The following is a 287,563-nucleotide window of genomic DNA, read 5'->3' on the forward strand; positions in this document are numbered from 1 at the left end:
GAGAAGTAGTTCCTCCTCATCCCAGTTTTAAATTTATTGCCTCGCAACCTATACCTGTGACCTCTTGTTCTAGATTGCCCCATAAGAGGAACCTTTTGGTCTACATTTACTTTATCCACCCCTTTTAGTATTTTAGGTATCTCGACGAGATCCCATCTCATCCTCCTAAACTCCAGCGAGCACAAGCCCAAACTGTTCAATCTCCCCTCGTACGTCAATCACAGCAGATTAAAATTTTGCCACACTGTGCTTCGCAGGGCTTGACTCCAGAGGTAACAAGGTTGAACTTCCCTCTTTGAATCTAATGATTTTATCAACCTAAATCACTTTTTTGTGCACTCCGGCAGATGGGGAGGTTGTGACTGTCTCGAAAACATGCCATGAGACTGAAACTAATAACCATTTTTATAGAGTGAAACTCTCTCTTGATAAAACAAAAAATGTCTATTGCAGCAACATAATGCCGCGCAACTCTCCTCATTCTTTCCGGTTTTGATCAAATCGAGACGGAAAATCAATCCTGTCTTATGCAAATATGATCCCGATTAACATTGGGAGTAATTACACATTTTAATTGGGAATTTGCATTTTAAGTAATTTTCTAATTAATCACAATGTTCATCTGGAAGAAGTCATTGCAGGCTTCAGCAAGTGTTTTTTTGTCCATTCGCGGGAGATGGGCATCGCTGACTGTCCAGGATGTGGAGATGCTGACGTTGGACTGGGGTAAATACAATAAGAAGTCTCACAACACCAGGTTAAAGCCCAACAGGTTTATTTGGTAGCAAACACCACAGTGGAGTGGCTTTTGCGACCAAATAAACCTGTTGGACTTTAACCTGGTGTTGTGAGATTTCCTACAGCATTTATTGCCCGTCCTTCGTTGCCTGAGGGCTGTTGAGTCAGCCACATACCTGTGGCTCTGGAGTCATACATAGGCCATACCAGATAATGGCAGCAGATTTCCTTCCCTAAAAGGCATTCATGAAACATGGGTTTTTCCAACAATCGACAATGGTTTCCTGGTCGTCAGTAGATTCTGAATTCCAGATTTTTTTTATAGGATTCAAATTCCACTAGCTTCCATGGCAGGATTCGAACCCAGGACCCCCCAGAGTTTCTGGATTAACAGTCTAGCCATAATACCACTAGGTCATGGGGGATGGAAATGGTAGCATGAAACGTGTAATGACTACAGCTTTAAATTGAAACGACGGATTCCAGTGAGAATGGGGGATGGTGCTGGGGCAGGGTGGGGCTGGGGTTTGTTGGATGAGAGGGCCTGATAGGATAAAGGCTGAAGAATTTGTAATGGACTGAAGGTAACAGAAGGTGAAACCAGCCAGGAGAACATTAAAGAAAGAGTCTGGTATGCAATGCTCGATGTTATAGATGTACAAATAGAAAGTCAGCAATGGAGAGAATTTGAGGACCAGGAGCCCCCTTCAGAGTTGAAAAAGAGACAAAAAAGAACATTGTGTTATTCCAAAAGAGTCATTTTCTTAATTGTCTGTCTCTAATAACAGTACCCACCAGAGATGCTTATTTGTGCCCCGACAGGTGTTGGTACAGGGTGAGTGTTGGTGCCAAATGGCATCATATTATTGTCTGAAGGTTGGAGGCTCCATCTCTGGATGTGCTCCAGCATCTTGAGTGATTTGTACAGTAATTAATTCCTGGCATCGGATCTGTCAGAAAATAAAATTGGGAATGCAGGAAGTAGGCACACTCTACAAAATAATTGAAGTGTCCAAAGATGTGTGGGTTAGATTGATTGACCATGCTAAATTGCCCCTTAGTGTCAGAGGGATTAGCAGGGTAAATATGTAGGGTTCGGGGAGAAGGCCTGGGTGGGATTGTTGTAGGTGCAGACTCGATGGGCCAAATGGCCTCCTTCTGCACTGTATGGTTATGTACACAGAACAGGATCCCATCTCTCACAGACAGCTCTTGTTCTCTCTGCTATCAGCAATAATACACTTTAGCCCTGATTTTACCGGCACGCCTGCCCCAAAATCAGGGCGGGTGAGGCTCATAGAATGGCATTCTCCATTGGCCTAGGGCGTGATCTTACGAGCCTTGGGTGGGCATGCCAGTAAAATTCTGGCTGCTGTCTTCATCACAAGAACAGTAAGATCCCCATTTCTAGTCTATATTCGATGCAGCTGTACAAATAGAATGCCTTCTCTGAAGGACATGGTCATGGACTGATCAATACATGAATCCTCTTAGACTTCGGTTTTTTGCATTCAACTCACAGAGCCACAGAATAATTCAACTTATAAAAAAATTTTATTCCATTCAAAAAATCAAATTCAAATTGAATCCAATTCATCATCCCCACAAGACGGAGAAACAAGATGCTAGCTGACAGGATGAGGCATTGCACCCCATCCTGGACTTGAACAAAAATCTGAGATCATGTACCAACCAACTCAAGAACAGCTTCTTCCCTGCTGCCATCAGACTTTTGAACAGACTTACCTTATATTAAGTTGACCTTTTTCTACACCCTAGCTAAGACTGTAACACTACATTCTGCACTCTCTCCTTTCCTTCTCCCCTATACTCTATAAACAGTATATTTTGTTTGCATAGTATGCAAGAAACAATCCTTTTCATTGTATCCCAATACATGTGACAACAATAAATCAAATCAAATCAAAAAAAATCTGAAACTTCATCTTAGCCCACAGACCGAGTTGGCTTTGAAAAGTTTTATCAGGCGATGCCTCAGTTTAATCTCATTGGCTACCCTGATCCTTTACTCTACACTAGCCAAGTGCATCAACTTGCCTGACTATTGACATTCCCCTGCCATGTATGTGAGTTGATGTAATGTGAGATGCTAACTATATCAATTAAGGTTAAGTACATAGAGGTGGAGGACATTGATTGTAAGGTTACTTGAGCACATGTTGAGAGAGACTTACTGATGCAGCAGTGCTAACCACTGTGCCACCGTGTCATCCTACTTGTTGGGCAAGTGGCCACATCTTCCCCGACCCATCCCCAGTGGGTTGAGAGTTGTTCAGACATTCTGTGGAAGGTTGAAGGCTGCAACTTCGCCACCTGGATCTGTTACCAAGTTGTGATTGATGACGTTTGCAGTCAACCAGGAGATGCGCCATCAGGAGGTGGGACTGCTGTCAGTTTGTAGGGGAGAGTGTGTGTTCCAGTGGGATTTTCAGTGGGTATGTGGAGTTTGTTTTTGTGGTCCCGAGTCAATGGGACTGTTTTGTCAGCTGTCAAGTGGTGTTCTTCAAGAAGGATGTATTCTCTGTGGACAGCTGGAGGTTCAATGTGTGCTAGTATAAGAAGCCACTCAAGTCATGTTTGTTGCAACATTGCAGAATCCTCATGTCTTCCCGGAGGTGGATATCTAACACCTCCACTGGCACCTGAGCCAGTTTGGCAACAGTATTCTGCTGTTTGGTAAAATGGGGAGGGTGAAGAACTGCACCCTTGGCTCTTCTATGCCAGTTGGTACCCACCAGTGCCCATATGCAATCCACTCTCGTCTTAACCTTGACTCCAGTGTTTTTGATTTGATTTATTATTGTCACATGTATTGGGATACAGTGAAAAGTATTGCCTCTTGCGCTATACAGACAAAACATACCATTCATAGAGTACATAAGGGAGAAATGCTGTGCAGAATATAGTGTTGCAGTTACAGGTAGCGTGAAGAGAAAGATCAGGTTAATATATGATAGATCTGGAGGTGGGGCGGGCTGTTAACACGCAAATAAGTGCGGCGTGCAGGAATGGGACGGCAGTAGTTATGGGAGATTTCAATCTGCATATTGATTGGTCGACCCATGTTGGACGAGGTGGGCTCGAGGAGGAGTTCTTGGAATGCTGCCGGGATAATTTCCTTGAACAGTGTGTGTTGGAGCCGACGAGGGAGCGAGCTATCTTGGATCTGGTGCTATGTAATGAGGCGGGTAGAATTAGGGACCTTGCGGTGAAGGATCCTCTTGGAGAGAGTGATCATTGTATGGTGGAGTTTCTGGTGCAGATGGAGGAGGAGAAAGTGGGTTCCCGGACACGCGTCCTTTGTTTGAATAGAGGGGAGTATGGTAGGATGAGAGAAGAATTGGCAAATGTGGACTGGGGGAGTGCGTTGGAAGGTAGGTCTGCTGAGGAGCAGTGGAGGATCTTTAAGGAGATCTTTCTTGGTGCTCAGCAGAAATTTACTCCGATGGTCAAAAAGGATAGTAGGAGGAGAGGTAATAAGCCGTGGATAACGAAGGAGGTGAAGGAAAGTGTTAAATTAAAAGCGGAGGAATTTAGAGTAGCTAAGAGTAGTGGACGAGAAGAGGATTGGGAAAGGTTTAAATGTCAACAAAGATTGACAAAGAAGTTGATAAAGGAGGGTAGGAGAAGCTATGAGGCTGGGCTAGCACTTAATATAAAAAAGGATAGCAAGAGTTTTTATAAATATATAAAAAGGAAGAGGCTGGCTAGGGTGAACGTTGGTCCTTTAGAGGATGAGAAAGGGGAGCTAGTGGTAGGGGATGGGGATATGGCTAAGGTCTTGAATAACTTTTTTGTTTCTGTCTTCACGGAGGAGGACGTGAATAATTTGCCGGGTGTTAGCGATGGAAAGGTGGTAGGAATGGAGGGTCTTAATGACATTACTGTTACTAGAGAGGTGGTGCTCGACAGACTGGAGGGGCTGATTGTGGACAAGTCCCCAGGACCGGATGGAATGCATCCAAGGGTTCTGAAAGAAATGGCGGAGGTGATAGTGGATGCCTTGGTGGTTATTTTCCAGACGTCGCTGGATTCCGGGGAAGTGCCGGAAGATTGGAAAACGGCTAATGTTACGCCGTTGTTTAAGAAGGGTGCCAGGCAAAAGGCGGGGAATTATAGGCCGGTTAGTTTAACGTCTGTGGTAGGTAAAATGTTAGAATCCATCATTAAGCAGGAAATTGCGAGGCATCTTGAAGGGAATTGCTTGATAGGGCGGACGCAACACGGTTTCATTAAAGGGAAGTCGGGTCTGACAAATTTACTGGAGTTCTATGAGGATGTGTCTAGGGCAGTGGATAGAGGAGAGCCAGTGGGTGTGGTCTTTCTGGATTTTCAGAAGGCATTTGACAAGGTACCTCACAAGAGGTTATTGCAGAAGGTCAGGGGACATGGAGTTGGGGGTAGGGTGTTAGCGTGGATAGAGGATTGGTTGTCAAATAGGAGGCAGAGAGTGGGGGTCAATGGGTGCTATTCGGATTGGCGGTTGGTGACTAGTGGGGTGCCCCAGGGGTCGGTACTGGGGCCTCAGCTATTTACCATTTATATAGATGATCTGGAGGAGGGAAACGAGTGCAGGGTGTCGAAATTTGCTGATGACACCAAGATTGGGGGAAAGGCAAATTGTGCGGAGGGTGTGGAGAGTCTGCAGAAGGATCTAGATAGGCTGGGCGAATGGGCCAGGAAATGGCAAATGGAATTTAATGTTGGCAAGTGTGAGGTGGTCCACTTTGGTAGGAAGAATGGTAGGAAGGACTATTACTTACGTGGCGAAAAACTGCAGCAGGCGACGGTGCAGAGGGACCTCGGGGTCCTTGTGCATGAGTCGCAAAAACCCAGCTTGCAGGTGCAGCAGGTGGTCAGGAAGGCGAATGGGATGCTGGCCTTCATAGCGAGGGGGATTGAATATAAAAGTAGGGAGGTCTTGCTGCAGCTGTATAGGGCATTGGTGAGGCCGCAGCTGGAGTACTGTGTGCAGTTTTGGGCGCCGCACCTGCGCAAGGATATTTTGGCCCTGGAGGGAGTGCAGAGGAGGTTTACTAGGCTGATACCGGAGTTGAGGGGATTGAGCTATGAGGAGAGGCTGAATAAACTGGGCTTGTACTCGTTAGAGTTTAGAAGAATGAGGGGAGATCTCATTGAGACGTATAAGATGATGAATGGGATGGATAGGATAGAGGTGGAGAGACTCTTCCCGCTCAAAAAAGACAGTAGGACTAGGGGGCACAGCCTCAAGATAAAGGGGAGGCGGTTTAGAACGGAGTTGAGGAGGAACTTCTTCACTCAAAGGGTGGTGAATCTCTGGAATTCTCTGCCCGTTGAAGTGGTGGAGGCTGCCTCGCTAAATATTTTTAAGAAGCGGGTTGATGGGTTCTTGATAAGAGAGGGGATTAAGGGTTATGGGGAGAGGGCGGGAAAGTGGAACTGAGCCACAACAGATCAGCCATGATCTTATTGAATGGCGGGGCAGGCTCGAGGGGCTAGATGGCCTACTCCTGCTCCTATTTCTTATGTTCTTATGTTCTAAAAGTCTGATGGCTGCAGGGAAGAAGTTATTCTTGCGTCAGTTGGTACGTGTTTCAGACTTTTGTATCTTTTTCCCGACAGAAGAAGGTGGAAGAGAGAATGTCAAGGATGTGTGGGTTCCTTGATTATGCTTTTCCAAGGCAGTGGGAAATGTAGATGGAGTCAATGGCTGGGAGGCTGGTTTGCTTGACGGATTGGGCTATGTTCGAAACCATTTGTCGTTCTTGCGGTTCTGGTGGCATTAGCTGTAGGTCAATAGATGGTCAAGAGTAATGCCAAGGCATTTTGGCATTGAGGCAGTAGGTGAGTGGTCAGCCACAGAACTGGACATGAAGTCCTTCCCTGGCCTCTGAATTGCTCAGATGGAAGACTAAAGCAAAGATCATTAAACAAAATCTTAATAAGGAATAAACCAAATGAAAACCTGAAAACAGTGCACTGACAAGCACACACTCTGCAAGAGAAAGGAACAAGAATGGGGAAACTGAACAGTTTAGACTAATTAAATGTTGTATTGAATACGCAAAACTCAAGAGGAAACTGGTTAGATACTTGGCTGAGAAAATGTTCGTGGCCCTCCAGAATGGTTTAACGTTGGATTTGTTTTGAACTTTGGGCTGGAGTCAGATGCAGCTCTATGTTCCAAAGATTGAGAGTAAAAGTCAACCTCATCACAATGAGAGATGCCAAAGAGATAGAACAACCCACTCGCGGTACTGGCCCCAATCCCCTACTGAAACATGTGAACAGGATGAGCCAGAAGGCAATCCCATCCCCTTCATGGTGGCAGAGCAGTTACCATAGCTGCCTCACAGCGCCCGGAACCCGGGTTCAATTCCGGCCTTGGGTGACTGTGTGGAGTTCGCATGGGTTTCCTCTGGGTTCTCCGGTTTCCTCCCACGATCCAAAGACATACAGGGTAGGTGGATTGGTCATGCTAAATTGCCCCTTAATGTCCCAAAACATGAAGCTTAGGGAGAATTGTGGGGTAAATATGTGGGCGGAAGCCTCCCATCAAACCTGCCACTGAAATTTTAGCGGTCAGGTTGTGGAGAATGTGAAATGCCGTTGACAGTCAGGCGGAAATTTTCAGCTTTTAGACTAGCATGGCTGGAGAATTCCGCCCGTTGGGTTTCAGGGATAGGATCTGATTGGGATGCCCTGTCAGACGGTCAGTATAAACTGGATGGACCAAATGGCCTCCTTCTGCAGTGTGGGGATTCTATGATTCACTCTGTGTAATCCAATATCATAGAACCCAACAGAGCAGAAAGAGGCCCTTCGGCCCATTGAGTCTGCACCGAACACAATCCCACCCAGGCCCTATCCCATATCCCTACATATTATACCCACTAATCCCTCTAACTTACGCATCCCTGGAGACTAAGGGGCAATTTCTTAGCATGGCCAATCAACCTAACCCGCACATCTTTGGACTGTGGAAGGAAACCGGGGTACATGGAGGAAACCCACGCAGACACGAGGAGAATGTGCAAACTCCACACAGACAGTGACCCGAGCCAGGAATCGAACCCAGGACCCTGGAGCTTTGAAGCAGCAGTGCTAACCACTGTGCTACCATGCTACCCTGAGTACCCTTAGCAAGCCGCTCTGACAAAGGGTCATCCAGACTCAGAACATTGGCTCTATCCTCTCTCCACAGATGCTGACAGACCAGCGTTTTCTGTTTCTGTCCCTCAGCTCTTCTGCAGTGGAAAGCTTGTGTGTCAGTCATCGTCAAAGGCTCCTGAAGATGATGTAATGCAGCGTAGGGGCACAGAAGGTGAGAACACTGAATTACTGAGGCCCAGAAGCGAGTGAGTAACTGAATCCAACACATGACATCATGGGTGGGCAGCTGAATGGAGCAGTTCATTTGAGCAGGCATAAATCTGGGAAAATAAATGTTTGATTACAGGCAATCCCATTTCAAAGTCTATGAACAATCCCTCCATTTGTCAGAATTTAAAGAGCAAACAGTGTGCTGTTACCTTGGGAATCCACTTGAAATCCCTGGGCCTGGCCTTTGAACTTGGGACCTCATTAAAAGGTCAGTAAACCATCCCTACTCTACCAGCCGTCAGAGCTCCTGGCTGCGAAGTGTAATCTAAATGTACCACCAAATAAGGCGAGGTTGTAGATTTGAGTGCCTTTTTCATTCTCGGAAATGATACAAATAAACATCAAACGGCAAAGTTGTCTTGCCTCCTGTTGAATGAGCATCAGTGATGAGACTTCTGTTATTGCAAATTGCAGCCACTTGAGTTTGCCTGCGCTTTACACAAAGCAAGGTCACGGCAGGTGACTTTCAATTTCGAGTCAGCAGGAAGAGAAAGAATGGAACAAACTCATTTGCACAAATTTGAATAATCCTCCCTCCTTTTTCAGGCTGATGCCGCACCTTGAACAGTCATTTAAAACTCAGGATATTAGACTTGTATAAGGAGGGTAATGAAACAGACACGACATATGAATCCAGGTGTTAGAATAAAGCTTTCCGCTCACCAGGGAATTTGTGTTGCCTCTGGTGAGCTCTTAAACTTATCATAAATGTATCAAGATTGCCTTGGGCCATGAAACAGCTGTAGACAATTAATCTTCCACAATTCTTCACCAAAGAATTGGTTTCTGAAACAACATCTGCTGCAAGAGGTGATTATTCAAAGGCAATAGGAGCTGCAGTACTTTATGCATAGTGTGATCATTGCCAATGAAGCAAAATTTATCGTTTCTCTGGTTCAGTGGAATAACATTCAGCTACATTAAAACATCATCCATCAGAATTGCCCCTGAGCTGGGCCAATATCATCTGAAGAAATTAAAAAAAAAATGCATTCAATTTAACAGAAACTTGTGATGCTCGCAGTAAGATAGCTTTCAGATACCCAGGAGCAGCTGCACATATAATATATATATATAAAAAAAAGGAGAATGCGGTGAAGCTAGCGATTAAATATAGCAATAAACAGTCATGACATCCCAATTACAGTACTTCTGTTCTTAATGTATTCATTGCTTGAAAATACTTAATCAAAGCTCCTGCCTCGCTGAAAGTAAATGCAGCAACTTTTATTCAGTGGAGTGTTATTTTTGCATAATCCAGATGATCATCTTTTAATAACAGGAGTTTACAAAGGAAATATAGTGTCGCAATGGCTTCCTAAATTGTATCTGCTTCTAGATCCTGTACATCAACAATCGACTTAAAGAACTCTTTTCAGCTCTTGATTAGTGAGAACAGGATGTTTGGGATATGAAAGTAACGAGAGCAAAGCTGCGACAAAGTGAATGTCCACAGTGGTTTTTGCTCAGTCATTAAACAGCAGTTTAAAGCAGCCTCATTTACTGTGGGCTAGTTCCAGACTTCCCATGCTGAATGGGCCATTTGATACTTCCCCTCTGCAGTTTACCTCTGTCAATAAAACCGTTTAGTTTGTCGTGGCAGCCAACTGTACGCCATCGCCTGAAGTGACATAGGAGGCATGACATGTGTTCAGTTGAAAGGGAGACCCATTTAGCCTAAGGCGTGGTCCTTCCTATGTACTAAGTACGGAAACTTAAATTTCAGATTATCGCACCTTGGGAAACTGCCCTTTATCTCAAGGAACATTGGAAATTTATTATCAACCATTGGCCTAAATTCTCTGATTGTTTAATTTTTCTTCAGGGTCAGTGCCCAAAGGCATATGATATCATTCTTACTCAATCATGGGACATGGGCGTTGCTGGCTGGCCAATATTTATTGCCCATCCCTAGTTGCCCAAGGGCAGTTGAAGATCAACCACATTACTATGGCTATGGAGTCACATGTAGGCCAGGCCAGGAAAGGATAGCAGATTTCCTTCCCTAAAGGACATTAGCGAACCAGAGAGATTTTCCAACAATCGATAATGCTTTCATGGGCATCGGTACATTCTTAATTCCAGATATTTTTTATTGAATTCAAATACCACCATGTGCCGTGGTAGGATTCAAACCCAGGCCCCCAGAGCATTAATTGAGTTTCTGGATTAATAGTCTAGCGATAATACCACTAGGCCATCGCCTCGCCAAAGAAATGATGTGGAGTTGCCAGCATTGGACTGGGATGGGCACAGTAAGCAGTCTCACAACACCAGGTTAAAATCCAATAGGTTTATTTGGTAGCACGAACTTTTGGAGCGCCGGTCCTTCGGAGTGCTGCTCCTCCTGGCACTCACTTGATGAAGGAGTGGCGTTCCAAAATCTTGTGCTACCAAATAAACCTATTGGATTTTAACATGGTGTTGTGAGACTATTTACTGTGCCCAAAGAAATTTATTGGTAGAAATTTAACGAAGGGTAATGGCATCTGATGTTACTCAAGTCTGACTTGGTAATATGCCTTTCTTGTCATTCACTCCAAAACCTTCCATTCCCCTGAGCTGCAGTCACCATGGTAAGTGCAGAGTATTCCATCACACTCTTGATTATGCTTTATAGATGGTGGCCAGGCTGAGGTGAGTCAGGTGGTGAGGTACTTGCCACCGAATTCCAAGCCTCTGACTTACTCCTGTCCCTGTTCAGTTTCTGATCAATGACAAACCCCAGTGAGTCTAATGGTTGAGATTCAGGGTGAAATGCCTGTGCTTAAATCATATTATTAAAGCATTGTTACTGCCTGACTGCTTCCACAACCTGTCACTATCACAGTCAGGGGGCTGCTCCTGCAGAGAGTTGTCACAGACTTGATAGGCCAAATGGCCTCCATCTGCACTGTAGATATTATCATTCTATGGTTTAATATGGTGGAGCCTATAATAAATATTATGAACTTTATTTTGCTTCATCGCACCGTGACTCCTGAGGTCTGTCCATAGTGGATATTGGATCGGTTAACATGGCAGATGTAAAGGCTAAATGTGGTGGATGAGGGACATGGCATAGTTGGCACTAAATTGGCATGGGTGAACAGGGACCATGGGGTGGACAGACGGGCATATGTTGGCATGGCAAGTATGAGAGGCCATCGGGAGGTGAACGCAAGGGCTTGGGTTCGCATGAGTGTGACATGTGTGGTGGGGGTGGTTGCTGAGGGCTAGAAGACCTCAACACGACTGGGTCAAAGTGTTAGTGCACAAGGTGGACCTCTTATTCAGCATTCAGCAGCTCTGTGGCCACTTCCAACCTGCACACCCACCTCAGGGACAAGATCTGGGCCATTAAGTGACTGCATCAACCTACTGAAAGACTTGAGAAGAATAGATGCTTAATGATCTTGTGTATAATTTGAAATGCCGTTGTTGTTCTTACGTTTGAAAAGGCATCCCAAATGAATCCAGGAATGAATTATGACATCAATCATTTCCATAATGTATTGCAGACTTTCCTTTGTCAGTCACTTGACCTTTCTTTTGGCTCATTGAGAGTTATTGTATGATTATGCTGCTGTGATGCCCTCTGGGACATTTTCACACATTAATATTGTTGTTGCCAGAGAAAATAGTGTCAGGATCAGATGTGCTGTAAAAGCTGTTTTAAATAATCCTTTGTAGGTTAAGGCAATAACTCTTTGATAACTATGTGTTCCTACAGTGACACTGACATCAAAGCATTACAGGCACTATATAAATGCAAGTTGTTGGTTTTGTTTTTGCATTTCTAAATCAAACTGAAGCACCAGATTTGCTGATATTTGACCAATCCAGAAGGGAACATCTAGCTGCTACATATTGCCACCATTCAGGAGCTGTCCTTCTCTAGTTAATTGTTACTTCTGTTACACAGCAGATACACTGGGTGGGATTTTCCAGCCTCGCTCACCCCAAAACTGGAAAATCCTACCCACTGACTACTTTCACTAATTGGAAGGGGATTCATAAATGAAATAACAGCCATTCAAAAATCCATTCTTTAACAAATCATTAGGAAATTTGTTGCAATCTTGTCAACTTCAATGCTGAATATGAAAGAATGTTTGCATTATAACACAACAACATCAGTTCTATTAAATAAGAAATATTCTCTTTGGTTTGACATAGCATTTATCATACTAGGCATAATAAGCATCATACTGAGGATGCATATAAAATACTGTGAGATGTGTGATGATACTGTGCCTTTAAGAAATGCATTTGAGTCATGTTTCTGTGCTGGATTTTTCTTTAACAGTCTGTTTTAACATGGGTGCTGCTTGGTCTGTAACTGACAGCCTCTGTTGTTACTGCAGCAGCATAATTGCTCCTAATTGCAAAAATTTTGTTTTAATCTGAGCTAAATCTACTAGGCTGTGAATAACATCAATCATAAGAGCAGAAAGCAATATAGTATAACGGCAAGTAGCAAACACACATTCTTAACTAAAAAAGCAATTGACATCTCACTACTCAAATCCTTTCACTTCTCTGAGCTCCCTTTGTTTGATTAACACCAATCCTTTAATTCTGTTTTTCTATTAAGTAGCTGCTCCTCTTCGCACCACAAATTGAGTTTACATGACTAGTCCATTCATATCCTTTTCCACAAGGAGACCAGGCAGAATTACTCAGCCCACTACCTCAAGCAAACATGGGTGGAAGGTTACTAGCCCTACTAGCCACACAGGCAAGTTGCGTTACTAGCCCTACCATAACCCCTCCAGAAAATATAGGAACAATTCATGTGCCGCTGATTGATTTCTGCCCCTACATCAATTCAGTCTTGTTAGCGGAGTTTTCAACAAAGTGGCAAATATATTCAGGAAACCAATGTCACAGTATAAAGGTAAAACTTAATTAAAAACCAGCGGTCAATGGGAGAAATTATATTGATAGTCTCGAATACAGAATATGCGGACTGCTCGAAATGTTCTGAAGTTGTCAGTAAAAAAAAGGGCAGTTATACATTTTCTCAATCTGATTCTCCACCTTATTCTCCACCTTATTCTCCACCTTATTCTCCACCGTATAAAATTAATTTCATTTAATGTCAATCCATCAAAATAAATCTTTGACATTCCCTTCAGCCAATTGCTTAGTACTTTCCAGCATAATGGTTTCTTATTTGTCCATTACTAACCAGTTGTTATTCCCATACTGGCTCTGACTACTTGCCTGTTGCCTGGATATGGCAGCCATTACAGTATGGTCCAACATGGAAGTTCCAACCATCTCACCGCCAAGTCGGACTAAACATCTGTCCCCGTGTCCAGGATTATGTCTAATCTGTGTCTGGGCTGCGAACCGACTATTCATAAAGTTGCAAAATATGTTCCCTTGTAATGATCTTCCACATATAAATATGCTAGCTAAGATTCCCAGGCATATGGCTCTTAAACTATTCAACTTTCCCATTATGTTTTTCAGTACCTTGCATAGATTAGAAGTTTAATCACTTTGAAATGCATTTAAAATATCAACCAAAATGTCTTAAAAATCATAGTTAGTTGATCCAATTATCTTGTTGCATTAACATATGGGTAACATTCCCTTACCTACTGTTAACTCTGTCAATGTCCGCATTCTGTCTAAACAAAGAGAAATCTAAAATAATCACTTTCGAGTCCAAATGCACCATCATCCTAACTCAATTCAGGGTCTTTACATTGATAACACATACCTCACGTAAAAGAATACATCAAAACACTTGAAGACAATAGCTCAGATTATGCAGCTGAAGCCTTGAAAAAAGTTGCCTACAAAGATTTAGCTACCTCGGTGGCATAGATTTCACCTTTCCCAATGTTAATTGGTTATGAATAACCAGAGGGGACCTCTGGAGTCCTGCAACAAAGATGTCATCAAGCATGCAATCATATTGAAGAATTCTCATAGACAGCAAAGCAGGAAGTAAAATGTATTATCTTCTCGTCATTTTTCAGGGAGCGCGATAAATATTGAAATATATACTTCAGATGTAAAAAAAAATGAAATGTCCGAAATTTTCAACAAAGAAAATGTTATTGTATTAAAATATTCATGATGGAATGAATAAACCCAAGATTCCACAAATATTATAGTCATTTTTCAGGGTGAGAGAGATTCTGCAGAAGTAATTATGAATTATTAGGAGGCTAAAAACCATGTTGTACCTCATTCAAAAAGGCATAAATACATCAAATTGTTTGAACAGTGAGGTAGAATTATAAAAGTGTAAGTTGCCATCAATTGAATAAATTTCTAAAGGTTTTCATCTGTGAGGCAACACTTCAATACTACCCCCTATGGAGGAACTAGGGAATCAACAACAGAAATATCTGGGCTTCTGCATTAAAACTGTACATGTGTGGAGGCCAGAGGTTGCTGTGAGTTTCACAATTATAATTATCATAAATATTAAATATGAATAAATCATTGAATCATATAGTGCAATAGGAGGCCATTCAGCCTATCAAGTCTGCACCGATCACAATACCACCCAGGCCTATCCCCATGCATTTATCCTGACACTAAGGGGCAATTTAGCATGGCCAATCCACCTAACCCGTACATCTTTGTATTGTGAGAGGAAACTGGAGCACCCGGAGGAACCCCATGCAGACACGGGGAGAATGTACAAACTCCACACAGACAGTGACCCAAGCCAGGAATCAAACCCTTGTCCCTGGCGCTGTAAGGCCGCAGTGCTAACCACAGTGCCACCGTGCCATCTTTACAATGACAAAATCCAGGCTAATGAGATTATCGCAGAAGACAGGAAACTCAACAGGGGGAGGAAATAGAGTCAGAGAATTGTTACAGCATATCAGGAGGCCATTTGGCCCATTGAGCTCATGCCAGCTCTCTGTAGAGCAATCCAGTCAGTCACATTCTATCCACATAGTTCCGCAAGTTTATTTTCCTCACTTGCTCATCCGATTTCCTTTTGAAATCATTCCAGCATGGAATCATTCACCACATAAATGGTGAGTTCTAAATTATTACCACTTGATGCATAAAGAAGTTCTCTGTGCATTCCACTATATCTCTTGCTCAAGACCTTAAATCATCTCCCCAGTCCTTATACCATCTGTTAATGGGAAAATGTCTATCTCAGAGGATTTATGTATCTTTTCAGGAAACACAGCGATCTTACTGGCCGCTCACACCTCGTTCCTGCTGCAACGATGTCAGAGAAATTGGTGCCCAGCCAAATATCAGTCCACTGCTGCGGATTGGGAAAATCCCGCTGGCGTTAATGCATATCATTCCGGCCTTGGCATCTCCCATTTCAGATGGAGATAAGAAGTTTTTTTCTCTCTCACAGGACCATGGACCATTGGAGCTCCTTTCCCTGGAGAGTAGTGGGTTCAGGGTCACTGAATATTTTTAAGGCAGATAGATTCTTCACCAACAAGGGAGTCAAAGGTTATGGAGATGGGAGGGTGAGTTGGCGGTTTAGGTTGAATGTGGATTTGAGCCCACAATCAGATCAACCACAATCTTATTGAATGGCGGAGCAGGCTCGAGGGGGCAAAATGGCACCCCCCCTGCTTTGGATTTGTAAATTTGTGTGAAGGCAAGGAAGAAACTAAGAGAGAAAAATGTTTTTAAGAGAGCAGAGGTGTAGTGACTGGTGGATTGGCCATTGCTGGTGCACCAGGTTCAGATACAGTAACAGAGTGTAATCGAAAGTCTGAACCAGTAATCAAACATTGAGAGTATAAAGCTCACCAGGATAGTTGAGAAATTTAAATTCAGTTTATTATGTAAATTTGGACTAGAAAGCTAACATCAGTAATTGTGACTATGAAATTGCTAGATCGTTGTTAAAAACCCAACCGGTTCAGCAATAACCTTTTTATTTTTATTCATTTACGGGATGTTGGTGTCGCTGGCTGGGATCAGCACTTATTGCTCGTCCCTAACTCCACTCCATTTCAGAGGACATTTGAGAGTCAACCTCATTGCTGTGGATCTGTAGGCCAGACCAGGTAAGGACAGCAGATTTCCTTCTCTAAAGGATAGTAATGAACCAGTTGGATTCATGGTCATCACTAGAAGTTTAATTCCTTTAAGGAACGGATTGTCCTTTATGTAACTCCAAACCACTGCAATGAAGTTGACCAAATACCCTCTGAAATGGCCCAATGAACCAGTCTGTGGTGTCAAAAAACTTGCATGAGAAAACACAGGCTGCAATAGTTCAAAAACGCAGCCCATCTCCCCCTTCTCAAGGACAAGCAGGGAAAGGCAAAAACTGCTGGACTTGCCAGTGACATTTACAAACTGTGAATGAATAATGAAATAACGATCTTCAGTGGGCAGACGTGGAAACCAGAAGGGAACTACGGCTTTTGTTACATTCTGACGAAATGAATAGAAATTGTTTCATTATTGGTGATGTTTCTCTCCCTAATGACGTTTACGTAATCAGTGCCTCAGCTTATGAAGGTCTATATCACACATCTCTCTCAGACTTTAGATTCCTGGAATGGTCACTTCATTGCCATTTATTGTACTAAACTCAAATCAATACTATGAAATGTTACTTGCTGAGTGACCTGTGTGGCATCGCTGAAGAACATCTCCTGCATTAAGAAGCACTTTCGACGCAACCAGAACACAGTCATTGGAAAAATGGTGCTAATAACCACCTGGATGGAAGGAGCAGCACTTTCAAATTGGTCACCGGGGAGTTACAGCGCATAGATGAATGTGTTGGATGAGTAAAGGAACCTTTTGCAAGATTTTAAACTGCAGAGCAATGGATTTTGCACTAAAGCTGCCTAAAATCATGCAATTCACCAGTGCTTTCAGGTCGCTGATGATTGGGCAAGGTTATTTCAACAACTGGAATTAGATTGTCAATCCCATTTAACCAGCGGGAGTCCATCCCATGTAACAACTGACAAAAGGGATTTCTGTGTTCCAGGCAAACATCAAAATACGAATGAAACATTAGGTGCAGCCAAATATGTGATTAAGATCCTCTCAAAAAATCTTCCCAATGGCTCGTAATTCCAGCTATCCTTTATTCAGAGCACACTGCTCAAAACCCTTACCATCTGCTATTAACTGCTACTATCTTAGGTTGATTATACATCCTGCACTAGATATACGGTTTGTACATTGGATGGGACGAATCAAATTAACTTGAAGAGGTAAAACTGGTTCAACATTGTTTCACCAATTCCTCGTGCCTCCAGTTACCCCGCTGTTGATCTGTCTCTGCTTCCCGTCCGCAGGAAACCTGCCATCATCATCACCCCAACCTCTAACCTTCCCCCATTTCTGCCAACCACAAACAGACCCGAAAGAAAAGATGATTTACTGCACAAGCATTCACATATAAAGAATTTCCCTACCTTCTGAGGCTTGTAAATTGTCCTGAAGAACCGCTACCATCCATTAAACAGGGATGATAGGAGTAGAAGTCTTGTTCAACATACACTGGGCTTAATCACAGAATCATATAGTGCAGAAGGAGGCTCATTTGGCCCATCGGGTCTGCACCGACCACAATCCCACCCAGGCCCTATCCCCATAACCCCATAAATTTACCCTAGCTAGCCCCCCCAACACCAAGGGGCAATTTAGCACAGCCAATCCACCTATCCCACACATCTTTGAACGGTGAGAGAAAACCAGAGCACACAGAGGAAACACACGCAGACACGGGGAGTATGTGCAGACTCTGCACAGACAGTGAGTCAAGCCGGGAATCGAACCCAGGTCCCTGGCGCTGTGAGACAGCCATTGTGCCACGCTGATGTTCAGTATGTTTCTACTGCTGAAAGGCTGAGGGCACTGTAATTATGATGTCCACTCAAAGTCTCTGCCATGACAGGCTCATGCCAGTTTGAGGATAGAGCTTTGCACCTCTTAGATTTAAAGCTAGATATTGTATTATTAAATTTAATCTGGATCGTTTTCAAATTTCTACTTTTGACATGCTGCAGCAACTCACAAAAAAATGTTTTCGACAATCGAATTAGTAAACATCACAGCAAGAGGTATCCGGAAACCAGATGGTTTGCCAACCATCAGCCAAGATGTCCATGGTAAGATTAACCCCAACCAAACTAATGATAAGATCATTGGACCCCTTAAAACTCAAATGCAGAGGTCCACACCACGGCAAGATGGCACAGTGGCTAGTCCTGCTGCCCCACAGTGCCAGGAACCTGGGTTCGATGCCCGGGTTGTGTCACTGTGTGCGGAGTTTGCGTGTTCTCTTGAGTCTGCGTGGGTTTCCTCCAGATGCTCTTATTTCCTCCCACAATCCAAAGATGTGTTGGTTAAGTCCATTGGCTGTGTTAAATTCTGCCTCAGTGTACCCAAACAGGTGCCAAAGTGTGGTGACTAGGTTGTTTTCACAGTAACTTCATTGCAGTGTTAATCTAAGCCTACTTGTGACACTAATAAATAAACTTTGAACACACATCACAAAGAGAAGGCCGATCCTCAGATAGAAGGAACATGGGAACTACCCAGAAGAATCCTGGATCTGCTCATCCCACAGTTCTATCAATGAGGCAGGTTTGGGAGTTGAGAATTGGTACATGGGAGTATCTGTTGCAGCTCCTCACAAGGGTTCAGATGTTCTACCTCTTCTGATATGCAACAAACCCAACCGCCTCCTGGACAGTCATCAAAGAAAATTGTGAAACATCCTTTGTTTTTCGTTTATAGAATGCTCTAGCCTATCCAATCACTCAATTCAATGTCTTAATCATATTTTACAATGTATTGGCCACGTAACCTGAAATACCTTTCAATGTCAGCTTACTTTTCAAAAATTCTTTCATGGAATGTGGGCGACCCTGTCACCATCCCTAATTGCCCTTGAACGGAGTGGCTTTCCACACCATTTCAGAGTCAATCACATTGCCGTGGATCTGGAGTCACAGATCAGTTAAGATTTCCTTTCCTAAAGAACATCCGTGTACCAGATCAGGTTTTACGACAATCGGGTCTAGCCTAGCAGGTCCAAAAGTAAACCACATCAACTTAAGCAGTCAAACAATTACGGTGGGGAACAGTTAAGTTCAGCTCTTACAATGGTCCACTTTACACTGATGCACTGTAGTGGTTTCAGCTTCTCATGGTCCTCTCCAAGAGTCAGCATTGTGGCACAGTGGTTAGCACTGCTACTTCACAGCACTAGGCATCCGGGTTCAATTCCAGCCTCAGGTGACTATCTGTGTGGAGTCTGCACATTCTCCCTACGTCTGCATGTGTTTCCTCTGGGTTCTCTGGTTTCGTCCCACACTCCAAGGATGTACAGGTTAGGTTGATAGTCCATGCTAAATTGCCCCTTCGTATCAGGGGCACCAGCAGGGTAAATGTGTAGGGTTACAAGGATTGGAGCGGAGCGGGATTATCGTCAATGCAGGCTCGATGGGCCAAATGGCCTCCTTCTGTACTGTAGGGATTCTATAATATTCTATTAAAAAAAGAGATTCAGCCTCCGATGACTCTCTTTATACTTATGTCACACAGACAAGTTGGTTGTGCCTCTTCCTTCCAACGCACATTGGGCCATCACAGCCTACGCTGCGTGCCATAGATCCTGAAACTCAAATGACCAATGACTTGGAAGATGAGATGATATTTTCAAATTTCACCTTAGCTCACGATCCTTTGTACTGCCAGAAAAAAATAACTACAGATGCATGTGTGCCTAACCAATTGATGGCTTTGCAGTAAGTGGGATTTTTGTTATTAATAATCCGAATCTTCCACATTTCCCCTGTTAAATTCTTTCCGAGGGTTGCCATACTAAGCTGTGTGCATGTGTAAGGGAGTGAGGGGGCAAGCTTTACATTGGTAGCGGGCTACACTTCTGCAGTCATTCAGACGTTGGACTGTGATCCCTGCCACTGTGCATTAGAAACCAGAAGTGGAGATTGTATTTAAACCCAGACATCTATTGTTAAATGTGACATGCTCAATTTATCATTAGTTATGAAGAGAGAACGGATGAATACACATTCAATTTAGTTTGGTCGCTTTCTTCATTTATCACCAGGCTTCGTCATCCATCATTCCTTTTTCTCTGATGCAACTAATACACAGTTTCATAAGTTTAATCTAATTAATCATAATTGTAATGTAATTTTATTTTAATAAAGCATGCATCGGGATTCATAATGTTTATTGTAATTCGATGAAATGTGCTCACGGTCTTTTTTTAAATTGAAACAGTAAATAGTTTAGTAGTTTCCATCAGCAGCCAGACAGGTCACGCCAGCTGTTTATTCCAGCCACTACCATGTGAAAAACCATTGATATTTCAAATAGTCACACAAACATACACACACACACACACACACACAGAAACACATACACATACATACACACACACACAGAAACACATACACATACAGACACACACACACGGATACACACACACACACATAAAGATACAGATACACAGACACACGCAGACACATACGCGCATACACACATACAGATACACACACACAGGCACGTACTCTCCTGCACATATACAGATATACACTCATGCCGACACGTGCACACACGCACTTGTGCACACACACACCTATATATGTGCACACACACAGACGCACACACACACACACACACATACAGATAAACACACACTTGCACACACACATCCAGACATACATGCAGATACACACACACAGACACACAAACATATACACATGCGTATGCACACACTCACATGCATACACATACACACACATACACAGACACACACACATAGATACATAGATAAATATACATATGCACACACACACATACAGACACGCACACACACACTTGCACACACATACAGACACACACATGGAGACACACACACATACAGACACACACACATAAAGATATAGATGGACACACACACACTTGCACACACACATACAGATACACACACAAGCAGACACGCGCACACACTTACGCACATATAGATACACACACGTGCACACACTCTCGCACACTTATACAGACATACACACATGCAGACATGTGCACACACACACTTGCACACACACACCTACGTATGTGCACATACACACAGACGCACTCACACATACATACACAAAGGGATACACACATACTTGCACACACACACACACATGCACACAAACATATGCACACATACATACAGATACACACACAGGCACACACACATATACACGCATGCATGCACACACTCACACGCATTCACATACACACACATACACAGACACATACACAGATACGTATACACATGCACACACACACACACACACACACAGATACAAGAAGCAATACTCTTCACTGACAATAACAAACTAAATCAATATATCACTCTCCTCCTCATTGACTACAATAGGTGGAATTTTCCATCCATTGGGATTTTCCATTCCCGCTGAAGTCAATGGGTGTTTGAATGGCTCAGCTACTTTTGCCAGCCTCACCCTCTCTGTGATGGGCCCAATATCTGCATCATCCTGCACTTTTATGAAGACAGACACAAAGTATTCATTGGGATTAACGTCTTAGAGTTTGCCTCGGTTTTGCTTGCCAATATCCTCTCATCGCCTCTCTTTACTCTCCTGATTTCCTTTCTGATGTCACCACTGTAGTTTCGACGCTCCTCTCAGCTTTGAGTTTTCTGTGTCTGATATAAGCTTTCCTTTTCTGTCTTATCTTTACTCTGTAAGCTCCTTGACATCCCGGAGGCTCTACGTTTGGCTGTCCTACCCTTTCTCTTTGTGGAAACATGTTTAGTCTGGACACATTGCATTCACCCTTTGAATGCCTCCATCTGCCCTGACACTGATTCACTTTTGGGTAGCTGTTTCCAGCCCATTTTTGCTAAATCGCCCCTCACCTTGGCAAAATCGGCCTGACCTCAATTTAGAATCTTAACTCCTGTTTTGTCTTTTCTCGTCCTTTGCCATGAATTATGTTAAAACTAACTGAGTTATGACCACTGCCAGCAAACATCTCCCACTCCTACACCTTCTACCCACCCAGTTTCAAAACTAAGTCCAGAACCATCTGGAGAATACTTAACGCACACACTTAGGAGTGATGGTGACATAAAGGGAATATCACTGGACTAGTAATCCAACAGTCCAGGCTAATTCTCTGGGGACATGGGTTCAAATCCCCACACAACAACTGGTAGAATTTAAATTCATAGGGCGGCACAGTGGTTAGCACTGCTGCCTCACAGCGCCAGGGACTCGAGTTCAAAACCCGGCTTGGGTCACTGTTTGTGTGGAGTTTGCATGTTCTCCCAGTGTCTGTGTGGGTTTCCTCCGGGTGCTCCAGTTTGCTCCCATAGTCCAAAGATGTGCAGGTTAGGTTGATTGGCCATGCTAAATTGACTCTAATGTCAGGGGCGATTTGCAGGGTAAGTATCAGGCATTACGGGAATAGGGCCTGGATGGGATTGTGTTCGGTACAGACTCGATGGGCCTAATGGCCTCCTTCTGCGCTGTAGGGATTCTACAAATCTAAATCAATGGGCATTGTGGAGTTGGATGTTGCCTTTGAAGATATGATCATGTCATATTTTATTATGAACGTCTGTGAAAGGGTTACTGTGTTCGATAGGATGCCCAGTTCTAATTAAGATCCCACCCAAAGTATAAACCAATCTTCAGTTCAAGTGCTGACTAATCTGCTCGGAAATCCAGTTCTTTTCCTTACTTTCCATTCAACCTTGCAATTCAGATAATGATTCGACGCTCTTCTATTTTTGCCATCATAACTTAAGGCATCGTGGAAACAGCTTGATTAGATTATTATCTTCCAATATCTGCTCTTTCTGTAGAAGCGTTTATCATGCTTGTAAATCAATTACACAGAGCAGAAATCCATCGCCTTTCAGTTCGGGAGTCTAAACTGTTAATGTTCTGACTGACGCAATCCAGTTATATTGAACACTCTGCATTTTCCAATAATTCGCTGTTGGAAAGTAAAATGGGTATTATTAATAAAGTCCAATTCATGTGATGCCTTCAACATTAAGCCCCTGATCACTGCTAATCTCAGTGCACTTCCATTTCTAACAGGACTAGACAGGGTAGATGCAGGGAGGATGTTCCCCTTGGTGGAGGAATACAGAGTAAGAAGTCTGACAACACCAGGTTTAAGTCCAACCAATTTATTTGATAGTAAACTCACAAGCTTTCAGGGTTTGCCCTTCATCAGGTGAATGGAAACTTCTGGCCTCAGACAGAGCATATAACAGCAGGAGGAGTACAGAACCAGGGATCACAGTCTAAGGATTCGGGGTAGACCATTTAGGACTGGGATGAGGAGACATTTCTTCACCCAAAGAGCGGTGAGCCTGTGGAAGTCATTACCACAGGAAGTAGTTGATACCAAAGCATTGGATGTATTCAAGAGGTGGCTAGATACAGCACTGGGGCAAATGGAATCAAAGCAGGATTAGAATTGGACAATCAGCCATGATTGTAATGAATGGCAGAGCAGGCTCAAAGGGCCAAATGGCCTCCTCCTGATCGAATCTTCTTTGTTTCTAATCTTCTATGTTTTGTTCATACAGCCCCCACTGCAGTTAACAAGCACATACAACGATAATGGGATTTAAAGTTCATTTTATGGTCCATTTTAAGAAACTATGGAATACAAAGAATTGAGTGCCTGTTGGTGTGTGGAACATGCTGCATTAATCTTACTGTACGGTTGATGTAAAAAGTAGAAAGGCTCCCTGCTTTTCACAGACTGGGCGTCATCAGAGATGGACTATAACCTTTGTTCTCATTGCGGCCTCACACACATTACACCCTGGCAGAATTCCACACTGCTATACACGGTAGCCAGTGCAGCAGGCTAGGACAGGACAGTACTGATGCTCAACACTCACCACTTCCCTATTATTTCCCACTGAGTCATTGCTCCCACGGAGACACCAGATCCAAAAATTTAATAAATAATCTATCAGAGCAGTAATAAAATGTCCGATGAGTAATTTAATGAAGTGGCAGATCAATGGAGCTCGTTAACATCTCTGACAAATATTACTTTTTCTTGTTTTTTGCTAAATTTATGCACAAATGATTACAATACTTGGATTCTGAGGTAAAGATTACGGAATCTGTATGGAAAGTACACTTGCGCTGAGAAACAGTAGATAGTTAATCTCTAAAGGTTGTGTAATATGTGGACCCTTAATATTCTGACAATGATTTACAAGGCAATCCTCTTTTTTTAATTGGTGTCTTTGAAGCATTTTATTGCAGTATTGATCACTCCCCACTCAGTGGCTTTCAGTGGAGAAGCACAGAGCAAAAGAGAGTTCAGTTCCCAAGGTTCAGTTTACCAGGGGCGAACCCTAATTGTCGGGACAACACAATGAGACAGACGCAGCTCCCCTAATAACACAGCAGGTAAATCATGAGGGTAATGCCAAAACATACTGCAAGGATCCCAAGGTTCGGTCCTGATAACACATGGCTGTGGGTAGATATAAAAGATCCCATAGCCCTGGCTGAAGAAGAGAAAGGGAGTTTTCCCCAACATCCTGGGTGGTATGCATCCCTAACCACACCATCAAGTTACTGCGGATGCTGGAATCTGAAACAAAATCAGAAAACGTTGGAAAGTCTCAGCAGGTCTGACAGCATCTGTGGAGACAGAACCGAACTAACAATTTGAGTCTAGATGACTCTCCATCAGAGCTGTCAGAGACAGTACTCATTCCCAAATTGGCAAAAGAAGCCATGGCATCATGACAAAAACCTTTTTCACGCTGTGAATAGTTAGGACCTGGAATGCACTATCTGACACTGTGATGGAGGCAGGATCAATTGAGACTTTTGAAAGCGGTTTAGATCAGAGCTGATAGTAATACAGATTATCTGTTCATTTGTTTCAATGCTGCTTTGGGGAGTTTGCTGTAAGTAAATTGAGTGCCGTGTTGCCACCAATTTTGCAACAATGGCGACACTTTAAAGAACTTAATTATCTGTGAGACAACTTTGGATCATCCTGAGACTGTGAAAGACATTACATTAGTCGTATTTCTTTCTAATCCTTATCCTATGTGCCCACTCTGGCCCACTCAATGTTCCCAATCAATAGGAATTCTTGTGCATGGTTGGTTTTTTTAATGCACAGCTCCCTTCAAATTCTTTTGCACCGCCGCGCAGAATCATGGGCAAGAATTTTCCTGTCCCGCCCACCACAGGAATCATAGCAGGTGAGATATGGGCCCCCATGCAAAGGTCTGTTGACCTTGGGTGGGATTTTCCGGCCTTGGGGCGAACGTAGCCGGAAAATCCCACCCATGGTGTTTATAATGAAACGACTCAGGTACATACCAGTTTGCTTGCGCAGTCACCCGCCCTAGCGGACATGGATCTCTTTAATTATTCGGTCCCCAGTCTGACAAACACCCTCATTTTTCCTGCACTCTGTCATAAATCTCTTACGTTTGATCTGATGTCCCTTTGCTCCATACCCCTTCAAGCACAGGGGAAAGTTGCTCCTTTCTCACCTTAGCATCACACCAAAAACTCCTCGGTTAAGATGAAACAGACAGACTTTGAAGTCTGTGCATTTGTATTTCCTCCTAGTATCTTTGTGAACCTCACTATTGTCTTAATGTTTCCTTCCTGAAGCATGGAGTCCACAACTGCCCAGTCCTCAGAGGTGATCTTACTAATTTTCATATCGATTCATTATTGTGGTTGGGATTCTCTGGTCTCATCCATGGCCGAACCCATTGCGAGTGAGAACGAAAAATTTGAGTTCCAACCAAAAGTCTATTCACTTTCAGCGGCAATAGAAAATTCCAGCCGCAAATGGGGACAGACGATTTTGGCCCATATCTCAATTGTACTGTGAGGGTCCTGAACTAAAATCCAAGTTACATCAGGAAGCCAGACTAGATCCCAACAATTTTTCTATTTTGACATAAATATGAGGACAAGATGCCTCACTCCAGGGTAATTCCACTGACAGATTAGGGATCCTTTATAGTAAAACAAACTTTATTTAATAATACAGTTTAAATATAACTTTAACAAATGAAGCACCTTACCTCTTAAGAGTTGCACAATATTTACAACTATAAGGAAACAACCTAAATTTCTAACTTATGTCAATTTCCGTTGCAAAGAAGCAGGCTCAAAAGCCACTTCAAATACAATTAGCAACCATAAATATACTTGCTATAATAAGGGAAGGTGGTCTTGAAACTCTACAAGAGAGATAATTAGTTTCAGCAGTTTGCAGTACACCTCGGGTAGAACTGAAAAGCTGTTTCTCTGTTACAGAACTAGAACATCCCATTAACCACATCATCACATGATTCTGCATACCGAACCCACATTCCTTTAATCAAAACCCAGGGGAAATCTCCATCTATAAACAAAAATCTATCGGCTCAATCCAAAGTAAACGCTGCATGGCTAAAATTAGTAATTAGCCTGTCCTTCTGGCATCTGAGCTCAATGTTTTCCAGACACACCAACTGTTTGTAGAATAGAACTGAATCTGTAAATAGTCCCCATAGCACACTATTCCATCTCAAACCATAAAAATAAATGAACAAGCAATATGAAAAGATGGCCTGATTTTTCATAAGCCTCCACTTTTTCTGCTTTATTAGTACTCTGTAAGCTATATCTCTCATTACATCTCCACATGCAAATTTAACAACGGTATAGTTCAGTTCAGTCTTCTTTTCCTACATTGTGCATTCCATATCTTTTACATAACATAATTGTAATAAAACATCTGCAATCATGTTCTCTCTTCCTGCTATGTGTTTAATCTTCAAATCAAATCACTGTGACAATAAGCTCTGGCTGTGCATTTTTAGCCTGAAAATTTTGACAGAAATTTCAATAGGTTATGTTCATTGTACATAATTGTCTCTGATGAATAGCTGGCAACAAAAATGTTGCAATGTCAATGTCAAAGTCAATGTCTCCTCCTTGATGGTCGAATATTTCTTTTGATGAATATATAATTTTCCAGAAAAATAAACCAACAAGTCTTTCTATCCTTTCGCCGTCTTTTTGTAACAGTACAGCACCATCGCCCACATCACTTGTGTCAATGGTCACCTAGAATTGTTTTGCATAATTCGGTGCCACCAAAAGTGGCATGCGGTTAACCCAGTTTTCAAATGCCTCCCCACACTCAGACATCCACTGAAATTTCCTGTGCTTTCTCAGCGGTTCAATCAATGGAGCAACCACGCACTGCTAAAATGTGGCACGAATTTCCTGTAGAAATCACTCATACCTCTGAATCTCAGCATCTCTCTACTCACTGACAGTATTGGGAACTCTCCAATGTTCCTCAATTCAAATCGAGGGATGGGACACAAATCTGACTGTGTAACCGCACTGATTGTTCTATAGTCCATTCATAATCACTGTGTACCATTTGGTTTAGGTACTATCAAAATAGGTCAGCTCCACTCACTTATTTCACATTCAATGAAATAATTCTTGAGCCTGACTTTGCTTTTTCAGTTCCAAGTTCAGAAACTTAAGTTTCTGAAGTTCAAATGCTCTCTCTCTCTTTCCCTTTTCTCTTTCTTTTTCCTTTGCTATTGCCACTCTCTTTTGCCTTTGTTCTGCCACTGCCTCTATCTCCCTCTTCCCTTTTGTTCTGCCATACTTCCCTCTCTTTCCTTTGCTTCTAATTCAAGCTGTCTCATTTAATCAGCCTTTTTCATCTATTCATTCGTGGGACATGGCCGTCATCGGCTGGCCAGCATTTATTGTCCATCCCTAGTTGCCCTTGAGAAGGTGGTGGTGAGCTGCCTTCTTGAATCGCTGCAGTCCATGTTCTGCGGGTTGGCCCACAATGCCATTAGGAAGGGAATTCCAGGATTTTGACCCAGTGAAGGAACAGCGATATATTTCCAAGTCAGGATGGTGAGTGGCTTGGAGGGGAAGTATTAGGTGGAGGTGTATCCATTTCTCTGCTGCCCTTGTCCTTCTAGATGGAAGTGGTCATGGGTTTGGAAGGTGCTGCCTAAGGATCTTTGCTGAAACGCTGCAGTGCATTTTGTAGATAGTACACATTGCTGCTACTGTGCTTCAGTGGTGGGGGGAGTGGATATTTGTAGATGTGGTGCCAATTAAGCGGGCTGCTTTGTCTTGGATGGTGTTAAGCTTTTTGAGTGTTGTTGGAGCTGCATCTGTCCAGACAAATGGGGAGTGCTCCATCATACTCCTGACTTGTGCTTCATAGATGGTGGATAGGCTTTCGGGAGTCAGGAGGTGAGTTACTCGCTGCAGTATTCCTAGCCTCTGACCTGCTCTTGTAGCCACTGTGTTTTTGTGGTGAGTTCAGTTGAGTTTCTGGTCAATGGTAACCGCAAGGATGTTGACAGTGGGAGATTCAGTGATGGTAACACCAAGGAATAGTGGTTAGAATGTCTCTTATTAGTGATGGTCATTGCCTGGCATTTGTGTGGTGCGAATGTTACTTGTCACTTGTTAGCCCAAACCAGGATATTGTCCAGATCTTGTTGCATTTGAACGTGGACTGCTTCAGTACCTGAGAAGTCGTGAATGGCACTGAACATTATGCAATCATCGGCAAACATCCCCACTACTGACCTTATGATGGAGGGAAGATCATTGATGAAGCAGCTGAAGATTGTTGAGCCTAGGACACTACCCTGAGGGATTCCTGAAAAGATGTCCTGGAGCTGGGATGACTGACCCTCCACAACAACAACCACAACCATCTTCCTATGTATCAGGTTTGAGTCCAACCAGTGGAGGGTTTGCCCCTGACACTTATTAATTCCAATTTCGCTAGTGCTCTTCGACGCTACACTCCATCAAATGAGGCTTTGATATCAAGGGCTGTCACTCCCATCTCACCTCTGCAATTCAACTCATTTGTCCATGTTTGAACCAAGGCTGTAACGAGGTCAGGAGCTGAGTGACCCTGACGAAACCCAAACAGGGCATCACTGAGCAGGTTACTGCTAAATAGGTGCTGCTTGATAGTACTGCTGATGACCCCTTCCATCACTTTACTGATGATTGAAAGTAGACGGATTGGGCAGTAATTGGCCAGGTTGGATTTGTTCTGCTTTTTGTGTACAGGACACACCTGGGCAATTTTTCATCTTTTTCTGTGGATGCCAGTGTTGGAAGATATTGGCTAGGGGCAAGCTCTGGAGCACAAGTCTACAGTACAATTGCCAGAATGTTATCAGGGCCCATTGCCTTTGCAGTATGTTTCTTGATATCATGTGGAGTGAATCAAATTGGTTGGAGACTGGCATCTGAGATGCTGGGGGCCACTGGAGGAGGCTGAGATGGATCATCTACTCGGCAATTCTGGCTGAAGATTCTTGCGAATACTTCAGCCTTATTGTTTGCACTGATGTGCTGGGCTCCTCCATCATTGAGGATGGGTATATTTGTGGAGCCTCCTCCTCCAGTGAGTTGTTTAATTGTCCGCCACCATTCACGACTGGATGTGGAAGGACTTCAAATAGAACTGATCCATTGGTTGTGCGATCACTTAGCTCCATTTATTACTTGTTGTTTGTGCCATTTGGCATGCATATAGTCCTGTTTGGTAGCTTCACCAGGTTGACACCTCATTTTTAGGTATATCTGGTGCTGTTCTTGGCATGCCGTCCTGCACTCTCCATTGAACCAGAGCTGATCTCCTGGCTTGATGGTACTTGTTGAACAGGGGATGTGCCAGGCCATGAGGTTACAGATTGTGCTGAAGTATAAATCTGCTGCTGTAAATGGTCCACAGTGCCTCATGGACGCACAGCCTTGAGTTGCTAGATTGGTTCGAAGCCTGTCCCATTTAGCACGGTGATAGTTCCACACAATATGATGGAGGTTTTCTCAATGTGAAGGCGGGACTTTGTCTCCACAAGGACTGTGCGGTAGTCACTCTTACCGATGCTGTCACGGACAGACGCATTTGCAGCCGGCAGATTGGTAAGAATGAGTCAAGTATGTTACTTCCTCTTGTTGATTCCTTTACATAAGAACATAAGCTGCAGACCCAGTCCGGTAGTTATATCCTTTAGGACCCAACCAGCTCAATCAGTGGTGGTGCTGCCGAGCCACTCTTGGTGGTGGACATTAAAATCCCCCTTCCAGAGTACATTTAAGTGTTATTCAACCTAGCGGAATATTGATTCATCAGCCGAGGGAGGACGGTACCTGGTAACCAGTAACAGGTTTCCTTGCACATGTTTAATCTGAAGCCATGAGACGTCACGGGGTCCAGAGCCGATGTTAAGGGCCCCCAGGGCAGTTCCCACCTGACTGTATACCACAGTGTGCTGCCACCTCTGCTGGGTCTGTCCTGCTGGTGGGACAGGACATATCCAGGGATGGTAATGATGGTGTCTTATCCGTAATGTATGATTCTGTAGAATGACAATGTCAGGCTGTTGTTTGACTAGTCTGTGTGACAGCTCTCCCAATTTTGGCACTAGATGTTAATAAGGAGGACTATGGAGGATCGACAGGGCTATGTGTTTTGCTATTGTCTTTTCAGGTGCCTAGGTCAATGCCAGGTGATCCATTCAGTTTCATCTCTTTGTTGAGCCTTTGTAGCAACTGTTACAACTGAGTGGTTTGCTAGGTCATTTCAGAAGGCAGTTGAGAGTCAACCACATTGCTGCGGCTCTGGAGTCACATGTAGGCCAGACCAGCTAAAGATGGCAGATTTCCTTCCCTAAAGGACATTAGTGAACTCGGTGGGTTTTTCTGATGATTGACAATGGTTTCATGGTCATCCGTAGATTCTTAATTCCAGATATTTTTTATTGTTCAAATTCCACCATCTGCCGTGGCCAGATTTGAACCCAGGTCCCCAAAATATTATCTGGGTTTCTGGATTAATAGCGAGCCACCAGGCCATCACCTCCCCTGTTGGAACTATTTCATTTATAATTGAATTCTAGCCAATTCCAATGATTCAGACTGTGTCTCTGGCAAATTTAAATTCTGCGCTATCACTGAAATTATCTCTGCCTCTTTTCAGTTACAGTCAACTGAAGCCTGTTTGCTGACTCCAAAAGCTTTGTTTTAACCACTCCTTGTAAACCACTCTGAGCAACCTCTTCCATACCCTGGAAAAAGTTAGCTACTGAAACAGCTATTTTTCACAAGACACCCCCCAGTTAAACTAATTGAATGCAAAACCTGAAAGAGAACACCAGCTCTCCACACTGGCTATTTATAAGCTCAATAAGTCCAAACCAAACAAGGAATGGTGTTTTTTAATCCTGGACAAACCCCAATTATATAAGGACGCCAGACTAGCCTCCAACAATTTTTTATATTTTAACACAAATGTGAGGATGGACGCTTCACTACAGGAGTAATTCCACTGACAAATTATGGATCTCTTATTGTAAAACAAACTTTATGTAATAATGCAGTTTAAATATTGCTCTAACGAATGAAGCAGCTTAACCATTAACAATGAACAATGTTTAAAGATGAAAGGAATCAACCTCAGTTTCTAACATATATCTGTTTCAGTTCCAAACAAGCAACATTCTCCTTACAGGCTCAAAGGACATTTTAAATATAGATAGCAACCATCAATATACTTGCTATAATAAGTGTAGACAATCCTGAAGCTTTCAGAGAGAGAGAGAATGAGGTACAGCTGCTTGCCAAAAATATCTGTCGTCAAGCAATTCCCAGCCAGAACTAAAAAGCTGTTTCTCTGCTACATACCTAGCTCCTCCCATTAACCACATCATCACATGATCCTGCGAACCAAAACCCACCTTTATCAAAATGCCAGGGGAAATAGCCATCTGTAAACAAGTGTCCATTAGCTCTATCTTAAGTAAACACTATATGGCTAAAATGAGGAATTATTCTGCTCTCCCAGCATCTCATAGAATCCCTTCAGTGCAGAAGGAGACCATTCAGCACATCCTGTCTGCACTGACCACAATCCCACGCAGGCCTGTCCCCACATCCCCATATATTTACCCTAGCTAGTCCTTCTAACACAAAGGGGCAATTTAGCATGGCCAATCCACCTAATTCACACATCTTTGGATTGTGAAAGGAAATCGGGTGACCCGGAGGAAACCCACACAGACATACAGAGAATGTGCAAACTCCACACAGACAGTGACCCAAGCTGGGAATCAAACCTGGATCCCTGACACTGTGAGGCAGCAATGCTAACCACTATGCTACCTTGAACTATTCTCATTGACAGCAGTGAGACCAGAGAATCCCGCTGCTGGCGAACAGCATACCACCTCCCACTGACGGGAAATACATGGCAGGGAGGTCAGAGAATCTTGCCCACATATGGGCATCTATAGCAATAGCACATCACCACCACAACACCCTTTTCTATGCAACCAGATATCTCACTCGCTTTCTCTGTAACATTATCCACTTGAGGTGATGCATCTAATGTCTTGAAAACTTGCACCCCAGTTCCCTCTATTATACCACATTACTCAACTTCCTGTGATTCAAAGTAAAATTATTTTTTGTTTTACCAATATGTTTCATCTCATACTTGTTGATATTGGTTTTCATCAGCCACTTTTTAGCCTATTGTTTCCCTTTGCAGCCTCCTTTGGTTTTCTTAAGTCTTAACTCCAGTTTTTATTTTGGTATTATCTGCAAATTTCAAAACTATTCCTCATTATAGAGCTATATACAAACCATTGATATACACAATGAACAGAAGTGGTGCCGCAAATGAGCCACTGCTGCTCATTTCTACCCGCATGAAGAAACTGCCCTAAACATCTACACTTTGCTTTCTTCCATGTAACCAGTTTTTAATCAAAATTACTTCCATTCCCTCAATTCCGCACCTTTTAGTTTTCTCCAGCAAGTTCTTGCACAATCCCTTGTCAAATGCTTTCTAGTAGTCCTGGTACACCACATCCACCACATTTCCCTATCCACCACGTCTTTCACCCTCCCCTCTCTCTTGCTCTCTCAGGTTAGTTGTTATTGGCTGTGTTGGCATTAGGAATTCTACAGTTGACCTCTTTACCCTTCCACACTGGAGTAAGACAGAATTCCAACTATTGGTTGCAGAGATTCCCTCCCCCCAATCTGGAAAGTTAATATTAGTGCAAAAGGAGGCCATTTGGCCCATTAAGTCTGCTCTGACTTTCCAAAAGAGCATCTTACACAGGCCTACAGTCCCCAGCCTCCCCCACAGCCAACCTATCCCCATAGCCAGTGTAGATACTCTGTCTTATCCACCTAATCTACACATCTTTGGACACTAAGGCCCAAGTTAGCATGGTCAAAGCACCTAACCTGCACAGCTTTGGACAGTGGGAGGAAACAGGAGCACCCAGAGGAAACCCACGCAGATACAGGGAGAATGTGCAAACTTCACACAGTCACCCGAGGCCAGAATCGAACCCGGCCCTCTGGCACTGTGAAGCAGCAATGCTAACCACTATGCCTACCATAATAGTGAATAAGATTCTGGTGAAAGTAGGATTGAACACTGTGTGAAGCCTCCCATGGCCCAAAAGCTTACTAACACTCCAAGAAGCATCACAGATGAAAGATGCTCACTTAGTTGAGGTAAATGAGTGGGGCAGCTAATAGCCAAGTGCTTTATTCCATTTGGAAAAGGAGGGGTGAACACAGTGCATGGGAAGACAGTATCATCGCAATCCCTTTCAGAAGTCAGACAATTGCAGAGAATTAACATTAACTTCCTCATTGGTTTCCCAAACTCATCATTTTAGGTTTAAAACATGTTTAGGCAGAGAGTCCAGATGATTTTTCTGAGCAGCTGGTTTAGAGGTGTTACCGTGGTGTGAGGTGGCGGAATTAATATCAGTAAAGATATCAATTATTAAATCCCATTAGTTTTCTTAGCTTCAGCAGAGCAGGTTAAATCAGTTGTCTCACGCAATTGGCTTGGTAACTCCCGAGAGTCAGAACATGATATAACCTCCTCAGCGTTTGCTTAAAAAATATTCAAAAATATCGCTGTGACAAAATCAAACATTGAAATTAATGATAATATCTTAAAACTATTTCCTTTTTTAAAAAAAAAGTGGTCTTGATGGTCAAATGAATAATGTTGATTATTAATCACAAAAATCAGATGGTCTGAGATAGCTTCCAAAATGGATACTTATTTCAGAAAGTTTTATCTTTGATAGACATCATTGTGTCCTCCCAGCTAGTCCCAATTGCCTGGGTTTGGCCCACATCCCTGAACTTATCAAATGATTTTAAATGTTGCAACTGTACCTGCCTCAACCACATTCCCTGACAGCTCGTTCCATACACGCGCCATCCTCTGGGTGAAAATGTTGCCCCTGGCATCCCTTTTAAACCTTTTCCCCTCTCACCTTAAACCAATGCCCTTTAGTCTACAATTCCTCCACCCTGGGAAAGAGACTACGGGGCAAATTTTCCCATTCCGCGGGAATCGGAACAGGAGAGGGGCAGACCACGGAAAGGTCCGTTGACCTCAGGTGGGATTTTCCAGTTTTGGGGCGAGCACGGCTGGAAAATCGCACTCCATGTATAAATAAACACTAAACCTCTACTATTAACTTCGCATTTGTATTGTGATAATATTTCTAAATATTTTTGATGCAGATTCAAAAATTGCCACTTTATAGTTATCACCATCAGTCACAGTACCGGAGGAAAGTCTCGCTCCAGAATGAGAATGCATTTTAAAATAGGCTGGGTTTTTAATACTAATTGAGATTCATAATATTCACAGTCTGTTAGAAAATAAACCATCATGAAATAGCAAAGGGAACTGGGACTGAAATATCCAGCAGCCCATGTAATGATGTTATACGCTCACAGTGCTAACCTAAGTATCCCCTTTGAATATATCAGCGTTCACTTTAGAAACAGCACAATTTTTTTAAAAGAGGAAAACAATCTGAACCGAGGTAGAAAGAGTGGTAGATTTATTGTGACTTGTTTTAGCTTTATTTTTCAAAAGGTGCATTGGGTAAAGGGCTTACATTACTCGGTGTCCTTTCTTTATTGACTGAGACCAGGACTGTTCTATAGCCCCTGTGATCATTTGCACCTTGAAACTTGCCAGGCATGGAACAACAACAACTTGTGTTAACATAATACCTTTAACATGACCTGCATGAATGAAAGGGGCATCACAAACCAAGGTATCACACCGGGCCACATAAAGTGGAAACTAGGGTTACTAAAGAGGTCAGAATTGGAGGAGTAAGATTTCAGGGAAGTTTTTTTTTAAGCTTATTGGTGTCACAAGTAGGCTTACATTAGCAGCGCAATGAAGTTACTGTGAAAATCCCCCAGTCGCCACACTTTGGTGCCTATTTGGGTACACTGAGGAAGAATTTAGCATGGCCAGTGCACCTAACCAGCACATCTTTTGGACTGTGGGAGGAAACCGGAGCACCCAGAAGAAACCCATGCAGACCCGGGGAGACTGTGCACATTCCATACAGACAGTGACTCAAACCGGGAATCGAACCTGGGTTCCTGGCACTCTGGGACAGCAGTGCTAACCGCTGTGCCACCGTGCTGCCGTTGTGGTGCCAGAAGGGACAGCAAGGTCATGGATGGACTGCAGAACAAGGATGAGAGCCTAATGGAGATTTTAGAGCAGTTGGAGATTACTAACTAGGTTGGTGCTTGCTTTCCATGACTCCTTCATCAGACGTTTCAACCTCCCCTTCTCCCCATCCATCAAATGGAGTTAGCAACACTGTCCCATTTTGACTGATCCTTCTTAACAAAAAAGTCTACTTATTAATCACAAGTGAGATTTACATTAACACTGCAATGAAGCTACGGTGAAATTCCCCTAGTTGCCACAGTCTGGTGCCTGTTCAGGTGAATGCACCTAACCAGCACATCTTTCAGATTGTGGGAGGAAACCGGAGCAGCCGGAGGAAACCCATGCAGACATGGGGAGAATGTGCAGACTCTACACAGACAGCAACCCAAGCCAGGAATTGAACCCAAGTCCCTGGCACTGGGAGGCAGCAGTACAAGCCCACTGTGCCACCGTGCCGCCCAGCCCTGATAGAGAGGATCTCCCTTTAAAGTGGCCTTTGTTGCCTTTCGGAAAGCATCCTGCGGTAATTTATCTAACTCAGTATTGGGCGCCTCGTGTGGAATGAAATCACTCAGGTTGGGAAGCTCTTTGAATAAGCTGTAGAATACGATGAAAGGAGTGACTCATCATTTTTTGCAGCACATTTGTTCAAGTCGACAATGGCTCTATTCACCCGGCCTTGATAAATGAGTAACTGCATCGAAACTATATCATTTATTTTGGCAGTTTATTGCTGTCCCTGCATCCTCACTGGGTCGGAATCCAGGAATTCCTGGCCTAACACCACCAGGGAAGCAGCATTACCAGCAGCTCAGGGCTGGTGCAAGAGTATTGAGTGTCCTAGAAAAACCTTCAACCTTGAATGCCTGCCATGACCTTGCAAAACTGAATACTGCGCTTTAGGGAGCATAACAATCCCTAGAATCCCTACAGTGCAGAAGGAGGCCATTTGGCTCATCAAGTCTGCACTGACTCTCCGATAGAGCATCTTACCCAGGCCCACCCCCACACATTTACCCCACTAATCCTCCTAACCTACTCAACTTGGTACACTCAGGTGCAATTTAGCACAGCCAATCCATCTAACCTGCACGATTTTGGACTGTGGGAGGAAACCGGAGGGAATGTACGGAGACACAGGGAGAACATGCAGACTTCACACAGACAGTGACCCAAGCCATTCTCTCTTCGTTTGTCTGGAAAATAATACAAAAGTCTGGAATCACGTACCAATTGACTCAAGAACAGCTTCTTCCCTGCTATGATCAGATTTTTGAATGGACCGACCATATATTAAGCTGATCTTTCTCTACAGCCAGCCTCTCCTTTCCTTCACCCATATATACTCTATGAATGTTATGTTTTTGTCTTTATGGCATGCAAGAAACAATACTTTTCACTGTATTCCAAACATGTGACAATAATCAATTAAATAAAATCAAATGAAGAATTGGACGAAGGGGTGCAGTACACTGTCTTGGACACACAAAATGCTGGAAACAATTAGCAGGTCCAGCAGCATCCGGGGTGAGAAGATGCCAAGATTCTTCAAGTGTAGACCCTTCACCTTGACTGGTACAAATTGCAGAGCAATGTTTAAAAAGGAAAAGAAAACAGAGGGAAGAGAGACGGAGGGGAAAAAGACACAACTGCACACAGGAAAAGAGGTATAAAATGGCCTGCAAAGTGCTGAAGTGGGAAGAGGGAATGTGCTCCAATAGAGGACAGTCACCTCAAGCACAATATAATAAATATGAGACAAAATAGGAGAAAGTGTGAAATAAGAGATCATAGAATCATAAAGGTTTACAGCATGGAAACAGGCCCTTCAGCCCAACTTGTCCATACTATCCTTTTTTAACCACTAAGCTAGTCCCAGTTGCCCATCTCAGCTAAACCTACTATTGTAACTATCTATTTCCTTCCCCTTCATATGTTGGTGATTTCTGTAAAAGGCTGAGGAAGGAAACCTACCATCCTTGCCTGGCCTGGCAAGGCCCAAAACATTCACTCCAGGTTAAGCAGCATTTCACTTGCACCTCTTTCAGTTTGGTCTATTACATTCGTCATTCCCAATGTGGCCTCCTCTATAGCGGAGAGATCAAGTGTAAACTAGGTGACAACTTTGCTGAGCACCTTCAGTCTGTGCGCAATCAGGACCCTGACTTTCAGTTGCTTGCTATTTTAACACACAATCCTGCTCCCTTGCCCACATGTCTGTCCTTGGCCTGCTGCAATATTCCAATGAAGCTCAACACAAACTGGAGGAACAGTATTTCATCCTCCGGTTCGGCACTTTACAGCCTTCCGCTCTCAACATCGAATTCAACAACTTCAGATGATTAGCTCTACCCCATCTCAAATCCTTTGTTTTCATTCTTTTTTTTACTGTTCTCTACCTTTTATTTCTTTATTGTCTTTCTTCATTTTTCTTCTTCCCCCCCTCACTCTTTCCCCCTACTTTATCCCCCTTCCCTCACCTTTTCTGCCCCTTTGCTTCCCCTGTCCTAAATTTTACCTCTGTTCTATCCATTCCACCCCCCCTCAACACCATCCCCCACAATATCTTCATCTGTCATGGCTTACCCTCTGATTTTAGCTTCTCTGCTGTTTGCCATTCACACTCTCTATTCTCTTTGTGAACTGCCATTAGCATCTCTTTCCCTTGGTTTCTGAGGCTATAACTCATCTTTCATTCCCTCCCCCTGCAGTATAAATATCTCCCACTTTCTATGCCTTTTAGCTTTGACAAAGGATCATCTGGACTCAAAACGTCAGCTCTTTTCTCTCCTTATAGATGCTGCCAGACCTGCTGAAATTTTCCAGCATTTTCTCTTTTGGTTTCAGATTCCAGCATCCGCAGTAATTTGCTTTTATCCCAATTGCCCATGTTTGGCCCATTTCCCACTATACACATCTTATCCATGTTGCTGTCCAAACGTTTTTTTAAAGACAAAATTGTATCCACCTCTAATACTACCTCTGGCAGTTTGTTCCTGATGCTCACCGCCCTGTGTGTAAAAAATGCCCCTCTGGACCCTTTTGTATTTCTCCCCTCTCACTTTAATCCTATGCCCTCTAGTTTTAAACTCCCCTACCTTTGAGAAAAGACTCCTTGTAGAGTGTTGTAAAGAGTAACAATACAGGAGTTAAAGGGGAAGTGAGAAGCAGGCAGGTTCCTGCAATCTAGAAGAGCTCAGAATAAATTAGGTCACAGCAAGGATGCAGAGAAACCTTACAGACATGTTCCAGTGGATGACACTCACCTCAAGCACCAGTCCCCGAATTTTCAGAAATGGTAGCATTCCCACCCACATTCCCAGCAAAATACATTTTAACAACTCCTGAGTCTCACATTGACATATAACCACTTCAGACCTGAACTGTAGCTCTCCCTTTCTTTGCATGCATCAGCCAGACTGGACTATTAATTCACCTCTACTTGTCCATCACCATCATCTAGAATGCCATCAACGCCACTTAAAGCAATCCTACTCAGCACTGACACCAATAACCTGGGGAGAGAAGCCTTCATCCAACACGACCCATCCCCCAGTGCCCAATGCATCAGTCCCACCACTGGAGATGAACACATTTCACATGCTCAGAAAATGCTGGAGAAACTCGACAAGTCTGACAGCATCTGTGGAGAAAGAATAGAGCCAAAGGATATACTGGCACTGAAGGAGGTGCAGAGGAGATGCACTAGATTGATCTCGGAGTTGAGAGGTTTGGCTAATGAGGAGAGACTGAGTAGACGGGGGGTATACTCATTCGAATTCAGAAGACTGAGAGGAAATCTTATAGAAACGTATAAGATTATGAAGGTTATAAGATAATAAGATAAGATAGAAGCAGAGAGGTTGTTTCCACTGGCAGGTGAAACTAGAACTAGGGACCATGGCTTCAAACTAAAGGGAGCAGATTTAGGACTGAGTTGAGGAGGAACTTCTTCACCTAATGGTTTGTGAATCTGTGGAATTCCCTGCCCAGTGAAGCAGTTGAGGCTGCCTCATTGAATGTTTTTAAGGCAAGGATAGATAAATTTTTGAACAGTAGAGGAATTAAGGGTTATGGTGAGGGAGCGGGTAAGTGGAGCTGAGTCCACAAAAAGATCAGTCATGATCTTATTGAATGGCGGAGCAGGCTCGATGGGCCAGATGGCAACTCCTACTCTGAGTTCTTATGTTCTTATGTTAACAATAGGATGTTAGATCATCCTGACTCAAAACATAGGCTCTATTTTCTCTCCATGGATGCTTTCAGATTTCTTGAGTTTCTCCAGCATTTTCTGTTTGTGTTTCAGATCCAGCATCTGCAGTATTTTGCCTTCAGGTTTCACATGCTGTAGTAGTGAGATAAAGTTAACACTGGACTGAGTAGGCAACCTATCCTCTGCCACTTCACCTGAGTGTTGGTTTGCAGCTTTGTGTGTACAATGTAACAGCCCTGCAGGAATAAACTTAGGATCTAGCGATAACTAGGTAAGTGCATAATTATTTTCTGAATGGAATAGTAGGCGATCCCACCACAAATCAATCAGCTCCCTACTCGTTGTGGCTCTGACTCTATCTTAGCTCAATCAAAAAAAAATCAATCAAGGCCAATTATAGTCAATCTACTTAAAGTATGCAAATAGAAATCAGCAGAAAACAAGCTCTGTGTTCTGCACAAGCCCGAGAAGGTGTAGTCGGAGGACTGTAAAAGTGTATCATTACTGGCCTCTAGGGGTCTGTGTATAAAATGTGCATCAACCTCTGGCTGATTCTAACCAGAACTCAGACTATGGCAATAGTCTGAGGAGAACTTCTTTTCAAGAAGCTGTGGCAGTGACGGTTTGCCACATCAACGACCAGCCCGAAGGTTAGGGTGGGAGACAAAGGGGGATCCAACTCGCATCCTGATGAAAAGCTACCTGAAGTCCTGAATTGATAATTGCCGTGATAAGTAACAAACCTCAATATCACAGGGCACAAGGCAAGTGGCACAGTTAACGTTCAAAGGAAATATCAACACATTTCAATGCCTACCGTACATGGACTTTACAATTAAAAGCTACGAGGTCATCACTAATAAGTCCACTCGCGATTTCAGAAGGAACTTTAAATATGGAATGGAATTGCTTAGCACAAGAAGGCGAAAATCATAGATGGTGGCACAATGCAAGGTTTTGGCTCCCATCTCTTCAGCTGTATTACATATTATGCACAGTGGTTAGCACTGCTGCCTCACAGCGCCAGGGACCTGGCTTCGATTCCCGGCTTGAGTGACTGTCGGTGTGGAGTTTGCCAATTCTGCCCGTGTCTGCATGGGTTTCCTCTGGGTGTTCTGGGTTCCTCCAAAGATGTGTGGGTTAGGTTGATTGGCCATGCTAAATTGCCCATTAGTGTCCAGAGAAATGTATATTAGAGGGGTTAGCAGGGTAAATATGTGGGGTTTCGGGGATAGGGCCTGGTTGGGATTGTTGTCGGTGCAGACTCGATGGACCTCCTTCTGCACTGTAGGGTTTTTATGATTTAAGGGGAAGTTCTTAAAGTATATGTGGGAGGAAAGAATAGAAGGCTATGCAAATCGAGGTAAATGAAGAGGGGTCGGAGGAGGCTCAGGTGGAGCATAAACCTGTAAACATTGATATATACTATAATTTTCAGCCCAAATTAAAACAAAATGGCAGCCATCCAACAAACCCAGTGTAAGCCTTTAGGATAACTCGACCTCCATCAAAAACTTACGTCATATCTGTTTTTATTCCTCAGTGTTCCACAGCTATTTTCGATCAAAAGAGTCTCAGGGTGAATCATTTCAGGTCCCCAGGGAGACAATGGCCTAGTGGTATTATCTTCCACACACCTGACGAAGGAACACCGCTTCTGAAAGCTTGTGAGATTACTATCAAATAAACTGGTTGGACTCTAACCTGGTGTTGTGATTGACCATGCTCAGTTACTCCTTAGTGTCAGGGAGATTAGTAGGGTAAATACTTGGAGTTATGGGGATTGAGCCTGGGCGGGATTGTTGTAGATGCAGGCTCAATGGGCCAAATGGCCTCTTTCTGCACCGTAGAGGTTTTATGATTCTAAAAGAGTTCCTGAGATTCACGACCCTCTGAGAGAAAATGTTTTTCCTAATGCCCATTTTCAACGAGCAGCCCCTTATTTTTAACTGCGACCCCTAGTTCTAAATTCTCCTACAAGAGGAAACATCCTCTCCACTCCCAGGTCAGCTGGATTAACAACTGGGCCCAAAGTGAGATAAAAATGGCAGATCCCTCGGGCTTTTTTTGGCCCTGGAGGGAGTGCAGAGGAGGTTTACTAGGCTGATACCGGAGTTGAGGGGATTGAGCTATGAGGAGAGGCTGAATAAACTAGGCTTGTACTCGTTAGAGTTTAGAAGAATGAGGGGAGATCTCATTGAGACATATAAGATGATGAATGGGATGGATAGGATAGAGGTGGAGAGACTCTTCCCGCTCAAAAAAGACAGTAGGACTAGGGGGCACAGCCTCAAGATAAAGGGGGGGCGGTTTAGAACGGAGTTGAGGAGGAACTTCTTCACTCAAAGGGTGGTGAATCTCTGGAATTCTCTGCCCGTTGAAGTGGTGGAGGCTGCCTCGCTAAATATTTTTAAGAGGCGGGTTGATGGGTTTTTGATAAGAGAGGGGATTAAGGGTTATGGGGAGAGGGCGGGAAAGTGGAACTGAGCAGCGACAGATCAGCCATGATCTTATTGAATGGCGGGGCAGGCTCGAAGGGCTAGATGGCCTACTCCTGCTCCTATTTCTTATGTTCTTACGTTCTTATGTTCTTTACAGAGGGAGGATCTTACACCACTGTGAACACTGGGATCAGACTGTGCACTGATCACCTGTTCGGTTGTTAAAGGGGCGTTGGCATCCATTCAGATGGCAGGCAGGGAGTTGTATGATCATTGCAACACCACTGGGGTCTATAGAGCCATAGGGCATGATCTTACCAGCTGTTCACACCTCGATCCTGCTGCAACAAAGTCAGGGAATCTGGCGCCCTGCCAAATCTCCGCTCACTGCGGTGGGATGGGAAAATCCCGCCAGCGTGAATGTCCGTAACATTCCAGCCCATAGGAGAAGGAGAGCAGAGGAGGAGGCCCTTCAGCCCATCTTGGCTGGGTCAGTAACATTACTTTTAACTTTAGCTTGATGAACTCGGTCAATTTCTTGCACTCCAATCTCCCTCGAGGACTGGCATGCAGAGCTTCGAGGAAAGGGTGGCAAACATTATTTTCAAATTACTCAAACCTCAGTACAACTAGAGGAAGGAACAGCTGGTTTGTGTGTTGATTTTCAGGACAAAAGTTAAAGATACACAACAGCCGCAGCCTGCATTTACATAGCAACTTCAGCACGGTAACATAGCTGGAGGGGCTTGGCAGGTGCATTAGCAAACATAATTGACAAAAAAGTTGATAAAGGAGGGTAGAAGAAGCTATGAAGCTGGGCTAGCGCTTAATATAAAAAAGGATAGCAAGAGTTTTTATAAATATATAAAAAGGAAGAGGCTGGCTAGGGTGAACGTTGGTCCCTTAGAGGATGAGAAAGGGGACTTGGTGGTAGGGGATGGGGATATGGCTAAGGTATTGAATAACTTTTTTGTTTCTGTCTTCACGGAGGAGGACGTGAATAATTTGCCGGGTGTTAGCGATGGAAAGGTGGTAGGACTGGAGGGTCTTAATGACATTACTGTTACTAGAGAGGTGGTGCGCGACAGACTGGAGGGGCTCATTGTGGACAAGTCCCCAGGACCGGATGGAATGCATCCGAGGGTTCTGAAAGAAATGGCGGAGGTTATAGTGGATGCCTTGGTGGTTATTTTCCAGACGTCGCTGGATTCCGGGGAAGTGCCGGAAGATTGGAAAACGGCTAATGTTACGCCGTTGTTTAAGAAGGGTGCCAGGCAAAAGGCGGGGAATTATAGGCCGGTTAGTTTAACGTCTGTGGTAGGTAAAATGTTAGAATCCGTCATTAAGGAGGAAATTGCGAGGCATCTTGAAGGGAATTGCTTGATAGGGCAGACGCAACACGGTTTCATTAAAGGGAAGTCGTGTCTGACCAATTTACTGGAGTTCTATGAGGATGTGTCTAGGGCGGTGGATAGAGGAGAGCCGGTGGATGTGGTCTTTCTGGATTTTCAGAAGGCGTTTGATAAGGTACCTCACAAGAGGTTACTGCAGAAGGTCAGAGGACATGGAGTTGGGGGTAGGGTGTTAGCGTGGATAGAGGATTGGTTGTCAAATAGGAGGCAGAGAGTGGGGGTCAATGGGTGCTATTCGGATTGGCGGTTGGTGACTAGTGGGGTGCCCCAGGGGTCGGTGCTGGGGCCTCAGCTATTTACCATTTATATAGATGATCTGGAGGAGGGAACCGAGTGTAGGGTGTCGAAATTTGCTGATGACACCAAGATTGGGGGAAAGGCAAATTGTGCGGAGGGTGTGGAGAGTCTGCAGAAGGATCTAGATAGGCTGGGCGAATGGGCCAGGAAATGGCAAATGGAATTTAATGTTGGCAAGTGTGAGGTGGTCCACTTTGGTAGGAAGAATGGTAGGAAGGACTATTACTTACGTGGCGAAAAACTGCAGCAGGCAACGGTGCAGAGGGACCTCGGGGTCCTTGTGCATGAGTCACAAAAACCCAGCCTGCAGGTGCAGCAGGTGGTCAGGAAGGCGAATGGGATGCTGGCCTTCATAGCGAGGGGGATTGAATATAAAAGTAGGGAGGTCTTGCTGCAGCTGTATAGGGCATTGGTGAGGCCGCAGCTGGAGTACTGTGTGCAGTTTTGGGCGCCGCACCTGCGCAAGGATATTTTGGCCTTGGAGGGAGTGCAGAGGAGGTTTACTAGGCTGATACCGGAGTTGAGGGGGTTGAGCTATGAGGAGAGGCTGAATAAACTAGGCTTGTACTCGTTAGAGTTTAGAAGAATGAGGGGAGATCTCATTGAGACGTATAAGATGATGAATGGGATGGATAGGATAGAGGTGGAGAGACTCTTCCCGCTCAAAAAAGACAGTAGGACTAGGGGGCACAGCCTCAAGATAAAGGGGGGCGGTTTAGAACGGAGTTGAGGAGGAACTTCTTCACTCAAAGGGTGGTGAATATCTGGAATTCTCTGCCCGTTGAAGTGGTGGAGGCTGCCTCGCTAAATATTTTTAAGAAGCGGGTTGATGGGTTTTTGATAAGAGAGGGGATTAAGGGTTATGGGGAGAGGGCGGGAAAGTGGAACTGAGCCACGACAGATCAGCCATGATCTTATTGAATGGCGGGGCAGGCGCGAAGGGCCAGATGGCCTACTCCTGCTCCTATTTCTTATGTTCTTATGTTCTTATAATACAACACTGAGCCACCTGAGGAGAAAAGCTTGCTAAAAGAGGTTGAGCTTCTCGAAGGAGAAGAGAGCTGTGGAGAGGTTTAGGGAAAGAGTTCCATTGGACTTGTAGGCAGCTCATGTTACTAAAATTGGGGATGCACTGGGGCCACAATTGGAGGGTAATTGAGATCTTCGAGGGTTGCTGAGCTTGAATGGCTAACAGAGCTAGAATTTAGTACACTTATTTGTGTCACACGTAGGCTTACCTTAACACCGTAATGTTTCTGTGAGAATCCCCTAGTCGCCAGCACCTGTTCGGGTACACTGAGGGAGAATTTCAGCGTGGCCAATGTACCAAAACAACACGCTTTTCAGACCATGGGGGGAGACCTGAGCACCCGGAGGAAACCCGTGTAGACATGGAGAGAATGTGCAGACTCCACACAGACAGTGACCCAAGCTGGGAATCGAACCCGAATCCCTGACGCTGTGAGGCAGCAATGCTAGCCACTGTGCCACTGTGCCGCCCTTGGGGGCAAGGCTGCAGGGGGATTAGAAGACAATGATGAGAATTTAAAAAGCGATTTTGAAGTTGCGCAGGAAACTAGCATAAGGGAATTAAAGGGAGACAAAGACATGGTGCAGTGACCACGATCTGCTCTATTTCCCATTGTGCTGGAACATTTCCAGACAGTATCACTTCTCAAGCCTCACATATTAGACATGCAGCTCTCAGACCTTAAGCCCCTGTCATGCTCTCACATACAAATTTGTAACTCTCATGCCAAACCACTAGTGTTGTGAATTTATTTGATCTTGTCAAGCAAAACAACCAGCAGTGTCTGAAACGGTGCGTTACACTGTAAACGTTCCAACTAACCATTACCTTAACTTAGCACGAGCCAAGCTTTCAGACTACGCCCCCACCTCCACCAGTGTCACTTTCTACATGATCATATACAAGCCTGCTGAAACAGGGAGTCTTTAAGGCGTATCATTCTCACACGGCGTACAGAATTTTAATCAATTTTAGTAATGATCGATATTTGCTAACAGTCATTACTGTATATTAGGAGGCATCATTTGGGTTACAAAATGACAATCACACTAAATGAATCCCACGATGAGTTGAAGGGTATAAATTGCTTAATGAATGGCATCATAGATCCATTAATCCTCCTCATCCAGCAACAGTGCAGTTGAAAATTTTAACAAGCAATCAAAAATGGCAGAAGTGGACTTTTGCCAAGATTATTGCCTGTTCATTTAACCTCAACGCAGTGAATACTGCCAACTCATGGACATTTCTTTGAGGCACAACTTTAAATCTTTTCAACAGGATGGAGCAAAAATTTTCTTCAGAATCCGTAATGGTATTTAAAATGTGAGAGGATTTTCTACATTGGGGTGTTTTTTTGCTTTAATTTACTGCCAGGGTTTATTAGGCGTAATTAACATTGTTAGGAAGATGCTTTGCAGGTTTGCTTTCAGTGCTCAATAAGCCTGATGATGTTTCATGGATTTTCCCATTTGCTTTTACGCATTCTCCATTATATGCTCCGTTATTTATGGGTAATTAAGAGGTCTGCATGAGATATTGTTTCTTAAACTATGCTGCGTGGTTTCTTTGCAACAAAATATAATTTACTGCTGTATAGCTCATAATTGTGAATAATGAATTTACCAACCATACTTTGACTTAACAGAGTTTGTTTTAAATAGGACTTACATCAGCCAACTAGATCTGCATTATTGGACATATAGTTATTCACTTAAGATAGTAAATAGAGGCCTCCTTTGACTGTTTAAATGGCTGCAAAGCATCCCACATGGCACGATTCAAAAAACAAGGGAGCCCACCCCATACCTTGACCAATATCGATCCCTCAATCAACACCACCAAGATATACCATATGAATGATCCATCTTTCACTGTCTACTTGGTAGGAAAGGTGTCCAGTCTTAGAAACAACACTTCCGAGGATCCATTACTGAAGAAGAAGGAACTAATCAGGGTAGCACATTGGCACAACGGTTGGCACTGCTGCCTCACTGTGCCAAGGACCTGTGTTCAATCCCAGCCTTGGGTAACTGTCTGTCTGGAGTTTGCACATCCTCCCCGTTTCCTTCGAGTGCTCCGGTTTCCTCCCACAGTCCAAAGATGTGTGGGTCATGCTGATTGACCATGCTAAATTGCCCTTTAGCGTCATGGAGGTTAGCAGGGTAAATACATGGGGATAAGGCCTGAGTGGGATTGTTGTTGATGCAGGCTCAATGGGCTGAAGGGCCTCCTTCTGCACTGTAGGAATTCTATGATAGTCATTTAGCCTGTTGGTGCTTGCGGGATCTTGCTCTGTGTTGTTTGCTCATCGGTAACTATGCTTTAAATAAATAATGGCTGTGAAATTAATAGGAAAGCCTCAGAACATGTCAGTAAAAGTTCCTTCAGTGCCTTGTGGAGCTCATTTTACCATCAGTTCTGACCATAAACCATTCTTGGGTCTTTTCAAAGAGGACAAGGCAATTCCACCAATCGCCTCAGCAAGAAACCTGACCATCTATGAATATACTTTCAAGCACCACCCTGGGATACACATTGTGAATGCTCTTGGCCACCTACCCTAGCAAGAAAGTATCACATGTTCTCCAGTAGTACAAAAAATCAACATAGCATTAAATCTTTTAGACATATTGCCAGTCTTGGTGAAACAGAGCAAGAACTGAACCAGTCAAGATCCCCTTCCATCCAAAATGAGAGAGAAAATACTTATAGGATGGGTAAGTGAGTCAGTTTCTGAGGAAATTAAGCCACTCTATGCCCGCACGAATGAACTGAAGTATCCGATGGCATCATGTTCTGGGGAGCAAGAGTGGTTGTTCCTGTACCAGGCAGAGAGCTGCTCTTAACTGAATTGCATAGTGTTCTTCCTGGCATCTCTAAGATGAAGATGCCTTCTAGGAGTTACATTGGTGGCCTGGCATTAATGCTGATATCGAGAAGCTAGTCAGCAGTGCCAACTGCAACAAAGATTGCCTGCCACAGCCCACTGCCCCCTTGGGAATAGCATGGCCAGCCATGGCTACGAATCCATATAAATTATGTTGGTCCATTCCTGGGTACAATGTTCTTGCTCGCGATTGATGCACATTCTAAACGGATGAACATTTTTGAGATGAAGTCACCTACACCACATCAAAAGATTACGCCAGTGTTTTTCAACTCATGGATCACCTGAAGGCATGGTGCCAGATAATGGAATCGTATTCACAAGTCCTGAGTTTCAAAATTTCACCCCCTCAATGGTATTAAACAAATCAGGACTGTGCCTTACCACCCAGCATCAAACAGCCTAGCTGAGCAAGCCATCCAAACTTTCAAGTCTAACCTAAAGAAACCATCAGGAGGAACCTTGGAGACCACAATCTCACAATTGCTCCTTAGCTATTGTATCATTCCACATACAACAACAGGACTTCCACCAGCAGAGCTGCTAATGAGACATCGTCTCAGAACAAGACTGGGATTCATGTTTACAAATTCGTCAGGGAGAGGAGAAGCCACCCAAAGTAGAATCATAGAACGCTACAGTGCAGAAAGAGGCCCTTCGGCCCATCAAGTCAGCACCAAACACAATCCCACCCAAGCCCTACCCCCATATCCCTACATATTATACCCACTAATCCCTCTAACCTACACATCCCTGGACACTAAGGGGCAATTTCTTAGCATGGCCAATCAACCTAACCCACACGTCTTTGGACTGTGGGAGGAAATCGGAGTACCCGGAGGAAACCCACGCAGACATGGGGAGAATGTGCAAACTCCACACAGACAGTGACCCGAGCCGGGAATCGAACTCAGGACCCTGGAGCTGTGAAGCAGCAGCACTAATCACCGTGCTACCGTGCCGCCCCTAATGAGAAAGCAGGACTAACATAATACAGCACGATCATTCAAGTGAAGGTGTTTAACTTGAGAAACGTCAGTAGTGGATTAAGCTGGATACTCAGAATTGTTCCTGAGACCAGGCCCCCTTCATATCAAGTGGACATGGAGGAACGGACCTCCTGAGGAGTAGAGAGACACCTCAGCAGTCAGTGTCACCATCAAGAAATATTTTCAAACTTGTAAGCATCAAATACCTGATTGACCTGTTATAGAAATAATTGATGTCTCTGTGGAAGCAAATAGTGATGAATGGCCTGTACAATCTATTGCAGTTCCTATTAACATTGATCCTGTGGAAGCATCTCAGGCAACAAAATCACACCACTCTTACAAGAAACAAAAAATCCCCTCAGAGACTTCATTTATAGTTGACCAGCTGGTGTATATAATGTTTTAGTTAATATCTAGGACCGGGTGAATTCGTTTTTGAAAATTGTATAAAGGGCCTAAAGGGGGAGGGATGTGGTGATTTACCCTTTAAGGATAACACAACAGAGTAAGGTTTACGTGGTCTGTGTGACTGATCAGGACTCAGAGTGTGGAATTGCCCCATGGGGAGACAGGCTCCTAGAAAGAAACATTTTGGGAGCTATATCTATTGCCATGAGGCTGCTGTACAAATATTTAATAAATAACTACCTTTTTGGTCACTAATGAAGTCCGTGAAAGTGTGTCGTTACATGATGGCAAGATTATATGTATACGTATCAGGGAAGCTAATTAAAGCCACAATTGGATGTCAAGAATGTATTGGAAAAAAACTGATCAGGAGATATTCCTGTGGTAAAGTCAAAGGGTATGAGGGCAGATAGGTGAGGGAAAGAGGGTGTACGTGCAGTTGGGGGGGGGGGAGCTTGTGCGGGGTAGAGCGTGTTGAGGGAGAGGATGTGTTAAGGGAGAGTGCATGTGTGGAGTTGAGGGAGGGTAGAGAGCATGTGCAGGGGTTGGGACGGGAGAGCTTGTGAGGGGGAGAGAGAGAGTATGTGTGAGGGTTAGGGGATGAAGCGACGGGATGTGTTTCGGCATTTGGGTCCTAGGAAGGTGAAAATGAAGTTGGGCGCAGAGCCCCACTAACTAATCCACCACTGGCCATAAGCCATCTTCCCAATGGGTACCCCTTGTCACCCAGCAACCAACCATCCAACCGAGCCGGAGCCACGAACAGTCTTGGCACCTGGAGTATCACAGTATGTATACATCATGGATAGTCAGAAGCTTTTTCCCAGGAAGAGTCAATTACTCGGGGGCACAGGTTTAAGGTGCAAGAGTCAAGGTTTAAAAAAGATGTACCATATAACCCAAATATAGTCACACTATTCACATTCATTACTGCAGCAGTTACAAAACCCTGGAAATTATCCCTTGATAACCTATCGCAGTGTCTCTTAGCTTCAGTGGCACAGTGGGGTGGCACAGTAACACAATAGTTAGCACTGACGCCTCACAGTGCCAGGGACCCAGGTTTGATTCCCTGCTTGGGCCACTGTCATGTGGAGTTTGCACATTCTCCCTGTGTCCATGTGAGTTTCCTCTGGTTTCCTCACGCAAGTTAGATGCATTGGCCAGGCTAAATTCTCCCTCTGAGCTAAATTCTTACTCAGTGTACCCAAACGGGCTCCAGAGAGTGGCAACTAGGGGATTTTCACAGCAACTTCATTGCAGTATTAATGTAAGCCTACTTATAATTAATAAACAAACTTTTACTATGAGCGTCATCGCTCTGGGGCTCATGTTCTTTTTACAGTTGCCATCCTGTTCTTTGTACTTCCTTATATCAAAAGATAGAACCTATTGCCTCAAATTATAACACATTTAATCTGTCTCTGGATGGACTGATTCCCTTAATTACATTACACAACCATCAGTATCATTGTCTCACTTTTTTTGCAAAGTGTGCAGAAAGATACAGGTCAAGTTCATCAGCTGAAGAAGCAGCCAATTTTAACACATTCTTGTGATTAAAGTCTTTGAATCAATGTCAAGAATGCATCAACTCTAAGCTGCAGTGACTTCGAGTTCAGCGTAACCAAACTTCTGCTTCTTCTAAACTAAGATAGTTATTGGAAGCTGTGTTCACAAAAACAACAGCAGCTCAACATTTGAAAGCATCTTGAACATAACCAAACATCCCAAGTTGTTTCACAGGAACTCTATCAGGACAAGTCAACATTGAGCAAAGAAGGAAATTTTAGCACAGGTGATCAAAATGCTTAGTCAAAGAGGTAGGATTTAATATTCAACTTAGAGAAGAGAGCAATGTGATGGCCTAGTGGGGTGGCATTGTGGCACAGTGGTTAGCACTACTGCCTCACAGCGCCAGGGATTTGGGTTCGATTCCCAGCTTGGGTCACTGTCTATGCGGAGTCTACATGGCCTTTGTGAGTTTCCTCCACATGCTCCTGTTTCTTCCCACAGTCTGAAAGGCGTGCTGGTTAGGTGCATTGACCCAAACAGGCACCAAAGTGTGGCAACTCGGGGATTTTCACAGTAACTTAATTGCAGTGTTAATGTAAGCCTACTAGTGACTAACGAATAAACTTAAAAACTCTCGTGGTATTATCACTAGACTATTAATCCAGAAACTCAGTTAGTATCTCAGGATCCAGGTTTGAATCCCACCACCACAGATGGTGGAATTTTTATTCAATAAGAAATATCTGGAATTAAGAATTTACTGATGACCATGAAACCATTTTGATTGTTGGGAAAACCCACTGGTTCACTAATGTTCTTTAGGGAAGGAAATCTGCCATCCTTACCTGGTCTGGCCCACATGTAACTTCAGAATCACAGCAATGTGGCTGACTCTCAACTGCCCTCCAAGGGCAATTAAGGATGGGCAATAAATGCTGGCCACCCAGCGACGCCCATGTCCTATGAATGAATACAAAAAAAAAGGTAAAATGATGTAGAGAGTGAATTCTAGAACCTAGATCACTAAAAGTACAGCAACCAATGGCAAGACAAATATTGTGGAGGATGTACAAGAGGCCAGAGTTTTGGGATGACTCTAAGGTTGGAGGGAGGTACAGAGAAAGGAAGGGGTGAAGATGTGGAGAATTTGAACACCACAAGCTTACAATCAGTATGAAGTGCATTTATTCTGCATCAATATTACAATGAGAGGAGAAATGCTAAATGATTAGTTATTGAATACAGTGGAGTGAATAGGGGACCTCACTCCTGCAGGTTTTAGTCACTCTTGGTCTTCCTATTCAATTTAAATACCTTTAACTTCTCAGCAATTCTAAATTTTTTTATTACTGTCACGAGTAGGCTTACATTAACTGTGCAATGAAGTTACTGTGAAAAACCCCCAATGAGAATATTTGTTGTATCAATTAAGAATACCTTTTGAGGTTCCCAACACTGTTCAATCCTGCACTTCAAAGAATTCCAGGACCTTAGTTGTTTAAAGTACTTTCTTTATTTGTATCACAAATAGATTTATATTAATTTTGCAATGAAGTTACGATGAAAATCCCCTAGTCGCCACACTCTGCCGCTCGTTTGGGTACACTGAGGGAGAATTTAGCATGGCCAATTCACCTAACCAGCACATCTTTCAGTCTGTAGGAGGAAACCAGAGCATCCAGAGGAAACCCACATGGACACAGGGCAGACTCCACACAGACAGTAGCCCAAGGCCAGAATTGAACTGGGTCCCTAGTGCTGTGGGACAGCAGTGCTAGCCAATGTGACACTGTGCTGTGTTCCTCCTAATCCCTGAATGGGAGTAGAATGAGACGAGGACTGTGTGTGATCAGGAATGAGTGCTAATTAGGGAGTCTGATGCAGGTCGAAATTCAATGCAGAGGGTTGTGGAGGTGTTCCACAACCAGCTGATGGGTGTTCTTTTCTCTCCAAGCTATGAGACTCGCAATTGCTTTAGCTATGGTCATTAACAGCTAATTGACAACGAGATAAATATAAGACAGCTGTGGAACAGATGACAGCAACATGTGAGAATCTGTGGAATGCATTTCAGACCCAGATTATCACATCAGATCTTACTGGAGACAATATATCTTCACGTTCTTTTAAAACATATTATAGTCAAGTTGCATCCTATTGCGTAACAAACCCTTTTGTTTTCCAATTGGCAAACGAAGGCAGTAAATCATAAGGCCAAATATGTTGGCTGACTAATGGCTGAGGATAAGTCATGTGGTGAAACTTCAGGAATATATTTAATCTAAGTTGGAAATCCTAAAGCCAGGAGACATTAAATGACAAAAAGGGGCAAATAAAGATAGAAGTCATAGAATGATGACTTCTAGAAAGATAGAAGTCATGGGCAGCATAGTAGTTAGCACTGTTGCTTCACAGCCCCAGGGTCTTGGGTTCGATTCTCGGCTTGGGTCACTGTCTGTGTGGAATTTGTACATTCTCCTCTTGTCTGTGTGGGTTTCCTCCAGGTACTCCGGTTTCCTTCCAAAGATGTGCGAGTTAGATTGATTGGCCATGCTAAGAAATTGCCCCTTAGTGTCCAGGGTAGTGGAGGTTAGAGGGATAAGTGGGTACAATGTGCAGGGATATGGGGGTAGGGCCTGGGTGGGATTGTATTCGGTGCAGACTTGATGGGCTGAAGGGTCTCTCTCTGCACTGTAGGATTCTATGAAAGATGGATCCAGGGGATCTGTAAATGGCAACAGCAAAATGATTACCACTTCATGCTGTCTAAAAATGTAGGAGTAATAGTTATGATCTGGGGCCTAAAGCTCAAATGTCCACTGTTTTCTCCACAGATCCTGACTGATCTGCTGAGTTTTTCTTTTCTTGCTGTTATTCTTGCTGAGTTTCTTTACAAACGTGCTCTGCCCCTTAATTCAGGGCTTCTTCAGAGTGCTGAAGAAGGCGAGTGATTTGCTGGGAGCTTCAAACCTTTTGTGTTTCTGTTGCAGACTTTTTCCTGCATCTGCACTGTTCTTGCCTTTCATTTAAATTCTGGACTCGGATCACTCGGATCAATATCCTGACAGGAACATTCATCAAGGGCACCAGATGAATCTTTTAACTCCTCGAAGAGCCATCCCAGGCTTACCACCCAGTCTATGCCCAGGAGTTCATGAAGCCTAAATATCGGCTCACCAAACTGCTTTACGTCAAACAGTCGCGTTTCTATTAACATTTACACCACCAATCTTCCATCACCATTCACATCGTGTGAATGAATTTACACTCTCGCCAACTATTAAGGAAATCAGGCAAAAAGTCATGAACTAACAAATGTTTATTAACCTTAGAATCAGTTAGCAGCACTTAAAACACAGAATGTAAATAGCTAGTAGATAAAGTTAATAATTAAATAAATACTGGCATACACAAAGACATTTTAGCTATGTCAGCGATTAACTTCTCGTGTATTTACAGTGGAGTTTGTATCTGATATTGAAATAAATTGGTGACAGTAATTTTTGATTAGATGCTTTAGATAGCTGGCTACTTGACAGCAAAGAGCCAGCACACTGACTGAAGTCTTTCAGCAGAATTCTGCCACCCCACCTGCCACGAGAATCGAAGCAGGCAAGGGGCATACAATGGTAAGGTTCGTGGACCTGGGGCAGGATTTTCTGGTCTTGGGTCAAGCGAAGCTATAAGATCTCACCCTATGGGTGGGATTTTGCAGGCTTGCCTGTCCTGAAATAGTAAAATCCCATCTGAGGTTAGCGGACCATTCCGTGGTCAGTCCCTTGCTCGCTCTAATTCCCGCGGGTGGACAGACTGGTAAAGTTCCAGCCTATGTATTAGTTAGGGATATTGACTAAAGTCGATTCCCCTGATGTTAGGGATATTTTCTGAATTTATGCAAGTTCAGCCTTTGAGTTTGCATGACATTACTCATTAGAATGGCACTAACCTTGGAATCATAAAATTATAGAATCCCTACAGTGCAAAAGGAGGCCATTCAGCCCATCGAGTCTTCACTGACAACCACCCCATACAAGCCCTATCCCCATACCCCACAAATGTACCCTGTTAATCCCCCTGACACCAACGGGCAATTTTGTATGGCCAATCAACCTAATCCACACGTTTTTGGACTGTACGAGGAAATCGGAGCACCCGGAGAAAACCTACACAAGACAAAAGGCAGAACATGCAGACTCCACAATGTGACTTGAGTCCAGAATTGAACACGGGTCTCTGACGCTGTAAAGCAGTAGTGCCACCACAGTATGATAAATCTCTGATGGTAGAGGTGCTGTTACCTCTTCCTTCTGGATCAGTTCACCTCCATACTGGTAGCTGTATGTGAACAAGTTGGCTTAGATATCTCACCTTCCTTGATCATGGAGAAACTTGCGCATCTAAGTGATGGACTTGCATCTGCCTGTTACAGCCATCCAATCTCCTGTAACCTTCTACTGTAACACCTACAAATGCCAAATTGCTCATTTATCCCCTAGCTTCTTTGCTCACACTAGATCAGAAACCAAGCCAGATAAGGAAAGACATTGTTATGTCCTGTTTCAACAAGTGATCCATTGTTGGTCAAGCCTGCAATCTTGATTACTCATTTTCTAACCCAGGTAAGGATTGTATTGACTGTCCTTCATCACTCATTCAGCATAAGCCCGTTTCTTTTCTAGCATTCACTCTAACAGAAATTTAAGGTCACATTTTTATGGCATCCCACCTACAATGCTTGTAGAAATGGTGTCCAGACTTGAGAATGGTAGAAGTCTTCCATTTGCTCCTCTGTAAGCATACTTGTGATAAAAGCAGAAGTCACACCCTAATCATGAAAAAAAATACATTTTGTTTCTTATTTCAACTTGGACATGATGTGGCGACACCAGTGTTGGACTGGGGTGGGCACAGTACGAAGTCTCACAACACCAGGTTAAAGTCATCGCCTGAAGAAGGACCATCGCTCCGAAAGCTCGTGATTCCAAATAAACCTGTTGGACTTTAATCTGGGGTCAAATCGGGCAAAGATAAACCTGGCAAATCAGGGAAAGATAAATTTAAAATGGATTTCATTAGCTGTGGCTGAGGCAGACATTTTTTGTCTTGGTGTCACGGACGATTCTGGAACTGTCTGATCCAAAATAAATCAGGTTAACTTTGGTTCATTAGCTTCTCGCACTTCTGATACATTTTTTGTGTGCAACCTTCTGAACTCCCAACAGTGAGTGAGAATATTTTCAGTTATGGTCAGATCGCAAATATTAATTCTCCCCTAGGATTATTTACCAAGTGTCTCTCTGCCTTTAGGCTTTTCTTCTGGATGTCAAAGAATATTACACAAGTTATCTTTAATATTATTCCCTCATTACTCCGCACAAAACTGCAACATAGAAGCATTGACAAAATTTACTTGTGAGCTACAGGGGGGGAATGTTAGGTCACCAAAACCAATGGGTAAGCAGGACTTAGCGTGAGTTATAATGGGGGCAGCAGAGTTTCAGATGAGCTCAGGATGATGTAACATGAAAGATGGTACGTCAGCCATAATAGCATCAAAAAGGTCAAGTGTAAAGATAATAAATGCACAGCCGATAGTTTGAACAGCGTTGAGCTGAGACACAAGTGGAGTTGGGTGATTTATGGAGGTGGCAATCAGGCGTCTGGCAGAGTGGGAGCACCACTCCAGCACCTCCAACCAGGGAGAGGGAAAGGGGTGGGGGTGCAGATGGTTCCAAACACCATGGGCTGGCAGGAATAGAGAGCCTGGGGCTTCATGTTTTAAACCAAATTCTCATCATGTAGGCTGAGCAGCCAGAGATCAGAACCTGACAGACTAGCTTTAAAAAAATAAACGTTCAGTTTTTGAAGCCAGGCGGTCAGGACAATTTCACACCTGCTGCACTGCAGGGAGAGATGGGGTGGAGAAGGGAAGAAGGATTGAATTGTGTTGGGGGAGGAGAGTGGGGTAGTAAGGTGGGGGGGAAAAGAGTAGGGTAGTAAGGGGGGGGGGAAAGAGTGGGGGAGGAAGTTGGAGTGAAGGAGGAGATTGGGGGAGTGGGTCAGGTGTTTATGAGGCAGGGAGGTTTTTGGAGGGAGAGGCGAGGGGAGGTCATTGGAGGGAGGGGTAAGGGGAGGTTGTTGGAGGAAGGGGTGAGAGAGAAGGTGGTGGCAGCGGGAGCACTAATATTTTCATTTAAAAAGCATAGATTTAGGGACTACTGAGGACTCTAATGATTAATATATAAGAGAACACATAATCATAGATTTAGAAGTGAAATGGCCAACACATTTTCTCAGAGCTCCAGCATTTCAAAATTTGGCACTATGCTCCTGGTGACAGTGGTACCGGTGTGTGGACAGAAGCTCTGCTCAGGATCAAACATGACACCAAACATACAGATCGTTTGGTTCACCTTCAAATCAGTAGCCAGGGAGAGGAATCAGTGGCCAAGGAATGGGGGTTGTGGTGGGGAACCAAAGACAATTATTTTGGTCTATCCAATTTTTTTTCAGCAAGAGGAAATTTCTGCTCATCCGGCACTGGCTCTTACACGAGCAGAGTGCCAAACCAATGAGAGTGTGTGGAGGCAGGGAGGTCCAATAGGCGTGTTGCTGAGGTAAGGCTGGGCACCATCAGAATGCACGAGGAAGCTGAAATGCTTTCAGGTAATATGGGGCAGCAGGCACATGAGACATAGGGTGGGTCAGGGTGGATCCTTGTGGACGAAGGTATGGAAAGTAAAGTCATTTCAAGCCGTATAAACAAGTGTAAAATTCACAAACAACGGTCAAAATCCTCCATCCTCAATTATTGGCTGGGATTTTTCCGATGCCAATGATATTGAGTGGAATTTTGACAGGCAGGCCAAATTTTCTGTTCTCACTCACAATGGGTCCTCCCACAGGCAAGGCCCAGAGAATCCTGCCCTATATCTTTTTTCCTGTCACGCTTTCCTCCTTCACCTACATTAGTTTGGTTTATTTATTAGTGTCACAAGCGTACGTTAACATTGCAATGAAGTTACTATGAAAATCCCCTAGTCGCCACACTGCCTGTTCGAGTACACCGAGGGAGAATTTAGCACGGCCAATGCACCTAGCCAGCACGTCTTTCAGACTGTGGGAGGAAATTGGAGTACCTGGAGGAAACTCACGCGGACATGGGGAGAATGTGCAGACTCCATACAGAGAGTGACCCAAGCTGGGAATCGAACCCGGCGCTGTGAGGCAGCAGTGCTAATCACTGTGCCACCCCAGCATGTTTAAACCGCTCAGCATGTTAATTGTGAGCTCAGCTTTTGTGACGTTTCCAAGGTCTAAAGCAAAACGCATCAAGTGCCCCGCTTTCTCTTGGATAAGGGGACCTGTGCTACTCATTCCTTTCAGTGGTACATAGGAGAGAGGGGGGAGCCAGGACAAAGCAGGTTAACATCACAGTTCAACACAGTCTTGGAAACACATCGAAGGTGAAGATCTTAACTGAGGCCTGCCACCCCATTGCATTTATTAGACTGGAGCGTTGCTTCATAGAGAGCACAGGCCAACTAGGAAAGACACATTAATCACCTACCGATAGAATAGAGATTTGCCATAAAACAAAACACATTTGGATCATTATCATTTATAGATATTGTTCAATGTGGGGCTCAATGTATAAATTTGCTCAGTTTACAAAAATAAACAGAAGACATTCATGGAAATCATAAGTGATTGTGAAAATGTAAACAATGACCAGAAGGACAAACATTTCATTTCTCTTCAGCTGATTTCTTTCCCAAAGATCATCCTGCTGTAGTATTTCTGCTGCAGTTCTTTCATGCTGTCTTTAACTTTGGCTCTTTTCAAAGCTCCATCCCTAGAGGGAAAGAAAATATTCAGTCTCATCTTCTGAGATTCAGGAATTTACAAGGACAAGGCTTGGATTTACTAGAAACCTCTAGAGATCCCAAATAAAACAGCAACACTTGTGCCAGATACTCATCCGCGGATGAATTTTGATAATATCCAAATCCATTTGAAACAATCCTTTTGTTAGCTTAAGATTAGATCTGCCATGTTTGGCAGGATTGCTAAGAAGATATTTGCTGCGTCTTGAAATTGATCACTAGGTTATTTAGCATGTTATAATCTTCCACATAATTTTGAAGATGCTTTGCATCCACTATGAATCCCTTCACCATCCCCCTCTTCTACTCGCGTGACATTGCCTTTCCCTACACCCTCCAACCCCTACTGCCCCAGAGGATTGTGGCAGATGCTCTGATATTTGCTGAAGAGAGACAAAGACAGACAGTTCATTCTGGAAAAACAGTGAAACAATAGATAGACAGAGATAGATAGGTTCTTGATTGATAGTGGGATCTGGGGTTATGAGGAAAAAGCAAGAAAATGGAGATGAGAAAAATATCAGCCACGATTGAATGGCGGAGCAGATTCGATGGGCTGAGTGGCCTAATTCTGCTCCTATGTCTTATGGTCTCATCCAACCTAAGGTGCGTAACCAAGGGTTTAAGAAACATATTTACTAAGCAAGGAAGGATGAGGTTCAAAGGGGTGATAGAGGGCTCAGTTGAGGGTATAGATTTTGAGAGGGTTTTTAATGGAGGGGGCAAATGTGGAGGGAGATTGAGAGGTAATTTCATCGCTGGCTTCAGGATTACTGAAGGCCTGATTACCATGAAGAGATAAAAGGGGACAGGGGAAGCATCCAAGGCCACAGTGAGAGGAATAGGCACGATCATGAGGTGGAGATAAGGAAGGTTGCAGGGTAGGACCTGGCCATGGGGGGCTTTGAAGATAGAAACCCAGGTTTGAGGCACTGGAGAAAAAATATAGATCAGCAAAGACAGGGCTAATGGGTGAGTAGGACTCGGCAACCTCTATCATTAAGTAATGGAAAGAAAATATTCCAGCACACAAGAAAGGAGAAACAAAATGAACATCTTTTTCATGTCTATCCCTCGCCAAGGCATTATAAAATTTGACTGCTACCCAACTGCATAAAGAATTCGCTTTACAGCCCCTTTCCTGGAAAATAAGAGTTCAATCAAAAGTCCTCCAAAGAATCACTCCATTTTATTATCCATTTAAAACATTTGGAAGAGTTAGTTACCAAGCGAGATCCACTAAGCCTCCCTGCTGAGCTATAGCTGCTTTGACTCGATTGGCAAACTGCACAGCATCTTCACCCTCCTGTAAAGCAAAGGGAGAGACAAACCATTACTCGGCAATCACTCAACCCCTGACGGGGAAAACTATGCACGAGTCAGTTCTTATTGGAAAAATACAAGTTGAAGATGATGACTCTGAACAGATTTTTAAAGCATTTCATTTTCTAAATTGCTATCTCCACCCTTTATCCTCATTACAAATTTGAATGTTTTGCAGATTTAGTGACGTCAGTCTCTCACCTAAGCAATCTGGCTCTTATTAACTGTTTAATGTGATTCTCCATTGTGTATGGCACCAGGTCTCCTTGTCCAAACACGTGCATGTCTTTATTCTCTCTAAGCCAACATTTGTGAGGTACCACATGAACCCACAGTCTTTATATGGCTCTGGCTAACTGGTTTCTGGCGCCTGTATTGATTTTCCATGAGCTTGCACCCTTGAACCAAGAGATCAAAAGATTATACTAACAGCAAGTTGTTCAATCAATTATGCTCTTGAACATCCAAACAACGTGAGATAGTTCAGGATCTTTGTAGTGTTAGGGACAAACATCGATGTAGTGTTATTAACCAACATCTATGTAGCATTAGGGACCAACTCAGAAACCCCAATGGAGTTATACCAGGCTGCAATTTTTTTTTAATTTTGGCATGAGTGTGAGTATAAAGTGTTTTACTCCAGGTGTGATTCTATTGACACGCTAGGGAGTTTTTATCAAAATAAATTTTATTTTACAATACAGTTCAACTATAACAAATGAATTAGCTTAACTTTTACCAATTGAAATATTTAAACACTAGAAGGTACAATTCTTAACTGCTAATCTCTCTCTGTTAATTCCAATGTAAACAATGCTCCTCATAGGCTTAAACTCCTATTCAACATCAGTTAGCAAACAATACAGGCTTACATGCCAATACATTGGCTCCCAGCCCTCAAGGCTTCAGAACACCTCTGCAGAGAGACAGACCAATTTCTCCTCACAGGTCCCAAAGAACAGACTCCAGAGACAGGGCAAAGTCTCTTGCTTCTTTCAGAACCAAGGAGAAACTGTCTTTCCCTGTATGTTTATTTCCTCTCATTAGCACATGATTCTTTCTCTTGTCAATCAACCTAACCAATCCTACTCTGAAACCCTGGGCGGGGGGGACCAAAATTAAACAAAAATGCATTCAGTCAGATTAAACAAACATCCAATTTATTCTCTTGCATTCTCAGCATGGAGCTGTCTGGTGCAGACAAATCAGCACCTTGTAAATAGGGCTGAATTCTAAACATACCCCTTACCAGAACATGATATCATTACATTTCTTCAAAAGAAAAAGCATCATCACAAAAGCTGCCCATCAAACAAGTGGCTGCTGTGACTCAGTGGTAGCATTGCCTCCCTTCAGTCAGAAGGTTATGGGTTTAAGTCCCAATCCAGGGACTAAAACACAAAACGTGCACAAACATTCCAATGCAACACTGAAGAAGTGCTGCACTGTCCAAGGTGCCATCTTTTAGATGAGATGTTAAGCTTGCCTGCCTTCTCAGGGGAACATAGAAACACCCCAAGACTATGAATTAAAAGAAGGGGCATTCTTTCCAGTGCCTTGGCCTATCTTTATCATTAAACTATATCAGTAATAAAACAATTAACTGATCATTATTGCAGTGCTGTTTGTAGGTGCTTGCTACGAACATCCTGTCTGCTGTGTTCCTTATGTTTCAGCAATGGCGACACTGCAGCAATGATATCATTTGCTGCAAAGTATGTTGGGATGTTCTGAGTTTATGAAAGGTGCTACGTAAATGTACAGCTTTCTTTTTACTTAACTTGCCTCTTGGTTGCCTATCGATGGCCAACCCAGCATTGAACCTTCTGAATAAACACCGAACTTTGTTTTAAATAGACATCTGTCTAAAGGCTTAGTCATTAAAAAGCACAAAATTCTGAAATGTGACGGTCTTGTATCTTTCACATGTCCTCTGACCACCGATCGAAATTACGTCCTTTGTGTATTGCTAAAACTTCTTCTGTGGTGAAGCTCAACTTCCTCTTTCACAACGAATAATTCAAATGCACTTAATTTTATCTTAGAATATCCATAGTTCCCCTACCCTAGGAATCCTGTGCACTCTTCCGACACACAGTGATACAATCTCTGACTAATCCTTTCCCAACACCTCAAAACCATGGAATTCGTCAATAGTTTTAGTCTTTTAAAAGCCAGATTTGGTGTCACCGAGTATCTTTCCCATAATCAGCTATTTTTTTCTCTTCCTGACCTTGGTGTAGTCTGCAGTCCGAACCCTGACTGTACAACTCACCTTCTTCATTTAAAAAAATAATTGGATGAAAAGTTTGGCAAAACTCAAGTCACAAGTAAATCTGTTTAAATTGGTTTGCTTTGTCAGCAGTCAGCAGAGCCGATAGTTGCCCTGTGCAAGTTCCTGCAGGGACACGGTTAAAAGGGGCATGAAACTTCGACATTACCGTCACCCAATAAAAAGAGGAAGTGACTGACTGTTCAAAAACCTCCAATTATTGCAATTCAAAATGGCTTAGATGAATTAGGCTATTCAGAGAGAGCTCACATGACAATTAATGGGATAGTCACAAAGGCGTAACAAAAGCTGTTCTAATGTTGAGAACGTAGCACATTATTAGGGCAGCACGGTGGCACAGTGGTTAACACTGCTGCCTCGCAGCGTCTGGGACCCAGGTTCGATTCCTGGCTTGTATAATTGTCTGTGTGGAGTTTGTACATTCTCCCCGTGTCTGCGTGGGTTGCCTCCGGGTGCTCCAGTTTCCTCCCACTGTCCAAAGGTGTGCGGGTTAGGTGGATTGGCCATGATAAATTGCCCTTTAGTGTCGGGGGACTAGCTGGGTAAATGCGTGGGGTAATGGGGCCTGGGTGAGATTGTGATCAGTGCAGACTCGATGGGCCGAATGGCCTCCTTTTGCACTGTCGGATTCTATGATGGGTGAATTAGTGAGAAATTTGCTCTGTAGCTGATCCCTTGCTGTACCCGCCCTGGAAATGTTTGCTGGGACAGTGTAGAGGGAGCTTTGCCCTGAATCCAACCCATACTGTAATTGCCTGGAAGTGTTTGTTGGAATGGTGTAAAGGAAACTCGTAGCAGATCCATGGCTGTTTGTTGGACTGTCTTGTTAAAACTTTCAAGAATGGGAGGAAAAAGGAAGAGATTCTCCCACCAGGGATCCTTGCTATACTAGAAAGCCACATCAGGAATCTTCAACAAAATGTGGAGCTGGAGACCTTTGTGGGTCAGAAAAGATAAAGCACGTGAGTTTCATTCCCAGATTGAGATGAGAGAGCCAGTTGGGTTTACAGGGAATCAAGTGACTGTTAATGTCATTTATTGGTGTCAAGCCACAAATTACCAAATCTTTTGAGTTCATTTTTGCCACTTGCCCTGGTGAGATTTGAACAGGTTGTTAGTAGGTACTTGAACCATTGGCTAAAGTGAATGCTGAGATATTGGGAACTTAAGACGTTATGATAAGAACACTGCAAACACCATTTGCAATCTTCGTACAGAAGCTTATTGTTGGATTCCTCAACAGTATTATTGGAGCGAATGCTGGACAATGCTGTTAGTATATTGTACGCACAAGTTAATTGAATAGATTACTCTTTGCTCAATTTCTCCGCATACAACCAAAAACAGGTCCCTATCGCCTGTGCCTTGGACACTGTCAAAAGTTTATGAAACATCACTGCAATTTCTTGCCACACACACACACACACCTACAATATATTAATATATCAGCAAGTCATACACCATTTCTTTATTTTTATATTTCAAATTCCTAAATTCACAAGTGTAATGAAAACTGGCTGTGCAAACCTGGCACCCTGTATATACATTCTCACGATGTGGAGATGCTGGCGTTGGACTGGGGTAAACACAGTAAGAAGTCTGACAACACCAGGTTTAAGTCCAACCCATTTATTTGATAGTAAACTCACAAGGTTTTGGGGCTTCCGAAAGCTTGTGAGTTTGCTGTCAAATAAATCGGTTGGACTTAAACCTGGTGTTGTCAGACTTCTTACTGTGTTTACATTCTCACACCAAGAATAGTGCTGTAGCCCCACAGTTTGCACTTTCCAATCTGAACGGCAGAGAAATCTCTACTTTCCAACCAGCCCCACTTTCTTACTTCCCAAGTTACCACATGTTTTCTTCTTTAACTGGGAGTAATAAAATGAAAGTCTTCTATAAAAACGTGACGATAAAATTGAGAATGAATTACACCCATACTCCATTTCTCTCCTACTCTCTAATCCTGCTTTACTTGAAGCTTTGATTATCCAATTACAATGCCACAGGAGGACAATTAGTTACAAACCAGTCACCTACCTGTTTGGTCATTGGAGGCAGATACCACACGTTGCACACTATAGCCCAGCTGGTCATCATCTGGAGCAAGTAGGATACCATCCCATATTTACTGCTGTTCCAAAAAGCATCACCAAACTGAGGGTCATACTGCAGAAAAAAAACGACAATACCAGCTCACAATAGTCCCACTATTCCAGACAATGCTTAAAGAGGGCAATTGCAGCAAGTAAGAATGTTAGGTATTTAAGAAACCAAAATCTTACAATTAACCTGCTTTCCAAGAAGGTAGCCTTTTTCTCCTCAGCCTAAAGATACGGAAGTCTTACAGGGAAACATAGGAGGAGAATGGTGGCGGGGGGGGGTGGGTTTAATGGTTCAGAGAACAAGCAAAGGAACCAGACTCCTGGCGATTCTGTCTTGGAAACTGAGCGCCTGTTTTATCATAATTGACAGCTGAAAATTGGAGGAAGCAACATGTCGTCGTGAAGGGTTTTGGAAGCGTGAATAAGGAGAAACTGTAGCCACTGGCAAGGGATTCAGCATGTGGGAAGACATGGATTTAAGGGAATTGACAAAAAAGGCCAGATGTGAGATGGGTGCCGGGGGGATTATTTAAACATCGTCATCTGAAAGCACAGCATGAAAAAGTGGTTTAAGAAGATTCAATGTGAATTTTCAAAAGGGAATTGAATGGAGAAGACTGGAAGGGGGAAGAGAAAATGGCAGGATATAGGGAAAGATTGGGATTAATTTGCTGTATGGTCTCTTGCAGCTCCTGTGCCTGATTAATCTACGCTCATTTGAATTATTGCTTTATGTCTCAAGGTTGTTGAGAGAGAGAGAGCCTGGAATATGTTGACCATTTGCCAGATGGCAAGACTGAGAATAAAGAGAACAGAGATCTGATAAACATTAAAATATTAATAGAGGACTCCTTCAACAAATAGGACATGCAAATACATCCTTCTTGCTTGGCAAAGCAGACCGAAGCCTAAAGAGCTGCAGACAATAGGCCTGCAGTTTGGAAAACTGAGAATAATACAATGAACACAACTTGGAACAAGACACTAACTCTTTTCAGGAGGAAAAAACTGTGAATAACTTCATATATTCTTAGAATTGGGGGCATGCATCCTATTGAACAAAGCTTTGGACCAAAACATTTCCCTGGTGCACTGATATACAAGCTGGACATTCCCTCCTGGCTTGAGTACTGAGCGAGTGCAGGCACCTCTCTATGAACAAGAGACGTTATTTTTTTTAAATAACTACAAGCCAGCAAAAGCAATTTCCTCCCATTGATTCGTGCACCAGAAGGAATGAGGGATGGGATTCCCCAGTAGGAGCTCCTTGATCAGTTTGAGACTGGGTAGCACACAGGCTGTTGAATATCTCGAGAAGTCAAACATTTTTTTTTAAAAACGAAATGAAAATCTACACCAGGTTACCTTGATTGCAACTGGATATATCGTCCCTCCAATTTCAAAACTTCCTTTCTTAAACATCATGACAGAGGTATTGTTAATGCAGGTACCTGGAAACAAGTTTCATATTCAAGAATTAATTCGCAAACTTACGCCAAAAGGGAACAGCAGCTTGCAATGCACAACACTGCCAATCAAGCAAGATAACATCTAAAGTGACTGCAATAAGTGCTCAGAGGCAGAAGTCCCTTCATCAGAATTCTTTTATTTACAAAGTCTAACAACACTATACAGAGTGCTGTCAGCCGACAGTCGATATCTGGAGAGCCAGAGGAACTGACACTCCCAGTTAAATACAAAACAAAGGCTCCCTGATTAGCCCATCACATGACTCCTTACTCAGGGACATCTTTTGATGTCCAACCAAACAAACAAAATCAAATTAACTTAGTGACAACTCAAAAGAGAGGGAACCACCCAAAACAGCAAATTAAAATGTGATTAAAGGGGTCAATAATACCCCGTCCCTAGCAGGCACAGAAGGCATTAATAGTGAAAGAGTAAGACAGTATTAACTTGCAGAAAAGGGATATTACGCCCTGTGCAATACGTTACTGGAATGTGATGAAGGAACTATTGGGATTTGAACCCAGGATCACCTGTTCACGAGGCAGGTGCTTTAACCAACTACACCACAGAGCCTGATGACTTCTTAGTCAGGGAATACATACTCTAATAGGCCAACTTCAATGGCCTGATTGAAGTCATTACAGTAACACCCACTCTGCCTCAACATTCAACCTTTTTGTTTCTAGGTATAAAGTAAAATACTGCAGACGCTGGAATCTGACAAAAACAGAAAATGCTGGAAAATCTCAGCAGTTCCGACAGCATCTGTGGAGAGAAAATAGAGCCAGCGTTTGGAGTCTGGATGATCCAGGTGATCGAAACATTAGCTCTATTCTCTCGCCACAGATGCTGTCAGACCTGCTGAGATTTTCCAGCATTTTCTGTTTTTATTATTCATTTCTGTTTGAGGGACAAGAAAATTGAAAGGAAGCACTTCAATGTAAATAACAAAGAAAGCTTCCTGAATGGGTCAGCCAATGTAAAACTTGTTCATTGGCTGAAGAACATTGGCTGGAGAACACAGTGCCAAAATATCAATGAGCAAATGCAAGGGAAGGAAAAACGTTCAGACTTACAAGCAATGCACTTCTTCAACTAAATTACAGGACAGATATGCGCATTTGTTTCTTTGAAGATGACACGTAATTCAAATTAAGTTGCTCTTGCACTTTTTCAGGCTTTCAATAACTATGAAGACTGAAACACGCCGGCCATAAAATTATCCTTACCTTCAGGGAATATTAAAATCGGTAATTTTGTCTTATCTGCAATATGATTGCTTAGCCTGTGAACAGAAGAGAAAGTTTATCATGCAACAGAGAGCACAATCTTCCTTAAGCTACTTGAAGACTATCATCTCTCAACGTTTACAAATCCTTCCCTTTCTCTTGCCTTGGTTCAGTCTGGTACATAAACAACAGGCCAATTATTCGTGGGTGTCAAAAACCACAAACTCAAGGCTACTCCATCTCACCCCAAAAGATATCTGAGGCTACAAGCCAATTGAAACATCAAAATTGAGATTGATTGACTAATTTTTGTTAGGCAAGGGCACGCTGAATATAACTCCAGCTACTTGTCTTGGATTCAAGACAGACGCAGTGTGTGGAGGGCAGCACCGCTGCCTCACAGCGCAGGGACCCAGATTCCATTCCAGCTTTGGGTCACTGTCTGTGTGGAGTTTGCACATTCTTCTCCCCGTGTCTACGTGGGGTTTCCTTCGGGTGATCCAGTTTCCTCCCACAGTCCAAAGATATGCAGGTTAGGTTGATTGGCCATGCTAAATTGAACCTAGTGTCAGGGGACTAGCAGGGTAAATATGTGGTGTTACGGCAAAAGGGCCTGGGTGGAATTGTGGTCGGTGCAGGCTCAATAGGGCCAAATGGCCTCCTTATGTCCTGTAGTGATTTTTATGAACAGATACAAGAGGTTGAATTGTCTACTTGTGCACCTATGTTCCATTCATATACATGTCCATTCATATAAGGCAATTAACTGGTTGGATCAGCGTTTGTTTTCTTGAAATCTAAATTAATAAAGGCACATTGGGGAGTCGGCATGGTGGCACAGTGATTAGCACTGCTGCCTCACAGTGGCAGGGAGCTGGGTTCAATTCCCAGCTTGGGTCACTGTCTGTGTGGAGTTTGTATGTTCTCCCAGTGTCTGCATGGGTTTCATCTGAATTCACTGGTTTCCTCCCACAGCCTGAGAACTGTGCTGGTTAACTGCACTGACCATGCTAAAATTCTCCCTCAGTGTACCTAAAGAGGCGCCAAAGTGCGGCGACTAGGGAATTCTCACTGTACCTTCATTGCAGTGTTAATGTAAGCCTACTTGTGACAATAATAAATAAACTAACTTTTCCCTGGTGTCCTTCAGGAGCTAAGAATGTGCCGTAGAGAATGAAGTACATCACGGTTGTCAGGCTAACAAATTCAGCTGATATATTAGCACACAACAAGCTTCCAACACCAAGGTCCCATGGTTTGTTCTGGTGATGCTGGTTAAGGGATAAGTATGGGTCAGGGGGAGAGGCCCACCTTTCACTCCCTCAATATTTTAGTGTGGTTATCAGCCTGGATTATGATCGCAACTCTCTGGAGTGGGAAGTAAATTCACACTCAGAGGCCAGAGTCATCCCAGGAGTTTCAGCTGTCAACCTGAATGACAAACCTTTTTTTTCCCAATTAGTGCAGTGGTACAACCTTGACTTACAAGCACCAACTTTGAAAAAATTTAAATCCGCAAGTATATTGAGACAATGGAATGGCGGTGGGCAGATTTATTATGTCAGGGTGGCACAGTGATTAGCACTGCCGCCTCACAGTGGCAGGGGCCCAGGTTCGATTCCCAGCTTGGGTCATCACTGTCTGTCTGGAGTTTGCACATTCTCCCCGTGTCTGCATGGGTTTCCTCCAGTTTCCTCCCACAGTCCAAAAGACAAAGAACAAAGAAAATTACACCTCAGGAAGAGGCTCTTTAGTCTTCCAATCCTGCACCAATCATGTTGCCCATCTGAATGTTCAGGTTAGGTGCATTGGCCGTGCTAAATTCTCCCTCAGTGTACCTGAGCAGTGTGGCGAGTACAGGATTTTCACAGTAACTTAATTGCAGTGTTAACATAATCCTACTTGTGACACTTATAAATAGATAAATAAGTTAAGCAGATCGTTATTGCTGCCCCCAATATTTCTCCACATTTAACTCCTCCAGTCAGTACCGAACTCCTGAAACCAGTGACTGGGAATGAATACCAGTTCAAGAATGCTACACATAACAACCACCGCAACTAACCTTTTTATTACAAGATGGCGGTCTTTCATTTCGGATCGCTCAAACCAGACGTGTGGGCAGGCCTTTACCATAGACCGTTGAATGATTCCCATGAGTCCACCGTGCACCTGCCCAACCTAGTTAGAAACAGGCCAATTAATTTTTTGCAGCCAATTTTGCTTCTCCCCAACATCAAAATGGAACACATTGAAAGAAATACAACAAACAAAGCATACAAAAATGACAAATTTCTAACAAAACACCCACAATAAATTTTGCCAACCAGTTCAAACTCTTAAGTTAGACATTAAAATTACCGACGCAACGTCAGATTGATGTTCATAAAGCAACAGCCAAACCCATTATAGTTATTCCAAAGGAAATGAAAGTAAGCGTTAAAAGAAATGCCAGTGTCAGACCATGAGTGGAATTTTATCGGTACGCCCACCCAAGGCCAACAGGGAATGCCGCCCTCCGAGGCTCGCCCGCTCCCAGAATCGAGGAGGGCATGCCAGGAAAATTCTGGCCCATGAGTTTTTTAAAATCTCACTGCGTGCTTACAGGGTTGGTATGAATAGCCTGGGAGTCCACATTTGGAAGGAGGGATCAGCAGTGGATTAGTGCAAACCATTCTCTTCCCAGGTTTTGCAAAATTTATGACAACGTTGGATTGAAATGTTGGGTGGCACAGTGGTTAGCACTGCCACCTGGCAGTGCCAGGGACCTGGCTTTCATTCCAGCCTTGGGTCTGCGTGGGTTTCCTCCGGGTGCTCTGGTTTCCTCCCACAGTCCAAAGATGTGCGGGTTAGGTTGATTGGCCAGGCTAAATTGCCTATTAGGTGTCCCAAGATGTGCAAGGAGGAGTAACGGAGTAAATATCTAGGTTACGGAGTCTGCACCGACTTTTCAAAAGAGCATCTTATCCAGGCTCTGGCTAAGATGCTGTTTGAGGGTCGGTGCAGACTTGATGGGCCAAATGGCCTCCTTCTGCACTGTAGGGATTCTAAGATTCTACCAACTAAAGAGGAGGAATCTCGAGGTGGCAACATGGTCCATTGATTAGGTCATCCATATTTTCAACTTAAAAATTGGGGGCACAAAGCCCAGCACTCAGCCACACTATCCTATTACATGGATAAGGCCTGTGTGGGATTGTTGCTGGTGCCAACTCAATGGGCTGAATGGCCTCCCTCTGCACTGTCATCCAAGGCTACATAGCAAGCTGGGCCCTTGCTCCTGAAATACTTGCATGTCTTGCCCCAGCTGTCATTCAATGGTCCAATTACTTCAGGTATTTTAGCTCTGAGGACATTTTCCCTTCAATCAAATTTCAGGAAAAAAGCTGCACACCATCTAGGGACTGTCCCAGGATATTGGGGGGTGGGTGGGTGGACCCACCATTACTAGGGCAAAGATTTGAGGCTGAGTTTCCCAAACAAGGAGTATTAGTTGCCCAAGGCAACTAATACTCCTTATCGTTAATAAAAAGGGGACGTATGTTCAAAGTCTTTTGAATTCTCTACCTTATGAGGGTTGCAGATGCTCCATCGTTGAAGACACTTGAAGCTCATGAAAAGGAAGATTTTTGATCTCTCAAGAAATTAAGGGATATAGGGTATGGATGAGAAAATGGAGTTGAAGCAATCATATTGAATGTTGGAGCAAGCCCACTGTGGAGCACATAGTCCACTCCAGCTCTTATTTGTGTTCCACCAATGATTCAGTGCAATCCTCGGAACGAAAGATTGCTTCATTTGAATTGTTTCTCAATTTGAGTTTATCAAAAAACTAAATGGCATCGCTGCTGTTTTTACTAAAACAGCTTCATGCCAATTACTGTCGAACAAACTACTTAATCAACTGGAGAAGATTGACAAGCATAACATGTTACATTTGATTGAGGAGCAAAAGTTGTTCATGAAGGAGATCGCCAGGACGTTGCCTGGTCTTGAGGGCGTTGGTTATGAGGAGAGATCAAACAAAATAGGATTGTTTTCACTGGAAAGACAGAGGCTGAGGGAAGTCCTGACAAGAGGCCTACAAAATCATGAGAGGCCTCGACAGGGTGGATAGTCAGAGGCTTTTTCCAAGGGTGGAAATGTCATTTACAAGGGGGCACAAGTTCAAGGTGAGAGGGGGAAGGTTTAAGGGAGATGCGCAGTGGGAGGTTTTTCATACAGAGAGTGGTGGATGCCTGGAAAGCACTGCCAGGAGAGGTGGTGGAAGCAGGCACATTAACAACATTTAAGAAGCATCTGGATGGGTACATGAATAGGGAGGGAATAGAGTGATATGGACCGAATAAGGGCAGAAGATTTTCTTTTTAGTTTAGTCATGGTGTCATGATTGGCATGGGGCCGGAAGGCCTGTTCCTGTGCTGAACTGTTCTTTGTTCATCAAAACTGTAGGGAGCAAAAATGAGCATGAGGCGGAAAAATAGTGAAAGAAAGAGATAGAGAGTGAGGTACAAAGGAGTAAAAGGAAAGAGGGAAATGAATGGTGTATAGGGAAGCATACAGAGAGATGAGGAAAGAAACGTTCTCTATTTGGCCCATATCAGCGGACTAAATTACTTCAAACTCTAATTCATTAGTGGAAGGTTTCTTAATACATATTTTTCTTGCTATTTTTAAAGTAGAAACCATGTGAACAGCTTAAACTGCTCGATATGAGCATCATCCTTCTCACCATTGCATAGCCTCCGTCATTGGCTAATATGACGACATCTATTGGTGACGTGTGGTTTGCTACACATATTCCTCCTCTCTTTGGCTTGTTTTCCCTGTAATCACAAAGTATTCATTAAAGTTTTCCCACATTAATAGTCAACAATCCCCAGCACCTCCAATCCTCTCATTCATGTCACACCAATCACAGCCAATAATGCCAAAGCCTTAAATTGTAAGACCTCCAGATGCTCCAGTTTCCTCCCACAGTCCAAAGATATGCGAGTTAGGTGCACTGGCCGTGCTAAATTGCCCCTTAATGTTCCAGGATGCGTAAATTAGAGGGATTGGCGGAGTAAATATGTGGGGTTACAGGGATGGGGCCTAGGTGCAGACTCGGTGGGCTGACTGGCTTCCTTCTGCACTGTAGGGATTCTATGATTACCAATGCAAAAATGTAGCATTCGTGCTCGGAATTCAGACCCAAGCCTTCGCAATACCATCTGCAACCAGCAGTCTTAGAGACTGCTTTCCTTAGAACTTCCGCAGCCTACCTGAAACTGCCTTCTGTACTGTGGCCCTATCCTCTTCTAACAAAGGGAACTAAACAACCTGCCACTTTCCGCCCCAAGGACAGAGTGGGCACTCATTTCCAGACAGGACATATAAATTAGGAGTGGGTGTGGTCCACTCGGCCCCTCGAGCTCATTCCACCCTTCACACTCCTGCTTGTTCCCCCGATAATCTTTCAACCCAACACCCCATTTGTTAATCAAGAATCGATCTCGCTCTGCCTTAAAGATATTCAAAGGACGGAATGGTCTCATTATTTGGCAAAGTGGGCAGGAAAAATGGGATGGAAGTCACCAGCCCCTGGAGCAGCTTCCTCTGCCATAATGTGGGCCACTTGATGATGAAAAGCAGCAAGAGTGAGGCAACATGACAGAGTCCATCCCACCAGCAACTTCACAATCAGGGCATCCTTTTTAAAGAGCACCCTGAATTGAAAAAAAATAGAAATACTACCACCCCCCCCACCCCTCCATAAACCACAGAACTCCCATCACACTGCCAAACCCCTACCCATCTCCCCAACCCTACTGGAACTCTTACTTCCCTCCCCGACCACAGAAGTGCCAGGGCAGTGTGCCAGTGACAAGTATCTGGGCATGACCCTCCCACCAGCTCCATTCCCCTAGCCCACCCAGCGGGCTATACCCACCTGTGCCTCCGATGGGTTCTGCCCACCAGGTGCACCTCGTGAGGGACCCGTCGTGATTGAAGTCAGCATGAATGGATAATTTGATGCTGGGTGGGGGGGAGGCTATCAGATGGAGTACAATGTTGGTAAATGTGACGTCATCCACTTTGGGAGGAAAAACAGCAAAATGGACTATTATTTAAATGGTAAGAAAGTGCAGCGTGCCGCTATGCAAAGGAACCTGGTGTCCTTGGGCAGGAATTACAAGAAGTTGGTTTGCAGGGGCAGCGGGTAATTAAGAAGGCAAATGGAATTTTGTCCTTCATTGCTGGAGGGATGGAGTTTAAAAACAGCGAGGTTATGTTGCAGCTGTATAAGGTGCTGGTGAGGCCACACCTGGAGTACTGTGTACAGTTTTGGTCTCCTTACTTGAGAAAGGATACACTGGCACTGGAGGGGGTATAGAGGAGATTCACTAGGTTGATTCCAAAATTGAGACGGTTGGCTTCTGCGAGACTGGGGCTATACTCATTGGAATTCAGAGGAATGAGGGGAGATCTTATAGAAACATCTTTTCCCTTCATAATCTTATAAGATAGAAGCAGGGAAGTTGTTTCCACTGGCAGGTAAAACTAGAAGTAGGGGTCATGGCCTCAAAATAAGAGGGAGCAGATTTCGGACTGAGTTGAGGAGGAACTTCTTCACACAAAGGGTTGTGAATCTGTGGAATTCACTGCCCAGTGAAGCAGTTGAGGCTACCTCATTGAATGTTTTTAAGGCAAGGATAGATAAATTTTTGAACAGTAGAGGAGTTAAGAGTTATGGTGAGCGGGTGGATAAGCAAATCGGAGTCCATGAAAAGATCAGCCATGTTCTTTTTGAATTGCGGAGCAGGCTCGAGGGTTCCAGATGGCCGACTCCTGCTCTTAGTTTTCATGAGGTGTAAAGGCCTGATCATGACATTTAAATGTATTCAACTTCGGGATACCTGTTACATCATTGATGGCAGGGAGGGACAACTGATCGGGGACATCCCACCAGCATAAAGGATTCCTGTGGTATCTTCCATGATTGATGGCCTTTGGGTTTTGCTCTTCCCCACAAATAGCAACAATCTGTGTACACTCCATCAAAAACCTTTCAGAATTTTAAAAGATCTCTATTAGCTTATTTCTCAACCTTTCAAAAAAGAATGCGGGGAACAAAAATAACGTGACACAGCTTGCCGATCCTCTCTTGCTGGCTATAACTCCCCAGTTCAGGTATCATGTGAATCTTTCTGACCTCAAAGAAGAACAAAGAACAATGCAGCACAGTAACAGACCCTTCGTACCACCAAGCCTGCGCCAACACACAGTTTCTATCCTTCTGTGGGCTTCCCGTTCATGTGTCTATCAAGATAGATGTTAAACATTGCTGACATGTCTGCTTCCACCATCTCCACTGGCAGCACATCTCAGGCATCCACCATCCTCTCTGTGAAAAACATTTCCCGCACATCTCCCCTAAACTTACCACCTCTCAGCTTAAACCTGTGCCCCCTTGTAGTCAAATCTTCCACCCTGGGAAAAAGCCTCTGGCTAGCCACCCTTCCTAGTTTTATAGACTTCTATAAGGTCGCCCCTCAGCCGTCATGTTTATCCAAACTCTCTTCATACCTAAAACCCTCCAGAGTAGGCAACACCCTGGTAAGCCTGGAAGAACCCACTCCAAAGCATTGAATCATAGAATCCTACAGTGCAAAAGGAGGCCATTCAGCCCATCAAGTCTGTACTGCCCACAATCTCACCTACGCACTAATCCCATAACCCCACATATTTATCCTGCTAATCCTCTGACACAAGGGTCAATTTAGCATGGTCAATCAACCTAATCCGTAAACCTTTGGACTGTGGGAGGAAACCAGAGCACCCAGAGAAAACCCACGCAGACACAGTGAGAAGACACAGACTCCACACAGATAGTGCCCAAGCTGGGAATTGAACCTGGGTCCCTGGCGCTTTGAGGCAGCAGTGCTAACCACTGTGCCACCATGCCACATCAGCAGTGCTAAGCACTATGTCATTGTGCCTGTCCTCATACCTAAAACCCCCCCAGACCTGGCAACATCTTGGTAAACCTTCTTTGCACCGTCTCCAAAGCATCCACACCCTTCTGGTGGTATGGCAACCAGACCTGCATGCAATATTCCAAATGCGATCTAACTAAAGTCTTATACAGCTGTAACACAACTTGTCAACTTTTATACTCGAGAAAGTGTACTCTTCAGTGCCTCAATATCTCTTTTATAATACAGCAGGCAGAATTGTGTGCAGTACTCCAGGTGTGGTACAGCCAGGCATGATACAAATTTAGCATAAGCTCTCTACTTTTCAATGTTATCCCACTGAAAATAAACCCCAGTGCTTCCCACTCACACTGACACACAAATGGAGCCAACGTTGAACTAGGAACAGCAGCGTAACAAGCCAAAATTATGGGCATCACAATTTTGTTGTCAAACGCATGGGCATTTACGGCACTAATAAAAATTAAATGGGAAAACAGAAACTATTCTTGTTGGTAAGCAAATGTTTGTTCACCGTGACCTCACCTCCGACAACCTTAGGAAAAGCGAAGGGCAAACATTCGGAAATCACGAGCATAAAAAGTACAGCCAGCCCATTGAGCCTGCCTTGCACCAAGCTGCCTCGTTGTCTGTGACAAGATGTTCCCCACTCTTCTACCATTGTGTAATCATGGGAGATGCAACAAACCAGAGGAAGAAACAAAATGTGTGGGTTGAACATCTGGAAAACGCCTCTCCAACTCTCAAATAATCAAAATCTCGTAGGTAAAACAGGGAAAGAGATTTCTAAACGAAGACCTGGTTTCTAAAACAAAAGGTTGTCTCTCCAAAACACTTTAAATCATAGAATTCCAACAGTGCAGAAGGAGGCCATTTAGCCCATTGAGTCTGCACCGACTCTATGACAGAGTGTCTTACCGAGGCCCACACTCCCCCTGCCCTATCCTCTTAACCCAACATACGGACCCCTCTGATCCTCCAACCTACACATCTTGGGACACTACGGGGCAATTTACCACGGCCAATCCACTTAACTGCACCTCTTAGGAGTGTGTGAGGAAACCGGAGCACCCAAAGGAAACCCACGCAGGCACGCGGAGGAAGCGCAGACCCCACACAGACCGGAATTGAACCCGGGTCCCTGGTGCTGAGAGGCAGCAGTGCTAATCACTGGGCCATCACGTCGTCGTGGTTTTAACTAAGAAGTTGGAATTGGAAGCCTCATGGCAAAAGGGGGGTTGTTGTGAATGGTGGGTCATATGGAATGAACGAGCTGAGATAGGCCAAATGCCCCTCACCAATTAGAGCTTGCATCAAGAAATCTCACACCAAGATTGGAATAAAAGTCACGAGCCCCTGTCCAGTAACCATAGCCAGCCGGCACATCAATCATATTCGTTATGTCAAACAACAATGTGTGGTGTTGATGAGATAAGGTATTACATGAAGACAGGTATTTCCGTGTATGCCACAGGAAGACGACTCACACAAAAAGCACACTTGTTTCAAAGAAACAGCATTTTAAAACAGACATGTACTGCGAGGGCCAATGCAGCTTATTGTGTGGCACGTGTCATCAGTTTTCTGGTTGAATTGAGTGCAGGGACAAACTGGCTCATGGAGAAACGCCAACAGAGGGTTGGGTGAAATCTCCTAGTTGACCTTCAAAGATCAGAGCACTGACTCTGGTAATTAATTCAAATGGAAAACGAAAGCCAGATTAAGTCCACACACTGCAGCGTGTGCAGCACTTGTTTTGGAATAGCTTTAGACATTTTAATCAGGGTGGAATAAAATGGGTAGTTGTTTTTCTTGTAATTAAATTAAAGTAAAGCTCACTAGGAATTCAGTGGAACAAGCTGGAAAACAGAAAGACTATTCACAATCTGTTAAGTTGAAATAAGTTGCCTGAAGTCTAAACAACAAACAAAGCACACGCCCACGGGCAAGGCGGGCCATGCACACCCACGGGCAAAGCAGGCACATGCGCGCGCGCACACACACACACAGGCAAGACGGGCACACACACACACGCAAGGCGGGCGCGCGCACACACACACACGCAAGGCGGGCGCGCGCACAAATGAGTACACAAGAACACACAGGGCATGCCATGTGCACCCCCTCTCCCCTCAGGCAGCGTGTTTTCTGGCAGCAGAGGCACACTCACCACCGGCCAAATCTTCCATTCCCACCAATGAAGGATCACCCATCAGTAGATCCCACTGATGTGAATGACTGGAAGACTGGGCCCAGAGGTGCAAACACAGGCAGGCAGGCAGGCACATGCACACGGGTGTTTCACACACTCAGACACATGTATGGCCAGCCACGTCCCTGGCTGTTTAGTATCCTGACTAAATTAAAATTGCCTGGGGTTATCAAAACCTTGGCTGTTGCCAATTTCTGTTCCAATTCCACTTTCAGTTCCCATCACTCTTAAAAATGCAGTTTTCCCCAAAATACACTCAATATTCATAGCGTCTGAAAGATTGGTTTTCTTCACAAAATCTGGCCATTGACGATGCAAGTAGAAATTGTGCAGAAATGAAACGCGGTTCGGAAAGGCCCCACAGCAGGAAGAACAGATATCAGTTTAGGAAATACATTAGAAATACAAAAAAAATTATAAATGTTTCAATCAACGCAATTCTCAAAACCAGATTAGTCATTACTGAGAAAAACTCAAAATCTTAAAGAAAATCTTAAATCTTAGCGCAGCACAGTGGCTGGCACTGCTGCCTCACAAGCCAAAGACCCAGGTTCAATTCTGGCCTCGGGTGACTGTGTGAAGTCTGCATGTTCTCCCCATGCCTGCGCGGGTTTCCTCCAGATGCTCCAGCTTCCACCCACAGTCCAAAGATGTGCAGGTTAGACGGATTGGCAGTGCTGAATTAGCAGCAGAATTAGGCCATTCGGCCCATCGAGCTTGCTCCACCATTCGTTAATGTCCGATATGCTCCTCATCCTCATTCTCCTGCCTCCTCTCATAACCCTCGATCCATTATTGATCAAAAACCTGTCATAAAGACACTCAATGACCTGGCCTCCACACCCTTCTGTGGCAATGAGTTCTCTAGATTCACCACCCTCTGGCTGAAGAAATTCTTCCTCATTTCAGTTTCAAGGGTTCACTCGGAGGCTGTGCCTTCGAGTTCTAGTCTCTCCTTCTAGTGGATCGACGGGCCGAATGGCTTCCTTCTGCACTCTATGATTTTATTCTTTCATATTAAAATACTTGCTGGCTGGCATCACGATTTTAAGATGTGGAGATGCCAGTGTTGGACTGGGGTAAACACAGTAACAAGTCTCACAACACCAGGTTAAAGTCCAACAGGTTTATTTGGTTGCAAAAGCCACTAGCGTTCATGCCAGCACTGCTGTTGCCAACTCTGATGTATGTCAAAGACTCACCCTGTAATTTACAGGAATGCTGCGCTGAACACTGTTTACCCACGATTATATAATGAAAGACCAGAGGTCGCTGAGCTAAAAGCTTAACTCTTCAACACTCCGGACAAGCCCCAGGGCCACCAACAAGTTTACCAATTGGTGACCAGGTTAAGTCTCACATTCTGTTCTTTTGATAGTTAGTTTCTAATAGTGAAAACCCAGCGTTCATCTCCAGGCAGACTGGAGTCGGGTGGTAGGGGGAGCAGAGAAGAAAGGAAAGACTTTAGAAGGAGTTTTTAAATTAGAAAATGGTTAGAGAACGGTGATTCATTTTAGCTTTCTCCCAGAAGCTTTTTCCCAGGGTGGAAGAGTCAATTACTGAGGGGCACAGGTTTAAAGTGCAAGGGACAAGGTTTAAAGGAGATATACGAGGCAGATATTCTTTTTTTACACAGAGAGCAATGGGTGCCTGGAACTTGTTGCCAGGGGAAGTAGTGGAAGCAGATACGATAATGACTTTTAGGGGCGGCTTGATAACTGCACAAAAAGGATGGGAATAGAGGGATACGGTCCCCAGGAGGGTAGGGGATTTTAATTCAGTTGGGCAGCATGGTTGGTGCATACTTGGAGGGCCGAAGGGCCTGTTCTTAGGTGAAAAGAAAAGGTTTTTTAAAAATACGTAAAAATCAAAACGGGACATGGTTAGAAAGAAAGAATAAAAAGTACAAAAAGGTGCCAGAAAAGTGTCAACCTGAATGCAAGAATCATAGAATCCTAACAGAATCCTAATGGCCCATTGAGTCTGCACCGACTACAATCCCACCCGGACCCTATTTCAATAACCCCACATATTTACCCGACTAATCCTCCTGATACTAAGAGACAATTTAGCACGGAGGGCAGCATGATGACACAATGGTTAGCACTACTGCCTCACAGCGCCAGGGATCCAGGTTCAATTCCTGGCTTGGGTACTGTCTGCGTGGATTTCCTCCGGGTGCTCCGGTTTCCTCCCACAGTTCAAAGATGTGCAGTTTAGATTGATTGGCCATGCTAAATTGCCCCTTAGTGCCAGGAGGAATAGCTAAGGTAAATGTATGGGGTTATAGGGATAGGACCTGGGTGGGATTGTGGTTGGTGCAGACTTGATGGGCCGAATGGCCTCCTTCTGCACTGTAGGATTCTATGTATCAATTTAACACGCACATCATTGGAGTGTGGGAAGAAACCAGGGCACCGAGAAAACACACACAGGCACAGGGAGAACATCCAAACTCTACATAGATAGTGATCCAAGCCAGGATTTGAACCTGGCTCCCTGATGCTGAGAGAGAGCAGTACTAACCACTGTGCTGCCTTTTTCCTTTCAATATCTGTGATTATTTCACTGTTCTTACATGAGCTGAAAAGCACTGTTGTTTGGCGACGTCCCTGAACTTTCAGCTCATCTCTCTCCACCCCCGAAATTTCCCCAATCTGCCACCTTCCACCCAGGTCAACAATGGAACTCAAACTAGCTGACTTACAAAACCCAACATAATCTACAACAGGTATCTGAAATGAAACAAGAATACACACGGAATGACATTCTTTCATAGCATTGAAAAAATTCAATGAACAAATTATACCCTGTAGCTATTAAAAACTCATTTGTACTTTGTTAACTCTTGAATCAAATTACAGGAGGGGTATTGATGAGACACTGATTCCATTATCCACTCCAGCACAAAGACCATCTATCCCAATGCCCACCTCCATCCCTGCCTCAGGCAATCAGCTGCTGAAAGCTTTGTCCAACCCTCTTGCCTCAACTATTCCCCCCCATTCCCTGACCTTCTTCCCACTGTAAGAAGTCTGACAACACCAGGTTTAAGTCCAACTGATTTAGTTGATAGTAAACTCACAAGCTTTCGAGGTTTCCCCCTTCGTCAGGTGAATGGAGAGCTCTGGCCTCAGACAGTGCATATAACAGCACAGACAGTTTACAGATTACTGATTAGAATGCAAATCTTTACACCTAACCTGCTATTCAAGTCTTAAAGTGCCTAACAATGTGAGTGGAAGGAGCACAGGTTAAAGAGATGTGTATTGTCTCCAGACAGTACAGTAAGTGAGGTTTTGCAAACCCAGGCTAGTCATGGGGGTTACAGATAGTGCGACATGAACCCAAGATCCCTGTTGAGACTTCCCACTTTCCATCCACTGACATGGTGGGACAGTGATTAGCACTGCTGCCTCACGGCGCCAGGAACCCGGGTTCAATTCCCGACTTGGGTCACTGTCCTTTTGGAGTTTGCACGTTCTCCCCGTGCCTTTGTGGGTTTCCTCTGGGTGCTCCGGTTTCTTCCCAAAGTCCAATGATGTGTGGGTTAGATTAATTGGCCATGCTAAATTGCCCCTTAGCGTCAGGGGGACTAGCAGGTAAATACGTGGGACTGGATGGGATTGTGGTCGGTGCTGACATGATGGGCTAAATGGCCTCCTTCCGCACTGTAAGCATTCAATGATTCTAACTTACCCAAAACTCAGCTGCCCAAATCCTAACTCTGGACAGCAACCCCCTTCTTGGTTCTACAATGTCAATGTGTGTCCCTTAATTCCTCCCTCTCCACCCCCCAAGAGTTGGGTCACCCCTCCTTTATATTTCTACCATGACTCCTGGCTAATCGCACCTAAATTTTAAAACTCTCAACTTTGTTTTTAAACCCTTCCTCAGTCACGCCTCTTTCCATTCCAATGACCCTGTGAGATCTCTGCATCACTTCAGTTCTGGGCTTTTGCCCGATTTTAATCCAAAATTGGCAGGAATGCTTTCGTTTGCGTATGCTCCAAGCTCTGGAATTCCCTCCCTCAAGGTTCATCTCTTTTAATTCCCTCTCTCCTATAAGACGCCCCTTAAAGTCTCTCTCTTTGACCAAGCTTTGGGTCACCAGTTCCAGCATCTCCTTGGGTGATGCAGTGTCAATTTCCCGCGAAGGTACCTGAGGTATTTTACTGCAGAACTCCATTTGTTTGTTATGTTTAAAAGAAACCAGATGAAAATCAAATCCAGTTGAGCATTAAAACATATACCATGGCCAACACCATTCTGTGCAATCCAAAAAAAACACACTTCAGGCTACGAGAGTGATATTGTGCCCAGACTGTACAATATTGCTACTTAACCCTGAAGCTCTGTCAAATCAAATCTCAAAATGCTCCAATTTAATCAAATTGATGATGTATTTAACCTACATTCAACATTCCAACAGGCTGGAGGTGGGACCTCTGATCCCAATTGGGAGGAAGTCCCAACTTAGAGAGCTACTGGACAAATTGATTTGGTAGCTCTCCAGCCCCTGTAGCAGACAGCACTGCAACGGCAAACGTTCCTCCAAGCCTAAGTCTCAGGAGTTCAAGGTCAAGTAAGATTTGGCGACCAGGCCCTGAGGCTCGAATCCGGTTTATGTTGGGGTGGCACAGTGGTTAGCACTGCTGCCTCACAGTGCCAGGGACTCGGGTTCGATTCCCAGCAAGGGTCGCTGTCTGTGTGGAGTTTGCACATTATCTCCGTGTCTGTGTGGGTTTTGTCCAGGTGCTCTGATCTCCTTCCACAGTCCAAACTGGCTATGCTACATTGCCCTTCAGTGTCAGGGGGACTAGTAGGGTAAATGCATGAGTTATGGGGATAGGGCCTGGATGGAAATGTGGTCGGTGTAGGCTTGATGGGCCAAATGCACTGTAGGGATTCTATGTTTGAGCTTCCCTCTTCCCTGGAACAGCTCCTGTCAGCCTCAAATTTCATGATGGGAAACAACCCTTCAACAGTCAACAATTAGCCACTTAAAGGCCTCCAGCTAGGACAAGGGCAGGGGGGGCCTTTCTCAACCTCACCCATTCCAGTGTAAAATTGTGGAGAGGTCAGGAAATTAGCGGGAAGCTCATCCAGAAAGTTTTCCGTTCATTCCCCGTGCCAGCAAACAGCAAGGGAAGGCAAAATTTTGCCTCATGTTATTGTTGCTTTTCTGCTGAATCTGATGAACATTTTGCTCAAAGTCACAAATCACTGCTGCTGAAGTGAACACTCTCACACCCGGCAGCATGAACTGATCCCTGACAGTCAAAGTACAAAATGGGAAATCTCTCACCTTTTCTAAGAGTTTTCTGGTAAAATTAATGGGGAATTATAGTCCAATGTCACAATGAACCACTCCCAGATCTGTTATTGTAGATTCAACGGAAAGAAACTTTCTCCAATATCGTAGCATAAACCCAAATCCCCCACCTCCATTACAACAAAGAGAAAGATGTGCATCTATGTCCTACTTGTCATGACCAATGATTTCTCATAGTGCTTCACAGCTAACAAAATACTTCTTGAAATATAGTCACAGTTGCAACATAGGAAATGCGGGAACCAATTTGTGCATAGCAAGCTCTCACCATCAGTAATGTGATAATGGCCAGGTAATCTATTTGGTTATGTTGATCGAGGGATAAATATTGGCCAGAACGCCAGGGATTACTCTCCTGCTCTTCTTCAAAATGGTGCAGCAGAACCTTACACATTCACCCAAGCAGACAGGTGGGGACTTTGGTTTAACATGTCATCCAAATTCTACAGCATCGCCTCACCATTTCATAGAATACTTCAGCGCCAGAGGCCAGAGGCCCATCTAGCCTACACTTACAACAATCCCACCCAGGCTCTTCCCCGTAACAATGGCATTTACCCTGTTAATCCCCTGACACTAAGGGTCAATTTAGCATGGCCAATCAACCTGACCTTCACATCTTTGGACTGTGGGAGGAAACCAGAGCATTCGGAGGAAATCTACACAGACATGGGGAGAACATGCAAACTCCACAGAGTCACCCAAGGCCGGAATTGAACCTAGGTCCCTGGCAGGTGTCACCCCAGACTCAGGTCTCACTTTGATGCCAAGTGTTCGAAATTAGGAGCAGGTAAGAGCTTTGCTGTTGAGGCCTTTCGGAACTGGACAAGCTTGAGATTGGCTTAAATTCTGTCATGTGAACCAATACTGTTAGTGGAGGGAGACGGTCCTTCCATAAAGGATTTGAAACCTTTGGCCCCAAGGGTTAAAAGAACCCAATGTGTCAATCTATTGTATCACCTATCCCCACCAGTCTTCTTGCAATAGAGTCACAAAGGTACAGAAGGAGGCTATTCAGCCCATTGAGACAATGCTGGCTGTGCTGTAGAGAAAATAAGACTTAAATAGAATTATTTGTGTGGTCCTCATATCAGTTCAACAGGACATTACATCTTTGCATTTTATCGATTTTTTGTTTCTTCTTGGATGAAACTGCCCTTTCTTAAATTGGCCTTTTATTTAAATAATCACTTATGTGGACTTTTGACCATTGCAGACTCACTTGTTGTGGTAGCGGATCATTGCAGACAGTCCTCGTGCACATATTCTATAGCACATCAAGTGAACAAGTTCACTGAGCCATACCTTCACACTGCAGGGATGAAAAGAGAAGGGAGAAACTTCAAGTTACTTCCATTTTAATTCATATAGAAACATAGAACATTACAGCACAGTACAGGCCCTTCAGCCCTCAATGTTGTGCCGAGCTATGTCCAATCCCAAGGTCAAGCTATCCCCTCCCTATAAATGAAGCTCATTACCTCAATGGATAAATTGCATAAAGTTTGAGCACAGGGATCACTATCTTCAATGTTTATTAGGAAACAGGTTAAAGAGAACTTTGACAACAGCTCCAATGTGGCAGAGAGTGGACTTTGGTATATGCTTGAAAAACTCAAGCATACCAGGTCAAAGTAACTTTTGCACAGAGGTGTGGGGAACTAAATGCTCGTTTGTTTGACACCGAGAAGCTAAGATCCTGGTTCCAAACATGCAACACAACAAATTTCAAAAATGTTTGCAGTTTTTAAAAGGTTTATCTATTAGCATCACAAGCAGGCTCAAATGAACACTGCAGTGAACTTGCTGTGAAAATCCCCTAGTCGCCACTCTCTGGCACCTGGTTGGGTACACTGAGGGAGAATTTAGTACGGCCAATATACCTAGCCAGCACGTCTTTTTGGAACGTGGGAGGAAAACAGAGGAAACCCACACGGGGAGAATGTGCAAACTCCGCACAGACAGTCACCCAAGCCGGGAATTGAACCCGGGCCCCTGGCGTTGTGAGGTAGCAGTGCTAACTGTCGTGCTGCCCCAATCACCTTCTGATGACAAAAGATGTGCAACAGTCTCTGTTTTGTTTTATGATATTCTGTATGATCGGTGATTGGATTTTAAACTTAAGTCTAGAAATATTGTCGGTGATCCTAGTTTAATGCACTCATATGATATCCTTTTGCCCAATACCTCAACTAAGGTGCTTACTTTGAATAGGCAAAGGAATATAAAACCATCGTATCAAAAGCATCCCAAATCATAGCATCATTTCAATAACAGTGACAATAATGCCTAAGCTCAAAATAACATCATTAAAATGATTAAGAAATTATACAATGTACGCATTCACTGTCTGGTTGCTCACCCAGCTGTAGATATATATGCTCACGCACAAAATATTTCACGTAAATTCTGGAAGATGTTATTAAATGTCAATGTGCATCCCCAAGGCTGGAAGTTTCTGCTGATCTGCCAAATTTTCTGTCTTGTCCATTACGATTCCTGGGAAATTTTCGGCCAATGTTGCTGGATGCACCCAGGTAAGTACATCCCCTATATTAAGTGTATTCACTTTAAAAACTGCCACTACCCCACTGCTTGTGCTGGCATGAGTTCAAGATTTTATATCTAAAATGATCTTTGCTCCAGTTCATTGGTTCAGCATGGGAAGGATTTTTTCAATATGTTTTGGAGATTCTGGGCAGGATTTTGTGGCCTTATTCATCCCACAACTGTAAAATCCCACCCGAGGTCCAGCCCTCGCCCACTCTGATTCCTGTGGTAGGCCTGATGGTAAACATCCTGCCTCAGCGTTACCCATGTATCAATTGGTAGCACTCGCCCTCAGAGTCAGAAAGGTGATAGTTTAAGTCCTAGATCAGAAAGCTGAACTGAAAAAAAAGCTAGACTAACCCTCCAGTGCAGTTCGGAGAGAGTGCTACACTGTCAGAGGCACCCTTTTTCAAAGGAGGGGTTAAACTCGAGCTTAATCTCCTCTCTCAGGTGAACGCAATAGATCCCATACAAGGGTTTGGAAGAAGAACAGGGAAGGTTTTGCAAATGCCTAATCAATGTTTATCCCTCAAGCAATATCACCAAACAAATTCTCTGGTCATTATTACATTTCTTTAAACAGGAGCTTTCCCTGAACAAATCGGCTACAGTTTCACTGCATTGGCTGTAAAAGCATTTTGGGACGTTCTGAAGGGCACTATATAAATGCAGACCTGTTTTTCCTCCTTTAGCAGCTGCACCCAGACATGCTTCCATGTCAGGATTTCATTGGGTAAGCCAAGCCAACAGCAAGGATGAGAAACAAACACACTATTGTAGCACATGAATAGGAGCAGGTCACTCACAGCAGAGAAGCTGAACTACGAAGCATTCTGTTTGCACCTCCGTAAACAAATGCATTGTGAGTCTCCACCTGCACTCTGCCCATTAGTTACACACTGCATTTCTTGGGGTTTCATTGCGCGGTGTCTCAGTCTTAATATTTTACAAGTCAGTTCTCTATTCCCCCCAGATCAGGTGTGACACCCACCCCCTCCTCTTACAGTATCCCACAATTCCCATCTCCAGAGCTTTGACCATTGGACAATTTATAGGCCAGAGGTCAACGGCCATGTACAAAATCATAAAAAGTGCAAACAAGCAGCTTTCTCACAGATTCTCCTCTTTCCTTGCTAACTTTTTTGCGTCTCTCGCTTTCTCTCTCTCTCTCTTGTTTTGCGTTTCTCCAGCTGTGAAATTTTCATTTGCGTTCCCCTGGTGGGAAACTAGAAAATCCAGGATATTGTGACGGGCTAAGGAGCCCATTATTGAAACCCACAGGAGCAAACTCTGTCGATAACCTCAAATGAGTTTATCCAGCGAGCTTAACCAGAAAAGTTTCAATTCAATCATCTTTTTGTCAAGTGAACTCAGTGGTGGCAAAGGTGGTCCCGGTATTTCAAGACGGGTGGAGAGGGTTGGGTACGAATCATAAGGGGACATTTCTCCTCCTGAGGATGATCAGTAACCTCCCCCTCCCCGCTGAAATGATACACATCTACAACATGCACTCTTCCTTACCTGCTGTTTGGCAGCTGTCCTACTAAAGTGGTCCCAATCACCAGCCAGCTAATGCCAATCAAACCCAAAGTGATCCTGCAGAGAGAACATGTTGGATGGTCTTGTCACTAATTCACTGCATGGCAGAAGATAATAACCATTGACTCATACTTCATGCAAATGACCAGTAAATAAATTGCACTTGTTTGCAGTGTTCTAGAATTTCAACACTGCTTCACAGCAGTAAGGCTGCAGGTTCAGCCCTGGAGAGGGGAGGGCTGCAGGCTGCAGTTAAGGGTAGGGTGGGGTAGGGAGGGGCAGGGCGGATGCAGCGCTGCAGGTTCAGTCCGGGAGGGAGGGGGTGTTGCAGTCCCTGCTGGAGAGTGCTGCGAACTAGTTGGATTGCCAGCTCTGCATTGCTACAACAGTGCAATTCATGTGCAATTCTGTGTTAACCAGCACTTCTGTAGCGGGGGTGGTACACTGAGGGAGACTTTAGCACGGCCAACGCACCTAACCAGCACGTCTTTCGGGCTCAGAGGGGAAACCGGAGCACCTGGGAGGAACCCAAGCAGACACAGAGAGAGAACGTTCAGATTCCGCACAGATAGTGACCCAAGCCAGGAATCGAACCCAGGTCCCTGGCGCTGTGAGGCAGCAGTGCTAACCATTGTGCCACCATGCTGCCCTATGGGTTGGTGCTCTCAGTCAGCTTGTTGTTGTTCCACACTCTTATTCAGCTTGGACACAAGTTTTCTCCATGTGTGTGCTGATTTCAGCATCAAGTGCTAGAGATTGTGGAGTCTAGATGTCTGAAGCTTTGTGAAGTGGGAGGCAAAATAACTGGCACTGTAATCCAAATTATTAAACCCCTTTCAATTCCATAAACCTAATAACCATGTTCACAATTTCACTAGCGCTGAATAGCTTCTGCTTGAGAACAGATTAACAATATTTCGGACTCAAATCAAAACTGAGCAGCAGCAGCCCAACGCATACAAGCAGGTAGTGAAAATCATTGTCTGCACATTGCAAACTGGGTCGGCTTTGAAATGCCCTGGATCATTTTGACCACATTAAAACGTGCTGATGTGTTACACAAAGGTGCTGATCTTGACACAGGGTTTCCAGGTGCTAGACCTCATACCAAGTTGGAGATGTGATAGTGATACAGACATCCTCAGGTCTCAAAGCAAAGCAACTGCTGAATTATGCAAACTTAAAATAGCAACATCTGATCCAGAACCTAACAAACATAAGAGTAGAACCAGAAAGCCCAAGAATGTGTGCTTGGTCAGCGAGATAATCTGAAATTGCTACAATGCAGGTTAGAGACAACATGCAACAGCAACCATCAGCACAAAGCTGGGATAACACTCCACCCATTTATATTATGATTCAACCATTTAATCCCTGGCCTACTCTGCAGTTTGATGGACAGTAACGAAATAATAAAGACTTTCCCTGGTGAGTCATCGCTGTGGTCCCAGGTGAAGTAAAATGATAAAACAGATAAGTCCTGCACAAGGAACCTCAATGTCAGACAGACAATGAGAGCACGCCAACCAGCTAAGAGTCCAACCTCACTACAAATGCTACATACACAACATACACCATTTCTGGACTTTCGACACCATTTCAAGGTGAATGCAAGATTTAAAGGGTTAAGCTATTGGGACAGATTGCATAAACTGGCTTACTTTCCATTGCGTCTAGAAGGCTGAGCGTAATTTGAGTGAGGTGTTTGAAATGATAAGGTGCATAGAGAGAAGCCACTTCTAAAGTCAAGAGCGAGGGAACGTAATCTTCAAAGAGGATGCTTAGGAGCGAAATCAGAAAGCACTTTTCACATAAAAGGATTTTGGAAATCTGAAGTCAATCGATGTTTGTTAAGGAAGAGTACCAAAGCAAATAGAACAAATGTGGGCAAATAAAGTTGAGGCACAGCCATTGTAAAGAATGATGCACAAACCATTTCTGACATCCCAGCAGAGAACAGCTTAAAATACAGAGACATGGGACACATGCCTTCTAGCAGAATCCATCACTAGCCATCATTACAAGGTACTCATTAATAATTCAGTAGAAAGTCAGTTTTTTTCCCCCAAGGGTGGACAGTCAGAGGTTCTTTCCTGGGGTGGAAGTGTCAATTACATCGGGGCACAGGCTCAAAGCAAGAGGGGAAAGTTTAAGGGAGATGTGCAAAGGACGTTTTTCATGCAGAGTGGTAGGTGTCTGGAACGTGCTCCCAGAAGAGGTGATGGAAGCAGGCACATTAGCAACATTTAAGAGGCATCTGGATGAGTACATGAATAGGGAGAGGATAGAGGGGTACGGACCGAGTAAGGGCAGAGGTTTTTTTTAATAGTTTGGGTTAGTGTATCATGATTGGCTCAGGCTTGGAGGGCTGAAGGGCTAGTTCCTGTGCTATACTTTCCTTTGTTCTTTGGTTTTAACTCCTTTACCCAAAGAGGCGAGAATGTGGAACTTGCCACCAAAAGGAACAATAGTGGCAAATAACACAGCTGCATTTAAGCGGATGCCATTATCTCACGTGAGAACACCATCCACCAGGTACACGGTACAAACTCTTGTGACTTGGCCAACATTGTCTACCTGATACGCTGCAGGAAAAATGGTGTCTTGTAGCATGGTACATTGGCGAGACCATGCAAACGCCAATGGATGAATGGACACCACTCAACAATCATCAGGAAGGAGTGTTCCTTTCCTGTCGGGGAACGCTTTAGCAGTCAAGGCCATTCAGCTTCTGATTTTCCGGTCAACGTTCTCCAAGGCGGCCTTCATGACACACGACAACGTAGAATCACTGAACAGAAACTGATAGCCAAGTTCCGCACACATAAGGATGACCTCACCCCGGATCATGCCACACTATCTGCAACTCCCACATCTTGCCCGGGTTTGCAAAATCTCACTAACTATCCTGGCTGGAAACAATTCACACCTCTTTAACTTGTGCTTAACCCTGTCTCCACTCTCATTGTCTGTACCTGTAAAGATTTGATTACCTGTTAAGACTTGCATTCCAACCATTATCTTGTAATTGAGTTTGTGTCTACAGTTGCCCATTTGTGAAACAAATCCTACACTCTCTTGATGAAGGAGCAGTACTCCGAAAGCTTGTGCAACTAAATAAACCTGTTGGACTTTAACCTGGTGTTTGAGATTACTTACTGTGCCTGCCCCAGTTCAACGCTGGCATCTCCCCACCTTAAATAGAGTAGGAGGCTGCTTATGAGAATCACAAACACTAGCATGGATTAGTTGGCCAAATGGCCTGTTACGGTGCTGCACATTCTATGTAGATCTCTGCGCCTCTTGTTACTGTGGGGAGGGAGGAATCAGCTGTGATCATCAACTTGCTTCATCAAATGGGAGGGAGGAAAGGAGATGTTAAGAAGGGGAAGCACAAAGGAAAATTTGCAGAATCAACATCAACAGAAAATGAAACGGAAAATGCACCACTCACTGACGACAGAAAATTGAGTCCATGTGCCATGTCGTCCATTTTTGGTGACTGGCTGAAACACGACAAATTTTACCAAGCTGCAGCATTTCTTGATCACAAAATCTCTATATCCAAATCTTCTTCACTCCAGTGAATGATGTTTTGGCACAGTGGTTAGCACTGCTGCCTCACAGGCAGTGACCCAGGTCCAATTCCCACCTCGGGTCACTGTCTGTGGGGAGTCTGCATGTTCTCCCCATGTCTCTGTGGGTTGCATCCGGGCGCTCTGGTTTCCTCCCACAGTCCAAACATGTGCAGATTAGGTGGATTGGCCATGGTAAATTGTACCTTGCTGTCCAAAGATGTGTAGGTGAGGGGTATTGGTGAAGCTAAATTGCCCCTTAGTGTCCCAAGCTGCATGGGTTAGATGGATCTGCCTCTTGAGGCAGTCCCCTCGAAAGCTTGTGAGTATTATCAAATAAATCGGTTGGACTAAAACCTGGTGTTGTCAGACTTTTTACTGTGTTTACGCCAGTCCAACGCCGGCATTCCCACATCATGACTACTTAGATGGATCAGCCATGGCAAATGTGTGGGGTTACGGTGACAGGGTGGGGGAGAGGGACTGAGTAAGATACTCTGTCAGAGAGTCAGTGCAGACTTGATGGGCCAAAATGACCTCTTCTGCATTGTCCGGATTTTATGATTGTATGAACATTGTACCTCGGATCCATTAAAATATTTTTGTTCATTTGAATCGTACTCACAAACTAGTGTTGAAGCACTGTACAAAACCTTTGGACTTCCCTTCAGTTTTATTATGCACTCACCGGAGAGGCAGGAGGACTCCATAGCGAATTCCCACTCCCAGACCCCAGAGTATCGTCAGGCGAACACTGATGTGCTGGAAGTTTTTGTTTGTTCTCGTTAACAGGTTCCACAGGACCAACTCTTCCGAGCTGAATCGAGTGGTCACTTCATCCTCGACAATGGCTTCAAATCCTTTCTTTGAGAAATAGAGCACGTCGGACATGTCAAAGTCTGCTTCGTGCCAGGGCCTGTTCATGTTCGAGTAGCGTCTCAATTCCATCATCTCTTCTTCCATCGACACTTTATCACGCTTCTCGATAATTTCTGTCAGTCAATAATAAACACTTGTCAGTTCTAATGAAATGATAATTGGCGGAGAATAATAGCCAAAATTCAATGTGTGCACATACATTGTGGGGAGTAGTGGCCGGAGGGTGGAGGAAGAGAAAGACATATGATAGAACCTCTCCTATACTTCAAAATGAAAGTGTATAAAAGCATTTCCCTAAAGAGTTCTAAACACCAATTTTGGTTTTCTGTGTGGCACGTACAGATGGTCCATCCACGTGGAGTTAACAGTCGAGCATTTAAATACACAAATATAACAGGTGCAGCGCAGATATCAAAGCAGAATAAGTACCAATGGGAAATTATAAACTCACTCTCTCTCTGATAAATTGGCTTCTGAATATCCAGTTCGTTTTAATTAGTTGCTCCTGGGAGGCAAGCAATGCTGACAAATTGGCACCGTTTGCCTATCCCCAATGCCCTGAGGTGGTGGTGGTAGTGGTGGTGAGCCAGTTATTGAAACCATTTCTTGGACTGCTTCAAAACCTAAGAGAACTGCCGGCAACCCGGGTTACGTCGGTAACTCACTCAGATGACTTTGGATAACGCCACATCAAAATTTTTGTGTGAAAATCTAGGCCATCACGTTATTGGTGCAAAAGGAAACTGACATGAGCTGATCCTTTGCCTGAGGGAAGGGTTAAAAATGAGCCCATTCAGCCCCAAAGCTGGGTCAACGACCAAAGAAATCTGCAAAACAGCATAACTCAGTTACAAACATGTTTTCCTCGCAAGAATCTATTTTACATTCCAGTTGTGCTAAAACACCCCATGAAATCCCAGGTGTACTTCCTTTTTTATTCGTTCATGGGACATAGGGGTCGCTGGTTGGCCAACATTTATTGCCCATCCCTAATTGCCCAAGGGCAGTTGAAAGTTAATCACATTGCTGTGGCTTTGGAGTCACATGTAGGCCAAATCAGGTAAGATTAGCAGATTTCCTTCCCTGAGGACGTTAATGGGATTTTCTGACAGTCAACACTGGTTTCATGGTAATCACTAGATTCCTGATTCCAGATATTTTTATTGAATTCAAATTCCACCATCTGCTGTGGTGGGATTCGAACCCGGGTCCCCAGAACATTAGCTGTGTTTCTGGATTCATAGTCTAGCAATAATACAACTGGACCATCACCTCCCCATATCACCTCCCACTTAGATCAATTCTGGTCACCTACAAGTCTGCTCCTACCACACTGGCTACAGTTTCTTCCTCCGTGCCACAGAATTCATTCTTTTTCTAAATTCATTCTTGTGGTATGGGCATTACTGGCAATTAAGGACAGCATTTAATGCCCATCCTTAGTTTCCCTCAGAGTGTCAATCTTTCAGCTTTTTTCAAAAAAGTCCTTTCCTGGGATGCAGACATCACTGACAAGGCCAGGATTTTTATTGCCCAACCCTAATTTACTTTTTCAAAGACAATTGGGGATGGACAACAGAAACACTGACCCGGCCAGCAATGCCGACATCCATCTTTTAAATGAGCATTTTGAAGCAACTGAGTGACTTTGCTTGGCTACTTCAGTTCAGCTACAAGACTGGAGTCATATCAGGTCAGGATAGCAAGTTTCTTTGCCTGAAAAACCAGTTGGCTTTGTCAGATAGCCACACTCTTTATTTTGTTTTCCCATTCAAATTTTCAAAGTGCCATTGTGGGCGTGATTTGAATTCACTCCTTTGAAACTTTTTAATTTGTTCACACATTGTTGCAAAGCCAGTACTTACACCCATCCCTAATTGCCCCGAAAGTGAGCCGCCTTCTTGATTGCAATTGAGTGGCTTGCAGACACTGTTGAGCGTCTGAAGTCATACCACGCTAAAATGCCATCCCTACTACCTTCCACGGGAGGTCACCTTTGTTATCCTGACAGCAGTTTACATTCCACCCCATGCAGACGCGAACTTCCTAACGCACAGACCACAATCCATAAGGATAGGCAATAACAGCTCCTCCACGATCATCCTCAACACTGGTGCCCCACAAGGCTGTGTTCTCAGTCCCCTACTATACTCCTTATATACCTATGACTATCTGGCCAAATTTCCCTTCAATTCTATTTTCAAGTTTGATGATGACACCGTCATACTGGGACAGATCTCAAACAATGACAAGACAGATTACAGGAATGAGATGGAGAATCTGGTGAACTGGTGCAGCAACAATAATCTCTCCTTCAATGTCAACAAAACGAAGAAGATTGTCATCGACTTCAAGAAGCATAAAGAAGAACATACCCCTGTCTACATCAGTGGGGGCGAAGTAGAAAGTGTCGAGAACTTCAGGTTTGTAGGTGTCCAGATCACCAACAACCTGTCCTAGTCTCCCCCATGCCGACACTGTCGTTAAGAAAGCCCACCAATGCCTCTACTTTCTCAGAAGACTTAGGAAATTCGGCATGTCAGCTACGACTTTCACCAACTTTTATAGATGTTCCATAGAAAGCATTCTTTCTGGTTGAATCACAGCTTCGTATGGCTCCTGCTTTGCCCAAGATCGCAAGGAACTACAAAAGGTCGTGAATGTAGCCCAATCCATCACACAAACCAGCCTCCTGTCCATTGACTCTGTCTACACTTCCCGCTGCCTCAGCAAAGCAGCCAGCATAATAAAGCATAACCCCAGACATTCTCTCTTTCACCTTCTTCCATCGGGAAAAAGATACAAAAGTCTGAGGTCACGTACTAACCGACTCAAGAAGAGCTCCTTCCCTGCTGCCATCAGACTTTTGAATGGACCTACCTTACATTAAGTTGATCTTTCTCTACACCCTCGCTATGACTATAACACTACATTCTGCACCATCCCTTTTCCTTCTCCCCTATGTACTCTATGAATGGTATGCTTTGTCTGTATAGTGCACAAAAAAAAATACTTTTCACTGTATGCTAATACATGTGACAATAATTAAATCAAATCAAATCAGGGCAAACCAGATAAGGGGTGACAGATTCCCTGACCTTTCCTATTAGTGAAGCAGATGCAGTTTTCCGACAATCCCATCATTGCAAAGGCTCCCTCTCACTTCCCTGTGCTACGCTAAACTAAACGGGATGAGCCTGTCTAACAGCTTTTACAAATTGCCCTAATTATCAAAAGCAAGCCCAGACAGCACCAATCTGAATTGTGAATGTGCAGCCTTTAAGAGAAATAAGAGAGTTACAAAAAAAGGAGAAAAAGTTACAATGTATAGCTCCATTCTTGACAACAAAGAAAACTCAATGGTGATGCCAGTTAGGTGTCCAGTTAACCATCAGTTACTGGTTCCCACAAAAGCAAGACAAAAACTGATACCAGTTCATTCTCCCTCTAATTATTCAAAGCCAAACTTCAAAGACGAGAGGTGGTTTGGTATTAACAGTTGTAAATGAGCCGAATCCTTTCTACTTCATCTGGTTGGGACGCTAGTTGGAAAAATGTGATGCATAACATTTGATCAGAAACTATTAACCATAAAGAGATAAGCTCTTATGTTGCACAAACGCAACATAAGAGCTTATCTCGTGCACGGGTAGTGAGTGACAAGTGGCCACCGTGCACGCCTGCAATATAAATTTTGCAAGATTGTACAGCAAGGTAACCATCTTCACTAATTATCATTTAAATCTGTGAACAATACAGCTTTATCTAATCACATTCACTGGTGCAGTTCGAAGTGCAACTTGAGTATGGGTCCTTGTGGGCAATGGCGATTAATGGTGTTGGTAGAGTAGTATTTCATTTTGCTTTAAGTGATAGTGTATTACACACAAGATGCAACAGGTGCCTCCGAAGGCACGGACAGCCACCCTCCTGGAGTTTATAATTATGGGGCCTAATCAGCTGCCTTCAGCAATGTTGAATTCCACAAGAGGGTTGAACGTTCACCTAAATAGGTAGAAAGTCTAATCTGCACATCACTGACTTGTGTGGAACTCTTCCCCTGACAACTGGAAGGACCCAAAGCCGGGAACACAAACTCCCCAACCAGACGCACATTTTGGTGATGCCACTTGTGTTCTATATTACATGATGTGGGAATGCCGGCATTGGACTGGCGTAAACACAATGAAAAGTCTGACAACACCAGGTTTTAGTCCAACCGATTTATTTGATAATACTCACAAGCTTTCGAGGGGACTGCCTCTTCGTCAGGTGAATGGAGAGTATATTACACCCAGCAATGGAAACATCGCCAGTAAGGACACATCAAAGCAAAATAAGATTCAAGATGTGATCGCTGATGTCACGTACCAAACCACATCTCTCTCACTTTATAATCACAATAAATTCAAAACACTGTGATTACATTTCCCCCGTAAATTCATCCAGGTTATTAGAGAGTGTCTAAAAGGAATTAAAATGATCATGACACAAGTCAGCTCCTCAAAGCTTTCTGAAGCTATTTGAAGATGGAAGTGACAGCCAGAATCTTACGGCTGTTCACGCCGGCGGGATTTTCTGATCCCGCTGCAGTAAATGAAGGTTTGGCTGGACGCCAAATTTTCCATCCTCGCTGCAGCAGCGGGGCTTGAACAGCTGGTAAGCTTAAATCTGTAGTGTGTAACATTGTACACAAGTTGGATTACCAATTTTGCGGCATCAGACTCAAGCTACCCCAAATGATGCCGAATAACCTGCAATCATTTCCTGTGAAACTACACAACAGTCCTTAATAATACAGGGCGGTGAGTATCCTCCATTTATAAACCCGGAAACTGAACATATCCAAAAACTGCACCATTTTAAAAACCTCATCAACCTTTCAGCACAGGAAAGTCTAAATGCTTCTCTACACTGTTTACTTTGTGATTTTTGTAGTGAACATCTCAAAAAGAAACTTGTTGCAGGTACCCTGTATCAATGAATAATAAATACATCTTATTTTGCAAGCCATTTTATTTATTTTAGAGTGTAGGGGACCCCAGCTTAAGCTATTGTAATGTTGGTTTATATGGATTATCTGAAAACCAAAATTATCCTAAATGTAACTGGAGGGGGGGGCTGGTTTCAGATAAAGGATACTCAAAGTGTAGTATAATTAAGAGGTACATCACAGCAATGATGTTGAATTTTATTCAGATTTTAAAACTCTCCCCCATACACCGCTCTTCATGCCTGTGAAACTCTCTCTCAGGCAGGCAGCGTTGTCCCAAATGGGCAGGTCTGAAGGTTTTAGTGTTACCATCAGCTAGTAAACAAGAGTTGTTGGATGGAGTTTGCACAGCAGGAAAAAAAAATGAACTTGGATGTTTGCTTTGTTTTATTTTATTCTCAGCATCCATCAGGGTCAATTCCGGTGGGAGTTTGTTCCCTGTGCCATCTAATATACAAGCCCAAAAAAAAATTCTCTTTCCCACATGTAATCCTCAGGACCAGTTCCCATACACAAGATCAAATGAAACTTCCCCTCATCAGGTTAGACTGTAAACTTATCAAACGAAGATGTACACTGACTTTGAAAATGGTTGTTAGCCCTAGAATTATCTGAGGAGCTTGCCTGGTTAAATTGCCACAATAATTCAGAAAATGCTACGAACATCTATGAAATGAAAGATAGATTCCTGAATATCATTTCTGACATCTTGCTCAAATCTAGTCGCGATGTCTGGACTGAAATGAGATTTTCATTTACATGGTGTTTTTAAAGTTGAACCTAAAAACAATATATTCTATATTTCTGCTTTGTCTCCCAACACATGACTGCTTTGAGCGGACGAGTATACAGTGCTGGGTTCGCAGTAAAGCACAACATTTTCTTTTAAGGTGGACGTGGTCAGATTCTTGTTAGGCAAAAGAACCAAAGGAGATGGGAATGTGGAACTCAACATCAACAGATCAGCAGACAGAGGAGGCTTGAAGGACTGAATGGCTTACTTCTGCTCCTATTTCATATGTTCTCTCATTGTTTCTCTACCCAAATGGATGGAAGCTCACCGAGTCAGCTAAAGGCTGGACAGTGACACTTACCGGAACCCCACAACAAGACCTGTCTTGCTCTTCTGCTGGTCAAACTAGTGTGCAGTCCTTATAAGGCATAGCTTTAATGAGAAAAGAGAAACAGGATGCTTCCCATAAAATATAGGAGCAGAATTAGGCCACTCAGCCCATCGAGTCTGCCCCACCATTCAATCATGGCTGATATTTTTCTCATCCCCATTCTCCTGCCTTTTCCCCATTACCCCCGATCCCCTTATTAATCAAGAACTGATCTATCTCTGTCTCAAAGACACTCAATGACCTGGTCTCCACAGCCTTCTGCGGCAAAAGAATTCCACAGATTCATCGCTCTCTGGCTAAAGAAATTCCTCCTCATCTCTGTAGTACACTAACATGGTATCTCAGGATAATTCAGAGCCACTCCATATTTAGATTTTGTACAAACAAAGCTTGTTGGTCAGTTCACAAAGTACTCTTTTTAAAAGTGCATCGAAGTCGTGCCCTCAGTCATTCCATCCAACAATACACATTTTGTCCATGTGCTATTTGAGTTATAAAATATCACATTTCCGTCATTTTTTGCCATTTCTAGAGTGGGGAAGTAAGCCTCACCATTGGAAGGAGAATAAGGATGGCCTGGCAGTTCCTGCACTCTCTTTTGTATTTTTCGAGTCGCCCACTGAAAGAAAGCAGATGACACTTCGGTTAGGAGAAGCTCAGAATGCAATTAGACATTCCCATTCTACAGAATGTCTGGGACTCGCATCGAACGGATGTTACTCCCCACCAAATCCTTACACCAGCAAACCAATCACAGAATCTCTACAGTGCCAAGGGAGGCCATTCAGCCCAACGAGTGTGCACCCACTCTCCCGAAAGAGCATCTCACCTAGGCTCATCTCCCCCATCCCCAGAGCCCCATGCCTTTGCCACGACTGACCTTTGGACACTAAGAGGCAATTTAGCATGGCCAATCCACCTACTCTGCACATCTTTGGACTGCATGAGGAAGCCGGAGCACTGAAAGGAAACCCATGCAGACATGGGGAGAACGTGCAAGCTCCACACAAACAGTCACCCAAGGCCGGAATTGAACCCTGGTCCCTGGAGCTGTGACACAAGAGTGTGCCACCATGCCGCTGAGTTATGGAGTTTCTCTCTGACATCATCTCCCAGCTCTTTGCTCTGTAAATGAGGACGGGTGCTGTGAGGGTGTGATGATAATAGAAGGATTTGCGAAGGTGTGATATGTATATGCGTGTGGGGGGGAATTGGGAAGGGGTGCTACTGTGCATGTTTGGCACAGCAGGAGGCCATTTGACCCATCAAGTCTATACCGACCACAATCTCGCCTAGGCCCTATTCCCGTATTCTCACGCATTTACCCTGCTAACCTCCCCAACACTAGGGGAGGTTATTGGCCAATTTAACATGGCCAATCAACCTAACCTGCCCATCTTTGAACAGTGGGAGGACGCTGGAGTACCTGGAGGAAGACCACGCAGACATGGGGAGAACATGCAAATTCCACACGGACAGTGAACTGAGGCTGGAATTGAAACTGGGTCCTGGCGCTCTGATGCAGCAGTGCTAACCACTGTGCCACCCCCAAAGGATGGTGTGTGAGGGTGAGGAGGTAAGGGATTGAGAGTTAGTGTGCATGTTAGGGGCAAGCTAGATACTCTCCACTTTCCCTCTTTGTTCGGCATTACTTTCAAGTAGTTATTCACAAAATCAAGAATGGTGAAAAAATCCTTGGCACCAACCTGTTCCCTATAATGAACAATTTCACTGCTTCAGAGGTTTATTTGGCTTTGTTTTTAAGAGACCAGAGCAAGTTACACCTTAATTCTACCTGAGCCATTGCATCACTCACATTCCAGACACAAAATTACATCCCACTTCAAAGCAGCTCTCCCGCAACTTAAGGGGCTGAGAGATTGAATCCGTTCAAGGTTCTGTATCTCAGTCTTGAGCTTACTAGCAGCGATGGAAAGTTTAAAATAAGCTGCCAAGAAGTGCCAAGGCAAAAGTGTAGCAATATTTATCAAGGTCCGTTCCCCTTTCAAACTGTTCACACCATGTTAATAAGGTTAAGGGATGAAATGTTTTTTGGAATGAAGGGCAGATTGTGGGTTCATGAGGCCAAAATGATATCCAAGTGGCAGTTTACATCATGGAAGATTTTACAGGCAATCCATCTTTTTACTTTTGGACAGTGAGTCTTATTTTCCTTCAGAGAACACAACAACTGCATGATGGAAACACTCCTTTACAGATCATATTTCACTTAAATAAGAACAGAAGAACGTTCGGTGGCACAGTGGTTAACACTGCTGCCTCACAGCGCCAGGGACCCGGGTTCAATTCCCGGTTTGGGTCTGTGCAAGGTCAGCACATTCTCCCCGTGTCTCTGTGGGTTTCTCTCAGGTGCTCCAGTTTCCTCCCACAGTTCGGAAGACATGCTGGTCAGAAGCTTTGGCCGGCTAAAAGTCTCCCTCAGTGTACCCGAACAGGTGTGGATTCTCATGGTAACTTCACTGCAGTGTTAACGTAAACCTACTTGTGACACTAATAAATAAGCTTTACGTTGGATTGGTTTCTTTTAGTTTGTACTCGTCCTCATCTTGTTCCTGGACTGAACACACACCAGTTACTCCAAGTGAAAGCAATATTACCCAAAAGGTACAATGATAAATGTGGGAGCAAGGAGAAGTGGGCGGAGTGAATGTGGGGAGTGAGGAGCCTGACCTGGCCAACATCCAGCTGCATGTATTTCCAGATGTGGTCGCTGGATAGTTATCAGCAGAGAAGCTTGCAGCATTGAGGATAATTCTAGTCGCACCCCGCCCCTTAAAGCAAACTAACAACACATGGGAAACCCATCAAACCAGATGTCTGAACAGCTCGCTCCTCATTACACAAACCCATTACAGATCAGCTTCCATTTAAAACTGGGGGGAAAAACGAGAGCACTTTAAAATTACAGTGCATTCCACTTTGTAAATAAATGCCATACAAACTTGAAATGCATCACTGGGGATCGCAAGTGTTGTAATGGACAATAACTGTTGAAGAACCTTGAGTTGAAATAGGGTCGTGTTCCCAGCAAGTCCCATTTTACCCCTTTAGAAATACCTGTCGTTGCTTGAGTGCTTAGTTGGCTCTCCAGCAGCATTCCTCTGCCTTTCTGTTTTTATATTATTACCGCCATTACTGGTGCAATTAGATGGGAATTGGGCAGGGTGGGTGCCAAGGGTAGCAGTGGCTTGTCCCCTGGCCACGGGGAGCCCTGTAAACAGTCGCATTGGAATGTGCTGTGTGGATTTGTTTGCCAGACAAAATAAGAAAATTTTCAATAGACATCAAACAAAAAGAAATACCTGTCCCCAGAATTCTCTTCTAATATTAGACACAGCCCCACAACTAAAGGCAAAGTGTCTTCAACTGACTTGTGATGTATCCCCTATCGAATAAAGGCCCTCACCTCAAGAGTCTTGATTAAAATCTTCATGTAGATCTCTGTTATTCCCAATGAAACTCCAAACATGGCAGGCAGCATAATGAGAGTGATCCCAAGAATCAGCCATATTGACAGCAACTTCAACAGAAATCCCCACAAATCCTCCATCCGCTGCCGCTCTCCGCTCTCTGCAACCAAATTGCACGGGGGCCCAGCTCTGCAGGCCAGATGTTAAATGGAGATTAATAATGGGGACGCTCTCCTGCACTCATAGTCGCTGACATTTTAACATCTCATTCTTTCTGTGTAACCTTGCCAAAAACAATACTTACACAAGCAACTTACATTGGTATAGCACCTTGGATGTAGTACAATATTCCAAGGTACTTCACAGGAGAACTACCAAGCAAAATTTGCCACCAAGTCTCATTAGGAAACAATAAAACAGGTGTATCAAAGGTTGGTCAGAGCTAGGCTTGAAAGAGTTCATAAGTTTATAAGATATAGGACCATTTGGCCCATCGAGTCCACTCTGCCATTCGATCATGGTTGATATGCTCCTCATCCCCATTTTCCTGCCTTCTCCCCATAACCCTTCAACCAATTACCAATTAAAAATCTGTCTAACTCCCTTTAAATTTACTCACCGTCCCAGCATCCACCACACTTTGGGGTAGCGAATTCCACAGATTCACAACCCCTTGGGAGAAGTAGTTTCTCCCCGACTCTGTTTTAAATTTGCTACCCCTTATCCTAAGGTACGACCTCTCGTCCTAGAATGCCCCACAAGAGGAAGCATCTGCTCCACCTGTACTTTATCCATACCGTTTATCATCTGGCATACCTCAATTTGATCTCCCCTCATTCTTCTGAATTCCAGAGTATAGGCCTAACCTGTTCGATCTTAAAGAGAGAGAAATGCAAAGTGACATTGGCAGAGAATCGCAGAGGTCAGGGGTCAGGCACAGCCACCAACAGGAGACTGAACAAAATGGAAGACGAGCGCGAGGCAAGATTTGGAGAAGTGGAGTGATTGCAGAAGATCGTAGGGCTGAACAGGGTACAGAGTACAGGAAGGAGAGTTCTACGCTGGATAATGGGCAAAAGGAAGAAATGAGAAGAGGCAAATATCCTATCCCTTCCTCCCGCCCCCACCATATAGATCTAAGGACCCACAGCTGTGCCAGTATTATGCACAATTGGGATATAACACAAATACTGTGTCCCAGTGAAAACCAGCAATATATTTGCCCCTGACTACCATCCCCTAACCCCACCATGGCACATTGCAGGACTGGAAACCCATCATATATATACCCCCAAACTCCTGTCCCGTCAGGATCGGGAGCTAAAAACATGAAATTGAGATTAGGGATTGGAGAATCCCCAGCACACCCAGGAGACAATGGGAATTGCAGGCACCCTATGCCCTCCACCCTATGCCCTCACTGAACCTGGTGATGAATACCCCACCCTTTGGGGTGCAGGAAGTGGGTGGCAGGAAATTGAAAAGTCAGGAGTGGACACCGTAAATGTAGACCACTGCAGTGGGATTGGAGACCCAACCATTCTCCCTCCTCGAAGACACCAAAGGGATGTTAAATGGGACAATGCACAGGCTGACCAGTAGCTAAGGGAATATCTGATTCTACCCAGCTACAGAAGCCTGGATGAAGGGGGTGCAGATTCACAGGCAGGAGAGTACAGGAGCTTCCCTCCTTCCTCCTACCCTCTCGTTGCATATCGGCTCTTACTGCTGCCCCTTATTTTGATTTCACTCACTCTTTCTCCATTAGACCACGTTTGCTCTCTACACCTGCTCCTTTCACTCCAGGTTCATTTGTTTGTTCCTGCTCGCCTTACTCTGAGCGGCTCCTTACTCCTCAATCATTACTCCCGGTCCATTCCTACTCTTGTTCAACATTTCAGGTTTAATCTTAAACCCAGCCTCCCTCATTCCGAGTTCCCTCTTACCCCCAGTCCCTTACACTTCGGATTCACTCTCACCTCCAGTCCCTCTTACTCTGGATTCACTCTTGATCCCAATCCCTGTCACACTCCAGATTCACTCTTACCCCCAGTCTCCCTCTCCACTCCGGATTCACTCTTACCCCCAGTCTCCGGATTCACTCTAACCCCCAGTCTCCGGATTCACTCTAACCCCCAGTCTCCGGATTCACTCTTACCCCCAGTCTCCCTCTCCACTCCGGATTCACTCTTACCCTGAGTCTCCCTCTCCACTCCAGATTCACTCTTACCCTGAGTCTCCCTCTCCACTCCAGATTCACTCTTACCCTGAGTCTCCCTCTCCACTCCAGATTCACTCTTACCCCCAGTCTCCCTCTCCACTCCAGATTCACTCTTACCCCCAGTCTCCCTCTCCACTCCGGATTCACTCTTACCCCCAGTCTCCCTCTCCACTCTGGATTCACTCTTACCCCCAGTCTCCCTCTCCACTCCAGATTCACTCTTACCCCCAGTCTCCCTCTCCACTCCGGATTCACTCTTACCCCCAGTCTCCCTCACACTCTGGATTCACTCTTACCCCCAGTCTCCCTCACACTCCGGATTCACTCTTACCCCCAGTCTCCCTCTCCACTCCAGATTCACTCTTACCCCCAGTCTCCCTCTCCACTCCGGATTCACTCTTACCCCCAGTCTCCCTCTCCACTCCGGATTCACTCTTACCCCCAGTCTCCCTCTCCACTCCGGATTCACTCTTACCCCCAGTCTCCCTCTCCACTCCGGATTCACTCTTACCCCCAGTCTCCCTCACACTCCGGATTCACTCTTACCCCCAGTCTCCCTCTCCACTCCGGATTCACTCTTACCCCCAGTCTCCCTCACACTCTGGATTCACTCTTACCCTGAGTCTCCCTCACTCCGAGATCGCTCCTCGCTCCGGTTCCAGAGTTCAACCTTTCCTTACCACGCCTACCCGGAACTCCTGGCTCGGTCCCTCCCCGATTCCAGCCAGCCGCTGGTGGCCAGGGATTGCCCCCTGTCAGTACTCCTCTGGAGTGGGCATCGCCCTGCGGGAGGGGCAGATATTTACCCCCTTGCACCAGCCTCTCCCTGTCCCCGTGAATTCTCCCCCTGCCTTCGTTTCCAATGTTCAGTCTTCCTGTCCTCACTCTGACGCCTTTCCCCCTCGCAAGTGTTTTTTTTTAACACATTTCAGACCTGTTGCAGGACAAGTGGAGCAAATCATTCTGGTTATTCAGCTAAATATTCACATATTCTGCTGCTGTAGATCTGTTTCTCCTGAAGTTACTGCATTGTTTTGAGTCCCAGCAAACACAAGAGGTATAACATTAAACATGCTTGATTTAAATGATTCTGGGTTGATCGTAACTTTATTGTTACACGCATTTACCCTAGCTAGTCCCCCTGACACTAAGGAGCAATTTAGCATAGCCAATCCACTTATCTACACATCTTTGGACTGTGGGAGGAATGATGTGGATGTGCCGGCGTTGGACTGGGGTAAACACAGTAAAAAGTCTGACAACACCAGGTTTTAGTCCAACCGATTTATTTGATAGTAAAGGCACAAGCTTTCGAGGTTTCCCTCTTCGTCAGGTGAAGAGGGAAACCTCGAAAGCTTGTGCGTTTACTATCAAATAAATCGGTTGGACTAAAACCTGGTGTTGTCAGACTTTTTACTGTGGGACGAAACCAGACCACCCAGAGAAAGCCCACGCAGATATGGGGCAAATGTGCAAACTCCACACAAGACAACGACCCAAGCCAAGAATAGACCCCGGGTCCCTGAGCTGAAAGGCAGCAGTTCTAATCACCGTGCCACCATGGTATCTCATGTATTCGAACATGTATTATTATACAGTGAAAAGTATTGTTTCTTGCGCACTATACAGACAAGGCATACCATACATAGAGAAGGGAAGGAGAGTGTCATAACAAGAGACTGGCGAGAAAGATCAAGTTAATGCAAGATAGGTCCATTCAAAAGTCTGATGGCAGCAGGGAAGAAGCTGTTTTTGAGTCAGCTGGTACATGAGCTCAGATTTTTGTGTATCTTTTTCCTGATGGAAGAAAGTGGAAGAGAGTCTGTCCGGGGTGTGTGAGGTCCTTAATTATGCTGGCTGCTTTTCCGAGGCAGCGGGAAGTGTAGACAGTGTCAATGGTAGGGGGGCTGGTTTGAGCGATGGACTGGGCTTCATTCATGACCTTTCATAGTTCTTTGCTGTCTTGGTCAGAGCAGGAGCCATACCAAGCTGTCATACAACCAGGAAGAATGCCTTCTATGATGCATCTGCAGAAGTTGGTGAGAGTTGTAGCTGACATGACTGATATGCTGACATGATAAGACCATGACTGATGTGATTGTGTCTCCCCTGTCTGTAACACCTGCCCCCACTCTCCACCTCCTCTTAACATTTGACTCTCTTGTTGACCAAAAATCTAATTGATTGGAGATATTTAATGACCCAGCTCTCTGGGGAAGTGAATTTCATAGACTAACAGTCCTTTGAGAAGAAAAAATTCTCCTCATCTCAATCTTAAGTGGCCTTAATTTTCAAAAGTATCCTTCGATCTAGACTACCCTACAAGGGGAAACTTTCTTTCAGCATCCACTCTGTTACATCCCTCTGGATGTTGTACCACATTGCCCCAAGGAAACAAGATCTGTATACAATATTTCATATATGACCTCATTAAAGCCCTATACAATATACACATGCATTAGTGCATAAATTAAGCTGATATGACATTGCAGATAGCACTGAAGGAGTGCCATCATAACACAAATAAGATATTAAATAAGTTGAGGCCCTGTCTATCTGTCCTTGTCATAGAATCAATACAGAACAGAAGCAGGCCATTTGGCCCATCAAGTCTGTACTGAATACAATCTCACCCATAACCCTCATATACTCTGCTAATCCCCCTGACATTAGAATCAATTTTGCATGGCCAATCAACCTAATCCACATATCTTTGGACAGTGAAAACTGAGGAAACCAGAGCACCCAGAGGAAACCCACCCAGACACCATCCAAATGGACAATGATCCAAGGCTGGAATTGAACCCAGGACCCTGGTGCTGTGAGGTAGCAGTGCTATCCACTGTGCCACCTACATACAGCAGGAGCTGGGGGAACATCTACACATGGGCTGATAAGTGTTGAGTAGCATTCATGCCACTTAAGTCATTGGCCGGAATTCTCCCATCCCGCCCGCCACTTGAATTTTAGCAGATGGGTTGTGCACAATTTGTCTAACTTGCAATTTGCCTTATTTCTTCTTACTGAGCATAAAATATTTCCATCTCTAGGAATAGTATGAGCATTTAAAAGTCACTGGACACACAGTAACCTTGGCCCATCCTGAGGATGTGATAAGATAAGGGCTGAAATTTTCCCACTGTTCACACTAGCAGAATTTTCCCATTCCACTGCAGTGAGCGGAGATTTGGCTTTTCGCCAAATTTTCCGTCTTCGCTGCAGCTGGAGTGGGGCATGAACGAGCAACAAGATCATACCAAGTTCTTTATTTGACAGGACGTGTCTTGAAGCTTAAACTAAATAACAATAACATGCAAATAAAGTAAAATACTTGTTACACCTCAAACATTTTCCAGTTCTGACGGCAGTTCACAAACCTATAACGTTAACTCTGTTTCTCTCTCCACTATTGCTGCCTGACTTGCTGAGTATTTCTAGCATGTTCTGGTTCTGATTTTCTTCTCTGCAATGTTGTGTGGCAACAAAACACAATTTTGAGTCTCTCCAACTGAGAAAGAAAGAAGAAAAAGCAGAGAGAGACTTGCATTTACACAGCACCTGTTACAATCTCAGGATATCCCAAAGTGCATTTACAGTTAATAAAATACTTTTAAACCATAGTCACTGTTGTACAGAAGAAAAAGTGTGGAGAGAAGCAAGTTAAGCACATTTCAGATTTTATTTCCAACTCATGTAGCTGAAAAAAGGCCTTCCCTCCATTAGCTTCTATTTTATATTTCCTTTGTCAGAAATGGCATTGTTCGCTGATGAGTTCTGTTCCATTCACAACTCTCACTGAAATAGTTCATCCCACATGGAGCAGGAGCTGGGGAATATCTACTTGGGCTGATAAGTGTCGAGTAGCATTCATGCCACTCAAGTGCCTGGCAATGTCTTTTATCAACAAGAGAATATCTCATCTCCTTCCCTTAAAATTCCAATAGAATTACCACCATCAAATCTCCTACCGTCAACATTCTGGAGCATAACATCGAACAGAAGCTTACCTGGATCAGACACTTAAGCACCGAGGCTACAAAAACAGGTCACGGGCTGCATATTCTAAAGTGAGTGACTTGCCTCTGAACTCCCCAAAGCCTCTCCACCACCTACAAGGCAGGATCTGATTTAATAATCTCCCCTTGTCTGGACAAGCGTAGCTCTGATAACACGCACAGAGCACAATAACATTAAGGGGAAAAGGGCCCATTCAATTGGTATCCATCTACCATTAGCGCACCATCTACGAGATGCGCTGCAGCAACTCACCCAGACTTCTTCAACAGCACTGCCCAAAGCCCACCATCTAGAAGAACAAGAGCAGCAGATGCATGGAAGCACAATCCACTGAAACTCTCATCCAACTCGCACACAATACTATCTTGAAATATATCACTATTCTTTCACTGTCACTGAATGAAAATGCTGCAATTTCCTAGAAAACACCTTCACCACGTGGGCATCAAACGTTCAGGGAGGTAGCTTAGCACTATCTTCTCAAAGACAAATAGGAATGGACCATAAATGCTGGTCTTATCAGCGATCCCTACATCCATTAATGAATAAATGATTAGAAATAAAATTCCAGAAAAAGTCTTGGGCTTGGGGAAAATATTAAAGTTGAGCAATGTCATAACAATTAAAGGAAAGTGTATTAAATCAAAACGGTTGAGAGATATAATTTGCAATTTGAAAACAATTGAGATAAACAGCAATTAAATTTTTCTTTCTTCCACCATTGTCAATTTGTAGTATAAAAATAAATTAATGCAGATGCTGGAATCTGAAACAAAAACAGGAAATGCTGGAAAGCCTCAACAGGCTTGACAGCATCTGTGGAGAGAGAATAGGGCCATCGTTTCAAGTCTGGATGACTCTTCCAGAGTTTTATAAACTCATAGTTTTACTTGTGCCTAAACGTACATAATTTGAGATACAGAAAATTGTGATTCTTAAGGTTTGTCATTCAAACTAGGCAATAAAGACCGTGAGGAATCAAACTGCTTAATCTGAGTGCATGCACCTACCTCCACAAGAAATTTCAAATGATTTCAATGGTGCTTCAGTTCATGATGATCAAATAAAAAAATAAATATAACATTTCAATGCATGCAAGTAAATCATCAGGCTAAACTATTTACTGAATAAATCAAACGCCATTCACTGGAATTAAATCTCATTGTTGTAGTGAATGACAATATTCTCTGTGTCACAAAGAATCATTGTGATGCAAAAGACAAAGTTTTCAACAGTATCGGCCATCGCTTTACCCGTATTATGTTTGTTAATGCCCCATGACCATTGCAGCCCCTAGTACATTTGTAATATCTCTTTGCTTTTGCTTAAATTGGCAATGACATTTCCCTCCTCAAACTTTCTTAAATCCCAACTGCTCACAGCGTAGATTTCTTTCCACTGTACTTCCCGTGGCATTTTTGAACTATTTGCTTTAAACAACTTTCTCTTACACACGGTGGCGCAGTGGTTAGCACTGCGGCCTCACAGCTCCAAGGACCTGTGCTCGAATCCCGGCTTGGGTCACTATCTGTGTGGAGTTTGCACGTTCTCCCCGTGTCAGCGTGGGTTTCCTCCGGGTGCTCCGGTTTCTTCCCACAGTCCAAAGGTATGCGGATTGCTCATGCTAAATTGCCCCTTAGTATAAAGGGGACTAGCTAGGGTAAAAACACATGGAGTTATGGGGATTGGGCCTGGCTAAGATTGTGGTTGGTGCAGACTCAATGGGCTGAATGGCCTCCTTCTGCACTGTAGGATTCTATGATACATATTTCAAAAAATGGGAAAGATTATGATCAACTCAAAATAAGCCATGAAAATGAAGCTGAGATGCTATGTTACTGCAACTTTGACATTCAGAAGTGAGTGTTGGACAATCAATGAGCAATGCAGAGAAAAACTAAGGCATCAGAGTTGTGGTTTTTGAGATGAATAATCAAGATATCTTGGACAAGTCACATTACCGATGAAGAGGTGTGAGGAAAGTTTGAGACTAGAAGGATTCTGCTGATCAAGACCAGGAGGAGACAGTTGGAATTTCTTCAGCATGTAATAGGAAATCATGATTTAGAAAGTCTGATGGTAGTGGGAAAGGTTGATGGTAAAAAAAATGAGGTAAATAAACAACAATCTTTCTAAAGAACCTCACAACTGGATGAATGGACCACCAGCCAAGAGCAAGAATAACATGAAGGACCATTGTATCCAACTCCCCCTTAGGGCCTGATACTTGAAGAGAAAGAGAATCTATATAAAACATTAGTGTCACATTTGATCCCAAGATGAGCTTCCAACTTCATTATCACACTGTCATTAAAACTATTTCCACCTCCACAACATCATTGAATTTCACTCTGTCTCAGCGTAGCTACTGCTAAAACCATCACTTGTGCCTTTATTACCTCTAGACCTGACCACTCTAAAGCACTCCCAGCTGGACTCCCACATTCTACCTCTGAAAACTTGAGATAATTCAAAATTCTGCTGCCCCTGTCTTAACTCACACTAATTCTGTTCACCTGCCACCTCCGTACTGGCCATCGCCCCCACATTGGTCCCTGATCAAGCCACCCTTTGCTTTAAAATTCCCATCCTCCTTTCCCAATTCTGTCATGCGCTCACCCCTCCCTATCTCTGCAATTTCCTCAAGCCCCACAATCTTCTGAGGAACCAGAGCTCCTAAAATGCTGACCACTCCATTTTAAACTCTCCATCAATGGGGGCCGTGCTTAGGATCTAAGTGCCTTCTACTCCTTTCCACCTCACAATTTTAGTTTCCTCTCCGAAGACACTGCTTAAAAAGCTACATCTTTTGCAAACTTTTTGTCATCCGATCCCACACACTTGGACATTCTCTCTTCTACCTTCTTCTGTTGGGAAAAAGATAGAAAAGTCTGAGGTCATGTACCAACCGACTCAAAAACAGCTTCTTCCCTGCTGCCGTCAGACATTTGAATGAACTTACCTCGCATTAAGTTGATCTTTCTCTACACCCTAGCTATGACTGTAACACTACATTCTGCCCTCTCTCGTTTCCTTCTCTATGAACGGCATGTTTTGTCTGTATAGCACACAAAAAACAATACTTTTCACTACATGTTAATATTTGTGACAATAATAAATCAAATCAAATCAAATCAAATTAATGGGTGAGATTTCATGGCCTTGCTTACCCCAAAACAGACCTCTCCGTTATCCACCCCTCACCCGCTGAGTAGTAAACACTGGCTAATATCTCCTTATGTGGCTCAATGTCATATATAAAGTTGCTATGAAGCTCCTCGGCACTTTTTGTTATAATAAGGGCTACTATAAAATTAATTTGTTGGTGTATAACATTGAAATGTGTTCTCCACTATTTGACCTTCACAGTTGTTATTTCCAAATGACCACATTGCAGCCTAAGAGTGTCCCATTCTACAGAATGATTTCTCATCCTTACTCACCTTGTTTACCTTTAGTGATCCCAGCCCTTTCGCTCCGGTACAAAGGTTCCAGACGCTGAGGCAACAACCTTGGTTGACCACAGCAGAATCAGATCACACTGTGCCTTGTTACGTATAAAAATATACGCAAGTTACAATGCTGAAATGGGTCTTTAGATTTATCCAATCACAGTCACTGTTTACCCTCCATGAAAGCAAATAGTTTTAATTATGTTTATCCATCATGTTTCCATATCCCTTTATCCACATATCTAATCTGGTCTTTAATGTTGACACCACTTCTCCTTTAAACACTAATCCTGGAGGTTCCTCGACCTTCTGTGTATAAAGAAGTTTCACAGGCTGTCTTTCTAAATTTCTGAGAAACTGATTGTAGAATTCTAGTGCTCAACTCATTTTAAGAATCTGCAGTGTTGTGGTAAATCTCTTTTACACTTGTATAAACTCCAAAACATCGAAAGACCTCACACATTGCTGCAATTCATCCAAGCCTTTGTAAAGTTTATTTATTAGTGTCACCAGTAGGCTTACATTAACACTGCAATGAAGTTACTGCAAAAATCCCCGAGCCGCCACACTCCGGCGCCTGTTCGGGTACACTGAGGGAGAATTTAGCATGGACAATATACCTAACCAGCATGTCTTTTGGACTGTGGGAGGAAACCAGAGCACCCAAAGGAAGCCAAACAGACATGGGGAGAACATGCAGACTCCACTCAGACAATAACCCAAGCTGGGAATCGACCTAGGGTCCCTAGCGCAGTGCTCCGAAGCAGCAGTGCTAACCACTGTGCCACCCACAGTATGAATTATAAATTTAAATTTTCTTTCCTTGAATTGATATGAAAGGTTATTCCCTACGTTTCATGCTCAAGTAACACAATGTACACTTGTTTTCTTCATCTTTATGTTTGTTTTTCAACTGTTTATATTCATCCTTGCAACAAGCTGCACTTACTGCAGTGATATGTTTACTCCAGAGTAACTCTGATTGGTATAACATGTTACTTGTTACACATAAACAAAAAGACATATATACTTTGTTATATCTACAAATAACATTAGTATCATTTTGCCAGGAATTACATTTTACAAATGTTATTATGGTACTTGGTACTTGGTAATGTTTACTTCCATATTCTTCCACGAGGAAATGTTCACCGGAGGTACAGTCAATGATCATATGAATTTCAAAAAAGTTAAAGAGATTTTCCTTCATTGAGTCCTTAGAAGAAATGGAGATTAACTTTGTGGGAAATAGTTCAAGTTCTTTATTGTTCTTGAGGGAAAAGGAGTTGGCAAAGAAAGCACGTTGGGCTTTGTACAGCTGGAGCTGTTTGTGAAGTTTTTGAGCTTCAATATTGAGACATCCGTACTTGGAAGACATCAGACGCAATTCTCCCAAAACATTTTTAAGAGTCATAACGGCGAGAATAATGGAGTGATCTGTGCTGGTCTCTCAGACACATTCCACACTGCAAACCTCCCATACGCAGGCACTTTTTTGGAAAGTTGGGAGTTCTGCGCTAGTACGCAAGTGAGCGCTTGGGTGCTGTTCCGTAAGGGCACCCCAATTTCACAGTACAATGGAAGACCCCTTCCCTCACCCCATGGACATTGGGACCTCAACCTCCCCTCTCTCATCGGCGGCATGTTCCCTCACCCCCTCCATGGATCCTCCCCACCTGAACCCTGACATGCCCTCCCTCAGGACCCCTGACATGCCTCCCTATCAGAATCCCCAGCATGATCCACTCCTGTGTTACCTCCCCATCATAGCCCTCCCTCATCATAGGCCCTGTTTGTCATAGGCCTTGTTTGTCATAAGCCCTGTTTGTCACACCCCACCCTCTTGGCATCCTCCCTGACACACAGGCAGTGTCCAACTGGCACTGCCAAGTGCCTGGTAACAACTGCCAGTCTGCCGGGTGGTGCTCCCTAGGTTAGCACTGCCTATTGGGCACTTTCCAGCCATGACCCTACCCCCCGAGGCTTCAATAGCTACCGAGCTCCCTTGTGGAGACCAGTATTGATTTGCACCATTATGACGCCATGCCAAAAGGCCAGTGGACTCTGTGTGCTGAGGTTTGAATGGGCTATGAATATTTATATACTATTTTAAATATGCTAACTGGTCTTGCACTTTTTCTGGGTGCAATCCAGCTTGCGCCATTAGAAAGGGGCCAGAGGAATAGCAAACTCCTTGGCACAGGGTGCGAAATGGATTTTTGGGCTCCCTTGCTATTCCCCCAGATCGGTGCGATTTAGGTCATGCATGGTGAGGTCAGAGAATCATCCCCATTGTACACAGAACAACCTGCAGCAAAAGGACCAATGGTGCAGAAATCATTGATTGGATGAGGGGCAGGAGTTATGATATATGGATAGGAGCTTGCACCAGTACAAATTACTGAAACCTGGTGAGTTGGCATTACGGTTATTTCCCTTTTCTCAGACTGCAATTCTTTCTCCTGAATGGGTAGAACTGGCTATAAACAAATCAAATGGACTGATGGGAAGGAAGTCCAAATCATCAAGTGTTTTTCCAGCTCCATCCCCTGATCATATTGGTATATATTGGTATGGCATTTCACCCATAACTTTATTGGAGTGGGGAGAAAGTTGCAAGGCGGCCATACCTTATTGCAGCCTCTGGCTTTATGTGCTGTTGTGTGCCAGGCAGAAGCAGAATGAACACTGTAATTCAGCCAATCTCTTTGATCACTAACAAGAAGACTATTTTCATTTTGAGCATACTAAAGGTGCAATAACATTTGCCAGTAAGAACACTTACTGATGTGATCTCTCCCAAAATATCAAACAACGTTGGAATACTAGATTTGAAGTTTATTTACTAATGTCACAAGTAGGCTTACATTAACACCACAATGAAGTTACTGTGAAAATCCCCTAGTCACCATACTCTGGCACCTGTTTGGGAACACTGAGGGAGAATTTAGCTTGGCTAATGCACCTAACCAGCATCTCTTCTGGGCTGTGAAAGAAAACTGGAGTACCCAGAGTAAACCCACACAGACATGGAGAGAACTCCGCCAAGACAATGACCCAAGCCAGGAATCAAACTCAGGTACCTGATGCTATGAGGCAGCAATGCTAACCACTTTTTTTGTTGTATTTTTATTGTATTTTGGGATTGGATCAGGTCGATGACAGTCAGCAGTTTGATTTGAATGAATAAGATGATGCAAATATCTGTTCTCTGGCTGAGGAATCGAGTTCTAATGCAACCAAAGCCAGTGACGGCACAGAAGTTTGCAAATTAAAATTCTGAACATAATTGTGTCAGATAAACAATGTAATTATTTCAACTTCCATTGTATTACACAACTTGATGTTGATTTCTTCCGACTCTGTTTCCTTCAGGGAGATTGCTAACTACATTTGATGCTTACACTTTATATTGCGTGACCATGTGCTGGCTTCATCGTTGTGTTGCTTTGGGGTATTATTGCTGGATCTTGTTGTCACTGCGCAACAATCTCATTCTTATTAAAGTAATTATTTTCTGCTTAGCACAAAGAACTGGAATAGCTCTGAAATGTGAAATATGAACATTGTGGCTTTGCCAGCTTTAGGGCAATTGCAAACTGCTCAGCTGATCCAACATGGAGACATATAGGTGTAACCAAAGGGAAAGGCATCCTACCCTAAGGGTAATGCAAGAGATCAGTTTTAAAACATAGGAAAGCAAGAGAACTGGAGAAAAAGATAGTTCTAATGTAATGTGATGTATATCATTGATGTCATCTCTTGAAGATCTTTGGTTGGACCTCTGCTGTCTGTAATGTGCAGGAATTAATTCTATATCAAGCCCAATCGTAAACTTAAAATGCTGGGAACAGAATTTGGGGTGGCACAGTGGCAAAGTGGTTAGCACTGTCACCTCACAGGTGACACAGGTTCAATTCTGGCCTGTCTGTGTGGTGTTTGCATGTCTTGTCATGTCTGTGTGGGTTTCATCCTGATGCTCTAATTTTCTCCCACAGGCCAAAGATATGCAGGTTAGGTGGATTGGCCATGCTTAATTACCCCTTGATGTCCAAAGATGTGTAGGACAAGGGGGGTATTATTAGAGTAAATACATGGGTTCATAGTGATGGGGCGGGGGTAGGACTGGATAAGATTCTATGTTGAGAGTTGGTGCAGAGTCGATGGGCCGAATGGTCTCCTTCTGCACTGTAGGGATTCTATTATTCTACCATTCAGCAGATCATGTAGCCGGAACAAGAAACAGAATCAATGCTTGAGGTCATTAAGAACATAAGAACATAAGAAATAGGAACAGGAGTAGGCCATCCAGCCCTTCGAGCCTGCCCCGCCATTCAATAAGATCATGGCTGATCTGTCGTGGCTCAGTTCCACATTCCCGCCCTCTCCCCATAACCCTTAATCCCCTCTCTTATCAAAAACCCATCAACCCGCGTCTTAAAAATATTTAGCGAGGCAGCCTCCACCACTTCAACGGGCAGAGAATTCCAGAAATTCACCACCCTTTGAGTGAAGAAGTTCCTCCTCAACTCCGTTCTAAACCGTCCCCCCCCCCTTTATCTTGAGGCTGTGCCCCCTAGTCCTACTGTCTTTTTTGAGCGGGAAGAGTCTCTCCACCTCCATCCTATCCATCCCATTCATCATCTTATACGTCTCAATGAGATCTCCCCTCATTCTTCTAAACTCTAACGAGTACAAGCCTAGCTTATTCAACCTCTCCTCATAGCTCAACCCCCTCAGCTCCGGTATCAGCCTAGTAAACCTCCTCTGCACTCCCTCCAAGGCCAAAATATCTTTAACTTTTCATGATGATTGGAACATAATAGAGATGAAAGCCTTTGAGTAAGTAAAGGTGCAGAGTCAGAGAGAGGAGAGGGGGCGGGGATAGTGGGCAGGAAGGAACTTTCGTAAGACCAGAGGAAATAGGAACAGGAATAGGCAGTGCAGCCCTTGAGCCTGCTCTGCCATTTAATAGGATCATGGCTAATCCAACACATTCCTTGCATCTATTTTCCTGTCCTTTTCCCATAACCCTTGATTCCCTTCCCGATCAAAGGTCTATCTATCTCAGGCTTAAATGCACACAGGAACTCTGCCCTGACAGCTCTCTGCAGCAAGGAGTTCCAAAGCCTAACAACCCTCTGAGAGAAGAAATTCCTCATTAGCTTAAATTGGCACCCCATTATGCTGAGACTTTTTGCCCCTTAAGGCACCTTGTGTTTCAATGAGATCACGTCGCATTCTTCTAATTCCAATGAGTAGGGTCCCAATTTGTTTAACCTTTCCTCATAAGACAATTGTTCCATACTGGGGATCATCCTAATGAACCTTCTCTGAACTGCCTCCAATGAAGTAATGTCTTTCTTTAAATAAGGGAACCAAAACTGCTCACAGCACTCCAGATGTGATCTCACCAGTGCCTTGTATAGAGGTAGAAAAACTTCCCTTATACTCTAACCCCCTTAAAATAAGGGCCAGCTTTCCATTAGCCTTCCTGATTACCTGCTATATTTGTGTGCTGGCTTTGTGTTTCGGGAGAGGTCTGTGATAGAGTGGAGGGAGACATGATTGGATGGCAAAAGGGATGGCAGCACAACAGCCAAAAGAGCTAATAACAGAAATAAAAGATGAGGGAATGCAAATATTTACAGCAAAACAGCAAATGGGGAGGGAAGCATGGAAACATTGGCAAAAGGGAGAAGGAACCTGTGCTTCATGAATGCAACAGAAGATGGGAAGATCACAGGGTTGCAGAGAAAATTGGTCTTGTTATGATCCACGTAACTATCCAGTAATTGTAGTAATGTGGATGCGGAGTGAGGTTATTAATTGCAGGTTGAGATGGTAGGAAGGCAAATGCAATGTTAGCATTCATTTTGAAAAGACTCAAATACAAAAGCAGGGATGTACTGCTTTATTAGGCTCAGATTAGACCACATTTGGAATATTGTGAGCAATTCTGGGCCCCGCGTCTAAGGAAGGACGCGCCAGCCTTGGAGAGGATCCAGAGGAGGTTCACAAGAATGGTCCCAGGAATGAAAGGCTTGACATATGAGGAACATTTGAGGTCTCTGTTTCTGTATTTGAAAGAGTTTAGGATGAGGGGGGATCTAATTGAAATTTATAGAATATTGAAAGGCCTGGTTAGAGTGGATGTGGGAAAGAGGTTTCCATGAGAAGGCAAGATTGGTTCTGAGGGCATAGCTTCAGAATAAAGGAATGACTCTTTAAAACCAAGACGAGGAGGAATTTCTTCAGCCTGAGGGCGGTGAACATATGGAATTCATTGCCACAGGCGGCTGTGGAGGCCAGATCATTAGGAGTATTTAAGACAGAGACAGATAGGCAGTTCTTGATTGGTAAGGAAATCAAAGGTAATGGGGCAAAGGCAGGAGAATGGGATTCAAAAACACATCAGCTGTGATCAAATGGCAGAGCAGACTTGATGGGCCAAATGGCCTAATTCTGTGCCTATATCTTATGGTCTTATGATTTTATGGATAGTTGGGCTGACACAAGAAGAAACCTGACACCTCCCCCCCACTGCAGCTGAGGATTGCAGTCTGTGCCACAGGAGAAGGAAATTATAATGAAAGAAATTTTCTGGATGGCAGTATTCAGTTAAATTTAACCAATATTCAGGTGTTAGATATACCCAGTATCAAGGTAGATCTACCCAGGATCCAGGAGTTAGATTTACTCAATAACCACGAGGTAGACCTATTCACTATCCAGTAGATCTACTCAATATCCAAAAGGTAGAACCAGTATCCAGGAGGTAGATATGCCCAGAATTCAGGAGATAGATCTATTCAGTATCCAGTAAATAGATTTAAAGCTAAAGTTTCGTTTATTAGCCATGAGTAAGCTTACATTAACACTGCAATGAAGTTACTGTGAAAATCCCCTAGTGGCCATACTCGGGCTCCTGTTCAAATACACTGAGGGAGAATTTAGCATGGCTAATGCATCTAACTAGCACGTCTTTGGACTGTGGGAGGAAACTGGAGCACCCAGAGAAAACCCATGCAGACACAGGGAGAACATGCAGACTCCACCCATATAGCGACCACAACCAGGAATCAAACCCAAGTCCATGGCGCTGCGAGGCAGCAGTGCTAACTACTGTGCCACCGTATCCAGGAAGGAGGTCTACCCAGTATCCAGTTGAATTATAGAGACCCTACCATGCAGAAGGAGGCCATTCAGCCCATCAAGTCTACCTCAACCTCAATCCTGCCCAGGCCCTAGACCTATTCAATCCAATGGTTGCAATACCATTTTGAAGAACGGAGCATTTAAGAGTGAAATGTAACAGAGTTACAGAGATGAGGTTATGGGCTGCACGGTAGCACAGTGGTTAGCACTGCTGCCATACAGTGCCAGGGACCCGGATTCGATTCCTGGCTTGGGTGACTGTCTGATTGAAGTTGGCATGTTCTCCCCATGTCTGCGTGGGCTTCCTCCGGGTACTCTGGTTTCCTCCCACATTCTGAAAGGCATGCTGGTTAGGTGCGTTGACCCAAACAGGTGCCGGAGGGTGGCGACTAGGGGAATTTCACAGTAACTTCATTGCAGTGTTAACGTAAGCCTTACCTGTGACAAATAAATAAACTTTACTTTATAAACTTTTTAAAACAGAGGAGGAGTGGATTTCGCCCTGGGTTTGTTGGACTGACCCAGGGGCAGACAGTCCCCAGTGTGAGAGGAAGTCCTGCAGCGGCCAAGCTGCGACTGGGCGTGGAGCCGGGAATGGCCAGAGGGGGCGCTGCAGCGGCGCGGTGCGCGCATGGAGCGGGAGCGCCCGCCCGCGCCCGAGTGTGTCGGGGGCGCGCCCGCATGCGCGCGGCGCCCCGGCCTGGGATTGGCATGGCGGCGGGCAGGGAGGCCGGAGGCGCCGTGTCTGGCTTTCTGTTCGGCTCGCTCGCCTTCCAGCACCTCAACGCGGACTCAGACACGGTGAGTAAGGCGGGAGGCCGGCCCTGCTTCAACCACCTCCCTCCCCGGCGGGAAAACCGGCTCCGAGATACCGGGCCCGGGGAGAGAAGCTGAAGGGCTGCCCCCCCCCCCCCCCCCTCCAGCCCCCCCCCCCCCCCTCCAGCCCCCCCCCCCCTCCCCAAAAACACATCAGGGCCTTCAGATGGAGAGGGTACCGCCACCTTGGGTCCTGAGTAGGAGGGGATATGTTTCCGTTACCCTTTCTGGGTCTAGGGTGGCCCCCCCACCCTCCCCCCATCTGGGTCTAGGGTGGCCCCCCACCCTCCCCCCATCTGGGTCTAGGGTGGCCCTCTCATCAATCTGGGTCTAGGGTATCCCCCTCCCCCCATCTGGGTCTAGGGTGCCCCCTCCACCCCGCCCCCATCTGGGTCTAGGGTGCCCCCTCCACCCCGCCCCCATCTGGGTCTAGGGTGCCCCCTCCACCCCGCCCCCATCTGGGTCTAGGGTGCCCCCTCCACCCCGCCCCTATCTGGGTCTAGGGTGCTCCCTCCACCTCCCCCCCCCCCGAAATCTGGGTCTAGGGTGCTCCCTCCACCTCCCCCCCCCCCCCCCGAAATCTGGGTCTAGGGTGCTCCCTCCACCTCCCCCCCCCCCCCCCCGAAATCTGGGTCTAGGGTGCTCCCTCCACCTCCCCCCCCCCCCCCCCCCGAAATCTGGGTCTAGGGTGCTCCCTCCACCTTCCCCCCCCCCCCCCCCCCCCCCCGAAATCTGGGTCTAGGGTGCTCCCTCCACCTCCCCCCCCCGAAATCTGGGTCTAGGGTGCTCCCTCCACCCCCCCCAATCTGGGTCTAGGGTGCTCCCTCCGCCCCCCCCCACCCCCAATCTGGGTCTAGGGTGCTCCCTCCACCCGCCCCCCCCCCCAATCTGGGTCTAGGGTGCTCCCTCCACCCCCCCCCCCCAAATCTGGGTCTAGGGTGCTCCCTCCCCCCCCCACCCACCAATCTGGGACTAGGGTGCTCCCTCCCCCCCCCCACCAATCTGGGTCTAGGGTGCTCCCTCCCCCCCCCCCCCCCCCACCAATCTGGGTCTAGGGTGCTCCCTCCCCCCCCCCCCCCCCCCCCCCCCACCAATCTGGGTCTAGGGTGCTCCCCCCCCCCCCCCCCCCACCAATCTGGGTCTAGGGTGCCCCCTCCACCCCCCCCCCCCCCATCTGGGTCTCGGGTGTTCCCCCCACCAATCTGGATCTAGGGTGCGCACCCCTCCCCCCATCTCAGTCTAGGGTGCCCCCACCTCTGGGTCTTTTCAAAGTAAAGGATTTAAGATTTTCTACTACCTAATTGTTGTCTTCCCAAACTTTAGAAGGGCAGTCAGGTTCTGCTTCAACAACAATAACAGCTTGCATGCGTACACCGCTTCTAATGCCATAAAGCTATCCATGGCCCTTCCTGGGCATTTCAAAGACAAAGTATGATACTGGTCCACTTTTTGCCATATTGCAGCAGATGACAAAAAGCTTGGTGAAAAGGTTAGACTTTTAAGTTAGTTGCCCATCCCTAGCTGCCCTTTGAAACTGAGTGGCTTGCTTGACCATTTCAGAGGCCCTTAAGAGTCAGCCGCATTGCTGTGGTTCTGGAGTGACATGTAAACCAGACCAGGTAAGGATGGTAGATTCCTTGCCTAAAGGTGATTGATGAATCAAATTTTCCCTACCAGTTGATATCCAGCTGTGAAGTGAGCAGTTACCTGGGTCTGCTTTATCACTTTTTTTTACCTCACAGCGCCAGGAACCTGGATTTGATTCCTGGTTCGGGTCAGTGTCTGTATGGAGTTTGCACATTCTCCCTGTGTCTGTGTGGGTTTCATCCAGGTGTTCTGGTTTCCCCCCAGAGTCCAAAAGACGTGCTGGTTAGGTGCAGTGGCCATGCTAAATTCTCCCTCAGTGCACCTGGAGAGGTGCCAGAGTGTGGTGACTAGGGGATTTTCACAGTAACTTCATTGCAGTATTAATGTAAGCCTACTTGTGATACTAATAAATAAACTTTAAAAACTTCAATCGTAGTCTTGTGTCCAAGCTAACATGAGTTCCGCTGCAATCATTCACTGCTTTCCGAATGGCTGGCTGAACCTTCAAGTCTCATCCTTTTTGGAGAAATATTATAACCATCCTTGGGACTTTAGTTCTTTTGAACCCTGTCCACTTTTCTAGCTATATTGATCACTTGTTCTACTTTTTTAAAAAATGCAGCTTAAAAATATTTGCTGCAAAAACAAATGCCGCAGGATCACAGCAAGGCTGAAAACTCTCCTGTGAACTCTATTCTGGCTCAGCAGTTGACTAAAATCAAAACATCTTCAGGGACTCAAGAATGTAAAAAAAGCTCCTCAAGCTTGACACAGTTCTTTAAACAAACCTTAATTGTGGCTGAGTAACAATAAGTTGTTTGACGTATTCCCTCATGAATTTTGCTGCTTCTATTGAATGAAGTACAGACCTGGTGCGGTAATATGAAGGCACATTAATGTGAATTGTATTATTATGTAGGCTTATAGTTAAAGTAAGGTTTGAACTTTGGCTGTAACATGTTACTGCAAAAGCAGCAAAATGTCAACTCCTGTGAAGTTTCCAACAAGTGGCACAGTGGTTAGCACTGCTACCTCACAGTGCCAGGGACCTGGGTTCAATTCCTGGCTTGGGTCACTGTGGATTTTGCATGTTCTTCCCATGTCTGCATGGGTTTCCTCCGGTGCTCCAGTTTCCTCCCACAATCTGAAAGATGTGCTGGTTAAGTGCATTAACCCGAAGAGAAACCAGTGTTAATGTAAGCCTTACTTATGACTAATAAATAAACTTTAAGAGAAGTCGAACAAGCGAGTGTTATATGAGCAAATAAGTAGTCGACCAGAATGGGGAAGATTTAGTGGACCAACTTTGAAGTATTAGTGGGTGAAGAATTGCAGTAAATGAATATTTATTTTAAATTTAATATTTAGAGCATTAACTTGAATAATCCAATACCCCATATATAATGTATGCGAGAAATCATGAAGCAAAGAAAATAAATATAGATAGTATCAATTAATGGAGCAACGGCAGAATGCTTTATAAAGCAGAATAATTAAATGCTCATAATCTGAAAGGGTTAAAATCTAAATTATGAGCTTAGTTTTCAAAGATTTAAAACAAAAAAAAATTTTTGTCTGTGAAGAGAGAGAGTTGACATTTCAGATCAAGACCTTTTGTAAGAGCTCTCTGTGTAAAAACTTACCACAGTGTAATTATACCCTCCTGCCCATGGTGGTTCTTGAGCTCAGTTTTGCATTTCATGATTCTTTTCAGACCTTATTACAGAGAACCTTAAAAACATCTTTGAAAATTGCAGTCTCCAGCAGCTACGTTGTTTTCATGTATCCTGAATAATTTCCTGTGTTGAAATTTGCCAGTGCCATAGATGTCAATTACAAAGGCACTGCTGAAATTGGATTCAGTAGGTCTGTTATTGTGTGGGCCATTCACGCAGCTGTTTAGTCACCTTGCATCCGCAGCTGTTTGCCCTGTGGCACTGCTTATTCTTTAGGAACTTGAAAATTGACGAGAAGTTTTATTTTGCTCATGTAAAGTGATTCTGTTGAGTGTAATTGTGATCACAGTCTATGTTCTAGTTAACAACAAACTCCAAATCAGTTCAAGCTTCCAGATGTCTTGGATCCAGCAAGATGGGGAACCGAGAACTATCTGCCCCAAAAGATACTGAGCTCAATCATACATTCCCTTCAGCATTTCCTGGAAACGATATTCTTTCTTGCTGAAGATTCTTGATAGATGAGAGTCAGTGAGGAAAACAACTAGCCACCAGGTACTCAAGCCTGCCCCAACATTTTTGCCCACACTTTGGAAGGAAGTGTGTACTCTTTTGAGCCAAAGTATTCTTCACATTTCTCTTACAGTGCTCACAGCATATAGTGGACAAACATTGTTACTGTCAACACATTTGCTATAAGCGGAGCAGGCTGTACTTGTGTCTGAGGGATTTTAGGTACTTGGTTACAAATATTGCCTATAAAAATTGGCCAAATTGTGCTTCAAATAGAGGATTTGTCACCAGAATGCCAGGCCTGATTAGACTGCGGCAAGAAGTAGATATAATTTTCTTTAGTACTTGTTGCATTTGGACTGATTCAGAAATGATTGTTACTTCAAGCTCTCCAGAAGATACAGCAGTCAAAACAATTCTGGGTTTAAAAGGCCCTATGTGGCTGTAAAACGTATGATTCATATGCATAATTCTGCAAATCGGCAATAGAGCTGCATGGCTGTTCTGTGTTTAGTAATATCAGTTGTGCAAATTAATGGCAAAGTTACAGAATCTGTTTTCTGATTTTTCTCTTCTCAGGAGGGATTTCTACTTGGAGAAATTAAAGCAGAGGCAAAAAATAGTATAACTGATTCCCAGCTGGATGACATTGAGGTGGTGCACACCATAGGTAAGCTGTTTCATCTGCAACCTGCTTTCCACTCTACTGCCATGGTAAAAGCTGACAACTTTATTTCAGTTAAGTGAGACCTTTCAACTGGGATTAGTCATGTTTTCATTTTTTTGGAGTGATGTGAATTTTAGCTGTTATTAAAGTGGGATGTTGTAACCGCCCCTCCCAAAACAGGCATCTTGGAATGTACTATGTGTCACTGTAGTCTCAAAAAGTCATTTTTAGAGAAACATAAATAAACTTCCAAAACAGAGTCCTATCCATAGCTATGGGAATGGCTTCACAGCTAAATCTCCTCTAATAGTGCACAATGTTTTGTGGTGAATAGCTGTACAGATTGAAACGTACCAGTTATGATTGTTGCTCTCAGTTGGGCAGTTATCCCACTGTTACAAATGGCTGTATTCATGCATATGTGTGTGTACAGGAGGAGAAAATGTGCCAGTTGAGGGCAGGATCAAACTCTGGTGAGGTGTTCCTTGTGATCAAATTGCCTTCTGTCCCGAACCTTTCAACTCAGACATGATGGACAGCCACGGATACAGCAGGATGTCTGTGGAGCCATGTCTCAGTGTGAGACATTGCCAACAACTTGCATTTATAAAACACCTTTAATGTAGTAACCTGTTCCAAGGCATTTCACAGGAGCGTTATCAATTAAAAGTTAACATTGATCTGTGTGAGTTTTTAGGTGAGCAGAAGTTACTTCAAAGAGATAGGCTTTAGTGAGTGTTTTAAGTGGGGAGAGAGAAATGGGGAGAGGCTGATAGGGTGGGAATTGCAGAGCCCAAGGCTGCAGAGATTGAAATCAGGAATATGCAAGAGGACAGAATCACAGAGATCTTGGTGGATTGTTCAATAAATGGTACAATTTAAAAACAAGAATGAGAATTTAAATATTGAGGCAATGCTGGAAGCCAGTGTAGGGGAAGATCAGCAAGCTGTCGAGACTTGTGGCCATTGGAGGGGGAGAACATAAGAACATAAGAAATAGGAGCAGGAGTAGGCCATCCAGCCCTTCGAGCCTGCCCCGCCATTCAATAAGAAATAGAAATAGCTTAAAAATTGTTTTTAGATGCAAAATGTCTCTGAAGTTCCCACTTATGCTCCTGGTCACCTTGTAATGGAGTGAGAGGGAGGAGAAGAAAATTTGGAGGGTAGTTCATCCCTCAATTATTGAAATATAATAACCAAGCCAGATTATCATTAAATACCTAGAGCCAGGTTCTGCCTGGAGCTACACAAGCCTGGTAATTAGGGGACTGGGAAGGGATTGTGACATTACTTTATGGTGATATTTTATCTTCCTTGTAGTGTCTTGTCTGAAGTCAATCTGTAGTTGTAATTAAGTGTGCCACGAATGGTGGAAAGCTGCACTCCTATTGTGACTTTATCTCAATTATAATCTGTCTTGATTAACGAGGAGAATTCCTAAGATGCACAGTTTTCAGATAATGCTTCCATTTTTGTGTTTATTTAAGCAAGTGGGAGTTTTTACCAACAGTCTGTCAGTGAGCTTATTGAATTGGATATTGCGATTTTGTGATCATTCATATATCATCCACAGGGCATTGACAAGTTGCCCATTAAGTCACAAACTTTACAGATCCATCTTTCATGTCATTTCTTAGTTTGTTGTTTTAACTTGCACTAACAGATTAAAGAGCCAATCACACCAAACATACCTTTTCAAAAATTGAACTTATTTATCCAAAATCTATTTTCTTGTGTGTGGTTAGTCATTTAATGAGCACTGTTGTCCTTGTCAGAAGTGACTTTGGAGGTTACAAATCCCAACAACCTGAGAGATGCAGAACACCATGTAACTCATAATATTGCTGATATTAATTGAGCTCCCTCACAATGTAACTGTGAATGGCCTTTGAGGGAAAAGGAAGCAATATTATATATGAAAAACATTAACCCCTCTGATCTTCAGTATGTACAGTTTCCCTCCTGGAACCAAGTATTAATTGTGGAAATTATTATTCCCCTCTGAACTTTAATGTGTATTTTTCCCCTCTAGATATACAGAAACATATTCCATGTTACTGGCTATTCAGGTACGTGAGCTCAGTTGATAGCTACTCAGTCCTAAGAATTTTAAGACTGTTGTGTCCGTTGGGAATTGCTCAGTCACTTTTCACTTGATTCATACATAAAAGGTTAATGGAACCAATAGTCCCGCTAGGTCTTCTGTTTGACTTTATTAGTAAGCGCAGACTGCATCTGTGGAATGTATGTCGGTTAAATGAAATCTGAACTTGGTGATTGGGAAACAAAATCCCTTTGTTTTAATATGCTGTGATGGGAAAAACTGAGTAAAAGGGAAGTGCCCTGTATGTATACCTTAGTTATACATACTAGCATTCCCAGGTGGCTAGAACTATGCTCTTACTGGATGCAAGAGACTGCAGAATCCGCACCAGGTTTCTGTTTGCGCTGTTTCAATCCTACAGTAAGGCTAATGTTAATTCAGACATTGAATGTAAAATGGAAATTGGGTTAACCACCATAAGTTATGACAGGCTTAAAAGTTGGCCATCGCAATCTGAGCCACAATATTACTAGTGGGATGAGGTTTACATAGCAGACATTAGTGCAGCTTTCCAAAAGAAACAGGTTAAGCTTTTGGCTATAATGCCACTAAAAGCGCTATTAAATCTTGACAACATAAAATAGAAATAACAGAGTGTGTCACAAAATGTTATGTCTGTTTGCAATGTGACCAATTCTTCATTGCTACAAGTATTTAGCCACTTAATAAATCAGCTTTAGCGTGCAGGTATAAAGGTACTTTTGCACCCTGGTAGCTCTTTTGTTAACATAGAAATGATTTCCCTTATGTCAAATCAATGTTATTTGTCTTTTCAAAATTACTGAAAGTGGTGGTGGTGTTATAAAGTAAACAATGCCAAGTTTTGTTAATGAGGACAATGTGGTAGAATAAAGATAGAAACTAACACTGTTAGAAAGCAGGAGTTAAGTTACACAGTGCTTTGTGGATTGAAGTCACATTACCAATGTCCTGTCCATCTTTTACAGTTTCTACAATTCTGCTGGTGAAGTGGACGAGACGGCATTGCAGAAAATACTGTTAAATCAGGAAAAGGTATTGTCAAGAACAGCCATGCAAAAATAATTGTTGTAAAGTTTTATTCTGGACTGACCGCTGTCAAATCATTCATTTCTTAATTTTATATCCTGTTTGTTTTTAAAATTGGCTGGTAATTATACCGTTAAACAAAAAATCCACCAGTGATGAAATTTGGAAAATAATATGTTAAGCAAACACCAAGTATCGTAATTTTATACTGATTTAAAACAACTTGGGTGAACATCTGTAGGAATTCCAAGCTTCTGGATTGAGGATCTTTAATTCTGCAGGTGGTTGGCTGTTTAGCTCGATATTGTCTGCAATATTCAGTGGTGTTTGATGTGGTGTCGATAATATGTAGCTTCCAAAATGGCACCATGCGTAATAGATTGATGACAAGAGGCTGGCACATCACATCACATCGAGAATGGTTTCAAGATGTTGCCAAAAATTATGCGTTTTAATTCACTCATACTTTGGGTCAAATGCCTGTGCCTTCTGTCCAGGTTAGAAGTGACCCGAAGCTCTCGGCTGAAAGTGCCACTCAATATAAAGGTCCACGTTTGTGACATTTAATGACATTCATCAATAAATAGTGTCACGTTCAGAGCAAAACACGCACTACAATTCAAGCAGGATGCTGTTTGACTGTCATTACTAACTATTATGGAACGTCGCCTTTGATATCTGTAATGGTTTGAGGTATTGAAGGTGTTACTAAAATACTCTCCTCTTCAGTTGAGTGTACCACTTTTATTTGCAATCAGGAATTCAGTGTAAGTTCACAATAGAGTTCTTAGTGACATATGAAGACTGAAATTCTTTTAGCTTTGATCTGCTGTGTTGTGTTTTTATAAATATATTTCAGCTGCAAATTTTGTGGCTTTTTTACCCTGAAACCTACAGTTGTTCGACTAATCAGGATATTCCATGTGTTCTTTGCTAAGAAATGCCTGGATTAGCATGTCTTCTACTTCAAGCCACTTGGTGGTATCACTGGTTTGTTTCACAGTCTGAATCTGAACAAGTTCCAAACATTTTTGACTGTAGCACCACCTTTCACAAATGCTTTCACGTATTCTCTCAGGCCTGACGTGAGCTACTTTCAGAGGCCTGTTGACACAGAAGACTAGGATAGTTGTGTAATGTTGAATTCATTAGTGGGATGTTGTAACTTGCAAAGATTTTTAGATTAATCTATTTAATGATCAGTCTAGGTAGGAGTCATTCCTCCGATGTTTTTGGTTTGCTTAATGTGAATGTTCGTGTGTGATGCTTAATGATGAGATGCTATTGTTAAGAATGGGAATGCACCCATCATGTCTTTGTCAGCCTGATAACAGTAGTGTGCCAGTGATGATTAGTTGACAGTCATTACATTTTATTATCTAGTCGTCCTTTTCAATGTAGCTGTTTGAATTACCTAACCGTATCAACTTATCAGCTTCATATAGCGCAAGTGCTGTAATAATGTTCTCTAAGTCTGCTAAAAGATTTAACTTTGCTTTTAACATTAGAGGGCATATGTGTCCTGAAGAGAGGAGCAGCTTCCCTTGAAGTTAATAGCATTGCCCTTCAATAGTCTTTGACACTTTATGTGAGAACATTTATATCACGTTGAAGAATATGAAACAGAAGAGCATCTGATTCTTCAATACCAGTTGTTGACCTGCTGATCTTGGTGAGCCAACCTGCGCTGGTTGATTCAGTTTAACTTTAGGCTACACATTTGATCCTGAAACACTTTGGTTTCATGATAATTTTCTTTCTGAGCAATTGCTATTTGGGTTTCGACTAAAAGTTTCCATCCGCCGCAATATTAGGCAAATAGTTCAGTGTATTAAATTGCTTGATTGTGACGAGCTTCACTCCGCAATGTTGTCTAGGCTAAGAAGACAATGATACCAAGTAGCTTCATGTTTAGGGTGATCTTAAACAGGGCTCTCCAATCACCAGTGATTACCAAGCGGTGACATTGCTGCATCGTGACCAAAAGTCTGGATTGACTATATGCAGGGTAATGCTCTGGCAGCAAGTATTTTCTGTAGCTGCTGTTTTGCCAGTAGGATTTCCTCTGTCACTTGCAAAGCATCAAACTTCATTCTCAAACATTACAGTTATTTGCAAGTGGATTTAAGCAGGATAGTTAGTACATTGAGGCTAACATATGTTCTCCACCTCATTCATTTTGATTATGCGCACAACTCCTAACCAGCGATGGACAGCATCCAACTTGATCTCTGTGACCTTTGAACCTTCACCCCCTCCTGTACCCGGAATCTTCCAATTCTGCCTTTCTGTGTATCCCTCCCTCTACCTTTTAAAGGTGTTATATAACTATATGTTGCAGTTGTGACTTTGTGGTGGACAGCAATGAGTTTGTGTCTACACTGAAATCTTAAATACATCCCAATTCTTGTTGCTGCAATGGGATTTAACTGAGATGTTATGACCACTCCTGTATTCTTTATGCACTGGGAAGCTAAATGTCATCTTCAGTGGTGATTTTCATCACCAATTATCCTTGCCATTTTATTTCAGATTTCTCAATAGTGGTGTTCTGTAATGCGATAAATATTGTGCTCAAATGATTGTTTAGAGCCAAAAATGAGAGCTGGGCAGTCAAAGATCAACCTGCAGTTTTTGAGCAGTGTATATGTCGGGAGCTGTACAGCTCCTGAACATCCAATACTCTCTCCAACCCTTAATGTTGGAAAAAGTGAGTTATCTATTACATGAGATATTTTAAGAACGTAAGAAATAGGAGCAGGAGTAGGCCATCTAGCCCGTCGAGCCTGCCCTGCCATTCAATAAGATCATGGCTGATCTGAAGTGGATCAATTCCACTTTCCCGCCTGCTCCCCATAACCCTTAATCCCCTTGTCTATCAGAAATCTATCTACCCATGACTTAAATATATTCAGTGGTATTTTGGTATTTGATATTTTGGTTTGCTATGACAAATTTGAATTTCATTGGGAGTTTTGGGGGTGTGTTCTGTCCTAAATCTCCTTGCAACTTAATCCCCCACCATCTTCTCACTCCCCCTGAAACCCCTCTCAGTTCCAGCCAAGATGTGATGGCATACCACTGCAAGTGACCTCAAGAAAATCAGAATAGCTGTTTTCTCTTCAGAGTAGAGTGGCCAAAAGATGAGAATACTTTACAAAAAAAGTAACATTAATGTGAAAGGAATGGATATTTAGAAAAAGGGGAAGAATTTCAAATCTGGCTTGAATCTTGTCTAGACTGCTGGATGAGATGCTTCTGTTCGCTAACGATGAGAGGCATTTGTTTCAAAACAGCCCTTAATGGGCTGACTTGCCCTGAACGTGGCACTCATTGGCTGTTAACCTCTGAAGTGCTCAGGATGCATTTAAAACATGTTGTTATAATTGAACAGAAGGGTTTTATATCAGACAGCAGTCCTGACTTGGGAATGCTTATTATTACAATTGCCCAAAGCGGGTAAAGTGTTAATTTTTTAGCGTTCATACAAAATTTATCAAAAATAATGTTTAATTTTTTTAATGTAATTTCAATCTAACCAAAGTTTGCTGCACCATTTGTTTAAAAACATATATATGGTGCATAAGTGGTTGCTTTTAAAGCTTTTTATCTGGGATTTGTTGAATTGTAGTGTATAACGTGCACACAGATAGTTAACTGAATTCTAATTACAGAATCCCTACAGTACAGAAGAAGGCCATTTGTCCCACCGAGTCTGTACTGACCACAATCCCACTCAGGCCCTATTCCCATAACCCCACACATTTGCCCTGCAAATCCCCCTGACACGGGTCAATTTAGCAGGGCCAATCAACCTAACCCACACATCTTTAGATTGTGGGAGGAAACCGAAGCACCCAGAGGAAACCCACACAGATATGGGGCGAATATGCAGACTCTGCACAGACAGTGACCCATGACTGGAATTGAACCCTGACACCGAGGCAGCAGTGCTAACCAATGCCACCATGCCGCCCCAACTGCTGTGACGTATGCTTGTTTGACTTCATGCTGTGTGACTGGTATGCAAGTTATTAATGGCTGGGCAGTATGGATGAAGGAAGTCAACAACTGACGTACATACAGGTAATTAAATGTCAGGTGACTTGCATGTAGTTAGTTATCTGCTGGGTGACAAGTAGTTAACCTTTGGGTAGTGTTTAGTTATTGACTCAGCATTAGTATTAACAGTTTATTTGGTAAAAGACTTAAATTTCAAAAGTGATATTGCTGTTCCACATTTCCCACCTTTTTTAACTTGGGTCCAGATCTAAACCTACTTGTACTTTTTCCCCCCTTAGAATGTTATTGGTTGGTATAAGTTCAGACGTAACACAAATCAGACCATGACATTCCGAGAACGTCTCCTTCACAGGACCCTTCAGAAGCATCTGAAAAATCAACAGCTGGTGTTCTTTCTCTTTACTAGCAAGTTAAGCAGAGAGAATGGTTCCACGCACAGTCTGGAATATACACTGTATAAACCCCAGGAAAGGTGAGCAATATTGGCAGCCGGTGCAAGCTTGGGAAATGTAGCAAGCATGAAACATTTTACAACCCATTTTTAACAACTTGTACAGCTTAACGTTTACATTCTTCTCAATTTAGTTTCATTCAGCGAATACCTATGTCCGTAACCAATCTAGGAATGTCCGAACAACAGGACTACAAAACGTTTTCGGGACCAAGTACCGCTGGGGGCTACTGTCAAGCAATGAAGAAGCACAGGTAGAAAACACAGCTGATCTTGCCCTGAGTGCTGTTTTAGCTGACACTTAATGGAGAATATGACCCTACCACGTCAGGGTTTTGACTGGGGGCTGGGAAGAAGCGGTGGAGAGGTTTTATTATACTTCAGCTCAGTAATGGGATTACGTCTTGCCTTAACTAGTAAACATTAATATGATGTCGGCACCTGTCAAGTGACCTCAATAAATAACACAATTTTTTCCTTCAGAATAGACTGATGCAGGGATGTATCCCTTTCTGGGTACAGTTTGCACTGAACAGATTTCAGCCATTCTAAAATGCTTCCAAATTGTGAAATGAAACTTACTTCACTATACACTGCTTCCAAAGTTTCCGATCAATAGTATCGCTTCATTCTATTCAGTTACTCCTTAGGAAGTGCAACAGTTCAGCCTTAACCTTACAACTAGAGATAGAGACTCTGGTCAGGGTCTCACAGGCAAGATAATATTTGGGAGTGTATTATCCAGTGTAAATTATAGAAGGTAAGCAGGGCAGCACAGTGGTACAGTGGTTAACGCTGCTTCCCCACAGGGTTCAATTCTGGCCTCGGTAGATTGTCTGAGTGACATTTGCATGTTCTCCCCATGTCTGTATGGGTTTCCTCTAGGGTGCTCTGGTTTCCTCCCACAGTTTGGAAGATGTGTTAGTTAGCTGTATTGGCCATGCTAAACTACCCCTTATTGTGCCCGAACAGGTGCCGGAGTGTGGTGACTAAGGGATTTTCACAGTGACTTCATTGCAGTGTAAGCCCACTTGTGACTAATAAGTAAACTTTAACTAAAAGGGCTCATTTTAGGACATTCACGTTTTGTGCTGTTACGAAATTGAATACAAAGTTTACAAAATAATGTGGTTCTATAACATGTCACTTCTGGTCGGATAAATGTGGAATAGGGAACAGACTTCTTGAATGTGAACAAAGATTGAAACCTTTAAGAAACTTGGGGGTGATAACTGTTTGATTTGGTATCAGTTTGTGAAATTAGGGCAACATAGGCCAATGCATTTGTTTGTACTGCCGGAAACACACTTGAGATAGCACTGTTCAATCTGCTGTGCCGCGAATAGACCAGAAATTGTTTTGCTGCCATCTTCTGGGTGTAGCCGGTCCTGGCAATTTAAAATAGCTTTGTTTGATAAACTTTGAATATGACTGGTTGCTACAGCTTTTAGATCAGATTGCATGGGAAATATTTTTGAAAAAGGATGCACATCAGTTTGGAAATTAATGGAGGAAGGTTAGATTTTCATTGCGTTAGCAAGTCTTCACTTCTGGCCTTTCTAACCAAGTTTAATCTTTATTGCTGGTTATTTTATGCTTTGTCTTTTTTATTGATAAACTAAGATGAAGGATTTAGGCCCATAATGCGGGGTATTCCATAATTAAAAGGAATGAAAGATGAGGTAAATCAGAAAGCATTGCTTAGATATCATCAAGCGTAAGGCTTGGTGGCGCAGTGGTTAACACTGCTGTCTCATGGCACCAGGGACCCAAGTTCGATTCCTGGCTTGGGTCACTGTGCAGAGTCAGCACATTCTCCCTGTGTCTGCATGGGTTTCCTCCAGGCATTGTGCAAGACATGCAGGTTAGGTGCATTGGCATTGCTAAATTCTCCCTCAGTGTACCCAAATAGGTGCTGGAGTATGACGACTAGGAGATTTTCACAGTAACTTTATTGCAGCGTTAATGTAAGCCTACTTGTGAAGGTACTATATAAACTTTAAACTTCTAAACATTTTTAAAAACATGAACATCTTGGCAGAAGTCTAGCAGTTTGCAAATCTGAAAAAAAATCATGCCAAGGACTGTTCTATATGGGATATCTGCTCACAAGCCATCTGACTAGTAACTTAAATGTATGCCACTAGAATAAGAGGCAACTGAGATGGAAATATTAGGTAGTAGCTCTGCACAGTGTTGATAGTATTTTTGGAAATCTTAGCGTATGGTCAGAATGTATGCATTACAGGGCTCTTGAGCATTTATGAAAAGGGCAATATAAAGGAATGTATGGTGGAAAGAAACTTGCAGTAGCATTATTATTGGTACAAATCAAAACCTAGTGGCAACTTGTACATTTTGAGCAGAGTTCAGCAAGATGTGATGCGCATTTGAAGTATTTTGGAAAGAATATTTAGCTCCAAAAGGCAAGGAGAAATGGAAAATGGTCAGAGCGTGGTGGAATATCTGCTTGAACGTTGGCGTTGAATGTGTGCAATTTAGTTTCCATTCCTTCACTCGAGCTTGGCAGCTGGTTAATAATAGGCACCAACTGTTCACTTGAATCTTTCTCCACTGCCTCCCCAACGCCCTTTCTATTTCTTCTTTATTTGGGAGTTATTTCAGAAGTTCTGATTTTCCCAAAGGGTGTACATAGACTGTAGATCTTGCAGCCACAGAATCATTTAAAGGTGAGATTCATATGCTGCAGAAACTCCTTGCAAGAATTAGACTAGATAGAACTATGAGTTAAACTATCCGAAAGGTTAGAAACCAGTAGTATTACTTGCCTAGATAGATTCACAGAATACTACGATGCAGAAGAGGCCCTTCAGCTCATTGAGTCTGGACCGATACATGAAATGCCCTGATTTGCCCACTTAATCCCACTTGCCAGCACTTGGCCCACAGCCTTGAATGTTGTGGTGTGCCAAGACTCATCCAGGTATTTTTTTTTAAAGGATGTGAGGCATCCTGCCTCCATCACCCTCCTGGGCAGCGCAGTCCAGACCATCACCGCCCTCTGGGTAAAAACGTTTTTCCTCAAATCCCCCCTAAACCTCCTACCCCTCACTTTTAACTTGTGTTCCCTCGTAACTGACCCTTCAACTAAGGGGAACAGCTGCTTCCTATCCTGTCTGTGCCCCTCATAATCTTGAACACCTCAATCGATTAATGTAGTTTGTTTTCTATTGTTAAATTGTCCGTGCGTGACTGAAATTGAAGCTGACAGAGCACTACTAAGCTTGCACAAAAAATAATTTGACAGCACTCAGAATTTAAACATTAAAATTTATTAGTTATGTTGAGTATAAATAAAGAAAACTCCAACGACACATGTTATAGTGACATCTGAATTACAAGTGGGGGAATTCTCTCTCAGATGTTCATTGGATGTGTTATTTAATGGTTAAGAGTGAACATAATTCATATGAGGGACCCAGGTGCTGAAGGGTCATAACACGCAAGTTGTCCAAACCCCAAAATAAATTGCACCTCTCCACTGTCTAGAAATGATGGGTAAAAGTGTCACCAGAATTTGGCCTTGGATGCACCAGCCACAGTGTACCAAACATGGAAATGAATTCAAGTACAATATTAATAACAAAAGGAATATTCCATTCTTATTCACCAAGACACGTTATTGAAAGAAGCTGAAAGAATTTGTCCTGTAAAAGTTCTGTTGATTCAGTGAGACAGTGGATAATTGAGGTCCTCATTGTATTAACTGCCTTGTTAAAATAAATTGTTGAATCTGTTATATATTGATAGACGCTTCATTGATTAATCCAGTGATTTCATTGGAGATGAATATCAATACAAAGTTAAAGAAATGAAGAACAATAATTGACGTTAGCTGATGTCTGAATGCCACAGGAACCGAGATGGATTTGATGGTTGTCACAGTCTGAACCTTTTTGCTATTTGGTTTAAAAAGGGATTTCAGGTTACTTTAGATTAAGCTACCTTCAGTTAAGTGCAGGTCACTGTGTCAGCAGCATTTCCAGATATGAGTTAGGACCATAAACTGGACTAGATGAAGTGGCTAACAGAGTTGTATTTCAAGCATGCCATTTCAGTTTGAGAAAGTGGTGTTCTTGGGTGTATTTTAGAGACACTACGACTTAATATCATTAGAATAGCTTCCATTTCTTAACTTCTGGCTTGCCAGGCAATGTTCTGCTATGATCCTTTACCAAAGTGGCAGTTTTGATTGGCAGCTCAATCAGCAGATCCTCATGCAGAGTAATAGGGAAGATGGGCAGAGATTATGGTTTTTGCCTTCACATATTTTCACTGTAAAACTTGGAATAGGGATAGAGTTTAAAACAGAGGGGCAGGAACCTCTCTCTTTTCCCAAATGTTATTTCAATGAATGCTTGCAAAGTGGAGCTAGGGCAGTGCCAAAGCCTATGTTTGCTTGAATAGTTTTAATGTTACAGGTTGCAGCTGGAAACTAGATTTAGTTTCACAGAGTATATTCTGTTCAGTCATGTACCGAATATAAATTACGCCATTGTGCTTGTTTCCAATTGGCCATGCCTCTATGAATGCACATCTTTCAGCAGATGGGAGAATTGCCCTTCAGTGAATTGCCAGGACACAGTACTCTTAGCACATGGTCTTGTCACAGTCCAGGGTCACACTCGTTTAATCGTATAATTAGATATTGAGTGGTAAAGGTATTCTCCAGATCATGGGAATGTGAGGTGCGTTTCTGGAAGTGATCAATAATATTAAACCCCAGACAATAACTAGTGTAGACCCGAAACGTTCAGCTGTTGGGCGAATAGATTGGTCAAAACACTTCCCGAGATTTTGGGAGGGGTGCGGGCGAGTCCACTTTTTCTCCTTAAGCTACTTTTTTCATCAGTATAATACGATCGTTCCTTTCTGGTCTGGCATTTAAAGATTTGTAAAGTATACATTTTAGAAATGTGATGATGAACAGATGGATAGAAGAAATTGCAAATTACAATGGATGTAATTGCTGTTTTTTTTTCTCTCACAGACCTGTGTTTTTTGATCAAGATGGGTCCTTAAAAGAGGTTCAGAGAATTAAAGACATGTATGGTACACTGCAGGAAGAATTGAAGGTAACTAGGGACATAAATCATAGACTTGTTCAACTGAACTATTCCAACATCAGTAACAGCACAGAGGTTGGGTGTAAATGCTGAAGATTTTTAGTTGTCTGGGTGTTGTTTTCCAATAAATTGGTAATTTGTTTGAAATTCTATTATTCCTTTTACAGTGTGCTATGTAATTATTTCAAATACATCCAGAGTTTACCAGATCTAAACAGTCTCTTTGAATTCAGTGCTTAAACGAAATCAGTGGCGATTAGAATGTATTTCTTCAGTGTATAAAAGAAATGTTCAATCTCTGTCTATCCCAACCTTTGAAATGCACTCACCGCACCAAGACAGTTGTTCTGTGACATTTGGTACTTTTTCTGAAGCCAAATATGGTTTAAAAAAGTAGGATACGACTGACAACAGTCACATTGCTCAGAGCTAGTTGTTGATTGGGTGTGATTTAAGCATATCAGCTTACATCAAAAAAAAATCAGTGAAAAAGATGCAAAGGATAGCTCCCTGAAGGCTTAGATTTTCTAGAAATTGGCGTGTGGGCTATTCAGCCCCTCGAGCTTCTTCCCCACTCTGAGATCATGGCTGATTTCAATCCTAATTCCATCCAGCTGCCTGGCTCCATTTCTTGTCCTGCTTTTTGTGGTTGAGAGCTCCACGCCACAACCACCAATTGCATAACAAGGTGTTTCCGAACTCTCCCCCCCTCAGTAGCCTGACTCTGATTTTAAAGATATGTGCTCTTGTCCCAGACCCCCTCATTAGCCCCAAGATAAGGACATTTCTAGGTTTGCTCCCTGGGCCATGTTGGGTTAATCAACCGGCAGTGATTGAGGTGATACCCTTGACTTCAGTCACCTTTGTGTTGGAGGGAAGATTGGTGGGGAGGAGGAGGAATGGGGTCATGAAGTAACAATTCTTTGTCAAAAAACGCAAAGGTAGGTAGTAAAGCAGTTCTCAACATCAGTAGGGGAAAAAGGCCTAAGGGATAAGCTGTCTGCAGATCCCTTACAAAGAACCTGCTGTACTCTTCAGAATCACTTCCAACTTCCTTATGGTGCTTAACAACCTTGGATATCCAAGCATGGCAGGACAGCAAACAATCTGAGTAATGCACTACCTCTTTATTTGAATGTGACTTCCCATTTTAGGGTGAATACTTCTGCTTTTTACTGGATGTCATGGAAATGGGTTGGCAGAAGTGGTCAGGGAACTAACATAATGGGTTTCCTGGCCTGCTCTGTCCAACCAGCTACCACCTAAGAATCAACCAGTATGCCATTGAAAAACATTGGGAAAATCAAGAACATTACGCTTAACACCTGCCAGCCAGCTAAAAGGTGGCAGTGTGGGAGCATATGTCCTGTCTTAAACCTGATGCACCATTAAAAAAACTCACTAAAATGTAGGGGCTGGATTTTCTCAGTTATTCCAATGGACTCCCATCACAATTCCAGTGACACAACTGCATTTTAATCAGAATGTGTCTCTTATTGCTCTAATCAAGTTGGTGCAGAGAGACTGCTGGCCTTGGAAGTTCCTATTTCCTGGGCTCTAAAAGTCATACACTCATATCAGGTGAAATGTGCCAGGCACAAGAGGGCAGCAAGTGTGAAACGTCAGGGGCAAATCCAGTTAGAGCTTTGAAGATTAAAATGAATTTTTAAGAAGAAGGCTGAAGGAGGGAGATGCCTATTTGTAACCTTCAAGCAATCAGTCTGTGCCAGCCATCATGCCTCTAACCTGATGTGCCCCCCCACTGTCCTGTCTGATTTCCCTGTTTGCCCACAGTCTTTTTATCCTCCAAGTTTTTCCACCCACCTTATCTGCACTAAATTTTCCATCCATATGCCCGTTCCATGAAGCTGTTTGTTGTCTTGAAGTCTCTTACAAAACCTCCTCCATTTTTGTCCACAATTATTTTAATAAAACATTTATAATAGTTACTGATTATCCAGTATCTATACAGACTCTATTCCACAGATCTTGCTAATATCTTGACCATACTGTATTATTGTGCTCAAGACTATATAGGACCAATACCTTCCTTTCCTGCTCCCAGACTCTCAGCCTGTCTATCACTCTAGCTATACCTACCTCCAAACTTGGCAAACAAACTTCTCCTTTGTGTAAATACAATACTACAAAACACAGTGCACCCTGCTGCTGGGATCATTTCTGCAGCTACTGAGTGTGTGGAACACTGATTCTGCCTCCAGATCTCCATGAAGGTTGAGCAGGAAATGAAAATGTGCCAGACTCATAGACAAAGAGTCAGACTGCAATTACTGTGAAAATCCCCTAGTCGTCACTCTCCGGTGGCTGTTTGGATACACTGAGGGAGAATTTAGCATGGCCAGTGTATCTAACTGTGTCTTTTGGACTGTGGGAGGGAACCAAAGCTCCCGGAGGAAACCCACACAGATACGGGGAGAATGTGCAAACGCCACACACAGTGACCCAAGGCTGGAACCAAACCCAGGTCCCTGGCACTGTGAGGCAGAAGTGCTAACCACTGTGCCGCTATGTGATTGATAATGTAAGACATTTGAAATGGTATTTTTTTACGTATGCATTTTTGTTCAAGAACTTTCACCATGTATGGATATTAAATTTTGCATTTTATGACTTTAATCCTACTTTGTTGTAGGCCACTTGTTTAAAGGTAGAAAAAAGTGAACGCTCAGTGGAACGTTTACTAACCGATGTACAACGACTCAGGAAAATGGTTTCTGAGAAGAAAAGGCTGCACACACCAATTCCAGGTAGGAACCGGGATAAATATTCTAGTGCACTCTACTTTCTACAATATAATTAGAAGTTAGCTTAATGATGAACCTGGGTGGTTTCAAAAAGAAGTTTATGATGTGAATCCTGAAGCAGAATCAAGACGATGTGGAATATTGTTTTCCCAGAACAGGAGTAAGGCTATGTATCTCGATTATTGCTCAAGATTTTCACGTCATTTAAAAACAGACAGTGCTGGACATACTCAATGAGTCTGGCAGTGTCTGGGGAAAGAAACAGATTTTGAATCCAAAAAGAGTCCTCTTCAGAACTGAAGGAAGGTGAAAGTGTGATGGATTTTATGCTGTCAAATGGAGGAAAGAACAAAAGTTTTAAATTCATTTATTAGCGTCACAAGTAAACACTGCAATAAAGTTACTATGAAAATCCCCCTGTACCTGTTCGGGTACACGGAAGGAGAATTTAGCATTCCCAATGCACCTAACCAGCATGTCTTTCAAACTGTGGGAGGAAACCGGAACATCCGGAGGAAACCCACGCAGATTCCCCACAGACAGTAACCCAAGCTGGGAATCGAACCCAGGTCCCTGACACTGTGGGACAGCAGTGCAACCACTGTGCCAGCAAGTCTGGGGTAGGGTCAGTGACAGGAAAAATTAAATGATAAAGCAAAAGGAGTAATAATGGTTTTAGTAAAGAAACAATGCATTTGTTCAGAAGGAGTGTAAGTTTCAGATTAATGAATAATTGTGTCCAAAATGAAAAAAAAACAGATTCAAACTGGCATATGGCAGAACAAAATGGGGGACAGAGTTCGTGGTCTGAAACTGTTAATCACAGTGTTGAGTTCAGAAGGCTGTAAAGGTGCCTTTGCTTTTGTTGAAGAAAATTTAAAAGTTTATGCAGTATTTAGTTTTTCACACTCCATAATGATCTTCATATGAGATGCCCGTCAAGATATTGTAGGATATCATAGGATGGTCATGGATCATACATAATAATACATCTAGCCATATTTGTAATTTGGTCGAAAAATACTAACCTGATAGAAATAGGATTGGACCCCCATTTTTGGTAGCTTGACTGGCCTAAGCCTGGGTAACGTTGGGGCTACTCCTGTTAAGTCAGCAAACCCAAACTAGGAGAAGAAATAAATAAGACATTGTTCAAGATTGCGATTCAACTGCTGGCAGTGCATATGACCTTGGATTGAAACAAGGTTAGACTTGGCTGTAATGGCTTGCCAATGAATAAGTCCAAAGAATACCTAAAACGATGGCAATGTGCCTAGAGTGATGCTGACCTTCAGGGAAGAAGATGTAAGGGTGAAAATTAAGTTTGTAATTATCCATAACGGATTTACAAATATTGCATTATTATGCATTTCCTGTAAACTTTTCCATTAAAAAGTCTCAGGACATTTATAATGGAAACTAGTCCAAGTCAACTTGCCATACAGAAGTGCTGCGGAGCCACTACTGCCAGGATGTTTTATAGCGGGACAACTTTGTATGTGTAGGCATAATAATTTGTAATGGATATGTAAAAATAAGGACAGAATCTTTTATCTTTAAAGTGAGGATTGTCTGCTCTTGTCCAGTTATGCGCTACCTCCCAACCTTCTGACCCTGCTTTACCTGAATACAACATGCAGGTGTTTTTGATTCACTTATTAAATTAATGGGGGAAATTGACTAATATTTGCAAGTTGACTGCGAGTGATGATATTTCAAAAGTGCTTCATTGCTGTAAAGCGTTTTGGGATGTCCTGAAGTTGTGTGAGGCACATATAAATTCAAGTCTTTATTTTGTAAAATAATGATTTTCTAGTTTAGCGTTTCTATTTGGAAATTGACACAATTTATTGCAGACTATTAATATAAGGTCCAGTTGGCCAATCACATTTCCTATCCATTTATAGATGGGAAATTTATGCAACACTAGATGGCTCCCAAACATACTCTTTCCATAATAGCTCTAACAAAGGATCGTCCAGACTCAAAACGTTAGCTCTAATCTCTGTCTGCAGATGCTGAATTTCTCCAGCATTTTCTCTTTCAGATTCCAGCATCTTCAGTATTTTGCCTTTATCTTTTTTCCATAGAGCTATAACTGGTGTAAGTATTTTACATGTTCACTTATTTTACTTTTTCTTTTAATGCAGAAGAGAAACAGAATCATAACCTGATGGAAAAGAACGTACACTTATGTCAGGCTTTGAAGAAAGCTTTCCCGAACTCAAAATTTTTACAGTCTGTGTCAATTACAAGAGAAGGACAAGTTCTGCCAGTTCAGTGTCACAATGAAGACCACAGGATGAGCATAAAGGATACTCCCACTCAGGTCTCAACAAAAACAATGCATACATCATCATCATCATCAGAGAGGGCTAACGCTTCCGGCATTACCTGTAAACGGAAGGCAAAAAACTGTCTTAATCGCCTAAGTCGGGGTAAGAAACGGCGAACAGTTTGGCCAAAGGCCAGGAGATCAGTAAGTAGAGACAGTGAGGGCAGTGAAACTGATTCAGTGAACAGATTGACTGGCTCGGAGAATGAAGGGGACATGCTGGATCAGTACAGCAATGACATAGCACCTTCAGCGTCACCAACATTCTGAATTTTACCAACACTGGGACCTGAACTGCAATAAAGCAATCCCAACTCAAGAAATGCAAAGTGCCAAATCTTTTCCATGCCAATCTTGAAGAGGATGCTTGCCTTTCTTCAGGTGAAAAGCACGTTGCGACTTGGGGAAGAGAGACAAAAGTACTTTTGTTTTTTAATAAACCAATTCCAGTGATTTCTTCACTTTCTTTGAGATATTTAACAGCAGAATTGGAGGCATTAACAATTTTAATTTTTTGTAGAATCAGTGCACCTGTGATGAGGTTATCAAATGGTTTGGAATACTGTCTTTTCACTATTAGTGCCTGGAATTAAATTTCTCCTTTCTTGTCCATGCGTCTTAGAAAAGCAGATTTTTTTTTGTTTGTTCCTTTTCCTCTGCTCCCTTATTTTGGCCCCCAGTTTGAGTACTGTGAACTCCAGGTCACCGAATAAGCTTCTCAATAAACACCTAAAATAGTGCGTCATGCTGAGAGGTCATCTCAGACCAGTGGGTGACTTCTTCGGTGCTCAAGCAGTGGAGACACATGGAACATTAGTACTTCACCCTTGGTGCCAATTAACGTTCAAGTATACATGACTAAAAACCCAAGTTACAGATTGGAAGAACAGAAAAATATATGCAAACCTAGTCATTTTTTTTTTTAACTCTGCAGGGCTGGAATGTGAAAAATCACTATTTTTGATGAAAATAACTTTTACAATTTCTAGTACATCTTCCAACAACTTAATCTCAGGCAAATTTTCAAATGTAAAACCGGCCATAAATTGATACTGACTTGACATTTCTGTCAAACGCAATAAGAATGGTTGCTGCTGGGAGAGTGTGTTGAAGTGGATGTTATGGATGCTAATGAAGCTCCCAAGATGCTTCACCAGTGTAACCTGGACAAAAATCATCCGCAGCCGAAGATAATGATCAGACAGCTGAACAAAAGTTGGGTGGAAGAAGTAATAAGAATTTAGGGTAAGTTAATGATGAAGGTACTTAGAGAGAATTTCCAGAGTTTGGGGTCTCAAAGGTTGCAGCTGCTAGTAGTGGGGATAAATGAAGTATTTGATGAACAAAACACTAGAATGGGAGGAATACTCTTCTTGGAAGGTTCTACTGCCAGACGAGATTGTGCATGAGGATGAGAAATGAATGAAGGAATTGTTGGACCAGGAGCAAGTGCATTTTAGGCAACACTTGTGGAGGTTGCCTTAGTGATGGAGAGGATATGGGTTCAGAAGCTCAGTTCAGCTTCAAATAAGATGAAAAAAATTGAACCTCAGGTTCAATCTGAGACAGTGACCAGGAAGAAGAAGTCAGTGACTGGACAACAAATTTTGCCAGAGCGATCAAGAACAATGGTTTCAGTCTTATTTGGAGAAAAGTTGCTTTATCTGGGACTGGATATCAGCCTAGAAGTTTGACAGTGCAGACAGGGGAGGGTTAAAAGGTGGTGAGGTAGCACTGGGTACCTCCAGCATTGATGAGCAGTCTGCCATGCTGTGATAGCGTCAAGCTACATATAGCTTAAAACTATTCAACTGAACATACGCTGTCACTGTACCACTTCAAGCCAGTATAGGGAAAGAACATAATGAAAAAACAACACTGAACATTTATTAAGGGAGTGTTGATTAGATTGCCGAATGGGCAGTTGTATCGGTTGGAGATCTTTGAAGTTATCTGGGAGCACAGACTTTAGTAGGCCTAATTTCAAACAGCAACTATTGTCCAGTGTTGTATTAGAATGTGATATAGGGTGGACTGACTGTTGTCTGAAATGCGTCCTATATTTGGGAATACTAGTAGCAGCTGCAGTGGAGACCTCAGTTATACAAGCCATGTACAGTGAAGACATCTTTTATGCTCCCATTGCTGGTGTAGAAACTCTTTGGCACAAGTTCCAGGATGTTGTCACAGATGATGAACTAATATGGAGAAGTTTTATCAATAAGGAATGTTCTGAGATCTCGCAGATTGTCACCATTGTGTTAACTTAGCACTAGAAGATTCTTCAGCTGAGAACCAGTTATCTATGTGCAGAACAGTAGTAATATGCTATCATAAAGCTCAGCAACCTCGAAGCAAGGAGGCCCAAGCAAAGGAGATTCTTCATTATCCCTGATAAATGTCCATTATAAGGAGGTCCTTTATCCCTTGCGGTTTATACATAGGATACAATTACAGGAATCTCTTATGCTTGTTCCATGTTTTTAGATCATGGCTGATCTGTACCTCAACTCCATTTACGTGTCCATAATCTGTTGTTGCCTTTACCTACCAATGTCTCCATCTCACTCTTCAATTTCAATTGACCCAACATTGAGTCTTTTCGGTGGAGACAATTTCAAATTACCATCGTCTATACATAAAAGTACTTCCAGCATTCACTCCTGAGTAGTCTAATTCCAATTGTAAAAGTGTTTTGGGCTTACTCTCTTGCAAAAAATAGTTCCTCTGTTGTCAGTGTAGTGAATCCTTTAAACGTTCAAGTTCTAATAAATCACCCCTCATCCTTCTAAACTCAAGGGAATTTAAGTCAAATTTTTGTAAGCCTGGTACCAATCTGCTGCCTGCACTGTATCCACCTCAAGACTGAAATGTCATTCCAAAAGAGTGGTCCCAGAAACTGATTACTGTATCAATAATGGCTCAGTCAAACAATGGCCCTTCACAGCTGCAGCAACACTTTTTAATTCAAACCCTTGAGAAAAGGGCAAGGTTCTAGCAGTTTTCTGATTAAAAGCCATGTACAAAAGGTAGTGAAGTGTATGTGGACATCTAAATCCCCCTTGCTCGTTGTTGTTCAAAATATTTTCCCTATTTGTCATTCTTGGATTCAAAATAGACAGCCTTAAAATTTCCACATTGAGCTGCTGTTTCCATAATTTTTCCCACCCCCTTATCTATGATTATGACTTCCTACTTCCATCTACAAAATCACTGTGCTTGCTAACTTTGTCATCTACAAACATGAACATACAACTCATTTTTTTTCATCGTCCAAGTCATTGTTATATATGTGGTGAAAAGTTGCAGATCGTGAGGAACGTCACTCGTCATATTCTAACTAATTAGCAAGCATCAGATGAATACTGAAGAGAATATAGTCAGGGCGGCATATTCATGCACATTATCTGTGCGTGCCCTGAAAAAAACTACTACTTTGGGAAACAACCTGGCCTATCAAACGTTATGGTCAGTATTAACATTCCTTCAAACTCACCAACTCATCTGCTCAATTTGTGTACAGAATGTTACCTGAGAGGCTACAAAAACGTTACTGTTATCAGTACCAAGCACTGTGGACTCACTGGAACCCTGCTGAGGTTCTGTCCCACAAAAGACCTGTGCAGAGGGAGGGTCTGGTTTAGGAGGACATTAATTGATTTGCAACTGCAGAAAATATATGCCCACCTTCCTGTCGGGCCACATCACCTCTGACCCTGACCTTGAAGCATGTGAAACTGCAAGTGTACATAGTCATGTCATTAATGTGCCCTCCTGTAATTTGTTGAAAATATACTACTGTATCAATGTAAAAGAAGTGTGCAATTTTTCCCATTTGCAAAAAAAAATAAACATTTATACTTTGGCTGTTACATGTTTAATCATTTTGTCTCTACTGTGATAATGCTTCCTGTGACTGGTAACCTCCCCATTTCAGCCCTTAGTATTTCTAAGCCACCCAGTTCCATCACAATGTCCTGGTCCCATACTTGTATTCAGACAACTTTTGTTCACCGTTCATATGTAGTTGAAATCTCTCTTCATTACCTCCAAGCTGTATTGAAGCAACTATTACAAGTCATAGTTCTGTGGGAAAATGGTCTTACATTTACTAATGAATGCCAACAATTAAATCATGATCTTCATTTGTAATATTTAATATTCAGGACGAGATGGAAGATTACAGATTATTTGTGTCACGAATAGATTTATGCTAAAACTGCAATTACTGTGAAAATCCCTCAATCACCACACACTGGCACCTGTTCAGGTACTGAGGGACAATTTAGCATAGTCAATGCACCTAACTAGCACATCTTTCAGATTGGGAGGAAACCTGTGCAGACACAGAAAACATGCAGACTCCACACAGACAGTGACCCAAGCCAGAAATCAAAACCAGGTCCCTGGCACTGTGGTAACCACCGCCACCTAGTCTCAATGGGAAGTTTGTGAGGGCGCTGTCTTAAAATTATGTGGGAAACAAATTGCTCTACAGCTTTAACACCATCTAAAATGAAATTTCAAAGCTCTAATTAAACTAAGGCACTTCGCAAATATGAGAGCTGCTAAGTTTAAGGAATTGCTAGATTGGATGACGTTCCAAAATCACCTGTCCAAGAAAATAATGCAACATTCATAATTTGTCTTCAAAAATACCTCCAACATTTCAATAGTGGCAATTTTACTCACGTGGTTTATTTACTACACAGGCTTACCAAATGCAAAAAAATCTTGTTTGAGCTAAACAAGATGAGAATCAGAATCCCTACAGTACAGAAAGAAGCCATTCAACCCACCAAGTACACTGACGACAATTCCACCCAGGCTCTATCCTCATAATCACACATATTTACCTTGATAATCTCTCTAACCTACACATACTGAGATAGTAAGGGGGAATTTAGCCATAGCCAATGCACCTAACCCACACATCTTTGGACTGTGGGAGGAAACCCACATAGACATGCAAATTCCACACAGACAGTGATCCAAGTCAAGAATCAAACCTAGCTCTCCGGAGCTGTGAAGAAGCAGTGCTAACAACTGCTACCCAAGTTGTGCTGCCCAAGTGCTTAGTTTCAGATTTGTTTCTAGGTACTCAGATTCTAGACAGATCAAAGTTACGTTGCCTATTCCTATATTGGCTGCTGATTTTCTAGGCAGGCTGTTTAACCCAATTATTTAAATACTCATTTCAAGATCAAGAGATTACTTAATTCCATTGCTTCAATTGGTTTATTTACAAAAATCTCAATGTCCACAGGTTTTTATAGTTTGGAAGTTTACCTCAAAAGGACTGATAGTTCATTAAATTACAAAGGAATGCAGACAAACCAATGATGAGCAACCTGACAGGTAGAGTTCATTGAGGTTACTTTGGATCTAAGAAAGAATATTTTCTAAATGGTGACAAGACAAGGGGCTGTGAAGTGGCAACCTTGTGTTCATGTACACAAATAATTAAACAGGTTGCAGTAGCTTTTATTCTTTGAACTTACTGAGGCACTAAAATGACTAAGGGATTTGATAGGGTAAACATAGAAGTTGTTTCCACAGTTAGAGAATCCAAAATATCAGTGCATAATTAAAATCACACTTTATTCATTCATGGAATGTGGGCATCACTGATTGGGATGGAGAAGAAATTTTGGCCCAGAGAGCAGTTAAGAGTCAACCATATTGCTGTGGGTCTAGAGTCACATGTAGGCCAGACCACATAAGGATGGCAGATTTCCTTCCCTAAAGGAACATTAGTGAACTAAATGGTTTTTCCGATAATGGTTTTGTGATCATCATTAGCTCTTTAATTTCAGTTTTTTTTATATTGAATTCTAATTTCACAATCTGCATGGTGGGATGAGTCCAGCTCCCCAGGTCTCAGGATTCTAGTCAGTACCACTATGCCACTGCCTTCCCTATTGAGAAGCATCTTTCTGTACACAAAAATTAGTGAAAATCTGATGGCCTAAGAGTCTGGATAGAACTTTAAGACAGATCAATTTTTGTTATCGAGGATCAAGGGGTATGGAGCAAAGCTGGATAAATGGAGTTGCAGTACTTATCGTACATGATCTAAAGGAATTGAATAACAGGCTTGAATGGCTAAATGGTAAGTCACTATCAATTTAGATCAATTTGCTAGCCAAGCTTTATTGCAACCAACGAGTTAGGCCATAGTATCAGAACGGTTCAGATTCAAATAGGGTGTTCAACAGGGTGTGCCCTCTCACTATATTTATTCAACATCGTAGAAAAAAGGTTATGACAGACACTTGATGGATACAAAGATGGGGATACCAAGTGGAGGGCAGTATGTTTGAAATCTATGGTATACTGATGTTCCATATGAATACATCTTTTAAAGTGACAGTGTAAAAATACTTTATTGTACCTGAAAAGACTTCTACAGTAAAAATTTCGCAAAGCAGCTGTACAGATCTAGCTGCAGGTACCCCAAACACATTCTCTTTGCATTGAAAATGTACTTGTATCAAACAAATCTTCCCAGGCATCAGCATTCAATCCACTTTATTAATTCTTGGAATACAGTTAAGAAATTCCAAAGTATTCCATAAATAGTCACAGGTTGAAGGTTATTCTCGAAGTTTGATATCACAAATGTTTGGATCCTTTAGGAAAGCAGGGTCTTTCAACGTGACTGACATAAATCCTACAGAGGGAAGAAAGTAATTAATACAAAAAAATTCCCCACGTAACTCAACATGTAATCTCTTAACAGGTGAATGAGACAAATATTGGGAGGGAAGGAGGAGGGTGAATCTAAGCTTCAACTGACGATAGTTTGGTTCAAAGATTTTGAACAAGTTGTGTTAGGTGAGGATTACTGAGCAGAGTACTCAGGGCTCAATTCCAGGATTACAATTATTTCAAGGTGGTGAAATGGAAGGAACAAGCTAGATGTAATAAGAGAGCATAAGAGCGACAGATTAAATGTAATTGCTGGCTATGAAAAGTACTATACAAAGGGAAACATGCAGCCTACGTGTACGTGTTATGTTGAAAAGGAAGCTAATTGAGATCTAGGAATCTTAATAGAACCAGTGCTCAATAATTCCAATTAATAAAGAAAGTTGACTTTCGTAGCCAGTCAACTACTGTCAGAGAATGTGATCAACTGAGGGTCAGAGCTTTGAGAGTTATCCAGACTCGAAACGTTGGCTTTATTCTCTGCCCACAGATGCCGTCAGACCAGCTGAGATATTCCAGCATTTTCTGTTTTCGTTTGATTCCAGCATCCGCAGTATTTCGCTTCTATACTACTAGTACAGTATCCAGTTCTGGTTACTGAGATATCATGGAGATATTCAAGCTCTGGAAATAGTCACAGAAAAGAACCACTAAAGGATTGGAGACGTTTGGGCTTTTTAGCCTGGAAAAGAGGCAATATAACTGAGGGATATAATAAATAAGGAGTGGAAAAGGTAAATGCAAAGTATTACTTTAAATTTCAAGAGTCAGACAAAAGGACACCATTTCATACCAGTAAACCTGTTTAGGCCTGTTATCAAAGCAATTATGTGGAATAAAATAATGCATGGGAATCTTAAAACAAATTGCAATTATAAAAGGCAACTGGGGATGGATAATAAATGCTGGTCTAGCCAGCGATGCCTGCATCCCATGAAGGAATAAATGAAACAAAAATAATATAGCATCTCTAAGTGCGGGATAAAAAACATCCCTGGGTCAGGGGTTTTATCCCTTCTGCATCCCTTTGGGGAAAACCCCTTCCCAAAGGAAAATCAAGATCAAGAGACAGTAGTGGAAAAAAAGGTATTCCGTGCTAATTTTAGAATTAAAGCTCATTTTAAATCACATACCCATTTGTTGGGATCTTTTGATGGCCTTGGAAATTTCTCTTTGTTTCTTTCCACACAAGCCTAAAAGGGGCAAAAAAAAAGGAAAAACAATGGATTTACCGTGTTCACTCAACAGTAGGAATTACTGTGCAATCCATACTTCAATTTCTCCATGGCTGACGATCACAAATCTTTCCTCAGTGAAGTCCACAGACTTGTCTAACATGTTTTAAATAACAGCTTTATTTATCTATTCCAATATGAATGCACTCAAATGTAAAGAATGAAGAGAATTTCTTTCTTTGGGGGTTGTGCGACTTTGGAACTTTCTGCCTCAGAAGGCGGGGTCATTGAATATCTTTTAAGGCAAGAGGTAGTTAGATTCTTGTTAAGCAAAGGAATCAAAGATTATCAGGTGTAGGTGGGAATCTCGAGCTTGAAACAGAAACAGACCAGCCATGATCTTAATAAATGGCAGATCAGGCTCCGGGGCTGAATGGCCCTCTTCTCTTTTTTTAGTACGTTTGCAACATTTCTACTGCCTTGAGTTGGTGCTTTTAACTTATAAATTGGTTTCCAATTTCTGTTCACGCTAACTAGCTTTCAATTCTGTAAATGTTCAAACGCAGTTAGCTTGCAGCTATTGTAGTAACTGAGGTGGAACTAATATTTCTGCAGCAATCTTGTATTCATAGTAAATTGCACGGTGGATCATGTTAGAATCAGCTTTATAAAAGAAATGACATTTCTCTAATCTATTTTTAAACCTTCAACAGAAGCAAGACCAATGAAATATAACTAAATTAACACTTTTCTTAACAACCGTTTGTTAGTCTGATTTTGTTCCTCTCTGCCTGCCTCTTGTTCTCTCTTTTTGCCTCCTTAATGCCTGATGTTGGTTGAGTTTTGCTTAGAGAAGTATCCCTCCCAACATTTGCAGTTCCAATATTGCTGTTAATTTCTTAGCTGGTATTACATATACCTGCAATTGCAAGTTGATTTTTAAAAAAGAATTCAGCGAGTTTTGCAACGTTGTTCAGGTAAACACAGGCTGTCAAAGCCAGTGGATAAATAAAATTAATGACATTTGGCTTGAATACTGTTGTTCTGAGAAAATCAATCCACACCTTGATGACTGGGATAACTGAATTTAACTGCAATTTCCTGCTTCAGGGCATACTGGAGTTTCAATGTTCCGCAATGTGTGATTCCTTGTTCTATTAAATTAAGAAGCTCAACAGATCTCAAATGTAAATTGGATCCCTCCAAACTTGCATAAACAGTGGCTTCACAACTTTGCCAATATGAAATAGCAGGAACCTTCTCTATCAGAGTTCTGAAGACTCAAAGACTTTCGGTGTCTTACCTGTTATGTGTCTCCCAAAAATGCGACCTGTGTATGGAGATATAAACTGGGACAAAAGCTATATAAAAAAAAAGTGGACGTTCGTGTCAGAAAGCATTCACAAGGTTCATGTACAACTATTTTGTATTTAGTTTAAACTAAATAATCTGTTCAAAACACTGCTAGTTTTCAAGTTTCTCTTTTTAAGAGGGGATTTATTTTGCAAGAGCAAATGAGTATCAAAGCTTTCATTTGTCTTGGAACACTTGCAAAATTAGTTTGGGTAGCACCACCCGGTAACTGGCAGGCATGGACCCATTGCAGAAAGCCGTCTGCAAGTTGGCAATTACAAGGATGGCTGCGTGCAGGTGCACTTCTGAAGCTGAAACCAGGATTAAGACATATATATCAAAGCTGAATAGAGGAAGCATCACCGGTCAGGTGGTATCACACCTGACTTGGAAATACAATGATGAAAGTGTAGAAAAAGAACATTATATTCCTCCATATTCACCTTGATGAGCACCAAGATTGTAGGAATAAATCCCAACCTGATCCTTATTTAATGTGTAGCCTCTAAAATGGGATTGACTTTTATAACTCCCTACTCGGAAATGTCAACGCTCTTTTGCTCTCCACAGGTACTGCCAGACCTGTTAAATATGTCCAGCACTTGTTTTAATTTAGATTTCCAGCATCCGCAGTGTTTGGCTTTTTGTAGAATTCCATGTTCTTTAGTATTAGGAGCAATAAGACACATGTACCAAAAGCAACACAAACATATTCATTGAACAGCTACAGCAATGGAGCTGTCACACACAAATTGGGCAAATAATCCAATCTGCATCTTCCTTCTCAACTGTCAATTTGGACGATAAACTTAATCTTTTTTTTGTAGAACTAGCATCTGACCTTAAAACATATACTCTGGGAATGAAAACTGCAGAGAAAAGTAAACTGTTTTAACAATACAGTCAATGTAATCAAAGGATACTCAGCTATCCACTTAGGTTTATTTTCTGTTAATCACTTGCCTAGCAGGAAATTTTCACAGCAACTTCATTGCAGTGTTAACGTAAGCCTACTTGTGACACTAATAAGTAAACTTTAACTTATCCTGTGTTCATCCTATTCCTTTAGAGTTTAGTGTTGGAGATTTCTTAATTTAATTTTTATCTTTTCTTCCTGTCTCTTACTTACATATTTCTTTCTATACATGATTTAAATATAATTGTTAATCCTTGGAACTAGATGCTGAAAAATCTGCACTAACATATGCAAACTGGAATTTAATTTAGAAGAGCTTTGATGTTTCTTGCACTGTTCAGATGACAGATTCTCTGAAGAATGCATCATGCCATTCTTTCTAAACAGCTGCAATACAGAGCAATCCATGCATTACTTCACAGTAAAATAGTAGCATTGAGCTACAGTGGTGGAATTATAACATTCATATTTTCACATGCAAAAACCCCCTTCATTTGCTTAACATACAGTTCCTCCCCCTATACCCAATCAATTAAATGAACAAACCTGTGTGTTCTTGTAATCCACTGAAATGCCACACAGAATGCACTTCTTGGGTGGTTCTTTATAAGGGTTTTCTAACTTTATTGGCTGTAAGAAAGTACACATTTCCCATCTTCAGTTCAAAGATAAAAGCAATGAATTGTTTATAACACAGCATCAGTCACAATAAGATAGAAAGGGCATTTTGCATTTTATCCCTTAATATTTCTACCCCATTAGGATAATTATCAAAACATTAAATCGTCAACAAATAATTAGATAAATTGTAGGTAAAAAAGAAAAAGTCAACTTTTTTTTGTGTGCAGGGTTGGTGACCAAAAGATTGGCCAAAAAAAAAAAGGCCTTTAAAGAGGCAAGAAAATCAATGAGGCAGAAGGAGTTTTGCGGGGAGATTTCATTGTGTGTGCTTAGTTGGCTGAAGACACAGCTGCCAACAATGGGGCAAATTGAGGAGAGGGTGTACAGGAGTTCAGAGTCATGCATATGGAGAGTGGGTCAGATGCAGAATTTAAACGGCTGGGGGAAGGGCGAGAGAAATAAAGAAAGGGAGGGGGCAGGTTAGAGAGAGACTCAGAGACGCTGAATTATGAAGGGATTTAAACATGATGATGAGAATCTTAAATGTCATTACAGATTAACAAGAAGATATGATGGGTAAGCAGGACTTGGTGTAAAATATTATACAAGCAGCAAAACTCAATGATATAAAATTTACAGAGAGTGAAAGAAGGTAGACTGCTCATGAGTGCATTGGAATAGTCCAAATTTATGATAAAAACACAGTCTTCAGTATTAGAAACTGAGGTGGAAGCAGGTAATATTATGGAAATGAGCGAAATACATAGTCTTTTATAGGAAGTATATCATGTCAGATACAGTGATGTGGGGAAGACTAAAAAAAACTTTTGGAAGACGTGGGCAGCACGGTGGCACAGTAGTTTACACTGCTACCTCACAGCACCAGTAACTGGGTTTGACTTCCAGCTCGGTTCACTGTGCGGAGTCTGCATGTTCTCCCCGTGTCTGTGTATTTTCTCTGGATGCTTCGGTTTCATCCCACAGTCCAAAAGATAGGTCCATTGGCCATGCTAAATTCTCCCTCAGTGTACTCGAACAGGTGCCAGAGCCTGGCAATTAGGGGATTTTCACAGTAAATTCATTGCAATGTGAATGTGAGCTACTTCTGACACTAAAGTTTAAACTTTAGGTAATAGTCGTTAAGAGGATAATGAATGTGGAAAATCATGGTAAACATTTTCAGAAGAGGAAATTGGCATAAAACAGTCTTTTAAAAGAGTAAAGAGGAGAGAAAGATAAAAATGTTATTTTACATTCTCAGAAAAAATTTCAAAGCTTTTTTTTTGCAGGCAATGAATTTGTGTGAAGTCACTTTTGGATTTGAAGTAAATTGTACTGTTTGGTTCAAATGATCTCATTTATCTGTTTTGATGATGTTGGTTTGAGTGGATGTGGGGTTTTAGGTACAAATTTCTTTAAAAGTAGGAAGACGTGTTGATGTGACCAATAATTGAACCCAAGACTTTTCTAGCATGTATAGCTCGTTGACAGTAACACTATTCAGTACATTTGCTCCTTAATCACTGGGAAAGACTAAGTAAAACTACACTCACCCATAATGAGATATAGCACATCAACCTCTCTTGTCAACTCCAATGGAATATGAAATTTCAATACAGAATAGTAGTACTGGAAATTTTAGAACATATTCATATATTCATTTTGATCTGTATCAACAGAATTTCTCTCACAACTTTATGTAATCATTGCCTCCAGAAAGTGATGTCATTTTGAGACCACTATAGACTCCCAGAATCTAAAAAACAGCTCGTGACATTTGTTCACATTAAATAAATGTTTTATTACCATATCAGAAGTGTTGCTAGTTGTTGGGCTATGTTGAGTGCTGATCCCCTTTTGCCAGTATGCTGCAAAGCAAATAAATGAAAAATAAAGGGTATGTGAACGGTAGGCCAGCCTTCATGTAGCTTGGGGTTTGCTACATAGCAAATACTCAGAATCACTGCCTTCTAGAGCAGGAGTTCAACATTAGATTTTAAACCAGGGTTTCAATTATGCAGACAATTCCTGCTGTCAATCTAACACAGATAGGTACCCAAATACCTAGGGCACTTCAGAAGTGATATCTGTAGAAGCAATTGTATTAGTTCCAGACACTTATATAAAATCAACCTTATTATCCTTAGGGTTAATATCTGCTAGTTCCTCAGCACAGAGTACAGAAATTTTCAGAAAGCGTTCTACGAGGCGACAAGAAATTCAGACCCACCATATGAAATCCAATTCTTGGTTGCTATATGATGCAAGTTACAGAGCAGAGTAGCCCTTTTGAAGTTTTAGAGCATTTGTATTCATTTATTGGGTGTCCCTGTTGTGGACCAATCTTAAAGCCAATCCAAAGCAATCCAATCCCCAAAAGCATTCAATCTAAGTCAGGTTGCTGCAAACTGGTGGTGAACTTTTTGGGTAAATTGAATCTAAAATGTGCTGGGAATGAGGAAGTTTAAACAACAGTGCAGAAGTAAATAAATTTAGCTGAGAAAGGAGATCAATCGCAATGGGCAAGGTCATAAACTGGAGATGTCAACATTGGACTGGGGTGGGCACAGTAAGAAGTTTCATAACACCAGGTTAAAGTCCGACAGGTTTATTTGGCAGCACTAGCTTTTGTGGTCTCAGGCTCCTTACATGCCCTGTTTGTGAACACAACTCTTCGCTCATTTGATGAAGGAGCCCGAGACTGAAAGTTAGTGCTGCCAAATAAACCTGTTGAACTTTAACCTGGTGCTGTGAGACTTCTTACCAAGGTCATAAACTCAGAGACTGGCCATGTACAATTGATCAGGGGGGGCAGGGTGAAGAGAGAGAAATCAATCCACAACAGTTAGGTGGTAGACTTAAGGGAGATGTTGTTTGCATGGTTGTTAACCAGAGAAAGCTTGAATTTAGAAGGGCAGCACACCCTGCTGCTTCAAGGAGACCAGCCCTCAATCACTCAGGGTGACAAGGCATCCGATGTCCCAACAACTCCATATAATTAAAAGTTTTCCTACAGTCTTTTCCCACTTGCACCGATCATTTTAAAATTGGTGCCCCCATTCCAATATCTGGTTTGCCAACTAGAGTTATCTTCATCGACCAAATCATTAATAATTTTTAAACCTTCAATTAAATCTGCTCTGTGATGCAGTGGAAACAGTCCCTGTATCCTCTCAGAGCTATCATTTCCCACCCCAGGCACTATCCTGACAAAATTCCTGTATGCTCTCTATGGTTTTAATGTTCTTTCTAAAGGGCGGCTCCCAAATCTGCAGTCAGATAACTATCGTGTCTGTGTCTAGACTTTCAAGGAGCTATCCAGTCGAAATTACACCCAGCACCTGCAAATTTATCATAGAATAATGCAGCACAGAAGAGGCCCTTTGGCCCATCAGGTCCACACCAACGCATTAGAAATACCTGAACTCCCACCCAATCCCATCTGCCAGCACTTGGCTGATAACCTTGAATGTTATGATGTGTCAAGTATTCATCCAGATACTTTTTAAAGAATGTGAGGCAACCCACCTCTACCACCCTTCCAGGCAGCACATTCCAGACCATCACCATCCTCTGGGTAAAAGTTTTTCCTCACATCCTCCTAAACCTCTTGCCCCTCACACTGAACCTATGTATCCTTGTGACTGACCTTCAACTAAGAGAAACAGTTATTCCTTAACCACTCTGTCCATGGCCCTCAATCAGGTCACCCCTCAATCTTCTCTACCCCAACGAAAACAAGCCTCCCCACCTCTCATAACATAAATTTTCCATTCCGGCAGCATGCTGATGAATCTCCTCTGTACCCCTTCCAGTGGAATCACATCCTCTCTATAATGTGGTGAGCAGAACTACATACAGCATTCTAACTGAGACCTCACGAAAATTCTATACAACTCCAACATGACTTCCCTGCTTTTGTAATCTATGCCTCGATTGATAAAGGTAAGTGTCCCACATGCCTTTTTCACCACCCTACTACTATGTCCTTCTGTATTCAGAGATCTGTAGATAAACACGCCAAGGTCCCTTTGTTCCACATAACTTCTTAGTATCTTATCATTCATTGTTTCTAATGGAGGGGGATCAGGATATTGAATTCGATGATCAGCCATGATCAAAATGAATGGCGGTGTAGGTTTGATGGGCCCAACAGCCTACTCCTGCTTCTAGTTTCTATGAGTATTTCCTTGTCAAATTATTCCTTCCAAGTGTATCACCTCACCCTTTTCAAGGTTAAATTCTATCTGCCCATCTGACCATTCCATCTACATCTTCTTGTATCACAAGACACACTGCTTCACTGTTAACCACCTGGCCAATCATTGAGTCATCCACACATTTAATAATCCTACCCCCTACATAGCCTTTTCAACTATTAATCTAATTCCATTTTGAAAGGAACTATTTAAAACCTTTCCAGCATCCTTTCAGTCAGTGCGTTCAAAACCATACCATACTTCTTAAAAGGTCAAAAAGGCTCTGACAAAAGAGTCACCCAGATGTGAAACATGAGCTCTATTCTCTCCACAGATGCCATCACACCCTGAGATTTTCCAGCATTTTCTGTTTTTGTTTCAGATTCCAGAATCTGCAATATTTTGCTTTTATAAAAAAAACACACCTCATCTTCTCATAATCAGAGGAGACATGTGCCTCCTCTGATTATCAATTCTTTTGTCAATGTAACAAATTGTTACTTTAATCAAAACCATCATGATTCTTAACAGCACGATTAAGATCTCCCTTCTTCACTCTAAGATGAGTGAATGCTAGCTTCTTGACTGAAGCTCCTCATTTCTGATAACAATCTGAATAAATCCTCTCTAAAGTCTTTCCTAGAGTCTGGTCTGACATCCACAATTGTAGAAACCCTACAGTGCAGAACGAGGCAATTCAGCCATTAATTCTGCACCAACCACAATCCACCCAGACCCTATCCCCATAAACCCATACATTTGCCCTAGCTAATCCCCCTGATACTAAGGGGCAATCGATCACAGCCAGTCCACCTCAGCCACACATCTTTGGGCTGTGGGAGGAAACAGGAGGAAACCCCACGCAGACACAGGGAGAATGTGCAAACTCCACACGGACAGTGACCCGAGGCTGGAACTGAACTCGGGTCCCTGGCGCTGTGAGGCAGCAGTGCTAACCACTGTGTCACCCAATCAGACACAATATTACTGCCGGGGCCCAACTAACCAGTAACTCTTGTAAAGGTAACAATGCGACATGATCAGTGTTTCAGGAGAGAAAAAAAAACAGGACTTCTTCAGCCCCATAAACGAACCATCACACCATCCCCGCTGCCAGCAGTTTCTACCAGCTGCTGGTCTGTTACCTGGACGCCATGTCCTCACCGCCCGCAGCATCCTTCACGAGCCCCACGATCTGCGCGTGCGCAAACACCGCCAGAGCACACTATCCGCGCGTGCGAACGCTCATGGGGCATCTTCTGCGCGTGCGCAGACGTTCGGGGGTTACAGTCCGCATGGACTCGGTGCACGGTCTGCGCGTGCGCACAAATCATGGCACACGGTCTGTGCCTGTGCGCAGGTGTCGACGTTTTGCCGAGGACGGACGGAAATTGCGTAATTGCCAGGTGTAGCCCCACCCCCTCAACGCTCAGAAACAAGCCTCCTTCCGGCGGTGGCAGGGGAGCAGGGGCGGGGCTGAGCCTGGCCTGATGCGGACAAGAGCAGACCCATAGCTACCAATCAATCTGCAGCGTTTAAATTTCAACTGTCAGTGTAGCAGCACCATCATCACCAGAGTAACTGTGACAGTCCCATTGTGAGTGTGAACACTGAGTGTGATTGTGAACACTGAACGGGATGGTGACTGTTCCATTGTGAGTGTGAACACTGAATGTGATTGTGAACACTGGGGTGTAATTGTGAACACCGAGTGTGATGGCGATGTTCTACAGTAAGTGTGAACATTGTGTGTGATGGTGACTGTTCCGTTGTGAGGGTGATGGCGCCTGTTCTGCTGTAAGTGTGAATAGTGAATAGAATGGTGACTATTCCATTGTCAGTGTGAACATTGAGTGTGATGGTGATAGTTCTGCTGTAAGTGTGAACGTTAGGGTGTGATTGTGAATACTGAATGGGATGGTGACTTCTATTGGGGTGGGATTGTGAACACAGTGTGATGGTGACTGTTCTGCTGTAAGTGCGAACATCAAGAGTCAGATTGAGCTCCACTCTGACTGTGAATATTGTGAGTGTGATTTGGTCCTGTGAGTTATATGTGTTTGGGTGTAATTGTGACAGCTCCAATGTGTGTGGAAATATTCCAGCCTGATTACATTTTCATGGGAAGATGCTGTGGAATGGAAATTGGCTTTAGCCAGGTCCCATGGTTCACCAAGAAACAAAACAGAACTACTGTGACATTCAGTCCATCTTAACATGGATTTGGACCAGGCCAGTGAAAGTCAGGATACAAATCAGTGGGTCCCTATACGGAAACGCATTAGGGAAAAAAATGTCCGTGTCAAGACACCACCGCCCAGCAAGAAAAAGAATAGTAATTACCTGAGTGTTCCTGAAATGATTGTGAAGCAAGAGGAGGAGGTACATCCTGCAGTGTCACTGAACCAGGATTACATGGAGCAGGTATTACAGCACACAGTGATTTGAAGATTTACCAGATGTTTACAAATCCAAATCTGTTTTTGCGTACAAGACTTGTAAAGGGATGACTACACAACATATGCCAATGTACATGAAGCATGTAAAGGATACAACAAAAATGCATGACAAAAATCTAGATAAAAGATAAACAACATGTATAATGAAGATCCAGCTAAAACATATAATTGGCTAATACAAAGGACATGTAAAGATGCACAAAAAGCGCAGGAAAAGTACAACAGAATCTGTTGATGTCCACAAGTGGACATTAGACAGGACGACAGCACAGTTGTTAGCACTGCTGCCTCATGGTGCCAGGGACCTGTGTTCAATTCCCAGTTTGGGTCACTGTGTGGAGTCTGCATGTTCTCCCCATGTCTCTGTGGGTTTCCGCCAGGTACTCCATTTTCCTCCCGCAGTCCAAGAGACATGTTGGTTAGGTGGATTGCTGTGCTTAAAAAAAAACTCCCTCAGTGTACCCAAACAGACACTGGAGTGTGGCGACTAGGGGATTTTCGCAGTAACTTCATTGCAGTGTTAATGTAAGCTGACTTGTGACACTAACAAATAAACAAGTGATGAATTTACAGAGAAATGGAGGATATATGTCAAAGATTAGTGACATATAAAAAATGAATCAATGAGTAGAACTTCCTTGTGAACGCATGTGGCAAACCTGCTGTTTTAAATTCAGAGGGTTATATTTGCTGAGAACTTCCTTGCTTCCCATTTGAGCGTATTTATTGGTTTATATTCCCCCATAAAATACAAATGTGGCCATGTTTAATAAAGCACATTTAAAATTCTGCCAGGCAATCCTCTCCACCCAAACACTGTACAGAGGTTCTAGAGGAAGTATAATTATAATCTCCTCACACTGCATAAAATCGCTCTATGCTGGCCAGTTCATCAATGTTCATTTCCTTCAGCTCCTTTTCTAATGCAAGACAATTAAAACCAATTTACAATTTTAATAATTTTAATTAGTTATAAAAAGATATGCTCAGTAAACTTGGATAGAGGTAATTTTGACTTAGTGCAAGAATATAACATTCATTGTAATTAGTCAGTTTCATGATTTACATAAAATGGATTACAATTTCACCACACCTATTGAATTATATATCACACGGTCAGAATTATCCCCGGGAAGTCAAATTGAAGTGTGGTCCATGATGCAAGATCAAATGAGATGCAATGTTAGAGATAGTTAGGTCAGGGCATGTAATTCAGATGTAATTCGGCTCCCATTTAATAGTGTTGTTTTTATATTTCTCTTGTAAATTTCTCTGTTCACATTTATCCTGGAAACCTGACAATGTAAACTGGCTATCGCAGTGCCACTTCAGGTTTTGAGCACAAAAATGCAGGCTGACATTCCATTGTAGTGTTGATTTGTTTTATTATTGCCGTATGCATTGGGATACAGTGACAAGTATTGTTTCTTGTGCGTTATGCAGACAAGAAGTACCGTTCATAGAATGCATCAGAGAGAAGGAAAGGTGAGGGTGCAGAATATAGTCTTATTGTCACAGCTAGGATGTAGAGAAAGATCAACTTAATGTATGGTAGGCCCATTCAAAGTTTGATAGCATCAGGGAAGAAGCTGTACTTGAGTTGGTTGGTGTGTGATTTCAGACTTTTGTATCTTTTTCCAGGAGAAGGTGGAAGGAAGTTTGGAGTGCGTGGAATCTTTGATTATGCTGGCTGCCTTCCCGAGGCAGCGGGAAATGTCGACAGAGTCAGTGGATGGGAGGCTGGTTTCCGTGATGGATTGGGCTACATTCACGACCCTTTGTAGTTTCTTGCAGGCTTGGTCAGAGCAGGAGCCATATCATATGAGGGAGATAGATTATGATTGTCAGAGTTGCAGTCTTTCAGATGCGATGTTAAACAAAGCCTTCTTCTGCCTGCTCCGGTAGATGTAAAAATTCCCTTGGCAGTATTTCAAAGGAGCGCAGGGTGTTGAAAACAATTCCCAGAAAAAAATTGCATGCAAACATGAGATTTTTAATAAAAGCAAAATACTGTGGATGATGGGGATCTAAAATTTTTCATCTATTTCTATATAAATATGATCTCTTGTGGTACACAAGACTAAGGTCATAGAATCCTTACTTGCAGATAGAGGCCATTTGGCCCATGCAGTCTGCACCAACAACAATTCCCTAGCCTTAGTCCTGTTACCCCGGTCAATATGAATGTTTCAGATCAGGGAGTACAGGGAGGGTTGCAGGGCAAACAGTGTGAAGGGTTGCAAAGAGGGAGGTGGTGAGTGGCAAAACCTTTCTGATGGAGAGGAGAGGAGAACTGACTGGAGGGGGAGAGGTGGGGAAGAAGAACTGGGAGGAGAGGTGTAAGAATGGGGGAGATGGGGATGGAGAAGGGAGAAGTAGAGAGATGAAATGGGGAAAGGAAGGGGAATTTAGAGAAGCTGGGATGAGATTAGCTTTTGGGGAAATTGCAACCAGTTGGACATTGGGAATGCTCTTGACAGCTAATGGGATGGAAGGGAATGGGTCAGATTTAGCTGCACTGTTCACATAACATTTATTGCAGTGACACCAGTTAATCACCATATGGTCTTGAGACTACCATATTATGAAGAAAATAATATTTATACATCATGTGTATAAGGCTCTGGTCAGATCCCATTTGGAGTATTGTAAGCAGTTTTGGACCCTATATCTAAGGAAGGATATGCTGGCCTTGGACAGGTTCCAGAGGAGGTTCACAAGAATGAAGAGCTTGTTGTATGAGAAGTGGTTGAGGACTCTGGGTTTGTACTCGTTGGAGTTTAGAAGGAGGAGGGAGGGATCTTATTGAAACTTACAGGATACTATGAGGCCTGGATAGAGTGGACGTGGAGAGGATGTTTCCACTAGTAGGAAAAACTAGAACCAGAGGGCACAACCTCAGACTAAAGGGACGATCCTTTAAAACAAAGATGAGGAGGAATTTCTTCAGCAAGAGAGTGGTGAATCTGTGGAACTCTTTGCCGCAGAAGGCTTTGGAGGCCAAGTCATTGAGTGTCTTTAAGACAAAAATAGATAGGTTCTTGATTAATAAGGGGATCAGGGTTATGGGGAAAAGGCAGGAGAATGGGGTGAGGAAATATCAGCCATGATTGAATGGCGGAGCAAGCTCGATGGGCTGAGTGACCTAATTCTGCTCCTGTGCCTTATGGTGTTATGTAAGTCTGTTTTTGTGTCCAGTTGACTGTATATAAGGTATATATTGTGAGCCAATATATAATTACAAATGAATCCGTTTGAAGATACTTCTTTAAAAACACTAGAAGCACAACAAAATGTCTAGTTTCCTGCCGCATGCTAAGATTATTGTAATTAACGGAAGTTCAGGGTAATGTGAACAGTTTGATGAAGTGGTGCAGTCCTATTTATGTCCTTTTCTGAATGTTGTCATTGTTCAGTTTTTAAGGAATGTTTTCTCAGTTGAATAGTAATAGTGAACATGAAGCGCAGGGTCACAGCCCTTTCCCCATGTTTAAAGGTTATGCAAATATTTATAAATGCCTGATTTCTCCACCAAATTTTAATTGTAAACTAATTAATAAGTATTGCCAGGTTATGATTCCCTAAGTCTAAAGTTTCTTCCTGTGATTATTGAGTTTTTTTTTGTGTTGTTGATGACTTTGCGCACCTTTTCAGTTGAGAATACTTCCTGTGTTTCTCTATTTTTTCAGGTTGACTGTGACAGTCAAGAGGACCTCTTTGGGGACTATGATAGCTTTGCGGATGACAGCTGCTTTTTGGCGCAGCTCAAAGACGCAGAAAGACAATATCCCATTTTTACTTCAAGCCCAGCGGAAAGTGAAAAGGAAGACTGGCAAGACACTGTGGAATCTCTGACAACATTTCAGAATCCCAACTTGCTTAATTATTCACAAAACGATGAAAACAAAGCACACAAGCACCCCGCAGAGGATGCAATCCTTGCTACTGATAAGCAAGACTCTAGCAGGAAAAAGAGCAATGTTGCAAGTGAGCAGATTTGTACTGAAGCTTTATCGGTGTTGCATGTTGGAAACGTAGATGAGTTACCAAGCTCACAACTTGCACTCATGGAAGACTTTAACTCACCACTGATAAAGCATAGAAGCAAAAGCTTAGTATCAGAAACCAGTGAGGTGTCGAACTGTTGTGTCAATGACCATCCTAATATTCCTTCACGTTCGGAGAACGAAACGCTAAGTCTTAACAAAATACAAAATCAATCAAGGACTACAAATTCTGGAGCAAATAAGCAGATGAGCCTGAAAGATCAGATGAAAAATGCAATGGCTGGAAATGCTGCAGCACCCGTGCCACAGGCATCCAGGAGTAAACAGCTGAGGGAGATTGTCCTTTCTGAGGAAATAAATGTTGCTCTGAAAACTATTGAAGCGACTTCAGGGGTTGATATTGGGCCTTTTTATGGACTTCCAAGCAAGGTCAAGGATCTGATTTTCCAGTTCAAAGGCATCAAAGAACTTTATGGTAAATGTCATGGAGACAAATTGAAGGTTGGTTAAATATAGTATGATGAAAAGGAAGATACATCATTTAAAAGTGGTGAAAGAGAATCTCTAATGTAAGGCAATATTTATGGAAGACTTTTGAAGCCAATCTGGCTGGAATGGTAAAGGAACATGCTGTAATAACAAATTCAAATGACTAATTATGAGCTATTAAGTTTGCCTATCATTGAATCTGTCTGTACTGTGCTAATTGGGGAAAATTTAAATAAGTTTCATCTAAATTCGGAGGATGCTCCCATTATCATAAACTAGATAGTTTGATCTGTGGTGCTTTAGAAGTCATGAGGAAAAGTGCAGACATGATGATCATTCTTCTGTTGTGTGTTAGAATTATGGAATAGTAAAACACAGAAGGAAGCCATTCGGCCCATCATGCTCACGCTCTTCAAGGAGCTATTTGTTTAGCTCTAATTCCCATACTCTTGCTCCCCACTGCCCTGCAATTATTTTCCATTACAATTATAAATCCAATTCCCTTTTGAATATTACTACTGAATCTGCGTCTACCACCATTTCAGGGAGTCAAAACTTGCTGTGTAAAAAAATTCTTGTTTTTTCTCCCATGGTCTTATCTTAAATCTGTGACCGCTGGTTATTGACTCTGCTGCCAATGGAAATGAAATTAGTGTTTTATTTATTTTATCAGGACCTCGCCTAGTTTTGATTTCCCAAATTGAATCTCTTTTAAACATTCTCGGCTCTGAGGAGAACGGTCTCAAATTATTTAGTCTCGCCTAATAACTGAAGTTCCTCTTCTTTGGTGCTCCATTGAATCATAGAATTCCTACAATGCAGAAGGAGGCCATTTGGGCCATTGAGCCTGAACTGACCACAATCCTACCCAAGCTGTATCTCCGTAACCCCATATATTTACCTGCAAATCCCCCGACACTAGGGTCAATTTAGCATGGCCTGTCATCCAAACCCGCACATCTTTGGACTGTGGGAGGAAACCAGAGCACCCGGAGAAAGCCCATGCAGACCCCGGGAAAATTGCAAATTCCACACACTCAGTGATCTGAAGCTGGAATTGAACCCGGGTCCCTGGAGCTGTGAGGCAGTAGTGCTAACCACTGTGCCACCATGCAACACTGTTCCAGCAAACTTTCTCCGCGTTCTCTTTTCGTCCTTTCCACAATGAGATGCCAAGAATTGGAAACAATTCCTAGCAGGAACTTTTAAACTCCTGGTATGGATCCTTGTGGATAACCACCATCTATCTTCTTCCACTCTGAATAAGTTAGAGATGGAAATAGGTGGTATTAGAGATGGCACAAATGTGAATAAACTACCCAGAAGCCAGTGCCTTTCAGAGAGCATGCAGAATAGTAACTACATGTATAATTCACTTCAGAGAAAAATACTTGTCCTAAAATATGATCAGGCTTCGTTTAAGAATTGATTGTTTTTACAATGCAAGGAAGTGAATACTTTTACATGAATTAAGGTGTCAGAGTTTTAGGGAGATAATTTGTGTTTTTATTTATTTCCATTTGGTTTGAAAATGTGATACTATGACCAGGCATTTAAATATCATAGCCACATGCAAGGTGTGGGTAAAATTAAAAGCTGGTTGAAGTGGATTGATTTATATTTTGACAGAACATGAATCATAAAATAGATTTTGCGTATTACTTTCTTTCTCAACATGTGCTTTCACCAACAACAATGCAATAGAATGTCAGTGCAAATTCTCTTTTTTTAATTCATTCGTGGGACATGGCTTCGTTGGCTGGCCAGCATTTATTGCCTGTCCCTAGTTACCCGAGGGCAGCTGAGAGTCAAGCACATTTGTGGTTCTAGAGTCACATGTAGGCCAGACCGGGTAAGGACGGCAGATTTCCTTCTCTAAAGGACAAACCCCAAACAGATGGGGTTTTCTGACAATGGTTTTGTGGTCACCAGTAGATTCTTAATTCCAGATATTTTTTATTGAATTCAAATTACATTATCTGCCATGACGGGATTCGAACCCTAGTCCCCAGAACATTAGCTGAGTTTCTGGATTAATAGTGTAACGATAATACCACTAGGCCATCGTTTCCCCTAATTTGCTAATTAAGTTTCATTACGGGATATGTGTCAGGAGCCTTCATGATAACAAATATTTACAGCAGCAAGACCTCTCGTTAAAAAAAGACTGCTGTTGACCTTAAATTGATCTTAATCCTACATTAGGTATCTTTATTCATGATAATTCTAAGTGATTTTTGGTGAAAAATCTAATGATCTTTACTTAAACTTCACAGAGTGGCAACATACTTGCTTGACGTTGAAATCTGTGCAAGAAAGAAAAAATCTAATTTATTCACTGCCAACAAGTGGTGGGAAGACACTGGTTGCTGAGATTTTGATCATGCAGGAACTCCTGTGTAGGAAGAATGATGTTCTGTTTGTTTTACCATATGTAGCTCTTGTCCAGGAAAAGGTGAGAAAATGTGTTAATTAACTAAAGATGCAGTTCTGTAAGTTAATGCTGCACTCTAAAATATCACAGAGGAAATCTTCGAGAATTGATCTTTAAGAAATCTATTCATTGGTGCATCAGACTTAGTTATCCCACAAATTCTGTATTCACAGCTTTCTAACAGAATATTCTAATGCAAGTGTCAATCAGTGGGTACCAGGTTCTTAAATCACTCCCTTGTCAGCAGTGGCTCAGTTGGCAACACTCACATTTCTGAGTCAGAAGGTTGTGAGTTTAAATCTCACTCCAGAGACTTGAGCACAAAATCAAGACTGACATTCCAAATGCACTGAGGGAGTGCTGCAGTGTCAGAGGTGACAGGAATTCCCATTGACAGCAGCAAGACCAGAGAATCCCACTGCTCGCAAACAACTCCTCTAGCTGGTGGGAAGCACGCAGCTGGGAGGCCGGAGAATCTCATCTGACATCTTTTGGGTGAGGTGTTAAACCGAGCCTCATCTGCTGTTGAAGATGGACATATTAGATCCCATAGCACTCCTTCGCAGAGGACTTGGGCAGCTATCCCTGGTGTCCTGGTCGATATTTATCCCTCAGTCAACATTATGAAATCAAATTATCTTGTCATTTTCACATTGCTGTTTGTGGGAACCCAAATAGATTGTCATATGTCTTACATTACCATAGGCATAACACTTCAAATTGGCTGTAAAACCCTTTGGGGTCCTGAGATTATGAAAGATGCTATATAAATGTAAGATATTTTACCTAGGCCAGTGGTTCTTACCAAAGCGCATTTAATTACAAATCTTGCATGAAAAAGTAGAAATGTACTTGGAATTATTCTGTAAAACTGTATAAATGTGATTATTAGCCTGTAGATTTTTATTCAATCAATTTGTCCTTGTGTACTTATAATTAAGGCACTGGTAAATTTATTTGTCCTTCAGGCAACACAAGTACCATTGGGTTCACATTAACTGCTTCAATTAAGATGTCTTTTAAAATATCAATCTCAGATTGTTACGCCTAGAGTGCAGTGCAGAGCTGGTAGTTGTGTACTGTGTTTGCCTTTCTGAGTTATGCTGCTGGTTTTGTGTTACACCCCACATACATCCACAGAACCCCCAATTATTACATTTCAATGTCAGGGAAAATGAAATTTAATAATCTCCCAGATGTTCCATGCCTTTGCACTGATTTGCACTTACACTTCGAGAAGTTCCAGTGTTGACCTTGGTTCTCTTGGTTTTAGCGCAATCAGGAATTATGTAAGTTGTATCCAAAATCCCTACTACTGTGAATAGCAATATAATATCAGAGTAAGACAATGTATGTGTGACTATATTTGACAGAATATCATAGTGGTATACAAAACATGCATACCAAAATTCCTCTTCATACATTGTGTACTCACATACTATAGATGTGATAGGTTCACCAAAAATGATATACAGGGGACTGAGGGGACACATTTTTGTGTTGATCTACTAGGCAAGAGTCTCTAGCTCAAATATCAATCATGAGGGACTCAGTAGAATCCCTACAGTGCATAAGGAAGCCATTCAATATATGAGTTTGCACTGACTAAAACAACTTGTACACCCTAAGAAATTCACACATACCAGAGAGGTTGACTATGGACTGACATTACTGGTCTTCTTAGATAAATGCATCGACTACTGAACCAGTGTACTTCAGCAGAGCAAATTGAATGAATGACAATTGGGGAAAAGCTTGTTGTATTTGATAACTTTAAAGCAATAATTAGCAAAACATTTTTGTTTGTTCCCTTTAGGTGCGAGGACTTTCATCTTTTGGAATAGAATTTGATTTCTTGGTGGAAGAATATGCTGGAAGCAAAGGCAAGTTCCCTCCAATCAAGCGTAGAGTGAAGAAATCTCTGTACATTGCCACCATTGAGAAGGCCCATAGTTTGGTGAATTCCCTAATAGAAACAGAAAGAATTAATAGTTTGGGACTTGTTGTAGTAGATGAGGTAAGCTTATCGACTGTTGCCATATTGATTATCCGGTTAATTCATTTTGTCCATAGAATCAAAAAAAAGTTGAAATTACAATGTAGACTCGACAACCAGCACATTGAAACAGCAATAAAGTGAGTGGATGGATGCAAATTCAAAGCCCCTTTGACAGACTCTTATTCTTATCTGTACTCCAGAGAGAAGCAGAAACAGAGACAAGCTTTCTTCAAAGAACTGATAGAAGTTTACAAAATGTTGAGAGGAATAGATAGGGTGGACTCTCAGAGGCTATTTCCCCGGGTTGAAATGGTTGCTACGAGAGGACACAGATTTAAGGTGCAAGGAGGGAAGTTCAGAAGTGATGTTAGGGGTAAGTTTTTCACTCAGAGGGTGGTGAGTGAATGGAATCGGCTGCCGTCAGTGGTGGTGGAGGCGAACTCGCTGAGGTCTTTTAAAAGACTTCTGGATGAGTATATGGGGTTTAATGAGATTGAGGGTTATAGATAGGTCTGTAGGTTGGTAGGTGTTGATGTGATCGGCGCAACTCGTGGGCCGAAGGGCCTGTTTGTGCTGTAGTGTTCTATGTTCTATGTTCTAAAAGGAAGCGGGATAGTTAATGGTGTCTTTACTAGTCTCTCACACAAAGCTGCATGCAAGCTTCTTGGCAACTAAATCTCTAAGTTTGGTTGTGACAGGAGACTTTTACAAGTAGTTTACGAGGACTCCAGTTAAAAGTCAAAATACGCAAGTCTATTTTAATATATGCAAGATAGAATGGGGCAGGATCTTGCTTCTACCACAGTCTGTTTATCATTTTCCCCAGCTGCAATGGATACAGAAGATGGGAAACCTTTGGTGGGGAGGGGCAGAGAAGGGTAAAAGATTAAATTTAGCGCGGGATTTTCTGGCCCCCCTCCTTCCAGTGGGTCTTCCAGTCCCACCAAAGTCGGTCCTCCACAGCGGATCTGCTGACAGCAAGGCAGAAGAGCCACATTAAAAACCTGGAGACTTTTGCATGACCAGAAGATTAAACCAAGAGCCAGGTAATCTCCTAATCAATCCTGGCCCTAGAATTTTAAAATTATGGCCTCGTCAGAATAGCAACCCTGATTAATTCCTTGAGTTCAAAGAAATGTGTAATTCATCAAAGATGTCTGGGTTAGGAGGATTGGCAGTGCTAAATTGCCTCTTAGTGTCAGGGACAATAGCAGGGTAAATACATGGGGTTACAGATACATGGCCTGGTTGGGATTGTGGTCAGTGTAGGCTCGATGGGTTGAGTGGCCTCTTTCTGTGGGGATTCTATGACTATGGGGAAGAAGAAGGCAAATTCTAATTATTTGACTATTTCTCCCTTTAAAGATAATATCTAGCTTTCATATTTTAAAAATCCCTATCTTCCTATTAAATTACTATTTTATAGGTTCGTGTTTAAGCATTAATAATGGAAACTGCTGAGTTGTATTTTTTGTATTGTGGTTACATCCTCCTTGATGGTGCTGATAGGAAATTGGTGGGGAATGAAAGTTCTCGGGACTTTTTTTAACTGAACTGCAGTAACTTCAGAGCTTTGCTGCAAACCACACAAATATAATTAGGCTGAGATTCTGCAGGGGTAATGGTGATGGATCAGGAGAAGCTCCGAGGAAATAAACCCCACAAAAACATCCAACATAGAAGCAGATCATTTGGCCACACCACTCTATAATAATGTATATCTTCCATTTGAACAAAATAGCATTGTAGAATCCCTACAGTGCAGAAGGAGCCATTCAGCCCATCAAATCTGCAACAACCACAATCCCATCCAGACCCTATCCCCATAACCCCATGTGTTTACCCTAGCTAGTCCCCCTGACATTAAGGGGCAATTTAGCATGGCCAATCCACCTAACCTGCACATCTTTGGACTGTGGGAGGAAACTGGAGCACCCGGAGGAAACCCACGCAGACACGGGGAGAACATGCAGACTCCACACAGACAGTGACCATAGCCAGGAGTCAAATTCCGTGTTTCTGGTGCTGTGAGGCAGCAGTGCTAACCACTGTCACCGTGCCACCCCAGTCCAAAGAGTCCAAATCACAACTCCCCACCTTGTTATCATATTATTTAATCATCTTTTCTTTATTCAGTCTATCCCAAATATTGTTTCTAGTTCAGTCATTAATCCGGGGATTAATCGCACAGCCTCATAAGCCGGAATTTTCCAGCCCCTCCTGCCGGTGGGATTTTCCAGTCTTGCCAAAGTCAGTGGTCATTTAAATGGTTTGCCATGTCTGTCATGGGAGGGACCCCCTAACATAGGACTGGAAAATCCCAGGCAGTTTCTCTTTCCCGCTGTTCTAAACCTATGAGATTTAATTTTGACAATTTTACAGCCCTGAACCCTGTCTTCGAATGTATTCCACTTGCCCCTGACTACAATTCTTAGAGATTTATGTTGGCTCCTGATTGCCGCAACATTTACCAACCACTGATTCCAAAATTCCCATCCTTATCAACAGATCTTCTCCAGTCTTACCCCTTCTCTACTCAGGCCAAGCTCATCATTCCTAGCCACTGTTGTATTCACTTCATTGTTGATAACAGTTGTTTGAACAAGATGGACAATACGAGACATCCATTGTCCATGTGACTCTGTTCCACTCTGTCACTTTTTAAAATTCTTTCATGGAATGTGAGCATTTGTTGCCCATGCTTAATTTCCCATTTCACAGGGTGGTTAAAAATCAACCACGTTGTTGTGGAAGGTTGGAGTTGCATGTAGGCCAGACCAGGTGAGAAGGACATGGGTGAATCAGATGGGTTTTTATAGCAAACAATGATCATGTCATGGTCTCTTTACTGAAACAAGCTTTATATTTCCAGATTTATTAATTGAATTTAAATTCCACCAGTTGCCACGGTGGGATTTGAACCCACGTCCCTAGGGCATTAGTCAGGGCATCTAGATTGCTAGTTCAGTGACCTTACCACTACGCCGCCATCTCCCTTTGTCACATCAAGAGCTTTGATTTTTCCCATCCACCAACGTTCATGTGATCTCTTGAGAAAGACTTCCTGGGTCATCAGCCCTCTGTCTCTTGTCTTTTTAAAGATGTTCTTAACACCAATCTTTTATTCATGTATTAATTCTATTCATGTATTTGTCTTGACAAATACATGAATAGGGTGGGAATAGAGGGATATGGTTGCCAGAAGCATCGTGGTTTTAGTTAAGTTGGGCAGTGTGGTCGGCGCAGGCTTGGAGGGCCGAAGGCCTGTTCCTGTACTGTAATTTTCTTTGTTCTTGTTCAATTCATTCAACAATGATGTGTCACTAATGCATGATGTCTGGTTTTCCCCCTTTCTGAAATATCTTAGATCATTATTTTCCTCACTTCTACTTTCCAATAATGTTGTGTAATTGCTTTTCTTTCTAATGTAGCTGCACATGCTCGGTGAAGGAAGCCGCGGAGCTACATTAGAGATGGCATTGTCTAAAATCCTCTACACAAGTAGTAAGTAATACCAATACTTGCACTTTGGAGCATTTTTATGTTTTAATTTGTTCATACCTCCTTGAGTTCATGACCATTCCCTCCATTTAGCCTTTTGGTCACTGCCCAACTTAACTAAAACCACGATGCTTCTGGCAACCATATCCCTCTATTCCCACCCTATTCATGTATTTGTCAAGACAAATACATGAATAGAATTAATACATTTGTTGAATATATGACATCCAAATCTGTCACAAACAACATATGCGACATGTTTTTTGAATTTGGCTGAAGCTGTTAAAGATTAATAACCTGATCAAGATGTGTCACTACGAGACACGTTGATGACAGTTAGGATACAAGTTAAAAGTGAGGGATGGGAAGTTTAGGGAGGATTTGAAGAAAAACATTTTTACTCAGAGGGTGGTAACAGTCTGGAATGCACTGCCTAGGAGGGTGGTGGAGGCGGGGTGCCTCATATCCTTTAAAAAGTACCTGAATGAGTACTTGGCATGCCATAACATTCAAGGCAATGGGCTAAGTACTGGCAAGTGGGATTAGGTGAGCAGGTCAGGGCATTTCATGCACCAGTGCAGACTCGATGGGCCGAAGGCCTCTTCTGCACTGTAGTATTCTGTGATTCTGTGACAAAAAAGAATTTTGCCTCCAGTTTTTTCTCCTGAGATGGTCTGGAATAAAGAATATGTTGTGAGAGGGGGATATTCTCATTTTTAACACGCTCAGGCACCACCTATTAAATTCTTCTGCAATTTTAAATTTTTACTATAATCTTTGTCCCACTTATAATCACACTGTTAATAGCAACCAATGGCTGTTAGCCCTTCCTCAACCCCTCCTGATGGATGGGTGATTCCATTGTTATGCTTCAGTTCACTTTATGACCTGATTGACATTACCAAGAACCATCCATTTAAAAGATTGATGCAGAAGTTGTGCCTACACTTCGGATCCAAATTTAAGTACTCAGAGTGACACAGTAATGCTGAAAGTTTCAAGAAGGAACTGAACAGATTTCCTTCTCAAAAGGACTTCAGTGAACCAGTTAGGCTTTCATAAAAAAAAATCACTGTTGCCATTAGTGAAGTTAGTTGATTGCAGAAGCATGGTGTATTTAAAAATGATGAAAATAGAAAATGTTGTTACTCAAAAATAAAAAGAACTTGCAATTTTTCTTATACAAACCAGTAATCTCATTAAGGCATCATGCAGGGAAGTCCACAGTGACAGATTACACACTTAAGGGCAGGATTTTCCGCTGTGCTCACTCCATGACTGAAAACTCCACCCGAGGTCAACGGACCCTTGCATTTTTGATTTGATTTATTATTGTCACTTGTATAAGCATACATTGAAAAGTTTTGTTTCTTGCATGCTACACAGACAAAGCATACCATTCATAGAGAAGAAAATGAGAGAGTGCAGAACATAGAGCTATAGTCATAGTTAAGGTGTACAGAAAGATCACCTTATTGTGAGATAGGTCCATTTAAAAGTCTGATGGATGCAGCAAAGAAGAAGTTGTTCTGAGGAGGAATTTCTTCAGCCAGAGAGTGGTGAATCTGTGGAACACTTTGCTGCAGAAGGCTGCGGAGGCCAGGTCATTGAGTGTCTTTAAGACAGAGATAGATAGATTCTTGATTAATAAGGAGATCAGGAGTTATGCGGAAAAAGCAAGAGAATGGGGATGAGATAAAAAAGCAGCCATGACTGAATGGCAGAGCAGACTCGATGGGCTGAGTGGCCTAATTCTGCTTCTGTCTTATGGTCCTTGAGTCATACATGACCTCAGACTTTTGTATCATTTTTCCGATGAAAGAAGGCAGAAGAGAGAGTGTTCCTATCCCACCCACTGCAGTTCCAGTGGTGGGCAGGATGGGAAAATTCCGCCCAAAGTGTTTATCGTTAGTAACCAGCTCACGCCCACAATTGAATTAAGAGACTATTTGATGACAAAAGCTAGTTGATTCAGTTTCAAAGGTAGCTGCTGCTGACATATTTCATTATATTCAACATTTTCTGCCCCCATTTCTAGAAAACACACAAATCATTGGAATGAGTGCAACCCTGAATAACGTGAGTGATTTGCAGCACTTTCTGCGGGCAGAACATTACACCAGTAACTTTCGACCTGTAAGTAAGATGAAAAACAATAAAACCGCATCTGTATTTAAATTACAATTGGTCATACAATCTGTTGCTGATTTAGACGTTGTATTTCCATTTCCCTTGTCCTGATTTATTTTTTATGTCTATGTAAACAGTTAATATTTAACTGCTATGTTTGCTTGAGATAACTTGGAGATAACAAATATTAGTTGAGATATTTTGTTAAAGATACGTGCTTTTGTTAAGTTCCAAATGAACTCCGTAGAACACATCTTAATTCCCTTGTCTTTGTAATCAGATCATAAGAGCATAAGATATAGGAGCAGAATTAGGCCATTTGACCAATCGAGTCTCCTCTGCCAATCAATCATGGCTGACATGATTCTCATCTTCATTCTCCTGCCTTCTCCCCATAACTGTTGATTCCCTTATTGATCAAGAACCTACCTATCTCTGTCTTAAAGACGCTCAATGAGCTGGCCTCCACAGCCCTCTGTGGCAATGAGTTCCACAGATTCACCACCCACGGGCTGAAGAAATTCCTCCTCATCTCAGTTTTAAAGGAGCGTCCCTTCACTCTGAGATTGCGCCCTCAAGTTCTAGTCTCTCCCCTTAGTGGAAACATCATCTCCAAATCCACTCTATCTAGGCATCTCAGTATTCTGTAAGTTTCAATTAGATCCTCCCTCATCTTTCTAATCTTCTAATTGTGTGCTTGTAATAGCTTATAACTAGTAAAGAAAGAATTTAAAACTTGGATCCGTGTAGGCAATGCACAAGTACGAAAACAAAAAGGAAAAATGGGAAATAAATAATGACAATGTATGAATGCTGTGAGGATGAGACAAAACCAAGGATCATTAAAATCATTTTGTTTCTTCAATTTAATGACTTTCAGGTTCTATTTTTAATATTAAAACAGGAGGAAATCATTGGGAAATTTGCAGAGTTATCAGTATTTATTTGTCGATAAATCACAAAATGGAATTTACTGTTGGAGTGAATAGAAATGCAAAAACACTAAGCTTGTTACATAAATAGCACAGGTGATTGGTGAGGCTGTAAGAACATAAGAAATAGGAGCAGGAGTAGGCCATCTAGCCCTTCGAGCCTGCCCCACCATTCAATAAGATCATGGCTGATCTGAAGTGGATCAGTTCCACTTTCTCCCCATAACCCTTATCCCCTAGTCTATCAAAAACCTATCCACCCGTGACTTAAACATATTTAGCGAGGTAACCTCCACCACTTCAATGGGCAGAGAATTCCAGAGATTCACCACCCTTTAGTGAAGAAGTTCCTCCTCAACTCTGATCTAAACTGCACCCCCCTAATCTTGAGGCTGTGCCCTGTAGTCCTGCTATCCTTTCTAAGCAGGAAGAATCTCTCTACCTCGTAATAATTACAAGCTAAGGAGTTTTTTGTTGCATGTAATACACTGAATTATCTGTTGAGCCTTTAATAACTTCATGTTGGCAAAAAATCCAGAATTACCCCCTTGTGTAGAAGTCTCGAGCTTCTTAACTTCATCTACCTATAGACCCATCAGCCTTGATGCTGCTGTTCCTCAGTTTGCGTTTCAGCTGCAATTTAAAATTTGCTGCCGGGAAGATCACTGCTATGCCATTTCTTATCCTAATGAAAACCATATCTCAAGATGTATGTGCATCATATTTATGACTTCATCCTGCACACTGTGTTACAGCATCCAGTATACACAATGACATCAAGGATGTGGTACGCATGCATTTGGATCTGATCCCCATCAAATACAATAGCAGAATTCATTTCTTAAAAATATTAAATAGCAATAGGTTTTCACTCACTCACTTACAGACAAAATAATCAAGAATCCAAACAGAAAGTGTTGGATTGGGATCAGGAAATAGGTTGATGATTAGCAGAGCCAGACTTTAATGATCTTGATCCGTAATAACACAGATTATTGCTTTCTTCAACAGTCAAGCTAAGCTTTGTTGTTTGGATATTCTGATAATAGTTAAAGAATGACATGGGCAGTTAATGAAAGTCTAAGCTTGTTTCGTAACTGAATATGAGAAATCAACCGGTTTGAGGATCCCTGAAGGTGTAAAGTTTGACTTCCAAAAAGCAATGAAAAGTAAAATGGAACAATTACAGTGAAATAATCTCATCAAATGGTTCAATTAGATGGTTTGATTTTACTTTCGGAAGTGTTGTTCTGCCAACACCCAGCTGCCAGGATGCTTTATTCAGTTTCAGAGTATAGGAAATAGGAGTAGGAGAAGGTCATTCAGTCCCTTGAGACTGCTTCGCCATTCAACAAGATCATGGCTTATCTATTTCAATGCCGTTTTCCTGCACTGTGCCCATGTGCATTCATAAAATCTAGAAATCTATTGATCTGCCTTGAATATACTCAATGACGGAGACTTCATGGTCCTCTTGGGTAGAGAGTTCCAAAGATTCATTACCTTCTGAGTAAAGAAATTTCTCCTCATCTCGGTCCTAAATGGCCTACCTCTTATCCTGACGTCACGTCCCAGTTTCCCAATCCCACCCAGCCAAGAGGAACATCCTTCCTGCATCTACCCTTTCAAGCTCTGTAAGAAATTTGTATGCTTCAATGAGTTCACCTCTCATTCTTCTAAACACTGGAGAATACTTTCTCTCAAAGGACAATCCTACGTTTTCAGGAATCAGTCTGGTGAACTGTCGTTACTCTCCCTCTATGCAAGTATCATCTTCCTTTGGTAAGGAGACCAAAACTGTACATAATAGTCCAGATGCATCCAGGTACACAGTGCGCCAAGGTTCTGTGTAGTTGCAGCTATATTTCTTTACTGCTGTACTCAAATTGTCTTGCAATGAAGATCAACATACTATTTGCCTTCCTAATAGCTTGCTGCATCTGCATGTTAACTTTCAGTGACTTATGGACAAGGACACCCAAGTACCTTTGAAATCATCACACCCCAATCTCTCACCACTTAAAAATTATCCTGCACTTCTATTTTTCCTATCAAAGTGGAAAACTTCACATTTTTCCATGTTATATTCAGTTTCCCACAATCTTGCTCACTCACTTAGCCTGTTCAAGACTTATTGAAGCCTTTTTGCATCTTTCTCACAACTCACATTCCCATCTAGTTTTGTGCATCAGCAAACTTGGAAATATTACATTTCCTCCCCAGTCTGAATAATTGAGATAGATTGTGAATAGTTGGGGCCCAAACACTGATCTGTGCAGTACAACACTAGCTAAAGCCTGCCAAACTGAGAATGGCTCATTTATTCCTACTCTGTTTTCTCACTGTTAAATAATTTTCAATGCGTGTCAGTATATTATTCCCAATCCCGCATGCTCCAATTTTGCTTGCTGACTTCTGTGTGAGACCTTCTTGAAAATTTTCTGAAAATCCAATACACCACATCCACCGGTTCCCCACAATTTATTCTGCTAGTTACATTCTCAAAAAAAGCCACGATTTTTATTGTTCATAGATCCATGCTAGCTACGATTATTTTCCGATTGTGCAGTTATCACATCTTTAATAATAGGTTCTAGCATTTTCCCTAGTACTGATGTTCATGTCTGGCAACATTATCAGTAAAAGATTAAACTTCTGATGCACTTAGATGCACAGCTGGTTCAGAGGGATGAAAATCTCCTTTGCTGTCTGCATAGGCCCTTTGTGGCATTAGTTTGAACAGTCGCGGTCCAGTTCCCAGTGGGCAGAGACATATAACTTACAACAATTGCCAATCTCTCCCAGAGAGAAGTAGGAAATGAAAAATTGTCACATTGGTATGGCAGGGATCTGAGGCTGAGGCTGAAGCTGAAGCTGAAGCACGTTAGAGCAGAGTACACTTCAGAATCATAGAGTGCCTATTGTGTTGAAAGATGCTATTCAGCCCATCAAGCCTGCACCAACAACAATCCCACCTAGTCCCTATCTCTGTAACCACACGTATTTACCCTGCTAATCCCCCTGACATTAAGGGGCAATTTACCATGGCCAATGCACTAACCTGCATATCTTTATGACTGTGGGAGAAAACTGGTGCATCCAGAGGAAACCCACGCAGACATTGGGAGAATATGCAGACTCTGCATAGACAGTGACCCAATCCAGAATTGAACCCGGGTCCCTGGCGCTGTGACCGTGCTTGCCACCATGCCACCCAGAAGCCTGACAATGTTTCTGGCTGTGTTATGTTTGACCTGAGTGCTTGAAACTGATGGTTGAAATGGTGAAAAGTTTATTTCGCTATCACTAGTATCTCTCCCTCGATAGACAGGGGATTAAAAACCTCTGGCATAAGTGTGTTTAGACAGTAACACTTTTATTTCTGAACTATACTAAAATTATTTTTTCTAGGTTCAGTTAAAAGAATTTGTCAAAATTCACAATAGCATTTATGAAGTAGACAACAAAGCAGAAGACTATTTCGCATTTTCCCGGGTATTAAGTTACAAGGTACAGTACAATGTTAAATGATTCATCTTTCAAAAGGGAGAGTGTCCAGTTTAACCTCAGTTCTAAAGTAAACTTGTTTCTGCAGTCCCAGGAATATTACTGTTGCATGCAATACTACTAAACAAATATAGTTTTGCCATCTCTGGCCTGAGAGATCAAGTTTGTAACCACTTACAGAAGTGCATATTTCATATGATGCAGCTTTTGAATAGCTGCTGGGTATCTGCCAGTGCCACTGGGTAGCCTAAAGAAGTGTAAGATATATCCAAATGCACACATTCCAGATTTGCTAGATTCTCCCTCATTGCTTAGTGATAAGGGTATGAATTTTATATACCCTCAGAGAACATGTTTCCTTGGGGGTGGTGGGGTTATAATAAATTTGTCAGGCACCCGTCCCACCACCTTGTTGCCCACCCCTGAGCTCACCCCCATTAAAGAAATGGTGGGTGGGTGCCAAAATCAGCAACCCATCTGCCATATTTAAGTAAGTACATTAGGATCAGTTGGCTTGATAACAAGCCTAATAATAAGCTGTCCATGCCATAAAAAGTTTGGCATGAGCATCCGGCAGGAGCAGGCAGCCCAATATGTTCTCTGAGATGGTTAAAGGGAAGGAAGAAAGGGAAAGTTTAAAGTTTTTACTTATCATTTATTAGTCACATGTCAGCTTACATTAACATTGTAATGAAGTTATTGTGAAAATCCCCTAGCCGCCACACTCCGGCGGCTGTTCGGGTTCACTCAGGGAGAATTTAGCATGGCCAGTACACCCTAACCAGCATGTCTTTTGGGATCACACTTCGGGGCTGGCCTTTGTCAATTGCCCCTAATGGTTGAACTTCTCCTTCCTTCCTACCCGCGCTGTCTCTTAAACCCAGCCTGTGTGTCGTCCCCCTCCCCACCCCTCCCAAAGTCCCCATTACCTCTCTCCCTAACCTACCCAAACATTCCTGACCCAAGATCCAGACTTACCTGCACAGGGATCCGTCTGCCACTTTTTAAGCAGTCCCGGCGGTGGCCACAGACACCTTTCTGGCAGTACTGAGACTGATAGAGCTGCTGTCCGAACAGATTGGCTGGCAGCTTCAAAGGGTGGGACTTCTGTCCTCATGAGGGGCAGAAGCCCACTTGGCCCTCAGGAATCAGCATGGAGCATGTCAACTCCATCACCACCATATTGTCCTGACCAAAAACTCAATTCATTTAATTAACTGGCAAGTGCATAAATAAATTTGTTCCTTTCATGTTTTTCACACTGTAAATTGCATATCCTGGAAATATAAGGTATTAATCATGTATAATTTATATACAAACTTAATTTGTCCAGACCATCAATTTTGATACTAATGTTAAAATGGAACTAGCATAAATAAACCTTAGAAACTATAATTATAGAAATGTAAGGAGAGAAAGGAGTTAAGTGACACCTCAAGGATAGGATGGCATTATTTGTTTTCATTTTGTTTTTCTCATAGTATTCAAGTAATATGGAGAAAATTGATCCGGATCACTTAATTGCCCTGGTGACTGAAGTTATTCCAAAGCATTCCTGTCTTGTGTTCTGTCCCACCAAAAAGAATTGTGAAAATGTGAGCAAGATGCTCTGCAAGTACTTAAGCAAGTATGTGAATAAAAGAAGGGACTTATGCCTTCATGAATTGAAGTTCTATTCAAAATAAGCAAATCAGTTTGGTTTTCTAACTCAGGTTAATGTTCATGCCTATTACAAAGGGATTTGCTTGTAACATTTTTATTCATTTTCAGCAAATAATTTTTTCTGTCAAGGTCAACATTTAAAGCTCATCTCTATTTGCCTTTGAGAAGGTGATGATAGACCTTCTTGTACATGCAGCTGACCATGTGATGAATACTGGTTGTTAGGGAATTCAAGAAATTTGACCCAGTGATGGAGTAACAGTAATGTATGTCCAAGTCAGGATGGTGTATTCAAGGCAAACTTGGAGTTGATGGTGTTCTATGATCCTGCTGCTCTTGTCTTTATAGGTGATAGAGGTTGCAAGTTTGAGAGGTAATGTACTAGAAGCATTAGTGACTGACTTCAGTGAATTCGATAGATGATGTCCACTGGATACACAATATACCAGCTTAGGGGTGATCTTATAGAGGTCTATAAAATAATGAGGGGCCTAGATAAGGTAGATAGTCAACATCCTTTTCCCAAAGGTAGGGGAGTCTAAAACTAGAGGGCGTAGGTGTAGGTGAGAGGGGGAAGATATGGAAGGTTCCAAAGGGGCAGTTTTTTCATTCAGATGGTGTGAGTATCTGGAACAAGCTGCTAGGGTAGTAGAGGCAGGTCAAATTTTGAGTTTCAAAAAGCATTTAGACAGTTACATGGATAAGATGGGTATAGAGTGATATGGGCCAAATACAGGCAATTGAGATTAGCTTAGTGGTAAAAACTGGGCAGCATGGACAAGTTGGGCCAAAGGGCCTGTTTCCATTCTGTAAACCTCTATGACTCTATGAAGGAGGGAGTGGATGTTTAAGCTGATGAATGAGATGCTGATTGACTGGATTGTTCTGTCCTGCCTGATGTCAAGCTTCTTGAATGCTTCTGCAACTTTACCCGTTCAGGGCAAATGGAAGTTATTCCATCACTCTCCTGACTGGGTCTTTGGGGAGTGGAGCTGAGCTAATTGACGCAGAATGCCCAACCCTGCAGTGGTAGCCACAGCATTTCAGTTATTGGTTCAGATCCCTTTATAAACAATGCTCTTTTTTCAGCACCTTTGTGTGTAAGTTTTATTAATTCAGTATGTTGCACTTTCAGTTAAAACCTCAGAATTTTTTAAAACTAAAGGAAGGCAAATGCAAATAAGTTGGCATAATAGTTTGTTATTTTCAAAATTAGCCAAAGCCCTCCTATCATTTTTGAAGGTCTGAGAATGCCAAAGGGTACTTTTATTATATCTTTAACCACATTCGCACAGTGGTTAGCACTGCTGCCTCACAGTGCCAGGGACCGGCCAGGAGTGGCAAGGGTGGGGTTTGGTGAGGGTGGGCTGGGTAAGATGCTCTTTCAGAGAGTTGGTGCAGACTCGATGGGCCAAATGCCCTCTTGCTGTACTATGTTAATTCTGTGGTTCCGTGTCAAATTTTGTAGCAAGTGGCCGCAGCTACTTTTGTACAACAGAAGGAAATTTTCCGGAAAGAAGAGTTCAAGAATTACTGGTGATGATGATATTAGCGAATTGGCCCTCGAAACTGTGGTTAACAACGTCAGATCAGTCATTAGGGGAACCGTGGTGTAGTAGTAATGTCACTGACTAGTAATCCAGAGACGGAGGTTAATGCTCTGTGAACCTAGATTCAAATCCCACCATGGCATAGCGGTTAGCACTGCTGCCTCACAACACCAGGGTCCTGGGTTCAATTGCGGCCTCAGGTCACTGTCTGTGTGGAGTTTGCACATTCTCCCCATGTCTGCATGGATTTCCTCTGGGTGCTGTGCTTTCCTCCCACTGTCCAAAAATGTGCGGGTTAGGTTGATTGGCCATGCTAAATTGACCCTAATGTCAGGGGGATTAGCAGGGTAAATATGTTGGGTTATAGGGAGATGGCCTGTGTGGGATTGTGCTCATTGCAGACTCAAGGGGCCAAATGACCTCCTTCTGCACTGTAGGGATTCTATAGTTCCAGTTCAACTTTCAGCTGGACACTCCCTTGTTCACGGAACCTGGCTGAAACTTAAGTTTAGCTTTCCAGAATCGTGATGTGCACAGGCAGACTTCATGTCTACATAAAATAAAGATCACATTGCATAAAGAATGAAATTATTGCAGGTAGGTTTTTGAAAATGTCCAGATGCTTCCAGGAATTCTTTTGGCATGTTTGACATTATGCCACAATCAAACTGCAATTCACCTGAAGCGATGTGAAATTATTTGTTCCAGAGGTCTCACGATACTTCTCCCTGGATTCCAATCAGGAAAGAAATCTCTTCAACTCTGAAATGATGGATTGAATGCGCCTTGATTTAATGTCTCATTTGAATGTAACATTACAATAGTTAATCTTTCCCATAGCAATTAGTGAGAATATAAGCGATAAACCTCACAAATAATCATTTTGATAAAAAACATTAAGCCAAAATGACATCAGGTTAATCACTTAATATAAAAATGACCTGGAATGATTCTGAGCCTAATCTAATCTGTTCTGAGTGATGATTATTATTGTTAAAACCATGAAAGGTTGGGTGAATAGAAACTGCTTATAGCTGTGAAGGTATCTAGAAACAAGGAACCATACATATAGGTTTTAAATGTTAGATTTCAAAAAGAGAGCAGGAGAACCTCTTTAAACAGAGTCGTGAGGCTGTAACATTCAGGCAGCAACTATGATTGGGATTTCTGGCCCCCGCGGTGTGTTTTCTGGTGACGGAGGTTGCTTTGTCATTGGCTGCCAGCATGACCTTCTGGCCCCTCCAAAGTCTACAGTGTTTTGTACATCTCACCCCGTCACAGGGGATTGCCTTCGGCAGGACCAGAAGATCCCACCAGTGAGAAGGGCTAGAAAATCGCGCCATCCATCAACATTTAGGAATAGATTGAATAAGGTGAAGAAGGAATAGAGGAATGAGGTGGGTAAGTGCGATTAGGACTATACTGTGCAGAGGATAAATGCCAAAATGGGCTTGTTAGGCCAATGGCCTGCTTCTGTCTCTAAGTTCTCGGTGTTTCAAACACAAATATGGTAGCGAGTGAAAAGCATCATTTAAGTGCTAAAATTAAGTTGTTACCTTAAAATCAGGAGGTCTTATGGCATTGTCATAGCAGAGCCAGAAACTCTTGATGGCCAAGGAATGTGCATTCATAACTCAGCTAAGCAGGTTGAATTTCAACTTGTAAATCCTTCCAACATATGTCAATGGATGGTGGTACGAGCAGGAGAGATTCCTGGTTAGGCATTGCTCCAGGCTACAACATGCATGTAAATTTGTATGTTGCCATAGCAACTCCAATTCATTGGCTGAACAGCCAGAGTGGACCAGATTGGTACCAACAACTGTTACAGTTGGGGTAGATTTTGGACCTGCCTCCTTGCCCCTGTCTGCGGTAGGGGTGCTGGAACTGTGGATCACGCCTGACTTTGAACAGAGACTTTTGGGATGCTGTCTAGTAGAAGATATTGAAATCATGCTCAGAATACACTCATATATTTATATTTAATCTTCTCAATAATCTGCTTTCTCCAGGTCATTCATAACCCTAAAACAGAAAGAAAAGACTATTCTTATTGAAGAATTGAAAAGCATTGGAAATGGTATCGTGTGCCCCATTTTACGGCAGACTATACCATATGGATTAGCTTACCACCACAGTGGGCTAACAAATGATGAACGAAAGCTTATAGAGGAGGCCTATTCTGAAGGGATACTCTGCTTACTTACTTGTACATCAACACTTGCTGCTGGTGTTAACCTACCAGCTCGGAGGTCAGTGCCAAATCGTTACGTACTATTGTGGAGAAAATGTGCTGCTTGATTAGATGGAAATTCCTGGGTTTTTCTCATGTTTACGCATTCATAATTTAAGGATTGCTTCATAAGGACATACCGCATTACCAGGTGGCCATTCTTGATACGTTGGGTTAAGACAATGGATACCAGAAGGCCATTCACAGGTATACAATATACCTGCAATAATCAAGGCATCTATTTTTATGCACTTTGCAACAGGATGCAATTTGTCCAGTAATGATAGTCTCTAGAGTGGAATAGATGGGTAATCCTCACTGTTCACGCTCACACGTGAAATATGACTAAATGGGTAAGGTATGAGAAGGCTTCTACTGACTGTGCCCCAATACAAGGTCAACTTATGGAGGGCAAGGTAATTTTTAAAAATACCTACAATAGATTCAGGCTTTCCTTCAGTATTTCCTTGAACTAAACTAACTTACTGTTGAGGGGGGAGGGGGGTGTTGTTGAAGGAGAATTTTAGTGAATAATAAAACCATTGATGAATCAAGTATATTTTTCACCTTGAGCACCTTATGTCAGCATGTGGCCATTATCAGACAATAATGCACAAGCCTACTGCAGAGCACTTTTGCTCCAACAATCAATTCCACATTCACCAGCATGATTTTTTTTTCCTCTTTCCATATCAGCCACCGTTTTGGCCTCTCTGGTTAAGATCCAATGCAGATTCTGCCAATTGGTTGGGGAAGTGGTTGGAAACCTGTAGCACTTCATTGTGGGAAGTCCAACCAAATCAGTCACTTAACTGGCCATCGTCAGGCCTTCCCCAGGATTTAGGACATCATGGGTGGATTTTCACCTACTGATCTTTTAATTGAAATACCATTTTGAATACTTTAGAATCTTTCAGTCATTGAGAGAAGCTTCCTGTAAAAGACTGAGTGAGGCATGACAAGGTTAGGAACACGGAGCCAGTTGCTTCTACCTCCAGTCTGGATATTCTAGCCGCATTAGAGTATGAAAATAGTGTGCTCAAACAGGAGGAAAGGATTGTTTCAAATCAAATAAAAACCTACAAATTGAACATTACAATGAATCATCACTGCTATTTTGGTGAGCCACCTGTGATGGAGAGTTATACAGGTACAGATATCAAATAATTTTAATATCAATTCTTGCTAACATTATCACAATGAGATGGATGATTGGAATGCAAATAATGTGCTGAATTATCATTGAGCACATCACATCTACTCTCCAAATTCATCCAAGTGTTAACTCAACAATCCTAAGTTTTAAATTTATTCATTAGTGTCACAAGTAGGCTTACATTAACACTGCAATTAAGTTACTGTGAAAATCCCCTTGTTGCCACACTCCAATGCCTGTTTGGGTACACTGAGGGAGAATTTATTATGGCCAATGCACCTAACCAGCATGTCTTTCGGAGTGTGGAAGGAAACGGAGCACCTGGAGGAAACCCACGCAGACACGGGGAGAATGTGCAGACTCCGCACAGACAGCGACTCAAACTGGGAATCGAACCCAGGTCCCTAGCACTGTGAGGCAACAGTGCTGACTACTGTGTTGCCCTTGGAGAAAGCTGTTTGAGCTTTTCACTGTCAGACATTCATTGAGATGATGAATTGCTAATAGTCCACGTTGTTCTGATTTTGCTGATTTGATTTATATTTATTTTATTCTTTTCAAGGGTTATTCTGCGATCACCTTATGTTGCCAGAGACTTTCTGAAGAGAAGTCAGTATAAACAGATGATTGGCAGAGCTGGGCGAGCTGGTATTGATACACAGGGAGAAAGTATTTTGATTGCACAAGAGCAGGACAAAAAACTGGTAAAGTCATTTTAAAAATTACATTTTACTGTCATTAAAACTACATGTACGTGTATAACTTGTGTGGTTTATTTTAGATGTAATAGACTGTTTCACATCTGTAATTACATTCAAAATCCATCACCAATAAATCCACCTGAAAAAATACATTTTGCTTAAGCTCCAGTTAAAAGCCTCAGTCAAGATTGGGAGATCAGTACTCCCTCCATTCAACACCCCAAAGAGTCATTATCTAGCTGTGAGAAAGACACATGGGAAATGGTCGTTAACTCTTCACCCAGAGAGTGATCAGCCTTTGGAATCCGCTACCACAGAAAGCAGCTGAGGCCAAAACATTGAATGTTTTCAGGTAGCAGTTAGATATAGCACTTGAGACAAAGGGGTTCAAAGGATAGGAGGGAATTACGAGATTAGACTATTGAGTTGGATGATCAACCATGATCATAATGAATGGCAGTGCAGTCTCAGAGGGCTAAATGGCCTTCCCCTGCTTCTATTTTCTATGTAACTGGATGGAAGTAGGAGACAGAATAGAGATAAAGGGTTTGTTCTTTGACAGGATATGACAATTAAAGTTCCTCAGGCCTCAGATATTTTATCATATACACTAATGATTTGGATGTCAAAATAGAAAGTTGAATATCCAAGATTGCAAATGGTATTAAGTTAATGGGACAGTGAAAAACTAAATGATCTGAGTAAAACTGTCATAGTTGGAGTTCAGTGTAGAGAAGTGTGTAATTGCCCACTTTGGATCCAGAAAGACAAATATTTTCTAAATGTTAAGTGGCTAGGAGATGTTAAAGAGGGATGGATTTCAGGGGCCCATCTACACAAGTCACGGGAAGAACAGATACAAATGTAAGCAAAAAAGCTAATGAAATGTTGACCTTGATCTTAAGAAATTTTGGAATTCAAAAGAACTACGCTTCAGGTATAAGAACTCTCTCTGGAGTACTGTGGTGTTTTTGGGCACTGAACCTCATTCAGGAAAGACGTCTTGGAAAGGGTACAGTGCACATTCACCAGCATGATACCAAGGCATAAAAACATCTCAATTATGAGGCTACATTGCATGAACTGGAATAGAAGTAGAACGTGCTGGAAAATCTCAGCAGGTCTGACAGCATTTATGAAGAGAGAAACGGAGTTAGTGTTTTGGGTTCAAGATGACCCAATTGGACTTGAACTCTGCCAGATCTGCCGAATTTATCCATCATTTTCTGTTTTTACTTCAGATTTTCAGATCTGCATTATTTTGCTTTTTTGAGAGTTTATTGACTTGTTCAGTCTCATGTCTCTCCTTCCCACTTGTCCCCTATTTGTATGCGCTCAAAGGCAACTAATGCCTTTCACCGTGTTTCTCTTAATCTTGACGTTGTAATTGACATTAGTAAATCTGTTAATGTTATTAACAAGACATCAACAAGAAAATGAATGGAATATGAAACAAGGGTGGTTAAGTGCAGTTGAGGTAGAGATTGATCGTGGTCTAAATGAAATGTAGAACTGCCTTGAGAAGCTGAATGACTTACTGCTGTTCTTATATTTCTACTTGGAAATGCCGCTTTCAATTCTAACCCAATTCTACTATGAAAATCCCCTAATCGTCACACTCCATGCCTGTTTCAGTACACTGAGGGAGAATTTAGCATGGCCAGTGTACCTAATCAGCATGTCTTTCAGGCAATGGAGGAAACCAGAGCACTCAGAGGAAACCCACCCAGATACAGGGAGAACATGCAAACTGTACACAGATGGTGACCCAAGCCGGGAATCGAACCCAGGTTCTGGCACTATAAGGCAGCAGAGCTAACCATTGTACCACCATATGGGCAAATATTTCCACCTACTTAGGACTATTGGCTTAGAGATTCTGCTAGATTGTGCAGTTTTATCCAGTACAATTTAGTCTGGAAGTGCCGCACCAACTGCAAAGATAGTTGAATTTCAAGTGCAAATTACATCTAGCACAAATTGAGTTTATGCGATCCTTAGATCTAGTTTAAAAAACATTGCTGGAGAAAACTGCCTACCCCCACAGAATTAGTCATGCCCCCAAATTGAATTGATCACCTTTCTACGTTTGTGCTAATGCTCCCATTCCTGGATCATCAAAGAGGCTTTTAAAATTGAGTTTTTGGACACCAGAACACTAAAATGTACATTTTAAAAGCTTTTGATATTTTTAACTTACTAAGAAAATTACTACTGTACATCAGTATATCTAAGAAATTGTTCTGCATAATTTCTAAAATTATTTTCCCAGTTATTTAAAATAGGATTAATCATTGATTGGGGACGGATTAAAAATGCTTTTTTTGTGAAACTATTTTTTTGCTGCATTAATCAAATTACTCCGAGTCAATAGGGTGGCACAGTGGTTGGCACTGCCGCGGCACAGTGCCAGGGACCCGGGTTCAATTCCCAGCTTGGGAGCCTATTTCTTTGGAGTTTGCATGTTCTCCCTGTGTCTACATGGGTTTCCTCCAGGTGTTCCAGTTTCCTCCCACAATCCAAAAGACATGCTAGTTAGGTACATTGGCCATGCTAAATTCTCCTTCCATGTACCCGAACAAGCGCCGGATTGTGGTGACAAGGGGACTTCCACGGTAATTTCATTGCAGTGTTAATGTAAGCCTACTTGTGACACTAATAAATAAACTTTAATACTCTTAAGTACTTCTTAAAGCAATTTTTTTGTCTTGAAAAGTTACGCTCTAAAATACTGCCCAATGCGTTGGTTCCTGGTAGATGTTACATTTGACGAGTTACAAATGAATTTGAAGGAAAATAAATGCTTCTCAAAACTAGCACAATTTTAGGCATCTTTTATGTCCCAATCACAGATTGTACCCAAAACTAAAACTCCATGCTATTCTTTCCACGTGTGCTCCACTTTCAAGAGACAGGCAAACACCTGTCCTTCAGGCAGAGCTATTTATACCAAGCTAATCAGCCGGAGAAACATATAAGTAACCTGAGTGAACTGGACGACTGTTTATCAGGAAAGTCATATTGAATGATGTCTCTGTAAATGGCTGATGAAGATCAGGAGTTAGGGATCCACATGGAGGAAAACAAATCCAAACTCGTATTCACACATATGTTGTTGCATGTTATTCAGCATTTACCAAATTGTGGCAATTTTTCATGTCTTTGCATCTCCATATGCAGGTTACAGACTTAGTGAGCAGACCTCTAGAAGATTGCTACAGCAATCTCATGCATGACAATGAAAAAGGAATTAAAGATTTGCTGCTATCTCTGATTGGGCTAAAGGTACGTTATCACGTATGGTAAAAAAACAGTAGCAGTATGTGGGCACTGAGCACTTAAACTGGTAATAGGTTATAATTTGTTCATTTTTTTTCTGTCCTGTCAAACAAAACCATGTTCTTCAGGTGATGAAAGAAAGTGTCAGTTCAGTATCTACGCCATGAATTATATTTATATTGAATGATTAATATTTCTTTACAAAGTTCCTCTCTTTATTTTAGCAGAAAATTTAATGCATTTAAAATGAAACAGTTAACATTTTTGCAAAAGTAACAAAGAAAAGTTAGATAAATGTGCTTCAGGGCTCTTGTGAATCCATAGAATCCCTACAGTACAGAAGGAGGCCATTCAGTTCATCGAGTCTGTATCGACCACTTCCCCCCAGGCCCTATCACTGTAATCCTGCTAATCCCCCTGACACTAGAGTCAATTTAGCATGGCCAATCAACCGAACCCACACCTCTTTGGACTGTGGGAGGAAACCGGGACACCCAAAGGAACCCACGCAGACACGGGAATAAAGTGCAAATTCACGCAGTGACCCAAGGCTGGAATTGAACTCTGGTCCCTGGCGCTGTGAGGCAACAGTTCTAACCACTATACCATCAAATGTTGCAGTTAATTTGTGGGTTTTGTTTTTGCTAATTGCAAAAATCAAAGCAACAATTAATTAACCAGTATACTCCATTGATCTTAAATGTATGATGAAAGATTAATGACAAAAGTCATCGAGTAACAATTAAGAGTTAATAATTGGGAAGTAATAGTCAGTATTTATTGTCATGCTGAGGTGCAGAAAGAAATGACAACATAGTTTAGCTACTCTGATAATTGGGATACTTTAATGATTGTTGCTTTGTAATTACATCAATTATTCCATGTTGGATTATTTACTAAGAGAGACTCTAATGGTCAAACTATATAAACATTATATCCTTAAAGTTGTCACGCTTCCCCATTCAGTCCTATATCGCACTTCAAGGAAGAGGTTTTTTAATGATTCGGAAGAAGGTTTTACTGAAATGTGAACTTTTGTTTACCATAAGTAAATCAAACATATTGCGTGTTTTGACCTAAAATTCATATTCACAATTCAACTTTTTTGTTATATTTTATGAGACATGCAAGTCTGAGGGATGACACCTGATGATTAAATATAACCTGAATCAAATGAGGATTTAAGCTTTCCTACAATTTCCAGTTATGTTTTGGATTATATATTCAGCTGCACAAATATCTGATATTCCAGCAGCAACTGTGTCTTCATCATCTATGTAGCTATAGAGAAAAAGAAGTCCCAGTACACGCCCCCAAGTATGCCTAACCAATCCAAGAAAGAGACATTCACTCCATTTGCTGCTTATAATTCTTCATCCACACTACCATCATGGCACAGTGGTTAGCATTGTTCTCTCACAGCGCCAGGGACCCAGATTCGATTCCCAGCATTGGGTCACTGTCTGTGCAGAGTTTGCACATTCTTCCTGTGTCTGTGTAGGTTTCCTCCCACAGTCTGAAAGGTGTGCTGGTGGTTAGGTGCATTGGCCATGCTAAATGCTCCCTCAGTGTCTCTGAACAAGCATCAGAGTGTGGCAACTAGGGAATTTTCACAGTAACTTCATTGCAATATTGATGTAGGCCTACTTGTGACACTAATTAAATAAACTTTAAACGTTTTACTTTTGGGATAGAGACCTTAACAAAGCACTTGTGCGGCACTTCAACAAATATTTTTTCAAAGTTTGAAATCACTTATTTCTATATAGTTAGCTAGTTTTTCTCTGAACTTGGTGAAGCTGCCAGCTTATGTTGATTGCCCCTGAACATCCACTCTTTCTTTCACCCGTGTTTTTCCTCATGGTGATACTTGCCTTTTTATTCTTGCAAGGTGGCTGATGGCAGTAAGGCTGACATTTTTAGCCATCTCTAATTGTGCTGAGGAAGGAATCATGCTTCTTTCCTTAGAAATGTTATATTGCCCCCACAATGATGAGAAGCAAGGAACATGAGAATATTGACCCAGCAACAATAAAAGAATGGTGATGTATATCGGTCAGTTTAGCGTGTGATTTGGAGGGGAACTTGGAGCTGATGGTGTTCCCACATTATTGCTGCTCTTGTCTTACTTGATAGCCATGATGTGGAGATGCCACCGTTGGACTGACTCGCTCACCTGACAAAGGAGCAACACTCCAAAAGCTCATGATACCATATAAACCTGTTGGACTTTAACCTGGTGTTGTGAGACATCTTACTTGATGGTAGAGGTCACAGGGTAGGGAAATGCTGTTGAAGTAAGCAATGTGGTCTGTACATTGTACGCTATGGTGGAGGGATGGATGTTGAGTTCAGTTACAGAGAGGCTAATCAAACAAACTGCTTTAGCTCAAATGGTGTTGAAACACTCAACAGGTTCAATCTATTCAATCTAGGGGAACAGTGAGAATTCTAGCACACCCGCCTTAAGCCTTGTTGAGATGGAGAAGTTTAAAGAGGTCAGTGGTGTCCACCATGTTGTTGAAAGTAATGGCACAGTTGGAGGTCAAGGAGAAATTATAATCTGTTAGTTCCCTTGTAGTTTGCTGATGCCAATATAGAACAAGTCTATAGTTAATTGTTTTTTTTCATTTTCATTTTTGTTATCACATACCTGTAATATACACATTGACTGATGGATTAGTAGCAGCCAAGTGTAACATGAGTTATTCAACGAGGATTATTATCTGAAGAAAAGAATAGAAATATTTTGCAGCATAAGGCAAAGTTGTGTCTTTTTCAATATATATAAAATGGTAGTTCAGGTTATATTGCGTTTCCTGCAGAAGGAAGGAATCACGGCACCAAGTTCTCAGCAAAAATATGAACGTGTTCTCAAAGTGTTTGGGATATTGAAAAAGGGACTTGAATTATTTGTTTTTAATCATGGACAAAACTTGGGTTAAAGGCAAGTCACGCACTGAGAATGTTGTTCAGATGGTTCCAAGTAACCTTCTTTCATCCTCACACAATGAAGATTTATTGTAAAAGATTTAGGATTCATTTGACTTGTGCATGACTGAATGAACAATGATTGTATCCCAGCAACTTTGTTTTATGATTTTTTTAACAACTTGTACCCCAAATGAATATTGTATTTAATTTAATCTTGATTAAAGCTGCTTTGCTCACTGTGGCAACAGAAAGTTTAGGATTTGCTCTGAAATATAACACGTTTTAAATAGTATTTATTAATGATACACTGAAAACCTCAAAATAATTTCAAACAGTTTGTAGTCATAAAGTCTAACTATCCAACCATTCATATGAAGCATTTGCAGAATATTGTGTCAAAAAGCTCATTTAGTTGTTCTCTGTGTCAAATAACTATCTTGTTTTAGTTGATTTTGTGATGTCAAAGAATCCCTACAGTGCAGAAGGAGGCCATTTGGCCCATCAAGTCTGCACCAACAACAATCCCACCTAGGTTCTATCCCCATAACCCCACACATTTACCCTCCTAATCTCCCTGACATGAAGGGGCAATTTAGTGTGGCTAATCCATCTAACCTGCCCATCTTTGGAGTGTGGCAGGAAACCAGAGCACCCAGAGGAAACCCACACAGACATGAAGAGAACATGTGAACTCCACACAGATCCTGACCCGAGGCCAGAATTGAACCCAGGGTCCTGGCACTGTAAGGCAGCAGTGCTAACCACTGTGTCATCCTCAAAAGAAACTCTATTATTCTCAAATATACATTGAAGTAGAATGCACAATTTAGGAAAACATTGAGTCTATTGCAGTGTGGAATGACGATGGAGCTTTGTTAATAGTAGATTTTGCTGATAAATTAATGCTGTTTTTCATTCAATGGGCAAGTTATTAAAGTTTTTTATATCACAGTTGCCAGTACAATAGTAATATTAATTAAAAGCATGGCCATAATGATCCAATGAAGTTGTCTGAACTGCATGGCAACACTGTATCATTACCAGCTAACTAGAAAGTGATTGTTCAAGTTGACTATTGACTGATATTTGTATTGTATTTTCTTTACCCCCCCCCTCAAAAGGTTGCCCAGACACTTGATAAAATTGTTGAGTTCATGGCTGGCACTCTGCTTGGTGTGCAGCAGGAACAACTCTTCAAAGGGAAAGGTTTTCTGGAGGTCATAGAACAAGCACTGGAACCATTGCTGGAAAAGGGTTTAATAGAGAGCAGAGTGTCAAGTAGCAGCAATGAGGAAGAAATGTACCACAAGTTGCAAGTCACAAAGCTGGGTCATGCTACTTTCAAAGGTCAGCCTGGGGCTCCTGTTTTCGTTTCAGCTTTGTTCTAGCTTTGACAGAGGGTCAGTCTGGACTCAAAATGTCAGCTCTTTTCTCTCCTAACAGATGCTGCTGGAACTGTTGAGATTTCCCAACATCTTTTCTCTTTTGGTTTCCGCAGTAATTTGCCTTTAATCCCGATCTCGTTTACTGACAATATTGAATCAAATTATTTCTAAGATTCGAAGAAGGGAGAACTCCCTCTTGTGAAAGCATTCTATTTCTTTCCAGGAAATGTTCTTCCGACGAGAACTGTGCTCAGAGCTCAGTCTCCACTGGACTGATTTCCTACTGTATAGTGGTCCAGATCTGCTGTATACATTTAAGACTCTTGTGCATTAGATCATAAGAAATAAGAACAGTAGTAAGCCATACAGCCCCTCGAACCTGCTCTCCATTCAATAAGAATGTGGGCAGGATTCGCTGGCCTCCCTGCGGATCACTCTCAAAGTGGGAGGCAGTGCTCTCTGGCCAATGGCAGGATCTTCTGGTCCCAACAGTGTCAATGAGATGTTGCTTTGAGTGCACCCCACTCTGCCAGGAAACACGTGGCGGGACCAGAAAATCCTGCCAGCATGAACAGCCAGAAAGTTCCAGTTTTCTGGCTGTCAATTCCACTTCCCCCAGCAGCTCTTGCAATCCCATAGATTCCCTTGGTCCCTAAAAATCACTCACCCACTGAGCATTCACAGCCTTTCTAGGTAGCGATTGTCAAAGATTCACAAGTCTCTGGGTGAACAACTTCTCCTCATCTCAGTCTTAAATGATCGACTCCTCATCCCGAGACTATGACCCATAGTTCTACACTCTCCAATCAGAGGAAACAGTCTCTCAGCATCTATCCTGTCAAGTCCTCTTAAGTATTGTATAAGTTTAATTGAGAGTGTCTCTCTGTGCTGGACAGATTCTCTCATATATTGTTTTTGCCTCCAGGATCAATAGACTTGGCTTACTGTGATACTTTGAACATGGACTTGAAGAAGAGCCTGGAGGGGTTGGTGCTTGGCAACTACCTTCACCTCATCTACCTGGTAACACCGTACGATATGGTTTCCCAGTGCACTCCAGATTGGATGATCTATTTTAGGCAGGTACGGTATGGATGGGGATTTGGTGTGCCATTCACAGTTACACAGTCGTTCCATCTGAGTCAGCGCGCACACCTCAGTACTTACTTTTGTATTCATAAGGACAAAATTGTCAGCGTGTTCTTTTAGTTAAATACCAGCCACCAGAGACTTGGGTAGAGTTGTGTTTTCTAGGAGCAGAGAAATTTAAAAGAGGTCTAACAGAAATTTTGAAAAGTTTGAGAACATAAATAATGAATGCTTTTCACTGGTGAATTGGGAACAAGTGAGTTTTATGTTTGGATTAGTACAAGAAATATAAAGGTTGAGTTTGTTCGTGCAAAGTACTTTTAGAACATGAAATGTTGCACTGCAAGTGGTTACTGTGTCAAATCAATAGGATTTCTGAAAGGATCAGAGATATATTTCAAGAAAAACATTAAAGATACAGAGGAAGCTAATGAAATGAAATCAGATTAAGTAACTATGTAGCTGACACAGGAACAACTGTGCTGCAATACTGCAATTTGACAGTATCACTTCTTGCAGTATTACCATCCAAAAGAGTTCAGGAAATCCACAATCTAGTCTTCGGACAGCTAACAGATACCCTTATAATTTTTCAGTGCTTGTGCATATATATTCCCATGAAGATTAGTTTGGATAAACATGGTTCAAAAATACATTAACATTGTTGTGGTACTTCCAAAGCATTACTGTGTATAATATCTTAGTTTGAAAGGAGTTAGAAGTTATCATTGGATGTTAGAACTTTGTAAAGCTTTGCTATGTGTCCAGTGGGAGAGGAGGAATTTTGTGCCATTTTGGGTTTTTTTTAGAAAAATGTTTGATTCTCACATAAAAATACATACAGGGCAGAACACAGAAACATTGGACCCAAGCTACCTGTGTTCAACACATGAATAAATCACATTTACCAATCCTGTGCCTATGTAACTTCAGCCCTTTTTCCCATCATCTACCTATTCAATCTAACTTTCAAAAATGACACAGTCCTGCCTTAAACTCTCAGTGCAGAAGCACTGCATAACTATGTGAATAATGACACTAAATTATTAAGGTAACTAGGAAGTGACAGCACCTACACATAGAATCGAAGAATCCTGCAGTGCAGAAGGAGGCCATTTGGCCCATTGAGCCTGCACCGTCAACAAGCCCACCCAGGTGCTATCTCTTTAACCCCTTATAGTCCCCTGACACCAAGAGACAATTGAGCATGACCAATTTACCTAACTTGCGCATCTTTGGAGTGTGGGAGGAAACCAGAGCACGCAGGGGAAGACCATGCAGATATGGGGAAAACGTGCAAACACCACACAGTCACCCAAGGCAGGAATTAAATCCAAGTCCCTGGCGCTGTGAGGCAGCAGTGCTAACCACTGTTCCCATAGTGCTGCACTGTGCCCACAGTTGCTCAAATTCAACTTTTGATAAATGTCCATCTCGAACTAAAAATATGAAACTGAATATCACAATGATGCCACTCTCATGTACGTTCTATTATTTCACATCATTCTGACTTAAATATATGTCGCTATTCCTTCATCACTGTTGAGTTAATTTCCTAGAATTCCCAACCTAACTCCATGTAGCAACACCAAATAGATTTCAGTAGCTCATAGAAAAAGTCCTACCTCGGGGGCTAACTAGAATGAGCCATAAGTGCCGATCTTGCCGGTGATTCCTGCATCCCCAAAAACTATTATATATAAAAAAAGACTGAACTCATAAAAATGTCATTGGAAAGTTTTTCTTTTGATTTATTATTGTTACATGTATTAACATACAGTGAGAAGTATTGTTTCTTGCATTCTATACATACCGTTCATAGAGAAGGAAACAAGAGAGTGCAGAATGTCGTGTTACAGTCATAGCTAGGGTGTAGAGAAAGATCAACTTAATGCAAGGTAAGTCCATTCAACAGTCTGACAGCAGCAGGGAAGCAGCTGTTCTTGAGTCGCTTGGTACGTGACCTCAGATTTTTGTATCTTTTTGCCGAAGGAAGAAGGTGGAAGAGAGAATGTCTGGGGTGCGTGGGGTGCTTAATTATGCTGGCTTCTTTGCCGACGCAGCAGGAAGTGTAGACAGAGTCAATGGATGGGAGGCTGGTTTGCATGATGGATTGGGCATTACGGGTAGAAGTTATACTTGGCAGTATTTTACGGATACTTGACTCTCTTTCTACCAGATCCCTTGCACCCAAAATAGTTTTTGTATCTACTTAGAATTTTATTGAGGGATTCGTTGCATGTTCAAATAATAGAGGCTGTTATCAGTCCTTTATTGTCTCTTTGATCCTGGTGAAATGCAGGGAAGAATTTAATTTTGTGACAATATTATCCCCTTGCTGAAGAATGATTTCAATAAATGGTTTATTCCAATTCTAGTTTCATCAGTTGGATGTAGTTGAACAGAAGGTCTTTGCCACTGTGGGTGTACCTGAGAGCTTCCTTACAAAGAAGGCTTCTGGTCAAGCAGTCAGGAAGGTAAGACGAAAATCTGCTCTCTCAAAATGTATTAGTATATATTAATGCATTGACAGATGTGTGCTTGCATGGCTAATTGTCCCTAGTTTGGGATACAGTGTCTTTATCCTTTGTGAATTCCTTACAAAAATTGATTTCCTAAGATTTAAAAGAAGATTTTTCCCGGGTTTTCTTACAGCAAGGAAAGAAACATCAGAAAAGTTAAACTCTCCCGGCATTTATGTTTGTTTCAGATGCTCCGGTGTGGATTTCACCTTCAAGCATTAAATCACCATTCATTGAGGTTCTTGTAAGGTAACAACCTTGGCTGAAGCTCCCTCACACTTGTGTTAGAATGTTATTATTTCAAGTCTCAATTCAGAGACTTGAGCATACAGTCTAATACTCCAGTGTATTTGAGGGATTGCTGCATTGTAGGAAGTGCTGTCTTTCAGATATTAAACCAAGGACCAGTCTGCTCTCAACACATAGCACTATTCAAAAAAGAAATGGGGGAATTCTCCCAATTTGGCCTTTAAACAGCATCACTGAAATAGATTTTCTGGTCATTGATCTAGTTGTTGTTCATAGGAACTTGGTGTGAACAAATTGGCTACCATGATTCCCAACATTACAGCCAGGGTAGCCAATCCTCCAGCATTGGCCGTGAGTCTCCAGGAATTGAAAGTTGATCTCCAGTACAGTGTTCTGTAGTAATCCTAGAGAAACTCATAAGGGCATTAAAGAAGATTAGGGGATGCGATCTCACAAAAAAACATTCCAAGTTCAAATGAGGGTGAAAATGGGAGAGAATTGCATCCATTTTTTCGGCAAGCTCTCAGGTGGAATCCTATGGCACTTAGTGCAAAACAAGAGACAAAGTGTGATTCTCACCAGTGGAGGGAGTGGACAGAGTCTGTTCTCGGCTGCTCACACCAGAGGGTCGTGATGTGGAGATGCCGGCGTTGGACTGGGGTAAATACAGTAAGAAGTCTCACAACATCAGGTTCAAGTCCAACAAGTTTATTTGATAGTAAACCCAGAAGCTTTCGGGGTTTGCCCCTTCATCAAGTGAGTGGAGAGTTCTGGTCACAAACAGAGCATATAAAGGCACACACAGTTTACAGAATACTGATTAGAATGCGAGTCTTTACAGCTAAACAATTCTTAAAGGTGCAGACAATGTAAGTGGAGATAGCATTAAGCATAGGTTAAAGAGATGTATATTGTCTCCAGACAGGACAGTAAGTGAGATGTTGCAAGCACAAGCAAGTCATTGGGGTTACAGGTGGTGTGACATGAATCCAAGATCCCGGTTGAGGCCATCCTCATGTGTGCGGAACTTGGCTATCAGTTTCTGCTCAGCAACTTTGCGCTGTTGTATGTCGTGAAGGCCGCTTTGGAGAACGTTTACCTGAAGGTCAGAGGCCGAATGCCCCTGACCACTGAAGTGCTCGCCAACAGGAAGGGAACAGTCTTGCCTGTTGATTGTCATTCCCTAAAGCTCTCTGCTTCTGCACTCCACTTTCCTCCTTCAAGACACAGTTATCATTTTGATCAACTTTTGGTCATCTGCCCTAATTTCTGCTTGTGTGGTTACAAGTCATCCTTGTTTTATGATGCCTTTGTGAAAAGCCTTGAGGCATTTTATTATGTTGAAGGCAGAATGTAAATATAAGGTGCTGTTGTCTCTTTTAACCTTGTGACTGTCCATATATATAAACTTGTTTCAGAGAAGTGGGGTTTATAGTTGCAGACAGATCCCATTCAGGAGCAGGATAGCATTTCTACATACTATCACTGGAACACCACAGATGCTGTCAGACCTGCTGAGATTTTCCAGCATATTCTGTTTTATATCACTGGATCATTATTACTGAGTACAAATAGTTGCATTGGTTATAAGTATAAGACCATAAGATATAGGAGCAGAAGTAAGCCACTCAGCCCATCAAGCCTGCTTGCCATTCGGTGGCTGATATTTTTCTCATCCCCGTGCTTCTGCCATTTCCCCATAACCCCTGATCCCCTTATTAATCAAGAACCTATCTATCTCTGACTTAAAGACACTCAATAACCTGGCCTCCACAGCCTTCTGCGCAAAGAGTTTGACAGATCACCACTCTCTGGCTGAAGAATTCCTCCTCATCTCTGTTTTAAAGGATCGTCCCTTTAGTCTGAGGTTCCTCTGTCTGTTTCTAGTTTTTCCTACTCGCGAAAACATCCTCTCCATGTCCACTCAATTCAGGCCTCATAGTATCCTGTAAGTTTCAATAAGATCCCCTTATCCTTTTAAACTCCAACGAGTACAGATCCAGAGTCCTTAACAGTTCCTCATACAATAAGCCCTTCATTCCAGGGATCATTCTTGTGAACCTCCTCTGGACTACATAATTCCTTAGATACGGGGCCCAAAAATGCTCATAGTACTCCAAATGGGCTCTGACCAGTGCTTTATACAGCCTCAGAAGTACATCCCTCTTGACATGAATGCCAACATTGCATTTGCCTTCCTAATTGCTGACTGAATCTGCACGTTAACCTTAAGAGAATCTTGAACAAAGTCTCCCAAGTCCCTTTGTGTTTCTGATTTCCTAAGCATTTCCCCATTTAGAAAATAGTCTATGCCTCCATTCCTCTTTCAAAATGCATAACCTCACACTTTTCCATATTGAATTCCATCTGCCACTTCTTTGGCCACTCTCCTAGCTTGTCCAACTCCTTCAGCAGCACCCTGCTTCCTCAATACTAACTGTCCCTCTACATGCCTTTGTATCATCTGCAAACTTAGCAGCAGTGCCTTCAGTTCCTTCTTCCAAATCGTTAATGTATATTGTGAAAAGTTGTGGTCCCAGCACCAACCCTACTGTAATTTTCTTCCTGTAGACTGTTGATGAGTTTGTTGTAGCCCGGTTCTACCTATCATTGGTGCTATACTCCCTTTTCAAAGAAATGAACACGTGGGCGGTAGCGCAGAAGTTCAACATGTCTCGTGGCTTCATGCAAAATCTGCTAAATTCAGCAGCAGCTTTCTCCTCTAGTGTGCTGCATTTCTGTGAGGTATTTGTAAAGCCTTCAATTAATATTTACAATCTACTTTCTGCAATTGAAAATCTTTTACAATTTCACCCAAAGTGTTTCTTGTTTAACTTAAGTATGATTTCAATTTTGTTTCATCGCCTACAGGAATTAGAGGAGTTCTGGGCATATCAGGCTCTCTTTCAAGACCTCACTCATAAACTGTCATACTGTGTGAAACCAGAACTTGTCTCTCTTATGGAAGTATCGGGCGTCCTGGAGGTTTGTAAATCAGCATTATCATTTTTATCAAATGCAGGACTTAATTATGAGGCCAGAATGTAGTTTGCTCAGCAAATTAAGTAGGCAGGCAGCATGGTGGCACAGTGGTTAGCACCGCTGTCTCACAGCGCTTGGGACCCAGGTTCGATTCCAGGCTTGACAGACTCTGTCTGTGCAGTCTGCACATTTTCCCTATGTCCGCATGGGTTTTCTCTGCATTCTCCAGTTTTCTCTAAACAATGTGCTCGTTAGGTGCATTGGCTTTGCTAAGTTCTCCCTCCGTGTGCTCGAACAGACACCAGTGTGTGGCGACTAAGGGATTTTCACATAACTTCATTGCAGTGTTAATGTAAGCCTACTTGTGACACTAATAAATAAACTTTAAACAAAGTATCTGGAATGTTCATTGATATGGTACTTGTGTTTTGACATAAAGGAAAATAAAAAGCTTGGAGACATTGAGCTTAAATTGCTTTATCAAGTGAAAATTGGATAGATGGCTTAAAGGAGAGAGCAAAATTACTCAGTAGATAACTCATCACTGTTAGCCATGGTTTCCAAAGGTGTTAACGCACTATGTGCATGGCCAGAGGCTCGATGTGCTGACTAACAGAACTGTCTAAATGGAGGGTAAACAAAGTAACATTTTTCTCAAATGACTATATTCCAGTACATTGGTAATCTTGTCAAGCATCAACAGGGTTGTATCTGAAACATTAACTTGTTTTTTCCCTCTCCACAATGTTTTCCAATTCCTGATTTTTTTTTTTTAGTTATCCAATCACACTTCCTCCAAAGTCAACATCTTTTATGAACTCAAAAAATCTGATTAATTGTCAGAAAGTGTGTTAGTGATAGTTAATGCTGTGCATAATTATTTCACTGGTTTGATTTGCAGGCTCGTGCCCGGCAGTTATACGAAGCTGGTTATAAGTCTTTGTCTTATCTGGCTAATGCAAGCCCTGAAGTGTTGGTGCAGACAATTAAACATATGTCCAAACGCCAAGCAAAACAGATTGTTTCCTCCGCTAAAGTAAGCACCATCTTCTGGCTTCACATCATCATTTGGATTATGTTGATATTAGGATCAGTCAAGTCATTTGGTTTCTTTCCAAAGCAGATGTGTGTGTGGAATGAAGCCGACCAGTACTGTCGCCATGAAGGCGTGGGCACTGTAAGAAGTCTCACCAGGTTAAAGTCCAACAGGTTTATTTAGAATCACGAGCTTTCGGAGTACTGCTCCTTCAACAGATGAATGGGACTCTTTGCTGCAGAAGGCTGTGGAGGCCAGTTCATTGAGTATCTTTAAGACAGATGTAGATAGATTCTTGATTAATAAGGGGATCAGGGGTTATGGGGAAAAGGCAGGAGAATGGGGATGAGAAAAATATCAGCCATGATTGAATGGCAGAGGAGACTCAAAAGGGCTGAGTGGCCTAATTCCGCTCCTATGTCTTATGGTCTAACTGAGTGGCTCGCTGGGCCATTTCAGAACGCAGTTAAAAGTCGACTAGTTCAAGGACCAGACCACATAAGTAAGGACGACAGATCCCCTTCCCTAAAGGATAATAATTGATGGTCACAAATACTGCGACTAGCTTTCAATTCCAGATTTCTGATTAATTAGTTGAATTTAAATTCCGTTAGCTGTTGGGTTGGGATTTAAACCCATGTCCTTGGATTGCCAGCCCAGTCAAGGCCACTGCTTCCCCATAGCTCCCTTCATAAAGTGAAGTCACTGTTGTGATTAATTGGCTATGAAGTGTTTTGTGATGTCCTTGGGGTGTTCTGGTGAAAAATGTCTCAAGATGTGTAGGTTAGGAGCATTAATGGGGTAAATAAGTGGGGTTAAGGGATAGGGCCTGGGTAAGATCCTCGTTGGAGAGTTGGCACAGACTCAATAATCCAAATGGCCTTCTTCCACACTGTTATGATTCTATGAAATGTAAGTTTTCCCTTTAACTGCACACCTCTTCTTCTAAGCTGATCGACTCATGAGCCCAGCACTCCCACACTTATGTGTTTGTGTCACACGCAAACAAAGGCACCATGTGCACTTGCACATTAATGTCCAGGCCCTATTATTGATGGAAGACTATAATGGATTTGGACATACTATCTCAAAGTTCTGTCTCAAATCCAAAACGTCATGGTGTTGTCCTCATGCTGCTAAATAGATTAGCTTCACGTGGTTTTGTGATGCACACAGTTCTCTGGGATAGCATCAACTAATAATTGTACTTGGTTGGTGATAGCTGACACGTTGCTGAATCACCTATTTTCTGAACTTCACTGAAGGTAGAGAAACCAAATCAGAGTGAGATTTGGTTACTGCAGAATAAAGATGGCTAGAGGTGTATATGCAACAGCTAAAAGTCCAGGATGATAAAATCCTCCCAGCATGAGAGAAACTGAATATATCCACTGTCAGGGAGAATTACCCTCAGCTTATAGAAGCTTGGGAATAATTTTGACTGCAGATGGAGAGAGAATAATGATTCCATATCTGTACTCAGTAAAATTGCCATCATCCAAGATGACCATAGGCTGTTCAATCCCTTTGAAGGAGAGAGCTGATTGTGGTGATTTAACCTGAGGATCACCACATCTCAGGTGAAGGGCCATGTTGGAAATGTGGGGCCTTCATGAATAATCTCAACCATTATGGGAGTTGAACCCACGCTGTTGGCATTGCTGTGCACCATAAACCAACTACCCAACCAACTCAGCTAAAATGACCCCCATATCTGTACTTATAAATGAGCTGGTGTATGTTACAGTTTGCACATTTGTACTTACATAGAGGTGAATAACTCAGAAACTCTATTGGATTGCAAAATAAGCTGAACCTGTCTTAGATGTATTTCCAATTGTATTTATTCCATTTTTGATTGATTTGATTTGTTATTATTGTCACATGTATTTACAGCAAAAAGTATTGTTTCTTGTGCGCTATATAGACAAAACATATTGTTCATAGAGAAGGAAACGAGAGGGTGCAGAATGTACTGTTACAGTCATAGCTAGGGTGTAGAGAAAGATCAACTTAATGCAAAGTAAGTTCATTCAAAAGTCTGACAGCAGCAAGGAAGAAGCTGTTCTTGAGTCGTTTGGTATGTGACCTCAGACTTTTGTATCTTTCTCCTGAAGGAAGAAGGAGGAAAAGGAATGTCTGGGGTGCGTAGGGTTCTTTATTATGCTGGCTGTTTTTCCGAGGCAGTGGGAAGTTAGACAGAGTCAGTGGATGGGGGGCTGGTTGATTGTAGCTTGATTAAAAGGGAAAAACATTGTAAAACTAAATCAATGACCAAACCCTGCACTTGCATAAGTACTGTTGAGAAATATTCAGGTACCAGCACTTGCAACAATGTGTTTATTGTAAAACAAACACTAAGTACCTTCAGAGGGTTGAAGTTAACCTTGTTGGTAGAATAACACGACGAACGGTACATACCAACACCAGGTGCAACTCCAGAAGGTGTAACTCCAGTAGCGTAACCTGGAAGATCTCGCCCAGCGGGGTGAAACCTTGGAAGTGTTTGGATGAACTAGTTGTATTCCCAGAAGGCATAATCCTGAAGGCAAAAGTCCTGGAAGGTGAAGTCCCGCAATATTGCAAGATAACTCTATTGTTGTAAAGGGATTGCCTGTTATTGTCTTGTTAAGTCTCGGTCTTGTATTTGTTTGTTAGTTTATTACTTTCTCATTTTTTGCATCAAAAACATCAAAATCTGTTTTGTCTCTTCTAACCTTTATATTTCCAGATTTTTCTGTTTTAGTTTCAATTTTTTTTCATGGTTATCTGTTTATAGATGCTGCTAAATGAAAAAGCTGAAGCTTTGCAAGAAGAAGTTGAAGAGCTTTTGCGACTGCCCATTGATTTGCCGCAACAGTCAGTATCTAATGAGACTGCCTGGTGACACAGCTACAGTTGAAATATGATGAAACTACCCTGTAACTGCCTCATGACTACCGTTACAGTCAGCATCTGCTGAGACTGCCCATTGACTTCCCATTACAGTTGGTATCTGGTCAGACTGCCTGCTGACACAGCTACAGTCGAAATATGCTGAAACTGCCCCATAACTGCCCTGTGACTACCATTACAGTCAGCGTCTGCTGAGACTGCCCATTGACTTCCCGTTACAATCAGTATCTAGTCAGACTGCCTGGTGGTACAGCTATAGTCAAAATATGCCAAAACTGCCCTGTGACATCCGGTTACAGTCTGATCTACTGAGATTGCTCATTGATGTACCATTATAGTCTGTGTATACTGAAATTGCCTGGTGACACAGCTACAGTTGAAATATGCTGAATCTGCCCCATAACATACCGTTACAGTGTATATCTAATGAGATTGCCCATTGACTATCCGCTACAGTCTTTATCTAGTGAGACTACGTGGTGATGTATCACAACAGTTTGTATCGATTGAGACTGCCTGATGACTCTAGATAGGCTGTATCGCCTGCACACAGTTATTAGGCATACAGAGATATTGCCTGTACCATATATTATTGTGACTGAACTAAGTGGAATGTTTTATGCTAAACAACTTATTTTCTTGTTTTGTATGATTTAGTAAAGCAGAATAGTTGTTGGAGTGGACAAATACAATGCCTTGAGATCCGTAAACTGCAGTCTATTTATATGTTAGTGTATAAAAAGTATTGAAATAATCTCAAGTAAATAATTAGGTTTAATGATTCAAACCTCTGTTTACATCTTTTTTATATAAAAGTACACAAACGCGAGTGCAATAAAATACTGAATTTATAATATTGTTTCTTGAAATGTTTTAGTGAGGGGCATTGGAGAATAGAATGAAGTAAAAAATGTAACTTCTTATGAAAGTTGCGGAAGCCTACGGTGCGATGCACTGGTTCAGACTGCTAGTCGCACTGGAAGGTGAGCTTGGAATGGGGTGGATGACACCTTTTAACAAGCACACAAGACACCGTGAGGTAAACTCATCCCAAATATCAGGATAAAGGATTGGCCCCATCCTGAAAAATGATAAATTAACTTAAAGAGAAATAGACCAGTTACTCCACAGTACATTAGCAGGAGTGATGGAGGGTGCAGCAATTTAGAAAAAATTCATATTGAAAGGAGTGCCAAGATTTTGCCCTCTCGGCTGCTCCTTGTTGCCATATCTCACGATCCCTATCTTCCACATACGTACCATTTATTTCCCCACCTTCCTTACTTCCACCCTTCCTACAGTGAAAAATGATGCCCAGAATTTTTGGGCTGTTCATGCAGTAGGATTCTCTGGTCCCACTGCAGTGAACAGAGATTTGGCTGAGTGCCGAATTCTCCATCGTGGCTTGCAGGGGCATCAGGGCATGAATGGTTGGAAAATTCCAGCTGATGATTTTGCTATGCTTTTTTCAGCATTAGTCCACAATGCCCTTTCCTCTATTTTCCTTCCTTCTCACATACCCAAACTCCTACACTTGCATTTCATTGTTCCCATGTCTCAAAATTCCCCCCTCATCCTCCCAGTGGCCACATCCAACCCACCTCCTTTCCCAGGAGCAGCTTCTTGCTATTATCCTTGCCATTCCCCAGTACCGTTACACAGCGTACTACATTCTGCGCATTAGAAAAATGCGCAAGATAAAATTGAGGACACAATTTTTTGGCCACTCTCCCCCCAAGACTGGAAAATCCCACCTGAGGTCAACGGACCTTTGCATGGTCTGTGTCCCGCCTGCTACGATTCCCTTCTAAGTTAATTTTTAAAGATTTATTTATCACAAGTAGGCTTACATTAACACAGTAATGAAGTTACTGTGAAATTCCCCTGGCACGCGGGATGGGTAAATTCCATTCTAACTGCACACTGAAACAAAAATTGTCCGGTAATACTCACTGAACCACAGAAAGTCATAGAACTCGAGCTGAAAATATCACTTCTCAATACAGAATCACAGATGGAGGCCACTCGGTCCATCATGTCTCCACCTGCTCTTTGAAACAGCAATCAACCTCGTGCCATTCTCCCACCTTATCCCCAGAACCTTGCACTCTTCCTTTTCAGATAACAGTCCAATTTGCTTTTCAATGCCTTGATTGAACCCACCTCAGGCGACCAAGGGTGTCATCTGACCCAACTGTCTGCTCCTCTACCACAGCTATATTCACAGCCAAGTGTGCCTGGAGAGGGAGCATGCGGTGTTCAAGGGCACTGTTAACATCTTCCATGCTGGACACTGCAGGAGCTGGGGTGCATTATCGACCCCTTTAATCACGTTTTAATTTGATGTTTTAAGTTTCCTTTCTACTTTGTTCTTTGTTTTGGGCGGTTCCCCTCCTTTTGGGAGCTGCCCTTTTTCATTTATCCCTAAGTTAATTTGATTTAGTTTATTTGGTTGGTCGGAAAGATTAATTGAACCCGCCTCCAGCACACTCTCAGGCAGTGCATTCCAGAACTGAACCTCCCCAGTGAAAAATATTTTCCCTTGTGTTGTTTTTGCTTCTTTTTCAAATTATATGAAGTTTGAGCCCTCTCATTCCCCTTGCTTTCACAAGTGAGAACAGTTTCTCCTGGATAAAAGCAGGATGCTGGAATCTGAAACAAAAACTAAAATTGTTGGAAAATCTGAGCAGGTTTGACAGCATCTGTGGAGAGAGGATCCCGACTTGAAACATTGGCTGTATTCGCTCTCCACACATGCTGTCAGACCTGCTGAGATTTTCCAGCATTTTCTATTTTCGTTACAATTTCTCCCCTTGTACTCCATCCAGACCCCCTTATGATTCTGAATGCCTTTATCAGATCTCCTCTGAGCCTTCTCTGCTCCAAGTAAAGCAGTCCCAACTTCTCCATACTGTCTTCACAGCTGATGGTCCTCATCCCTGGAACTATTCTAGTAAATCTCTATAACATATCTCTAACGCATTCACATCTTTCCTAATGTGCAGCACCTGGAATTGAACACGATATTTCAGCTCTGTACAATAGTGAGTAATAAAAACAGCTTGAGTAATCCAATCACCATAATTTAGTGATTTAGCTGATGTGAGTTGCATATCGGATAAACATAATCATTAAACTCAGTATGCGAAGCAACCTTGGGGAATCTGCTAAATATTGTATACGTATTGTAGATTGGAGTCCTTTGAAGTATATATGTGAAAAAAGTTATGACTTCACACCACCAAATGGCTAGAATTTGTAAGTAACACAAACTTGTGAGGGTGGCACAGTGGTTAGCACTGCTGCCTCATAGCGTAAGGGACCTGGGTGCAATTCCAATCTCGGGTCACTGTCTATGTGGAATCTGCACATTCTCCCCATGTCTGCGTGGGTTTCCTCCACGTGCTCCAGTTTCCTCCCACAGTCCAAAAGACAAGCTGGTTAGGTACATTGAGGGGGCCATAGTGGCTAACACTGCTGCCTCACAGTATCAAGGAGGCAGGTTCGATTCCCAGCTTTGGTCACGGTCTATGCGGTGTCTGCACATTCTCCCTATGTCTGCGTGGGTTTCCTCAGGGTGCTCTGGTTTCCTCCCACAGTTTGAAAGACGTGCTGGTTAGGTGCATTGATCCGAACAGGCACTGGAGTGTGGCGTCTAGGGGTACTTCAACTGCAGTGTTAATGTAAGCCTTGTGACGAATAAACAAACTGTACTTTTACTTTACGCGGGGTGCTCTGGTTTCCTCCCACAGTCCAAAAGACGTGCTGGTTGGGTGCCTTGACCATGCTAAATTCTCCCTCAGTGTACACGAACAGGCGCTGGGGTGTGGCGACTGGGAGATTTTCACAGTAATTTCATTGTAGTGTTAATGTGAGCCTACTTGTGACACTAATAAATAAACTTAAACTTGAAAACCAGGCTCGTGTCAGGATTTCCGTCTTTACAGCGGCCAGTCATTGAGGTCTTGAAACCACAGTTCAAATACAACTCAGCAGCAGAGATAAGTTGTCGATTTACCTTTGAAGTTTTTCAAAAGTCTCCCCGGAAGTGTCGGGTTCTTAACTGGGTGGGTAAAGAGCGGCTGTAAATGTCAGTTAGTGTTTTTTGCAGAGTTTGTCATGTCTTGTCAGTGGAGATGCAAAGTGTTTCATTCACACATTCACTCACGCACAGAATGCTGATGCTTCCCTATTCTGGGTTATTGGTAGAAGGCGGGTCAGTGATTCATTCGGTGCTAGTGCAATCTGCTGGCTCTTTGCCACTTGGATCAGATGACAAGTGACCTACCTGCAGTACAAAAAGAGTTAGGAGGCTTCCGCCTGGAAAAATTCCCTTTAACTGTGCAGAAAGAAGCCAGATGTGGGCATTTGACAGCTTTAAGCTGCGCTTTGGAGACTGAGATCAGCCCTGCCTGGTGGAGGGAGGGCTGCAGTCCCGGGACAGGGACAGTGCCTGCCAGTCTCACTGACTGCTCGGAGGGAGGGAGGTTTAAACTGGGACCATGAGCTCCCCGGCCCTCTGGCTGCTGCCCTGTGTTATGTGTGCGATGCTGCCCGGGCTCCACGCCGCTTCCCCGGGCTCCGAGTGTGTGCGAGTTCGTCCCGAGTTCACCCACTCCCTCCGCACTGTCAGCCCTCGCTTCCTGTCGGTGGCTCTGGACGCCTCTCTGCTCCGGACACAGAGCTTGGATTTACTCCGGTAAGTGACCCAGCTACTGTTGGTAAACCGCCAGGAGAGCTTCATGGTAACCCCCAGCCTGTGACTGTACCCACTGGTCACTGTATTTAATAAAGCCCTGGGATTCAATGCACTGACCAGTTTGTATAGTAACTCCCGTTGGAATTATATGGTCGGTTTATATTGTACACAATGGTCAGTTTACACAATAATCTCCCCAAACTGGGATTGTACCCCACTGACCAGTGTGTATCATAACCCCCCCTGCGATCATACCCGTTGGTCAGCCTATACACCTCCACCCCCCCCCCAAAGATTGTATCCCTCTGTTCAGTCTGTACAATAACCCCCCCCCCCCCCCCCTAGGATTGTACCCACTGGTCAGTCTGTACAATAATCCTCCTTGGAATTGTATCCTCCCCACCCCCCCCCCCCCCCCCAGGGTTGTACCCACTGGTCAGTCTGTACAATAATCCTCCTTGGAATTGTATCCGCCCGACCCCCGGGACTGTACCCACTAGTCAGTCTGTACAATAATCCCCTGCAATTGTACCTTCTAGTCAGTTTATTTTGCACTCAGTACTGTGCCTCCCCCCCCCCCCCCGTCCTGGATTGCACCATAGTTTGAATATAGTTTCCCTAGGATCACAGAATTGTTATTGGGCAAAAAGAGGCTGTTTGGTTCGAAATGTTTGCACCGGCTCTACAAATGAGCAATTAATTTAGTGTCATTCCCCTGCCTTTTCCCCGCATTCTTCCTTTTCAGATTACAATCTATTTCCCTTATGAATTTTTGAATTGAACCTGCCTCCACCACACTCACAGGCAGTGAATTCCAGATCTAAACCGCATGCTGCGTGAAAAAAGTTGTTTGGCTTGTTATTTTTGCTTTTATTCTGCCAATTACCTAAAATCTGTGCGCTCTTGATCTCTCTCCTTTCATGAGTGGAAACTGCATTTCCCCACCTACTCTGTCCAGACTTCTCACGATTTTGAATGGCTCTGCCAAATCTCCTCTCAGCCTTTTCTCCCAGTAAAGAGTCTTAACTTTACCAGAATTGTAACCATGACATACAGTAACCCTTGGCGATTGTAATAGTGTTTGTTGCATCACTCTTCCTTCTGTCTCTTTGTTCATCTATTCATCTCTGCACCTCCCACTGTGCGCTCTCTTTCCTTCCCCATCACTTTCATCTCTCTTTTTTTCTGATCTTATTTTTTCTTCCTTTCATCTCGCTTTTCCTTTTTTGTATCTGTTCTTACCGTGTTTGTAGTCACTGCAGGAAGAGATGATGTGGCGGCGATGGGTGGGGTTAATGAGGGAAGGCCCTCTGTTGTTTTGGATCACAACTCTGTGAACCTGGGGAAACTGTATACACTGGGTACAATCCAGGGTGGGGGAGGTGCAGTACTGAGTACAAAGTAAACTGACCAGTAGGTACAATTAAGCCGGGGAGGGGGGGAGGGGGGTTGGGGGGGTTGGTATTGTACACACTGACCAGTGAGTACAATCCCAGGAGGTTATAGTACAGGCCAACCAGTGGGTACAATCCCAGGGGGGGTTATTGTCAGTCTGACCAGTGAGGTACAATCCCAGGAGGGTTATTGTACAGATTGACCAGTAAGGTACAATACCAGTGGGGTTATTGTACAGACTGACCAGTGGGGTACAATCCCGGGGGGGGGGGTTTATTGTACACATTGACCAGTGGGGTACAATCCCAGGAGGGGTTATTGTACAGACTGACTAGTGGGGTACAATCCCAGTGAGGTTATTGTACAGACTAACCAGTGGGCTACAATCCCCCGGGGGGAGGGGGGGGGGGTTGTATAGACTGACCAGTGGAGTACAATCCCAGTGGGGTTATTGTACAGACTGACCAGTGGGCTACAATCTCGGGGGGGTTATTGGACACATTGACCAGTGGGGTACAATTTCAGGGAGGTTATTGTACAGAATGACCAGTGGGGCACAATTCCAGGGGGGGGTGAGCAGGACTTCCAAAGTGAGCCATGAAGAGTGGGGCATTGGCAACCTGACTTCTGCTGGATATTGGTCAGAATTTGCTCTGGACACTATGGGGTTCCAGTATTTTCTCGTAATCGTTTCAGGTCCTACTAAAAACAGCTGCTTGGGGAAACACAATGAAGTTGAATTTGACCCTGTGAGTGCATTGTTCAGTAAAAAGTCTGACAACACCAGGTTTAAGTCCAACCGACTTATTTGATAGTACACTCAAAGCTAGTGAGTGTACTATCAAATAAGTCGGTTGGACTTAAACCTGGTGATGTCAGACTTTTTACTGCGTTTACCCCAGTCCAACGCCGGCACATCCACATCAGTGCATTGTTCAGCAGTTGATAATGTCAATAAGAACATATCAACATATCAACTCTGTTTTCATATGGTAAACATGATTATTAAAATGTTGAAGACCAAGTAAAGCAGTCAATTGAAACAGCTATTTTTAGACGGGGATTGTTTCTCTGATGCCAGTCTCTTAATGCGCAGAAAATACACGTTCACTTATCTGGAATTTCCCAAGTTTATTACAGAAAGTCTATCTTATTTCCTCTTTACCCATGTTGTATAAATAATAGAGTCCCTGGCTGGAATTTTATCGGCACGCCTGCCCCATTTCCGGAGGCAGACAAGGGTCAGAGAACTGCATTTTCTGTTAATCTCGGGAGGGATCGTACAAATCCCGGGCGGACGTGCCGGTAAAGTTCCATCCCCTGACTCCGGATATTATTAAACATCTCCCAGTCCAGTACTCCAGTACTAATGAAGTGCTGCATTGTCAGAGGTGCCTTCCTTCAGATGAAACTGGGAGCGCATCTGTAATGACTTTAACCAGGTCCTACGATGTAGACCTCCTAGAATATGAGCTCCCTGATTAATACAGGAACGACTTGACCAGTCAAGGAATCTTGCTTCTGGAGTGTCAGGGTCACTGGCACTGTGGGTTTTCACTCAGTACGAGGAAGTAACTGTCTGAGTGTTGCTGTCTGTGTAAATAAATCTACGTTTGGTGAAGGGACAGTGGCCTCGGAGGAGTTATTTCAACATCTAAAAAATCGCCTGGCATTTTCCAAAGAATGTCGGCGGAGTTCCGCTGGTGTCCTGGCCAATATTTATTATTCAACCAACATCGCTCAAAATGGTTTTTAATTCATCATTTGTCTCATTGTTGTTTGCGGGATCTTTCTGTGCACATATTGGTGGCTGCAATACAACCTTGGCTAGAGCAATATACCATACGATGTGAAGGACTTGAAAATATTCTGAGGATATGATGGGTGCAATGTAAATGGAAATATTTTCATTCATTCCTTGGTAGCAACTTATTAACTTCCAAATGATTTGCAATTCCTTTACAGCACCGTAACTAATACCTAAAGGGATAAACAGGGTAGATGTGGGTAAGATGATCCCTCTGGTTGGGGAGTCTCGAACCAGGGGACACGATCTTAAAATAACGGGAAAGGCACTTAGGACCGAGAAGGGCGTAATTGGTTTTACTTTGAGTGTTGTGAATCTTTGGAATTCTCTGCCCCACAGGGGTGGGGAAGCTCAGTCATCGAGTATGTTTAAAGCAGAGATTTCTAAATACCAATGACGGAGAGAGAGTGAGGGTAGAAAAATAATTGAAGTGGATGACCAGTCATAAGTGTATTGAATGGCAGAGCAGGCTCAATGGGCTGAATGGCTTACTCCTGTTCCTACTTAATACCAGACATTAACATAGGTAATATCCCAAGACACTAAAAAAAATGATCTTAGCTTAACAAAATAAATCCCAAGCTTTGATCTACACCCCTCTCTAGCTTTGGAAATTTTTAATGTGCAATTACTCTGGAAGTGCAAAACACCATTAACTCACTGCTCTTGGTCACAGTAAGAAGTCTCCCAACACCAGGTTAAAGTCCAACAGGTTTATTTGGAATCATGAGCTTTCGGAGCACTGCTCCTTCCTCAGGTGAGTGGAGACCATGACGGTGGCATTGCTGCAACAGTCTCAGTGCTCAACACTGACAGCTGACAATCTGCAGACGCAATTCGACAACTCATCTGCTTCATCCTGGACCACAGCGTCTTCATCTCCACTCCCCTGATGAAGGAGCAGTGCTCCGAGAGCTCGTGATTCCAGATAAACCTGTTGGACTTTAACCTGGTGTTGTGAGATGTCTTACTGTGCCCACCCCAGTCCGACGCCGACAACTCCACATCATGATTTCTCTTACGTACACAGCTCCTGAGTTACACGTTCCAGCTCAAAATGGAAGTTGGGGAGCAACTGGGTAATTGGGGTTTAGACTTAATTGCTGTCGCTCTATAATGACTGCACAGGACTGAGGGAAATATGAGCTGTAGCTCAGGCAAGCTAATGCCTTTTTATTTATCTGATTATAATTCAGTTAATCCTCATTAACCCTGATATCTAATGTCATTATTTTGCCAATAATTGATGTGACTGAAAGATCCATGCACTGCCCAGTTTAGATTGCGTCCTTCATTTGAATATGGACACCACCACAATACCATTTCCCTTCTTAGACAAATGAACTATTAAAATCTTGCCTCAGTTAAATGGGAATTCTTGGGGAAAGGAGAACCCGCCCTTGTTTATGTGGGACATGTGGCATTAATGTATTGCTATTTCTCTGACGTTGTTGTTGTGTAATTTGCAAAGAGAAGATCGCTGTGTGAATATTTTGCACGCCTGCCTTTTTTTTTAACCTAGATCTCAGAAACTGATCACTTTAGCAAGAGGTCTGTCTCCTGGATATCTGAGATTTGGTGGAACTCGAGCTGATTTTATTCTGTTTGAACCAAATGATCCTTCATTCTTCACACAGGAATATGGCTGGGAATCTCCAAACGCTCAAGGTAAAGTCTGGCTTAATCATAAACAAAAACACAATCATTTATACAATGACATTCTCTCTGGATCAAAGCATGTTGCAGTTATTGAGTTAAGGCCAGTAGGGAAAGAACTGATTGTGGCTACTGCACAGAAGATGGCCATTCAGCCCATCATGTCCATGCCAAATCTCTGTAAGAGCTACTCTGCTAATCCCATTCCCTGGCTTTTTCCGGGAGCCTGTCAAATATTTTCCCTCAGATGCTTTGCTGGTTTGTTTGTGAAAGCTACCAGTGAATCTGCCTTGGCATCGCTCTAGTTTTCAAATCCTGCTCCACACGCTGCTTTCAAAAAAAGTCACCTCTGATTTTTACCAATTGTCTTAAGCTGGTGATCTCTGGTTCTCAACTTTTCTGCCAATGGGAACATTTCTCACTACCTACTCTATCCAGGCCCCCTCATCATTATGAACACCATTTTCAAATCTCTTCTCAGCCTTCTCGCAGGAATAGGGCCTGGGTGGGATTGTAGTCGGTACAGACTCAATGGGCTGAGTGACCTCCTTCTGCACTATAGGGGTTCTGTGGTTCCATGAACATGGACCCAGCTATGCATTTATAAGTGTCTGTTTCCTGAAACTATTCTCCTGAATCTTTTCTGCGCCCTCTCCAACATCTAGATTGGCTATGTGCCCAGTTTTTAACGGGCCTGAACATCCCCTTTTCGATAACATGATGTCCGGTATTTTGTCCTTTAATGTGCTTAACTCAGTGAAGCAGCAGCAGGGCTTTTGCTCATTCCTTTCCCAATCTTCCGCAATCTCAAATGGACTAAGATACAAAAAGCAGAAGTTGGTTTCTGTTTTTTACACCACCCAACTCTCCCATCAAGCCTCTCTTGCAATTTGGTTTCTTCCACTTTCCACCGTGCTTTTCCATCTCAAACCACGATGTATCTCTGTGTGTGAAGATGCCATTTCCATTTGCCACAGCTGTGTCTAGTATTCCTGGCCTATGGCAACTTTACCAATGTCTTCACAACTGTCCTTAAGTGTGCTGCTCAGTATTGGACACACTACTCCATTTGGGACAAGCCTGCAGTTATAATGGTTCATCATAACTTCCTTGTTTTTGTATTCTATGCCCCTATTTATAAAGGCCAGTATCTATGTTTTATTAAATGCTTTCTCAACCAGTCCTGACACCTTTAACAATTTGCTCACATATACCCTTGGTGCCACTGATCATGCAGCCCCTTTAGAAATAATGAACAATACATCGCAGGGACAAGCTCTTCAGCCCACCACACCTGCGCCAATATGTGGTTTCTATCGTTTTGTTCACCTTCCATTCATGTATCCATTAAAGTATGCCTATAATGTTACTAATGTGCCTGTTTCCACCGCCTGGAACAAGCCCTTCGGCCCATCAAGCCTGCACTGATACGTGATTCCCATCCCTCTGTTCACCTCCCATTCATATGTGCATTAAGATATGCCTTAACTGTTACTAACATGCCTGCTTCCAGCACCTCCACTGGCAATGCATTCCAGGCACCCATCACCCTCTGTCTGAAAACTTTTCCCTGCATGTCTCCCCTAAACTTACCCCCCCTCTCATCTTGAACCTGTGTCCACTGGTAGATTAAATGTATCCTTTTTGTTTAGATTGCCTTTCCTCATCATCACTTTAATTTTGAAAGAAAGAATTGCTTGACTAGCAGTTCTGTTCATACTTGAAGAAAGAGTTACTGAGTAGTACCAACATTAGCTCGTATGACCTAACTACAGGACATTGCAACTGAAGGAAGATGCAAGGTTCACAAAGTAGAGAGATGGGTGTTAGCTTGCTTGCTGCAAGTCAATGCAGAGCAATATAAAGTGACACGTTTACAGAGAAGGATTGCTGAAAGAAAGGATATTCTAAACATGAAGGTACTTCATCAGATGGAGGCTGCACTTTTTTAAGCTTTTTGGTTGCTGTTGAGTAAAGGAGACGTGAGTTCTGCTTCTTCATAAAATACTTTTATTGTTTGATGCAACTTCACATACAATTCTCCAGCAACAAAATAGTGCCACCTGCGACCCCTTTATATATAAGTGACTTCTACTGAATGACTGACATCAAATTAGGACTTAATTGGAAGATCTGTTAACTCATTTCTGACATGCTCATGCTGTCTGCTTCTTGTAGCTACACTTTACCAGTCCTCTAAGACATGAATATTGAAAATGGACTCTCCACACCGAAAACTAAATCAACCCCCACCCCCTTACCAATCATGATTGAGTAGAATGAGTAACTGATGATTACAAGTTTAAAATTGCAGTCACTTTGAGCTGCCCACTAAGTAGCATAACAGCCCAATTTAAAACTCGACACAGTTGAAATGCTTGCTTCAACATGCTTGATGTCTGCTGCATTATCTTCCTGTTTCTCCTGTGTATAGATTTGCAATTGCTTCTTCTACATCCTGGAGATAGTGTACCGGTGTCCTAAACCATATTCCAAACATGTCAATGATTCAAGTCGTCTTCACCCTAGAAATAAGCGAGGATTGCAGAAGAAGTGAGTGCACTGCACGCAAATTGCACATCACACCATCACACACAATGGTTTTGACAGTGGCTATGGATCAAGTGAGGATAGCCTTTCTATTAATGGTCATAATCTTTCCAAAAATGCACACTGCTGCTATTCTATGCTGACACTGGGTTTTAATATTCTCACCAGTATGTCACAACAAGGCAAGTGTGACTTGAGCAAATTGGTGATGAATCACTTCCTGACTCATCACCATCATCTCCCCTGCCTGGAAGAGCCTGCAGCAAAAAAAAATATTTAGTGACTTCTGACATTCTCCTGTTGCTGATGGCACATTGTCTCAGTCAGATGTTGCCCCTCAGTGAACTATCTGTGTCTGGCAGCTGGCACCCTGATTGTGGGGCTGTGCATTACTTTACAGTTGCCAGGGCGTGCCAGCATAGACATGTAGATCAGTCAGTGTAATCTCTCCTTGGTGAGGCCGCAGCTGGAGTACTGTGTGCAGTTTTGGGCGCCGTACTTACGCAAGGATATTTTGGCCTTGGAGGGAGTGCAGAGGAGGTTTACTAGGCTGATGCCGGAGTTGAGGGGGTTGAGCTGTGAGGAGAGGCTGAATAAACTAGGCTTGTACTCGTTGGAGTTTAGAAGAATGAGGGGAGATCTCATTGAGACGTATAAGATGATGAATGGGATGGATAGGATAGAGGTGGAGAGACTCTTCCCGCTCAAAAAGGACAGTAGGACTAGGGGGCACAGCCTCAAGATAAAGGGGGGCGCGGTTTAGAACGGAGTTGAGGAAGAATTTCTTCACTCAAAGGGTGGTGAATCTCTGGAATTCTCTGCCCGTTGAAGTGGTGGAGGCTACCTCGTTAAATATTTTTAAGACGCGGGTTGATGGGTTTTTGATAAGAGAGGGGATTAAGGGTTATGGGGAGAGGGCAGGAATGTGGAACTGAGCCACGACAGATCAGCCATGATCTTATTGAATGGCGGGGCAGGCTTGAAGGGCCAGATGGCCTACTCCTGCTCCTATTTCTTATGTTCTTATGTTCTTATGTTCTTATGCTAGGTCTATGACCTTTCGCATCCTTGATGCCAGCCTTATGGAGCAGGGCTGAGTTTAATTTGATGTGGAGATGTCAGCATTGGACTGGGATGGGCACAGTAAGAAGTCTCACAACACCGGGTTGAATTTCCAACAGGTTTATCTGGAATCATAAGCTTTCGGAGCGCTGCATCTTCTTCAGGTGAGTGGAGAGTTGGGTTCACAAACTCTCATATATAGACAAAGATTCATCTTGCAATTGTGTCCCTGTCTATATATGCCATGTTTGTGAACACACCTCTCTACTCACCTGAGGAAGTACTCCAAAAGCTTGTGATTCCAAATAAACCTGTTGGACTTTAACCTGATGTCGTGAGACTTCTCACTGAGTTTAATTTGATGTATGGATAGCTGGATGAGGCTGTGACAATATTCACACTCTCCCTGTAATTGGAGTTTAATAAATCCCCTTCCTCCAACTAATGAGTGAGATTTTAATTTGCCCAAAATGCATCTAGTTTCGCAGAGTTAAAATCAAGCCTAATGTTAATGCGGTAACTTGGGTTGCACAAATAAGGAAGTCAAATGTGTCATTTAAAAGAAGGAACTTCTTTATATAAGTAAGTAACAAAGTTTAACAAGAGTAATTCAGCAGAACTATAAAAACAGGCCATGAGGTGGAGATGCCAGTGTTGGACTAGGGTGGGCACAGTAAGAAGTCTCACAACACCAGGTTGAAGTCCAACAGGTTTATTTGGAATCACAAGCTTTTGGGGTGCCGCTCCTTCATCAGGTCCTTCGTCCTTTCTGATGAAGTAGCAGCACTCCAAAAGCTCGCAATACCAAATAAACTTGTTGGACTTTAACCTGGTGTTATGAGGCTTCTTACTATGAAAACTATGAGCACTGGTAAAACAGGTCTTGTTTACAAGTCACCATCTCGCAGACTGACGAGCTTGCGCATGCTCAGAACCCTCAGCAGATGCCAGTAAAACAATTACGTAAGAGAAAAGGCTTATTAAAACACAGCACTTAAAATGACACTTTGTAATACTTCACCCTGTAAATTTCCATCCTCGTCAGGACAGATGTACAACAAAAGTAATGACCTATCTATACAAAAGTCTGTCAGGAGTCTTGTGATTGCGTTGCAACCTACACAATACTGCTGGTGAGTCTTGTAATGGCTGATCTGGAACCAAAGTGGAAGAGGTAGATTGAGAAAATTCCTCTTCCACTGCCCCAGAGGAGTCAACTGGCAATCCTGGAAACACAGGAACCACTTCCTGGTGAATGCCTGCAGCAGCATCAGCTTCCGACATGTTGCCTGTTGCTGACTCTGAAACTTTTTCTGAGTCTGAGTCATAATGTAAACAAATATGGACTTGATGTCAACAAACAGCTCTTCCGTATTACAGCCTCACAACCCAAGATTCTGGACCATTTTCATTTAAAATTACTCCTGTTAACTATCTCTGGTTACTACCAAAGTTCCATATTCCTGTATTGCTCTATGACTGTATAAATGTGGGCAATTGGGACTATGCACCCTGGTTGGGGGCATGGACTGATTGGGTCAAAAGGCCTGCTTCTATGCTGTATTGTGCTACGACTCTATGGCCTTGATTTTACTGGCATGCCCACCCTGATTTTGGGGCGGGTGAGACTTGCAGGATGGCATTTTCTGTTGGTCTCAGGCATGAACTTAACGAGCCTTGGGCAGTTGGTAAAATTCCAGCCTCTGACTCTAATGTAAACCTGATATCTAGTTTGAACTGCGTCTCTATGGCATGGTAGTCGTGTCCCTCCTTCTGTTTCACGCTTACTGGAGAACGTGCAAGTCTTGCAAGTAAGAAAATTATGGATGGCAAATCCTGTAAAGGGAGGTGACTCAATGCATCCACATTTGCATTGTCTTTCCCTGCTCTGTACGTGATATTGTACTGCTAAGCTGACAATGTCAGCGCGCAGCACTGTAATCTTGAGGAGGCCATGGGAGGAATACATTTCGACTCACTGAAAAGACTCATCATCGGTTTGTGGTCAGTATATAGGGTGAACGAAAAACCATAGAGGGTCTGACAGGACCTTTTCACCACAAAACGATAGCTAGACTCTCTTTGCCCCACTATGAATGCCTTTGTCCGCGTCTTAAATGCAAAACTGTTGAGTTTTTCACATCCAGCCTCCATTAGGTGAGACAGTACCACCCCCACACCATAGGGCAAGGCATCACATTCCAGGATAAGTTCCCTGTCTGGATCAAAATGGACTAGCAGATTAGCTAATCACAGCAGTACCTTCACATCCTTGAAAGCCTTCTCCTAGTAGACTCCCACTTCCATTTGATTTCTTTTTGCAGAAGTGGGTACAGTGGAGCCGACATGCGGACAGGTCTGGCAAAAACTTTCCATAATAGTTCCCTCAGCTCAAAAATTCCTGAGCTCCGGAGCTTCCTTAATGGACTGAATTTTCCCCTCCACAGAAGATATGTCTTGTGCAGTGATTCTGTTTCCTGGATTCTTGACATTTTGTGCCTGGAAAGTACACTTGCTCCTCTTCAGATGCAGTCCCACCTCTGAAAACCTTTTAAGAACTTGGTCCAGATTGCTGAAGTGTACCTCCTCAGTCTTCTCAGTAATTGCAATGTCATCCAGATAGACTGCAGCCTGAGGAACGCCTTGCAACATGCTGTCCAGCGTCCTCTGAAAGATGGCCAGACTGAAGGGTATGGCAAAAAAACCAAACAATTGTATTTGGAACAACTCTTCATGCGTGTTGATAGTCACATAATGCTTTGAACCTTCCTCGAGCAAATGTTATTGAAACGCATGGCTCATATCCAGTTTTGAAAACATCTTGCCTCCCACAAGAGGGGGAAACAAATCTTCCACCCTGGGTAATGGATAAGCATCCAATGTGGAAAACTGGTTAATAGTGAGCTTGCAGTCATCATATACATGCACCATACCAACATTTTTAAGGTCAGGAACAACTGGAGCTGCCCAACGAGAAAATTGATTGAGCTTAATGATTCCAATTCCAAGGGTGGCACGTGGCACAGCGGTCAGCACTGCTGCTTCACATTGCCAGGGACCCGGGTTCGATTCCCATTTTGAGTCACTGTCTGTGTGAGTTTGCACGTTCTCCCCGTGTCTGTGTGAGTTTCCTCTGGGTGCTCCGGTTTCCTCCCACAGTCCAAAGATATGCAGGTTTGGTGGACTGGCCGTGCTAAATTGCCCCTTAGTGTCAGGGGGGCTAGCTAGGGTAAATGCATGGGGGTCGTGAGGATAGGGCCTGAGTGGGATTGTGGCCAGCGCAGACTTGATGGGCTGACTGGCCTCCTTCTGTAATGTAGGGATTCTATGAATGCCTCCTCCATTTTCCTTCTCATGGCATGGGGCACTGCTCTGGGTTTGAAAGAGGGAGGAATAGCCTGAGGATCTAAGTACAACTTCACCGTAATGTCACGCAATGTGCCCAGTTTGTCCTTGAACACGTCTGGAAACTCCTTGACAACATCCTTGGTCACCCTCGTGTGTTTGATCCCACCCCACTTCAGTAGAATTTTGCTAAGCCAGTCACACCCTAGCAAACTGCCCTGTATCCCTTTGACCACAAGGAGGCGTGCCTTTTGTTTCTTGACCATTAGGATGTCCAATGTCCCGAGCAAAAATATGGACTCTCTGGTCTCCATCCAAAGATTAATCTCTGCCAGAGTAAGGGCTGATACTCGGTTAGTGTCCCAGGTCGATTTGTAGATTTCTTCATTAATTACAGATGTGGTGGCTCCATCTTGATTTGCATATATATTAAACTAATCCACTGAAGGAGTTTTGGGAATTGGGGGAAAATAACAAGGCTCCAATCATGTTAATACACCAGTGATTTGTTAAAATGCAGTCATTCTTCATGTCACCTTTAAAGCGCTAAGTAAATTGTAGTCCCATAGCGAATTTCCAATTTTGGTCCAGTTGATGAGGGCTGGGTTCACTGGAGAGGGTTCAGACGTTGCTGCCCCCACATTAAGTAGAGAGAGGTTCAGATGCTGATGATAGATGAGACATTCTGACTCATCTGAGTGATCCATTGCAAGCATCTGCTGTTCCCCATAAGTTGTAAGATCGGAGGTCAGAAGATGAGGGTGGATGGGAAAAGGAGGCAGTGCGAGCAAGTATCTTAGGTGGCACAGTGATTAGCACTGTGTTAGCACCAGGGACCTGGGTTCAATTCTGCTTCCGTCACTGCCTATGTGGAGTTTGTACTTTCTCACTGTGTCTTTGTGGGTTTCCTCCGGGTGCTCCGGTTTCCTCCTACACTCCAAAAATGTGTGGGTTCTGTAGATTGGTCATGCTAAATTGACCCTAATGTCAAGGTGATTAGCAGGGTAAATGTGTGGCATCACGAGAATAGGGTGGGATTTTGGTCGGTACAGATTTGATGGGCCGAGCGGCCTAATTCTGCTCTTATGTCTTATGGTCATGTTCGGCACAACGTTGTGGCTGAGGGGCCTGTTCCTGTGCTATGCTGTTCTATGTGCATCAAATACACTAGACCTGCATTCCAAATGCAATCATCTTTGATTTTATGACAATTTTGCAATAAACCTTCAGCTTCTCTTTCCAGACATTCTCGTGTTAAGATATTTATGATTCATGCGGACACACTGGGCTTTGGTTTGACACAAGACCAGACTAGATTCTGCATTCAAACCTAACTAATTTGATTTTGTTTATTTATTGCTAAATTGTAGGAACGGTGATTTCTTTTTTATCCTCTCTGCCTCTGTTCTTTTACCCTCTCTCCATCTCAAAGGTGAACTCCATTTCTGAAAGGGCCCTTAAACAAATCCAGATGCAAGCCGGAAGATGGTGACCTGTAAGACTACTTGTGTTGAGAGGGCCTGGGTATTCAATCCTTTTTCAATTCTAAGATGGCAGCTCAGTTTCTCCAACACTTTTACCTTTGTCCCAGTAGTTCCAAAGTTATTTTGGAGCCTGAGATGCCAAGTGAGACCAATCATTCAGTATTTGTGCCTCTTCTAAATGAACAGTGGCCTCCTTCTGTTTCTGATTGCTGTACTGTTCAGACATAATAAATCTTCTATGTTATTTGCATGGAATGTCTGAGCTAGCTATACTTTTCTTGAAATACTCAGTTTGCGTCTGCATTGTCGCAATAGGGTTACTTTTAACCCTTGTCATTTCTGTGCAATCTCCACCCAGACAAGCATATTTTGAAGAGTCTAAGTTGTTTCACGCCCATCCCATTAATTTAATACCAACAGGATGGAGGGAACAGTGTTGTCTAGGGTGGAGAAGTAAAAACCAAAACCCGATCCTGGCAAGAGGGAGAGACAGGAGGGAAAGTATCGTGTAAATATTGATCTTGGCTCAGGAGCCTGATCACATTTCAGATGTGTTAGTTTACACAACAAGGATTATGCAGAGAATTTTGCTACCCTGATCTCAAAACTGAACACACGGTCATGATGGTGTGTGAACCTTGATTTTTGGGAGAAATACAAAGGAAAGGCTGAGGGAGTGAATGAATGAATGAAGTGCTTTATTGACCGTGACTTTCTAAGTTCTTCCTACATCAATGTTGATATTTTTGGGATGCAAATATTCAAATTGACTTCCTTTTCTGGAATTTCTTATTTGCTAAATGCTAGTTTTGAGGAATCCTATCCTTTGCTACTGTTTTTGAATCAGACCTGGTTGAGTCAATGACCTCCAATTTTAAATTGCCTTGTTTTTGATTGAGTAATGTATCTTGACATGAAACAGAAAAATGCTGGAAAATCTCAGCAAGTCTGACAGCATCTGTGGAGAGAAAGTCGAGCCAACGTTTTATGCCTAGATGACCCTTTGTTGGAGCCGTGAGGGAAGAGAGTTAGCAGAGGTAACTACAAACAAAATAATAGTAGCTCAGGCTATGCAAGGAAGTGGTTTAAATAGAAACTCCAATCTTACTGAATATACATCACGAGCAGGAACAATGCTGAGTATTGCTGGAAAATTCGCACTTTTGTGACTCTCAGCTCTGACGAAGGGTCATCTAGACTCAAGACTTTGGTTCTATTCCCTCTCCACAGATGCTGTCAGACCTGCTGAGATTTTCCAGCATTTTTCTATTTTTATTTCAGATTCCAGCATCCGTACAGTATTTTGCTTGTATCAATGCGTTTTGACACTTTTTCTTGCTAGAACTCTTGGTTGTGCATCCGGTGAAAAGCAGGGTTGAGATTATGCGATGTGATATTGTAATTAGTTTATGCATGCCTTAATGCACGAACATTTGACATTAATATATTTGTTTTACTCCAAGTGTGGGGATACATTAGAGCATGTGGGACACAGGGTCAACCCTTCTATTGGATCATACTTAAGAATCCTTCCCCTTCGTTGGGCCCCCAACTACAATGGAGAAGCCCAATTTTAAATGTGTTAACAAGCCTCCCACGTCTCCATGTCAGAATACAATGACATCCCATTATCCATCACAATATAAATGGTGAGAGAATGTACGTGGCATGTTGGGGTTGGTCCTCACCCCAAACCCATCATTTTGGAGGGTGGGGGTGTTAATTACAAAGGGCCGATGAGTCAATGAAATACATTTAAAAATAAAATTCTCACAAATTGAAATATATTATCCATCTGCACTGTTATTAACAGTGCTTCATCATCCTTTTAGTTTGGAAATTGGTGTGAGTGTTGTAACTTCATGAATAGCTAACATGCTCATTCCCTGACCTATTTTCTCAGAGGTACAAAAATTTAAATGACTTTGGAAAACTAGCAAAGAAAGTTAATTATAAAAATACTAACATGTACTACCCAATGAATCGCTCGCTCCAGTATAACGGTGCCCATACACATGAGGTGTTTTCCAACCAGGTCTCAGCTCCTGATCCCTTTGTGAAAACTTGCAGGATTTCAGGTTTCTTTTTAAATGGGGAGCAGAAACTGGGGGTGGAAATGCAAATTGGGATGTGTGCATTTTAGGGCAGAGTCTTTTCAAGCGACTGACTATTTCTGTGCTTTATCTCCTGGTAGATGCTTGTCTAGATACGATTCCTCTTAAAGTTGAAGAATATCTGACATATCTTTTGGCCTTGCAAGCACCTGTCATCCTGAAAGAGAAATTTCAAGAGGACTTTAAGAATATTACAATGTCAGGTAATATAATGGTTTTCTACAGTTCTCACACCAAAACTGCAAAGTTTTGCAGAAGGGTGGCACAGTGGTTAGCATTTCTGCCTCATGGTGCCAGGGACCTGGGGTCGATTCCCAGATTGGGTCACTGTCTGTGTGGAGTCTGCAGGTTCTCCCCATGTCTGCAAGTGCTCCGGTTTCCTCCCACAGTCTGTGCTGGTGAGGCGCATTGGCCATGCAAAATTCTCTCTCCGTGTACCCGAACAGGCGCCAGAGTGTGACGACTAGGGGATTTTCACAGTAACTTTATTGCAGTGTTAATGTAAGTCTACTTGTGACACTAATAAATAACATTAAAGTGATAATAGCATTGTATAAAAGCACGTTTGCCTCACTATTTTTGGTGTTGGGTGTCTTAATTTTCCAGAGATTGAATAGAACCTTTCTAAGTCCCAGTGTGTGACTGAACGTGTGCTCTGAGTAAAGCTTATTGCAATGCTGAAGAATGCGCCATTATTGTATAAGTGAAGTGTGTGCACAAGATCTCATGTGATCTAGAATTGACCTTTCCTTTTAACTTGCAGGAAGATCCATGGACATCTTGCACAGTTTTGCAAACTGCTCTGGACTCCATTTAATCTTTGGTCTGAATGCCTTATTGAGGAAAAACCACGCATGGGACAGTGCAAATGCTCAGAAGCTTCTGCAGTACTGTGCATCGAGACAATATAACATGTCATGGGAACTTGGCAATGGTAGGTTAAATGCTGATTTTTCTTTTCTCTTGGGGGAAGGGCGACATAGGGAATAAATCATGAAAAAATTTATCTCAGGAACATGTTTATGACGTTCATTTTCCAATACATATTAATAACTTGGATGAAGAGACAGAGGACAATGTATGCATATTTGCTGATGATACTCAGTTAGGTGGGAATGTTAGCTGAGGGGACCCAAAGACACTGCAAAGAGATAAAGTTAAAGCGAATGGGCAATAAGTTGGTCGATGAAGTATGAGGTTATTCACTTTCGTAGTAAGAACAGAAAAGCTAAATATTTTTTCAAAAGGTGCAAAACTCCTTCTAAAAGTTGATCAGAGAAGCTTGGCTGAGCTTGTACAAGAAACTCAAAAGTTAGCTTACAGATAGAATAAGCAATTAAGAAATCACATGGTATGTTGGCCTTTATTGGAAGAGGTTTGGCGCACAAGAGTGAGGAAGTCTCGCTACAACTTCACAGGGTTTTGGCGAGAGCACACCTGGTGTACTGTGTGTAGTTTTTGACTCCGTACTAATGAAGCAAATACCTGCATTGGGGGCGGCAGAAGTGAAGATTTGGTTGGTTGAGATGAGACGCTAAGTAAATTGAGCCTATACTGTCTGGAGTTCAGAAGAGTGGGAGGCAATCTCAGATTCAAGAGGGCACCAGAGCATGGTGACTTCTTAAGAGCTATGCCCAGCATACCCTTGAATTCTATCTTTTACTCTCGTTCTATACTTTTAAAACTCTGTTCTAATTCTAAGTTGATCTTTTTCTACACCCTAGCAATGACTCTAACACTACATTCTGTGCTGTCTCCTTTCCTTCTCTATTTACGGTAGGCTTTATCTATATGGCACGCAAAAAACAATACTTTTCACTGTGTACCAATACATGTGTCAATAAATCAAATTCTGAAGCAACAAGGTAGAAACTGAGAGATTATTTTGCCTAGCTTGGGAATCTAGAACTTGGTCGGCCACAATCTCAAAATACGGGGTCAATCATTTAGGACTGAGTTGAGAAGAACTTCTTGTGTATCTTTTGAATTCTCTAACCCATAGGGTTAAGGACGCTCCATCATTGAAGTAAATGGATGACATTCAAGCAGTAAATTTATGGACACCTAGCCGAAAGTTTTGAATAGATTCCGCTCTCACTAGACGGACGATGCTGCTACTACAATTAGTTAGCATTTACATCTTTTCATACATCTGCATGATAGCTAAGGTCCTTTTACCGAAACCGCAACCACCTTGGTTCTGTGAAGATGGCCACAAATTGTTATTGGTCCTGACCAGGTAAAAAAAGAGGAAATAGGGATTAGGTAGACAATATGCAACTTTGTCACTCAAAGTTCTTTTTTAAAACTTGTCTTCACAGAGCCCAACAGTTTTAGAAAGAAGGCTCACATAAAAATTCATGGCACCCAACTTGGAGAAGACTTTGAGCACTTGTATAGGCTGTTGCACACATTCAGGATCTTCAACCACACAGGGCTCTATGGACCTGATATCGGGCAGCCTGGGAAACGAGCAACAGTTGCCTTGCTGAAAGGGTGAGTTAGTTGTCAATTTTCAAAACATCTGCTCCAGCATCTAGGCCCGCCCATATTGGAAGTCCGAGGGCGGGGTGTGTAGTGTCTCTACCTCTGGACCAGAAGCCCTGGATTCAAGTCCAGCGCCAGGACTTGTTGGCCATGGAAGAAGTGCTCATAATGTTATTCAACAGACTGTTAATCCACTCGGAAATCCTTCCAGCACTTCCCAACAATTCCCCAAAGGGTAAAAAAAATCAAGGTGCACTTAAAAAACTAGCCAGGTAAATGCATGGGGTTATGGAGTTTGGGTGGGGTCATGGTTGGTTTAGACTCAATGGGCCAAATGGCCTCCTGCACTGTAGGATTCCATTTTTAGCTAATGTTTCCCCTTATTTTTTCATAGGTTCCTTAAAACAGGAGGAAAAGTCCTTGATGCAATCACCTGGCACCAGTAGGTAACCTTTCTGTGCTTGCAAGAAATGATATATTTCAGCATTAATTGAAATTGTTGGTTCAACATAAAGAGTCATTGAGAAAAGCAAAAAGAATCTTCAAACATAGCCAGTTTGTGTCTTGCAGGTTGGAGTGTTCACTCCAGGGCCCTTACTATTCACTGGATCCTATTGGGGTTTGGACAATTGCACAGGTTGCGCTGTTCCAGCATCGCCCTTGTCAATCGGGAATACAGCACAAGTCCAGGAGGTGATCTGTGCTATTAGTACAAGCATTGTTGTACCCTCACATTGACAATTCTGCAATGCTCTGGGCATTGATCCAAATGGGGAAATGTCCCGAATTTGGAGGGAGTATAAAGTGGGGTAACTGGATTTAATAACTGGGATTAGGCTTCTCTGCTCTGAGGACTGATAATGGGCATTGAAGATATTTGCATGACTTAGAGATGATGGTGGGATTTTGTGGCTTCACTTGCCCCAAAGCCGAAAATCCCACCCGGGGTCAATGAAACTTTTTTTGCCCCGCTGCTTGCTCTCTCCAATTCCCATGGCTGATATTACTGAGGCAGTTGCCGTCTTAAAACTGGATTGCAGAAGGACATTCAGTATTATCAATTCATGTTAACGCGAGTTGTAGAACAAAGGAACATCAGACCTGAAGGCTACATGAGAAGTTGAATACACAGTTTAAAAAGCTACAACATCTGACACAGAAGCTTGACAAACATATAAACCAAAAATTTTGGAAAATACCAGCAGGTCTGACAGCCTCTGTGGAAAGAGAATATAGCCAACCTGGATGACCCTTTGTCAGAGCTGATGATTAATATGTGTAATAGTGGACACAGTGACAAATTTTAAAAATAATGGATACACCTTTTGGCTGATGGGGATCTTGAAGGAAATGTGGGGGAAAATGTGGGAGATAGACATCTTTTCCCAAAGGTAGGGGTATCCAAAACTAGAGGGCATAGGTTTAAAGTGAGAGGGGGGAAATACAAAAGGGTCCAGAGGGACAATTTTTTCACACAGTGGGTGATGAATGTCTGGAACAAGCTGCCTGAGGTAGTAGCAGAGACAGGTACAATTTTGTCTTTTAAAAAGCATTTAGACAGTTATATGGGTAGAGAGGGATAAGGGCCAAACGCAGGCAATTGGGATTAGCTTAGTGGTTTAAAATAAAGGCTGGCATGGACAAGTTGGGCCAAAGGGCCTGAGTCCTTGCTATAAATCTCTCTATGATATCTGTGATCCTTTATGACAAAATGAAAAAGGCTCTCAGTCTGTACTGTTCAATTTTCTGAGGATAAAGGGATATATTTTGGTAGGTGGGGGTGGGGGGTAGATTAGAAATAGAAGGGAAAGACATGTTGTTTAAGTGCGTGTAATGTGTGCCATGGTTTCCAGAAGCTCTGGAAACACAGGTTGCACCCACCGCCTTCATTTTCATTCAATTTCTCCTGAATTGAAGCAATTAAACCTTGTGAAAAGATCTAAATCTGCCTCTTTCTGTTCTCGGAGGCAAACATTCATTGAGTTGCATTACTCTCATCCTCTGAAATGCAATGCCATCTCAACAAAATACTCCATCCTTTCCCAGTTATTATGTGAATGGACGGAATGCATCGCTGAAGGATTTCCTGAGCCCCCAGGTGTTGGACAGCCTTGAGGTTAAAATTAACCAAATTTTTGAGGTAAGCAAGTGTTCGTGTTCAAAGCTGGTTAAAGGTATGAATGAAAGTTAAAAAGTTAAGTGGCCATGCTAAATTGCCCCTTAGTGTCAGGGGACTAGCTAGGATAAATGCATGGGTATAGGGCCTGGATGGGTTTGTGGTCGGTGCAGACACAATGGGCTGAATGGCCTCCTTCTGCACTGTAGGATTCTATGGTTCAAACTCTATCTGCACATCCCCCCCACCCCCCAAACCCCACCTGATATTTGGTAATAATGAAAAATTATAACTAAAGATTATAAAATCAGCTGCAAAAGATAAATAATTGAAGTACCATTTGCAGCAGGGTTTATAGAACCATAGAAAATTATAGCTCAGAAACAGGCCAAGTTAATGCTTCAAGTCCATATGACTCTTCTTCAGAACTATGTTTAAACTCTACCATCTATATCATTGGCCAGAGGAATTAATCAATTTAAAATTATAAATCCTTTTGATCAAATCATTGCATAGGTCCACTTACTTAAGTTGTTCCCTCATTGTGAAATGAGTCCTTTGTTTATACAACTTCTGATCATTGTATCTCACATGGCACAGTGGTTAGTAGTACAGGGTTCAATTTCAGTCTTGGGTGACTGTGTGGAGTTTGCACATTCTCCCCGTGTCTGCATAGGTTTCCTCCAGTTGTTCCAGTTTCTTCCCACAACAAAGATGTAATGCAGATTGGGTGGGTTTTGCCCTGTAGTGTCCCAAGATATGTGGGTAGATGGATTGGCCATGAGAAACACATGGGGTTATGGGGATAGGTGGGGAAGAAGGTCTGAGTAAGTTACTCTGTAAGAGAGTTAGTGCAGACTCAATGGGCTGAATAGCCTCTTCTGTACTGTAGGGATTCTATGAACTTGATATTGAACTTCATTAGTATGTTACTGTTCCCTTTGGACCTCTATTCTCTTCACATTTTGCAGGTTGTTTACAATATCATATCTAGATAGTCAACCCTTTATAGCTTCTGTGGCATAATGGGCAGCATTTTACACTCGTGCCAAGATAGATTCTGAGGCAGGGTGAGGGGAGTTCGTAAAATTGAGTGGATGGATTCTCCTTGGGAACCTGCTCACCCAAACCCAGGTGCAATTTCACACTTGGATTGACAGAGTCTTGGGCAAGAAACCTTTCACCTATGAAGGTACTTAAGTGGCTATTTACCTTGCCAAGCCTCAAATTATAGGCTGGTGGGTAGGGTAGGAAAGTGACAATAAAACTTTTCCCCATCATGCGCAGGAAGTGAGGGAGGGGATCTCCTCACTCTGAAGGCCCCCACGAGTTCCCATTTCCCCACCCCAACTCCAGGACATTAGAGCTCCAGGGCTCCCTACACTGCAATCACCCCAATCCTAACTCCCCAGGACAGTTCTTACCCTCTTGCCTCTGGAACTCCAGGACTTATCTGTAACGGTTCTGGGACTTGATTCAAGGCAGAGCAGTACCACTTCTGTCTACTGCAGCGTTGTACCTGGCCGGATTGAAGTTGGGGCTGTTTTCCAATGGCAGATAGAAGTCCTGCTCGTTGCCAATCAAGGCTCAAGTGAATGTTAAATGGGAGGTCGAGACATGGCGTGTCATGAGCCAATTTTTTTTTTTACAGCTCATTGACTATCGATATTACTATCGATAATAGTATCGATCTACACATTAACGTGATCTCTTATTCTTCTCTTCCCACAGGTTGCATCTAAAATTGTTCCTCATAAGAAGGTCTGGTTAGGGGAGACCAGTTCAGCTTTTGGAGGGGGTGCTCCGGAACTCTCTGACAAATATGTAGCTGGTTTTATGTGAGTAGGAAACATCTATTATCCTGTAAGTCACTGTGGAGGACTAATTCCTGTTATATTTAGCATAGAAGTAAATACATTTATGACCATATATTAAGCTGATTTTTCTCTACACCCTAGCTATGGCTGTAATACTATATTCTGCACCCTCTCCTTTCCTTCTCCCCTATGTACTCTATGAATGATACGTTTTGTCTGTATAGAGCGCAAGAAATGATATTTTTCACTGTATCCCAATACATGTGACAATAAATCAAATCAAATCGTTTGTATCTGAATCTGAAACCCGATATAGATTATAACACTTCCTAAGCCTGCTCCAAAACATGGGTCGAGCTCACCCTCAGAAAGTCACCCTGGTGTATCTGCACAGATGTTTCCTCTTCAACTACTCCTCCCCTCTTCTCCACATTTCTTTGTCCTGTGACACCCGCTCTACGCTGAAAGCTGAATTGAGGTTGCCTAAACTCAATTGATGTAGGCTCTTGACAGCCTGAGAAACATTCATCCCATTGGTCTGACTGGATTGTGCCAATTAAACTGGAGGTGAAAGTCTAATTCACTGGGAAATCCTGGGCACTCAGTGCTCAGCCTGTGTCTATTTGCACTTACCGGGCCTTAAAACCTTTCATTATTGGCTTACCAATATGAGCGTATTACAATTAATTTATCCCTGCAGTTTTGCAAGAATCCCCTATTTGGAAGCTGCTCAAAAGTAACTCAGATGGCAAACTGCAGTGTCCCTCCAACACGGCACAGCGGTTAGCACTGCTCCTTCACAGCACCAGGGAATCAATTCCGGCTTGGGTCACTGAGTGTGTGGAGTCTGCATGTTCTTCCCATGTCTGCATGTGTTTCCTCCGGGTGCTCCAGTTTCCTCCCACAGTCCGAAAGACGTGCTAGTTAGGTGGATTGGCTAAATTGTCTCTCAGTGCATCCAAATACGTGCCACAGTGTGCTGATTAGGGGATTTGCATAGTAAGTTTATTGCAATGTTAATGTAAGCCTACTTGTGACACTAATAAATAAACTTTAACTCTCATCACTTAGTGTTTTAATCCAGGAAGCCAGTGGCTAAAGAATCAAGTCAAGGTCTACACACTTTATTTTACTTACACACTACATTTATTTACAGAGTTAGGCATTATGAGCAGGTACCCCCCAACCCAACAACCACCATTTTAGCCTACGTCTACTTATGGTGGCCCAAGTTCACTAATACCCTTTAGGGAAGAAAATCGGCCATCCTTACCCAGTCTGGCCTACATGTGACTCCGGAGCCACAGCAATGTGGTTGACTCTCAACTGCTCTCTGAACGAGGGCAACTAGTGTTGAGCAATAAATGCTGGCCAGCCAGTGATGCCCATGTCCCACAAATGAATAAAACAAGTGAACAGTTAGCTATCTGTAGACAATTTGGAAATATATGTTGGATTTTAAGGACAGCTTTTTGAACGGATATGAGCATCATTTGATCAGCCCATCTCCTCATCTACTCTGCAATGTTTTACAGGTGGTTGGACAAGCTTGGACTATCGGCTAAAATGGGCATTGATGTTGTTATCAGACAGGCTTTGTTTGGCGCGGGGTTTTACCAGCTGGTGGACAGGACGCTTAATCCATTGCCTGTATGTATTGTTTGGGGTTTAAGGAACTAAGAGATTACTTTTTATAATGCTAAGAATTAAAACAAAACACCAAAGCTAACATTCACTTGGCACTACATTCTAAATATCCAGAGCTACTTTGGGGATTGGTTTTTCTCGTCCCTCGATTAACCAATACCTAACTCAAAGAATCTTGGACTGATGGAGCAGCCAGTCCTCACTGGTGTTAACTAAAGAAAACCCTAAGTATAACTAGCTTTCTTTAGTATTATTACTTCTTGCAAAGAAACATCACCTCGACACCCAAGTTTGTTATCCAACTTTTTCTTGTGCACGGGCTTCCAAAAGTTTCGGCTGTTTTGTACATGAAAGAGAAAAAGACGGGATCAAGAGACATGCTGTGCCATCTGTACTAGCACAACAACTAAGGCAAGGCTTCAACTCCATGGACTGTTTCTATGATCGGTTGTGGTCCTGAACTAACTGACCTGCTGCCCCTGGCCACTATTGCCGCATGATAACAATTTCTTTGGTCAAGGCAGGAAAAATGTTGTGCGTCACTCAGTCAGCTTTAGGGATGGTTAGCGCTGCTGCCTCAGGGACCTGGGTTCGATTCCCAACTCGAGCCACTGTCTGAGTGGAGTTTGTATATTCTCCACATGTCTGCGTGGGTTTCCTCCGGGTGCTCCGGCTTCCTCCCACAGTCCAAAGATGTGCGGGTTAGATTGATTGGCCATGCTAAATTAACCTTTAGTGTCCTGGGATGTGATAGGTTAGCGGGATTAGCAGGATAATTAAGCAGGGATAGGACCTGAGTGGGATTGTTTTCAGTGCAGACTCGATGGGCCAAATGGCTTCATTCTGCACTGTAGGGATTCTGTGTTTCAATCTTAGCCTTCTTGTTGACAGAGTTACAGCTTCCTGCTTCTGGGACCTGGGTTCGAAAACGACTGAGATTTGAGATTAAATTTCTTTCTCTTTTGCAATCATGTTCTCTCCGGCATGACTGAAAACTCATAGGTTGCCTTCAGAATATGAGACTGGGCAGTTTCATAGTTTAGTGGCCTTTTCACTGGTTGTAAGGACAAATGGCGGGGCTGGGGTAGGGGGAGGGGGGTGGGGCAGGGTGGAATTTGCGTGTTTGAGGCCAACCGTTAGGTGAATTATAACTATTATAATTTTAATTAGTGTTGTTGAGGGGTGCGGAAGAGGGATTCCTGCACTCCACCTCTCCTGGGAACGTTCACTGCTACCACCAGTCATCAAACCAAACAGTGCTTTATGGTGGGCATGAGTGTGCAGTTTGTAATTTCCCCTCTGCCATTGTGGGTGTGATATCCTACTGTAGGTAGGCAGCCTTGAACATTCCCCTGAGTGGTAGGGAGTGAAAGCAGGGCTGCCAATTCTCTAGAGTTGCCCTGGAGTCTCCAGGAAGAATGTAATCAATAAATGATAAACCTCCCAGACACTGCAGCATTGCAATAATTCACAACTATGCAGGAAACATTGCAGGACAGAAACAAATTGAAAAATTATATGGTGCCGCCTGCACCCAAATCATCATTTAAGGTGGCCTAGTAGTGTTATCGCCAGACTATTAATCCAGAAACTCAACCAATGTTCTGGAGACCTGGTTCAAATGGCGCCACAGCAGATGATGAAATTTGAATTCAATAAATAATATCTAAAATTAAGACTCTACTGATAACCATGAAACCATTGTCATAAAAACCATTGATGTAATTTAGAAAATGAAATCAACCATCCTTACCTGGTCTAACCTACATGTGACTCCAGAGTCACAGCAATGTGGTTGACTCTCAACTGTCCTCCAAGGGTAACTAGGGATGGGCAATAAATGCAAGCCAGTCAGCGACGCCCGTGTCCCACAAATTAATAAATAAAAAATGAGTGGTTTGATACTGAATATCAGTCCAAGTAAACGGTGTATATAGCATCTGGAAGTCAGTTATTCCCCTGAAGGAGAAAGACAACTGATCTAGATAAAAACAAATTACTGCGGAAGCTGGAATCTGAAACCAAAAGAGAAAATGCTGGAAAATCTCAGCGGGTCTGGCGGCATCTGTAAGGAGAGAAAAGAGCTGACGTTTCGAGTCCAGGTGACTCTTTGTCAAAGCTAAAAGGCATAGAAAGTGGGCAATATTTATACTGCAGGGGGAGGGAATGAAAGATGAGTCATAGCCATAGAAACCCAGGGAAAAGACACAGAGAGAATAAAGGGTATGAATGGCCAAAAGGCAGAGAAGCTGTAAGCTGTGACAGATAAAGATGTTAGGTTTGGGGGGGGGGTTGGGGGGAGGCGGGGAATGGGACAGAGGCAGAATGTAGAAAAGGGGAAGCGGGGGGAGAAAAGGTGAGAGAAGGGAGATGAAGTAGGGGGACAGAGTGGAGGGGGGAAGAAAAGAAAGACAATAAAGAAATAAAAAGTAGAGAACAGTAAAAAAAAAGCAAAATAGAATGAATATAACTGATCTAGACCCTCTAACTTGCTCAAAATTGCTATTGTAGGTGGTTCTTCATGATTGATTTGGTAGAGAATGTAATCTGCAATTGCAGCTCAAGTTACAAGTACATTGAATATTAAGTGTTTTAACCTGTAATTGTGAGTAACATTCAAGATAGCAATATGAAGGATTAAGCGAGGAAACATGATATTATGTATTGGTATTTGGTTCCTCATGATCTGCTCCTTTCGACAAAATGAGCATCCCCATTGACACATAGAACATGATCAAAGAATTCATACTGGGGGAGAAAATTATTACACTTCGTTCTCAAATTTTGAAACAAATCTTGGAATGTGGGCGTCACTGACAACACTGGCATTTATTGCCTATCCCTTGTTCCGCTCCAGAATGGGACAGCTGGGCTTCTTGAGTTGCTGATAGGAGTTTAATGTCTGCATTCGTTGCCAGTGCTATACAGGTGCAGTTTTGGATTTCTCCAAGTGATACCGGAAGCCAGATCTCACCTCAAGGAGACAGTCGTTGTCAGTGTGGAGCCTGCAGACGAAACTGTCTCATACCACTCCACTTCACATGAATTACTAAGTAAATAACTAGAAAGCTCTGTGCTCAGAGATATCATTACACAAGGTCATTCAATTAAGACATTTCTGTCTGAAATCTGCAGAGATTACAGCAGTCAGGAGGGGGTTATAACATGATAAAAGCAAACTACTGTGGATGCTGGAATCTGAAACAAGAACAGAAAATGCTGAAAAATTTCAGCAGGTCTGACAGTATCTGTGGAGAGTGAGTTGGGCCAACGCTTCGAGTCTGGATAACCCTTCATCAGAGCTAGCTCAGGGCTCTGACAAAGGGTCATCCAGACAAGAAACATTGGCTCCATTCTTTCCCCACAGATGTTGTCAGATGTGCTGAGGTTTATATACGGGTGAATGTGAGGTAAAAATTGTTTGTCTCTGATGCCATAACACAGAGATATGAGACTGCATTGTCTCTTCCAATAGAGGTTTTCCAGGTAATACCAGACTTTACAAGGTTTCCTGGAACCAATATTTTGTCTGGCCATCTGTGTCTCACTGCCCTAACTCTGGCTCTGTCTCTCAAACCACTGTTTTTTTGCTCCCATCTACTGTCTAACAAAGTGGGACCTATTACTGAAAGATAGACATATTTCTATTTAAAGGCTTTCAAACAGGCTGGACACAGGGTGATGTCTGCATGGACCAGCACACTTGTGCAGACAGCCATATTGTGTCAGCAGGAGACACAGTGGAGATTCTTAAAATTAATTTTTATTCATTTTTTTACCCCGTTCTTACAGTTACAAAGCCAATGCACAGAATGGACAGGGCAAGCCCGAATCCATCTCCTCGCTTGCTCCAAAAACCAAATTCAAATTGAATCTAATTCATGGTCCCCACAAGAGAGGCAAACAAGATCCAAGCTGACAAGATAAGACATTGCGCCCATCTTGGGTTTAATTTTAGCCAAAAGGCCAAGAAGCAACACAATGGACTTGGATACACAATTAAATGGCTCGCTAGGCTGCTTCAGGAGGCAATTCACAATCAATGCCACTGGTGTGGGACTGGAGTCACATATAAGACAGGTTGGATTAAGGTCAGCGAGTTTCCTTTCTAAAGGATTAATAACCTTTAGAAGCAATTAGAGTTTTTTTTAATTAGTCCAGCAGCTTTGTGGTAATATTTCTGAAATCAGCTTTTTATTTCCCTTTTTTACACTTGAGTTCGCAAACCACCAGGCTGGGATTTGAAGTCTTATTCAATTCAGGATTACTAGGGTATGTGATCACATGTAGTTATGTTATTGGCCTAGTAACCCGGAGGCCTAGACCAATGGTCAAGAGACATGAGTTCAATTCCCACCCAGCTACTGAGGAATTTTAATTATTTACATGAAATGTGCAATAACCAAGACATTATTTGTTTTGTTTTAAAAATACATCTAGTCCATTAGTAAGCTTCAGGGAAGGAAATCTGCTGGCCTTATTAAGTCTTGAATATATGCCACTCCATACCCAAGACAAAGTGCTTGGCTCTTAACTGCCCACTGAAATAGCCCAGCAAACCACTTGAAGCTACAAAGGGTTGTGAATGTAGCCCAGCCCATCATGCAAACCAGCCTCCCATCCATTGACTCCGTCTACACTTCCCTCTGCCTTGGAAAAGTAGCCAGCATAATCAAGGACCCAGTGCACTCCCAACATTCTCTCTTCCACCTTCTTCTGTCAGGAAAAGGATACAAGGGAATATGTACCAACCGACTCAAGAACAGCTTCTTCCTAGCTGCCACCAGACTCTTGAATGGACCTACCATATGTTAAGCTGATCTTTCTCTACACCCTGGACAGGACTTTATGGCCTTGCTCGTCCTGGAACTATAAAATCCCGCTCAAGGTCAACGGACCTTTCCATGATCCATTCCTCGCCCGCTCTGATTCCTGTGGGGGGTGAGGTGGTAAAATTCTGGTGTCTATCTGTGACTGCAACACTATGTTTACACCTTCTCCTTTCCTTTTCCCCTACATGCTCTATGAACGGTACGTTTTGTCTGGGGAGCACGCAAGAAACAATACTTTTCACTGCATCCCAATACATATGACCATAAATCAACTTGATTGTATTTAAGAAGATGAACCATCATCACTTTTTCTCAAAGGCAATTGGGAAAGGGCAATAAATGCCCTTACCAGTAATGCTAATATCCTGTGAATGATTGTCCTGTGATAGATGAATTAACCAAAAAAACTGCCAAATCAGATTGAATCACATCCTGGCATTGACTGTAGGTTCTTTCAAAATCTTACAGTTTAGTATTTGTATTCTAGTTTTTAGTGATTCTTGATTCAAAATGCACGTGCGTGATCTTTTGTTTCTGTTTTTGTGCAGGATTATTGGCTTTCTCTCATTTACAAAGAGCTCATTGGCACCAAGGTGCTGAAGGTATCCACTGAGCACAGAGGCGCTGCCAGCAATGGAACTCTGCGTGTGTACATGCATTGTACCAACCTCAATAGGTAAAGAATCGTCCTGAATACTTCTCTCCCCTAATACCTGCCTGGAGCATTTTGTCAGCTTTGGCAAAGGGTGATCTGGACTCAAAATGTTAGCTCTTTTCTCTCGTTACAGATGCCACCAGACCTGCTGAGATTTTCCAGCATTTTCTCTTTTGGTTTCAGATTCCAGCATCCAGCAGCAATGTGCTTTTATGGAGTATTTTGTGAATTTGGTTGGGATGTATTTTAATTGCACTGTTTGCTGCTGTTACCACGGAATTATGATGGAAGATCCCAGATTAAAGGACAGGGTTTCATTTAAGTTTAAAAGTTTATTTATTAATGTGACAACTAGGCTGCGTTAACACTGCAATGAAGTTACTGTGAAAATCCCTAGTCGCCACAGTCTGGCACCTGTTTGGGTAGAATCATAGAATCCTACAGTTCAGAAGAAGGCTTTTCAGCCCATCAAGTCTGCACCGACCACAATCCCACCCAGGCCTTACCCTCATAACCCCATACTTTTACCCTAGCTAGTCCCCCTAACACGTAGGGGCAATTTAGCATGGCCAATCCACCTAACCCGCACATCTTTGGACTGTGGGAGAAAACCAGAGCACCAGGAGGAAACCCACGCAGACATGGGGAGAATGTGCAAACTCCACATAGACAGTGGCCCAAGTTGGGAATTGAACTGAGTCCTTGGCGCTGTGAGGCAGCAATGCTAACCTCTGTGCTACCGTGTCGCCATAAATCATTTATCGATAAGAACATCTACCTTATCCCATACCTGTAAGAAGAAAGAATTTGCATTTCTGTAGCACCGTTCACAAACTCCAGGTGACCCAAAGCACCTTCCAGACAATTAAGTTCTTTGGAATAAAAGCAAAATAACAGCAGATGCCAGAGTCTGAAACCAAAACAGAAAATGCGGGAAAACACTCAAGTTTGGCAGCATCTATGGAGAGAGTACTTGAAAGTGTAGTCACTTGTTGTGATATATGAAACACAGCAGCCAATGTTCACAATCATGATAACAATAATCAGATAAGATGCTGTTTAGTGAGATTCATTGTGGGGAAAAGTACTGGGCAGGAGATTGGGGAGAACTCCGCTGCTCTTTATTTACATGGGTAAGATGGGTGTAGAGGGATATGGGCCAAACGCGAGCAACTGGGACTAGCTTAGTGGCTTAAAACAAAGGAAGGCATAGACAAGTTGGGCTGAAGGACCTGCTTCCACGCTGTAAACCTCTATGACTCTCACTCAAAATGGTGTCATAGGACGTTTTGTGCTACCTGAGATGGAAAAGTAGTGACCTGCTGCTGTATAATTTGCAAATGTTTTGTTTTTTTTTTCAATTGTTTTCAACACGTACTTTAAAATGAATGCACTCTTTTCATGAAGACTTAAGCGAAGAGTTAACCTGAAGATCACACACACAGGTTCTATTAAAACAAACCACCCCATGGAAACTGAGAGTCACCTGAACGTAGTGAGGCAGTTTTATAATGTGTATCTCATTAGAGAACATGTAAATTACTGGTATTTGACTGCTGAGTAGTAAATTACAAATGTTTGGTTATCCCACTTCAAAAACCTTTTTCTGCTGATGAAGAAAACATGGATTTATCAGTCCAATTTCTATGATGTCAGACTCATGACTCATTTCAGCTTAGATCATTGTTGATTAGATACTTGGTGGCAACCATTTTGCACGCAACACACTAATTTGTTCTCAATGATGAGAGTTAAGGGTGGACTATTGGTCAAGGCACCATTAGAACTAGGTGGTCCTTCTTAGTTTGGGTCTTGCATTCTTTAACATCAACCTGAATGAAAAAGACAGACTTGCAGCACTTTTCATGACCTCCGAACATCCGAAGATTCTTTAAATACAATGAAGGACTGTTCAACTATAACCACCATATTAAAGTAGCATGTTTGTGGAGCCCTGGGCAAAATCAAGGTCTGCCCAGACGAGTTTTATTGTTAGATTTGAAATTCAATGGTAAAATTTATAAAGAGGTCCTTGTGGGTATAAATAGGGAATTTAAAACCTGTCTATCATTCTTGTGTGTAGGAACTCCACTGTTCATAGATACCCTACAGTGTAGAAAGGGGCCATTTGGCCCATCGAGTCTGCACTGACCACAATCCCACCAACCACAATCCTACCCCCATATCCTGACATAATTACCCACTAATACCTCTAACCTACACATCTCAGGACACTAAGGGGCAATTTTTAGCATGACCAATCAATGTAATCCGCACATCTTTGCACTGTGGGAGGAAACCAGAGCACCCGGAGGAAACCCACGCAGACACGAGGAGAATGTGCAAACTCCACACAGAACCGGGAATCAAACCCAGGTCCCTGGAGCTGTGAAGCAGCAGTGCTAACCACTGTGCTACTGTGCCACCCAAATTTAGCATGGATTATGTTATGGCATGATGGCACAGTGGTTAGCACTGCTGCACCACAGTGCCAGGGACCTGGGATCAATTCCTGCCTCGGGTCACTGCCTGTGTGGAGTTTGCATATTCTCCGCGTTTCTGCGTGTGTTTCCTTTGGACGCTTAGGTTTCCTCCCACATTCCAAAGATGTGTGGGTTCGGCTGATTGGCCATGCTAAATTGCCCCATGGTGTCAGGAGAATTAACAGGGTAATTATGAGGGGTTAAGGGGATAGGTCCTAGGTGGGATTGTTGTTGGTGCGGGTGGGATGGGCCAAATGACCTCCTTCTACATTGTAGAGATTCTATGATTCTTTGATCATTTATTGATGACTAAGCAAGTTAGATGTCCCTTTTAGTTTTACCTGTTAAGTAATAAACCAGAAAAAGTTCAGGGTGAAATTTCACATGACATCGTTTGGAAGGTTTATCAGAAATTATCCTCTGCATCCAAGATGGAACAAGTGAGGAGAGAGGATAGTTATAGATAAACCTTCCTGAGATTTTTCTGGAATATAACTGGATTGTTGCAATCCAAATTGATCTAAATTAGATACAACCATGTCCCCATCCATCGACCCTTGATTCACTATTCCCTCTTTCCCCACCCATTTATCTAACAATTCCCTGTTGTTCTCTCTGACCCTCTGACCCTATTGATGCCCAGGGCTGGCCCTTTAATCCTGCTAATTTGCATCAAAATCCAGTTTATTATTCGGATGGTGCAGGGTTTGAGGGCAGGACATCCAGGTCTAATGGAGTCCAATCTTAATGCTATTTATTATGCTTCAATTTTATACCCTTCCAGCTTTTTATTTCGGTTTTATGTTTGCATTTGTTTTAACTAGCAAAGCTTCAGGGCTCCACCGTTCAGGTGAGGTAGTGGACAGCACACCGGTCAGCACTACTGCCTCACAGTGCCACGGACTTGGGTTTGATTCCCGGCTTGGGTCACTCTCTGTGGACTTTGCACGTTCTCCCCATACCTGCATGGGTTTCCTCCAGGTGCTCCAGTCTCCTCCCACAATCTGAAAGGTGTGTTGGTTTGGCGCATTGGTCATGCTAAATTCTCCCTCAGTGTACCCAACCAGGCACCATGGTGTGGTGAACTAGGGGATTCTCACAATAACTTCATTGCAGTGTTAATGTAAACCTACTTGTGACACTTATAAATAAACAAACTAGTGGAAGATGCAAAATTGAGGTATTATGATACCACCACTGGCAGGAGGGTGTAATTACAGTGACTTTTTTTTACATCAGCGGTTTACATTATAAATTCCTATATATATTTATAATGGGGAAGGGGGAGCTGGCAATATATGATAACAGGAAACATGTGCCAGTGCACATTTTTTAAAAAATGCTACCCCTTAAATTGTTCTTTGAATTCAAGTGTTACCCATTTATATAAATGAGTTAGTGTTTCCATTAAAAGACAGGAACATGCAAAGCAATTCTACAATAACACCATTCAGTCATTGTCAAGCTCCAATACTGTGTGTTTCTGTTAGTTGTGAGATAAGAAACTGGTGCAATAGTTACAGATGGACAGTTTAATTCCAAGGTATAAATCTGGAAACCTGTTCAGCAATCCTTCCAATTATTCTTTTGTTTTGCATTTTTTTTTCATAGTGAAGGGTGAGATTAAATTGTCTCATTCTTAAATTCAGATGGATTATGCTGGGACCAAAGTCAGAGCAGCCTGACAATATCTTGCCTTTCTGTTTTCCAGAAAGGTTGCAAATAAAACCCTCCGAAGGAAACCTGCAATTGTTTCACTGGAGGAAGCCCGTAAGTCAGTTCTCCTGCCCAGTCGCCAATTGTGGCCCTTAAGTGGACAATTAATGTCTGCTAAAGGGCCTCATCCCATCTCCACTGGTTTATACCCAGTGGCAGGTAGGGGACTCATTATTTGAGAAGTCCAGATAAATCCTGTTGGAAATGCTTCTGGACTACCGGGGTCCCTCGTTCCAAGGCACACAATGCCATATCGAGGGACTCGGCATTAGAAAGGGGTGACGGGTGAGAGCAATGTTTGCGGCAGTGCAGTGATCAGTATTGCTGCCTAACAGCGCCAGGAGTCTAGGTTCTGATCCCGGCTTGGGTCACCGTCTCTGCGGAGTCTGCACGTTCTCCCTGTGTCTGCGTGGGTTTCTTCCCACAGTCCGAAAGACGTACTGGTCAGGTGCATTGGCCATGTTGAATTCTCCCTCTGTGTACCCGAACAGGCGCCAGAGTGTGGCCACTAGGGGATTTCACAGTAACTTCATTGCAGTGTTAATGTAAGCCTACTTGTGACACCAATAAATAAACCAATTAAAAAGATGAACTTTATGCCAACTCCCTCATGATCCTGTCCCACCACTACTTACCTGTACCAGAGACTTTGGCAATCATGGGCTTTGGATGGGTGCTTCTGGTCAATAGCTCTCAATGGATGAGACTTCAGTCCCTGGGGATCACAAGGGGGGCAACACAGGTCTCTCACTGACTCTCCAGCCAGTGGGCTAGACCTTTGCCCTCTCCATTAAATGCCACCCTGTGTGCATCACTGCTGTGTTTCATTGCACAACTCACAAGCTGGATTGGAACTAAAACATTGCAAATCACTTACTCGTAAAGCCAGTGTACATTTCTGATTGTCGACATTAACACTAATTAATCTTTTTCCACTTTCAGCCAATTCCATCGAAAGGGATCAGTAACGATGTTTGCTTTAAATCTGAGTGATCAGGACAAACACGTTCTCCTGTGTTGCAGTCTGTTCAACAAAACTGTTCAGTTCTTGCTCCAACCTGGCGACAGTGAAAGAGGATTATATTCTCAGTAAGAAAACCTTAGTTTTCAATGATTTAAATAACCGGATTGTCCAAACTGTAATATTCTGCATTGTGCCAATGTTTCTGTTTTAGGGCAGCGCGCTGGCACAGTGGTTAGCACTGCACCAGGGACCTGGGTTCAATTCCGGACTTGGTGACTGCTTGCAGTTTACACATTGTCTCTGCGTCTGCGAGGGCTTCCCTTGGATACTCAGGTTTCCATTCACAGTCCAAAGATATGCAGGTTAGGTGAATTGGCCGTGTTAAATTGAGCCTTAGTGTCAGGGGGATTAGCAGAGTAAATAGGTGGAGTATGGGCCTGGGGCCTGGTTGGGATTATTATCGATGTAGGCTTGATGGACCAAATGGCCTCCTTCCGTGCTGTAGGAATTCTATGAAGTCACGCTCCACTCTCCCTCTTTCTTACTCTCTTTCTCTCCCTCTTAGTTAGTTTAGTTAGTTTAACGTCTGTGGTAGGTAAAATGTTAGAATCCGTCATTAAGGAGGAAATTGCGAGGCATCTTGAAGGGAATTGCTTGATAGGGCAGACGCAACACGGTTTCATTAAAGGGAAGTCGTGTCTGACAAATTTACTGGAGTTCTATGAGGATGTGTCTAGGGCAGTGAATAGAGGAGAGCCGGTGGATGTGGTCTTTCTGGATTTTCAGAAGGCGTTTGACAAGGTACCTCACAAGAGGTTATTGCAGAAGGTCAGGGGACATGGAGTTGGGGGTAGGGTGTTAGCGTGGATAGAGGATTGGTTGTCAAATAGGAGGCAGAGAGTGGGGGTCAATGGGTGCTATTCGGATTGGCGGTTGGTGACTAGTGGGGTGCCCCAGGGGTCGGTGCTGGGGCCTCAGCTATTTACCATTTATATAGATGATCTGGAGGAGGGAACCGAGTGCAGGGTGTCGAAATTTGCTGATGACACCAAGATTGGGGGAAAGGCAAATTGTGCGGAGGGTGTGGAGAGTCTGCAGAAGGATGTAGATAGGCTGGGCGAATAGGCCAGGAAATGGCAAATGGAATTTAATGTTGGCAAGTGTGAGGTGGTCCACTTTGGTGGGAAGAATGGTAGGAAGGACTATTACTTACGTGGCGAAAAACTGCAGCAGGCGACGGTGCAGAGGGACCTCGGGGTCCTTGTGCATGAGTCGCAAAAACCCAGCTTGCAGGTGCAGCAGGTGGTCAGGAAGGCGAATGGGATGCTGGCCTTCATAGCGAGGGGGATTGAATATAAAAGTAGGGAGGTCTTGCTGCAGCTGTATAGGGCATTGGTGAGGCCGCAGCTGGAGTACTGTGTGCAGTTTTGGGCGCTGCACCTGCGCAAGGATATTTTGGCCCTGGAGGGAGTGCAGAGGAGGTTTACTAGGCTGATACCAGAGTTGAGGGGATTGAGCTATGAGGAGAGGCTGAATAAACTAGGCTTGTACTCGTTAGAGTTTAGAAGAATGAGGGGAGATCTCATTGAGACGTATAAGATGATGAATGGGATGGATAGGATAGAGGTGGAGAGACTCTTCCCGCTCAAAAAAGACAGTAGGACTAGGGGGCACAGCCTCAAGATAAAGGGGAGGCGGTTTAGAACAGAGTTGAGGAGGAACTTCTTCACTCAAAGGGTGGTGAATCTCTGGAATTCTCTGCCCGTTGAAGTGGTGGAGGCTGCCTCGCTAAATATTTTTAAGAAGCGGGTTGATGGGTTCTTGATAAGAGAGGGGATTAAGGGTTATGGGGAGAGGGCGGGAAAGTGGAACTGAGCCACAACAGATCAGCCATGATCTTATTGAATGGCGGGGCAGGCTCGAAGGGCTAGATGGCCTACTCCTGCTCCTATTTCTTATGTTCTTATGTTCTCTTCCAAGCCACTTGAAGCAGAGTTGAAGAATTAGGCGAAATTTTGGGCCTTTTCCGTGGCGACCGCTTTTGCTGCCTGCCCCAAGACTAACGCGACACTCACCATCAATTGTAATCCTATTTCAACCAGATTTATGAGTGCGGCCACAATTGTCAGCAAAGAAAGAATGAACTTGCATTTATACGGCATCTTTCGCATCCCCAGGACATCCCAAGTGAAATACTTTTGAAGTTTGATTGCAGTAGGGAAACGCAGCAGCAAGTTTGTGCATAGCAAGGTGCCATAAGCAACGCTGAAATAAATGACCAAACTGTATTTTCAAGACCATTAGTTGAAAGATGAAAATGGCCAGGATACCTGAGAGAATTACCTTTCTGATTTCAATAGTGGCATTGGGATCTTTCACAACATCTTAACGGGCCGCCTGACAGTGCTTCTGCACTATACTCTCCACCTAGATTATGTGGAGTGTGGTTTGTAATGATTATTTTTATTCAGAGGTAAGAATTCGACTGACGGAACCATGCAGAGATTCTAGCTCCCGCAATTGTCTTCTGTGTGTGGAGGTTAAAAAAGGAATGCTGTTGTAACTTATAAAATTGATGGTTTCTAACTGTAACTCGGTTAATCAAAAAGCAAGTAAATGTGGGTCCTTGGGTGGGCGTACTTGCAACCTGTATTTTTTTTTGAACCAGCCACCAAAGTCTTATTTTGTTTTGATATATTCACAAAACAAGTCACAGCAAGGTCCCAATTGTCTGATTTCATAATCGTAAGTCTCTGGTCTCTGCCTTAATATCAGAAGATGCCTGTGTTAGCTGCCAGAGGCAACCACTGCCCGGGTCAGAACATAAGAATGAGGAACAGGAGTAGGCCATTTAGTCCTTTGAGCCTGCTCTGCCATTCAATAAGATCATGGCTGATGTTTTTGTGGACTTAGCTCCATTTAACCGCCGGTCACCATTACTCTTAATTCCTTAACTGTTGAAAAATGTATCTATCCCTGCCTTCAAACATCCAATTAGATCACCTCAACTGCTTCACTGGGCAGGGAATTCCACAGATTCACAACCCTTTGGATGAAGAAGTTCCTCCTCAGCTCAGTCCTAAATTCCTCAATTTTTAGCTATAAGGAGAGATTGGGCAAACTGGGGTTGTTCTCCCTGGGAAGACGGAGGATAAAGGGCAACCTAATAGAGGTGTATAAAATTATGAAGGGCATAGATAGGGTAAACAGTGAGAAACTTTTTCCCAGGTCGGAGGTGACGAACACAAGGGGTCCCAGGTTCAAGCGAGGGGGACAAGGTTTAACACAGATGTCAGAGGGATGTATTTTACACAGAGGGTGGTGGGGGCCTGGAATGCACTGCCAAACAGGGTGGTTGAGGCAGACACGCTGGGATTGTTTAAGACTTCTCTGGATAGCCACATGAACAGATTGGGAATGGAGGGATACAAATGAATAGTCTAGTTGGAAGCACAAGCAGCCCAGACTTGGAGGGCCAAAGGGCCTGTTTCCTGTGTTGTATTATTCTTTGTTCTCTTTGTTCTTTAAGACTGCTCCCCCTTAGTTTGAGGCTATGCCCCCTAGTTCTAGTTTCACCTGCTAGTGGAAACAGTCTCCCTGCTTCTATCTTATCTATTTATTCCCTTCTTAATTTTATATGTTTCTATAAGATCTCCCCTCATTCTTCTGAACTCCAGTGAATATAGCCCCAGTCTACTCAATCACTACTCATAAGCCAACCCTCTCAACTCCTGAATCAACCTAGTGAATCTGCTATTACTATTGCTTTTTTTAAAATCTGTTCATGGGATGTGGGTGTCGTTGGCTGGGCCGGCATTTATTGCCCATCCCTGAGCACAGTTGAGAGTCAGCCACATTGCTGTGGATCTGGAGTCACATGTAGGCCAGACTGGGTAAGGATGGCAGATTTCTTTCCCTAACAGACATTAGTGAACCAGATGGGTTTTCCTGACAATCGCCAATGGTTTCATTGTCATCAGTAGACACTGTAATTCCAGATTTTTTTCACCGTCTGCTGTGGTGGGATTTGAACCTGGGTCCCCAGAGCATTACCCTGGGTCTCTGATTACTAGTCCAGCAACAGCACCACTATGCCACTGCCTCTGGATGGAAATCCTGGTCTGGAGTCCAAGCAGAAACACCCACCCACACACACTTTCTGAGGTCAGAACATGGCAGAATCTGAGAAAGTGAGAGATGTAGTGGGTGATGACTAGGTAGGTACCAACAGATATGGGAGGAGACTGCAAGCTGATCGCCCAGAAAGATTGATTAAAAGCAGAGACTAGAGTATGGCTTAACAACCTGACAGGATGTTAGGAGAAAGGACAACAGTGGAGGAGTGTCGAGGCTACAGATTCTACTTGAGAGTTCAGCAATGGATTGGAGGGGAAGGTGGCACATTTTTTCTACTGAGTGGATTGGTCCATGGGACAGCATGGTAGCACAGTGGTTAGCACTGCTGCCTCACAGTGCCAGGGACCCAGGTTTGATTCCCACCTTGGGTCACTTCTGTATGGGGATTGCACATTCTTCCCATGTCTGTATGGGTTTTCCCAGGTGCTCCAGTTTCCTCCCACAGTCCAAAGATGTGCAGGTTAGGTGGATCGGCCATGCTAAATTGCCCCTTAGTGTCAGGGGAAGTAGCTAGGGTAAATGCATGGGGTTATGGGGATAGGGCCTGGGTGGGATTAGAATTGTAGTCAGTGCAAAGTCGATGGACCGAATGGCCTCCTTCTGCACTGTAGGATTCTATGATTCTATGTGTAGCTGCTACCGCTACCTAGTTACCTTTAATAATTTAGTGTCATTATGCACATGGTTACTAATGTCTCCATGACTCTGAAAACCCAGCCCAATTTGTCAGAAAAGAGAAAATTGTAATCAACAACTTGTACCACTTGATAACTCAGAACTTTCTGTCTTTTTCTTAGGTCTGTTCGGCTCAATGGCGAGCTTCTCAAAATGGTGGACAGGAAGACCTTGCCAACCATCAGGGGAAAAGCAATTCAACCAGGAAGTCCAATCATTCTCCCTGCACGTTCTTATGCATTCTATGTGGTACAAGATGCCAAGGCCCCTGCTTGCCAGTGAAACAGCTTCAGGGCAATGATACAACCAGCAAGAACTTATTCTTGCAGATAATTAAATATTTATGGTGCAACTACAAAAGTTCATGGATTCTACAGGGCGTTTTTTTTAAAAGCGGAAGGGACCACGATTTCTACTCTCAAGTATTGTCACCATTTGATTATAAAATTCTGGGTTGTGTTGCTCAGACTGTGTGTATTTTTTTGCGAGGTGAGTGAAAAATGAAAGATTTTCCTGCCAGAATGCGACGAACAATTATGGCTGCTCCTTCCAGGAAAGTTACATTTTTCAAAAAAAGAAATAACCCTTGTCTTTTTGATGGGGGAGGTGGTGACAGCTGGGGAAATCTGAGTGATACAGGTCCCTCACCTGCGCCATCCAACTCTGTCTACTTCCTGCAGGTATCCCCAGACAAGTGTTGGGTCTTTCACTTATTTAATTGAAGTTGCCTAATACCCATTTTTGGCAGACAGCGAGACATGACCAATGCTAATATGATAGCTCCCATACTTTGGTGTGGTGGGGTGCGGAATTGGCTCTTGAGACAGTAAAAACAAGGACCATTTCCTTCTCCAAATTGAGTGGGTGTTTATATTTTATGAAACTGCTTGTCTCTTTATTTTACCAGTGAATTGAATTCCCTTAAGGTCGCTGGGGGCGATCTGAAAGAAGTTTATTAAATTATGAGAGGTATAGATAGGGTCAACGGTTGGAAGCTTTTTTCCCCAGGGCAGAAATGACAATTACAAAGGGGCACAAGTTCAAGGTAAGGGTGGAAAGGTTCTGCAGAGATGTGTGGAGGAAGTTTTTTTACACAGAGGGTGGTGGGGGCCTGGAATGCACTGCCAAGTGAGATAGTTGAGACAGTAGCGTTAGCCACATTTAAGACTTATCTTGATAGGCGTATGAACAGGCATATTTAAATAGGTAAATGTGATCAGTGCAGGTTTGTTGGGCCGAAGGGCCTGTTCCTGTGCTGTACTGTTCTTTATTCTTACGTCTCTTGATGGTAGTCCCAATGAAGTGTTTGATGTGGGTGCTATTATTTATTATATTCTGTGTAGTTTATTTTTTAATTTTAATATTTATTTCCAGTTCTGTTAACTTTTAACTAACTTTTCCATAAACTTTGAAGGCAGTTTTTCAGAGTCCTCAAGTTACAGATCCTTCACTGTCCAGCAGTGATTTTGCAAGGCTGCATGTGGGTGACATGGAATGGGTGAGTGTGTGTCAAGATGTCCAATGTGGGCAGCTGCCACTGTGCCTGCCAGCTTTACACACTGCTTTCTCAATATTGGTGCTTTTGCAGTAAGTGGAGAGCAAGGCTATTTGAGATTTATTGTTGTGCAATGAGACAGGGTTAATCGTAGTGAAAGCAATTCTTGGGAAGAGTGACCATAATATGGTAGAATTTTATAGAGCTTGAGAGTGATTTAGTGAAGCCTAAAACTCCAGTCCTGAGTCTGAACAAGCAAGAAATGAAAGGGAGTTGACTAATGTAGATTGGGAAGTTAAATTAAAAGATATGACCATGACAATAGCAAAAATTTAAAGACTTTTTCTTGAATCAAACTTCACAATGAATATACAATCCCTTGAGGAATAAAAACTCCAAGGAAAAAGTGATTCAATCAAGGTGAACAAAATGAGTAACCATAAAACTAAAGGACATTGGTTTAAGGTGAGAGGAGAGAGATACAAAAGGGTCCAGAGGGGTAATTTTTTCATTCGGAGGGAGGTATAATTTTGCTTTTAAAAAGCATTGAGATAATTACATGGGTAAGATGGGTGTAGAGGGATATGGGCCAAATGTAGGCAATTGGGACTAGCTTAGTGATAAAAACTGGGTGGCATGGACAAGTTGGACTGAAGAGCCTGTTTCCATGCTGTAAACCTCTATGACTCTATGGTATAAAAGTAAAGGAAGTGGTTTTTAATGTTACCAAAAAGAATAGTTAGCCTGAAAATTGGGAGGTTTTCATTAAAATTGATAAAGTGAAAATGGGATGAAAATAAACTAACTAGAAACATAGAAGCTTTTACAATCTGCTTCCATATGCGCATAAAAAGAAAGGGATTATCAAGTATAAATGTAAGTACCTTGAATGCAAAGGCAAGATAAATTATAATTGGGAATAAGGAAATTGTAGAGTGATTGAGCAAATATTTTGGGAGAAATTTTCCCACCCACCCACCATAGCGGGCAGGACATGGACCATGCAAAGGTCTGTTGACCTTGGGCGGGATGACCAGAAAATCCCACCCTTTATATCTATCATCATCATGGAAGACACAAAAAAATGCACTGGAAGTAATGGGAAACCAAGGTTCAAGTGAAAAAATAGAAAATGTGGATGATTACGATCAGTAAGTAAAAAGCACCAGAGTGATTAACAGAATTAAAAGCTCACAATACTGAGCTGATGGCCAACATACTAGCATTTTAAAGGAGATGATTACAGAGGGGGGATGCACAGATTCTGATCTTCCAGAATATCCCTTGATTAAAAGGTAGCAAATGTAACCCTGCTAGGATAGGGAGAGAAAATAGTGAGCTACAGGCCAGATAGACTTATAAAACTAGTCAGGAAAATGCTAGGATCTGTTATTAGGGACATGATGACTGGGCACTTTGGGAGCCAACACAAACTGACAGGAAATCTCATTTGACAAATTGATTAGGGTTATAACTAAAAAGATGGATAAATGGAAACCAGTGGATATAATCAATTTGGATTTTCAAAAAGTATTTGTTGCGGTATTAGACAAAACAAGATTAGGGCTCATGGGAATTGGGATAATGTTTTGGGATAATTGGAGTTTAGTTAATATCAGAAAACAGCATTGGATTAAAGGGGTAATTTTCAGGTTAACAGACTACAATTATTGGGGGTCACAAGAATCCGTGCTTATGCTTCAGAGATATCTACACTCTATATCAATGACTTAGATGAGGGGACCGACTTTGTCTCCAACTTTGCCTGTGACAACAAGTTAATTGGGGAAAGTAAGGTGTGAAAGTGACCTAAAGAAACTGCAAAAAGACTTTGACAGCTTAAATGAATGGGCAAGATGTGATGGGCAGAAGGTAAGATGTAGTAATGTGGGAGCCCAAATCTTGTTCGGAGCTTGGGGCCTTCTTATGACATTCCTCAATCAACAATTTTAAATAAATTGTTAATATATTTGAACGACTCAAGTTGACACTATTAAAAATCACAGACAGCAGAATGTTGCACATTGGACATTCACTCTGATTGTCATTTCTAAGGTTCTTATTCTGTTTTCAAAAGCAGTGTATTCAGATTCTAACTTAATTTCTGGATCAATTGGAGAAAATATTCCCCTGTTGCTGGTGGTTGCTTGAAGTCTCTCCTTTTTGTCACCCATGACCTTTGTAAGATAAATTAAATATGATTGGTCTGATATATTCTCAATAATTTAGTGATGTATCTGTTTGTAATTGGTCATTCTTACTACTGGAGTTTTAAAGGAGTATAATGCAATGTTATGTTGTGAAAAAATGCTAAATTTTGAGGAAATAATGTATTACTATATCTGATGTCTAGTCATTTTTTTATATTTCTTTTTGAATAAAAACTGTATTGGCCAGTGTCTTTTTAACTGTGTGCTTTTGTTAAAAAAAATCAAGAATGATTGGATATATCTATTTATCCTCTATAAAAAAGACAGAGATGACATGAGGGATAACTGAGGGAAATCATTTCAGTTATGAAAGGGTCTGATGGGCCACACATGGCGAATATGTTTTCACTTTAATGTTTAACGTTTATTTATTAGTGTCACAAGTTAACACTGCAATGAAGTTACTGTGAAATTCCTCTAGTCGCCACACCGGCGCCTATTCGGGCACACTGAGAGAGAATTTAGCATGGCCGATGCATCTAACCATGACGTCTTTTAGACTGTGGAAGGAAACTGGAGCACCCGGAGGAAACCCATGCAAGGAGAAAATGCAAACTCCACACAGACAGTGACCCAAGCTGGGAATCGAATCTGGGTCTTTGGCGCTGTGAGGCAGTAGTGTTAACCATTGTGCCACCGTGCTGTCCACTTATGGGCAAAACCATAACCTGGATGCTACAAATAGAAGAGAATCATGAATGAATTTGATAAGGAATTCACAAGTCATTTTTTTATATTTCTTTTTGAATAAAAACTGTATTGGCCAGTGTCTTTTTAACTGTGTGCTTTTGTTAAAAAAATCAAGAATGATTGGATATATCTATTTATCCTCTATAAAAAAGACAGAGATGACATGAGGGATAACTGAGGGAAACCACGACAAAGAGAATCTGAGGCCAGTAGCACAAATGCACTGAGAAGAAGCAAGATGATCATGAACTAAATATTGTAGGGCCTGATAGAGATAGATCAGTGGTGGGTAACCAGTGGCCTACGGGCCATGTGAATTTTGAGTGTGGCCCATAAAACATTTTGTTGAGCGTTCCAATACACTCCACCGGTTGCCACATTCCACTGGTTTCCATTAACATGGATATTTCCCACAGTATGACTGAAGCGAAATGCGCATAAAGCACGGACAAATGAAGTGAGATGTGTATGCTGATTGCTCACAACACTGACTGTGAAAGCCGTGCACTCCCTCTATGTCCAAAGTGTAAATATTTATTTTGTTCTCACCATTTGAAGTTGATAGTTCTATTAATATATAAATGATTAATCATTTTCTATACCCCGTTATGAAATATTTGGTGTGTATTTAATCTTATTCATGGGGTCATGGTTCATGAATAAGCCATGATTTCAATCTTACGGCCCACTGAGATGAAGGAAGACCACTCATGTGGCCTATTCACTAACTTAGCTTGCCCTTCACTGAGTTAGATGAAGAGAGGTGGGAGGAAGCTGGTTTGTGCAGCATAAACGCCAGCATTGACTTGTTGGTCTTAATGATCTGTCTTTCTCCTGCAGACTCTATGTAAGTCTATCTAACCTCTCGCTTTGGCCTGTATTTCTGCCAGTCTTCATAATTTTGTGATAACTTGAAAATAAGACTGGGTTGCATTCTGCCAAATGAATTATAACATTGTTCCAAATAATTGATTTTCTCCAAATTTGTCCTTTTTGTATTGTCTGATCTGATTTGGAAATCTACACTCTGAAAATCTTATACTTGCTCAAATTTATATCTCTAAATATAGCCCAGGTTCCAGTTGAGCAATTTGTCAATAAGAAGTTATTGGAAGCAGCTGTAAATGACAATATTTGCACCTGGTTCATGTTACTGTCATTGACCATATGTATGAAGCATAGAATCCCTACAGTGCAGAAAGCTGCCCATCAAATCTGCACCAATTCTCCAAAAGAGCATCTTACCTAGGCCCACCTCGACACGCTATCCTATAATCTGTGCATTTACCATGGCCAATTCACCTAACCTGCACATCTTTGGAATGTGGGAGGAAACTGGAGGAATCACAGGAAACCTCGCACACACAAGGAGAACATGCAAACTCCACACAGTCACTCAAGGTTGGAAGTATTGACTATGGGACCAAGAGCAACTACCTCACAAAAGGCTGGGTGCTTGAGATGGCGCAACAGACAATTTGCTGTTTTCATTTGTCAACTGAACCTGTAGCTCCAGCATTTCCTGAATATCACAAATTACCAATCCTGAACAAATTTGATTTCATGCACTACTTACAGGGCAGAATGAGTGAAGAAAGTATGCATATTGCAAAGAAGAGTGTCATCCCTCTGCTCCCAAGTAGCAGCTGGTTCAAATGCCAAATCTAGGTGTTTAAAGTAAAGGACCACCGTCAAAAAATGGGAACAGATGATTCACAAGTGACAGTAAAGGAGCATGGAGAAGGTAGATGGGAAAGAACAATTTGACCAATGTGAACTAACAAGTCTTAGGTAGACCAGATCCAATACTTAATGAAAGACACCATGGATTAATGTCAGCTGCAGTCTTTCTTGCAATATTGGTCTTCTGTCACTACTAGTTTTTTTTTCACTCTGGCCTCCCTGTTTCCTAATCACAGAAACACTTCCATGTTACTGATTGAATATGTTTATGACATTTCATTGTAGCATGTACAGTACCTCTCCCTTGTTTAACCTGCACTCAGCTCCTGCTTGTCACTGGATGGACTTGGTCTTTTTCTCATCCAACAATTCTTTGTTCCAACAACATATACCAGTTGCTCAGCCATACCATTGTGGCTTATCAGTGACTTAGTAGTTGAAACACCTGGGATGAAAGGTCCTGATCCAGGTCTGGATCACAAATTTAGATCTACATCCAGTTCTAGATGCAGATGTAGAACCAGATGTCCACATCCTGTAGATGACTTCTAAAAATTAGCTTCAGGGTAAAATCTTAATACAGATCTAGCTTTACGTTCACATTGCTGATGCAAATCTAGATCCGGTGCTGGCTCTAGGTTTAGATCCAGGGTATGAATTTAATCCAGATTTAGTTCTAGATTCAGATCTAGCTCTGGATTCAGATCTAGATACACTCTAGCTCTAGAATCAGGTACGGATTTAGATCTAGATCCAACTATTAAGTTCCGACCTAGATTTAGAAGTAATTCTAGGTTTAGATCCAGGTCTGCTTGCACCTTCACATCTACTCTAGCTCTAGGTCCAAGATAATATCTACCTGGATTCAGATCTAGATCCTCTCCAGCTCTAGATTTAGATCTGGATTTAGATCTAGATCCAGCAATTAAATCTTCATCCAAAGATGGTGTGAGAAAATTTGCTCTAATGTTTGTAATTGGAATCAATGTTTGTGATTGGAATCAGTATCTTGGAATTGGTGTAATAAAAGAGATTCAAAATGGAAGATGGAATGAAACCAGTATAATCACAGAAGTATGTTAGCTAATTGTAGTATGATAATCAAATAAGTATGATTGAATGACATGTAATCAATATAGTTACCCATGTAACCCACCAAAGTTGGTATAGTAAACACTTATTAATAAATATAGACAGTAGCCTCCTGAGGAACACTGGACGTTGTCCAGCTTAATACGTGACTATAGCAAAAAGGAGAGTAAAATAAACACGTTTTCTTCACTAATTGATCTAAGTTAGCTAAGCTACGATTATTTTATAAACAGAATAGTTTGGATAAGGGCAGAGACTGGAACTACCATGGTTTCAAGGACAAAGAGATGTACTAATGAGGAACCAATCTCAAGCAGGGTAGATAAAGGGCTAGCCCAGAAATAATGATGGCTAAAACAAGGAAATCTAAGGGTAAGATAAGAGTTCTGAGATATGGAGCTGTAATGTGTATAAAAAGACTGTAAGCAGAATGATTCATTGGATTGATCCGGACATCCCGGCTTTATTGTCTTGTACTGGAAAATAAAGTCTACTGCTTGGAGGATTACGACTCAGGCTCTCTGTTTCAAACGGTTAAAATCAGTTGTCGTCCTGGGGAACCACGACAATGGCTTTAGGTTTGGTTCCAGGCCTTTTTGCACTGTAGCTAAGGGTCCAAGATTCTGATCTACTGGAGTTCAGATCAAGATCCTCTCTAACTCTGCATCTAAATTTGTGGTAGCTCTGGATTCAGATAGAGATTTGCTGTAGCTCTGGGTTCAGATCTAGATTCGCTGTAGTTCTGGATTCAGATCTGGATTTGCTCCAGCTCTAGATTCAGATTTAGATTCACTCTAGCTCTGGATTCCGATCTAGATTTGTGATAGCTCTTGATTCAGATCTAAGTTTGCAGTAGCTCTGCATTTGGATCTAGATTTGATGTAGCTCTGGATTCTGATCTCGATTGGAGATGCACAGGGGAAGGTTTTTTTACACAGAGGGTGGTGGTGGCCTGGAATGCACTGCCAAGTGAGGTGGTTGAGGCAGACACATTTAAGACTTATCTGGAAAGGCATATGAACAGGTAGGGAATAGAGGGATGTAAATGGTAGATGGGACAACGTGATTGGCTCAGGGAAGGATAGTTCCTGTGCTGTACTGTTCTTTGTAGCTTTGAGTACTGAATTCACTTGTAGATTCGGGGTAGCTCTGGTTTTAGATAAGCAATAGTTCTGGATTCAGTCCTAGGTTCACTATAGTGCTAGATTCAGATCTAGATTTGTGGTGGCTTTGGATTCAGATCTAAATTGACAATAGTTCTGGATTCAGATCTAGATTGGTGGTGGCTGAGGTTTTAGATCTAGATTGGCAATAGCTCTTGACTCAGAGCTCGATTCAGAGCGGCTCTGGATTCAGATCTAGATTTGTGATAGTTCTGGATTCAGATTGAGATTGGTGGTAGTTCTGGATTCAGATCCAGATTAACGATAGCTCTGGATTCAGGTCTAGATTGGTGGTAGTTCTGGATTCAGATCCAGATTAACGATAGCTCTGGATCCAGATCTAGATTCAGGGCTGCTCTGGATTCAGATCTAGGTTTGTGATAGTTCTGGATTCAGATCGAGATTGGTGGTAGTTCTTGATTAAGATCTAGATTGGCGATAGCTCTGGATTCAGATCCAGATTAACGATAGCTCTAGATTCAGATCTAGATTCGGGGTGGCTCTGGATTCAGATCTAGATTGGCGATAGCTCTGGATTCAGATCGAGATTGGCGGTAGTTCTGGATTCAGATCTAGGTTTGTGATAGTTCTGGATTCAGATCTACATTGGCGGTAGTTCTGGATTCAGATTGAGTTCTAGATTCGGATCTGTGTTAATCTGGGTGGGGAGTGGGTTTCAGATGGAGCTCTGGCTGTAGCTGAGCTCCGGCTTGCAGTCTGGGCGCTGTTCCTCCAGGAGCCGGCACTGATCCGGGCTGCAGGGCGCGGTCACTCCGGGGATGGCGGCGCTGGCGGAGCGGGAGGATGAGAGCGAGAGCCGGGGAGAGGCGGCCCCGGGAGCCGAGCCGGAGCTGCCGCCGCCGCTGGTGCTGCAGGGCCCGGCCTGGGAGGAGCTGAGCACCGAGGGCGGGCGGAGGGCGTCCGGGGACTCGGAGAGCGGAGCGGGCGGCCGCAGGAGCGACGGGTACACCTTCTACCGGTGAGGGAGCGGGGGGCGCCGGGGCTGGGGCTGCAACTGAGCCCGGGGATGGGTAACGGTGCCCGGGGCCTGAGGGTAACTAAGGGCCGGGGCCTTGGGGTAACTGAGGCCGGGGCCTGAGGGTACTTGAGCCCGGGGCTAATTGAGGCAATTTGATTTATTATTGTCACATATATTAATATACAGTGAAAAATATTGTTCATTGTGGGTGTTACTGTCAAAGTATACCATTCATAGAGAAGGAAAGGGTGCAGAATGTAGTGTTACAGTCACAGCTAGAGTGGAAAAAAAATCAACCTAATGTAATATAGTATAAATTGTTACAGAGTTTAAAAGAGACTACAGCTTTAAAAGCAGAGTGAAAGATAGAATTAGTGGGTATGCTGCCACCATGCTCCAGCACCACCTTGAAACAGGCCTCTTGTCACCATCTGCCCCCGCAGCGGCTCCTCACCCTCCTGAGCCCAGCCACTGCCTGAGTTGTGGTTTGTGCAGCTCAGTATTCCCAAAAGCTGGAACCAGACAAATTTGGGATTTGCAACGTGCAGTGCCACTCATTCCTGTTTGCCGTTCAATTTGATTTATTTGTTGTCAGGTGTGTTGGGATACGGTGAAAGTATTGTTTCCTGCGCGCCACACAGACAAGGCAGACCGCCCATAGAGTACATAGGGGAGAAGGAAAAGTTTTAAACTTTATTTATTAGTGTCACAAGTAGGCTTACATTAACACTGTCATGAAGTTACTGTGAAAATCCTCTAATCGCTGCACTTGGGTGCCTGTTCGGATATGCAAAGGGAGACTTTAGCATGGCGAATGTACCTAACCAGCACATCTTTTGGACTGTGGAAGGAAACCCACACAGACACGGGGAGAACATGCAAACTCCACTCAGACACTGACCCAAGGCTGGAAGTTAACCCTGGTCCCTGGCGCTGTTTGGCAGCAGTACTAACCATTGTGCCACAGTGCCACCCTAAAGGATAAGATTGCAGAACATAGTGTTACAGTCAAAGCTAGGGTATAGAGAAAGATCAGCTTAGTATAGCTGCAAAATACTGCAGATGCTGGAATCTGAAATAAAGCTTCTTCAGTCCTGATGAAGGGTCATCCAGACTCAAAAGGTTGGCTCTATTCTCTCCGTAGATGCTGTCAGATCTGCTGAGTTTCTCCAGTATTTTCTGTTTTTGTTTCAGCTTAATGTATGGCAGGGTCATCCAAAAGTCTGATGGCAGTGGGGAAGAAGCTTCCCTGCAATCCGTTTGGCACTGATGGCCCAAATCAACATCATTGCAAAGTGCATGCACACAATTCCACTGAAGCCATATATCACAATGTGGAGTGGACCTGGCTAAGATTATCTCTCAATCCACACTGATGGCAGCACCAATTAGTGTTGTGTTCATGCTTTTGAGTCTCACTGATAATCAGACCAGAGTGATTTTAGTAACTTGGAGTAATGGTGTTGTTTTAATTGAATTGATTTATTATTGTCATAGGTATATGACAATACGATGAAAAGTATTGTTTCTTGCAAGCTGTTACAGACCAAAGGAGAGAAAAGAGCTGATGTTTTGAGTACAGATGATCCTTTATCAAAGCTTTAACAAAGGGTCACCTGGACTCAAAATATCAGCTCTTTTCTCTCCTTACAGATGCTGCCAGACCTGCTGAAATTTTCCAGCATTTTCTCTCTTGTGCAGAATATGGTGTTAGTCATAGCTAGGGTGTAGAGAAAGATCAGCTTAATATGCGGTAGGACCGTTCAAAAGTCTGATAGCAGCAGGGAAGAAGCTGTTTTTGAGTCGGTTGGTACGCCTTTTCATGTAAGGGAAAAGGATACAAGCAAGTCCACTTCTACAGAAATGTAAATTCTTGTCATGGAACACCGTAGACCATGTAGAAACCTAAAATCCAAACTACCTTGTTGCAAATTTGGTAGAGACCGCCCTGTCAAAGTGGGACACCTGGGCCACATGAGGCAGAGTGTTGACCAGCACAGTGCAAACCATCACCTGACAAGATGGAAGGCGAACAATGACTTGAAATTGTAGTGTTCAAAATTTTGACTAATGCTGCATATAGCCCCCCATCTGCTGACCAGATCAGCCACAGGAAAGCTTCATTCCCAGGTTGTGGTTTGTAATGATTTCCAAACCGATGCACTCAGCATATCAGAATCATTCACCAGCAGTGACTAGTAGTTTAACAGACTACTTCAGTTTGTAATGTTAGTTCTAGTCTAAGCTTACTCCTGTTGTAACCACCGTGTGTAGTTCTGTGTTTTCGCTGATCGTAAATTCCAGGTAAAGATAATGTTTTTCAGATCTTTAACCTTCAGAGCTGATATTTTATGACTTCTGTCTAACCATGGATTGCATTATTCTTTACTAGGGAATTTCTTTGTTGTACCATTCAAGCAGTGGTTTGTAAATTCCCTAGTTCATGTATTTCTACTGTATGCTCTCCAAGGATTATGTAGAATGCTGTTGATTTTGTTTAAAGTAGGAAATGATAAGCAAACCATTTTGAATGATTTAAGAGTGTGTTCTTCTAACCTTCTTCCCCTACTCCACAAGTAACTTAAGTGTGGTGAATGTGGGATGGCACTGCCTGGTTAGAGACTGGGAGGAACAGGCTCAATCCTTTTTTGGAGCAAAATCTTCGAATCCCTACAGCATTCTATGATAATAACTGATCTTGGTCTGTGAAGCTGCTGTTATATTCAGCACCCTAACCTATGGAAAGGAAAAATGATTAACTGCTAGTAGCTATCCAATTGGGTGGCACAGTGGTTAGCGCTGCTGCTTCACAGCACCAGGGACTCAGGTTCAATTCCAGCCTTGAACAACTGTTTGGAGCTTGCATGTTCTTCCGGTGTCTGCGTGGATTTCCTCCCACAGTCCACAGATGTGCAGGTTAGATGAATTGGCCATGCTAAATTGACCCTTGGTGTCCCACGATGTGAAGGTAAGGGGATTGGCAATGCCCCAAGATGTGTAATTTAGGAGGATTGGTGGAGTAGTTACGGGGATATAGTGGGGTGTGGGCCTGGGTGAGATCCTGTGTTACAGAATCAGAGCAGACTAGATGAACCTCCTTCTGCATTGTCGGGATTCTGTGATTTAATACCACTGTGAGCAAATACCTACGTGGACACCAGAAAAGGGATAAAGTTTGACTCTTGAGGTTCTGTACCCAGGTTGTCCTTGCATGATGCTGTAAAAAGCCCTAATGAAACTATCATTTTTCCAGAGATCGGAAGGAGTGGGCTGACGTTAAGCCAGTTCCACAGGACGATGGCCCCAATCCAGTCGTTCAGATAGCTTATTCTGAGAATTGTAAGTATTGAATTGGGGTTAAATTAATTTTTTGGATGAATGAATTCTGAGCCTGATGGCATCAAGGCATTTTGGTCTGTTACTGTACTGACTATCCTTTTATAAATGATGGTTTTGAATTGCTAGTTAAAGATTGATTGCCACTTCTGCACTTGGCGCTTTCCTCAGTCTGCCCTTGTCTGCTGTTGTCACCTCCAGAGTCAACACTTTCTGTGCCCACCTGGCTAGCCTCCCATTCTGCACTCCCTTATACACCAGTTTATACAAAATTCTGTTGTCCGCACCCCAACTTGCAGCAAGTTCTGTTCACCCATCTTTCCTGTCCTTGCTGACCAATATTGGTTTCTGGTCTCCAGGTACATCAAATGTGCAATTCTTAAGCTTGTATTTAAATCTCCCTGTTCATATTGCTGTTAAAATATCTCCAAACCACCCCCCCCCCCACCAAGAAACTCTGTACTTATGACTGTAGTCTCTTGTGCATCCACCTGACTGTTGGTTGCCACAAATTCAGTTGCATTGGATCTACATTCTGAAATCCCTCTGCCTTCCACCTTCCCTCTCCCAATAAGACCCTCCTCAAAAACTCTCCCCTTCGACCAAACTTTTGTCACTCATACTAAATAACCAATTTTTGGCTTGCCATTCATTTGCTCTGAATCTCTGAAGCACCCACAGGCATTGTTTCTATGTTAAGGATGCTATTATGAATGCAAGTTGTTGCATTTTTATAATCCACCACGATAGAATTAAATAATGGAGCAGGCTCAAAGTGCTAAATTGCCTACTCCTGCTCCTTGTTCTCATGTAATTTATTGTGCTTTTAGTGGTCTTTCTTTGGAGTCCTCAATCACGAAGCTGTGAAACTTTGAACCTCTGAATGAACTTTTATATATTCAAACCAGTTTTGTTAGCAGAATTACCCATCATCGTGGAGAAGAAACACAACCATTGGTCTCTCGCTCAAGTCAGAATGCTCATTTGAAAACTATCTTTTCAAATATTTTAAATTCTAGATAATTCAGGTGTTAGTAATTTGGTTTTGCAAATGTACTTTGAACTTAAAGTTTTATTTCCCCCTCTTCTAGTTAAAGACGTGTATGATTACTTCAGGGCTGTTCTAAAGCTTGATGAACGCAGTGAGCGAGCGCTAAACCTGACAACAGATGCAATAGAACTGAATGCTGCAAATTACACAGTATGGTAAGTCGGTTTGAACCAGCAATCAGTTCCCTTTGTGGAAAAGTAACGAGGCAAAAATTGCTGTAATCCTTTACGCCCAAGCTTGTGTGTTTTTGATTTCAACCTCATTATTTAACTGGAGAACATTTGGTGCATGGTGCATTTCTTTCTGATGTAGCATTGACATATAAAGTGAATCTTGATTAAAAATACCTGTGCAATTTGGGCTTGTTGTTCTTTTAATCTGCTTGTAGAATTATTACTGATTTACAAAGATAAAAAGGATTCTTTTGAGTGTGGTTGTTAATGTGGAAATTAAATCCTACGGCAAAAGAGGGACTTAGACGAAGCAATAGCCTAGTGGTATTATCACTAGACTATTGATCCAGAAACTCAGCTAATGTTCTGGGGACTCGGGTTCAGTTCCTGCCATGGCAAATGGTGGAATTTGAATTAGATTAAAAAGATTTGGAATTAAGAATCTATTAATGGCCATGAAATCATTGCTGATTATCAGAAGAATCCACCTGGTTCACTCATAGCCTTTAGGAAGGAAATATTCTGTCTTTAATTTGGCCTATTCCAGAGTCACAGCAATGTGATTGACTCTCAACTGCCCTCGGGCAACTAGGGGTGGACGCTAAATGTTGGCTGCCCAGTGGTGCCCATGTCCCATGAATGAATTAAAAAAAAAAATTGGCAGTAGTCCTGAGCAGATTGGGAATGTATCAGTTAATTGTACAGCAATGCTATTAAGTGCCTCTTGAAAAATTATTTTTCATCACATTTGTCCTGCAAATCACCTTATTTGTCTGAACAAAATGTGGCTCAGTCATTCCTCTTGGTTATTGCGCATATTCCATTGTAATTGATCGATTGTGGTATAACTCCTTACTTTTGGCCATTATGAATTCTCAGCCTGGTCATCAGTTTTATTTATCATCACTAGTCTTCATCCCTACCTCAGCTCATCTGCTCCTAAAACTCTTATTCTTCTCTATCATTTCTGGAAGGTTATGTTCATTGGTCTTGCAATGCTCTCAAGTGCCACCTTTTTGAATCACAACAATACTTGTGGTGAAAGAGCTGTCACAAATGTGTTATGTAGGGAATGAGGATGAAGGAACAGCAATATATGTTCAAGTGAGGCTGGTGTATAATTTGGAGGTGATGGGGTTCCCACAAAATTGTTGCTCTAATTCTACTTAGTGGTTGAATTCACAGAAGAGGACGATACTTTCAAGGTAAACATTATGATGAGGGTGGTATATTTACCTGTCATAGTTGCATTGTATATCTTTTTGCCTCCACTATTTTGCCTCGTGTTACTCTGAGGGTGTTGAAGTATTTGGAATAAGTAAATGCTCCCTGATCTCTGTTTTAGATTGACTTTTACAAATTCATATGGACTTCACTTTAATCTTCTCACTTGGCTTTAACTTGAAAGTAATATTCTGAGCTTCAGTAGGTGTGTCTTTGCTGCATGATGACCAGAATCAAAGACTTTATCCAAGTGGAATTTGCCTAGCATATTGTAAAATCCCAATAACATCTCTGAGAATTTGTACCAGTTGTATCTCTGTTCCAGCAGACCAATACTTTTTTACTTTACTTTGCCGCATTATGCAGACATGCACAGCTATGAAGCTTCCGTCAGTTGTAGGTCCCTTCTAAGCATCTCTTGCATACCACCAATTTGATTGAGTGTGGAATGAGAGTAAAGGGGGTAAATGTTGTACTAGGAACGTGTTCCTCCTTGGGTTTGCTCAGTTAGTTTCAAGCCCACCTCATGATCGTAAAATGATAAATTCTAACTCCAGGGTTTGAGCACAATCTAACTTAACAATTCAGTACAGTGCTGAGGGATCAATGTATGTTTAAAGGTCTTGAGCTTTTGGGCAAGACTTGATCTCCTTGTTCTAGTAGCCCAGAGGGGTGTTAAGAATCTTATGCTACTGTCGAAAGAAGACAAGGGAGCTCTGCAAGCTCTACTGGACCAACACACTCTTGGCTCTCACAGCAACACCAGCAAAAGCAGAGGAACAGGTTATTGGTGTAAGTGGCATCTTGATCTGCGCAAATATGTTGCCTACCTAATTACAGTGATTGCATCTCAAAGGTAATTTGTATGAAGCTTCTAGGTTTGATTTGATTTGATTTATTATTGTCACGTGTATTAGTATACGGTGAAAAGTATTGTTTCTTGCGCACCATACAGACAAAGCATACCGTATATAGAGAAGGAAATGAGAGAATGCAGAATATAGTATTCCAGTCATAGCTAGGGTGTAGAGAAAGATCAACTTAGTGTCTTCCCCAAAAGACTGTAAGTGCTGAGGCGTTTTGGATCTGTCAGAGTTGAGCTGGATGGTTTTTTTGTTCAGTTAAAGTTATCCAGGTATCTGGAGCAAAGATGGTGAGTGAAGTTTAGATCCAGTTACGCAGTCATCTAATGGAATAGTGGTACCCTCTCGAGAAGCTAAATGGCCTCCTCCCAGTCCTGCATAAATGAAGATTTCTTTCCGTTGGAACTGACCGAGCTTATTTGCAACTACGGTAAACTGTGTGTTAGCCGGCACATCGCCAACTGAATGTTACCTTAAAGTGAATCTTCACTTTGCCAACCGGAAGCAATTTGGGACTTTTGGAATCATGAAATCCTACAGTGCAGAAGGAGGCCATCGTGTCTGCACCGACCACAATCCCACCCAGGCCCTATCCCCTTATCCCCTTACGTTTACCCTACTAATCCCCCTGACATGAAGGGGCAATTTAGCATGGCCAGTCCACTTACCCTGCGCATCTTTGGACTGTGGCAGGAAACCAGAGGAAACACACGCAGGCACGGGGAGAACGTGCAAACGCCGCACAGGCAGTGACCCAAGGCCGGGAATCGAACCGCAGTCTCTGGCGCTGTGAGGCAGCAATACTAACGATTGTGCCACCATGCCAGGGATCTGGAACCCGGACCTATGTACTGTATTATTTTATACCTTATTTTATGTTTTATACACTGTTGAAGACTGGAAGGAAAAAGAATACTGTTCTTTACTTTTTGAGTTCTTGCACATTAGTTCATGCTGCAGGTATTGCGCTGCATTCCATTGGGAAATGGAACTCTCTGTTAAGCACCATTTTTGATTAACTGGCAGCACTCAGTTCCCATGCGTGCTGGGCAATAAAGATTTGACTGCACTTTTATTTTCCTCAGGCATTTCCGCAGAGTGATATTGCAGTCTCTAAGCAAGGACCTCAACGAGGAACTCATTTACATCTCTGATATTATTGAGGACCAACCCAAGAACTATCAAGTTTGGTAAGTAAAAGCACTTGCCATTTTAGGTGGAAAGAAACAGCTGATTAGAGAAGGAAATGAAAACGTGAGGCTTTTGTAACTCTGTTGGCTCCTAGGTATCACAGACAGAAGATTGTCGAATGGTTGAAAGATGCTTCGCAGGAGCTGGGATTTATTTCTGGGATCCTGAAACAAGATGCAAAGAACTACCATGCCTGGCAGCACAGACAGTGGGTGATTAAGGTACTTATTTCTTTCTTTTCTGTTTAAGATTAACTCTTCAGATTACCCAGTACAGAAGTTTCTTTTTTTTAAACAAGGTGAAGTTTGAAGGACAGAAATAAAGTTGGAAGGGAAAGGTGATGGATCGTTTTCAGCTCAGGTGGCACCAAGTTTGGGTTTTTAAAGTGTGTCAGTTGTAAGAGGAAGGGAAGGCTGAGGGAGTGATTACGTAGGATAAACAGCACAGGAACAGAGCCTTCAACCCATGCTGATATTTGACCTCCACTTGAATGGCCTGCCACCTACAATAGTAACCATTTATTCCCTTTTCCTTCGTATGCTTGTTTAATTTCCCCTTAAATTCCTATGCTATTCACCTCCACCACTCTCTGCTGCAGCAACTTCCATATTTTCACAGCTCTTCAGATAAAATATTTTTCTGAGCTTCTCATTGAATTTCTTGATGACTAACTTATATTAATGGTCTCTAGTTGTGCTCTTCTGCGCAAGAGGAAACATTCTCTCTGTATCACCTCCATCAAAACCCATCACAATTTTAAAGATCACTATAAAGTCGGCCTTCAGGAGACGAGATCTAGCCTGACAATGCTTTCTTGATCCCCATGCATTTTTGTTATCATCTTTGCAAAATCTTCTCTGCGTCCTCCTCAGTGCCTTTGTGTATTTTCTATAATATGGCAACCAGAACTGCAGACAGTCCTCTAATGTGTGGTCTAACCAAGATTCGATGTGAGTTTAGCCTAAATACCCGATCTTCAATTTTATCCCTCTGTAAAACGTAATGTTTGCTTTGCTTTTTTTTAAACAGCCTTGCTAACCTGTGGCTCAGCTTTTAGTGATTGCTGTATTTCTATTTTGAGATCCCTTTGCTCCTTTACCCCATCTAGACTTGCACATTCCAAGTATTCAGTGACCTCTGTATTCTTCCTATCAAAATATATCGTCCCACATTTATCTGTGTTGCATTTTATTTGCCCATTCTGTGCCCCTTCTGTAAGTTTATTAATGTCTTCCTGTAATTTGTTGCAATCCTCTTCCGTATCCCTGCATCCGCCCCTCCCCCTCCCAATTTGGTGTCATCTGCAAATTGAGTGTTGGGTATTTGATTCCATAATCCAAATCATTAACACAAATTGTGAACAGCACTTGTCCCAGCACTGATCCTGATGGAACACCACCTTCTGGGGCAGCACAGTGGTTAGCACAGCTGCCTCACAGCTCCAGGGATCTGGGTTCAATTACAAAGATGTAAAGGTTAGGTGGATTGGACATGGTAAATGAGTGGAATTATGAAGAGAGGGCAGTAGAGAGGGCCTGGATAAAATACTTTTGAAGTCTCACAACACCAGGTTGAAGTCCAACAGGTTTATTTGGTAGCAAACCCCACTAGCTTTTGGAGCGCTGCTCCTTCGTCAGGTGAGTGAGAGTTTTGATCACAAACAGGGCAAATAAAGACACAAACTCAATTTACGTGAGTAATGATTGGAATGCAAGTCTTTACAGCTAATCAAGTCTTAAAGGTACAGACAATGTGAGTGGAGAGAGCTTTAAGCACAGGTTAAAGAGATGGGTATTGTCTCCAGATGGGACAGTTGGTGAGATTTTACAAGTCCAGGCAAGTCATGAGGGTTACAGATAGTGTGACATGAACGCAAGATCCCGGAAGCCAAGATCCAGGCAAGATTGTTCTCTTCCTGTTGGGAAACACTTCGGCGGTAACGGCATTTGGCCTCTGATCTTCGGGTAAGTGTTCTCCAAGGTGGCCTTCATGACACATGACAGCGCAGAGTCACTGACCAGAGACTGATAGCCGAGTTCCATACACATGAGGACGGCCTCAACCGGGATCTTGGGTTCATGTCACACTATCTGTAACCCCCACAACTTGCCTGGACTTGCAAAATCTCACTAACTGGCCTGTCTGGAGACAATACACATCTCTTTAATCTGTGCTTAAAGCTCTTTCCACTCACATTGTCTGTACCTTTAAGACTTGATTAGCTGTAAAGACTTGCTTTCCAATCATTATTCATGTAAATTGAGTTTGTGTCTTTATATGCCCTGTTTGTGATCAAAACTCCCACTCACCTGACGAAGGTGCAGCGCTCCAAAAGCTCGTGGTGTTTGCTACCAAATTAAACTGTTGGACTTCAACCTGGTGTTGTGAGACTTCTTACTGTGTTTACCCCAGTCCAACACCAGCGTCTCCACATCATAGAATACTTTTTGAGAGAGTTGGTACAAACTCGATGGGCTGAATGCTCTTCTGCACTACAGGGATCCTATGCTTCTATTACTATCAAAAGTCTTTTGAAAATTCAGATAAATTACATTTACTGTATTGCCCTTGTCTACCTTATGTTTCGCTATCAAAAAATTCAATATGCTTGGTCAAGCAAAATTTTCCCTTTTGAAATCCTTTCAATATTGTATTTCACAATGTTCTTTTATTCTCTGCTTTAGTAAGGATTCCATTACTACTCTGACCACTGATGTTAAGATGGTTGGTTTAAAATGTTCTGTCCCATCCCTTTGTTGATTTGAGTCCCATTTTTGAGGCTTGAGTGTCTGGAAAGAGTGGATTAAAGTAGGAGATCTCTGGGACATTAATCAATACGGACTGAGATGTGGAAAAACATGTTCATTAACAGGGTTATGACTCTTTGGAATTCTCTGCCCTAAGGAGCTGTGCATCTTCATCTGTTGAGCATATTCTAGACTGAGATCAATTAAACTGTTGCGTATCAAGGGAATCGAGAAGAGAAATGGGGTTGATGTAGTTCAGCAATGAGCTGATTGAATGATAGAGCACGCTCGAGTAGCTAGCTGTATGTCTTACATCTCCTCTTGTTTCTTATGTTATAAAGACACGAGGGTTGGAGGGAGGAGGAGATTGAACCTGCCATCTTCCTGTTTGATATGACTCGATCCTCATTATTGAATCTCACCACCAGGAGAGAAATATGTTATTTTTTGACCTTCCTTTTGTTGGTCTGTTCTGAATAGTCTCTTTGGTTCATTCATCTGGTGAAACCTGTTCTACTTAAGTCAGGGTGCAGTAGTATGTGGGCTATGAATTAACTACTTAGAAGGTTAGTCTTTGCGGCAGCATGGTGGCACAATGGTTAGCACTACTGCCTCACAGCGCCACAGAGACCTGGGTTCAATTCCAGCCTCGGTCACTGTATGGAGTTTGCATTTTCTCTCTGTGTCTGCGTGGGTTTCTTCCAAGTGCTCCAGTTTTCTTCCACAGTCCAAAGATGTGCGGGTTAGGTGGATTGGCCATGCCAAATTGACTCGTATGTCAACAGGATTAGTAGGGAAAAATGTGTGGGGTTACGGGAATAGGGCCTGGGTGGGACTGCGGTCAGTACAGACTTGATGGGCCGAATGGCCTCCTTTTGTACTGTAGGGATTTTATTCTATGATTGATTGAAATATACTGTACATGCACACAGCTTGTTTATTGTGCCCCTTTTGCACGTGTAGTCTTGTAGACCCTGGCTTATTTTTGTAAGTTTGTTTATTATTGTCACAAGTAGGCTTACATTAACACTGCAATGAAGTTAATGTGAAAATCCCCTAATTGTCACACCCCAGCACCTGTTTGGGTACACTGAGGGAGAACATAGCATGGCCAATGCACCTAAACAGTACGTCTTTCAGACTGTGGAAGGAAACCGGAGCACCTGGACAAAACCCATGCAGACATGGGGAGAATATGCAGACTCCACACAGACAGTGGCCCAAAGCCAGAATTGAACCCGGGTCCCTGGTGCTGTGAGGCAGCAGTGCCAACCACTGTGCCACCGTATATAGGTATTGCTCAGTTTTAACCTTTGGGAAAGGAATTGGACATGACTGGGAGCCTTTCGTACACAGCATGGACAAGGTGCTGTTGTGTAAGGTGCTGATTCTTCTCTCGTTCTGTTTGGCAGGAATTTAACCTTTGGAACAATGAGCTTGAGTATGTGGATCAGCTTCTGGAAGAGGATGTACGAAATAACTCTGCATGGAACCAGCGATATTTTGTCATCTCAAACACCAGTGGCTTTGACGATGCTGCAGTGCTTGATCAGGAAGTCGAGTTAGTCTTTTTACGTGTATTTTAATTATCCCCGCTCACAATTAATTCAACAGTAAAACTTCCGCCTCTGGTTAGGGCAATGTTCAGTTTTCAAAAGTCACCAAACTGGGAACTGATATGTGAAACCCCAGCACACAGTAAACTGCAAATAATTTCCAATACAAGAATACAAAAGTCCAGGGTTATGAGGCCACACGTTCTTGCTGAATGAACTTTTCCTTTACACAAAAGAAAGAACTTGAATTTACATTGAAACATAGAAGATGGGAGGAGGCCATTCGGCACTTTGAGCCTACTCCGCCATTCATCACGATCATGGCTGATCGTCCAACTCAATAGCCTAATCCTGCTTTCTCCCCATAATCTTTGATCCCATTCAGCCCAAGTGCTATATCTAGCTGCCTCTTGAATACGTTCAATGTTCTGGCATCAACTACTTCCTGTACTAATGAATTCCACAGCTCACCACTCTTTGGGTGAAGCAATGTCTCCTCATCTCCATCCTAAATGGGCTACCCTTTATCCTCAGACTGTGAACCCTATTTAAGTTCTAGCACCTTTTATGTCTCAAACTGAATTGCAGTCACTGGATTAGAATCATAAAATCCCTACAGTGTAGAGGGAGGCCATTTGGCCCATCGAGTCTACACTGATAACAGGCCCTAACCCCATGACCCTGTGTAATTACCCTGCTAATCTCCCTGATGCTGATGGTCAATTTAGCATGGCCAATCAACCTAACCCACACATCTGTCGATTCCTTTTGCAGTGTACTCCCTTTTATACTGTAGGAATCAGGGCAGCCAGATTTCAAAACACCAGCGTGGCAATGATCAGATTTCCCAATACAGTGATGCTAGCGGAAAGATAAATATCAGCCAGATCACTGGAAGAACTGTGCTGTTCTTCAGAATCAGGGAAAATGGCTCCTCAATTAAATGTCTCACTCCGTTAGTCTGCATTGATATGTTGGCCTGAATTTTGTGTTCTGGTCCCAGAATGGGGCTTAAACCCAAGATTTTCTTAACAGGTCGAGAGTTTTTTCTTCATTCATTTATTGAATGTGGACGTCACTGGAAAGGCCCATATTGTTGCCCATGGGCAGCACATCGGCACAGTGGTTAGTGCTGCTACCTCACAACTCCAGGGCCCTGGCTCGATTCCCGGCTTGGGGCACTGTCTTTGCAGAGTTTGCATGTTCTCCCCAGGTCTGCATGAGTTTCCTCCGGGTTCCTCCCACAGGCCGCAAGACATGCTGGTTAGGTGCATTGGCCATGCTAAATTCTCCCTTAGTGTACCCGAACAGGTGCTGAGTGAGGTGACTAGGGGATTTTCAGAGTAACTTCATTGCAGTGTTAATGTAAACCTTCTTGTGACGCTAATAAATAAACTTACCCCCAAATTGCTGTTGAACTCAACATTTCAGAGGACTGTTAAAAGTCAGCCACACTGCTGCAGGTTTGGAGTCACGTTTTGCATAGACTGGGTAGGGGTGGCAGATCTCCTCACCTAGAGAGATTAATGAACTAGATGGTTTTGACAACAATTGATGATAGCTGTCATGATCACCTTTATTGAGACTAGCTTTAAATTCCATCAGCTGCAGTGGTGGGATTCGAACCTGTGTCCCAAGAGCATTAGACTGGACCTCTGGATCACTAGTCCAGGGACATTGCCACTGCATCACAGCTCACTCTTCAATGAAAGGTTACTTAATGAGAAGGCAGTAAACTTAATGCTCTGTATTTGTGAGGTCCATCAGATTAAAGAGCCTCCTTTACCTGAACTTTAGTTGTGAACGTTTATCATTATTTTATCATTAAAAGCTTGAGTTTCTCTTGGAGAGCATTTTTAGGTGCATGACACCAGGATGAACTGCTGGTAATGGGAGCAATTTGAGAAATTCAGAGTATCCCACAAGAAATCCACATATTCACACAAGTGTTCCTTTCCCTGTTGCAATTTCATAGCAATGTTTTAAATGTGCCCCATCATGACACCACTGAGATATTAGTTCTCCTGTTTGAGGAGATAACACATTCAGTGTTCATATTGTCCGCTAACACATACCTCCGCCCGAGTTAATTTAAATTAATTTTTGTGCTCATTATCAGGTAGAACAATTCCCTCTCCCAAAACAAAATTAAAATAGAATGTCCTGAAGTTAATCAATAAAATTGAGTTATTTTCCAATCACTACTTTTGAGATATTTAGGGAAAGAACTTAAAGATTTGAGACTATTCCATTTAAATAATCTATTTTACAGAAGCAGTCAGTTCATTTTAATTCATCAGTTAAATGTGTAATCCCTTTCTCCATATAAGCACTGTAAGAGCTGATGGCTGCCACTGGAGGGAGTTTTAACTGCTGACGTTGTAGTGAATGAATATAGAAAAGACTTCACAATACCTGTACAAACTAGCATACTGGAATTTTACCTTCCAGAGAAGGTTGTGGAGGGGAGAGGTGGTTAATGTTGTTTCCTGGTCTGTGGTAGCGATGATAGATGAGTAAGCAATGCAGCCAAGCTTTTGAAAACATTCTAATTTAAAAATAACCTGCACAGTCTCAGCCTCTAATAATCCACATGAATTACTTTGAAGGAATAGTCAAAAGACACATTAGGTGAACAACAGGGCAGCACGGTGGCACAGTGGTTAGCACTGCTGCCTTGGGACCCGGGTTCAATTCTGGGCTTGAGTGACTGTCTGTGTGGAGTTTGTACATTCTCCCCGTGACTGCGTGGGTTTCCTCCCGCACTCTGAAGATGTGCAGGTTAGGTGGATTGGCCATGCTAAATTGCCCCTTAAATGTCAGGGGGTTTCGCAGGGTAAATATATCGGGTTATGTGGATTGGGCCAGGATGGCATTGTGGTTGGTGCAGACACGATGGATCAAATGATCTCCTGCACTGTAGGGTTCTATGATACACTCTACACCCACTCTATTACACCTGATAATGGGTCACTGAACTGTCTGTAAATGAAGCCTTTATTTGTCATGTTCCTGATCTCTAACATTATTGTATAATATTTTACAGATACACCCTGAAGTTGATCAAAAAGGCTCCTCATAATGAAAGTGCATGGAATTATTTGAAGGGGTAATATTCAGTTTTTTACATAATTGTGCATCATATTCATTAAAAGCTCAACCTTGGTATAAAGCTGCCAGAGGGATCAAAGTTTCAAGCCATCTTATCTTCAAGGTTTGATAAGAATGAAAGTCACCTCAAGGTGATTGTTAATCTACAAATAGGATCACAGGAGTCTCCAGGTGGAAAAAGACAAAAGTTTGATTTTGATGATCCTGGTAGTCATGTGATACAGTGATAATGGATTTATTCACAACAATAAATCTGTCAATTACTGTACAGCAGACCCTGACATGGTTTGAGAAAAAACCCCAGTGGTTTTGGTACCCAGAGGTCCAAACTCACCTTTCCCTTTCTAGGACGCTAAACTTCCCACTCATATACTGTAATCCAAAATATAATTTCTTTGAAAGAAGTCTGACTAAATTATATTTGAATAAATTAATACTATCTGCTTTCACTGCCTACTGCTTACTAAAATAATGACTAGTTTGAATTTAACTCCCCCCACCTTTTGAAGCACAGGTTGTATCCTTGTGTTCTATTGAACTGTGTACAAGGTGACATTGTTTGTTATGGTCCGAGATATCTGGTCCCCTTAGAATGTCAGAAACAACATTCATATTAGTCAGTGAAATTAAATTAAGTAGTTTAAATGATCATTGCTTCATAACGATGCTGTCAGATTATAAATCACTGCATACAGTGGTGGTTTTTTTTCCAGAATCGAGTCTCCATCATACTGTGTCACTTTATTGTAGAAATTGCAAAGTTTTGGGCTCCTTTAGTTGTGCCTACAGTTGCAGCAAGGATCCTAATACCAACCCTGGGGAACACACATTACAAACCTTCCTCCAGCCTGAAAAATATCCATTGACCTTTACTCTTTGCTTCCTATTATTCAGCCAATTTTGTATCCACCTTGCTATAGTCAATTTTATTCCAACAAGTTAAAATTAAAAGCGGAAGTAACAGTCAATGGATATTCTTCAGGAAGGCTTCTAATGCTATTCCCCAGAAGTTAGAATTGGGATCCTAGCTTTTCCTGATATATATCTTAATGATCTAGATCTTGGTATACAATATTACTATATTTCAAAGTTTGAAGATGATACAAATCTTGGGCGTATTGTAAACTGTGAAGAGGACAGAATAGAACCTCAGAAGGGCATAGACAAGTTGGTGGAGTGCGTGGATAGGTGGCAGATGAAGTTCAATGCAGAAAAGCATAATGTGATGCATTTTGGTAGGAAGAAAATGGAGAAACAATATAAAATAATGGGTGCAGGAGAGAGGGACCTGGGTATATATGTGCATAGATCATTGAATGTAGTAGGATAGATGGAAAGAGCAGCTAATAAAGCATATTGTATTTTGGGCCCTATTAATAGGGACTTAGAGTATAAGATCAAGGTTATCCTGAACATACACAAACACTAGCTAGATGTCATTTGGAGTATTGTGTACAGTTCAGGATGTCACTTTATAGGAAGGATGTGAGCGCATTGGAGAGAGTGCAGAAAAGGTTTACAAGAATGGCTCCAGGAATGAGAAACTTCAGTTATGAGAAGAAACTGGAGAAGTTGGGATTATCTTCCTCGGAAAGAAGGCTGAGGGGATTTGATTGAGATGTTCAAAGTCATGAGAGGCTGGACAAAGTAGATAGGGAAAAACTGTTCCCGCTCGTAAAAGGATCAAGGATGGGAAGGCACAAATTGAAAGTGATTTTCAAAAGAAGTAAACGTGATGTGAGAAAATCCTTTTTCCAACAGCAAGTGATTGGAGTCTGGAATGCACTGCTGGAAGTGTGGTGGAGGCAGGTTCAATTGATGCACTCAAGAGGGTGATTGTTTCTATTCAAATAATAATCTATGTGCAAAGGTACTGGGAAAAGGCAAGGGAAATGGCTCTATGTCATGATGCTTGTTTGGCGAGCCGATGCAGACAAATGGGCTAAATGATCTCCTTTTGTACCGTAACAGTTCTGTGGTTTGAAATCAACATTCTTGTAATTTGAAACATTAATACCAGTTTCTATCTTCTCTCCTTCCCCAAGAATTCTACAGGATCAGGTTCTCTCCAAGTATCCCAACCTTTTGGAGCAGATTTTACAGTTGATGGAGCAATCCAGTTCCCCCTACTTGATTGCTTTCCTTATTGACATATATGAAGACTACTTGGAGAACAACTGTGAAAACAGGGAGGAGATCCTAAACAAAGCACTGGAGGTCAGTCAAAGGGTCTTGAATTGAAGCCCAGAGGCTGAAAGGACTTGAGATGAGTAACAATAACAGGTCCTAATTTATTATAGTATTATTATTATTAATTTATTATGCCAAGAAAGAGACACTTCCAGTAGCTCAGTCTGACATTATATTTACGATGGCTACCTCTTGTGAAGCACCCTGAAATGATCCCCGGGCAGCACGGTGACACAGTGGTTAGCATTGTGATTAGCATTGTGTTCGATTCCGGCCTTGGGTCACTGTGTGGAGTTAGCACGCTCTCCCCATGCCTGCATGGGTTTCCTCCGGGTGCCCTGGTTTCTTCCCACACTCCAAAGATATGCAGGTTAGCTTGATTGGCCATGCTAAATTGACCCTAGTGTTAGAGGGGTTAGCGGGGTAAACATGTGGTGTTATGAGAAAAGGGCTTGGATGGGATTGTCGTTGGTGCAAACTTGATGAGCCAAATGGCCTCCTTCTGCACTGTAGAGATTCTATGAAATGTTTTTGTGTGCTAAAGATGCTGTGTTGATGCAAGTTGTTGAAATGGGGTTTGGCAGTTGTAAGCAATTAGGGGAGGGAAATGGATGCAGTTTAGATTCTCAATCTTTCAATCCCAATTTCTTTCAGCTGTGTGAGTCCCTAGCCTCAAAACGGGACACAATCCGACAGGAATACTGGAGATACTTTGCAAGATGCCTGAAAGAGAAGTATGGTGTTAAGCAGGAAGCCACTGAACCTACAGAGCATGAAGACTCTCTTCAGGAGAGCTGAGTAACTGAAAGCCATTTCCGTAGTTTGCGTCTCCTGTAGACAGGGCAAAAAATAGTGACCAGTAATTGTTTTTTCACATTCCTCTAATTTTTTCTTGACATCTGCACAGCACCCTTGTATATATAAATGTGTAAAAACATAACTTTCTGTACATGTATATATACTTGAAACACAGAAGCTAGGAATGGATAGCAACTGTACAATTATATTTTGTCACTTTTTTTGCCTTGAATGCATCCTTACAAACTAAATACAATGCAAGAGAACATAGTTGTAACTAAGTCAGCTTTATTCATGGAGGAGTTAGATATTGGAATTTATTTAAAATGTTACTTTTTTTTATGTTGCCATGATTGCAGTTAACATGTTCACAGAGTCACATTGCCAGTACTGTGTAGTTTATACTGTCTGCCAATAAAATATTTTGTGGAAGTGGTAAATGCTTTCTGTCATGTTATTGAGTATTAACCAGACAATGCACAATGATTGCTCAATCTCCCAAGCTTTATTACCTGTTAGCAAGGAGAACAGACAGTGAATCTCACCATGTTGCTCAAACAGAGTTCTGCAGAACTGTTAGTTATAGCACTTCTTAGTCAATGAGAGAGAACATGCCAGTTAAAGCACCTTACAGTTTGGTGTGTACTATCAACCAATAGAATTTAAAATCATAGAAACCCTACAGTACAGAAAGAGGCCATTCAGCCCATCAAGTCTGCACCGACCACAATCCCACCTAGGCCGTACTCCCATTTCCCTACATATTTACCCACTAATCCCTCTAATCTACACATCTCAGGACACTAAGGGCAATTTTTAGCATGGCCAATCAACCTAACCTGCACATCTTTGGGAGGAAACCGGAGCCCCCAGAGGAAACCCACGCAGACACATGAGGAGAATGTGCAAACTCCACACACACTGACCTAAGCTGGGAATGGAACCCAGGTCCCTGGAGCTGTGAAGCAGCAGTGCTAATCACTGTGCTACTGTGCCATCTCACGGTAGTTAGCATAATTTCAATCCTTCATTTGCATCCTTATCACCTATACACACAGCTGTACAGAATTCTTGACATTTTTAGCAGTCAAAAAGCATCCTGATTTTCTTCAAGCACAATCAACACTTGGAACATTCTGTGTTTTCTCAAAGATTACTCATGCTGCAAAACAGACTCAGACCAATCATCTGTTAACTGCTGCTTCCAACTTCCACACTGTACATTGAAAACAAACTGGCTGCATGTATTTTTTCTAATCGGTCAGTATTTACAAAGGAAATTTTACGGAATAACCATATTGCTATTTGAGTCAAAAGATCTTGGTGTGAAAATTGGATGGGTGACCACTAAGGACCTCTGGATCGGGCTCATCCAGCACCTCCAGCCACTTCTGGCAGAGTCTGTGACGGAATGCCATGTTGGGAAGAGGAGTTGTGAAATGTTTATTTATTAGTGTCACAAGTAGGCTTACATCAACATTGCAATGAAGTCACTGTGCAAATCCCCTAATAGCCACACTCCAGCATCAGTTTGGGTACATTGAGAGAGAATTTAGCATAGCCAATGCACCTAACCAGCACATCTTTTGGACTGTGGGAGGAAACCCACACAGACACAGGGAGAATGTGCAAACTCTGCACAATGACCTTGAACCAGGGTCTCTGGCACTGTGAGGCAGCAAAGCTAACCACTGTGCCATCGTGCTACCATAATTCATTTATCGAGTTATGGCACCTTATCCCATACCTGTAAGAACAAAGAACTTGCTTCTCTATAGCACAGTTCACAAAATCCAGGTAACCCAAAGCACCTTCCAGACAATTAAGTTCTTCGGAACAAAAACAAAATAACTGGAAGCTAGAATCTGAAACCAAAACAGAAAATGCTGGAAAGACTCAAGTCTGGCGCCATCTGTGGAGAGAGCACTTGAAAGTGTAGTCACTTGATGTATGGAACACAGCAGCCAATGTTCACGATCATGATAACAATGATCAGATAAGCTGGCATAATGTATCCTGCAGGTGCCAAACATCTCCCAACTGGTATAGACATAACAGCAAAAATCCACCCTTGTTGTATCTACAAACTGGAGCCACTCAGTATGTTCACTTAATACTCAAAGAATCTACTGTCAGTTGCAAGAGGGATCCAGCATCAGCGTTAAAGGATCAGGCTCCCAATCTACAATCCAGCTAATTTAATTTCTGCTGTGTCACAATCTCAAAGTACTGTGGAGCGTTTTGGAGGTGTTAAAAGCTTTTAAAAGACTTGCATTTGTAAGGCACTTCTCATGAACACTGGATGTCTTAAGCACACAGGTAATGAAGTACTTTTTGAAGTGTAGTCACTGTTATAACATAGAAACGTGAGGGACAATATACATACAGCCAGGTCCCACAAACAGCCATATCATGACCGGATTTTGTAATGTTGGTTAAGGAATAAATATTGTCTAGGACATAGGACAACAACTCTCCTCCTCTTTGAAAAATGGGATCTTTCACGTCTACCATCAGGGTCTCTGTTTAATGTCTCAACTGAACGATGTATCTCTGGCGAGTGCAATGCTCCTTCAGTATTGCACTGGAGTATCATGTTTGATTTTTATGCTGTGGTGAGTTCCAGGATTTGGCAGGCAATGTCACTGCATCGTCACTGGGAGGACAGAGGTTTTGCTGATCTGTCCACACACACACACAAAGGCTGCAACAGGTATAGAGGCCACAATTAACACTTCTGGGTCTGCAACATGACAGAAAGGTGGCACAGTGGTTAGCTTTGTTACGTCACTGCCAGGGACCTGGGTTCGATTCCTGGCATGGGTCACTGTCTGTGTGGAGGTTGTACATTCTCCCCATGTCTGCATCGGTTTCCTCTGGGTGCTCCAGTTTCCTGCCACAGTCCGAAAGACATGCATTGGCCATGATAAATTCTCCTTCACTGTACCCAAACAGGTGCCAGAGTGTGGCGAGTAGGAGATTTTCACAGTAACTTCACTGCAGTGTTAATGTAAGTCCACTTGTGACTAATAAATAAACTTTTACTTTACCTCTGCAATGTGCTCTGCCAAATTGGAGTTGGATTTCTCCCTGCTCCCTGACGCTGACAGGAGGCTATCTGGCAGACTAGCCAATGTACCCGTCACATTGTGCACTCTCATCAAGATCCTCATCTAAAGTCCTCTGCAGCAGAATGCACCTGCAACTTCTCCCTCTGGTGAGCTGGCCATCCTTTCAGCCCACTTCACAGGTGGTGACTCACCATTTGCAGATCCAAACTCTAAGTTAGTCTCTGAGGTATGTGTAGTGCCTGTATCTGAGCTGATAGTGATTGTGAGCTTAAAATGACAGGGCCTGTTCCTCGGTGCTGTGCTTATGCTATCTTCTGTGCGCTGTGACTGGGCCGATAGCAGTTCATGGGTGTTTGAAAGCAGGAAATCAGAAGGTTGAAGGTTGGGGTGAGGAAAGCACAGTGGGGAAGCAGCTATCTGCAGCTTGGTTATCATTGCCAGATGGCAGATAAGGTTGAGTGGGTAGTTGGGAAGGGCCTAAGGCGGAAACATACTCTCATCTTCCATGTTCTCAGTGACATTAGATGCCATGAGCTCTAGATGCCAGCCTCACAATGCGCTGTATCATCTTCCTAGGGTTCAGGAAATGTCTTGCGTGGCCTTCATCCATTCAACTCTGCTCCCTTCTCACGTGTCAACTTGTCCTGCAAGAGAGGAGGGAGAATGTCAGTGATTGTGGTGATGTGCCTGCCATAACTGAACAGCTATCTGGAAGTGGAGGAACAGCTGAAAGTCTGATACCAGTACAATGTGTGAAGGCCCCTTATTCTTTCATCTTTTGATATTTGTAACCTTAGTATTCCATCTAACTTTAAGTATAACTCACCTCCATTCCTAAACCTTTTCCCTCTCAAATACCTCCTCCCTCCCCCACCCTCTGGCTGTGAAGTTCAAGTTTTGATCAACATTTATTACTAATCAGGGCAAGAGAAAAATTGTCATCTGATCCCCTTCACATCAGAACCATAGAATCCCTACAGTGCAGAAGGAAGCCATTTGGCCCGTCTAGTCTGCACCAACCACAATCCCACCCAGGTCCTACCCTTGCAACCACCCCACACCCCCCATATTTACCCTGCTAATCCCCTGACACTAAGGGACAATTTAGAATGGCCAATCAACCTAACCTGCACTTCTTTGGACTGTGGAAGGAAACCAGAGCACCCAGAGAAAACCCAGGCAGACACAGGAACAATGTGCAAACTCCACAGTGACCCAAGGCTGGAATCAAACTCAGGTCCCTGGCACTGGCAGAGGCACTAACCACTGTGCCATCATGCTATCCACTTCTGTGTCTCATCTGGAACCTTGTTTCTCATTATTTGATATGCAGTCAACCCTGCTCTGACCTTTCTTTTTGCAAAACAGCAAAACCCACACCTTCCCGGTAAATTCTGTCTTTACCCTTGCTGTTAAAAATCATGACAAAGGCTCCAACATAACCTATTTCCCTGGTCATTAAAAATGGCCTGCTCTCCTTATCCATACGCCCTCCCCACCTTAGTCTTTTTCCCTCTAATAATCTAGGTTTAACAATCCGACTGGGGTTGTCTTTCTCTTGTCTGAGTCTGTGCCTGGATTTGTCCATCTTCCTCTAAGTCGACATGGGGTTGTTTCTCTTATTCTCTGAGTCTGTGTCTAAAGTTGTCTGACTTTCTCTCTTTGTCTGGGCTTGTCTATCTCTGTCAATGGGGACGAAGTAGAAATGGTCAAGAACTTCAGGTTTTTAGGTGTCGGATCACCAACAACCTGTCCTGGTCCCTCCAGACGCTGTAGTTAAGAAAGCCCACCAATGCCTCTATTTTCTCAGAAGACTAAGGAAATTTGGCACGTCCACTATGACTCTCACCAACTTCTACAGATGTACCATAGAAAGCATTCTTTCTGGTTATATTACAACTTGGTATGTCTCCTGCTCCACCCAAGACCGCAAGAAACTACAAAAGGTTGTGAATGTAGCCCAATCCACCACACAAACCAACCTTCCATCTGTTGATTTTGTTGATTCTTCCCGTCGCCTTGGGAAAGCAACCAGCATAATTAAGGATGCCATGACCCCGGACATGCTCTCTTCTGTTTTCTTCTGTCGAGAAAAAGATGCAAAAGTCTGAGGCCATGCACCAACTGACTCAAGGACAACTTCTTCCCTGCTGCCATCAGGCTTTTGAATGGACCTGCCTTGCATTAAGTTGATCTTTCTCTACAGCCAAGCTATGACTGTAACACTACATTCTGCACTCTCTCCTTTCCTTCTCTATGAACAGTATGCTTTGTATAGTACGCAAGAAAGAATACATTTCACTGTATACTAATACATATAATAATAAATCAAATCAAATCAAATCTCTCTGAGTTGGTGTCTGGGGTGTCTGTCTCCGAATTTGCATCTCTCTCTGTTCAGGCCTGAGTATTTTGAGTCTCTGTCTAGCTCTGGTTTGGAGTCTCCCTCTGAGTCTGTCTCTCGTTGTGATGCTTGTGTTTGTGAGATTCTGTCTTTCTCCCTCTCTGATCCTGTGTCTGGAATTGTCTGTCTCTGGATCTTTCTGGGATTGTCTGTCTCTCTTTGATTCTGCGCCTGGAATTGTCTGTCTCTGAGTCTGTGAAACTGGTATTTTCTCATTGTCTAGCTATGGATTAGTGTCTTTCTCTCTGGGCCTGTGTCTGTCTTTCCCTCAATCACTGAGTCTGTCTCCCTGTGAGGATTGTGTCTGTGATTCTGCTTGGCTCTTTTTATCCCTATGTCTGTGTTTGTGTCTGGGTTGTGTGTCTCTGGGTTTCTCTCTCTATATATAAGCTTGTGTTTGCGTGATTCTGTCTCTCTCTTTCTGAGTCTGTATCTTGGTTGTCTGTCTCTCTCTCTCTGTGAGACTTCTGTCTGTGTGATTCTGTGTCTCTCCTTCTCTGTCCGAGTCTGTGTGTTGTGCATCTCTGGGTTTCTCTGTAAGATTCTCTCACTATCTATCTGTGTGATTCTCTGTGTATTTGAGTCTGTCTCTCTCTGTCCGATTCTCTCTCTGTGTCTCTGGGTCTGTCTCTCTCTCTCTGATTCTCTCTCTGTATTTCTCTCTGTGTTTCTGGGTCTGTCTCTCTGATTCTCTCTCTGTCTCTGATTCTCTGTGTCTGTCTCTCTCTGTCTGATTCTCTCTGTGTGTGTTTGGGTCTGTCTCTCTGTGATTCTCTCTCTCTGTCTCCCTCTCTGTCTGATTCTCTCTCTGTGTATCTCTCTCTCTGTCTCTCATTCTCTCTTTGTGTCTCTGGGTCTGTCTCTCTCTGTCTGATTCTCTCTGTGTCACTGATTCTGTCTCTGGGTCTATCTCTCTCTCTCTCTCTGATTCTCTCTCTGCGTGTGTCTCTCTCTGTCTCTGATTCTCTCTGGGTCTATCTCTTTCTCTCTCTCTTTCTGATTCTCTCTCTGCGTGTGTCTCTCCCTGTCTGTCTCTGAGTCTGTCTCTGGGTCTATCTCTTTCTCTCTCTCTGATTCTCTCTCTGCGTGTGTCTCTGTCTCTGATTCTCTCTGTGTCTATCTCTTTCTCTCTCTCTTTCTGATTCTCTCTCTGCGTGTGTCTCTGTGTCTCTGGGTCTATCTCTTTCTGATTCTCTCTCTGCGTGTGTCTCTCTGTGTCTCTGGGTCTATCTCTTTCTGATTCTCTCTCTGCGTGTGTCTCTCTGTGTCTCTGGGTCTATCTCTTTCTCTCTCTTTGATTTTCTTTGCGTGTATCTCTTCCTCTCTGTCTCTGATTCTCTCTGCGTCTCTAGGTCTGTCTCTCTCTGTCTGATTCTCTGTGTCTCTGGGTCTATCTCCCTCTCTGATTCTCTCTCTGCGTGTGTGTCTCTGTCTCAGGGACTCTGTTTCTCAGGGACTCTCTCTCTGTCTCTGACTCTCTCTTCGTGTCTCTCATTCACTGGGAGAGCGGCTGGAGCGGGTGAGCTGCGGCGGGGCTGCCAGCCGGGTGGCTGCTCGGTTTGCTGGGGTGGGTACGGGAGCAGATTTCTCGGTCCTGTTGCCGATCTGTCCGCCCGGAGCGGCCCGGCCCGGGCTGTGATCCCCGGGACAGGGTGAGCCTGAGCCCGGCTCAGCTTTAGAGGCCGCTTGGGCCGCGGGGGAGGCCCGGGGTTAACCTCATAACCGGAAAAGACAGAAAATTTAACATCCGACCCTTCAAACCAAAGAGGCAACCGAGCGGTGGATCAAAGTGGTTTACCAACCCCTCCCGGAATGTCCTGGAGTCTCCCGGAATTAAAGGGGAAAATCTCTTGGCTGTTGTTAGAATATAAAGGAACAAACATAATTTTATTTTGCTTTAATTTTACCTGTATACCTTCGTTTATTAGTTATAAAAATGTAAGGTATAAGACTTTTTTTTTGGGGGGGGGCAAAACATATAGAGTTTAGAAGTCGTGGAATGAGACCCCCAGTGTTATGTGCAACCAGAGTTGGCAACCAAACCTCAATCTCATGTACAGTCTTCACTGAGTCTTTATTTCGGAAAAGGTCAGTGTAGAGGGTCTGTCCCATTCTTAGGGATATGTTGCTTCTCCTCTGAAGAAGGGAGGGGTTAATGTTTCAAGAAGACTCATTCAAGAATAAATGTCATATTTTAAGAACGTATTTCCCTATACATGCAGTGGAGTTACTCAAACAGCAGATCCTGTTTACCATGGAAATATGATGGGCCTTGCGTTATAATCTTCTGGGTGTCCTTACCTCCCCAACTAGTCAAAAGCTTAGAGTAAGAATAGATGGATTGTCCATGCTAATTTTTTTCTATTTTAGGTGGCATAGTGGTTAGCACTGCTGCCTCACAGTGCCAGGGACTTGGGTTCAATTCCCGGCTTGGGTCACTCTGTGTGCGGAGTCTGCAAGTTCTTCCCGTGTCTGTACGGGCTTCCTCCGGGTGCTCTGGTTTCTTTCCACAGCCTGAAAGCCATGCCGGTTAGGTGGATTGGCCGTGCTAAATTCTCCATCAGTGTACCCGGACAGGTGCTGGTGTGTGACGACCAGGGATTTTCACAGTAACTTCATTGCAGTGTTAATGCAAGCCAACTTGTGACACTAATAATAAACTTTAAAACGTGATTTGGTTTACTATTGTTATACATATTGGGATACAGTGAAAAGTATTTTTTCTTGCTCGCAATACAGACAAAGCAAACTGTTCATAGAGTACATAGTGGAGAAGGAAATGAGAGGGTGCAGAATGTAATGTTACAGTCATAGCTAGTGTGTAGAGAAAGATCAGCTTAATATAAGGTAGGTCCATTCAAAAGTCTGATGGCAGCAGGGAAGAAGCTGTTTTTGAGCTAGTTGGTACGTGACCTCAGACTTTTGTATCTTTCTCCCGATGAAAGAAGGTGGAAGAGAATATGCGGGAGTACCTTTTGACCCTTGGTGTCCGGGGGATTAATAGGGTAAATGCATGGGCTTAGGGGGATAGAGCCTGGGTGGGATTGTTGTTGGTGCGGGCTTTATGGGCTGAATGGCCTCTTTCTGCACTGCAGGGATTCTATGATTCTAATATATCACTGGCCCCATCCTTTTTCAATCTGAACCCTTCTTGTGCAGGTAGCAAAGTATTTTGAAGATGCTGGGGACATCAGCTGGTAACCACCACCACCCTCCGATGCTACAAAGGGCGACCCTGTGTCTCGTATCTGTTATCGCTGCCCTCCTTACAGCCACCACATTCTTCAGGGTGGAACTTCTTCACCACTTGCTTTGGGCAAAGGGACCTGAACGCAACAACAGTTTGGACTCATGCCCTTATGGCCACTTCCGGCTGACAGGGATGAAGGATTGTCTCTCCTGGTTGTCCTGTGAAACGATACGGAGTGAGGTGACTGTGACGAAGCTGATGGGACGTGGTGCTGTCAAGCAGGTGAGCTCTCCCTCACTAAAGGCAGAAAATGCTGGAAGTACACAGCAGGTCAGGCAGTATCTGTGGAGAGAGAAACAAATGTTCAAAACATGACCTGTGCACTTTACACGTAGGAGGAGAATGTCTAAAGCTGCCAGAGTTCTTTGCAGAAATAAGGTACCCTTTTGGATATGATTCCAGGTCCCCTTTGTGAGAGGTCACGTGCCCTTTGGGGTTGTTAAAAGTAAACATGAATGTGCATAAAGAGAACGTAGACTCATTTTGGCACTGTTTGGAACTGTCAAAAGGAGTTGTCAATATATCAGCCAAATGAACTGTCAAAAGGAGCTTTCAAGCTGCCCTGTCTGCAGGGTTAAAAAAACACTGATTGCTATTTCACCATCTTGACATAAGCTGGGGGTTATCATTATGGGATTAGTGTTGGATGCCTGATTTCCCAACTTTGCATTATCACAGTGGTATGCCTATAATTTTGTAATTTGACTGACAGCTTCAAGTGGATGTAAATGCTTTGAACTGGGACTATAAATTTCAATCCTTGCTTCGTAAGGGATTAAAGGAAGTTAATTGTGGAGAATGCACTTTTATTAAAGAATGTGCCTTTTTTAAATTGTGAATTTTCCAGTTAACACTTAAGAGTGTTATGTTATCTCAGCATGATTCCTGAAGTCCACCCATGGTGGATACTGGGTGAGTTGGCATGGTAGGTGTAAGACCAAGGGTGGGAACTGGGGCATGGGTTGGCACTAAGATGGCATAAGGGCTACAAAGGGCCATGGGGGATTGGGTGGGGTGCACAGGTTGGCATGGAGAGTATGAGGGGCTTTGGAGACATGAGATGGCAAGGGTTACCATACATGGGGCATAGGGAATATATGGGGGTGAGTGGGTGTGAGGGGTGAGGCATGCTTTATATTTTTTTTAAACATTGACATGATGGCAGTGCTCTGAGGCTAACCTCCTGCCCAGGTCCACAGCTGGCAACCTCCTCACTCATTCTGGGATCTTCCGACATGACTCCCATTTTCAACTGTGCCCTGGACCGAAAATCTGACCTTCCAGGGCATTTTCTGTTGGGTCAGGTTTGCAGAGCCAAGAATTGTCCCAACTTTGTACCCCGACCTGGAAGGAAAAGTTCAAGTCTTAATCTTTTTACTCTGAATCATGTTTCAAAAGAAAGATTTGTGGTCATATTGTGTCAGTCCAAAACCAGACCCACCATGCCCTGGCGCCAAATGTTTTATAGCCAATGAATTACTTCTGAGCTGCAGTCACTGTTTGTAATATAGAAAGTGTTGGGCAGCATGGTGACACAGTCGTTGGCACTGCTGCCTCATAGTGCCAGGGACCCAGGTATGATTCCAGCCTCGGGTGACTGTGTGGAGTTTGCATGTTCTCCCCATATCTGTGCGGGTTTCCTCCAGGTGCTCCGGTTTCCTCCCACATGGCAAACATGTGCGAGTTAGGTGGATTGGTCACGGTAAAGTTGATTCTTAGTCAATTGGTACCTCATGTCCCCCAAGGCCAATAGAGATTTCCATTCTGGGATCCTCGTCTGCCATGATTCCAGGGAGGGTGAGGTGATAGAGTTTTGGCATTAGTGTCCAAAGATGCTCAAATTGCCCCTTAGTGTCTAAAGATGTATGGATTAGGTGAATTATCCGTGGTAAATGTGCAGAGATTATGGGGATAGGACGGGGGCGGTGGGTGTAGAGGTTAGTCTTGGGTAAGCTCGGTACAGCTATTAAGTATTAATGGATGGATGATGTGTGTGCAAGCTCTGTCCCTCAACACTGGTTGCGGATTGATCTAAGCAATGCTCCTTAAAGGGACCACATGAGGCTGCATCCAAATGAGAGTCATTGAGGTTGATTTGCCTGGCTCAGAAGGGGTGTACACGGTGCTCTTGATTTCACAAAGATCTACGCACCAGCTGCCCAAAGGTCCTTCCCTCCCTCAAATTGCCTCCTTCCTCCTCCAAATGCTGACTTCCAGCTTAACTCCATGGTGAGCTGCCAAATTTTCCACCTCCTCTGATCCGTGCTTAGTGAGTGCTGGCCGCCTGCTGATCCCATGCAATACTGCACTCTGTCCTTTGGCTGGTGGCAGCGTGGGTGGATGGAATGTTAGTTGGCACCATTGTTTTGGAGGAACACATTGGACCCTTGTTCAAGTTACCTGTTTTGAGTGAAGTCCATCCATTACAACACCCCTTGAAAATAGAATCAGGTAGGCTTCAGGGCAGCGTGTTTTTTCATTATCTGCCCTATACCCTTTTAACAGGTAAGGAATGTTTTAAAAAAAAGCTATGCAACCTTAATTTTCACTTGAACTTAATTAAAATATATGTTTTGAAATCACCTGAGCGTGTGTCAGCAGGAAATAACAGTTCACTGTTGCAAAATCAGGCAGAATGCCATAGACCCTGTTCAAATACCCCTATGAATCTCTGTAAGTTTTGTCTTTAGAAAAACAAATTCATGTTTTATGAGAGCTTGACCATATTGTAAGTGTTCATCAAAAGATGGAATTATAGAATCCTACAGTGTAGAAGGAGGCCATTTGGCCCATCGAGTCTGCACTATCCATAATCCCACCCAGGCCCCATCCCCACAACCCCACGCATTTGCCCTAGCTAGCCCCCCTGACCCTATGGGGCAACTTAGCATGGCCAATCCAGCCAACCTGCACATTTTTGGACTGTGAAAGGAAAGCGGAGCACCTGGAGGAAACCCACGCAGACACAGGGAGAATGTGCAAATTCCACACAGTTGGTGACCCAAGCCGAGGCTCGAACCCGGGACCCTGACGTCATGAGTCAGCAGTGCCACCACTGTGTCACCGTGCCACCAATAGGGAGTGATTTGAACACAAGGATTAATTGACATATGGTATTGCAGTTTTGCTGATACAATTTAGAATTAGATTACTCTTTCTTTAAGCGGTCTCTGTATGTTCATAGCTGCCTCTGTTTGCCCTGCAGGTATTCCTCGCGCACTGGAAAGGACACCAAGTGACTCTCTCTCGACTTACTGTCTCCGAATTCAGCAATGACTTCTTTCACGGCTTAGAGATGCTGAAAGGCTTACAGAGTGTGTACGTGGTTAAACTGCTGGGATACTGCGAAGGAGATAAGACGATTCTCACAGAGTATCATCCTTTTGGTTCGTTAATCAACGTTAATTCTATTTTGGAGCAGGAAAATCACCGCGGCTTTAATACTTGGGAAGTCCGATTTCGTTTGGCTGTCGAGTATGCAATGTTCCTGCATTTTCTACACACCAGCCCTTTGGGCCCTCGGGTTATGTGTGATTCCAATGACCTGGGGAAGACCTTGTCCCAGTATTTGTTAACTACAGACTTGCACGTGGTAGCTAACGATTTAGATGCCCTGCCCCTGGTCAATCGGAGTGCTGGTCTTTTAATAAAATGTGGTGCCAGGCAGCTGTGGGGTGACTTCGTGGCTCCAGAGCAGCTTTGGCCCTTTGGTGATGACCTTCCATTTTCAGATGACCTCATGCCTCCATATGACGAGAAAACGGATATATGGAAGATTCCAGATGTTACGGATTTCCTGCTGGGGCAGGTCGAAGGAAGTGACGTTCTCAGACTCCATTTGTTTCAATTGCACCGAGACTGCAAAAGGACTATGCCACAGCAAAGGCCCACAGCACTGAGGGTTGTACAGACTTATAAAGCTGTTTACACTTCGCTGACACAGGAGCTAGACCTGTACAGTGGGACAGTACATGATCTATAATTAATGGTGGGATTCTGTTCTTATAGGACACATGTGTTTGGTAGTGGCATTCAAAGTAATGGGAGGGGTGGAGTTGGGTGGGGAGCAGTTGGACAGAGTAGATGTGAAGAAACTGTTCCCTCTCACGGAAGGATTGAGAACGAGAGGGCACAGATTTCAAATCATTGCCAAAAGAAGCAGTGAGGAAGATTGTGAAATGAGCTGCCCGAGAGCGTGGAAGCAGGTTCAATCGAGCATTCAAGAAGGAATTGGACTGTTATCTGAAAAGGAAGATGTGCAAGATTAGCAGGAGAAGGTGGGAGAGTGGCACTAAATTAATTGCTCATTTGAGAGCCGGTACAGACACCTTCTGTGCAGAAAGAATTCTGTGATTCTTTGAGGATTCTGTAATTTAACTCAAATAAAATCTTTTTTTCTCATAAACACTCTTTATCAATCTGCAAGCATTGTGAATAATCTATAGGTTGAACAGCAGGTAACAGCTGCCTTTATCACCTCAATTATTCAAAAAGAAGCCAACACATATGGCTGTGACTGTTAATCTGTTTGGCTCTAATGCTGTTCCCATCTGCAATCCCAATCCCAGTGTACTCGTACCACAGGACACATCTCCCACTCATCCCATTCCTTATAACGACCCTTTTCCTATTAGCTACAGAGAAACGGTGAGAGAGAGGAAGGGTCGAAGGATATGGTTATTCTGGGGCTTCAGAGTGAGAGAGAGGTTACTCTTTCAAGCCCCAGAATAACCATATCCTTCGACCCTTCCATAGGTAATTACCACTCCCTGCACACTTATAACCCTACAATTTCCTATTGATCCCACTCTCATGGCTTCCCCATGCCATTTGCATTCTTA

General features: G+C 42.8%; 7 protein-coding genes across 10 annotated transcripts; 5 read left to right on the forward strand and 2 right to left on the reverse strand.

The window, feature by feature from the left end:
• Positions 1–56,892: 56,892 nt before the first annotated feature.
• gpat3 (glycerol-3-phosphate acyltransferase 3) lies at positions 56,893–101,166 on the reverse strand. The gene is made up of 12 exons (XM_080195035.1): positions 100,815–101,166; positions 97,940–98,006; positions 91,080–91,383; positions 86,799–86,873; positions 83,950–84,039; positions 71,934–72,027; positions 69,267–69,382; positions 67,202–67,257; positions 65,868–65,953; positions 64,438–64,566; positions 60,008–60,087; positions 56,893–58,750 (listed from the first exon to the last, which is right to left on the reverse strand). Exons 1-12 carry the CDS (start codon positions 100,956–100,958, stop codon positions 58,654–58,656), a joined length of 1,338 nt encoding a protein of 445 aa, XP_080051161.1. The 5' UTR covers positions 100,959–101,166; the 3' UTR covers positions 56,893–58,653.
• A 17,170-nt stretch (positions 101,167–118,336) lies between these two features.
• abraxas1 (abraxas 1, BRCA1 A complex subunit) lies at positions 118,337–144,579 on the forward strand. Its single transcript, XM_080195036.1, has 9 exons — positions 118,337–118,467; positions 122,838–122,928; positions 124,958–124,994; positions 125,977–126,043; positions 130,339–130,532; positions 130,646–130,765; positions 135,523–135,607; positions 138,252–138,366; positions 140,514–144,579. The coding sequence occupies exons 1-9, from the start codon at positions 118,348–118,350 to the stop codon at positions 140,966–140,968; spliced, it is 1,284 nt and encodes a 427-aa protein (XP_080051162.1). The 5' UTR covers positions 118,337–118,347; the 3' UTR covers positions 140,969–144,579.
• Positions 144,580–146,831: 2,252 nt separating this feature from the next.
• mrps18c (mitochondrial ribosomal protein S18C) lies at positions 146,832–156,894 on the reverse strand. 2 transcript variants are annotated; one of them, XM_080195038.1, is made up of 6 exons: positions 156,819–156,894; positions 153,281–153,342; positions 151,400–151,483; positions 149,888–149,945; positions 148,543–148,602; positions 146,832–147,371 (listed from the first exon to the last, which is right to left on the reverse strand). In XM_080195038.1, exons 1-6 carry the CDS (start codon positions 156,847–156,849, stop codon positions 147,295–147,297), a joined length of 372 nt encoding a protein of 123 aa, XP_080051164.1. In that variant the 5' UTR covers positions 156,850–156,894; the 3' UTR covers positions 146,832–147,294. The 2 variants fall into 2 exon arrangements, with proteins under 2 accessions (XP_080051164.1, XP_080051163.1); XM_080195037.1 differs by having other exon boundaries at positions 156,768–156,851.
• Positions 156,895–157,168: 274 nt separating this feature from the next.
• helq (helicase, POLQ like) lies at positions 157,169–203,629 on the forward strand. 2 transcript variants are annotated; one of them, XM_080195039.1, is made up of 18 exons: positions 157,169–158,097; positions 161,822–162,614; positions 164,905–165,083; positions 166,879–167,079; positions 170,493–170,565; positions 172,601–172,698; positions 177,036–177,134; positions 178,613–178,758; positions 182,356–182,595; positions 184,295–184,436; positions 187,614–187,718; positions 191,768–191,993; positions 192,957–193,114; positions 195,499–195,597; positions 198,463–198,636; positions 198,763–198,876; positions 199,775–199,909; positions 202,689–203,629. In XM_080195039.1, the coding sequence occupies exons 1-18, from the start codon at positions 157,891–157,893 to the stop codon at positions 202,794–202,796; spliced, it is 3,297 nt and encodes a 1,098-aa protein (XP_080051165.1). In that variant the 5' UTR covers positions 157,169–157,890; the 3' UTR covers positions 202,797–203,629. The 2 variants fall into 2 exon arrangements, with proteins under 2 accessions (XP_080051165.1, XP_080051167.1); XM_080195041.1 differs by lacking the exon at positions 157,169–158,097 and having other exon boundaries at positions 162,571–162,640.
• A 3,455-nt stretch (positions 203,630–207,084) lies between these two features.
• Positions 207,085–250,329, forward strand: hpse (heparanase). The gene is made up of 12 exons (XM_080195042.1): positions 207,085–207,503; positions 212,228–212,373; positions 222,997–223,119; positions 223,680–223,850; positions 225,238–225,412; positions 225,798–225,845; positions 227,450–227,543; positions 229,251–229,357; positions 230,872–230,986; positions 236,364–236,491; positions 241,612–241,758; positions 246,568–250,329. The coding sequence occupies exons 1-12, from the start codon at positions 207,307–207,309 to the stop codon at positions 246,725–246,727; spliced, it is 1,611 nt and encodes a 536-aa protein (XP_080051168.1). The 5' UTR covers positions 207,085–207,306; the 3' UTR covers positions 246,728–250,329.
• Positions 250,330–255,409: 5,080 nt separating this feature from the next.
• Positions 255,410–274,437, forward strand: fnta (farnesyltransferase, CAAX box, subunit alpha). Its single transcript, XM_080195043.1, has 9 exons — positions 255,410–255,757; positions 259,011–259,096; positions 260,185–260,299; positions 263,490–263,594; positions 263,690–263,816; positions 267,755–267,903; positions 270,945–271,007; positions 273,055–273,226; positions 273,854–274,437. The coding sequence occupies exons 1-9, from the start codon at positions 255,558–255,560 to the stop codon at positions 273,995–273,997; spliced, it is 1,161 nt and encodes a 386-aa protein (XP_080051169.1). The 5' UTR covers positions 255,410–255,557; the 3' UTR covers positions 273,998–274,437.
• Positions 274,438–280,703: 6,266 nt separating this feature from the next.
• pomk (protein O-mannose kinase) lies at positions 280,704–287,094 on the forward strand. 2 transcript variants are annotated; one of them, XM_080200031.1, is made up of 3 exons: positions 280,704–281,039; positions 282,632–282,944; positions 285,928–287,094. In XM_080200031.1, exons 2-3 carry the CDS (start codon positions 282,651–282,653, stop codon positions 286,702–286,704), a joined length of 1,071 nt encoding a protein of 356 aa, XP_080056157.1. In that variant the 5' UTR covers positions 280,704–281,039; positions 282,632–282,650; the 3' UTR covers positions 286,705–287,094. The 2 variants fall into 2 exon arrangements, with proteins under 2 accessions (XP_080056157.1, XP_080056167.1); XM_080200041.1 differs by having other exon boundaries at positions 280,704–280,991.
• Positions 287,095–287,563: the final 469 nt, after the last annotated feature.

Source organism: Carcharhinus amblyrhynchos, chromosome 1 (genome assembly GCF_965287045.1).
Source record: "Carcharhinus amblyrhynchos chromosome 1, sCarAmb.v2.hapA, whole genome shotgun sequence".
NCBI lineage: Eukaryota > Metazoa > Chordata > Chondrichthyes > Carcharhiniformes > Carcharhinidae > Carcharhinus > Carcharhinus amblyrhynchos.

What these genes read in the sequence shown, in the direction of transcription:
- pomk (XM_080200031.1), top strand. Translation starts at nt 282,651, where the DNA reads ATGCTGGGGACATCAGCTGGTAACCACCACCACCCTCCGATGCTACAA. An exon ending in GACGTGGTGCTGTCAAGCAG is followed by an intron (nt 282,945 to 285,927) that starts GTGAGCTCTCCC and finishes TTTGCCCTGCAG; the next exon opens with GTATTCCTCGCGCACTGGAA.
- helq (XM_080195039.1), top strand. Translation starts at nt 157,891, where the DNA reads ATGGATTTGGACCAGGCCAGTGAAAGTCAGGATACAAATCAGTGGGTC. An exon ending in AGGCATCAAAGAACTTTATG is followed by an intron (nt 162,615 to 164,904) that starts GTAAATGTCATG and finishes TAAACTTCACAG; the next exon opens with AGTGGCAACATACTTGCTTG. An exon ending in AAGAGCAGGACAAAAAACTG is followed by an intron (nt 184,437 to 187,613) that starts GTAAAGTCATTT and finishes CTCCATATGCAG; the next exon opens with GTTACAGACTTAGTGAGCAG.
- hpse (XM_080195042.1), top strand. Translation starts at nt 207,307, where the DNA reads ATGAGCTCCCCGGCCCTCTGGCTGCTGCCCTGTGTTATGTGTGCGATG. An exon ending in CAGAGCTTGGATTTACTCCG is followed by an intron (nt 207,504 to 212,227) that starts GTAAGTGACCCA and finishes TTTTTAACCTAG; the next exon opens with ATCTCAGAAACTGATCACTT. An exon ending in GGAATCTCCAAACGCTCAAG is followed by an intron (nt 212,374 to 222,996) that starts GTAAAGTCTGGC and finishes ATCTCCTGGTAG; the next exon opens with ATGCTTGTCTAGATACGATT.
- mrps18c (XM_080195037.1), bottom strand. Translation starts at nt 156,849, where the DNA reads ATGCTGCGGGCGGTGAGGACATGGCGTCCAGGTAACAGACCAGCAGCT. An exon ending in CTAGCAACACTTCTGATATG is followed by an intron (nt 151,484 to 153,280) that starts GTAATAAAACAT and finishes ACTTTCTTACAG; the next exon opens with CCAATAAAGTTAGAAAACCC. An exon ending in CAAAAGATCCCAACAAATGG is followed by an intron (nt 147,372 to 148,542) that starts GTATGTGATTTA and finishes TTCCCTCTGTAG; the next exon opens with GATTTATGTCAGTCACGTTG.
- abraxas1 (XM_080195036.1), top strand. Translation starts at nt 118,348, where the DNA reads ATGCGCGCGGCGCCCCGGCCTGGGATTGGCATGGCGGCGGGCAGGGAG. An exon ending in CCATGTTACTGGCTATTCAG is followed by an intron (nt 124,995 to 125,976) that starts GTACGTGAGCTC and finishes CATCTTTTACAG; the next exon opens with TTTCTACAATTCTGCTGGTG. An exon ending in TACTGTTAAATCAGGAAAAG is followed by an intron (nt 126,044 to 130,338) that starts GTATTGTCAAGA and finishes TTCCCCCCTTAG; the next exon opens with AATGTTATTGGTTGGTATAA.
- fnta (XM_080195043.1), top strand. Translation starts at nt 255,558, where the DNA reads ATGGCGGCGCTGGCGGAGCGGGAGGATGAGAGCGAGAGCCGGGGAGAG. An exon ending in CCCAAGAACTATCAAGTTTG is followed by an intron (nt 263,595 to 263,689) that starts GTAAGTAAAAGC and finishes GTTGGCTCCTAG; the next exon opens with GTATCACAGACAGAAGATTG. An exon ending in TCCTAAACAAAGCACTGGAG is followed by an intron (nt 273,227 to 273,853) that starts GTCAGTCAAAGG and finishes AATTTCTTTCAG; the next exon opens with CTGTGTGAGTCCCTAGCCTC.
- gpat3 (XM_080195035.1), bottom strand. Translation starts at nt 100,958, where the DNA reads ATGGAGGATTTGTGGGGATTTCTGTTGAAGTTGCTGTCAATATGGCTG. An exon ending in CGCCATCTTGTAATAAAAAG is followed by an intron (nt 67,258 to 69,266) that starts GTTAGTTGCGGT and finishes TTCTGTTCACAG; the next exon opens with GCTAAGCAATCATATTGCAG. An exon ending in TATATCCAGTTGCAATCAAG is followed by an intron (nt 64,567 to 65,867) that starts GTAACCTGGTGT and finishes TTTTTTCTGCAG; the next exon opens with TATGACCCTCAGTTTGGTGA.